Source organism: Trifolium pratense, linkage group LG2 (genome assembly GCF_020283565.1).
Source record: "Trifolium pratense cultivar HEN17-A07 linkage group LG2, ARS_RC_1.1, whole genome shotgun sequence".
NCBI classification, from domain to species: Eukaryota; Viridiplantae; Streptophyta; class Magnoliopsida; order Fabales; family Fabaceae; genus Trifolium; species Trifolium pratense.
Window position 1 is genome coordinate 25,034,421 of NC_060060.1, and position 267,031 is coordinate 25,301,451.

Genomic DNA, 267,031 nt, shown 5'->3' on the forward strand with positions numbered 1-267,031 from the left:
ATTAAGTTTTTGGCGCCATTGCCGGGGAAATGGTAATTTCATGTATGATTACAAATTACACAATTTAGTTTCATGATTAGATTAAATCACGATTGATTATGTCCAATGTATTGGTAACATAATCCTCTCCCTTGATCATTAATCCCTAATTTATTAGGATGATCGATGATCAAGTGTGGAATAAAAACTTTAATCATTTAAATCTCAATTAACAATCCAAAATGTCTTAAATGAAAGTTAATTGATCAATTATCCCTAAATCGATGATTCATTCCTATTTTCATAGTAAAACAAATAATTGAAATCATCACATAATTGGCCAAATCATATAAAGCATTAAGCACAAGGAATAATCAATAGAAACTAACTTCGTAATTCATTGATCATATCAAATGATAATCACATTGTTCAAGATAAATAGTAATTAGAATTTCCTAAGGACCAATCATGAAAATTTAGTTACACATAATGAAATGAGAAATTACAATCAAAAGGGTAGAAGAAAACATGATTACAAGTTGATCTTGATGTGTTTCCACACTTCAATCCTTGCCTCCAAGCTCCTAGATCTCTCAATTCTCTTCAAAAAGTTGTTTTTCTTGTCAATTTTCGATCCCCTCCTTCAGATATGAGACAAGTAATTAAAGTTTCCGCCTCAGGCTACAAGAATTTCGCCTCAGGCTGATGAATTTACGCCTCATGCTGCTGAATTTCCGCCCCAAACGTGAAAACAAAAAGTTGGGCTGATTTAGATACAAATTTTCGCCCCCCGCTGCTGAATTTCGTCTCAGGCGCCAAAACAGAAAATCCACATTTTCTTACCAAACTTCAACTGCTTTCTTCCTTTGCATGTATTCTCAAACTAGTGTATTATTCCTCCATGATACGGGTCAAATACCTTCTAAAACACTTGCAGTTGATCTTTATTTCCACGTAATGACACACGTCATCAGACATGTCATGTCAGTATTTAACGCTAAGCATCCATGTAAGCAAGTTAACGGATCTTTAGTTGATTATTTAAATTTTTTAAAGAATCTATCTATTACAAACAAATTTAAAGGATTTCTAATGCATTTTACTCTTATTTATTCATGTTATAGGTGTAAAGTTTTCATCGTAGTTTAACGGTGGCTAATCTCTGCCAAAACACTTGTGGAACACACAAAGCAAATTCTTTTATTCCAACGGAATTTTTTTTGTCTCTTACTTTGAATAAATTAATTATCGGCAATTAAGATATAAGTATAAGTTTGGTCTGGTGGTATTGACTTGGGACCTGAGAGTGTGCTCCTCCTTAAAGTCTTAGGTTTGATTCTCTCTGACGTTAATTTGGATGGCTAATTTAACTTTTTCAAAAAAAATAAATAAATTATAAATATAAATAAGATGTAATTTTAATCAAGGGTACTCGTCAAAATCTTTTGCATAAACAACATCAAATCTAATTAACAACACCACAAGAGATACATATACTAATTAACTAGGAATTATAAAATGGAAATCCATTTCTATTTCTCCAAAAGGCTAAATTAAACAAATCGATTACTCCCTCCATCCTACAATGAGTGAGCCACTGAGTCACGTATATCAATGCATAACTTTGACGATTAATATTTTTAATTGTATAATAGTAAAAATTATAAAAATATGATATTTTGAAAATACTCATCGAGATGAATTCAACAACATCTTATATGCTAATATTTGTTTTTATTTATTAGTAAAAAAATAGGATCAAAATAAGATATGTGAATAATATATATAGTCAAAATGACTCACTCATTTTGGAAGAGAGACCTGCTGCCATCGGCTTACACAGTTACATACTACCTGATAATGATATACAAGCAATATGTTCTATTCTCCATAAAAAGGACACTTTAATTATTCCCTGGTGTCCTTTATAAGGAAGACTTTAAAATTTATTTCATGGAATACTCTTATTTTATGTATACTCTTATTTAATTAGTTTTTATTCAACTAAGTTATTTATTTTTAAATTATCTCTCATAATAAATAAGGACATAAGTGAAATTGAACATTTAAAATATTTAAAAATTGATCAAAGTTTCTTATAAAAATGACTAAATTTTTTTCCTAAAGTGTTCCTTATAAAAAGGACGGAAGAGAGCAAAACTAATCATTTTACTTACTCCATAAGGACATTTTAATTAAAATTAATCATTTTACTTAATTAGAGCAATCGCAAGGGCACTAGAGAATGGCAGTACAACTGCAATTTAAAAGATAGTGCTTGATGAACATAATTTAAAAGTTAACCATTTAAATTTAAAGAATTAATCTAAACTAAGAGTTAAACTTAAATGATTAATGGTGTAATCTTGGCTAAAATTTAAAATATTTACACAATTCTTAACATTGAGAATTTCACAAAAGAATGTAGTAGCAGGAAGAAATAATATAATTTTAACCAAACACTTTTCCTAAAATATATTTTTTAATAGAAGCTATCAATACATCGTGCAACATAATCAAACAAATATTAAAGACAATTTACGTACACGTAAAATATTATTATATGATAAATGTAACCTAAAAAACTCAACGTATCCTCTTACTATTATTAAAGTATATAGAGAGAAAAGTGCTTTATAAAAAACATTAGAGACAAAATTCACATAAGTTCAAGTGTTTAACTATAAAATTTACAAATAGATGAAGATCCCTAAAGACTGAAGTATTAATCTAATGAAGAGATTTTATTATGGCGGAGGCTAGCATGGGAAAGCTTCCTAGGTCTCCCACCATGGGAAAGTAACGTGAACCGTCGGATGAACAATGTTATGATGTACCACATGTATCTTATAATTTTCCTTTCTCTCTCTTCCAATCATCTCTCTCGTCTCTTCCGATATTTCCCCTTCCTTCTTCTTCCTCAATGCATTCTCTTTAATTTGTCCAAACTTTATAATAATAGACAGATCTCTCAATTTAACCAACTATTAACTTCATTCAAATTTCAAACCAATGATATACCACCAATCAGTGGATCTTCTACATCATAAAGCATTCATAAGTGAGTAGAAAAATTCAATCAAACAATTGAAGAATTGTTGATTTAAAGCTCCATTGAATCCATCACAAAATCAACTACAAAAATGAATGTTTCTAAACACCAGGCATAGTTATGACTATAAGCTAACTTCAATTTCCCCTTCCAACTTTTTTTAGGATCGTGAAGGAAAAAAAAGAAGAAGACTTTAAGTTAACTAGATCTAGATCTGATACCACAAGGATCGTGAAGAAATTGTAGGGTGTAAAGTCAGTTTTTAAATTGGGAAATTGACAAAATTATTTGATCTCATCAATTTTTTTTAACAATTTTTTAAAATTGGTTTCTAAAAAGTGATGGCTAATAGATCTGATAAAGGATTTGAAAAAGAGTTGCGTTTAATTAAACTATGAACACAAAAAAATTGAAGAATGATTAAAGGAATGAAGGTTGCAGAGAACAATCTAATAAAAAAAAGTTGCAGAGAACAGTAACAAAAAAAAGCATAGAGATGATTGGAAGAGAGAGAAAAGAAAATTATAAGGTACATGTGGTGCATCATAATCTTGTTCATCCGACAGTTCACGTTACTTTCCCATGGTGGGAGACCTAGGAGGCTTTCCCATACTAGCATCCGCCTTTTAGGCTTATTAGCCATAAGAGACCAGAGATTCAAGTTTAAAAAATTCACTAACGGCGTGGAAGGAAAAAAGTTGTTGTTACTGTTTTTGTCATGAGAGATGTTTACCTACAAAAATCCATAAACAAAGGGAACAAGAACAAAAGGTTATTGTCCAAAAAGAAATAAATGATCGTGATGGGTGGAAATAATGCAGGTTCCTACCCAATATGTTTTCCTTGTCTTGGTGAAAAAAGGTTCCATAACCTTCTCAAAAGTAAGGACACAATAAAACATGAAAAACAAATAAATAATTAGGCAACAAATACTACTAGAGATCGAAAGCTACGTTTGAGAGTGATATATTTACTTCTTTTTTAATTTATTTTTATAGTATTAGTATTAGTATATGTTTGGTAGTGGATAAAATTATTTTTAATAAAATTGATTTTAATTAAAAATAAATTAGGTGGAATTATATATTTGGATAATTTGAATAATTAAAAGACGAAGAAGATAGAGGACAGTGCAGAACGAAGGCGAAGATGACAGCGGAGGACAGTGTGTCGCTATAGTGATTTCGAAGCTTAATTAAGTCATCAAAGTTAGGGAGAATATGGGTGTTTTTTAGAGAAAGAAGAGATTATTTTTGTTACAAGTGACGAAAATGAGGGTTAATAAGAAAAAAATAAGGGAAATATATTATTTTAAAAATTTTATAATCTTGATAACTTTGGTCAAATTATCTCTTTCATGTGGCATCATAGTTATGTACACATAATCTTTCTTCTAAATTTTTCATTTCTAAAATATTATTGAACTTTGTTTTTCGTCCTTTAGAATTTTATGCACGCAGATCTAATCTAAGCTATCTTAAAAAAAAATGTAAAATTATTTAATTATCCTTAAAATGTTATATTTTTTATAATTTCATATATGTTTATAATACTATAAAATATTTCTTAACAAAATTTTAGAATTTTTCAAAAAGAAAAGAATTAAATATGAAAATTTTAAATTTCAAAAGGTAAAGATAAATGTAGTGAAAATATCAACTTATAAATCAAATTTTAAGTTCTTTTGTTTACAGAACTTTTTATAATGCTCTTAACGTGTGGCTGTAAAATCATAATTAAAGTGTATATTTTTGAAAGGATGGAAATACGTCACTTGTTTTTTAGAGTGAAAAAAAAATTAAATTGAGTAAATTACAATTCTCTTTCTTGAGAGATGCTTAAATTACAATCTTCCATCTTCTTATGTTAAAATACACACTTTTCTCCCTTTTTTTTTATACAAAATATAGGAATAAATTACTCCCCCCTCCTTGAAATAAGATTAAATTATACTCTCCTTCTCTTTTATGTTAAAATTTTCACTTTAATTAATTCATTTTAACATAAATAAATATTTTTATGACAAAATAACTTTAGTCATTATTTTATGTAAAAAAAATTCAAGTCTTCTTTTAGAAAATTAATTTTCCATTCTTTGAATATTTATTATTAATTTTATGACTTTAGAATAAAAAATTCAATTTAAAATATTTTTCACTAAATTTATGACGGTGTTTAAAACTATATAAAGAATTTAACTGAAAACTAAGTTTTTGACAGTGTTTAAAACTATACGTAAATAATGTGAATACAAAATAGTGAAAACATGTGCATTACAATTTTGATTAAATTAAATTGGACTTTTTATTATAGGAGATAAATTTAGATTTTTTATAATAATTTATAATTGATTTATTTAATATAAAAGGGGAGTGAAATAAAATTCAAGCTTCTATCAAGGGAAATAGGATAATTTTCACTAATATATTTTATAAAAGAGGAGAGAAGAGTGTATTTTTTAACATAAGAGGGAAGAGAAGTATAATTTAATACTATGTTTGGTTTGAAAGAAACTGGAAGGAAAGAAATAGGAAGGAGAGAAAGGTTGAAGAATATCCTACTTTCCTTTGTTTGGTTTAATAAATACTTATTTTAATATCGATGAAGAATACATTCTGATTTTTTGTCCAATTAGATTCTATTTTTATTTGAGGGTATATTTGTCATTTTAAATTTACATATCTTTCTTTCCTCTTACTTTCTTTTCACTTTCTCTTATAACAAACAACTAAAAATTCATCTCACTTTTCATTCACTTTCTACTCACTTTCTTTCCTTCAAAATTCTTTCCTCTTACTTTCTTTTCTCATCCAAACAAAGCATAAGTATCTCTCAAGAAAAATAAGTGTAATTTACTCTAAATTTTAACATAAGAGGGGGTGGAATGAAATACAAGTTTAATTCTTTCTATAGAGGTGAGCGTAATTTTAATATATATATATATCCAATATATATGACCACTTAGGTCTACGTTGCCACGATATTGTTCTATGGAAGCGGGCGGGCTGTTAGAAGTTCGGCCCGGTTTTTTTTGGTGTCGTATATATATGTGTGTAAAAGAGGGATTCAGGGGTGTGTATTTTATTTTTTTTATAATTGAGGAAGGTATATTTGAACATAATAAGGGGGTGAGACTAAATATTTAAACTCACTTATGGTGGTCGAACCTTTTTATTTATTTGGGCATCAATTAAATTTTTGCTTCAATGTATTGTTACCGTAAGTAAACTCATGCTCTTTCTAGCACATCTTATATTAGTAAGGATTATTCGTTTGTTTTAATATATTCTATATTTGCTTGTAAAAAAAAATAGTATATTTATTTTTTTGACACAATAAATAAAACAGTATAACTTACTTAATAATAAAATTTGATGATTTTTTAAGTATAGCTGCGAGTTTTGGTTAATAAAAATATAAAATAATAAAATAAAGTTGGCTGAGTAGTCATGGGCAGAATACATCAAGCCCAAGCTCCACCAACTCAATTTCTATTCGAACCCTCAAATATTACTAGTAAAATTTCAATGTTTCTAAACGAATTAGGTAATTTAAAAATAAACAAAATAAATCACACTCAAGAACAATGAAAGTGCACGTACTCCATGCAATAATAAAATCAACTTGGTATGTACCAAAAAAAAATAAAAATCAACTTGGTATTTATTCATTAAATTAAATTAAGAAATGGAGGGCGTTACTTTTTTTATATTTTTTTTATTTTTTATAGAGAGGGCGTTACTGTTTTGGTAAACCAAATGTATCCTCCACGTGTAACTGCAGAGACTAATCCCTTATCTTGAGGGCGGCATTATTGTTTTATTAAAAAAATTACACAAAATATGTCTATAGATAAACTACTATGAGTCAACAACTATAAACTAGTAACTTATAGCCAGAAATAAAAGATAAAGTTAATGTTGATAAGAAAACTTTTTACACTTTCAATGTATTGAATGCACAAGTTTTAAGATAGATTTTATTTTCTATTCAGAGCATCCACAATGGAGCACTCCAACTTTGAGTACTTAAATGGGTCCTACATGGACACATAACTAATTTATTATTTTTTAATAATAGTACCTAATAGGTACTAAACTCCTCTAATGGAGCACTTCTTAAAAAGTTCTAAAATGGGTTCCATCAATAACTCCACATCATTACAATAACTTATTATTTAATTATCTATTTTATAATATAAATTGATTGAATGATAAAATTATAAAATTAGTATGTACTATTTTTTATATAATTCGAAAAAATAATTAAAAATTGAAATTTAATTTAAAATAATATTGCCAAATTTTAAGAATTACATAATTAAAAAATAATTTAAAATAACATTACATAATTTTAAAAACAATTAATTTTGTTGATCTTCATGCCCAAAACGTTGCCAAATATACTCGACAAGATCATGTTGAAGATGGACTCGCCTATCTTGAATTTGTGTTCTTCTTTGAAGGTATGGTGCGAGATTTGGATGAGGATCATTATGTGTGTCACTTGTTGAAACATTATTGTTGGGGACTGATCATAAGAATAATTAAAATGACCAATTCAAAAATTGTGCTTTTGTGATGTACAAAAAAAATCATTTTGTGAAACATCATTTTTTTACATGCCAATTCAAAAATTGTGTTTTTGTAATGTACAAAAAAAAATTGTGTTTTGTATAAATATCGATTAATTCAAATTGAATATATAAAATAAAGTGGATCCCATGAAAAGAATATTTTAAAGAAAAATAAGGTGGGTCCAAGAGGAGAGAGAGTTCTTATTTTAGAAGTGGTACCTAATACTAGGTACTTAAATGGGTAGCACTCCAATGGTAGTACCTAATAAGTACCATAAGTACCTAATAGGCACTACACTATTGGAGATGATCTTAGATGCTTAACTAGTACCCCGAGACACTGTTTAACATTTTCCATATATTTAATCGGTGTTTGGAGCACTGTTTAACATTTTCCGAATAATAATTGAAGGAGTAAGCTAACCTATTTTTCCAAATGCTAACCAGTGCTTTGAGCACTCTTTAACGATTTTTAAATAGTAGTAAGGTTTTAAGAAAATTTAATGAAAAAATATTAGAAATTGAAATTTTTAACTTTTTAAATATCTTTTTAATTTGAATATTTATAAATTGCCCAAAGACACTCGTTAGCGGGATCATAAATTTTAAAAAAAATTTTAGACCAGTTCCGACATCAAGTAATTTCCGTTAACAGAGATCAAATCATAATTCTCTCTACCAAATCTAATATCAATCACCGGTACTACTGAAACAACTAACTATTGATAAACAACGGGAGTTGATACCAAGAATGAGCGAGTTTGTGGGAGGCGGTGCAGCCAAATTTATTGGAAAAAGGCAATGACTGTTCCACGCACACAAAGTTCATATCGAGCTACTACCACACTCAACTCCTTTACAATTCCAAAATTGATTATGTTCTTTTTCTTGAGCTTACCCACGGTAATAAACGCTGTTACATTTCCATAACTGCTTTTTACATTCCTTTTAATTCATTTTTATTTCTCATAAAATTTTCATACTGTAATAACTTTTGATAAAGTTTTCTACCTTTCTATCTTCCATCATCATCATCTCATAACAATAATATTCTTTTAACCATAGTTAACCAAATACTATTAACCACACTACTCACACTCCTTTCTATATAAACCACTAACCAGCAACACTCTTTGTCTTTCCCATATAACTAGCAACTCTTTCTCTCTATATATTCCAACCACTCCAACCTTTCTTCATTCTTAAAAAACTTCACAACAACAACAACTAAAAAATGTCTCCAGAGTTTCATCTTCTTCTTTTTCCAGACCTTATTTACATTCAGCCACTCACTCTCACTTTCCAAACTGCTCTTTGTTCCTTTCTCTTTGTTCTTGCTTTCCTTATCTGGCTCACTCCTGGTGGGCTTGCTTGGGCTTTATACAACAAAGCTTCATCTTCAGCCCATGCTGTTATCCCAGGCCCATCTTTCACTGGTTTCACTGGAGTTCTATCTGGTATAACACCACACCGTGTTTTAGCCAAACTTGCTAGGACTCACCGTGCTGAGTCATTGATGGCTTTTTCTGTTGGTCTAACCCGGTTCATTGTTTCAAGTGAACCGGAAACTGCTAAGGAAATCCTCTGCAGTTCTGCTTTTGGTGATAGACCAGTTAAGGAATCAGCTTATGAGCTTTTATTTCACAGAGCAATGGGTTTTGCACCGTACGGTGAGTATTGGAGGAATCTGAGAAGGATTTCATCGACCCATTTGTTTTGTCCTAGGAGGATTAATGGGTTTGAAGGTTTTAGGAGTGAGGTTGGTTTAAAAATGGTGAAAAGATTAAATTTTTTGATGGGTCAAATGGGTAGTGTTGAGGTAAAAAAAGTTCTTCATTTTGGATCACTTAATAATGTAATGATGACTGTGTTTGGAAAAAGTTATGATTTTTTTGAAGGTGATGGTGTTGAACTTGAAGAGTTGGTGAGTGAAGGGTATGAGCTTTTGGGTATTTTTAACTGGAGTGATCATTTTCCTCTTCTGGGTTGGTTGGATTTGCAGGGTGTTAGAAAAAGGTGTAGAGTTTTGGTTACAAAAGTGAATGCTTTTGTTGGTAAGATCATTGAAGAACATAAAATGAAGAGAATATTTGAAGGAAAAGCTTTAGTTGGTGATTTTGTTGACGTTTTGCTTGATTTAGAGGAAAAAGACAAACTTAGTGATTCTGATATGATTGCAGTTCTTTGGGTAATCCAACATTTCTTTCATATACTTTTGTTTTTGTTTTATTGTTTGGTTTTTTATGTTTATGTTTATTTTTTTGTTACGATTTTAGGAAATGATTTTTAGAGGAACAGACACAGTTGCTATATTGCTTGAATGGATTTTGGCTAGGATGGTTCTTCATCCAGATATACAAGCTAAAGCGCAAGAAGAAATCGACCGCGTTATCGGAGATACAAATTTTGTTACTGATGCCGATGTTCAGAACATGCCATACTTGCAATGCATTGTGAAAGAAGCATTAAGGGTGCATCCACCAGGACCACTTTTATCATGGGCACGTTTATCAGTCCATGATGTTATGGTAGGTAACAAATTTGTTCCGAAAGGAACAACTGCTATGGTGAACATGTGGGCCATAACACATGATGAAAAAGTGTGGAATGAGCCAGAGGAGTTTAAGCCAGAGAGGTTTATGAATGAAGATTTTAGTATTATGGGATCTGATTTAAGGTTAGCACCTTTTGGAGCTGGTAGAAGAGTTTGCCCTGGAAAAGCTATGGGTTTAGCTTCTGTTCATCTTTGGTTAGCTCAGTTACTTCAAAGCTTCAAATGGGTTCCATGTGATGATGATTCATCTGTTGATTTGGAAGAATGTCTTAAGCTTTCAATGGAAATGAAAAAACCACTTGTGTGCAAGGTTGTTCCTAGGACCTAGGACATGGACCTAGACCTAGACCTAGGGCTAATATTAGTAGTAGTGTTTGAATTTACTTAACTTTTGTGTGTTTTGTGGTGAAAGGAGAAAGTTGGTCATGGATCTTGTGGGGTTTGTTTACTTTTGCTATGTTTGGCAAAAGAGTAGTAATGCTAAGTAGTTAATGTTTTCATAGGCTTTTTCTATTTTGAATCTAATTTTAAATGCAATTTATGTTTGATTGTGAACCGTTTAGGTTAAGTAGTTAAGAGGTTGGAGTGTCTTTAATTTATTTTGAGCCGTTGCTAATTAAGTAGATGTTTGGTCTATTTATGTCTTTCTCTATCTACTATCTTGTAAATTGATGCTTTTCATTTCATCTTCTAATTATAATTATGTTATTATCTTTCTAATTTATGTGGCTCTTGTTTAAAACGTTAGAACTCAACCATCAATTTTGTGTTTGATCCAATTTTGATATTTTTTGTGACTATTGCAAATACTAATTCTTAGTTGAGGTCTTTCAAGCAAGGACATCGGATATTTAATTGAGGTGTGGAATATATTTTCAATATTTTTTGAAGTACATTTCTTGTTTTGGTAAATTAAAAGCCGAACAAATAAGCAAAAATATTTTACATAAAATTTTGAAAGGTAATAGAAAGATGAAACTAGAAATGTGTCAAAAAAATAAGAAGATGAAATTAGAAAGAATATGCCTCGAAGGTTTGTTTTGTTAGTATTATTTTGTTTAGCAAAATGTTATTTAAACACAAATTTTTAACAAAAATACAATAAAACTACATTTTTTACTTTTTTTAATATTTGTTGCACGTCTCGATATCTGTGTTGTGAGTGGAGAAAAAATGTGTTGTATTTTTGTCTAATTTTTTTTTTTTTTTTTATAATATTTTTGTCCAACTTTTTTATGTTTATATAACACACCTTTTTTTTTTTTATGAGTGTTTTGTTATCTTGTGTCACTATTGAGGAATAGTGTAAAATTGATGATTTTTATTTTCTCAATATTGTTTTTGTTATTGCGTCAAAAAAAAAATATTGTTCTTGTTATGTAGAAATATAGTACTCCCACTTAACGATTTATCTTGATTTATTCCCACTTTAACGATTATTCGTATCCTAAACGCACTTAATATGGCTTAATTAAAAATGCCCATCGTATTTTATTCTTTGAAGTTGATATATCAATATATTGCTTCTCTTTTTTACTGGGCTGTAAGGTTCTACTTTGACTGGACACTACTGGAATTTATTGAGTAATTACTGGGCCGTGTGAGATTCAATCAATTACAGTATTTGACAAATTTTTGAATGAAAGATCAATCCACACATCTTAAAAAAATATATATAAATAAAAGAGATTAGCTTATTTTTACTAAAATAGATAATATTGTGGTGAGCCGTTTGAGTAATATGCATTAGATTTTAAGTTTGATCTTCATTTGTTTATTGTAAAAAGAAAAAGTATGTAATATTGCATTCAGAAGTCGGAATAGCATTTTCAGCTAGGTTCAACCAGCACTACACATTTATGAAGGGGAAGCAGCTGCATTGAGAATTGTGATCCAATGGGCACAAAATGGATACGTAATATGCAATGTTCGAACGTGACTCAAAAATGTTGGTTGATGCTATTTAATCTACGTTTTTTCTATTTTAATATTTGAATTTTGTGGCATTGTATTGACAAATCGTCAAACAAATAGTGTGATTCATCATCTCCCACCTTATCCACCACCTCTGAAAGTTATTTTAAGTTGGTAATTGTTCATGGAGAAAATTAAATTATAGAAAATGTTAATGTTTTTGAATCATTCTAATTCCGAATTTTGCCCTACAATTGCAACCTCACTTATTGAGTCACATTCGAAGCAACACTTTCCAAAGTCACCGTGACATCTTTGTGTTTTGGTCACTCTATAAATGTTTGGTTTGAGATTTAAATTCCTTGTTAGTGTTTTGAAGGTTTAATCTTATTTTTCCTTACTCCTTTTTTTTTTTGGTGTTTTTTAGTCCGTTTTAAGATTGTACTTTGTATTTTTTGGTTTTATTTTTGACGAGCTTGTACTTTATGTGTTCGATGTAATGTATGAGAAATACTCGTTTTGTAGAGCCAGTTTTATTAACTTTTCAATCTCACAAATGACTTGTTAACATGTGGTTGAATCGTCCTCATTGTTTAACTCATTTGACAGAGACATCACACTATATATGCAGGAGACGGAGTTCAAACTTCGGACACTCTACTTATTCACCTTTAAGGGGAATTCTCTAGTCGCTAGAATACTTGACAAAAAAATGTGGTTGAATCGATTATGTCAGGGTATGGAAGTCGATATAAGCAAACACCAACAAATTTTATGTGCCAAAGTTGGTTGAGTTTAAAGATTGAAAAATGTTTAAGATTTCCAAATGTAAGCTCGTATTAAACATTTGGAAATCACTTTCCAGTAAAAGAGATGCGCAAATTTTACCAATTAAAAGTGAAGTGGTCAAATCTAGGACGAAAATTTTGCTGATAATAATTTCCCTAGTGTGAGGAACTTCACAAATATTGACAAAGCACCTGGAGTACGTCTCTGCAAATTTACACATGTGAACAGAAAAATATTTAGGTAAGTACAATTATTTGAACATATTTAATCAAAGACATATTAGATCGAGTAATAAACCTAATTCAACCTTACAAACCGGTTTTTAAAGTGATAATTGTCTTTTACTTATAAATTATTTATTGGTGGGTGACTCAACAGATTTTGGAGATATTCTAATACCATATTAGAATTAGGTATTTGGCCTAACTCTACAAAACTAGTTTGTAAAATGAGAATTGTCTTTTACTTATAAACTCTGATTCAGTCAAACCCACATATGATGTAAGACTTCTTAACGGTACGATAAATTGTCTATAAATTTATTACATTAGAAATATATTTTATTTAATTTTTTCTTTTTTTTACTCTTTTTTAAATATATTCGTGTGATAAAATAATTGTTGGCGCAACAACCGGGGAGGATCTAGCGAGGAACATTCACTTTTGTGGTACTTTCTCTTATGAGCAAGACACCTTTGTGGGAAACACACCACTTGTTCACCCAAAACTTTAAGGTGATAGGTGAGTGAGTTCTCCTACTTATAAATGCTCACCACATTCTTGTGCAATGTGAGATTATTTCCACAAACTCACACTTGCTATATTCTCAACAATAATTGTTGTCCCGTCTTAGTGCGGAGTATTGTTGTCCCGTCTTTCCGTCTTTGTGCGGTGTTCATTTGTTTCAGGTTTGAAGATTAAGGTTGATCCAGTGCAGATCCAATCAATGACTTTTGTACCATCAACGCTACAGATCCGGCGACATGAATGTTCCGGAAACTTCAATATAGTCAAATATGTAGGCTTTTGCAATATGCCGTTTGATGCTATTAACACGGATGCTGTGAGTTTGTTCGCAGATTCATCCTTTTTGTTTTTAGCGATTTTGATTTGTATTGCATCGATGTACTCTTATCAATTTGAATGAATGAATATCTTTTATTTAGTCAAAAAAAAATTCTCAACAATAATATGACTAATTATTATAATAATATAAGAATTCCTCCATGTGAACCTTGCTGCAAAATATAGGACTTAACATGACTCCACCTCCTTCCAATCATCGTTTCGTCGTACAAATGAAGGCTAGGACTTGAAATTTAATAACCTGGATCTTCAAAGTAAAAAAAAGTAAGGGGTCACGGACACTTGTTAGGAACATTATCATTATTAACTTTTTATTATAAAAGTTGAATATATATATTTTTCAAAAAAAATATTATTAGATTGGTTTCTTTAATTTGTATCCATATATAGGACACTTATTAGTATTTTTAAAAGATTAAAAACCAGCCTCACTACTAAAAACATGAAGTTAGTACAATATTTTTATTTATATTATCTTAATTATCTTAAATAAATATACTCATGATAGTAGTATACTCCTATTTATTTATCTTATCTTAATATTAGGTGTAAACACATGCACTACCCGATGCATGCAATGAGCTAGTTGCATGGTTTTTTTATTTTTATTTATCTTATAAACTCAGCTGTATGGTTAACAAAATAAAAACAAAATGACCCAGTTGCAATATTAACTATTTAAAAACATAAAGAAAATATTACCCATTATGTTTTTAATTTCCTTTTAAAAAACATAAAGAAAATATTACCCATTTTACCTTTAACAGGTTTTGAGAAATTTCATGTGTAACATAAGATTTTTTTTATATATTATCATTTCCTTTTCAATTAACAATAACATGCATGTTTTTTTTTTTTTTGAAGCATTAACATGCATGGTTATACATTATAACGAACTCTAACGCTTATTTATGTTTTTTTGCTTATAATTAAGTTTAAGAAAATGGGATATATATCGATAATATAAAATATTTTTATATTTTTATTTAATGTCAATCTTATGTCTTTTGTCAAGTCATTCTACTACATTCCACTTTCATGAGATATTAAACATTCGTGTAAAAATATTTTACACTAAGATAACATGTCCATTAAACTCTATAAGTTTTTATTTTACCAATTTGTAATAAAAGTGTATTCTAAAATTATTATACATGTATTTTTATGACAGAAAATAATATTTACAAAAATTTAAAATGTGCTCATATCTAACAACAATTTAAAATGTATTAATAATAACTTCAGGTCGATCTACATATACAATATGATGTTTCCATCAACGGAATTAAATTTAACAAATTTTAAATGGACTTATCCGAAAAATTTGCAATTATCAAATAGGAGTCAAGATAGGTCCAAATGTCCAATTGTTTTGTATAAACCACCTTATCTAATGTGATGTATTTTAAATAAAGTAGTTGTATGACGCTATCTTGCAATAATAATCGTTTTCAATTAATAAAATAAAATACATTACAATAAACAACACAATACCTATAAATTGTGGAAGCATAAAAAATCTATGAAAATTGTTTTTTAGCAAATAATTATTCCATGAGGTTGGCACTAGCTAGAAAAGTCGGTTTCAAGAGATTCCAATACAAACATGTATTTTAAGTTTTGTGATCTGACTCAGCTATATAACCGTATTTGTATGTGTTTGTACTGACATACTTTATTTTCTTCCACCAAAAAATTTCTTTATTTGATTCCTTATAATTACCCACTTTAGGAAATGAAAATGAGACTTTCCATTTGGTTCGTTCCTCGTCCACATTCAACAAAACCTCACTTTTTTTGCTTAATAAAGAACCATATTCAAAACTATGACTACGATCATACTATTTTGGTTATATTATTGTCACAAACTCTATATGGCCCATCTACCTTTATTCCTTTTTGTTTTCATTTACAACTTACCTTTACATTATGCATGCATGACATTTCAATGAAACAACCATGACCCACAGTCCCACACACACATATTCTTAAGTCACCACCACGTTTTTATTTTATACCTGATTTTTTTAGAAAAAAAATGTATTTGGCAATTAGTTCAAGCCACATTGATGATAATTCGGTTCATAAACATTTGGTATTATCTTTTTTTTTTTTTTTTTTGGTGAATCGTGATTTGGCAACTAGTTCAAGCCAAATTGGAACAATTTTTAGTGGTTAATCTGCTTTTCAAATCATTTTTTTGGGTACATGAAATCATATATTTAAAAAAAATTAATTTAAAAAGTATTTTATATATACACAGTACTGCCTAGAGTCTATGGGCGGATATACAGCCCCGCCAGTCTGGATACTTATCCTGTCCAAAGTCTAGTAAAAATTTTTGGTATTTTAGAAGTTAGTTTAGGACAAGAATATAATTTTTTTTGTTCAAAACTGCGATTTTTCGGTGTAAAAATGAGACTTTTGCTTAAAATTGAGATTTTATCCGGACTTTATAAATTTTCTGACTTCATCACCGCTAGAGTCGCACCATATAAATCATTTTATATTTAACTCTTTTTTACTATAACATTTCAAACTCACAATTTGTTAAAAAAGGCGTGTGGTTTATTAATTATTTAACGTCTCTTGCAATTAAACTAATTTCAATTATTCTCATTAAAGTTTTGTCAAAAAAAAAATTATTCTCGTTAAAGAAGCGAATAAAAGGTTGAAGCACTATGTTCACAAGAAAAAAAATATGTTGAAGCACTACCAAGTAGAATCTCAGGTTGATTAATTGGGCCTTGATAAAAAAAAATATACTCTTGTACCAAAAAAAAAATACTCTTCAAATATTTTCGATAATAATATTACAATTAGAACCACTTACTAACAATTGATTTAAATTGCTTCAAAAAAGAAAAAACAATTGATTTAAATGGTAAGGTTTTAATCCTCTCATAGATGTTAGATTCATATAGTTGTTCCTGTGTATAAAAAACTAGTCATTTCACTCATTATTAGTTACTTCAATGATGACTGCCGTTGAATTTTGTAAGATGAATTATGGTTCGATCTCCCACAACTATGATCGGAAGGAAACTGAAATCACGACAAAACTGACGCGCAAACGATTAAACTAAATGATCTAACATGATCTCATTTTCTTTTTCAATTTCGATTTCGTACTTTATACAAGCACTTTTTCTAAATGATCTAACATGATCTCATTGTCTTTTTTTATTTTTATTTTTAAGTCATCAATTTAACTTCTAAACTATCATTTTCTTTTTTCAAATTGATGGGAATTTTTTTTCTTGCCATAAACTTTTTTTCGATTGCCAAATTTATGTTGTCGAAATTAACATGTTACTGTACTATTACTACTATATATTTATGTATTTTAGACATTAAATTAAAGAAAAAAAGAAGATATTTTTAGAGATTAAGATATTTTTATATATTTTTAAAGAATCGTCTATCAGGATGGAGGAGTCGCTTTCTTTCTTTTGGTGGTCGTCTAGGTTTGCTTAAATCCGTATTGATCTCTCTGCCTGTCTATGCTCTTTCCTTCTTTAAAGCTCCCTCAGGTACTATCTCTTCTATAGAATCTATTTTGATTAATTTTTTTTTGGGGGGGGGAAGTGAGGATTTTAGGAAAATATCTTGGATTAACTGGAAATCTATTTGCTTACGAAAGGAGTATGGGGGTTTGGGGGTTAGCCAGTTGAGGGAGTTTAACTTAGCCCTGTTAGGTAAGTGGTGCTGGAGGATGCTAGTGGATAGGGAGGGTTTGTGGTTTCGAGTGTTGGCAGGTCGTTATGGGGTTGAGAGAGGCAGACTGTGTGAGGGTGGAGCGCGTGGGTCTACGTGGTGGAGGGAGTTGGCGCGTATTCGGGGTGGAGGTGGTGAGGTAGGGGGAGGGTGGTTCAGAGAGCATGTGTTGAGAAAGGTGAGGGATGGGTCTGACACTTTTTTCTGGACTGATCCCTGGGTGGATGGGACCTCGTTGCGGGAGCGGTTTGGGCGGTTGTTTCACTACAAGAATAAAGAAAATTTGCAGCGACCAAATAACAACAATTTAAATTATTGTTGGCAAATATGATGATTTGGTAGCAATGATCATAGATGGTCTTGTGAGTCGCTGCTAAATATGCAAGGCTACAGTTTTTTTAGATAGTGGCACATATTTTGGAATATATTAAAAAAATAATATAAAAAAGTAAAAAAAATTAAAATTAAGATGCAATTTTTAACTGTTTCAAAAAAAATGCAATTTTTAACATATAGTGGTGGATTTGTTAAAAAAAAAAAAGGTGTAGTGGTGACGACCAATTACAAAAGTAAATTAAAGTACTTTTTTTTTAATGAGATCATATATTTTTTTTGACAAAGAGATCATATTTTTATTATACGAAATGGAAAACGGTTTTCCCACAACAACATTTTTTTAGTAAATTTTTTTTTTGAATAATTTTTAGTAACTTCATTCATTCCTATTATTTAGATTTTTCTTTTCTTTCAATTACTAACAATTATATAAATTGTTTTGGTGAATCTCCAAATAATAATGGTGTCGCAAATAGATAGTCAAATATTGAAAACATTATGTATAAAAAAAATATTGGAAACATTATTCAATCTACTATAATCATTGTGTCAAAAAAAAAAATCTACTATAATCATATGGATGATGATAATACGTACTACAAATATATTTTCTACAAAAATAACATAACATCAAAAAATATTATAAAAAAATAAAATAAACAGTAATAAAAAAAAGTAGAGTAAATAAAAAAAATTGGAGTAAATAACTGTTGAAATAAAAAAACAGCAAAAAAAAAATCAATTTGTTAGAAAAATAAGGTGTATAACCTAATATACTGGAGTAAAAAGTGGAACTGTAAATAGCTATTTTTTTGGGTTGGTGGAATCATGGGATAATCTCTGTATAATTTGAATTTTTTTTATTTTTTATTTACAAAATTCATGGTTGATCCATATAGTGATAGTGGGTGGTTAAATTTTACAAGTGCGGATAAAAAACAAAGTCTTCCCACTGATTATTTTTCTTTTCTCATGATGAGTTTTAGAAACTGCGTCTAAACCAAATTTATAAAAGGCTATTTCTTTTATCTTTTTTCAAACCAATATATCATTATATATGTTATACAACTCAATTATACTTCTCTTTCCATAAAACTGTAATTGTACATATTCTTTATTCTTTGATGTTATCACTATATTCACTATTTATTGAAGGAACAGTCGTTGGAGAATTTTAAGAATTCAAACAAGATGTGTTTAAAAAAATAATTTATATTTAAATAATAAATTATGACTGTTTTGAGCAAAATAATAATAAAAAAAAAACAAAAAAAAATAAATTTTGTCAAAAAAAAACAAAAAAAATAAATTATTTGAGAAAATATGTTATCGCAGCGACTTTAATCACTAAGATAAGTTAGATATAATAAAATTCTTGGTTGAAAAATGAACTTATCCCAACAAAAGTTTAAAAAATGGCAACAAATATTGTTGTTAGCAAAATTACTAACGTCAACAATATTAAATTTCGCTGCAAAACTTTTTGCAACGGAACTTATCGCAACAGCCAGCAGCGACTTTTTAGTTGTAGGTATAAAACTCTTTTCCATCAACTTTTTACATTTGCCAACGACTATTTTCGCTACAAAAAATCCATTTTCTTGTAGTGTTTGACCTGGCAGAAAACAAATCGGCGTCTGTGGCCGAGATGTTTATGCAGGGTTGGGAGGCTGGAGGGGAGGCGTGGGTGTGGCGGCGTCGGTTGTGGGCTTGGGAGGAGGAGATGCTGGGTGAGTGTCAGTCTTTACTTCTTACCGTCTCCTCGCAGGATCATGTTTTAGATAGGTGGCAGTGGCAGTCTGATTTGGACGATGTTTATACTGTTCGTGGTGCATATCAGCTTTTGACGACACAGGATGCGGTTACTTTGGATGCTGCGTCAGGTCTCATTTGGCACCGACAGGTTCCTTTGAAGGTTTCCATTTGTGCTTGGCGTCTCTTGCGGGACAGGTTACCTACCAAAGCAAACCTGGTTACTAGAGTGATTTTATCAGCGGAGGATCATCAGTGTGTCTCTGGTTGCGGAGAGGTTGAGTCGGCTCAACACTTGTTCCTCTCTTGCAGCACTTTTGGTGCTCTTTGGTCTCTTGTTAGTTCCTGGATTGGCTCTTCTTTGGTGATTGCTCAGACTCCTTCCGATCATTTTGTTCAGTTCACGGACTCAGCAGGTGGTTCTCGAGCACGACGTTCTTTTATGCAGCTCATATTGCTTGCTGTTGTGTGGGTTGTGTGGACCGAAAGAAATTACAGATTGTTTAGAGGTTCATCAAATTCAGTGCATCACATGTTGGACAAAATCAAGATTTTTTCATATAGGTGGTTGAAAGCGACGAGTACTACTCTAGCATTGAACTGCCATAGCTGGTGGTCTAGTCCTATGCTTTGTTTGAGCCTTGTTTAGTTTCTTTTGGTTCATGTATCTTGACTCTTTGTAACCTTACTTAGTCTTTTCTGGCACGTCTTGCGCTGGGAGGATGATTGGTTCATTATATATATATATATATATATATATATATATATATATATCATTTTGGTTTGTTAAAAAAAAAAATTTTAGAGATTAAATACATGATTTATTCTCTTTAATCTGCATGTCGGCAATCTAATCTAGATCTCAAAAACAAAATGATTCCTAGTTAGTGGCTGTAGATTTATGAAGATTAAGCCTCCATATCTAATAAAATTAATGATATGAAGTGGCACTTTCACAGTGCTACTTTATTTTACTCCTATTTTTTTTTTACAATCACAGTGCTACTTTTTAATGATTGAAGAATGAGAATCCAGACACATAAACATTTTTGTTGGGACACATTCTTTGATAAAGAAAATTATGTTGATGATTAGAGCATTTGAAAAGCTACCCTGCTTTTTTTTCTTCACTTGAAATTTAAAATAAAGAAGATGCATTTAGGATTTGTATATCCAAACAAACACTTCACATATGTGCCCAACTAAATACAAATAAAATAAAAATGTGCCCAACAAAATGCAAGTTATTATTAGCACATACTTTTTATTGATTCTCATATAATTTTTTTTTTTACATATTTTACTGATTTTTCTATGCAATTAACAATGTTACTTGGAATATTTTAGTGTATAAACCCCTTTTAATGAGAATTTTGACAAATTAGAGTGCAACATTTGACGGGAATATTGTTATAGCTAGCTTGGGTAGCATCTCATTTATACCTAATCTAAACCTTAAGCATTATATTCTCCAAGCTATAGTAAATATTTAAACATTGTTTCATATCATGCATTCTGCTCGGTTTTATTGTTCCAACAATTTGTTTATAGATAAAATTTCAAATACATTATCCGTCTTATCCTAGCACACCCATAGATTTATTGGACAGCAATTTCTTTTATAAAAAAAGCTTATAGCATATATATAAAAATTCTGATTTAACTAACACCGATTCAATTATACAATTCAATCAACTAATTCACGCCAGTTGTCTCTAAAATCCAAAAGAAGAGGAACAAGGACTTAGTTAGAAGCGCATGTCAGCCATACCATATCCGCCTAAAGGTGCCTCCCTAACATGTCTTTATGAAGATTTTTTTTAAAATATTCGTGGATTTGATAATTCAAACTCTCGAATAGCTCTCAAATTGGTTCCATATCTAATATTTTAGCAGAGCGTGTGGCGGGTAACTCATGTGCGAAAAAATTTGCTAATCTTGGACATGCTTAGGTTCAAATGAAATGATGAGAATCATTACCTTACTATGTAATGATTTCTTGGGGACAAACTTGGATTCCCCTATTAGTTGAACTTATAATTGACTCTCTTCTTGTTTCTTCGGGTAAGACATAGTCCCCCTTGTAATTAATTATTTATTTGTACTCTAATATGAGATATAAATATAGGATGATGAAGGATATAAGGGTATCAATATTAGAGCTGTAAAAAGGGCCTTAAGGGGCCAGCCCTTTAAGGGGCGGACCTACTTATTCCTGATTATTAATTTTATTTAAATTTTAAATAATTTTTCTAGTGTCGTGAACTTATTCTCGTTTTCTTCAATCAGCACTGTCCACGATCGGCACCCTAAAAAAACTGTGTTTAAAATTTAAATAAAATTAATAATCAGGAATAAGTGGGTCCGCCCCTTAAAGGGCCGGCCCCTTAAGGCCCTTTTTACAGCTCTAATCAATATAGTTGAGATGCTTACCCCTGCATTGATATCTAGATGCTCTTAATCTATATTTTTTTTAATAATGTAATAATAAAATTTGTACAACCCCCTCCAACAACTAGCTAATATAGCCTAATATCCCCAAGCAAATTGGTGAAACTAAATTATGATTAGTTGAAAATATCAAGCCAGCAAATCATTTCATGATCATACTAATCATGGAGTAACCAACTTGTTAATTATTTGTACTAGCTGGCCCATCATGTTTATTTTTTTTCTACTTTTTGGTCTACGCAAAGTATGGCTATTATGATATTCCCATGATGTAAGAAGCTATTGGCTACAATCACAATGCAATTAATTAAGCAAGAATCTATCCATGCGATGGTGGCTGTGGCGGCAGGAGATATATGTTGTGGTCACACAGCACTCACCTCTCTAACCCAGTGGTGCATATGGAGATTCACTTCGAGCAAGTGCACTATATTAATTTTGAGGCTTTTTGACTGCTATAGTATAGTATCATTTGGAGGCTAATTCTAGGTGATGGTACACACTTGATGCAAGTGGTTTATGGGGCATCAAATAGTATCAGAACACTAGCCAGGATAAAAAAAAGTACCATATGTACTACCTCCACAAAATTTAATTTTCTTGCTCTCTCTCTACCACTTTCAAGTTTCACCCTCACCTTATCAAACCACTTTGATTCACTTGTAAAGTTGTAATGAATTAGGGTCAATGCTAATTGCATAAGTGACTAATATATCTCCTATTGTACATTGTGTGACTCACTCTAATTTTTGTTTTAAAAAAGCAATTAATTCGTGTTCAAATATAAGTGAATGTCATTAAATCAAATGATTGAACTTAAAAAAGATTAATATGTACCAAAAAAACTTAAAAGATTAATGACCTTTAAAGAATACTCCCCTCTATTATTAAATATCTATTATTAAATATAAGTAAAATTCAACTTTTAGATTTATTGAATAATCCGTAACTTAGGGATGACAATGAGTGCCCATGGATGCGAGTTTGATACTACCCAAACCCACACCCATATATTAGGGTGCCACCCAAATCCAAACCCAAATGTTGTTCGGGTGGGAAAATGAAACCCACACCCGCACTCGTTGGGTTCAAGTTTTTTCACCAAAACCCGAAACCCGTAACAAGAACACGCATAATTGATTATCTGCTCAAACCCGACCCGAATTATATTTGATAAAATGTAAAATGTAGCATAATTTGGTAATATAGTTTGTAAATTTCAAAATAGTTTTTTTTTTTTTACGAAACAATTTATCAAATGTTATCATCAATTCATCACTACAAACATGCACCCAAAAACTTAAAAGGGAGCAAAATACATAGGGTAAATAGGTAATTTAATATATAAACGGGTGGGTTAATGAGTTTCGGGTGTGAGTTTGATACTACCCAAACGCACACCCATATATTCGGGTGCCACCCGAACCCAAACCCAGTCAACTCGGGTTTCGCCCGTTAATTTGGGTTTGAGTTTGGGTGGGTCTATCGGGTTTGGATTTTCCTGTCATCCTTACCGTAACCTTGGTTTGGACACTCAAAGAAATAGAGAACGAAATGAAGAAGAGAAAAATAAATTCAAAATTAGAGTGACTGGCTCACAAACCTAAGTTTTTTGTTTTGTTTTTGACGGTCAAACTTATAAGTATTTCTATGAAGGTCGTATAGTTGATTCAAAATGATCGAAGCTCGTGGGATGTGAAACCAGTTATGCAATTTAATTTGTTTTTGTTAATTACTAACTAAGCGTTCTACATTCGGTCAAAAAAAACTAAGCGTTCTACATGATTAAGGGTGAAACAACATATTCTGGCCTTTTACCTTTTTTCCTCCACCTCCTCTAACACTAGCCATCACCACTTTTTCTCTTCTTATTGATCTACTAGAGAGGGGTGATTTAGGGTCAGTTTAAAATACCCCTCCAAATCATTTTTTCTTTCTATTTTAATTAAATAAGTGTGATTTCCACATATATATTTAGTATTTATTTTGTTTGTTTTTGTGATTTTCAGCATCCTTTATTTTAGTGCGGAGTATTGTTATCCCGTCTTGGTACGGTGTTCATTTTGTTTCAGGTTGAAGGAGTAAGGTTGATTAAGTACAGGTCCAATCAATGACTTTTGTGCCATCAACGCTACAGATCCGGAGGCATGAATATTCCGGAAAGTTCAACATAGTCAAATATGTAGGCTTATGCAATATGTGGTTTTATGCTATTAACACAAATGTTGTGAGTTTGTTCCCAAATTCATCCTTTTTGTTTTTAGCGATTTTGAATTTGTATAGCATCGATGTACTCTTATCAATTTGAATAAGTGGATACTTTTATTTAGTAAAAAAATATATTCTGGCCTTTTAGTATTTCCTTTTAAGCTTAAGCTTTTGACCAATATTACCTTTAATTTCAAGCCATTTATAAAGTGTGACGTTGTTGTTCTTTTGACGGTTGCACTGAGCACTATTATTGATTTAACCTTTCAAAAACATGAGGTTGATCATATTCTTATATAATAAAAAGAGGTTGATTGTCCACAAATCCTAGCTCAATTGATATAAATGTCGAAATTGTTAGTGTTCGATGCTAAGACTGGGGTTCGAACTCCGGCCCTCCACTTTGTGTGTGAGTTTTCAATGGTTTTATTATTTCGTCTATCAACCAAAAAATAAAGTGGATCATATTCCTTGACCAATTAATTGTGGAGCAGTAACTAGAATATTTTTATAACCAAAATTGAACACTTGGGAATGAAATATAATTTATATTTGTCTTAAGAAAAAAAATTGCAGATTAGTGTTAAAGAAAGCATATGTAGATTAGAATCCCTACTTAATTATTCAGCGCACTAGTTAGGAGAATGTAACCCATAACAATTGCGATACATAATATATCGGAGATTTACTTTTGTAGTTACTCGTTCTCCCTACGTCTTTTCCATTTTACCTTATCGCTTTTTAAGTAGCGGACATTACAAATATGAATTTTTTTTATAAATGTAATCTGCTACTTAATTAAGTATATGACATAAATATTTTTGTAATTTTGTAGGGCGCGCAAAAAATAAGGTAGAATGACAAAAGTAAATCTCAATATATTGTTGGTGAGAAGTTTGAGTCTCTTTGTGCATATCTTAAAGTAAAATTTAGAATTCAAATTGTTTTCATAGCATAAATTGGGCCTGGCGAGCAAATGGTATAAGCAATATTGGCCCAGCCCAATTAAATTTTTATCTTGCTAAAAATGTATTATTATATATAACATCGTTTTTAAAGAAGAGGTTAATTTATAAAAAAAAAAAAAAAGAAAAGGTTAATTTCTATGTAATGAAATAATTTTTTACTAATCAAATCATGTTAAAAAATTTACATTGTTAGAGCATATAACTTGAACTCTTTAAAGAATCATATGTGCCCCATATGTAAATTTAAATTTGATTGAAATTCAATAGAAATAAGTGGGAGAATCATGAGGAGCATCCATTTAAATTTTTTTAAAAAACAATGTTTTTTTTTAATAAAAATAGGTTTTTAATTGTAGATTTCAAACATGTAAATCCATAAATTTTAAGAGGATTTCCGATTTCCGATTTCGAACCATATGTGTGTGTGTGGGGGGGGGGGGGGGGGTTGAGAAATTTATTCACATGTATTATTGTTCATCATTGCTGCAGCCAAGCCCAAAACTGAAAAACGGGCCTTAAAAAAGCCCATCAAACATCACATGCATTGTTCGTCGAAGTTTTCTCTCCCGACCCCCCTCATTTCTTTTATACCCCCTGAATTTCCGTTTTTACCCTTGGGGGGTACTGCGGTTTATAAAAACCGATGTCTTTTGACATCTTGAAACATTTCGGTAACTGCGAACCGAACGTGGTGTTGACATCGTTCGGTATCCACGAACCGAATGTAGGGTTGCTTCGGTGGATATTAACCGAAGGAATGGTTGATTCGGTTGATATTAACCGAAGTTATCTTACATATGAACAATTTCAGTAAGTTCGTTTTATTTTGAAAAACAAACCACAAAACTCCTCTCTTCCTTTCTTCTACACATTTGCGGCCAACTTCAACATCCAACTTCAAATCACATTTCATCAAGTAAGTTTCTTTCCTTTATTTGTCATTCTATGCATTCCTCATCACCATGACATTTCAAATTCATTTTTTGTTCTTCCGTATAAAAATTCCAAAATTTCAATATCTGATTATTGAGTTAAATTGTTGATTATGTTGTTTGAATCGTTGATTATTGGTTAGTTGTTAGATTGGTTACATACTAGCATGAATGAATGTTGCTAATTGAGTTAAATGTGAATATGAAGCTAATTGAGTTATAGTGTACTCTAAGTGTTTGTCAAAATGTACGAGTGAATATGAATGCATGTTTCCATTTGAATTATGTTTCCATTGTTGCAAGAATCATGTGTTCGATTGAATTATAAGTATTGTATTGACTGTGAATTTATTTATCTATGTATAGATATGGAAGAAAATCTACCTAGGGGTAGGCATGGAAAGGCAATCAATGCACATGCTTCCGCTCGTAGAGAGCTTGCTGCAAATCATCCGTCCAAACGAGGTCGTCGCAAAGGACCAACTCCGGGGCAAGGTACACATGATGCCGAGGCGGGTGGGTCGCATACACGTGGACGGACACGTCTAGGACAATCATTGGTGGTGCAAGATGAATTTGATGCCGACCAATTTTTAAATGCGTGTTTTGATTATGATGATCTTGGATCACCACAAGTCTCACCACAAGTCTCACCGCAACACTCACCGCAAGATGAACCGCAAGACCCACCGCAACAACCACCTCGACAACAACGGCGCAAACCAGTACGCCGAAAACCACCAAAGTGTTCACGTAATGATGATGAAGTAGGTTTTGGAGGAGGACCGACGGATTTGTCCTTGTTAACGGAGTACGATAAGCATATGGCTATTCCGATATGGTATGCAGACCCAAATGACAAAGAGGTAAACCAATTTAAAATACGACGATTATTTTATTAAAAATATTGTGATTACGTTAGCTCGATAATTTTTTGTGTTATTTGAATTTTTCAGATTTTAGCGGTAAATTTACGTTGCATCGCCAGCGGAAAAAAAGTTATTAATATACAAAAACCGTCCCGCCGCACGGACAGATGGTTTTGGGATGTGGTTGAAGCATCGGGTTTGGAGCCGCTTACCCGGACTAATTTTAGCGTGCTTGACTACGGGCTCCTCTGGGCATTTGTTGAAAGATGGCATACGGAGACGAGTTCATTCCACATTCCATTGGGTGAGCTGGCCATCACATTGGACGATGTCCAGTGTCTGTTGCATATTCCGATCGAGGGAAAGTTTCTGAACCATGACAAAATGTCAAGGGATGAAGCGGCTGACATGGTTAATTCATTTCTAGGAGTTGATCGGAATGTTGTTATGGGTCATTTTGCCAAAATGAACGGGCTCCATCTGAAGCATTCTGACGTGGAGGATATCTATAGTGTTAACCACGGATTAGCTGATAAAGCTGTTGCTGAAGGTAAGTCGGCGCATGAGATTAAGCTGTATAGGGACAGGTCCATACGGGCTTTCTTGCTATTTTTGGTCTGTTGTACCATATTTAGCAACAAAAGCAGTTACTACGTGGACGTAGTATACCTGCAGTATTTTCAGGATTTGTCGGCTGTCCGTGAATGGAATTGGGGTGCTGCTGCTCTGGTTCATTTGCAACATTATCTGGATGATGCGTGTTTGGTGACAGTGAATCAGATGGCTGGGTACATGTCTTTGCTTCAGGTAACATAAACGTGCGCTTACGAAAATTATTCAACATGTATGATATGTAATGTCCGTCAATATAATGAAACTTGTTTGTCATGCTTTCAGGGCTGGATAATTTCTCATTTTCCGGGACTTAGCGTGTGGGCGCAGGATCCTATCTATCTGAGGGCATGCCTCGAAATGCAAAGTTTGTTCCCGGAGCTGGACATAGGGAACCAAGTAGCTATAGAAACAGTTTGGATAATATTCAGACGTACGACTGCGTATTCAGTCCATATGATGATCACCGACACGTCCGCCCTTTGATAAATTCATGCTGGTTTTCTGGATGGTTGAGATGTGGTAATTTGAAAGCAAAGCATTTGCCTGAACGCGTGCTTAGACAATTTAAACATGTCCAAGGCATTCCTAGAAAACCGGATTTGTCTGCGACTCCGGGGATGAGCCTATGTGAGATTGATCGTGTTTTTATGGAGGAGTTGGATTTGAGGATGATTGCTGAAGAGATGAGGGGTCAGGCTGTGGTTAGCGCATGGGACCATGAACCTGGATACATGACATGGTTTTACAAAGTGTCGCATCCAGTTATGCGACCCGTACAAGCTCCGGCGTCACCACCAAGGCCACCTAACTTAGAGGTGTTGATAGAGGCCGCGGAAGCAAGGAATGACCCTAACATGCTTCAGGTATGCCGTGGTGTTAGGGATGAGGTGGAGAGGTCACTTCGCGAAGGTGAGGCGGTGGAAGGAACTCCTGTTCATGGTACTTTGCGGAGGATTTTGAATTTGCTTAACCCTGTTTTGACGTGTCGGCGACTTAAGCGGGGTAGAGGGAGACGGTACAACACTCGAGAGTAGGCTTAGCTAATATTGTAACTCAGTTGTTGTTTAATGTAATTTTATTATTTGAATTTGTCGAATTTGGATGTAGTCTGATTCAAACAATTTGGTGTATTTGACTACGTTTAATTACCCGTTACCTTTTTTAAATTTCCGTTAACGTGATGTGTCTAATACTCAGCTATGTTATGATAGTTTATGATGTTACATAAACGTGCAAGACCCAAAAAAAAAAAAAAGATAATTATGCAATTCATTTCGGTATCCAGTTACCGATATCTGGGTATATTTCGGTATATGGTAACCGAATATACATTTCGGTAGATGTATGCCGAAACAACCTAATTCCAGTGAACCGAAGAAAATTTCGGTATCCAGGTACCGATATATGGTAAACTTTCGGTACCTGATAACCGAATATACATTTCGGTAAATTTCTGCCGATTAGATCATATTCCAGTGAACGAAACAAAATTTCGGTATCCACGTACCGATATCTGGGTAAATTTCGGTACCTTGTAACCGAAATAACTTTCGGTATATTTATGCCGAATACGTCCTGTCCAGTGAACCAATGAAAATTCCGGGGACTAATTACCGAAATCTGGGTGAGATTCGGTACACAACTGCCGAAAACGCTATAGTTCGGTTCGCATGTACCGAAATTAACTAATATATTAGGAAAAACTTTAAACGTTCACCATTTGCGCCAAAACGGTTTGCAACAGAGGCTAGGGCGATTTTGGAGGTTTCAATCGCAAATTTAAGGTTTCACCAGTAGAACGACAATTTCTCTCTTCTAAACATTCAATTTCTCCCTGATAATCACCAAGCTCATCTCTACAAGTAAGTTTTCAAACTCAACTCTCTCATTTTCTTGCTTTTTTTTTTATTTTTTTATTTTGATTTGTTAATGCTCGTGATTATTGTTTTGATTCCACTAAATTTGGGGTTGTATTTTAATTTAGGGTATATGATTGGACTTGTATAGGGTAATTTATTTTAGGGCATATGAATTGGATTTGTATTCTTGTTTATGTGCACCAAGTGTTTGACAAAATGCTTGTATGAGTATTGATTTATGTATAAAAATTGTTTGAATGAGTAACCGATGAATATTGATTTCGTAGATACTTATGGTGACTGTTTTCTTGTAGGAATCATGACGGACGACAAAGTTGGCCGAACAAGACGTGGCGGTGCAAGCAAAGCACATAGCTCTGCACGTAGACAGGCTGCGGTCAATGTAGATAAAATTCCAAGTCGAGCTAAAGGGAAAGCAGTTTCAACCACGATGGATGAGCCTCGACCGGAGGATGCAGAATCGCAAGAGGAGAATGAAGACGTGGAAGAAAATATTTCTGAAGAAGGGGAAGAGGAAGGGGAGGAAGGGGAGGAAGGAGTGGATGAGGAAGCGGAGGAAGCGGATGAGGAAGCGGATGAAGAGGGGGATGATGATGGGGAAGAAGAAGTTGATGAGGAAGCGGAAGAGGAAATGGAGGAGGAAGAGGAGGCTGAACAACCACCACCAGAACCTAAAAAACCACGGAAAAAGGTTACGCGAGTAACACAAGGAAGGAACCCACCACGAGTAAAACCACCACCAGTTACATGTTATGATGGTGGTCCGTCTGACTTGTCTTTGTTGCCGGGATTTGGAAAACATGTTGCTGTACCGTTGTGGAAAGGAGAGGTAAGTTACGATTCATATAACACTATTTATTTTCGATGTCGATTGTTATGAAGTGTAATGAAGTGTAATGTTTTGCAGCTCCAATCCCGGTATTTGAGGGTAATGAACAACGGGAAAAAAATCAACAATTTCAAGATATGTCCGAAAGAGTACTCGTGGTTTTGGAATGTCGTTAATGCGTCCGGACTCGAAACTCTGCGGCGGACAAATTACAATCACACCGATTGGGGTCTGTTGACGGCATTTGCAGAGCGATGGCATCCTGAGACCGGAACTTTCCATCTTCCTATTGGTGAGATGACTATAACCTTGGACGACGTGTCCTCATTGCTTCATATTCCGATTACCGGAAAAATGCTCGACCACAACGGAACGTCATGTACAAAGGAAGATGGTGAAGAGATGTGCGTAGAGTATCTGAACTTCCCTATTAGTAAGTGCAAGAAAGAGTTTCAAAAAATGAAAGGAGCACATATAGGGTTTAAGGCGTTGAAGGATTTGTATCTCGATAATTTGAAGGATGCCTTGAAAGCTGAAAGGTTAAAGAAGCCTGCTGAAGATGTGGAATTCCTCAGGGAATGCACCATTAGATGCTATTTGCTCTACTTGATCGGTGCAACCATTTTCACCAACAAAAGTATGCAGTACGTGGACGTCATTTTTCTTACCTACTTGCGAGACCTCAGTTTAGTTAACACGTGGAATTGGGGTGCTTCTGGGCTGGCATATCTGTACAACTACTTGGATGCTGCAAGCCGCCCGAGATGTGGAAATCATGGTGGTTATAACTGTCTATTTCAGGTATACATACAAACTCAAAATGCGTTTTGCCTTTTAACTGAATGTCGGTTGTTATAATTAAATATTTTGCTTACCCATATCATGTGTTTTCAATAGGCCTGGATTATGGCGCATTTCAAAACTTTTGGTGGACGTTTTGTTGATGAGAGATACACCCACGACAATCCCTATGCGGCAAGATTTTTGCCTTTAAAAGGACCAAAATTTCCAGGGCAGCATAGGTCCGCATTGGATACAATGCGCATGGATGAAGTGGTGTTTTGCCCATATGAGGAGCACCGGCAAACCAGACCCTTTCAAGATATCAGTTGGTACACTGGTTGGATTATGTGTGGAAGTGCTATTATCAATCCACACTTGCCAGAACGTGTCCTCCGACAATTTGGACATGTCCAGTCTATCCCTAGGCACCCTGATGTATCTGCAAAGGCTGGTATGAATCGGTTTACGATTGCTGATGCATTTGCTTCCTACCTGACTGCCAACTATGTGACAGAGGAGATGCGAGGACCAAAAGTTGTGCGTGCATTTGATACCGTACCCGGATACATTCCATGGTTATACCGTGTTTCTCATCCGAAGATATTGCCACCGGTTGAAGCGGATCCACCAACACATGCTAACCTTGAGGAGGACAACGTGAGTGGTGAATGCGACGTGTCTGAAGTGACTAAGAAGGTTCGAGCGGATTTGAGGAAAGCGCTCGATGGTCAACTCAATTTGGCCGATGCTTTGGTGGTTATTGAAAAAGCCTACACTGATTTGGAGCCTGTAGATGCATATTTGGTGCGACGGAAGAGGAAAAGAGACTCGGGTGAAGGAACAAAGAAGAGGAAGAAGAAGAAGAAGACAACAACGGAAGATGCCGGAACAAGCAGCTTGTAGTTTTTTATTTTTTGTTTTCGCTATGTTTTATTTTTTTTTAAATCCTGCCGTGTACAATGGAACAACTTGTCCGTATAATTTCGTTTTGCTTGGGATGTATGAACATGGATTTATATTGAATGCGGTTTCTATTTAATTTGTTTTTTTATTGGATTTGGATTGGAATGTATGAATTTCATTTGAAATACGATTATATCCGAACAGGTGATTTCGCGTGGATATGATCCCACGGGTGATACATAGTTTAAAGTCATTTGTTGGGAAAAGATATATTTCGGTAAAACTTTGCCGAAACATACTAAAACAGTGAGCCAGAGAAAAATTCGGGAGGATATTACCGAAATCTGGGTAATATTCGGGTTTCAGTTACCGAAATTACTAGTTCGGTAAAGTTTTGCCGAAATTACCTATTTCCAGTGACCGAGTCAAAATTCCGGTACCTAAATACCGAAATCTGGGAAAACTTTGGTATGCTTTTACCGAAATAGTATTAATTATAACTTCAAGAAAATGAAACACACTTAGGCAAACTAAAAATCACAACAAAGATGAAAAGGAAAACACACTTAGGCAAATTAAAAAACAAAACGATAACAACACGGTCGCATCACTTAGTTTGCCTATTTGGGTCTTCTGGCCCAACAAGACAAGCAAGGATGGCTTCAACTGATCTTGTCAGTGTCGCATCTAGCTCGATAGGTCCCGTGGAGGAGTACTGCTCGAAGATTGAAAACATAGTTTCAACATCATCGTTGTTTTCAACAGCCATACGAGTGAAAGCAACGCGTCCGTCAGAACCAATTGATGGCTTTCGATACAGGAGATTTGATACCGTTCTATTGTCGTTCGGGTTGTTGACGGTGCGATTCAGTTGGTACAGCTGCTGTTTCAGACCTTCTAACGTTTCACCGTCATTGATTCGAAACAAATGCGGTTTTCCATCGCCGAAGTAAACTGCCGCAAGAGTAGATCTCATTCGTTGTGTGAGTGAGACATCCATTTTCCCGTTATTTTTTTTCTGTCGAGTGTTGAATTCAACAAAACACGTGAATTTAAAGATGGGTTTGGTGCACATTATGGCGGTAGGTGAGCGTTAATGAGGTGGATTGGTAGTTAGCGGAGTTAGGTGGGCTTAAATGCGGTAGGTGGGTGTTGATTCGTTTGGCGAGCGTTTAGAAAATTTAGATGGAGCATAAAAAACGTGCAACATAAAAGCATTCATTAATTAAAAGGTCAACATAACTGAAAAATCAGCGATAACGTAAACGAAAATGCAACGACAACATAACTGAGAATTCAACAACATGAGTAACCAAATTTCAGTTTGTAACTACTAAGGTAGCATACAAACGTGGATACTTCGGATCAACTTCTACCCCATTGAACATGTCGTTCACATCGTCATCATTTTTCAACTCCTTCCACTCGTATTTTCGCGGTTGCTCATCATATCCACCGACATTATCACTGGCCAGGTCGATTGTCGATTCGTAATACGCAATTTTTTCTATTTTGATTTGTCTGCCGTATTTGAAGCGATACATGACTTCGATCTGGCGTTTAAGAGCTTGAATAGTCGTCAAATTGTTCGACAGGTCAACGCAGAACAACTCGTCGTTACCGCGAAACTTAACTGAAAATGCATGAGATGTCGCCCTATTGTTATTAACAGACCGATTTGAAGCACTCATTTTGCGAAATTGTTCAAACGTGTTTTTCACAACTATACACATACGGCGGTTTTATACTACATTCAATCTAATTACGGCCACATAATTTCGTCGGTGTAATTTTAACCACAACTAAATGTCGGTGTAATCTTGACCACAAAAAAAAAAAAAAATAAAAATAAAAATTGTCGATCCAATCTCGACCACAAAAAGTGTCGGTGTAATCTCAAATATAAATTATTTGACGGGTTCGTATCGATTAAGTTATTTATATGATTTTTAACAAGTTTTCAGGCATATGCTTACATCTTTTCTACCCCCCAGTTTTCTTTTATACCCCCAGTAAACAGTTGTAAATTTAAACACATTTCGGTTCGCATTCCCCGAAGTTTATGAGTTCGGTTAATATTCACCGAAGTTTACTGTCATACCCCCTTATTTCGGTACCAATCTACCGAAAATTTCAGTGGGTCACTGGAATTTGTACGGTTCGGCAGATGTTTACCGACATTTTAGTTCGGTAACTATTTGCCGGAAGAACAACATACTTCGGTACCAATCTACCGAAAATTTCGTTTGTTCACTGTAAATAGGCGGGTTCGGCAGATATTTACCGAAATCTGGGTATATTCCGGTACCTAGTTACCGAAATATATTTTCATGAAAACCAATGATATTGTAACTCACGACCTTCCATGGAATGACATCCACGCGAAATCCATTGTTAATGCTGTTCATCCAGACACATTCATATTGGAAAAATTATTCATACAATTACACAACATCAAAATTACTTCAACCAATATCATTATATTGACACAAACAATTACACAACACCAAATCACTTCAATATATTTCATTACAAAATGGATGTCATTACATCTCGATTCATATCATTACAAAATGGATGTTCTTTACATCAAAATATATAACAACGTAAAATACATTAAAATAGGCCAAATGATCAGTCAATCACCAATGGAGTTTCTCTACTGCCTGCACCAACTATTTGGATGGGGACAACGTTCTCGGTGCTCATCATCACCTCGAACCTATGTTGCGCAGCTATGAATGAATCTTCCCAACCCAAACTTTGTTTAGCACAATATTGCTTCCACGACTTGTTTGATTTGGGTATCGGACACCCAACTTTAAGCTTTACCAAAACATAGTGATCCGGTAACGCGCCAAGGCAAATAACCCTTGAAGACGGGTTTGGTGACGGAATGGAATGCAATGGGAAAAAAGTTTCACAAGGGCCGTTTTGAAGTATGGAGAGCTGAACAACTACTCTATCCAATATGGTGGCCACGATATGTCCCATATCCGGCAACGTGAACCATTTATCCATCGGTGCAACACTATTCCTAATACTAGTACGTTGTCTCGTCCTCGGGGGTGGGAGTAGTGCATCACAGATATATTGGTAACGCTCCTCGCAACCAAATATAGCAACATACATATCCTTATTCAATCGCAACTCCCTGCTCATGTTGCACCGTATCAGTTCAAAATCATCTTCGTTGCCTCTCTGAGCCAATGCAACGGCACGGTAACCACAATAGCCGTCGCCGTCCACGTTGATGATATCTTCAATGAAGGGATGCATGAATTTTGGCATGTGGTTAATTCCAAAAATTTGAGATGATGAGGTTAGTGGCAATGGGTTGGACACAGTGAGCGGAGCTTCAGACACCGTAGGCATAGGGTTTGATGCGGTAGGTTGTGATGATGATGGCCTTGAGTGGGATGGAATTGACGGAGACGGCTTTGACGATTGCGACGCTTGTGTCTCCGTGAAATATTCTTCAACATGCTCCCATCGAGACTTATCTCTGCTGGTGGATCTTGTTCCACGGACCACCTTTTTCTTTTTAGCCCCTTTTGATTTTACATTTGTGTTCGGAGGCTCCACATCGGTGGTTGTAGGATACGCAATCTTGCGGAGTTGATCTCGGATCTCATTTTTCATGCTTACATCAGCTGTCCTCAATCGTTCCTAAAACAAACAAAAAAAAATATGCCATTAAAAATTAAAAACCAACGCATAATGATCGTAAAATCGTAAAATAAGTGTATTATGCCTTTAATAAACACGCACCTGAATTGCTTGCCACTCTGCCGTGCACGCATAATTGTCCTCGACGTCACCACCAACTTCTTCATCTTGGAAACAAATTATCTTCCAATGTTTGTAAACCTCATCGAGTCTAATAGGCCTATTGTGGTGCAGTTTCTTGGCAATCAAACACGCACATGGCAGCCCGTAGTTAGTCCTCATCAGACAACCACACTTCATGCTATCCATACCAGTAAACTCGACTCTTTTTGATTCAGTGTGGATGTATCTCATTGCACGTCTAGAGATTTTAAACATCAAAGTCGAGTAAAGTGTTTTCTTCCGGTATGTGTGTCCATACACAGACATGTTCTGGCCAAATTCAGTTTGCACTTGGGTGAATTGATTGCCTAACATTCTGTGGATCGATTCCCAACCCTTCACCAAATCACCGAGACCGTCGGTCAAGTAACTTTTCAAAACACCGTGTGCGCTTTCGGCTCTATTTGTCGTATGGTTGCCCATGTGCATATGCTTGTCCACCCATGCACTCACGAGCTTCTCTTTGTCGGTGTCCAAAATTGTCTCTTCAACGTATCGAACAAATTTTGGCCACCTCTCACATAACTTCCTAAAAGCCATAACATTTTCAGTATACTCGGCCTCAGTAGACGAATCTAACACATCCTCGAACGCCAAACAGACTCTTTCCCTCATGTCCGCCGCCTTGACCTTTTCCCCATCCCTCACCTTGACCAGCTCGACTGCCTTGGTCCTCACATTCTTCTTAACATGGAACCGACAAACCAACGCCGCCGCTTCTGGAAACACAGCCGGAATAGCATTCATCAAAGCTAAATCTCGATCCGTCAAGATAACCTTCGGCAAATTTGTCTCACGCCTTAACAAACAACGTAGTTGTTGCAGAGCCCATATAAAGTTGTCTTCCTTTTCGTTACTGAGCCAGGCAAAAGCAACGTTGAATGTCTTCTCGGTCGAAGTGAATCCGACTATCTCAAACAGCGGCATTTTGTACTTGCTGGTTTTGTATGTGGAGTCCATCATCAGCACAGTATGAAAAGAGTTGAATAAAGTTATGGACCTCGGATGTGCAAAGAATATATCTTGAAGATGTTCTACTCCATTTTCAACAACCGTCCGATACTTGTAGTAGTACTTGTTATCATCAAGCTTCTTGCATAAGTGTTGCATCTCAGTCATGGACGCCCTCATTTTAACTCTGTACCTATGACGAGCGTTGTACACTTGCTTTGCAGAGGTCTTGTTTTCCGGATCTCTCTCCTTTAATGTGGACAATATGTTTTTTGGAGCCACCGCATTCCTTGTCATCTCGTCCATAAAATCCTTCTCTTGTGGTTTCAAACGCCCCGCCACGAGATGCCCTTCAAGCCCTTTGTCCAACTCGTGGTTATGCATACCGTTGACAACAGTCAAACGCCATAGTTTTGTTGCCTTGTTGTAATACCCACGGAGTCGGAAAGGACATTCGCATTTTCTTGTTCCGGAGGTATCGGATTTCAACTTCTTCTTGGCTGGAACATACTTCCCACTACGTTCACACTCTAACACCAATTGAGCCTTTCTCTTCTCGCCCGAATCGGATCGCCTAACTATAATTGCGAACCTTAAACTTTGCGACACGCTTCGAGCCCATTTGATCAACTCATCTCTGTCGTTCTCTTCCCTATCAGTCGCAAAATGAGACGATGTGTCAATTTCTATCGGCTGCGGCACATTAGGAGGACTTCTTGGTTGACCAGCTGGAACAATGCCCGTTGCAAAAAGGCCAAGCACAACAGGTCGCCTAACTTCGACAACTTCGTTAATTTCGCCTTCCGTAACTACAGCATACGCAAATGAAAAAACAATCAATCAACCACACATAATATTTACAATCCTATTACAACACTAATTAAACACATAGGACACTATGAAGTCAATATGAAGCCAAAATAAAGCCAAGTCAATATGAAGTACAGTTTATAAGTCAATATAAAGTCAAGTCAAGCCAAGCCTAAGCCTAACGCAGAGGATCAACATTTCGGTTCGTATAAACCGAAGGTCACATAACCTGACTTCGGTTTATATTCCCCGAAGGATTACTCTCAGAAACCTTGCGAGAACAGAGTCTATGATAGCAAGAAAAAACGAATTTAAATCGGTGGTTACCTGAGTTTTGTGCTTTGGTGCGTGTTGAATCCATTAGATGATGCTTCAATCTCGATTTCAAGCCTCAAATGCGTCAAAAGTTGATCTTCTTTCCGTAAGCTTTTCAAATTCTCGTTTTGTGAATAATAAGAACTGACAGCAGAGTATTTATATATAGAAACACTTCGGTTAACATTAACCGAAGTAATTCAGCGAGTGGTTTATATAAACCGAAGTCCATGGCCTGCGGTTCGTAAAAACCGAAGTCTCTCGACAAAATTTTTTTATACCGCAAAGGGCAAAATGGGATTTTCGGGGGTATAAAAGAAATGGGGGGGGTCGGGAGAGAAAACTTCTTGTTCGTCAGTGATGCCGATGGTGTGAATGTTTGTGAGGGATAGATTCCTCCCACACCCTCTCTTGTCTGAAAAATGGACCGGAGCTCTTTCTCTCCGCGAAATCGGAATACCCGACCCAAGTCCGATATCTACTCTACTTTCGTAATTCACGACGATGACGACGCCGAAACTAACCGTCGCCGGAGAGCCGGTAGCGCTGAAGTTCAGGAAGATCCATACGCAACAATGGTCTTCAAAGACAACGGCAACGATGACGATGATGAAGATTCCTTTCTCCCTCCGCTTCTCAAGCGTCTCCCCAAGGATTTCGGTGGCGGAGCGTCAATGGACTACGACGATGACGATGATGATGAATCTGGTGATTTTGGCACGATGATCGTGAAAAGCGATCGGAACCGGCAGCGAGATCGGTCTTCTTCTGGTTTGACCTCACCGGTAGGCTCCACCTGGAAGACTGGGAGTTCTTATAAGGCGAATCCTTTGAATGGCGAGGATGATGATGAGGATGACGATGGTGGTGGATTTTCAACTTTTGTTATGCGTTCTACGGTGAAGGCTGGCGAGAGAGAGTCTGTAAGCGGAACTATGGTGCGAAGGACAGGCGGTAATGATGGTGGTTCGACGATGGAGAGGGCGATTGCAAGTATGCAAGGTGTGGGAGAATTTGGTTTAGGGAAGCATAGGAAAGGAAGTGGATCATCACAGAACGATGAGGGAAAGCATCATTCGGTAACTAAGGTTTCGACGAGTTCAATCCCTGATAGTGTTATCAGAGAGGATCCTACCATCAAGTATGAATTACTCAATGAACTTGGTAGGTGCTAAACAAAGTCAATTCTAGCTTGTTGCTTATGTATTCACTAATTCTTGTTTTGTTTTGTATGAATTTCTAATTGTTTTTGCATTTGGATTTGTTGCAGGGAAGGGTTCTTATGGTGCTGTTTACAAAGCCAGGGATTATAAAACCTCTGAGATGGTTGCTATCAAAGTCATATCATTATCTGAAGGAGTGAGTTTCTGTTTCATTTTGTATCTAGATATTTGCATTCTGGTTATTTTGTTTATTGAATTCGTGTTTGAACTGCTTTGAATGAACTATTATGGTTTTTGTGCTCATTAGGAGGAGGGATATGAGGAAATTCGTGGTGAGATTGAGATGTTACAACAGTGTAATCATCCTAACGTTGTCCGTTATCTTGGAAGCTATCAAGGAGAAGAGTATCTTTGGGTAAGAATTAAGAAGGCTTTTCCTAAACATGAACTCATTGTTTGTATGGCACTGCTTTTCCGAAACTCTTTCTAGATTTAGTGGTTTTTTTGTTTTTGATTTGTGATAGGCTTTTCCTTATGCTTATGGTGATTCACTAATGATTTTATTAGAAGGATGTATTCTTATTTGGATTTTGTTATTTGTTGTTTCTTACTCTAGGACTTATTTTCTTCATTCGTTTTATCCTAGGCTCCCTCCTTTGTATAAATAGTACAAATGATGTGGTTGATTTTGCTTGTTAAAATATTGTTTCTGAATTCTGAATCTCTGATTAAGATTTTGGCAGATAGTGATGGAATACTGTGGTGGTGGTAGTGTTGCTGATCTTATGAACGTGACTGATGAAGCATTGGATGAGGGTCAAATAGCATATATCTGTAGAGAAGCACTGAAGGTATAGTTGATTGCATGGATTGGCACTGGATGTTTTTCCTGTTGTTGTCCTACTTGTTGATTTATCCTTTCATCTCTACCAAGGTTTTCAATTTATTTGTTCTTCACTGTTGCAAACAAATTACTTTAAACAGAATTATTTGGACCATGATTTTTGCTGCAAATAAAAATAATATTGTTTTTGTTTATTTTTCTAATATCTTCCTTGATTATGAATAGGGACTTGATTATTTACACTCAATTTTTAAAGTCCACAGAGACATTAAAGGCGGGAATATCTTATTAACTGAACAAGGAGATGTCAAGCTAGGTGAGTACTGTCAGTAGTTGTGTTAGTGTAGCCTTTGCCAAGTGCTCTTAATAATGTGTTAGTGTAGCCTTTGCCAAGTGCTCTTAATAATTATACTTATTGATGTCTTGATGGTTATTTTAGTTTCCTTTATTTAACATGGAAATCACGATTAGTCGTATACATTACGTTGGCTATCTTGTTTTTTTCCTTCTTTCAAATAAAACGTTGAATTCACTATTTTGTGTTGTAACTTTTTCTTGAATTTTTTTTTAGCGAGTAGGTAATATTTCTTAGCTTATAGCTCTAGTCTTCATTTTAAAATGTTGTGTACCATCTAGAGGCTATTCTTCTAAGAAAGAGTGATTGCTTGTAAAAAGTTCCCATTCTAAATTCTAAATTATTACTGCAACTGCCAATATGGTCAAGTGGCAATTAACTGGTCCCCTTATAATCATAGTGAAGAATGAAGCTAATATTCATCACATGGTTACTTACTCTTGAATTTGTCATGGTGTCAACAATTTCAGCTGTCATTTTCTTTTAAGTCTACAGTTGTTTGTTGTGTCTTCTAATATTTGTATGCCATGCACACATCATATTAGGCATTAGGAAGAAGAACGTGACATTTTAGATTTTATCTAGTTAACCAATAATGCTCTCTTCCACTCCTATGTTTTGTCGAATGTTCTCTGAAACTAAGATTGATGGCATTCAGTTTTTTATATTTTAACATCACTTCCTAGATAAATTTATAGACATCTAAATTCTAATCCTGGCGTCTTTTAAAACTAAAAAATTAAAACAAATTCTATTATTTGATAGTCAACGGTAGTATGTTTTTGAAATGCTCTAAATATTTATTTTTATTCTTTATTTTCAAGTTTATTTTTGCAAAAATAGTACGTGTAAGCTCGAGGGTATTTTTCAATGACATTTCTATTCATCTGTTTGATGCATTTCAATTTAGTTGTCATATGCATTTTATGTGCTGGACTTCATTATGTATATCAACTTATCAAGGATAAAATTTAATTTGCTTACTTCTTAGATAAAGCAGCAAGATATTGTAATAAAGATTTATTTCCAAGACACTAATATTCTTGGACTTTTAACAACATACTGATTTAGATTCCTGGTTGACAATGAGCAGGGGATTTTGGTGTTGCTGCGCAGCTTACAAGGACTATGTCAAAGCGCAATACGGTAGTTTTCATGTTTAATATTATTTTAATGTTACCGTGTCAGATAATATATGAAGTGAGGAGTTTGAACATGGTTTTTAAATCTTAGATGACAAAGTTATGTTTTGATGCAAGACTGTTAATTTTGTATTAAATATCAATAGCAAAGTCAGGAACAAACTTTTCTTGCTAACATCAAGTTATTCCAATTTTGAAACAAATATTAAATTGGAGATAAAGCTAAAAGGTGCCACTAAGTTCTTAACCTATTATGGGGTGACTGCATTTCTTTATGCTTTTTGTTTGAATAAACTGTTTCTGTCGGATTTGGATTCTGTGCAGTCGCTGACTGCATGCAGTTGTGCAGTCACAGATTTCTGACCGTCCGATCTCGATGGGACAGTCTAAAATTTTATGAAGAAACTTCACATTTTATAAAATCAGAATATCACTTTATTATGGACCGTCCGATCAAGATCCGACGGTCAGAAATTAATGACTGCAGGCATTCATTGACTGCATAGAATCCAGATCCGTTTCTAGACGTAAATGAAATGAAACATGCATCAGACTTCCTTCCAGCTAACAAACATCTGTCGTAGCATATTTAGATATTTATGTGTTTGTTTATGATACATGTTCTTCCCATCCATAAACTCAGATGCATATGACTGTCCTCTGTGCACTGCGTGAGATCCTACAAGTGGCATTTGACTTTGGCTCATCTATTTCTGATTAACCTGTACCATGGGCGATATTAAACTCCCCACCCTAGTTTTTGTGTGCAACTTATTGACTTAGAATTTGTTCTTAGTCCTATTATATTTACTTCTTCAATGTTCCTTGCTGTTATGTTTGATGTATTTTCTCTTAATAATCTGACTTTTAATGAGATGTCTCAAATCTTGAGCTGCCCTTGAGCATTCTTGAATGTGACATGAACTTGTTATATTCAAAAGCATATGACTTGCATTCTGGTGTTTCTGCACTTTTTTATACGGACAATTTTTAATTTTTTTTATCTTTTGTTTAACGTGCTTGTAGTTTATTGGAACCCCTCATTGGATGGCTCCGGAAGTCATTCAGGAAAGTCGCTATGATGGAAAGGTATTGCGCTTTTCAGAATCTGTTAACCTGTTTGTGTTTGTGCATCTTCTTTTGTTGCCACTGTACTGCATCTTTTCCTTGCTTTCTTTCCATTTACCTTAACTTTTTCTCCACTTGATTCTTAGGTTAGGACTTCAGAGTAAAAGTAGTACCATATTCCTGACAACAGTGCAGCATTTATACATGTGCATATGTAGCGTTATTTAAAAATTCGCAAAGGATTTATAATTTGACACTTGTGGTGAGTTTCTGATAGAGCACCAGATATTTACTGAACAACGATAAGGATAATAATATTAGAGATAGAAATCACATAGAATACAGCAATACACTTGTTGTCCCAGAGACCAAGTCTCCTATAGAGTAATCGCTATACAAAATACAAAATAACAATCTGGCATACAGAAAACAGACACCCTACTATCATACTCCCGATAATATTTTCTAATCATTAACCGCCATCAGGTAGTTACTCTTGATGTTTTTATGATGCCTAGTGTACATCTTCCAAACTGTTTCAATATTTCTCAGCTATCTAGAATTGTGTCCAGCTGCACCACATCATCCTGTTGAAGCTCCAAGGGTTCTTCTGGCTTAGATCCAATGGTCAAATGCACATGAAATATTGATTAACGTGGTCTGTATAGGAAACTGGTCTGTATTTTTCTAGAATTTTAAAAGGACCACAATAGTGGGGATTCAGTTTCTGGTTGTTGTTGATAGCAACAGGTTGTTGTTTATGTGGTTTCAACTTTATGAAAAACCAATCCCCTACAACAAACTATTGATCCCTTCTTTTCTAATTTGCACAATGATACTGCATTTGATTAAGAGTTTCGTATCTTTCCTTCAAGTTCTGTGACACAGCTTCGTTTTTTTAAAAATAATTGTGGAAGGGGAAAAATATTATTAAACAAAGTGGCATTGATGACCATTTTACAACTGTCCCCGAGGGGATTTGAACTCCTTCTCTTGAGGTTACAATGTCGAACTCTTACTATTGAGTTGCCACTTTATGGATGTGCGACACAACTTATGCTTAGTTTCTCCTTCTATAATCTAAACAACTGTAGGAGGTTTCTCCCATAAACCACATCAAAAGCAGTAATATTGGTGGACACATGAAAAGTAGTGTTACGGCCAGTTAGTTATGATGTTAGTATAAACTAGGTCACTTGTATTTCATGAACATGAAAAGAATAAATAGTTCTATAGTATTGCAGTTAGATTATGGCCAGATTTGTATTTGATAAGGTTGTATTTATTTAACTATGTTTTTCAGGTAGATGTCTGGGCTCTTGGTGTGTCTGCAATTGAAATGGCCGAGGTATATCCATTGCATGTGTTTTCAATTCTATGTCTTCTATGTGAACTGCTAGTTTATCTAATGGGATCTATAGTCTTCCTTTTCTTTCCCCCATTTTTACTCCCAACTTCTTTAAGATATTTTGCAATTGAGTTATAATTTCTGTTCTGTTACCTGTCCCATGAAGAAACATATATTGTAGTTTTACTTTTGTGCTTTGAGGAGCAACACTCCATACATTCTATTTCTATGTGGTTGGGTTGTCATTCATAAGCAGTTAAATGGAATTATTTTGTTAGATAGTACTTTATAAGAACGAGTACTCATTCTTATGCTTTATATTTTTAATTCTGTTATTTTAATTTTCAGGGTGTTCCTCCAAGATCGTCGGTGCATCCGATGAGGGTTAGTACTTAGAACTTTGATATTCACTGGTGTGTTATTGATAAGTGATTAAACATAATCTATTTTCCTTCCCTTATTTCATGTGTAATTGCTAACTGGTAATTTATATTGATGTTTATATAATGTTCAGATGAGTTATTATTGCATCCACTATTACATATTAGTCACTTTGTTGGGAGAAACTTTGATCTTTGTATAGGTGAGTTAGGAGGGAGAAGCAGAAGAGTAACTGAGACGATTAGACTTGAAGGAGATTATTGAATATATTTTTGATTAGCTGTGTAGTTAGGGTGATATGAACCTGGTACCTTATTACGAAAAATAGGTAAAATTCCCTAAATCGCAGAATAAAATACTCGATTATGAGATCCTAGTCCCCGACTTTCTTTCAAATAACCAGATTATATGTCCCTCAACCCCGCTTCTTATTTGCTGACAACATGCCTTACTTCTCTAATTATTTTCTGTCCCCGACTACTAACTAACTAGTTCAATCAAACTCTTTTAACTAACAAAACCTATCAGAGAGTTTTTCGGTGTTAATTAGTTATGAAAGAGGATCTAAATTTTAGTTATTTCAGAATTCAGACTTACGTTTATGGTATCTGTTTTATCTGTTGGTGGTAGGTGTAAACTTTTTTATCTAAATTATGTGCAAAGTGGTTGTTTTTTGGTAATTTTCCTTGCCATGAAAATATGCTGTTTGAAAAGTTTCTGTTGCAATAGGTGAGTTTAGAATAATCGATGTGAAAAGAAATACATTCTAGGTAGTTTCTTCTGTCTGCAGAAGCTACTTAGATTCTTGTTTACTTTAAGAAATTGATATGTATTAGTGCTTTCTTTTTGAAGAAAATGTCAACTTCTGTCTGCTTCCCTTTTTTTCTATTATGCTACACCCTCCGTCCCAAATTATAAGGGATAAAACTCAATTTTTTTTGTCCCAAATTATAAGGGAAAAACACAAACCTTTATCTTTTTCAAGATTTCTTTTTGTTTATTGTCATGAAATTAAATGCAAACTGCATTTAATTTACTCTCTCTCTCTCTCTCTCTCTCTCTCTCTTATTTTTTCCATAACCAATAAAAATTGTTTTTACATCTTCCCATGCACAACTAATTTCAAGAAAAATACAAAGAAACATATTTCAAATTATTATGTTTTGGTTTTTCTTAATAAGTGTGTTTTTTATTTTTTCCCTTATAATTTGGGACGGACGGAGTATTATTTTATGCAATATATTGATAATAGACGAATTGTCTAAATGAAATGCAAAAATGATGGTTATCTGAAGGCACAAAAAACTTAGTATTTGATTTTTGTAAAAGAAAAAAATGTACTAGAGTAACATTTGTTTGAAGGGATCAATTCATTTGATTGGGTTCTTAATTCTTAAAAAAATAAATTTGGGTCTGAAATTTTTATTTTATAATTGAATATTTTTGGGATTGTCAAGGGCATAGTTTGACTTCATTTTTAGGGAAGGGGAGTTATAATTTTTATTTTTTTTTCCTTTGTAGGTTTTATTCATGATATCCATTGAACCAGCTCCAATGCTCGAGGATAAGGAAAAATGGTTTGTTTCTATAGTCTACACACGTAACTTGTGAATCAGTTAGTTTCAAATAGTTGGTTAATGATCCATGATGCTATTTGTTTTACTAATTCAAGTGGTATTCTCCATATGTTATACATTGTGCTTGTTTTTATCTTTTTAAAGACACTACTGATTTTCTGCTTTGTGCAGTACATTTACTATGCAATCTCTCAGATACTTTACTGCGATCTTTTGATAAATGGAATCCGTATTAAGATGCCATTAAATTTAAACCACATATATATATAGTTAAAGTGATAGCTTGATTTGCCACCATCTTCTCTCATATGCTGTATCTAAGATACATTTGTTAAGAAAGAACTTTATCAATTGACCTATGTAAGCTAGATTGAAGTTTGAACAAAAGTTAGATTTCCTCTTCTATGAATCTAACACATTCATTTAGATGGTAAGACAATATCATGTGTTAAGAGTACAAGGTTGGTGCTTTTCAGTTAGAAGAACTCCTTGTATTCCAAATTCATTGCAATTCTCTTCTCTATCTCAACGGATTTTATTTTGTTATTTCAATATTTAAAAAAATTCAAGGTTACTGCTTTCTTTGTCCAATGACATAAGTGCATCGACCTGACTGTTATTTGCTAATCAGTAGTCATTACTCACTCTTAGTGTGCTGCTCTCACAGTCTCATTTTCTCAGTGTGCCAATATCTTATTGATGGTCTCTTTCTGTATGATAATGTTTTAAATTTGATTTTTCTTTTGTAGGTCTTTATATTTCCATGATTTTGTTGCAAAATGCCTGACCAAAGAACCTCGTCTCCGCCCTGCTGCATCTGAGATGTTGAAGGTATGCTCAGTTATATTGTTTCGGATGAAAAACTAGTAACTCTGAGGAGTCTTAAATTCATTCAGAGCTGATTCTATATTAAATAGTAGTAGGAACAACAAAATATAGAGAAAGTTATATCCACTAAAAATGGAAAATGACAAGATGGAGAGTTGAAAGGGATTGGAGATGCTTGTTTCAACTGTCAGAATATTGATTTTAATTTATGCTTATATACTTCGATTTAATTATTTAGTTTTAACTGAAGTTTCTTAAATTCTTGTTAGGATGGAGATTGCTGACATTTTTCTGAACCATTTTACCCATTTTTTTTTTTAATGTTACTATGTTCTTCCAAAGTTTGTTTCAATATCTATAACCGTTCATTTTTGTTCTCTCGACTCTCCACCTAAGCCTATATTATTTGCTATAGCTTGCATAATGGCACCATGTCTTATCTCGATCTATCTAGAAAGGAACCCTGTTATATCTTTTCCAAATCAATGAATATCTTTTGTATTTGTTTTTTATTTCTTGGATATATCTCGATCTGTCCAAGTATTTAGCTTTCATAGTTAGCCTTCCCAGCATAAAACAAATTTACTTTCGTTATGCAATTCTTTAAATAAAATTGTGAAACTTGATTCTTGTTACGACTTGAAAATAATAATAAATAAAATGTGAATGCGCTTATATATAGTGTTTTAATATTTAAAACTTCCTGCAACACATTAGTAAGTTATACAAAACATTGGATCATAACATACACTGGTTATCCAAAATTACCATGGCAATCCTTTGAGTGATGGCTGATCATGCATGAGCTTTTCTTGAAATGTATGTCTCTATTAATTTTTAAACTAATTTGGTTTATGATTGCTTATTGAGTTTGCAATTGCATACGTTTTCTTCAACTGTTGGGTGTTTCCATTGAGTAAAGTTCTTTTCTGGCTGCCTAGCACAAATTTTTTGAAAAATGGAAAGTTGGATCCGCTGCAATGTTTCCAAAACTTGAAAAGGCAAGGCAAGTCAGGGCTTCAATGGCTTTACAGGCGCAAACTCTTGCTCCAGATTCAGCGGGGGATCAGGTATGATTAAAACTTCCCCCTCCCCCTCCCATTCCTCTTCTCTCTTTTTGTTTTACACACACACATGCACATCTACTCAGATTTGTTCTCATCTATCTCGATTCACATAGTTGAAAAAACAGAAAATAATTTCCGTGTGTAATATGTGTTCTTAATTTGAAGGAGCCAATGTTAGCTTCCATACTAAATGACGAATATGGAGATACTGTTCCATCCAGACCTCAGAACATAAGTGCTGAGGAGGCAGCGTATTTCTCATCACATGGAACTATGAGGAAGCTGCAAAAGGTGGATGAGGCTGACAATGGTGAAGGTCTGCTGTTCTTGCATCTTTTTTTTTTCCTTCTTTGAACCGCAAATTATATTTATATATCAACAATCACCACACTTAGCATACGACATGCCAAAGAGTGAAAATAATTATTGCATTTTATCTGTAGCTTGATTTTAATTATTGTTAAGGTTGATTATTTCTTAGTTACATAAAGGATGTGTTTCACGTTTTATGATGGCAGAAAATGGGCTTTGAAAATAAAGTGGCCATGCAAATTTCACTTTATATATAATTTGGCATACACAGGCTGTAGCCCTCAATCCCGGCTGAACTGAATTTTACAATCTTTGTTGGGCTTACTTGTGGGAACTTGAACCTAGCTACCTAGTAGTTGTCAAATGCATGGTTATTAAATCGTCAATCAAATCTTATTATGAATTGTAAGATGCATTACCAATAAAAATGATATTTTTAAGTAAAAACAAGTGTCATAGTAAACTTATAAGCTAATATATCATTCACTAATCTCAACAATTCAAGAATCAAATCAGAAAAAATGTGGTTGGACTATACAAAGTTAAAAAAAAAAAGGTTGGCTACTCTAAGTTTAGGCAGTGAGTTGAGATTCAAGATTAGATTCATGTCTAAAATAGATACACACTAAAGGCTTGTTTCGACTGGATTCAATTTTCTGTCGAACGAGATACGACTCACATGTGGTTGGCTAGGTTCAATTCTGAGCTTAATTTTTGCGATGCTTCTTTCTTCCATCTGCCTCATATTTGGGGGAAAACAGATTTATTTCTTTACTTTTTCTCTTGATTGGTGGAAGAGAAAATGAATAGAGTTGGTTAGAAGGAAAACTTCGGAACCACAAAAAGTTAAAATTTTCTCCTCCCTGATTTCCTTTCCTTTCCTTCTAAATTCTTAAAGAAATGTAAGTTATTCTGTTTTAAGGTTATTTTTTTTTGTGAAATATAATCATTTGGAATATTGGCAGGTGACTTTGGCACAATGATAGTCCATCGGGATGAATTATTTAAGACCACACAGGACACAGATTCTACTAGTTATAAAACTGCCTTCACCAGCGGCACAGGAAGCAGATTATCTGACCCTGGGTACTTACTTACCTGTTTAACTCTAACAATGAATTTCCTCGTTAGATTTTCACATTAGGAAGTCACGTGTCAATTTTGTATTTATCTCTCTCTTCATAACCATTCACAAGTTTTGACAGAGCCCCTCTATTTAATGGCTTTAAAAAGAGAGATAGGCACAAGATTGACCTTGTCTTGTGAAAACGTAATATCCATTTACCTCTTATATTTTCCAAAAATTTATTTGTCATTTGCTTACACCTAATTTAACCAGTCTTAGCTTTGCAAACTTGTAAAACGTGCATTATATGCTTACTAGAACCTTCCCTCTTTTTTTCCTTTTCATTCCTCCTGTGTCCTAAAGTAGTCTGCTTTCTTTTGTGGGTACATTTTAGGGTTGAGAGTCTAAAAGTTGGTGACTTGAACACTGCCTCTTTTAGAGGATCTGGTCCTACTACAGATACCATACAATCATCTTTACCATCTGTTAGTAATTTAACAGAGCAGAACCTCAAAACGAAAGGCACTCATCGAGCACAAGCTGGAATTATGAGGAATAGTACGCTTAAGAATGAAACAGTCAGCCGCAAATTTGCTTTACAAGATAAGGTATTTTTGTAATTTGATTTATATATTTACTGTCAGGCATAATATTCGCGTACGTAATCACTCCATTTGAGCAAATATTGTGTTTTTTGGTTAAGTTGGTCACTCCTTTGTGATTCCGATTCGTATGTAAGGACAAGGATGTTTATGTTCTTCTTGAATTAATTGCCTTATGTTTTGATTGTTTTTTTTTTTTTTTTTTTTGGTTTCACGAATGTCTATTGTGAGACCATTGTCTAAGATTTATCATCTGTTTACTTCTTTTTCAGCTTTGGTCCATTTATGCCGCTGGTAATACAGTGCCCATACCATTCTTAAGGGCAACAGATATATCACCTATTGCTCTCCTTTCAGACAATGTGTTTGGCGGCATGCAACAGGATACAAGTGGAACTGGAACAGTAGAAGCATTGCAAGAACTTTTTAGTGGCGACGGCCAGTGTAAAAAGGGTCGCAGAGGAATAAATGAGGTAACTATGTGTGTGTATTTGTGCACTCATCAATCATGCCCGCCCGTGTGTTGTGTGCACTTCTTATAGTCACTGACATTGATTTGCTTACTGTCATGCAGCAGATGCCCCTTCCTCCAAGCATTTGCCAAAGATTGACGTCTAGTTCTACTTTAATGAATTTGGGACAGGCTTTAGCTTATCATAAGATGTACGCTCAGCTTTTGCACGAATTTTTTCTTCCAACTCTGCAAATTATGTTAGTTGTTTTAATGTGTGCAAATGCTTGTAGTCGAGAACTGTATAGGTTTTCACCTCCCTATTTGTGTCAAAAAAGCACTAAATACTGGGGCCTTCCTTCTGATCTGATTAATCTCTTTAGTTCTTTAGGCGTGTGTTGGATTCCTATGTAAATGTGATTATTCTTAACATAATTGCTTTACTTGTTATTAGGTGTTACGAAGATATGCCACTGCAGGAGTTACAAGCAACGCAGGAGCAGCGAACTATTCAAAATCTCTCTGACACACTTAGAACCATTCTTCGGTTGTAGATTATACCTTGCTGCCTCTTTTTTATATCCAAAGATAACATAACCATTTTCCTTTGCACGGCTTTATTATATGATGATACTTACATATCAGTGGCAGTGAAGTAATAGTTTTTGTTTTTGCTTCTTAGGTGTTTGATTGTGACTAGTTAGTTTGCTGGTTTGATTACTCGGTTTCAGTCTAACGTCATGTAATACATGTGTTTAGTCAGCTGTCACATATTTATATGTAAATATTTTGTACCTAGGTCTTGTATCAAATGTCAGTATTTCCATATGTTGTAGTCTGTAATGGAATTTTTGGAGTAATGCTACAAATTTGTCAGCATCCATTTTAATACCACAAGATGGAGGAAATGCTTGCAAGTCTAATTCGATATTAATGTAAAGATGAATATTTCATTTTACAATTTTTACTCATGGTCATTTTTAAAAGATAACGAATCTGTAGAAAAGTGCAATCTTAAAAAATAAAGAAATAATTGTAAGCAAACATTTTACAATTAATGAAAATTTGGAAATTCTAAGACGGTTGAGTGTCGAAATCACTCTCCAAGATCCCTCCTGGCAGCCTCTGTTGAATGCTTTTTCAGTCTTCAGGGGAGTGCATCTCTCTCTCTCTCCATCTCCAAAACTATATGAAAGTATCGTTGTTAACACCATTGCCTTGAACATTTGCCAATGGTGCTTCTGATGAATGCAATCTCGTACTGTATGCGATACCACCTCAGAAGGATATTTTCCCCGGACCCTTTTATTGGATTTGTGACAATACCCCATCCTGCTATAATTTAATGCAGGCGAGGTTTGGAAGTTTCAACCCTTCTTCTCTGTTTCTAGGTTTGAGGGATGCTGACAGAATCTCTAATACAATGAGTCAATTGTTTTTAATGGTGTAGTTTGAGTTTTATAGTTTATGTTTGTTGATAAGAAGCTTTCATTTCTTAGAATATGTAATGCCTCAAAGGTGATTGACGAGATTTGTGGTTTTAGAAATTTCAAAACTGAAATTTATCGCCTTTCTTAACTAATTCTCTAAATTTGGGGAGAAACTAACTTGTTAGTACATACATAGCAACCCTAATGCATATAGTAGTTTCTAAAACTCTGTAATAAGGTTGAAGTCCTATGGGAATTCACCTTTGTTTCCTTCAACTTCAACCTCTAAACCCTTAAGTTTTGATATTTTGAAAATAGACATTTCAACATCTTATAAGTTAATATCTATTTTTGTTTATTAGTAAAAAAAATATGATCAAAGCAATATGTGTGAATAGTGCACAAGTCAACTGTGTCCAAGGACAATTGTTGGCATTTGTTTTATTTTGTTAGGGTTAAATATATTTTTGATCCCTACAGTTTTTCATAATCTCCTTTTTAATCCTGAAGATTTTTTTTGTACTTTTTATTCCTGAAGTTTTTTCTTTCGGTATTTTTAATCCATACTAAAAACAAAATTATGGGAAACTATAAACACTTGAAGCATTTTTTAGGGCGAAAATGAAATAGTGGCTACTAAAGTCAAAGAAAAGAAACAATATATATTTTTTTTTTGGAAAGAGAAGAAACAATATTTTACTTAATGAATAAGATTTGCGTGGGCTTGTGGTTAAAGTACTTGGAGCCCAAGCAAACGAGTCTATAAATATTCCCCAAATCAGTCAGTTGCAACAAACAAACAAACAAACAAACAACCTTCTACTACTTTTTCATTAACCTTACCACACACACACACTTTCAGTGCCATTCCTAAACTTCATTGCTCAACAATGGCCGCTGTCACTCTCGTTGGCCCACCTGAGATCTACACTTTCAAATCAACCACCACTGCTGTTGCCGTCCCCACTCCAACAACACTAACTGAAACCACAAACAACCCCTTCCTTGATCAAATGGTTGCAAATTTCAATTCCACCCAAATGGGTCTCACAGAGAACATGTCACCAACGTTTCTCTCCACAGGTAACCCTTGTCTTGACTTTTTCTTCCATGTTGTTCCCAACACACCATCTGAGACACTGGTCGAGAGACTACAACTAGCATGGTCACAAAACCCACTAACCACCCTCAAACTTGTCTGTAATCTCCGTGGTGTCCGCGGTACCGGAAAGTCTGATCGTGAAGGCTTCTACTCCGCCGCTCTATGGTTTCATGAACATCATCCTAAAACCCTAGCTGTCAATGTTCCCTCCCTTGCTGACTTTGGTTACTTCAAAGATCTCCCTGAAATCCTTTACCGTCTTCTAGAAGGTTCTTCAGTTCGCAAAACGCAAAAAGAAGAGTGGTATCAAAGGAAAGTCGGATCCAAAAACAAACGTTCGGTAACATCATTCCCTTTTGGTAGAAGAAATACAAACCAAAAACAACAACGCAAGAAGGACAACAAAGGATGGAAAGGCACAGAAAAAGACTCTTTGATGACTGAAGAAACGCTGGCCCGGGCTAAGGCTCAGAAACAAACCGCTCATGCTTTGAAAGAAGAGAAGAGGATTGCATCGGCTAAGAAGCTTGTTCAACGATATACCAGCGACCCTAATTTTAAGTTACTTCATGATTCTATCTCTGATCATTTTGCTGATTGCTTGAAGAAAGATCTTGAGCTTTTGAAATCTGGGTCGCCCACAAAAATCAGTCTTGCAGCAAAATGGTGTCCTTCCGTTGACTCTTCCTTTGACAGGTCAACGCTTCTCTGTGAGACCATTGCAAAAAGAATCTTCCCTAAAGAGGAGTATGAAGGTGTGGAGGAGGCTCATTATGCTTACCGGGTTCGCGATCGTTTGAGGAAGGATGTATTGGTGCCATTGCGGAAGTTGTTGGAGTTGCCTGAGGTGTTCATTGGGGCTAATCAATGGAATTTGATTCCTTACAATAGGGTTGCTTCTGTGGCCATGAAGTTGTATAAGGAGAAGTTTTTGAAGCATGATAAAGAGAGATTCGAGAAGTACTTGGAGGATGTGAAAGCGGGGAAGACTACCATCGCGGCCGGTGCTTTACTTCCCCATGAGATTATAAAGTCTTTGGGAGATGGAGATGGTGGGGAAGTTGCCGAGTTGCAGTGGAAGAGAATGGTTGATGATTTGCTCAAAAAAGGAAAGATGAGGAATTGTCTTGCTGTGTGTGATGTGTCTGGGAGTATGTATGGGATCCCTATGGAGGTGTCCGTGGCATTGGGATTGTTGGTGTCTGAACTCAGTGACGAACCTTGGAAAGGGAAAGTTATTACTTTCAGTGCCGAGCCTCAGCTTCATTCGATTCAGGGGGATAATCTCAAGTCTAAGACAGATTTTGTGAGGGACATGGATTGGGGAGGGAACACTGATTTCCAGAAGGTGTTTGATCGCATATTGGATGTGGCTGTAAATGGGAATCTCAAGGAAGATCAGATGATTAAGAGGATCTTTGTATTCAGTGACATGGAGTTTGATCAAGCATCTATGAACCCCTGGGAGACTGACTATCAAGCGATCACTAGGAAGTATACAGAAAAAGGGTATGGTTCTGCTGTGCCTCAGATAGTTTTTTGGAATCTGAGAGACTCAAGGGCCACCCCGGTGCCAGCCACTCAGAAAGGAGTGGCACTCGTAAGTGGATTTTCTAAGAATCTGCTGACATTGTTCTTGGATAATGAAGGTGATATAAGCCCTGTAGAAGCCATGGAAGCTGCCATCGCTGGCCCCGAGTATCAGAAACTAGTTGTGCTTGATTGATTTCATTCTGTAAATTATAGTTTAATTTTATGCAACGGTTTTAACAATGTCATTGATCAATATTCCGGCTACTTGGTATCCATTGTATTAAGTGAGTAAGAAATTTTTTATTGAATGAAAATGAGCAAAACTTACATACAATTGCATATATGCTTGGTTCCTACTGATTTCTAATTATAAAATGACATGTATTATATCTAACCACCTCTGTTATTGTTTGCTTTCCCTGTTAATAACTTCCGTTAACTTGTGTTTTCTCATGTGAGTTTATAGTAGCCTGCAAATAGTGGTTGGGCAGAATCATCTCTTGTCATTAGTTTCTGGCGTGATGGTTCTAGCGCAGAATAAAGAAGCTTGTTGTGCTGGATTAATTGCCTTGTAATTATAGTTTAATTTTATGCCATAATTTTAGCAATGCATATTCCGGCTACTTTGTATCTGTTGGAGTATGTGTGAGTATGATATTTTATATTGAATAAAAATGTTGGAAACTTACATACAATTGCTTATACATGGTTTGTACTGTTTATTACATGTCTTGTACTGCTAATTACATGTCTTATACTGTCCATTTAACAACCAGTATATTAATAGGGGATAATATAATAACCGATGCCCTTTAAGAAAACGGAAGTTTGATGTGAAGTTCAAGAAATTTCTGAGGCTTATGATATTCTTAGTGACACCAACAAGGGTCAGATCTATGACCACTGGTCAATATCCCCTTAACACTCATCAGTCATCGCTGCAACGAGGATAATGGTGATGAAATAATATGAAGGAAGATGTAGCTGTAGTAGTTGTTGTGAGTTGTTTGGTTTGTACCCTTGAGGAGCTTTATAATGGTTGCAGAAAGAAGTTGAATACCATAAGGACTGCCTGATGAATTTGGGTAATCCATATTCTCCACAATTATTGTTATTAGGATTTTAGACAATGCTCACTGTAACTTTTGCAGTAGCATCTCAATTATTGATATTGCAGTAGAATACTGCCTGATGTGGCCTCAATTAGTGTTTTGGAAACATCAAATCCGGTATGTTGCTATCTTGGTCGCAGTTGCAGACTGTTATTTAAAACTCTGATTTTTTTTTTTATTTATTTTATTTTTACGGTTAAACCCTGATTGTTATTACTTGTAGAAATTGTGATTTTTTTGGTGGTGGTAGAATTAAGTATTTGAGTTTTAGGTTATATCTATGAAAAATTTGAATTGGCTAATTGGATTCTACCATTTTGGTTATGTTTGTTTTGGCTAGAAGGCAGGATGTAGATGTTAGCAGTGTCTCAGACTCAGAGAGCCTATAAATTGAAAATGAAATACTATTACCAATTTTTAAAGTTTGGTGGGTTTGGAAAGCCTTTTTCGGCTTATACTATTATACACTTCTGCAAATGTTTGGAAGAGTTTATGAAAATAGTTTTTGACTCTTCAGTAAGGTGTTTTTCACTTATTTTGATAAGTTCTCCATGATGGCCTAGAGAAACAACTTGCTGCTTATACAAATACATTTTAACCTTATTTTCTATTCAATTATAAAAATAGCTTGTAAATAAGAACATATGTAATAAACGTCTAATACTAATCTACCATTTGTGTTACATTTTACTGTAATCAAATGAAACTATGACACTAATTTTGAATTGTGCAAAAGAAAGTATTGTGTGTTTTGTTGCATAATGAATTTTTTATGTTTACTTGGTAGTTGATGCCATGGTGTTGCCATGATTCAAATGCGACAATTGGCTACTATTTTCTGCTGTTTTGGTTGTTTTCTATTTCAATCATAAACTTATTTGGTTTGATTATGCACACACTTGGGTAGGAAGCATGCATATAGATTTATTTGTATTCTGTACCCACATGTGAGGAAGGTGTAAAATTGTTATGTTGATTTTTGTTGGCCCTCCGGATGTTAATATCAGTTGTAAATTTTTGTTGGCCCTCCGGATGTTAATATCAGTAATATAAAAAAAGGAGAAGGATTTATGGTTCTTAGTTGCGGTCGTGGTTATGCTGGGAATTAGTTTATTGCTGCTGATGCGGCCGCAGTTGTAATAGAGATTGAACGCGGTCTAAAACCTTTATATTCTTTGCTGACCGCAATTTAGAACTATTTTTATCCGCAGCATAATATGTAGCTTTGGAAACAAGTGTTTATCCATCTACTGTTCTAGAAGAGAGATTAACTAGTTTAATTTCAGTTAAATAGAGGTATCATATTTATATTTGATTTCATAAACCTATCATTTGGCTGATATTTTGAGAATTATTTCTCTTTTTTCATGTAAGACAGAGCACAAACTATGTTAGTTTTGAGATATATTTCTCTTTTTTATTGCAAGTTGTTCAAGATTTTGGTTATTAGCAGATCAAATAACATTGAAGAATCCAATTATATCTATGTAGTTCATGTGGATACCCTTCTATGTAACCAAAACATGACATATTACATTGATCCTCTTAAATTGTTAAAGAATGACACCAATTTTTTTTATTCTTTGAGTGAAAATGATGACACCACTTATTATCTTCTGAGCTTGTAGGTTGTTCCCTTGTAATAAAAAAAGAATGTGTTGCAAAGACTGATTTTGTTACAGTGATGAGAATGAACCATCAATTTGGTCCCTAAATTATCAACCTCTCTCCAATTTAGTTACTAAACTATCAAAATATACCAAATAGTCCCTAAACTATTATTAATACATCAATTTAGTCCCTCAATTCTTTTAAAAACATGAGAGAAAATTATAGTTCAGGGACCAAATTGATGGTTTATTAATAGTTTAGGGACCACTTAGAATATTTCCATAGTTGAGGAATCAAATTGGAGAGAGCTTGATAGTTCAGGGACCAAATCGAAGGTTTGTTCCTCTTGTTTTCACTCATTCGCGAGATTGGTTTTCCGCATTTTAAAATGATTGGTTTTGGTCCCCCACATTTTTAACTATGTCTTGCCAATCTATTTCTTGTCCTTCTTTAAGGGTTCATCAAGTACTATTTCTCTTATTGAATCTTTGCTAGTTTGCTTAAAGCTTTTTTATGCGGAGGGAGTGAGGAAGCGAGGAAAATACAATGGGTTAAATGGGAAAAAGTTTGGCATAGGGTTCTTGTTAAAAGATATGGCTCAAGCTTGAAAGAGGTGAATAACAAATGTTCGTTGCGGAGGAGAGACTTGAATGCTATATCGAGATTACTAGATAGAGGGGGAGTCAGGTGGTTTGAAGAACATCTAAGGAAGAGGGTGAGATGTAGTTACTTTGTTTTAAATATGTAGATCCAACGACAATAGTAGATCAAATAGATGAGAAGTAGAAATTAAAATAAATTTAGAAAATTAGAGTATCTTTCACATCTCCTTTATCTACATATTACAAGCTTGTAAGATATAAAATTTCTCTCTTCTATCAAAGATGGATAAAAGCAACAAAGCGAAAAGTATAAGAGATTAAGAGAGAGAAGAGATGCTCGAATCTAAAGAAAAAAAATTAATTTGCGTCATAGTGATTGTTCGGTCGTTTTGGTTATGAAGAGATGAATTTTTAAAGACCCGCACATGTCCGTACATAACTGATTTTTACAATTGTTGACCTAAGACCCGACCTACACCCGACCAAATGCTTCCTTATATTGGCAGTTATATTGGTTTCGAGTCGGGTTGTGGGTCCTTGCTCAGCCTTAGGTTCAGTAACATGTGAAAAACAAATTTTGTCCGGTTCTGGTCTGAGGTGCGTTCGCTACCTAGATAGCGAACAACAACTTGGTTTGCCACATAGCCGGCGAACGGTGAAGGTGTTCGCTAGAAAATTAGTAATTTTTGACGATCTGCATGCTCAAGCTGGGGATAAAGCTAATGATGATAAAGGAGACGGTGACAGGCCTAAGACCACAAAAGAGATAGCTGATGAGCTACCAGTTGTGAAGCAGTCCTAAGACCACAAACCAACAATCATACAGTTAAATACACCATGTATGATCTGTCACTTAAATTGTGATATGGTATTTAAATGCACAATGTATGATTTGTCACTTATATTATTTTATGAGGTGATCTGTCACTCTTTTTAGAATACGTCTCTTTTCAATGTGAGACGAGTTTTTCTCGAAAATAGTAACGTACACTTACTAAAAAGAATAAAAATAAATTAAGTTTCCTTACCAAATGTTGCCGGTAATAACTGTTCGATTGATTCCGTCTCCAACCATAATGAGATATGCCTTGTTTTGCGGGATAGACACATATTCTTCATAAACACCTTCTTTGATAAAAATCAAGAAATATCCATTTGTTGCATTAATAGTGTTATTTGAAGCACTCTACAAAACCAACGTGTAAGGTGAGGATTGCCTCTTACTTATAAACTTTTGTCAGGCCAACTCACATCCGATGTGGGAATTCTTAACAACCAGAATGCCACCCTCTAGAATTCCATAATGTCTTGTTCTTTTTTTCATGCATCCAACCCTTTGTGAAAAGAAGAAGTGAAACACTATGAAGTTTGTCATCATTAGAGAGTTGGCTAATAATATCATTTTTTATGGTTAAATTGGAATTAGCCACTCATTAGTCCATCTAAACATGTTTGATGGTTTGTTATAACTGCACTAAGAAGGGTTTGAGTATCATCAACTTGAGAGGTATAGAGAGTTAGTGTTTTTGAGTGCAATGTAATTGGATTTTGACAAGTATTGTGAGGTGAGTTGAAAGAGGAATAAACAATCTTTTAGACCATTTTTTTTGTCTCTTCAAATAATGTACTAGTACTAGACCCAAAGATAGAAGTTCAACGAGTTCAAAAACTTATGGGATTGAAGATGGATTTTTTAAATTGAGGATCTAGCAAAGTCATGGATTTTGGCTTTTTGTTTTGGAAGAATATTTCTACATGGGTAGTGGGAGGATTTACAAATGGGTTCTTGAGGGACAAGGATGTCATTTGCAGTAGCTAGAAATGCAAAGGAGGGAATAAAAATGACAATGTGTAATAGAGAAGATCTTCCAACCCATTGTTATAAAGGAAAATAATGTTTATAATTGCATGAATGATTCAGCTAGCATTATATACATATATATAGGTGATTAATCTGATGATATGGTGGTTTTTTTTTGGATGTGTGATCACGTTCACCAAGCCAGCTAATTGGTATGTATTATTTTTATTTTTTTTTTTGAAGGAAAAAGACTTATAGCATTTCATTATTAACTATGTTACAAATACATATGGGTACATCAATAAAGAGGTGGAAACTAGCTAGAGATGTGGCCACCCTTGCTAAGGCATGAGCAACCTCATTGGCTTGTCTCCTAATAAACTCGATACGAGAGTTTCTAAAATAAGTGTTATAGACACGTACGCAATCCTTAATAATATCTCCGAGCTCAGACGTGTTAGGATGCTTACTATGGAAACTAGTGACAACATTTCTTGAATCAAGTTCAAAATCAACATTTTCCAGCTGCAAGTCATGGACCCAATTGAGAGTAGAGGTGGGAATAGGCTAGGCCGAGCTAGGCTTTGCCAAGCCTGAGCCTGGCCTGTCAAAAAATCGAAGGTCTGAGCCTGGCCTGTGGCCTATCATAGGCTTAAATTCTAGGCCTGAGCCTGGCCTTTTGAAAGTCTGATGTGGCCTGTTAGCCTGTTTAAAAGCCTATTTCATATGAACATATTTAAATAAATAATTATATTTATTTTGAAATATACTTATGAACTAATAAAATAATGTCCCATTTGATATTTTAGAGAATTTGACTATATATGTCATCATATTTCAATTCTAGTTTATAATAATACATTTATATATGTTAAAAACTAATGTAGATTAATAAACTTAAATTATTTAAAAAGTTAATAGATTTATAATTTAATCAAAGTATAAATTTTAATATATAAATAATAATCGTAATAAAAATATTATTCATGTTAACTTAAATAGGCCGGCCTAATAGGCCTCAAAGGCTTTTTTAATGGCCTGCGGCCTGGCCTTTTTAGCTAAATAGGCTTATAAAAAAGCATTGGCCTGCTCTATTTAAAGAAATAGGCTGGCCTGGCCTGAGCCTATGTAGGCTAGGCCTTAAGGCCATGTAGGCCGGCCTGGCCTGTTCCCACCTCTAATTGAGAGCACTGAGTAAGCCAAGAGCTTCTCCTATATCGACATCAGTAATGGGCGATAGCCATTCTGTTTTGGCCAAAACAAATCTTCCTTGATCATCTCGGATGCACATACCTATTCCAACTTTGTTCTGGTGTTTGGAGAATGATGCATCTATATTGCATTTGTACCGACCAGTTGGAGGTTTTGACCAACAAATTGCAGTATTATGTTGTCGTTGCTGGGAGTGCAAGTTCTTGTGATTCTGCGCACCTTTCCAATCTGTAAGCAAGTTGATAGCACGTGCACGTACATGTTGAAACGGTTCAACCTTGTCTCTCCAAACCTTGTCATTTCTTTGTTGCCAAATACTCCATAACAAAACCATGAAAAGTGACACTTGATCTGAATTGAAAACCTGTAACACAGAGAAGATAATGTCTGCAATATTATTATGCTGCAAGTGAGTTTGCAAAGTATTCCACCATCCAACACTTTTCCAAATTTCCTTTGCATTGTTACACAAGAGGAATATGTGTAAATTATTTTCCTGTTCATTTTCACAGAGAGCACAAATATCAGGACAGTTAACGCCTTTTTGAATAAGGCGAGCACGAGTCGGAATACAATTTCGACATAATCGCCAAATAAAATTCTTAATTTTTGGCGGAACTTCAGCTCTCCAAATTTTATTCCATTGACCCGGGATTTGTAAACCAGTTGTGTCAATTGCTTCATTGATGCAGTAACGATATGCACTCTTAACAGAGTAGTGTCCATTTTTCTCAAGTCTCCAAATCAATTTATCTTCAACAACCGACTCTAATAAAGGAGTTTGCAAAATTTTTGTTGCACTACTGTTATAAAAAATAGAGCAAATAAGAGGCATATTCCACTTTTTTGCATTTGCCATTAACAAGTCAGATACATTCAAATAGCTTAACATTGGATCCAGTTGCAAGGATCTTGTAAAAACTGAACCATCAGACACCCATCTATTATCCCAAACCGGTATATCATAACCCGTTCCAATACTCCACTTATAGCCACCACGAACAATAAATTTTGCACTCCAAATGCTTCGCCACACGTAACTTGGGTTGTGCCCAATGCTTGAGCCAAGGAAATCGCTTCTAGGAAAATATTTAGCTTTGAATAATCTAGTGATTAAATTACCCGGATTAGCTTGTAACTTCCAGGCCTGCTTACCAAGCATCGCATAATTAAAAGCTTGAATACTCTTAAAACCCAAGCCACCCGTATTTTTGTGCATAGCTAACCTCTCCCAAGAGAGCCAATGGATTCCTTTAGACTGTTCTTTGTTATGACCCCACCAAAATGAATTCATCATCTTTTCAATTTCGTCGCAAAGAGAGGACGGAATCAAAAAAATACTCATGATGTAAGAAGGTATAGATTGAAGAACCGATTTAATCATAATTTCTCGTCCTGCTTGAGAGAGACATCTGCTGCTCCAAGAATTTATTTTTTTCCAAATTCGATCTTTAATAAACCTGAAAGTTGCTTTTCTACTTCTCCCAACCATAGAAGGCAATCCGAGGTATTTTCCAGTACCAAGAACCTGCTGCACCCCTAGAATATTAGAGACAGAGTTTTGAATGGCCGGAGAGACATTCCTGCTACAATAAATTTCAGATTTTTGCAGGTTAATTGTTTGGCCTGATGCAGCTTCGTAAGTAGAGAGAATATTCTTCATGATTACAGCTTCACTGTCAGAAGCTCGAAAGAAAAGGAAACAATCATCTGCAAAAAGAAGATGTGAAATAATGGGGGCATTTCTGCAAATTTTAACCCCGTGGATATCACCTTGGCATTCTGCTTTTCTAATAAGTGCCGACAAACCTTCGGCACAAATAATAAACAGATAGGGGGACAGAGGGACCCCTTGCCGTAAGCCTCTGCCCGGGATGATAGGTCCAGCTGTGTTGCCATTGAGGATCACTGAGTAATCAACTGTCTCAACACAAAGCATAATCCAAGATATCCAATTATGAGAGAAACCCATAGTTTTCATAACATCTTTGAGATAATCCCAATCTATCCTGTCATATGCTTTACTAATATCAAGTTTAAGAGCAACATCTCCTTGCTTGCCTCTAGTCTTTGCTTTCATATAATGCACTAATTCAATTGCATCCATAGCATTATCGAGAATTGATCTTCCAGGAACAAAAGCAGATTGATTATCAGAAATACATTTATTAAGCACACCTTTTAATCTGTTAGCAAGAACCTTAGCTACCACTTTATAGAGAACGTTACACAAAGCAATTGGTCTCCAATCCTTCATAGTGGTTTGAACATCACCTTTAGGAATTAAAGCGATGTTAGTAGAATTCAAGCTAGGAGGAAAAACACCGGAATTAAGCCAAGAACAACCAGCACTAAAGACTTCTTGACCACAAATATCCCAAAACTGTTGATAAAAACCCGGATTGAAACCGTCCGGACCTGGACACTTGTCGGCTTCCATGGAAAAAATTGCTTCACGAAACTCTTCAAACATGAAAGGCGCTGAAAGTTGGTTGTTGTCCTCAACTGTTATCGAAGGTGTGATAGCATTAAGAACTTCATCACGTGCACTGTTTTGCTTCTGAAACAGATTTAAAAAATACTCTCTAGCAATAGCAACCATGCCTTCCTGAGATCGGCACTCAACATTGTTGTTATCGGTCAAGACTTCAATTCGATTCACATTCTTTCTTGTAGAAGCAGCAGCATGAAAAAATTTGGTATTTAAATCTCCATCCTTGTACCAGAAAGTTTTGGCTCTTTGTTTCCAAAAACGATCCTCCTGAGAAAGTAAAACATTTAATCTTTTTTTTAAAGCATTGAAGTAATTGATATTGGTCTCATCTACATGACCACGAGTCTGCTCCAGTTTCTTGTGATAGGTGTCAATTTGCTTACGCAAATTATGGAAATGATCCTTGCTCCAGTTTGACAAGTCTGCTGCGCAAGCATCGAGCTTATGTGTAATATCATTTGCGTTGTATATGCTCCACCTGTTGCGAACAAAGTTAGCAAATTCTGGATCTTCCATCCAAGCCATCTCAAATTTAAAATGTCTCGGTGCATAAGAAGTGGGCTGAATCGGCTCACAGACAAGCCACAATGGATAATGGTCAGATGAGGTAGCTGTCAAGCACTCCAATCTAGCATTAGGAAAATGTTGACTCCATGAATCATTTGCTAAAGCTCTGTCCAATTTTTCTTCAACCGCACGATTTGTTCCCAAGCTTTTAAACCAAGTGAATTGATAACCATGCATAAACAGATCAAATAAACCAGCATCTCCCACCGCTTCTCTAAAACCATTTATCAACCAATTTGCTCTGTCAGCTCTACCTTTCTTTTCATCTGAAGACAATATATCATTGAAGTCACCAATGACACACCAAGGTAAATTAGATCGTTGAGAAAGTTGTCGGAGTAAATTCCAAGAGTCTCTTCTACGACTACCTTCCGGATAACCATAAAAACCTGTTAATCTCCAATTCCCCTTACCTGAATCAGCCACCTCAATATCAACATGATTGGAAGAATAATTGGTGATATTACAATTTACATGATTATTCCAAAAAACAGCCACTCCCCCTCCTCTTCCTTCACGATCAACAACAAGACAAGAATCAAAACTCAACTCATAACGCAAATCAGTTGTTTTATTTGAGTTGACCAAAGTCTCATACAATATCATTACATCCGGTTTATATCTACGGATGAGGTATTTCAAATGAAGAACTGCACTCGGGTTACCCAATCCCCGACAATTCCAACTAATGACACTCATTTAGCCTTATTTTTAGTATCAGAGGGAAATTAATCATACACATTTATTTGTTTTTGACTAAAATTGGTTTGTATTATTATGTAATGTCAATGGTATTATTTCACTTACCAAAAAAATGGTATTATTTCCCTCAGCAAGTTTTATTATAGTTATTATTGGAGACTTTGTCATAAAAATTCAGATTCAGTTATTTAAAAAATTACTATATTGTTCATGCATATCATTTTCAATCAATTTTACATTATTTTTTTTAATGGCAGTTGATTTTATATGGCAATCTTTTTTTTGGTTACAAGGCTAATCAAAACAAAACAAAAAACAAAACAGAAAAAAGAAAAGGGAACTATTCTCTAAGGTAGAAAGTTCCAGTCGCGTCGCTTCGAAGAATGTCAAAGAAACCTTCTGGGGGGGGACGCATGAATCGTGAGATCAGAATCTGAAGAGGCTCCAAGCTTGGCTAAGAAATCCGCACAATTGTTTCCCTCTCTGAGAGTGTGGCAAAGGGTAATGTTCCTTTGAGATATCAACTCTTTGATGTCTTGAATCAACACAGCATAAACATGATATTTGATATTGGGACCTTTAAGGAGGTTGATGCAGTGGAGAGAATCGGAGTAGCAAACTAACTCATCAATAGCCATATTTTTCGCCAAAGTGAGGCCTTGATAGATGGCAAATAAATCTGCGAGTAGAATGTCTGAGGATCCCTGAATGAAACCCGAGAAGCCTGACAAATAGTAGCTTGAGTCATTTCTGATAACTCCTCCATAGCCGGCTCTAACAGGTGATCCGAGGCAACTTCCGTCAACATTGAGGATAACACCGGAGTAGTTACTGTTGTTCCATTTAACATGGATTTCTTCCGAAGTGGTTGTTGAGCGGGATGAGAAACAAGAGGTGAGGGTGGCAATCATACTATGAATATTAAAAGAGAGACGATTGATAGACCATGTCTCGTTTTGTAAACACATCAAATTTCGATGTCTCCAGGCCCACCAAACGCCAGCAGAGAAAGCGAAAGCTTGAGAACTAGTGGAACCAAATTTGAGCCACTCGTGAGCATCCATAGGGATGAAGAAATCGGGGGTGATAAATCCAAGGTGGTGCCAAATGGGTCTAGAGAAATCACAATCCCGAACACAATGGAGAAAAGTTTCTTCATGAGTACCACATCGAGGACAAGTGGAGGATGGGTTCATCTTACAATGGTGGATTAACGAGAGGGTGGGGACCGAGTTGTGGCAGGCTAGCCAATAAAGGAATTTGATCTTCTCGGGTAAGTGAAGCTTCCAAATCCAAGTCCAAGAAAAAGGGAGGAAGGAGGTGTTAGCTGAATCTTTTTGGGACATGAGCCAACTATAACCGCTTTTGGCTGTATAAGATCCATTCTTGTTATTGGACCAAATAAAAGCGTCTTCAATAGAGTCATTGAATCTGATCTGTAAATTGTTGATGAGATCGAAGGCTGGCGGAGGAAGCTGGGTGTAGAGGATCTGGGAATGAGGGCTGTCAGAGGTGAGTACGTCTCTGACAGTGAGGTGCAAATCATGGATGTCAACATACGGGACAATGGTCCCAAGGTAACCTAAGGAGCTCCAGGGGCTGAACCAGAAGGAGGAAGACCCCGAACCTGCTCGCCAAGAGAAACCGTCTTTTAAGATATTTTTAGCACGGATTATAGAAGACCAAGTGGGGGAGGCATTGGAAAGACTATTGGTGTGAAGAATGGCTGACCCTATGGTGTATTTTTTAGAGAGAAGGTTGACCCATAACTTATTTGAAGACTGCACCATATCCCAAACGAGCTTTCCAAGGAGACAAATGTTGGCCTCCCTTGCTGGTCGGATTCCCAATCCACCTTGAATCTTTGGTCGGGCAATTTTGTCCCACCCCACCAAATGAATTCCCTTATTATTGGAGTCTCGCCAGATGAAGTTTCTTGTCGTTTGGTCGATGCTATCACATATACTTTGAGGAAGCCAAGAAACCTGCATGTAATAATTGGGGATGGAGGAAAGAACCGAAGAGGCGAGAGCCAATCTACCAGGCTTGTTTAAAAGACGATTCTTCCAAGAAGCGAGCCGAGATTGCATCTCATTGATGATGAAATGGAAGTCGCTACGCTTGGCTCTCCCTTTGAGGATAGGGAAGCCAAGATACTTGTCAAGAGAAGTAGTGCTCCTTATGCCAGAGATTGAAGTAAGCTTATTAATTTTAGCTGGAGGAGTACCTGTAGAGTAGAAAGCCCTGGATTTAGATAGATTAATCTTCAACCCTGAGGCATTGCTGAAACGCTCAAACAAATCGGTGATGAAGCGAATTTGAGAATTCTTGGCCTTAGTGAAAAGGAGGACGTCATCTGCAAAGAGGAGGTGAGACAAGCGAGGGCCGTTGTCGGAAATATGAATAGGGTGCCAAGCTCTTTGTTGAACGGCATCGTTGATGGCGACTGAGAGCTTTTCCATACAGAGGATAAAAAGATAAGGTGATAGAGGGTCGCCTTGTCTGAGACCATGAGCTGGCTTAAAAGGAGGCATTTTGTTACCATTCCAAAGGATAGAGTAAGTTGAGGAAGTAACACAATGCATGATAAGCCGAGTAGTGATGTCCGGAAAGCCGAAATCTTCAAGGCAAGATTGAAGAAATTTCCAGTTAACATTATCAAAGGCTTTCTCAAGGTCAAGCTTGAAAGCAACATAACCTTTCTTCTTCTTTGATCGCCGCATGAAGTGAATGATTTCCTGTAAAACAATAACATTATCAGCAGTACCTCTACCTGGTAGAAAACTGCTTTGGTAAGGGCCAATAATAGAATCAAGAAGAGGCCTAAGACGATGTACAAGAACTTTGGTGATGATCTTGTAGACAATGTTACACAAGCTTATCGGTCTGAAGTCTTTGAAAGTATTTGGGGGGTCAATTTTAGGAATGAGGGAGATCAAGGTTTCAGAAATGGCTGGATCGAAGTATCCTGATTGGAAGGCTGTTTTGACAAGATTAAAAATGTCATCACCGACTATATGCCAATATTGTTTGAAGAAAATGCATTGGAAACCGTCGGGACCCGGAGCCTTGTAAGGTTTCATAGAGTTTAAGGCAATTGTCACCTCCTCTTTAGTGATCAGTTTGGTAAGGGAGATTTTGCCTAAATCGTCAATAGTTGGGTGGCTACCGTTGGTGAAAGAGGGGATAGTATTATGCTGGTTACTACAAAAAATTTTTTTGTAGTAATGTTGTGCCTCTTGTTGAAGGATGAAACTGTCAGATGTCCAAATACCATTAGGGAGTTGAAGCCGATGGATTCTATTACGCGAATGATAGTTTGGGCATGAAAAAAAGAGCTGTTTTTGTCCCCGAATTTGACCCATTGTTCTCTAGATTTTTGATACCAGAGCATTTCTTCTTGGAAGAGGATGTGATTGTACTCACGCTGAAGGTCTTTTTCGAGGAGAACGTGGTGAAGGGAATCCACACGTTCAAGATATTTTTGAATGCCTTTAAGTCTGCTTTCAATGTGTCTCTTTCGTTTGAAGATGTTACCAAAAACTTCATGATTGAAAGAGATAGAGTCTGACCTGACATTGTTAAGAGCAATAACAGTGTTGTGGTTGGATGATTTCCAGGCTTTATCGACCAAAGCAGAGTAGTCTTTATGATCTATCCATGCAGCTTCAAAGCGAAAGGGTCTGGGACCGGAGGCTAGCGGCAGGCCACCAAAGCGGAGGAGAAGAGGATTGTGATCCGAGTGAAATCTGCAGAGAATCTCGACAAAAGCTTCTGGGAAGGCTAGGCGCCACTCAACATTAGCAAGGCCCCTATCAAGCTTCTTTGAGAGAATGCGAAAACCATTATGGTTACGATGCCAAGTGAAAATGCCTCCTGTGGTAGTAAGGTCAAGGAGGTTACAACTATCCATAAAGTTGGCGAAGACAGCAGCTCTAGAGTGTTGGAAAATGCCCCCTCTTTGGTCACTAGGAGAAAGGGTCTCATTGAAGTCTCCGATGAGCATCCAAGGTCCAACAATAGAATGGTGGAGATGAATGAGGTAGTTCCAAAAGTTTGTGCGCAGAGAAGGGTTGGGACTAGCATACACGCAAGTGCATGTAGTAGAAGCATTACCCCTATTCACGGTAAAGGTAATGGAGTATTGATTGGAATCCTTGATAGTCAAAGTAACATTGAAAGTAGATTGTTGTAAGAGCCAGATACCTCCAGAGTGTCCATTAGCTTCAATAATGTGAACCGGATTATAACCATTGTTCATCCAAAAAGTGGATAATCTAGCATACGGCACATGAGTTTCAAGAATAGCAAGAAAAGTTGGATGATACTTTCTAATCACTTCTTTCATATGTCTTCTAGCATTGTTATTTTGCGCCCCTCTAATATTCCAAGAGAGGATTGAAGTATCAAAGAGAGCTTCCATAACAAACCGAAGAGGGAAATAGCGGAAGAGAGAAAAGACTAAGTGACCATATCCTCCTCATTGTGCTTGGGAGCTTCACAATTTTCAAATTTATCATCTCCATTGTCATCATTAGGTTTCGCATGAGCAAGGTGGACATCTTGTTGGTCGTTATTTGTGTGAGGAACAGGCTGTAATATGTAACTAGGGTCAAAGTTGTGATTTTTTTCCAAGTCAGGGGTATTATGGTCATTTGGGACGGTCACATGAGTCAAAATGGGGGGTGGGGTCACGTTTTTTTTTGCATGAGGGGATGGTAAGCTTTTGTGAAGGTCATGGGATAAGCTTTTGTGAGATGTGGGGTCACTTTTAATGATTGGCTCATGATTGGAAGGGAAAATAATTGGCACATGATCTTGGTCATCATGACGTCGTCGTTTGGGATCCGTGTTTCTTTTATTGGGGCGCGCGATTTCACTCTCTTTTGGTCTAGGTGGTAATTTCTGATTTATTGCTTTGGATTTCTTTTGGTGGGCCAGAGGAGACAACACATTAAAATTATTTGTTGTATGTGTAACAGATTTTGAGTTTTCTGTGGTGAGTTGATGAGATTTCTTTTTTCGCCTAGTCACTAACAACCAATCACCATGCAGCTTTGATGATTCATCCTTATTATTTGTGATTTGCTCCTTTTCTGTTTCCTTTTCTTCTGCGCCTGCATTTAATTCAATGCCATTTTGAGAAATAACATTTAATTCTTGCTGATTCCGATTTGAGTGTTGATGAGTTGACCGAGAATTGTTGACAGTTTGACTTTCTCGGTGTTGATTCGCCGCAACTTCCGGCACGGTGTTGGAGAGGGGGCACTTCCGGCCAAGGTGGCCATAACAACCGCAATTAGTGCAGATTAAGTGTAGACCTTCATATTGAACTTTGTACCAGTGTCCATTCACCCAAATTTTTCCAACCACTAGTACCGTTAAGTCCACTTCGACACAAACTCTTGCGAATTTGCCTCTCTCAACATTCAAAGTATTGATGTCCACTTTTATTGGACGACCGATTGCCGACGCCATAGCAAGAAGGAAACTTTCATCATAATAAACTAAATTTAAACCGGGAAAACGTACCCAGACAACAGTGCGCTCAACAGTTGCATTTGGAGAAGCGAATTCTGGAGACCAGTGGGAGACGGCTAGGCAGTGATCAAAGATTAGCCATTGTCGTTATTCATAATTTCGAAGCCTCCTTGTGGTTTCCACACTCTTTGGAGACGATCTTTCATTGTGTTGTAACCTAAGTTCTTCCCCAAGAGTTTGATCACAATAGCATCTTTCCAGGGAGTGCATAGATCTTGAAAAACTTTTGGTTCAAGGTAGACTTTGGGAAGGAGACGGTTGCCATCTTCGAGCTCTATGCGGACAAGTTTCTTTTCGATCATGTCCTCTTTTTCTCGTGTGTGATTAGTTTGTGAAGGGCCTAGAAGCTTATCACGAAAAGAGGTTTTAGGCGGCGGCTGTTTGGTCGAATCAGGAGGCTTTTTGGCTATTTGGTGGTGAGGGTCACCATGAGAGGTGAAAACAAAAGCAGATGTCATGGAGAGAAACCCTAGCAGAGCGTGTTTTCTCTTTCTTTATATGGCAATCAATTTTAGTAACTGCACTAAGAAGGGTTTGAGTATCATCAACTTGAGAGGTATAGAGAGTTAGTGTTTTTGAGTGCAATGTAATTGGATTTTGACAAGTATTGTGAGGTGAGTTGAAAGAGGAATAAACAATCTTTTAGACCATTTTTTTTGTCTCTTCAAATAATGTACTAATACTAGACCCAAGATAGAAGTTCAACGAGTTCAAAAACTTATGGGATTGAAGATGGATTTTTTAAATTGAGGATCTAGCAAAGTCATGGATTTTGGCTTTTTGTTTTGGAAGAATATTTCTACATGGGTAGTGGGAGGATTTACAAATAGTTTCTTGAGGGACAAGGATGTCATTTGCAGTAGCTAGAAATGCAAAGGAGGGAATAAAAAATTAATTTGCGTCATAGTGATTGTTCGGTCGTTTTGGTTATGAAGAGATGAATTTTTAAAGACCCGCACATGTCCGTACATAACTGATTTTTACAATTGTTGACCTAAGACCCGACCTACACCCGACCAAATGCTTCCTTATATTGGCAGTTATATTGGTTTCGAGTCGGGTTGTGGGTCCTTGCTCAGCCTTAGGTTCAGTAACATGTGAAAAACAAATTTTGTCCGGTTCTGGTCTGAGGTGCGTTCGCTACCTAGATAGCGAACAACAACTTGGTTTGCCACATAGCCGGCGAACGGTGAAGGTGTTCGCTAGAAAATTAGTAATTTTTGACGATCTGCATGCTCAAGCTGGGGATAAAGCTAATGATGATAAAGGAGACGGTGACATGCCTAAGACCACAAAAGAGATAGCTGATGAGCTACCAGTTGTGAAGCAGTCCTAAGACCACAAACCAACAATCATACAATTAAATACACCATGTATGATCTGTCACTTAAATTGTGATATGGTATTTAAATGCACAATGTATGATTTGTCACTTATATTATTTTATGAGGTGATCTGTCACTCTTTTTAGAATACGTCTCTTTTCAATGTGAGACGAGTTTTTCTCGAAAATAGTAACGTACACTTACTAAAAAGAATAAAAATAAATTAAGTTTCCTTACCAAATGTTGCCGGTAATAACTGTTCGATTGATTCCGTCTCCAACCATAATGAGATATGCCTTGTTTTGCGGGATAGACACATATTCTTCATAAACACCTTCTTTGATAAAAATCAAGAAATATCCATTTGTTGCATTAATAGTGTTATTTGAAGCACTCTACAAAACCAACGTGTAAGGTGAGGATTGCCTCTTACTTATAAACTTTTGTCAGGTCAACTCACATCCGATGTGGGAATTTTTAACAACCAGAATGCCACCCTCTAGAATTCCATAATGTCTTGTTCTTTTTTTCATGCATCCAACCCTTTGTGAAAAGAAGAAGTGAAACACTATGAAGTTTGTCATCATTAGAGAGTTGGCTAATAATATCATTTTTTATGGTTAAATTGGAATTAGCCACTCATTAGTCCATCTAAACATGTTTGATGGTTTGTTATAACTGCACTAAGAAGGGTTTGAGTATCATCAACTTGAGAGGTATAGAGAGTTAGTGTTTTTGAGTGCAATGTAATTGGATTTTGACAAGTATTGTGAGGTGAGTTGAAAGAGGAATAAACAATCTTTTAGACCATTTTTTTTGTCTCTTCAAATAATGTACTAGTACTAGACCCAAAGATAGAAGTTCAACGAGTTCAAAAACTTATGGGATTGAAGATGGATTTTTTAAATTGAGGATCTAGCAAAGTCATGGATTTTGGCTTTTTGTTTTGGAAGAATATTTCTACATGGGTAGTGGGAGGATTTACAAATGGGTTCTTGAGGGACAAGGATGTCATTTGCAGTAGCTAGAAATGCAAAGGAGGGAATAAAAATGACAATGTGTCATAGAGAAGATCTTCCAACCCATTGTTATAAAGGAAAATAATGTTTATAATTGCATGAATGATTCAGCTAGCATTATATACATATATATAGGTGATTAATCTGATGATATGGTGGTTTTTTTTTGGATGTGTGATCACGTTCACCAAGCCACCTAATTGGTATGTATTATTTTTATTTGTTTTTGACTAAAATTGGTTTGTATTATTATGTAATGTCAATGGTATTATTTCACTTACCAAAAAAATGGTATTATTTCCCTCAACAAGTTTTATTATAGTTATTATTGGAGACTTTGTCATAAAAATTCAGATTCAGTTATTTAAAAAATTACTATATTGTTCATGCATATCATTTTCAATCAATTTTACGTTATGTTTTTTAATGGCAGTTGATTTTATATGGCAATCAATTTTAATTTTTTTTTTTTTAAAATGATTCATTATTTTTTTAGAAAATTTGTCAGACAACCGTGTGACCAACCCAATGTGCTGGTTGAGAACGATTATGATTAGGGGTGTGCAAAAAATCCAAGTAACCTTAACCAAATCACTAACCAAACCATATCCAAAATTAATAACCAAATCCATTTTAAAAAAAAACCACACCAATCCAATACAAAAAAACCAATTCTAAACCATATCCAATTTTTTATAATTGGTTTAAAATTGGTTTTTAAATTGAGGCCCAATAAGGAAAAAGCCCAATAGTTTCTTTTTTAAAAAAAAACAAATTTTCCAAATTCAATTAATTATATAATTTAATAAATAAATAATTAATAAGGTGGTGGAGGAATTGGTCAACGTGGCGGTCAACGCCGGACCACCGGAGCTCCGGCGGCGGACGGCGATTTTCCGGTGACCTCCGGCGAACTTCCGGTGACCGGCGCGGTGGTTGGCGGCGCTCCGGCGGCCGGCCACCGTCAACCACCCTTTAATATTTAATTATTTTTTATTTAACAAAATTTATTTATTTTAAAAATAATTATAAAAAACAGATTTTTGATGGTTTTATTTTTTAAAAAAATCTATATTTTAATTATTTTGGGCTTAAAAAAATCTGTTTTGTTGGGCTTAGTTTGAAATATGTTTGGGCTTAGAAAAAAAAAATTTATGAATTGATTATAAACCAATAATTCATAAAATTAAAGAAAAATTATGTTTTTTTTATAAACAATAATTATTAAATATGTTCTTTTAATCAATTAAACAAAAAAAAATTGGCTTAATTATTGTAAAAAAAAAAGTTTAAATATATAGGAATTAAAAGTTATAATAATGCATTTTTTAAAAAAATAAAAAATAAAATAAAATTTAAGATGAATCGGTTATAAATAAGTAACCTATTTTTTATTATAAACCGGTTATAAATTAGTTTCGAACCGATTATAAACCATATCCAAATTAGTTTTGCAAAATAACCAATTTTTCATTAAAATGGTTTTGGTTCTAAACCAAAACCATAAATATGGTTTGGTGTGGTGTAGTTTTTAAACCACGCACACCCCTAATTATGATGAATCCCATAGAATGTCACCACATAACTAAGCCATTAGGTTTGGTCTGGAGATAAGAGATTTGGATAGTATGCCAGAGGTATTGGGTACGATCCTCCCAACTCATCGTAAAAAAAAAAAAAAATCACCACAGACTAACTATAACTAAAGTGAATAGCCTGGATTTTGAGACCAAGACCTTTACATAAACAAACAAAACATAAACGCTCGGCCACCAGATCTATATTAATCCTTTTTTTTTTCCAGTTTCTTCAACTTGTGTTTTTTTTTACAACATTAATTTTTCTTTACTAATTTTTACAACATTAATTGCTACTTTGTCATTATGATTAATTTTTCGAATTTTTTCACCACCAGTATTCGGCCAACTGGACCGTCTAATCTGGTATTGATACAACTCTGGTATCAAGTGGTTTCCGATCAAGTTCAACGTCAATCACCACTAAAACAATTAACGATTGATCAATTTTTTTCTTCAAAATCTTAACAAATCGATAAAGTAAATTTGAAATCTTAAAAAATATGTGATAGAAATTCATTACAATCCTACATAAAGAATCTTGATTCTAAAAAACCTTTTAAAAAATCTTTAGAAATCTCACAAAGTCAATATAATCTCACAAAATCTTTTAAAATCTTCAAGATTTATTTTACTAAGATGTTCTTTCAAAATCTCTGTTTGGATTGATGAAATATAATGGAATAGAGCGGACCGGAATATAGTGAAGTGGAACGGAATGTAATAAATCTTCCATTCCATTATTTTGATATTAAAAAAAATAAAATTCAAAATAAATGGTGATATTAGATGAAATTTATTCCATCGTATTCCATTTCATTATTATTGTTCGGGTGAACAGTTAAAGAGGATTATATATTTGATTAAATAGAGATATAATTTTACCTAAGTTTGGACCAAGAAAAGTCCATTAGGTTTACAAAGATTATGAAGTGCTATTTATAAGCCTTTGATTCCTTCTTCTCCAAGCTTAAACACCTTATTTTTCGGCCACCACTCTCTCCGTCGTGCTGACGTGGGTGTCGGGGCGATTTCTTCTTCTACTACTCCAAGCTATGGCAGATCGTGGGAACGACAATGGTGGTCCTCTTTTCTGTGATGTGCAGCGGTAGTGGATCGTGGGGGTGATAGATATTTTGGTTCTTCTTCCTTTGGAGTATATGCCGTCTTTACTTGTTGCTTTCCCACCTTCGAGTATTTTGAATCACATGAGTCTGAATCTATTCAGCTTCTAGCACCTGGGTCGTGTCAAATATACGTTAGATCTATACTCAGTCCAATTATCTTACAAATCCAAACGACAAAATATTATTCTACTCCATCGCGTCTCATTTCATTTCATCTCATCTCATCGATACAAAATAGCCTAAGTGCCTGTTTGGTTCACGTTCACAGGCACTAGATTCACGTTTCTTTCATTAAACGTGATTTTAAAGCCTTACAAAGTTGTTTGGGTGTTTTGTGAGAAACCAATTATATGGACTAGAATGGATTCTAAGTGAAGCAGCAATTCATAGCTTTTGCGTCATAAGCAAATCGATTCTACCCAATTGTATATGTCACAATATGTGTATTCCACAACTGCCCTTTATTATCCTCTTGTAAAATTTTCTTTGGGGAATATATTTAACGTCAATCTTATTTTTAACAAAGTATATTTTTACTAATAAAAATCAACCAAATAAAAAAGATATTTTGATGAATAGTAATACCAATTTAACAAAGTGTATTTTTGCACCTTATCTTCCTATTATTCATTCGTTTTAATCCACCGATAAATTTATATTTTTTACACACACTTATTTTTTGGATACATCTGCACATGCTTTTTCTTTTCAATAAATTCAATATATTATGTATATAAAAAATTAATATGTTATGTACCAAAAAATTTTATTTTTTACACACTTTTTTTTTGGATAGATTTGCAATTACTTTTTCTTTCCAATAAATTTAATATATTATGTATAAAAAAATTAATATGTTATCTACAAAAAAAAAAAATTAAACAAACTTTAGTTTTTCAAATATACATTTTTTGTATATATATATATTTTGATAAATTAATATATAGCATTAATTAGTTTATTGAAAAAGATATGAGTAATTGACAAATGGTATAAGTGACGAATCGTATCTTTAAAACATAAAAAAGAATGTTAAATAGAAACGTTAAATCCGACGTCAAAAAACACTTAAAAATAAACGGAGAAAGTATATAACATTTAATAATGCAATTTAAATATATATAAAACCCATTTTGGTAATTGCATATTCAAAAGCAATTTAACTTTAAGTTATCCAAACATCATGAGTTGATAAGAATCAATTTTACATGAATGTATCCAAACAAAAATCAATTATGTTCAACTCACTTTTAACTATAATCAATTCTGTCAAACTCAATTCTGCCAAACTCAATTCTATCCGCCGCATAACCAAAACACTAATTAAGCATTTGTATTAGTACTATTTTACTTAATGACTAAGATTCGAGAGCACATGTGGTTAAACTACATTGGAGCCCACGCAGATAAGATTATAAATACCTGAATCAAATCAACATAGGATCTCGCACTCGCACCCTACCTGCTCCCTCTTACTCTCAGTCAGGTCAGTCCAAATCTCCCCTTTTCATTTCATTTCTCATCACTCACTATGGCCCCCGCCGTCACTCTTGTTGGCCCACCTGAGATCTACACTCTCAAATCAACTCCAACTACTCAAACCACCGTCACCACCACCGCCGATGCTGCTGCTGCTGCTTCTGCTCCCACTGGCAACGCCTTCATTGACCAAATGGTGGCCAATTTCAATTCCTTTTCGACCATTGAAAATCCACCAATGGGATTAACAGAGAACATGTCACCAACATTTATCTCTACTGGTAACCCCTGTCTTGACTTTTTCTTCCATATTGTTCCTGACACTCCCTCTCAAAGACTCGTTGAGACACTCCAACTAGCTTGGTCGCAAAATCCACTAACCGCCCTCAAACTCGTCTGTAACCTCCGTGGTGTCCGCGGTACCGGCAAGTCTGATCGTGAAGGATTCTACGCTGCTGCTCTCTGGTTTCATCAACATCACCCCAAAACCCTAGCTTCCAATGTTCCTTCCCTTGCTGACTTTGGTTATTTCAAAGATCTCCCTGAAATCCTTTACCGTCTTCTAGAAGGTTCTTCAATTCGCAAAACACGGAAAGAAGAGTGGAAGAACCAAAGGAAATTGGGATCCAAAAACAAAAACAACAAGCTTTCATCCTCATCAACCCCTTTTGGTGTTAGAAAAACAAATAAAAAACAGAGCCACAACAAAAATGACAACAAAGAGTGGAAAGGAACAGAGAAAGACTCTTTGATGACTGAAGAGGTGCTGGCCAGAGCTAAGGCTCAGAAAGAAACTGCTCACGCTTTGAAGGAAGAGAAGAGGATTGCTTTGGCTAAGAAGCTTGTTGAACGTTACACTACCGACCCCAATTTTAAGTTACTTCATGATTCTATCTCTGATCATTTTGCTGATTGCTTGAAGAAAGATCTTCAGTTTTTGAAATCTGGGTCGCCCACAAAAATCAGTCTTGCTGCTAAATGGTGCCCGTCCATTGACTCTTCCTTTGATAGGTCAACACTTCTGTGTGAGAGCATTGCAAAGAGGGTCTTTCCTAGGGAGGAGTATGAAGGTGTGGAGGAGGCTCATTATGCTTATAGGGTTCGTGATCGGTTGAGGAAGGATGTGTTGGTGCCATTGAGGAAGGTGCTGGAGTTGCCTGAGATTTTCATTGGTGCTAATCAATGGAATTTGATCCCTTACAATAGGGTTGCTTCTGTTGCAATGAAGTTTTATACGGAGAAGTTTTTAAAGCATGATAAAGAGAGGTTTGAGAAGTACTTGGAGGATGTGAAAGCAGGGAAGACTACCATCGCGGCTGGTGCTTTACTTCCCCATGAGATTATAGGGTCTTTGGGAGATGGAGATGGTGGTGAAGTTGCAGAGTTGCAGTGGAAGAGAATCGTTGATGATTTGCTCAAGAAAGGAAAGATGAGCAATTGTCTTGCTGTGTGTGATGTGTCTGGGAGTATGAGTGGGATCCCCATGGAGGTGTCTGTGGCATTAGGATTGTTGGTGTCTGAATTGAATGACGAACCTTGGAAAGGGAAGGTTATTACTTTCAGTGCCGAGCCTCAGCTTCATTTGATTCAGGGGGATGATCTGAAGTCCAAGACAGAGTTTGTGAGGAACATGGATTGGGGGATGAACACTGATTTCCAGAAGGTGTTTGATCGCATATTGGATGTGGCTGTCAATGGGAATCTCAAGGAGGAACAGATGATTAAGAGGATCTTTGTATTCAGTGACATGGAGTTTGATGAAGCTTCTGCAAACTCTTGGGAGACAGATTACCAAGCAATTACTAGGAAGTACAGAGAGAAAGGGTATGGTTCGTCTGTGCCTCAGATAGTGTTCTGGAATTTGAGAGACTCGAAGGCCACCCCAGTGCCGGCCACTCAGAAAGGAGTGGCGCTCGTAAGTGGATTTTCTAAGAATCTGCTGACATTGTTCTTGGATAATGAAGGTGATATAAGCCCTGTAGAAGCCATGGAAGCTGCCATTGCCGGCCCTGAGTATCAGAAACTAGTTGTGTTGGATTGATTTCCTTCTATATTAGTGTTTTACTAAGTGCAACAACTTTAGCAATTAATCAATGTTCCTGTAACTTTTTATCTGTTGGAGTATCAAGTGAGTGTAAGGAATTTTAAATTTAATGAAATTGGGCTAAACTTACATGCAGTTTTACAGCTTTCCTACTGTTTTCTTATTATAAATTTGACATGTTTATTATATTGTCCATGATACTATTCACCTCTGTTATCGTTTGTTTCTCCTGTTAATAAGTCCAGTAGTTAACTTTTATTTTCCACCATTAACTAACTGGACGGTGTATGTTTGAGTTTATCTTCGCTGGCAAGTCATGGCGGGGCAGAGTCATCTCCCGCGTGATGGTTCTGGTGCGGAATAAAGGAGGCTAACATCCTTGCAATAGCATTGCAGCAGTCAAGGCATCAGAAGATCTTTTATTGACATGTGTCGGGGCACAAATTCCTGACTTTCTGGTTTTGAAGAATATGGAACGGATTTAACATGCCTGGTAATTTGAAATTTGATGCTAATCAAGCAAATGTTAGACTACTGATGAGATAAGAAACATCATCTCAAATTAAGGTATACTAGTTTTAGTAATGGCTTGCTATATTGTCTGTTGTAATGAAATGTTAAGTTTGTGTCAACACACTATCACTGTTTACTAAATGCTTAGAGCACTTTTAATTTTTGCGTACTATGGATTGGAATAATTTGTATATATGCTTCACTCATTTAACCCTACCCAATTTTTCTTCTTACTCTAAGTGTTTCTGTATTACAAGATTAACCATACCAATCAAAATAATGAGTTTTGTTAGATTGTGAAGTATTATATGTGTAGAAATGGTGTCTATTTGATATTTGGTTTTAGAATTATCGCCACAATTGATTAATGTTGTATGCTGGAAAATAGCATCAGGGAAGTTGTAAATGCATCTCTCTGCCAGAAAGATAAGCAAACATATACTTCTACAAGCTTATTATTTTGATGTGGGTTCCATGTCATGTTCAATATGAACAAAACTATGTTGGTTAATTGCTTCCATTTTTCTTTTTTCTTTGCCAGATATTTCTATAGTCTTAGAACATTGCAATATCACTTAACTGTTTATTTTTTGTTCACTCACTACTCTACTACTAGCAATGAGTGGATAAACCAACCACAGATCTGTTCCTTCCATTTTCAGTGTACACAGTTAATAATCATCATGGAGCTATATTTTGTTAAAGATGCTTTTGACCAAGTTATTACGAAGCAAAAATTATCCAGTTCTAAGACTCAATGAATGATTGATCAGATCAGAAAGGAAAGTAAATTGAGTGATTTTTGACATGATGCAGTCAGTCAATAAAACTGACTATGTGCTTGATTATAAAACTGTCCTGAATGAGCTGAAGGCTAGTTTACTAAAAATTGCTCCATTTAGCGAAATGGAAAGTACACATAAGGAGCTAAATGTAACACTCAGCAAGTATGGGAAGCATCTTGAGAAATTTTTCAACGCTGATATAGCCAAAGCTAACAGCAACATCGACATTGATATACAGACTTCAAATCAAATAATTGCCAACCATTTTTTATCGCCAGGGCCTTTCTGATGTAAGGGACCATTTTTAAGTGCATTTGGAGAGCCTGAATCTGCGGCAATTATGAAATCTCCATTCTTATAAATGTATCAAATACTCCAAGGCATTCAGGATCAGAACATGGAGCCAACCCTCAACTTGGCTGAAGCACTTCATTTTGCCAGATCTCACCTTTCTCTTTTTGTTACAGGTCATATTGTTGATACCCAGAATCTTAAGGCTAGCAGGCTTGTCTTCTTTGGCTGGGGAACTTAAAAGGCATTTCTGCAATCTTTTTGGGATAGTCATACTACAGTCCATTGAATATGACTGCAGCAGCAGGGATCCAGTTTATGATATCCATTATATTTTTGTTTGTCCTGTCTAAAGGAACAAGCAACTAAGGATAACTCTTCAATGGTGTTGTCCTGTTGCCATGTTCTCTGTAGGCAGTCTGTCTTGAAGTCAGCAATATTGAATGAAAATTGCATCAACACAAAATTAGGACTACAACTATGCCTCCCATCCTTTTCAATTTGCTTGGAAACATAAGTTGGTTTGACAAGGAGCCGTATTTTTTCTAAATTGATTTTTTCTGGAAGTTGAAATGTATGGAAGAAATCTTGTACATATACATCAAATCTGGTTAGAAAAGGGTACAAAGATTACTTTTCCCGGGAAAGGAAACCAACAACCAGGAGCTACTCCATCTGATCTTAATTCCTGTGGTGAATGAGAGACCCCATATTTTGTTCAAGAGGGATGGAAATGATTTGGTAATGATCCAAATGATATTAATTCTAGAAGCTCTTGTTGGAAAGAATCTCAACATGACAACCTTGGATGGAAGAGATACCACAATTAGCCTATGAATTGGTGATCCCTGATGAAGGTATGCCACTTGCCAAGAATTTTGAGTGATGCTGATAACTAAACCATTATTTTACTCTAATCTAATCTTTTTAACTGTTCATTAACCCTCTTCTACATGAACTGTAAATAATTTAATATGCAATTCCACTCTTTGAATAGGAAATTTGTAAAAAATATATATTAGAGCTAACATATTCGTGTTCTTATTTTTATCCGCAGCATGATATGTAGCTTTGGAAACAAGTGTTTATCCATCTATTGTTCTAGAAGAGACATTAACTGGATTCAGTTAAAAGTAGAGGTGTCATGTTGATATGATGTGCCTAGTTTTAAAAATTGAAAAGGACTTATCTATGGAGATATTTCCTTATACGTTAGAATCTTCCGCATATCAATTTTCATTGGTTTTAGACCATCATTTATCATTCAATTTTCGCATTTAATTTCATAAACCTTTTATTTGGCTGATAGTTTGAGAATTATTTCTCTTTTTTCTTGTAAGACAGCAGCACAACTATGTTAGTTTGGTTAATTAAACAGGCTTTGGCTAATATGAACAAGTGCATTGCAAGTTGTTGAAGATTTGGATAATCAGCAGATCAAATAACATTGAAGAAACCAATTATATCGATTGTAGTTCATGTGGATACCCTTCTATGTAACCAAAACATGATATATTACATTGTATCCTCTTAAATTGTAAAAGAATGGCACCAATTTTTTCTATTCTTTGAATGAAAATGATGACACCAACTTATTATATTCTGAGCCTGTAGGGTTGTTCCCTTATAATCAAAGAAGAATGTGCTGCAGAGACTTTTTTGTTACAGTGATGATCATACACTTAGTTTCTATATTTTTAATCATCCTTTGTTGCTCTGCCTTTCTTACCCCCACCACCTTATCGACAAGTTTTCCTTTCATAATGAGTATGAAAGTTGCCAATGCATGCACCTGGAATTAAGTGGGGTTTGTTGAATTGATTTTTCAATTTCTACCCCAGTTGATTAATTTATGCTGGAAAATAGCTCAAGGATTGTTGTAAATGCATCTCTTTGCCAGAAAGACAAACACAAACATTTGGTGCTTTTGCTGGCATAAGCGCACCAAGGTCCTTTTTCAGGCTTAGGTTCAAATTACGAGTAATTTTGTTGCTCCCAAGTTAATATTTTTTCAATTTATATTTATAGTAATAATGAAAACATCGATACTTTGAATGGAGTCAACGGATACCTGACAAATGCAAAAGTTTTATTAGGAGGCAAACAAACATTGTCGCTCATATCCTTGTTAGGAAGTCACAGTCTATGCTAGTTCTCAAATTCATGAGTTTATTCCAACCGCATTATGGATATTATTCTTATTGAAATTAAATAAGTTTATTATTATAATTATAAAAGAAAAACTTCATGCTAATATTGGGTATAATCCTAGCTATGCATGGAGAAGTATGTGGAATTCTAGACAAGTTATTTTGCGTGGTTGTAGGTGGATCATTGGTGATGGAAGCAAGGTTAATGTGATGAAAGATTCTTGGATTCGAAATGGCTAGTAAGTGGATGCATGTTACGCACCACAAACCTCAGGTCTGTACTCTATGAAGGTAAATAATCTGACGATTGAGGGAGAGAAGAGGGTGTGGGATGCTAATAAAATTCAGAGCTTATTTAATGCAGAAACAGCGAAGGCCATCCTTGCGGTACCTATTTTTCATGAATTACATGAGGACAATTTGATTTGGGAAGATGGTAGAGATGGTATGTATTCAGTTAAGACAGGTTACAGGTTACTAATGAATGCATATAGAACTAATATTCAGACTGGTCTAGCAGTAAATTGGTCGCAATTTGGCAGATTAATGCCCCTCCTAAAACTCGCCACATTATTTGGCCTATTTCTAAGGGATGTTTGCATACGCGTGTTCGTTAAGTACAACGGATAGTTGATTGTCAATGTTCTCCTATTTGTCCACTGAACGCTGTTATGCAGTGCCACCTGCAAAACTTTGTTTCTGTTACTGAGATGTTGTCTGATGTGTGCAGTAAAGAAGATAGTAATATGGCTGGTCGAGTGGCAATGCACATTTGGTGTCTGTGGCAAAACCGTAACGACAAAGTGTGGAATGATCATGCTATCAATGCGCTTCAGATTGGTCAACAGTCTTTTAATTCATGGCAGGCATGGCTTGAAGCTCGTGAAATGCAGCCGGACAGTAGTAATCCTTCCCTGGTGCAGCAGTGATCGAGGTGGGAGAGGCCTATGGTTGGTTGGATCAAATGCCACGTGGATGCCGAGTTTTATCATGATATGAACACTACAACAGTGGCATGCTGTTTTCATGACAGCGACAGACAGTTTATACTTGCTCAAACCTCTTGGCAACAATCTAAGCTCTCTGTTATCGAAGGAGAAGGTGTGACTCTCCTTGAAGCAATCAAACGTGCAGAACAACGAGGATTTGATCGAGTAGTTTTTGAGAGCGGTTCTCAAACTTTGGTGAATGCTATCTATGCCAAGAGAATTGAGATTTCCGAGTTTAGCTCAATTATTTCTTGTATCAAAATCAAAACTTTATTATCTATTTGTCGTAACTTTGAGGTCATGTTTTGTAGGAGACAAGCAAATTTGGTCGCTCACACTCTTGCGAAGTTGCGAGGACGGCCAATTCTTGGACTCGTCACCAAATATTTGAGAATGCTCCTTCTTGTATTGAACTTATTTTATTTTACAGGAGTACAGGACCTTCTATCAAAGTTTTCTGAAGCTTCCTTTTATCCTTTACATGCATTATTGGTAGTACGATCGAATCCGTTGATGTTGTGGATAGAGTTTGCGCTCAAGAAATCCAAATTTGAAGAGGCTCTATTAGGAGTGTGCAAAATATATGTTACCTAAATCATATGAATAAATTGAATTATAAAAGACCAAATCTACACAAAAAAGATCATTCTTCAAAAAAAATAAAATAAACCATACTAAATGATTCATGAATGAATTGAACCACAAATTCTACATAGTTCAAACTGATTTAAACTCTTTAACCAAAACCATAATTTTTCTAAAAAAAATAATATAAGTAGTTGTGTATTGTTGTATGACTTATTTGTCTGAAATGGATTTCGTGCTGTAATTGCGTCACACCGTTACCAACCCCAATCATTCGATCTAAATCAATGACTGACAGGATTGTTTAAAATTGATTTAGTGAATGTGTAATCTCAGTCGTCCGAACTAGATTGTTTAATGTGTGTAACTGCGTGCTTTTATTTCTGCAGGGAATCCAGATTCCTTATTTGTCACTTAATTATGTAGTCTATTTAAGGCAAACACTAGAAGCAACAGGTTCCTTCTTTTTAATTGAAATAATGCAATCATTTCCAAACATGAAAGAACTGTGTGTGTTATTCGGTTTTATAGGATAGTTGAGAAGCAACACACAATTTGCAAATGGGTCATCCTGAGAAGCTGCAATTTTCAGTTGAGGCCTGTGGTCAGATTTATTGGTGGATTAGAGATAGCTTGTGGTATTTTAAATAACATAAGTTGGTTTATTTTAAGAAATACTGTGGCAAAAGTTTGCAAGGATTCGTAATTGCGACACAGACTACCATCAGGTATGGTTCATACTCCTTAGTGAAGCAGAATTTTTCACTGTCAGGATTTGCAGAGTGCTCGCAGTAATATTATAGACTTTAGCAACCATAGATTAGAAACTCCCTCTCTTCTCTTCTCTTCTTTCTGATTTTTAACCACCCTTTCTCTGGATCGTGCCACGTCCCTTAATCCGTCGCCAATAAGTGCACAACTGTGTTAGTGTCGCTAAGTTGGAGTAGTTTTCAAGCTATAATTGAATTTCATACTGGTTGGTTGCAAATTGTAAAATGTGATGGTAAGTTTCACTGTTTAGATTATAGTATTTGGCATTATACTTGGATGAAGGTGGTGCTGGAAGTGATCATTATCCAAAGACCAAGAACTAGGCAAAACCAGCTCATTAGCTACTACTGAAAGAAATTAGCTAGATAACACCATAGCTACTTGTATACAAGTACACCAAAAAAAGATGCAAAGCTTGAATGGAAAGTTTATAAAACAAACCCACAGAAAGAAAGAAAGTGGACTTGGTGATTATGGAGCATTTTTTGAATAATTTTATTTTAATTTGGTGAAAACCGCTAGTACATTTGATTGCTGCCAAAACCATAATCATTGGCAATTTTGTCTCAGTCTTGTGGGATCAAGGCTTGTATATGGCCTTTTGTTGCACATCAGTCTCATGATTTGTATGTAAGATACATAGGCGTGGTTATATATCAACCACTATTGGTTTTGCACTTCACAAATATGGTCTATCTGTCCAATTCTCACTTCAGAAATATTATTTTACCATTCAAATGTTAGTTCACTAGTAATAGCTTTTTTTTATTAACCCAGGAATCAAATTTGGGTTCTCTCACGATTTGTTTTTGGGAGAGCTTATTAATCACTTGAACTCGATATCTTGGTTAGTTCATGATGAATAGTAATAGCTTAGTCTTGTAAGCTTAAGGTACAACATTTAAATCTCTTAAGTTTTTTTTTTTTTTTTTGTAAAACTGTTAGATTCAAACCTGATAAGAATTCTCTATCTTTGAAGAGAGAAAATCACTTTACTTTATTTCTTTATTTCATCTCTTATTTTCTCTCTCATATTTTTCCATATTCTCTCATTTTTTAGCTTAAAGACATCCAAAATTAAAAAAAATTAAAAGACACATAGAGTTCATTAACCAATGACGGAACTTGGGTTCTCCCAAACGATTCATTCCAGAGGGAGTTCATTAACCACTTAAACTTAATGTCTTCATTTAAGTTTCAATTTTTGGTTTAACAATATCCGGTTTCATTTCATTGAGAGGTTTTGAATAGTCATCTATAACTAGCTACAATTAAATGACCGAACATATAAACACAACCATCCGTTAAAATACAAAACCTACATACATTTGTCAAGATGCTGGTTTGCCTATGGTTCAAAATGCATTTTTCGAAGTGGTTTGAAATCTATAATCCAAACTTAACCAATATAAAATGCGAAAATAGTAACTACGGATGCGTTCAAAACGCACATTACCTTATGTTTGAGCCTAAATGAGTGTAGAAACCATTTGTCAATAATTCAGTGTTAATTTTTGACATACAATCCAACATAAAACACAAACTTTTTGAGAGAAATTTAGGTTGAATATAGAGAAAGAATAAGTGAAGCAATTTTAAACTTAACTTGGGTAAAAATGGATTTTATAGGGGTCCGAGTAATTTTAAAAATTAAATATTGGTCTAGTGATGAAAGATTTAAATAATACCGTAAGTTCTGGATTCGATCCCTAACTCATTTAAAAAAAAATAAAAATTAGGGAGGGTGTAACTTGCAGTTTTCAAGAACCTTTGTTGGCGCAAACAGTGACGGTGTGTTGTGTGTGAAACGAAAGCATCAAATCAAGCATGGCTATGGCGGCACGAGTTGTGATTAAGAAGACGAAGAACATCATCGGTGCTGCTACTCTTCTCCTACGATCTACTTCCAACTCTTCCATATCCTTCATTTTCCATAATCATTCTCTCTCTCCACCAAATTCTCACCTTCACCCCTTCTCTACTCTTCACACCTCCTTCTCTCGCCATTTTTCATCTTCACTTTCAGGTTCAATCTATTTTTCATATTTTATATGTCTATAATTTCATTCTATTGTGTGAAAATAATGTTAATTGCAAAAAGAGTTAGTTTTGAAGCATGGGGGAGGGAGGGAGGGAACCATAGAAACTGTTTTAGTTAATGTAGAAAACTGCTAAGGGCCCGTTTCGATTGACTTATTTCTGAGCTTAAACAAAACAACTTATGCAAATAAATAAAGCTTGTTAAGGTAGTTCATGAAAAAATAGCTTATCAAGATACAACTTTTGCTAGTGAAAATTTATGAATTAACATAAAAGCTTATTTCTTTGCATAAGCTATTTGTCATAAGCTCGAAAATAAGCTAATTGAAACGGGTCCTAAGTCTATTTGAAGACCAAGGGCCTGTTTGAATTGACTTATCTACCGACATAAGTTTTGTGAGACTGTTTGCGAGAATTAATGAAAACAGCTTATGAGAATTTTCATAAGTCTTTTTAAACTTATTTTCATTAGTTTTCCAATATAGTTTATGAAAATAGCTTGTAGCATATATAAAAATAATTTGTCTTTATTTTATCATAATAAGTGCTTGTGCAATAAGCTATTTATACAAACAGGCCCTAAGTTGTTATGGTAATGAAACTTCTATGTTGGCATGGTTTATACCTATTCCAGCAACTGTATAGATGTAAGGATCATCTGGGGATGGTGCACAGTTGATACTGTGTAGTTGCAGACATTTGGGCCATACCAGTTCGAGGTGAAGTTTTTTGGGTCAGCGATGAATGAGTGTTTCCATGCTTGGAGTGCTGTGAAGGCTCTGATGAGGCTTGGATTTAGTGGGGGTGATGGTAATGAGAATCAAGGAAGAAAGTATGAACTGTATAATAAAAATATAAGGAGATTCCATTAGTGATGATGGATGAGTTTGATTTTTTTGTTGTTTTCTGATTGTGTCATGGGAATATGGATTTATATAAAGGTGCATATGTTGGGGAAATTTTGGAAGTTTGTTTTTGGTGTGCTGCAAATTGACATTACTATCATTAGATGGAGAGTTTTAACGTAAAAAGAAGCTTCCTGGCTTTCGTTCTTTGTTTCATTTTACCGCCTTTGTTTTGGAGGGTTTTTCTTACTATCAACTTATTGGCAACAAATCCTAATTTAGTTGGCAATTTTCTGTTTTGCTTCCCAAGATATGATATTTTCATTGGGTTTTCTTTTCTCTTTTCTAGTGCATTATTCAACATCCTTAGCAAAAGAGGCTAATATCTTGCTTCTTTACCAGTGTTTTCACAAAACTATTATCTTAACTGATTCAATTATGTTAAGTTTGCAGATGAGACAAGTGATGAAGGTGAAAGTAAAGATGGATGGGAGGAAGAAGACGAGGCTGAGCCCAAGGTAACAGGTCTTTAACTTGGATTATTGTAGTGATCTTCAATTCAGATATATAATGATTACTGTTAAATATTGCTTAAACGTTGATGCTATTCTATGTCCCTGTCTTGCACGTGTAGATTGGCGACGGGGGAAGCGGTGGTGGAGTTGCCTTGCAAAATGTGCCATGGGGTCAGCGAGCCCTTTCTATTGCGGAGGAGGTCCTTGTGCAGTTCAGTGAGGACCTCAAATTATATGCTTTCAAGACTAGTCCCGGTGGATATGTTTACGTGAGATTGGACAAAGTAACAAGCGAGTAATATTTCAACTTGTGTCATATACATCTTTAGAACTTCTTTACATTCTTTTGATTAGCTCGTCGTTTGTGGGTGGTGTGGTGTGGATTGTTCCAAATAGAGAACTAATGGTGTGTAACTAGTCAAACAAATGATTTAAGCTCTTAGAGGGCTTGAAATTGAAGTACAGAACATCTGAAGGAGGCTATTGCAGGAAAGATCAGCTAACAACTGAAAGAGCCCTGAGAAAATGAACGCGACTCTAGCCAAATGGCTAGGGGAAGTAACAGCCAGCCGCAAGTCAGTGTCAATATCAATTTGGCTAGGGGTGCCTTTATTATTTGGGGAAAAACCTCCAGTATAGTCAAAAGCAGTGGCTTGGGGAAGTAATAGCCAGCCACAAGTCAGGGTCAATATCAATTTGGCTAGGGGTGCCTTGACTATTATTTGGGAAAAAGGTTAAAAACCTCCAGTATAGTCTAAAGCAGTGGTGAGGGGGCATTTGATGAGCCGTGAAACTTTACACGAATGGTGGGAAATAGAACACTCATACTGTGAAAATTCCAGTACTTATAATTAAGATAAAAAGAACTGGTAATTGCTCTTCTCCCTCCCGTGTTGCTCAGAATCCTACCCCCCCCCCCCCCCCCCCTCCTACACATACACACACCCGCCGGAAGATATCTTCGGGTAGTGTAATAATATCCTACAGGAAGAAGTATCAAGGAGATGTCTGAGCCTCTATTTAGTGTATGGAAAGATTCAGAAAACAAGAAAAGAAAGATAACTCAAACAATTTCGAGAGTGCCCAATCTCTCCTAAATACCAATCTTCCTTGGTCTCTCACCCCATCCATATATCCTTTCATGAGTTATACACCTCCCATGTCTCAAAATTACAAATAATTTACTCTCCAACTGCATCGTACACCACTTTTTGGATAAACTACTGTTATGTTCCCAATTTAACTTCTTGGTTCAAAACATGTGTACAAGTTTGATCCTAGCATGTGGTGCTAACAATGATTTGTTTATCATATCTTGAGCATGCCACCTTTGCCATGCTAAATGAGTATCTTTTAGGGTCTGCAAAATATTATTGTATGCCATGACATGTACTTCAAACGTGACCAATAACCTAGTGATACATAATTTACATGAGTTTTCAATACCTTGTCTATTCTATAGAATCGATACTTAACTGTACAGTTTGTTTTTGTGTTAAATTTTTCATCTTTCTTCTTAAGATATGGATGTCCAAGCATGGATGAGCTTGAAAGCTACAATCAGGAATTCAAGAAAAGATTAGATGAAGTTGGAGCACTTGGAGACATACCTGATGATTTGGCTCTTGAGGTAATGTTTTGCAGCCGTGTCCTATACTTTTATTCAAGTGGTATTGTATTCAGTAACAAATGACTGTTCCTCTGAATCATACTTAGTACCTAACAAAACACAGTTTTACTCTGAAGGTTTCTTCCCCGGGTGCTGATAGGGTACTGAAAGTGCCAGATGATCTTAATCGATTTAAAGAGATGCCTATGAGAGTTTTCTATACAGAAAATATAGAGTCGAATTGCCTTGAAATGGATGGAGTATTCATTTTAGATTCCATTGAAAATGACTCGGAGATATGTGTTTGGAAGTTGGCAGATGTTCAAGAGAATAGAGACCCTACAAAAAAAGGCAAGCCATTGAACCGCAAACAAAAGGATTGGAGATTAAGATTGCCATTCAACTTGCATAGGATGGTAACTCTATACATTGATTAGTTGTAAAATCTTATATGTTAATTGATTTAGGAACATAGAATCTTTCTCTATTTCTCCAACCCTCCCCCCAGCACCTATCTTTTTAGTTTTTAGTTCAGATCATTACCGGGCGAGTTACTGATTTTCAAAATTCTGAATGGGATTTGACTATAATAGCTTTGGACGTAATTTAGACTAAGCTATTCTACAAGAAGTTCATAGATGAAGTTCTAAATTTATTAGTTAATACAGTATTTTATAAAATAAAGCTCTTACCATAAGCATAAGTGCATAGCTACAACATTTGATGCGAAAGAAAAACTGCAATCTTTACTCTTTCATTATGTTGTTCATATTTACAATGGCATTTTCATTTTTAAATTATATCATTTTATTCTTGTATATATTTTAAGATTTCTCTATAAGATTTGCTTGGTTTGAAAGCTTATCCATTATTGAGAGACAAGAATTGTGTGAAGTATAAAAACCAAGATTGACACCGAATAAGATAACATTAATCAAGTTTCATGGCATCTCGCCATCCCCATTTCCCCCACCCTAATATGCTATTGTCTCTATGAACCACCCGATTGACTATAAGCTACTATGTTTAACAAATTATATATATTTTTTGGTATTAACCCTTTGGTTACCGGGGAAAGGGGTCTGGTAATCTAGAGTTCGGCTACAAGGTAAGTAAAGTCCGACTAAAAATTGTTCCTACTAGGAATTGAACTTGAGTTTTCTCGAACGATTCATCCTAAAGGGAGTTCATTAACCATTTAACTCAATGTTTTGGTTGACAATTTATATTTGATGTAATAAATTAATAATTACTACTACTATTTATACTGTATTTTAGGCCTTTAGGATTAATATAAATATGATCATTTCTTTTGTTTATTGAAGTTTAAAAAAAAACTACTTAAGGATTAATATAAAACTGTTTTTCTTTTAAGGATTTTTTTTCTTCTCATTTTTATAGCATCCGCTACTTAAGTAGCGGAATGATAAAAATGAAAATGAGAATGGCGCGTGAGAAGTACATAGAGTACCAAAATAAGCTCTTATAGATTATAAGCATTGTGGTCCAAGTTGCAGGGCCACATTCATGGCTTAGTGTTTGCTTTCTCATTGTGTTTCATTACTTTCATCATGTAATTATTTTGAATTCTTATCTAGCATGTAACTGTGCCTGTGACTTTGGGAGTGATTATTGTATTGGTGGTGATATCTCTAATGAATGAAGCATATATATATTTGAAGGTTATTTTTAACTTTTAAAGGTGAAGTAACTTTGTCTCGCGATCTTAGCTCAGTTGGCCGGACATTGCATTATATATATATGAGTCGGGGTTCGAACTACGGTCATCCTACTTATTCATTTTAATGGTGGAATTTCTAACTACTAGACTATTTGACAAAAAAAAAAAAGTGATGTAACTTTATCTTTTCAAAAACATCAAGATAAGTCATTTTATAGCCTGTGCCCTGTGGAGTACCACCTTGTTTCACGAAAGTTTGGTAAAATGATTTTTATTTAAATATCAAATCATCTACATCACTATCACGTTACTAGATGAAAACTGCATTTGTTGCTGATTAACGGTTCATATTTGTAGGTAGCTTCCGTAGCCCTTCATCTTAATGAAATTAATTAAAAGAGTGACAATGCATAATGGAGATTGAGTTTAGCTTTCCACATCCATCGAATCAAAGTATAGCATTTCATTCATAATTAATTGTTGAATACATGTATCTATATTAATGATCACATTAAAACTAGTTTTTGATGTGGCTAACAAGTGTATAAGCGATCTCATTCACTTGTTTCATATTAAACTTAACATGAGAGTTTTCAAAATTTATATCAAACACATGATCACATTTTTTTATAACATTACTAAACTCTGTGACATCATTCCCACTCTTATGAAACTAATCAACAACGTTAACTCATGAACTCATTATGGTCAAGTCCCAACGCTTCTCCTAAATAATCCACACTACACATAGGTGAACTCCACATTGTTTTGACAAGCACGAAACAACCTTCATCATCATGGATACACACACCAAAACCAACAAGGTTCCGATGAGCCGAAAATGAAGCATGTTTCTGCCAACGCACGTCATCCTGCTCCTGCCTATGCTTCTGCACCTGAAATTATGGCATGACAAAAGTAGTTTCGGCCTATGTTGCGTTGCTATTTTTTTTTTGCATATTCTTTGCAATGCGCCACTCCTCAAGAAGGTAATTTTTAGTATAATATTTTTTCTTCCGATTTTATCTTTTACTTATATTTTTTTACCATTTTATCATTATCAATTAATTTAATTTTTTAAATAATCAGATAAAATGTTACAACTTTAATTAATTTTATCAAAAAGCAGAAAATAGACTTGTTAGTGTCTTTCTTGGACTCTAGTGACCAACAAAGCAAGAGGGCTGATAAGTGCTAATTAAATATAAACTTGTACTTAAATAAAAAAATAAAAATAAATATAAACTTGTGCAGCTTGGATCACGTAGTGTGAAAATCACATTATAGAGGTAAGGATGTTTGAATTCGAGATTATCCATTTATTCATCTTAAGCGGTGAATTTTTAGTGACTAAATTACTTAATAAAAAAATATAAACTTGTGCTACATGTTGCTTGTGAATATTCGAAAAATAACCTCAAAATATTTAATTAAATATTTATATTTAAATAAGAAAATAATGAAAATCGTATTATCTACTCCATTGTATATAAAGAGAATACAATTTTTTTATATGGCTTTTTCTTTTCCAATTTTATCTTTTATACAAACTACTATTTTATTTATAATTCAATCCTTCTTTATTTAATTAAATAACAGAATTTTTTAAATATCTATACATTTATATAAAAATACACTAATTTTTTGTGTAACATTTTGTTCTTAAAATTTTATCCTTCGTTTAAACATCTTTTTTCCATTTTATCCTTCTTTATCAATCAAATAGCTTAGTTTTTTTATAAAAAAAAAAAAAAAAGATAGTTGGATAAAATTTTACAACTTTTATTATTTTATCATTTTATCAATAAAAAGGAAAAAGATAGATCAGATTAAATGATAAAATGGCATTAATATAGATTAGATAAAATGGCAATATGGCATTAGTACGCTGATCAACGGTATTGGCCCAGCGTCAGGGCTATATATATACTTCTCTCATGCATAGGAGCTAGGTACTTACCCACTTTTAAAATTTTTGCTTCACACTCTTGCTAACTTGAGCGTCGGAGCACCTGTAAGTACAAAATCACCCTCCTATTCATCGAAACAGAAGAGAAACACTATCGGCGAGGTCATCTCTGATTCAGGTACGACCATATAGGTTTCATCCATCATAAATAATCTTATTTAAGGCGTATGAGACCATTGGTGTGAATATTTCTTTCAACCAAAATTTAAATTTTGGTTTGTCATACCGTAGAAGTCTAACCATTTTCATTAAATACAATTTTTTTAAAATTCTGATATAAATAAATAAAAAATAAAAAATGTAGAAGTCTAACCGCTTCAATTTTTTTTTTTTTTGAAAACTTAAGTACAACTCCTTTAAAGTAAAAATAAATAAGATAATGAGCTTAGGCCCTATAAATAAATTAAAAGAAAAAAAAAAAAAAGATAATCATGTGTAATGTAACTCCTTGAAGATGTAGTCTAAAATGAAAAATAATATTAATAGGAATTTAATTGGGTTCAAACGATGAACAAATTCCACCAAAGAATGATTTATTTGTGGAGAATTCATATTCAATTTTTGTATGGAATAATTTTTAATTATATTTTATTTAACTCACAACAAAACTTTAAAAAAAGGTGTGAATGAGAACAAAAGCACGGTAAAAAAACCAAAAAATAAAATGTCATTTTAGAGACTAAAAGTAATCGTTAAATATTTTATAGTGAATGAAATCCAAGAAATTTCCTAAGTTTTAGAGAGATGAAAACCCAAAAAGTAGAATTCTTGCATGCTAGCCTTTGCCTTTGTTCATTTTATAGATCTAAAAATATATTTAGCTATATATAGTTGAAGGAAAAAAACTTGGATCCAAAAAAATTAGATATTCAACCTCACATAAAAACTAAAAACCTCAAATGAAAACAGAGACAAACACATAGGGCCAACTAAGATATATACAGTTAAAGTAAACACAACTATAAAGTGGGAAAGTGCATAACATGAGAAGTAGCTCTCAAAATTGGTTAATTATCATGTATGAGTTTAAAAGGCATAATTGAATTTATGGCTTTGAATTAAAGTTTTGATTCAAGTGGGATTGAAGATGTCACCCACAACATAGGTTCATGGATGGCTCTTGCTTCTTCTTCCTAAAAGGAGCAATCAATGTTACAAGACCCTATCATCAATCATGTCATGTTATTTTTCCATTTTATGCATAGATATACTATAATATTTACAAGATTCCTCAGACAGGGTACCCAAGTTCTATTTTGTCATATATTGTGGTCTGGGACACTTATGAGTTTGTAGGAGGTTCAAATAAATTTTAACCCCTCTTTTGTAATGATGATTTTTTTTTTTTACAAAGCTATTAAAAGAAAAACAGAGAGGCAAAAACAAAAAGACAAGACTATTCTCTGAGGAAGAAAGTTTCCGTCGTGTCACTTCTTAAAAGATCAAGAATACTGTTTAGAGGAGAAGCATGAATAGACATATCAGCATTTGAAGAGGCTTCAAGTATTGCGAAGAAATCAATGCATTGATTTTCCTCTCTAAGGGTGTGACGAAGATAAATATTGTTATGAGAAAGCATCTACTTTATATCTTGGATCAACGTTGCGTGGACATGATACTTGACAATAGTCTGAATCGTTTCTAAAGATTCCCCCAAATCCAGATCGAACAGGAGAACCAAGACAACTTCCGTCGACATTAAGGATGACACAAGAAAAATTATTATTATTCCGCTTAATGACTCTATCAACCGACCTTCTTGAAGTTATTGACCATAATCCGAATGTTGAATGAGAGTCAGGTGAGGAACAAGATCTTATTATTCCAACACATCAAGTTTTATAATGGTGACCACATTTAGAAGAGATAAAAAATTAAAAATTGCCACTTTTAATTTTTAATATAATTTTAATTATTTTTGTAGTTGTACTGTTTATTTTTTTATTTTTTTATATAATATGTATTACTTTAAAATTGTTATTCGCCGTCCCATAAGTCCTAGCTCAACTGACAAAAATATCGAAATTATTAGGCCGGACTTCGTGACCCTGACCCGGGTTCAAATCCGGGATCTCATAATTATATGTGAGTTTAATTTCAATGAATTATTATTTCATCTAAAACCAAGAAAAAAATTGTTATTCGCTATTTTGCATTTATAATAATCAAAATACACCGGTGATCAATAATTTTAATACAGTAGAATTATTATTATGACTAGGGGTAAACCCGTGCGTTGCACGGGTTTGATTAAAATATATAATTAAAATATTTTTATAAATAAAAAATAATAATTGCGATAACTAAGAATAACTATCAATGTCAGATGGGAAGCTCCAAGCAATGGTTGGATAAGTTTAAACACGGATGGTGCTGTGCAACATGGAGTAGCCGGATGTGGCGGTGTCTTGCGTGATCAACATGGAAATTGGATTACAGGATTCTCCAAATATATAGGTACCACGTCTGCCTTTAATGCTGAACTATGGGGAGTATATAGTGGGTTATGTCTTGCAAGAAGGAGAGGCCTCAACTATATAGAGCTCCAAATGGATTCCTTGACAGTGGTAAGGAATCTTTGGGGTGATAGACTTGGCAGTAGTGAAGGAAGGAGTTTAGTTCGACGTATACGAAGTTTACTTCAAGAGGGGTGGGATGTTAGAATCCGACATGTATATCGAGAGGCAAATAGAGTTGCCGATGCCTTAGCATCTATGGGATGCGAGCAAGCTGCGTTTACTTTGTTTGATGAACCTCCCTTAGGGGTGGACCTATTGTGTTCTTCTGATTCTTCGGGAGTTTCTACTCCCCGCATTATTTCCGTGTAATTCTTTTTGGGCATAGCCCCTTTTCAATGCAAAAAAAAAAAATAATAGATATTATTTTAAAATATGATTATATTTAATATTAGTATATGAGTAAAAAAAAGTTGTTTAGAAATATTAGATTTTTTATTAATTTATATCGTAGTTTGTTTACATTTTAATGTAATAGATCTCTTATAATATTTCATAAGTTTGAAAGGATGTATCATTTTTTATTTTATTAGTGTAATAATATAAGATTTTAGTTTTCTTTATAATATAAGATCTCTTATAATATAAGATTTTATTTTCGATAGTTTCAATTTTATAGTCAAATGTCACTTTGTTTTTTATTTTTGATGTATCCCTTATTTTATTATTTTCAATAAGAGTTGGAGGCATACCTAATTATACTTGTAGACAATATTACTCATGAGAAATGTTAAAAAAAGTTTTGATTATAGAATATGATTCATATATGGTGGCTTTGACTATATGTTCCATGTGTTCTCATTTTTTGAAAATTATGTATCAAATAGCATATTTTGCTTACTACGTTCTATGCAATTTAAGGTTCCAAATAGCTTATCTACTTACTCATCTCTCGTTTTCTTGGAGTTTATTCTCACTTATTCACTTGGTGAAAATTTATTCCAACTTTATTAGTCCCAATTTTTTAGTCTATTGTTTGGTTCATTTTTTTTTTTGATTGGTCCTTTTGTTTTTGGTTTGTTTTTCTTTTTCTTGGTGAGGTTTGTGTCTCTTCAAAATTATTGTTAGTTTTTGTCCCTCTTATTTAATATTTTCTTGAACATTTATTTTCTTATTATATTATATAAACTTGAATATTTGTTGTTGTCAATATATAAGTTTGGACGAAGATTTTATATATTTGAATTTAGGTTTAGTTATTTGGTTAAGGTAAAGAAAGTCTTATAGATGAATTTAAGATTTAACATGTGTCATCTTCTTATTTGCTTAAAAAAATGTCATCTTATTTTTATAAATATTCCACTATTTTATTTTCAGCCATAACGTAAACATTCTTTTAGAATATGTACTTAATTTATCCAAAAAGTTATATTATTATGTAAATTAAATTAATAATTTTTGAATTATTGGTGAATTTTAGTTGTGTGTAAATATGTTTAAATATATGTGTGATTATATTTTCTAAATATATGTAAATATATTTTAACATCTACGGTTTTAATAATTTCTAAAATTTATTTTGACAAATGAGCATCAACAATTTTTATTTAATAATTTTTGTCTTTTTTTAATTTAATTTAGAAAGTTTTTAGTACAATTCTAAGTGGGAGGAAAAAGTATTTAGCACAATTTCTAAACTAACATGTTTTTAGCACAATTCTTTTCATCGATTCATTTTATGGTTGTAAGAATAAGATGGCATGCGTAGATTAAAATAGGATCATCCATTAAAATTCATATATACTCATATTGAACCATCCAGATTTAGCCAAGTGTTATACGATAAATGCATGAAGATTATATATTTGGACAACCTCTAAGTCAAGTTGAATCAATATAACTTCTTGCATGTATTACAATTATAAGAACCGCATGACTTGAGTGTCAACTACAAAAAAAAAACTTATTTTAATTTCTACTTTGTTTTTGTTTCTATATTTCTCTTGATCGAGATCAAGTAGATCACCTACACATTATAGACAATATAGTATAAAAATGAGACACATATTTATATTTCTAAATTATTTGGACTGTCCTCTTTTAATTGAATGCCTCCAACATCAATATACCCTCGATCTATATAAATTTTAAGGTACTTCAAAATCAATAAATTGAAGTCTCTTTTATCCTCTTTAACTTATTCACATGAAAATAATTAATTATATTCCCATTAATCAACAATTTTTTATACAAATCTTTTACCTTATATAAAATAATAAATGAAAAAGAAAATAAGAAACAAATAAGCTAAAACATTAGACTAATAAAATAATAAATGAAAAAGAAAAGTTGTCTAATTACAAACATTATATCAATAAAAAAAATGATGGTTTACAAACTGCCATTAGAGTTAAATACACATCCTTACATGAGGTGCAATTTCATAGGCTTTATAAGGAGCAAGGATGCAACGTAAGCAAAAATATAAGTATGTTTTATCCTGTTCTCCTCCTTCACATGAAAAAATTCATATTCATATTAATCGATTCAACTCAAAGTTTAATTAATCATCGAACAAAACACCGGTTGATATTTAAAAAAATATCCAACCTAAAAAAGAAATAAAAATCTATTATATGAAATGTGAAAAAGTTTTAATAAAGATTGTAGATTTTTCTTATAGAGTGTCACATCATCACAATAACTTATATGTCTAAGTAGAGTCATAAAATTAGAAGTATGATCCTTTTAATTCATTAGGCTAAGTAGAAGTATGATCCCTTTGGTTTCAAGCAATCCCTTCTAAACAATATAAGTAATGAAGAATGATCCATTTTAATTCATTTAGTATTGAAAGAATATATTTCAAGCAAGAGAGACACACGTTTTTTTTATTATTAAATTCAGTTCTTTAAGGCATTGATCAAAGAGGTTTGGAATATCAAAGTGACTCACTTGCTTGAAATATAATGATTCATTTTTTTATTAGTATTGAAAGAATTCCAATAGTCATGAATATTTTGTGGTTATATAAATCTTATATATTAGTTGGTCCATTTTAATTTAATAATTTTTCATTTTAGTTAGTTGGTCCCTTGTAAGAAGTTATATAGTGATAATTTGATATATTGATAATTAAAATAAAAATGATTTAATTAAAGATAATTAAAATTAAAATGATTTAATTAAAGGAGATGATGAAAATGTTATATAGTGATAATTTGATATATTGATAATTCAAATTAAAATGATTTAATTAAAGATAATTAAAATGAAAATGATTTAATTAAAGGAGATGATGAAAATGTTTTTTAATAGAGATTGTAAAGTTTTCTTATAGAGTGTCACATCATCAAAATACTTGATTGTGAGCAACTCAACATTCTTTTTACTTGTAAAAGATTATTTTGTCTCCGTGAACTTAACTCAATTGATAAAAGTCTCGCATTATATATTATATACATAAAAGTCAGAATTCAAACTTCAAAACACTTGACAATTTTTATTTTTTATTTTTTATCTTTTTATACCTTCTCATTAATTCGTGCAACATGACATAATGCAACCATTATGCTTTGAGAGGAAAACTACAATATCTTGTGTTTAAGCTTTCCCACCTCTGGCACTGTAGCTTGATTTGGATTTCCAAAGATTCCAATCCCCAACTATATGTTCATCATTTGATTCTATGGTGGAGGAGGTTGGAAAGAAACTGTAGAAAATGATGGATGACATGTTGACATTATATCATCATCATTAGCAGCAACACCATGAAAATACTATATGATATAAAGTTGGTTATCATAATTAAAAGGACATCTTAAAGATTGAATTGGCATATATAAACTTTCAATCACGAGGAGGAAAAAGAAAGGGAGATAAAAAAAATGTATAAGGAAAAAAAAAAAGAGATTTCTGTTTCTGTTTTTTATTGTGTAGAAAGCATGAAGAGAAGAAACTAATGAATTCATGGTGACCTAAATACTTGTTTGGATTTGGATTGAGTAATTGAAAATTTTAGAGAATTTTGAATTCAAGACAATTTAAATGTTTTTTGTTTGTTGATTAAAGACAATTTAAATGTTTTAATTGTTTAAAAATCTCCAAGTTTATCATCCAAAAGATAAAATATGCATATAGAATTATAGATAAATAAATTGAATTACCATATAAATTTACACTACCATAAAGAAAATTGTAATTCTTCTAAACATATTTTTATAAATACTCTTACTCTTACCTCTTCTTCTTTTTGTGTTAAATAGTCTTCCCAATGATATGTGAAGTTCATACTAAAAAAATAGAAAATCTTATATTTGCATTGAAATTGTATTGTTTATAATAAATTAATAAGTGGAGTAACTCATTTTAAAGTTACTCCTAGATTCAACATCTCATTTTAAAAGTGTTAGTTTTTTTTTTTAAACGAAAAAAGCAAATTTTTAAAACCCATCAGATGAGAAAAAGTATGAGGAGTAAAACTTAAATAATCTATCTGTTATAAACGTAAAACTTTAAGACTTATGGATGCGTTTTGCTTAAAAAATAATATAGATTTTCACTTTTACCAGCTCAACTAAAAAATATTTATAATAAAATTTTCATTTGTTTAAACGATGGTAATTAGAAATACTTATATATATAAAGCGAATACCGAGTTTTGGTATAGCTTTTTTGATAAATTAAGAGTATTTAGACATTAAGGTAAATCATTCTCCGTCCCCCACTTATAGCTCATATTATTATTAAAAAGTAGAAAATAAATACCTATACCAATATATAAAGAGAAAAATTCAATAAAAAATTACAAATATAGTCATTTGTACGATTTTCTAAAAAAGGAAAAATACTATAATCCATCTCATAGTACAATTTCCACTATTATGAGTAATAAAAAAAATTAAAAAATTTTTTTTTAAAAAAATTAAAAGAAAAATTAATTCACCAAATAAAAAATTTAAAAAAATTTGCTGACTGGTTTGGTAAATAATATTTAGTTACCATGATTTTTTTAAATTATAAGAAACAAAAATCATTTAATCATTAATTTAAAAACTTAATATACCGGTACATTCGAATTTTCTAATGTATCATAGAAATTGCCTAAGTTAAATCCAAATATAATAGATAAAAATAAGGGTTAATAGGTGTTTTGTTCCCTGCCATTTGGGTGAGTTTTGTTTTATCCTTGTAATTATTTTTTTTTGCTTCACCTCCCGTAATTCAAAAAGTCTATGTTTTTAACTCTAGCGGCACATATTGGCATATGACTGTACATTTTGATGATGTAGCATGCTTGTCTTTTTTTTTTTACTTTTAAATTCACCTAGATATTTATAACTTTTAATAAAAATAAAAATAAGCAAAATGTACAGGTGAATTTATAACTTTTTAAATCTTCCTTTCTTCTTGATTAATGATTTAATTTGTTTTATTAAAAAGTTATAAATATCAAATGGACTTAAAAGTAAATAAAAAATAACAAATAATAGTATGTCACGTCACCAAAATGTACAATCATATGCCAATATGCGTGGTGAAGTATTAAAAATATGGCTTATTTAAATTTCAGGGGGTAAAATCAAAACAAAAAAATATTATAGGAGTAAAGCAAAACTCATCCAAATCGCAGCGACAAAACACATATTAACCCTAAAAATAACATATGCATATACTTCGATAGGAGTAATATGTATTTTGTCAAACCCACTTGGGTTGGTGCATTGGTATTGGCTTGGGACCTGAGAGTGTGCTCCTCTTGAGGTCTGAGGTTCGATTCTCCCTGGCGCCAAATTGGGTGGGCTAATTTAACTTCTTCAAAAAAAAATATGTATTTTGTCAAATCAATTCACTACATCTAACTTTAATTTAATTAATTAAATGACACGGAAAAATATTTCATTTATTTATATTAAATGTCATTGTTGAGTAAAAAAAAAAAGTCATTGTAAACTCCTATTTGGGTGAGTTTAAGTTTCTTGTAAAATGTCACCATACTACCAATGATTTAAAACAATGAATCTTTGAATTAGAAGGGTAAAATAAAAAAGTGAAAAATCCAAGTGAAAACCAAACTCGCTAAAATGGCTACATTATTATATAGATATAAATATGTTTTTCGTTCCTATAAAATTAGTGAAATTTGATTTTTGTTCCGATAAAAAAAAAATCACATGTTTTCATTCATATACAAAAGTATTTGTTTTGTTTTTAATTCTAATGACAAAATTTTGATATTTTTTTAACATAATATTTTTTTGGTACATATATTTTTTTAACATAATATTTATTTATATAAATTTAACATAATACATAGATATAATATATACATATCTTCAATATAAAAGTGTTATAAGTGTAGCTCAAATGGTAGCTACCAGAGACATTATTGTAGTGCTTCGAACCCTAAATTCCACATTTCACACATTTAAATGTGTGGGAGTCTAGTCACTAAGCTACTTGATTATCCATTAAAAATAAAATTCAAAACAGAAAATTTTATGGGGATAAGTCTTCGTGAACTTAACTCAGTTGGTAGGGACATCGCATATATTATGATGCAGGAGTCCGGGTTTGAACCCAAACACTGCACTTATTCATCTTTAAAGTGAATTTTTTTTTTCAGTATATTTTTGGAACCTTTAAAAGTGAAATTACTAACCACCATGCTACTGGAGAAAAAAAAATTATAGGGATAAAAATATGTATAAGAAATTTATAGGTACAAAAACTAAAATTATTTAATTTGATAGTAAAGAAAAACTTATTTTACCCTACTATTTTATTATTATTATTATTATTATTATTATTATTATATAAAAGTATAAACTAAGTTGTTCGTACCCATCTCTTTAACATTCGTCACCTTGTTCTGTTCTGTGTGCCACTCCTCTTCTCTTCTCTGTAAGCATTTCTTCCCTTCCATTCTCTCATTCTCAAACGTAACGATTCTCTTTGTTTCGCACTTTTTTCTTCTTCATCACACTATCATTATCCTTCATGCTTTTCTTATTTTACAACTTTATTCTATAATTCTCAACATGTTTTTACTTTTATTATGATCTTTCGCCCATTTTTTTTTTGTTCTCTATTTGGTTCCATAAATTTTTGTTTTTTACATCGATCACTTGAAATTTGTGCTGTGACAATGATACCCTTTAGTTCAATTTCCTTCATTTTGACAATTAGAGTCTCCACATGCATATAGAATTTGTGTTGAATTTTATCAAACAATAGCTTATAGTTATATGTATATTTTTTTTTTCTTTTTTCACCACCGGTATCCGGCCCACTGGGCTGCCTAATCTGGTTTGGGGGTCAGTTCTGGCATCAAGTCGCAATTCCGGGATCGAACTGTGGTCCTCCCTACCAAGTCCAGCGCCAATCACCGCTGAACCAACTAACGATTGGTTGTTATATGTATATTTCTGTAAACCCTAGTGTCACCTCACTCATTTAATCATTGAAGTTATGTAGTGAAATAAATAGTAAAATTTTCTCATAACTATATGCCTTTTATAATATCACCTTGTGATTTTTGTTTTAAGCTGTAAAGGAAGGATCTTGGACAATTTTGGAATGCAATTTGTGTGTTAGATTTAGAAGGGTCTGAGCACTTTGAATTTCAATTTCAAATTTAGTACTGTCAGTTATATATTGCTTGTTTTTCAATGCTTTATTATTTCTATATGCAAATATTTTGATGATTTAGTGTAAAAAAATAATTATTTTGATGATCTATTTGTGTTTTTTTTTTGGCATGTATTATAGCTATTGAACTTTCTAGAACCATGGCTCTCTCTGGTGATCATAAGAATAGAGGAGAGTTGAGGATTTATGACAGCGTGGATGAGGTGAAGACTGTTTTGGCAGAATACATTGCTGAATTGTCAGACGCAGCTGTGCAGGAGCATGGATTCTTTTCCCTTGTTATATCTGGTGGTTCTCTCATTGATTTAATGGGGTATCTGTATTTTAATCTTTTTCATATAATGTTTCTATGATTTTATGATTTGGTGTTAGGTTAAAATTTTATTGTTTCAAACAGACAACTATTGCATCCTCCTTATAACAAGACTGTGGACTGGACCAAGTGGTATATCTTCTGGGCCGACGAGTGTGTTGTGTCGAAAAATCATGAGGATAGCAGTTTTAAGCATGCTAAGGATGTCTTTTTATCTAAGGTTGGCTCCTCAATTTTTAATTATCTTATGTTTTTTATATTGCTTCGTTGGTGTCAAAAAAGGTCGGTTTACTCTCAAGAGTCAAGACTGATTTGGAGGAGAGTAACATGAGCATTAAATTGTTCTTTACTAATTTTCATTCTTTTGTGGCTATTTCTTAAAAGGGAAAACCAAACAAAATAGGGCAAGGATCTTTTAACAAGATGAACGGTTTTGACTTTATCTATTCTTGCCACTTGGCTGAGAAAATCGAATAATTGTTTTGAGTATTTATTGAATAACCTTCTTAAAATTCTCTTGGTCATGTGGAATATGAGATTTTTCCTATGACGTTCCTTATTTTGAACATCGACTTACTTATACAATCATTCTCTACAACCTAACAATGGAGTATTTGATATCTGCTCGCATAGTTGAATGTTATTTTTTACAGCTTCTATGATTTCTCTTGTAGTTGATACAATTTTGTTCAAATGATTGTAATTGTTCTAACTTTCTAAGGTAGCCTCTTAGTTATTTGCTCGAGTTGCACCAGTGGTTGAATTGAATCTGCAGAAGAGGTTTTAGCAACCAAGTATGTGACTGGCTAGTATGAAGAGATTTCTTGGTGTCATGGTTAATGAATGACCATAACTGGAGAGGCTAGGACCCTTTTTATTTATAGATTGTGAAAAATTACCTAATCTTACTTGGGTAAATTTTTTCTGTTGTAGATATATGTTACGAGTAGGATTTTATCCTGACAGGGGTCGATCCTGATAACTGCTAGTGCTAACAAGTGCTCGATAACTTGCTAACCTTAGTGGGTTTGATCCAGGAGGCTAGCACAGTGCAATGCCGTGGAAGGTCACGCGGCAGATTTTGTGAAGGGCTGCCCACCATGGAGCACCATAAGTCACAATCCCACAATTATATGGTGCTCGTTTGTCCTATTTCGATTATTGGATTGAAATTAACCAAATCTTGAGTTCATCGTTTGAGGTTGCCAGTACATCAGCTTGATAGTTGCATGGTTGTTGGCATATTGGATAGACTGGAGCATTGATACTTGGTAAAGTTGACGAAGTGTGGCAGTGAGGAACTTTGGAAAATCTTGTCGGCATATAGGTAAATAATTGCCACACCGGTCTTTATTGGTCCTGAAAAAAATGAGGGCATTGCTATTCCATAAAATGCAGTTGAACTAAAATAAGACATACTTTAACTGAGTCATATGTCTCGAGGGCAACGTCTCTGGATTCTAATTCAAGGGCCTAGATTCAACTTGTGTTTTGAAAATTTTTGCAGTTTTCCGAAAAAATTTGAACAAACTTTGCACTACAGATTCCCCCATATTCTGATAATACATAATAAAATCTTAGATCTTAGATCTTAAATAGCAACTTGATAATCTAATTTGGATGTATTCGGTATTCCTTTTCTATCCTTTGGCATTCTTACTCTTAGATATCCTCTGATTCTGCATTGAATTATCAATTGCTTCCCTAGGCTTCCGATCCCTTCAATTTATTGCTTGCTCTAAACTTGACGAAGAAGATCAAGAATTCAAATGCACCTATATCTCGTGGGGTCTCTTCTTGACAACATCAGGTTGAGGCACGGAATATATCCCAACCTCCCAAATCAATCCCTCATTCTTCCATCCCCATGTTGTTCCGTGCCCCTTTTCTTATACTCATCACAGTCTTCCAACAAATCCATGTGTAGTGTGTACTTCCCCTCTCCATGGCACTCAAGATCGCAACCTGGAACTTATGATCACATGCTTCTACGCTTTGAGTACTTCTAGAACTTGATGGAGTGTTATTTAGTCTTTATTTAGAGCATATTTTGATGGTAAATGACAATATTTAGTATAATTATTAAGTATAAAAGTCCCTTTAATTTTGTGTATTTTTATATTTTTTAGTATTTATGTATGTTGTTGGAATTTATGTTTAATTTTACATGGTTTTTTGGTCTTCACAATAGTGGTCATCCCATTACCCGCTATAGCATTTTTTGGGGGTCGCGCTACGCGCCGCTATCTGAGATTAACAACATAACTTCTACGTGTATGGCCAGAAACATAAATTGCTGGGAGCGACTGGGATCGCTGTGCAAAGACATAGGAAAGGTGGAATCGTGCGATCCTTCAGATACCGTTCGTCTTCCTCGCAAATCTGGGTTTGTGGGTCGGGTTCGTGACACGGTTACTTAAACGACAATTAACTGTCAAAACCCTAAAAAAACACGTTTTTGTCTAGCTGTCACGTGCGACGGTTAGTATCTCATTCTCACCCATTATACCAATTAATTTGTGGGAATCTTCCAATACATCCACTAAGCAGTAATTTGTGGAAACTTTCCCAGTACACCTAGATTAATTGCACTCTCACGTAGTCTTTAAATACTTTTTTTTAATTATTGTTTTTGACTTTTTGGCATTTATGTTTTATGTTAGGAATCTTAAAACTAAGTTTCAGTTTATTCAAGTATTTTGGGTGTGATTTGAAGTTTTTTTTACACTAAATTATTTTGTTTTATATGCATATGTATGAACCTATATGCAATATCTATGAGTTTGTTAAATTGGTAGGATCTTCCGATCTATGTTACAATCCTCCGATTCACGATCTCGTGACCCCGGCCGTCCCCGATCTTGCATCGGATCTCAACTCTGACTACCTTGCCCCTCTACTAATTAATGATTGCCCTATTAATAATAGTGGGCCTAACATGAATACACGTTGAGTCCCAAAAGTATAACCCATGTTTGAGGAATTTGGTATTTGTGAAGAAAACAGGGGAGTTCTATATCTTGCCGGATAAAGAAAATACTGGATATGACCCGGTGTTGTCAATTGTGCATTGCAGAAAATAGCAGTATGTTCAGATCCTGCTACGCAACAGTGCTGCTATTTCACAATAATTTTTCTTAAATAGTGTATCAAGGAACAATAGCGGTTTGTTTAAATTCTGCTATGCAATACCACTATAGCGTTGCTATAGCTGCTATTTAGAACACCAATATGACCTTCTGGAAACCATGGACCAGAGTAATGACAGTGATCACCATGCATTTGAGTAACAGCTATTGGTTGCAATGTAGCTGTAGAAACTACATGAAAGTGGGTTTCACAAAACTTGCTGAGCCAAATATGTGAAGGAATCAGTTATTCCCCACCAACACAGCCCCTAGTTAAAATTATAATTGTGGTGTTTAGACTTTTATAGAATCTCCAGTAGAGGGTATTATACTTTTGTACGGTTCTAACTGTATTGATGATCAAATTATAAGAAAATTTCAAATTGGAAACATACTACGATAGTTTGTTTATTCTATCGCTACATGCTGGAGGAGAATACATTGCCTGTCAGTGGTATGTGCCTCCAATTTTTCAAAGCCCTCATCATTACAGGAAGTTGGTTGTCAAGCCCGCTTCCAACCTGAGATATTTATTTCATAATATAGGTCTCTAATGTTATGAAGACCCTGTCAATGGCCAATTATACAATAAAACTATACAATAATTACAAAGATCCAAGGAAAACACCTCGGTCAAATAATTTCCAGCCTCAAGATCTCAGCCAGAAGATTTTACAAGATGCTTTCCACTAGTTGGTTATATAGACCAACCAGAAAAGGCATAAAAACTTTACTTTGAACTTTGCAGAAAGTTTTATGTAACATATGAGCTGCTACTTGAATAATGAATATACTCTAGCTGGAGAATTAGAGAAACACTGTATAGCTGGATCCGTAAAATGCAATCATCTGGCTTCAAATTTATGTCTTTACTATCGTGCATTCGTGTTCATACCCATGTTGAAGATATTGTTCGCTTCTATCTGAAGTTTCCTTATTCTGCAGTAGCTATTCCTTGTTCTATTTGAAGTTTCCTTGAATTGCATTTCTCTCGTTCTTCTTTAGAATACATGAGATGCTTGTGAATAAATTCTTTCCCGATGTAAAAATGAAATGATTCAGGTTTTAGTGCTTTCTATTTAAATGTTGAGTTCTATTAAAATGGTTTGTTTTGGTTTGTAAGAATTACTCTATTTTTTTGTCTCTATGTCTATCTTTTAATATCCATGAGATTGTACCTGGTTTGATTTTGTCATTAATTAATATTAATTTATATTCCTCGACTGATATGCTTGTTATATTAACAGGTGCCTATTGTCCCCAGTCACGCGGTTTCTATTAATGATTCCGTGTCAGCAGAAGAAGCTGCTGATGATTATGAATTTCTCATCCGACAGTTAGTGAGAACACGTGTTGTCAAAGCGTCTCAGATCAGTGACTGCCCAAAGTTTGATCTGGTTCTGCTTGAATTGGGTAATGATGGCCATGTTGCCTCTTTGTTTCCTAATCATCCAGCACTTAATGAAAGAGAAGAATGGGTGACTTTCATCACTGACTCCCCAATACCCCCGCCGGAAAGAATCACATTCACCTTGCCTGTTATCAATTCTGCGTCCAATGTTGCGGTGGTCGCAGAAGGCGAAAACAAAGCAGATGCTGTACTGTTGGCAGTAGATGAGATCGGACCAGATTGCCTGTCAATACCAGCAAGAATGGTCCAACCAGCTAGCGGGAAGTTGGTGTGGTTTTTGGATAGGCTGGCTGCCGCAAAACTCGAAGTTTCCGACTTGAAAAATTAGTATATGAAGTCCCGTGCAGATGTGTAACTTCATATGTAGTGTTAAGGGATTTGACAATGTTTTATCCTGAGATCCTGCTTATTTATTTTGTTTTGGATAGAAAGTCTTTTTTTGCCTTTTTTTTTGGCTCTCTGCTATGAGGTTGTTTGGAGAAGTGTAGTACAGTTTTTGTTTGCAGCCAATAGAAGTTGAGAGCATCATTACAATTTCCTACTTTCCTACCAAATGGGTTGGGTTATTGGTTATGATAACGATGGTTTCTTTTGTTTCAGATTAGAAAGAAAAATTAGGTTCAATTCAGTAAAGTTTTTCTTTTGGCTTTTGTGGCTGTTGATGCATGCAACATGTACATCAAGTATTCTCATATCATTTCACTTGACTATTTCGGTGCACGTTTAGCGCTGGAGGAATGATGGAAAAGGCATGGAATTATCATCACAATTTTATTTGGTGGATTGAATTATCAATTTATCATCATATGTGTCATCTAAAAATTTCATATTGATAGAATAGCCTTTAGTAGTAGATAGATATTAGATATTAATTTCATTCAAACCGCAACCAATAAATACTTATAGTCAAAGTCAAACGATTTCAATGATCGGACGGTTATGAATTACTGACTGTGTAAGAAATATTTACAATGAATGTGTATATACATTATATCTTTCATATAAATACTAAAAAAAAAATCTAGAAAAGATTGTGTTCTACAGCAAAAGTCTTGTTGAACCTTGAAAGAATACTAGGATAAAAGTTTGTTACCTAAAGAAATTATAATTATAATACATGTGGCCTAAAAGGCATGAAAAAAAATATTTATAATCAACTGATAAGTTTTTCAAACAAAGAGACAAGACATAACTCGAGTTAATGTCATGATAAATCTCATTGTTGTTCTTCTACTATCATTATATTTCAATTAACACTTGAACATGTGTAGTTTTTAAAGGTAAGAAAACACTTTCAACCCTATTGTAATTTCCTTTGTTTCAATTTCAGTTGATGTCCAAACTTGACCTCTAGGGATCGAGCATCTAACAAGGTGACATGTTCCAGAGGATTTGTTAATTCTGGAAACTCAGATACTAGCTGAACTCCAAAGGAAAACATTAATCATATAATGTGCAATCACTAAAACTAAATATCATAAATTTCACAGTTGCACTATAATAGCTAAAGAAGTTTCAGATTCACTGACCCTATCTCATGAAGGAGTGTCTCAAGGATGCACATGAAAATATTGACAGTATTTAGAAGTCAAGCAAATGACACTAATTATATATTGCAAGGATTATTTTGAATCTCTTGAAAAGAAATTTTTTTTCTAGAAATTCCTATATCACCATTAAAACTTCTAACAAAATTTTAACAATTCATCCCATCAACCATGTTCAACTCTCAAAACAAAATTTCATTGGCATATGATGAAAGGAGATTAAACTCCAAATTTTAGTGAAATTGAGTGTAATTATACCAACAAGGTGTCGTGGTGTAGTTGGTTATCACGTCAGTCTAACACACTGAAGGTCTCCGGTTCGAGTCCGGGCGATGCCATCTGATATTTACTTTTTTCTTTTTTTATTAATAAATTATGTTGCCATAGGATCACATTACTTTTAAAACAGAACCATAAATGATAACAATAAGAATTAAAATTTCGAGAGATAAAATCCGTATAACAAATTAGTACAACCAAAAGTGAGATACAAAAACCTAAGAACTAAGTCTAAGGCAATATAACTTCTAGCAACAGAAAACAGATAAAGAAGCAAATCAATAAATGAAACAGTTTTCTATACAAGAGAGTTTCACTGTGAGACATGTAAGGAACAAAACTGATGTTACTTGGTTATCACCTGGTTCAACTAACTGGCTCTAATAACGTTCGGTACTCTGTTTCAGTAATCGTCTTTATGCCATATGGATCAGGAGAAATGTCTTCCATATCTTCCTTCGGAGGAAAGCCGCGTACTCGACCAAGAATCCATTGATCTATAACCCCACAATCAATTGCATACTTGATGCTGTGCTCCAGGTATCCTTTATCAGTGATCAAATCAGGTTGAACCGTCAACATTCGCATGATAGCTGAAAAGATACGAGAACTCATAAGTGTGACTTAACTTAGAGAGATGTTTCATCATAAAAAACCAGTTAAACTAAAGTGAATTAATGCCATAACATTTTTATATACAAATCTTTGAAGATACAAGTAAATACAAGCCCTTGAGTGTTGGCTCCTTGTTATCGCATTCATTAAGCAAACTCAAAAGTGATAACGTCGCCTAAAATCACAGTGAGAGCATATGCAACTGAGAGCTCATTATAATACTATCAAATTCAGTTCTTTTGCAACAAAGTACTATAGGCCGATTTTCAGAAAATAAGACAGCAAGAATAGTATGCCAAAATTCTATGAACTTATAGAATAAATTTCCAGTACTTTGCTGCATTGCTTCAAAAGGCGTCACATTTCTAATGATTGTTCTCATAATGGTAGGATACACGATTTCAACATTTTTTCGAAGGGTTTCCTTTATGTTTTTTAAATGAATTAATGAAAAAGATCAAAACGTATTTTCAATATAATGTACCTGCAACAATGCCGTCTCCAGATGCTGACATGTCACTAGTGAAAGGGGTAATTGGCGCATCTTCCATCCCTCTAACAGAACCATCGAATTCAGCAGTGTAGTAATGTATCTTGGAAGTTCCATTAGTCACAAACAAAACCTTAAGATTTTCGTGCCATAGTGGTGCAACTACTTCGGGTTCGTAATGGACAAACTTTGACCTGGCATTGTTTTTGGTGTCAAATTCTTCAGATGGTGCGATCCCACATAAGAACTCCAGTTCTTGCTTAGTGACCTCAATAATGTCTGCAAGATTCCACACTTGTTGAATGAACGTCTTAGTTTCTTCCTGTGAGTGCCATAGTGGCATAGGAAGGTTTACATCGTAGAAAATAACCGATCCGAAATGCTTTGCAATCTTGATAGCTTGCAATGTCGTGGATCTCATGTTACGGTCAAGGAGGGAATGTGTGTTGAAGTAGAACATTTTGGCCTGCATGAGATGTGTTCAATAGCATTTGGTAATAATCTAAACTCCCAAGCAGCTAAAACAAAACAAAACAAAAACTTTGTGGAAGCATACATTACACAGAGAATCTAACATACAAGCAAAGCAAACAAACATGCCTTATATGTTAATTGTTAAGCATAAAACCATTCGTGAGCTTTCACCCAACAGCATTGCTTTTTGGTTTATAGCATGCTGCCAAAGCTTCTATGTCCAAGTTGTTGTTGTTCTAGGGTTCAAGCCTTGGTGTCGCTACGCTTATAAATGAACGGAAAATTTCAACAAAAAGTAGGGTACGTCTAATTATCTAAGTCTCGTCAATGGTCAAGCCCAAAGGACTATTGTGCAAGAGGGCACAACCTATACAAAAATTCAAGTGCTTTCACTCAAGCTTAGTTTTAGGATAGTTGGTTAAAAAACAACGAATGAAACCAACTACAAAATTGTTCATGTTTTTACTTAAATGCATACATGATTGTAACTAATATGGCAATCCACCACGCACCATTTCAACAGAAAATATCGTTGTAAAATATTGAACAATAAAATAGAAGAAATGCAAGATAACGAAATTGCATATTTGTCAAATCTTCCAATTTTGCTACTAAAAAATATGGTTTCATCAAATGTCTAAAAGCACATCAACTTCAAGTTCAATAATGCTGCTATAACACCAATTATAAGGATATAACCTATAAGCCATAGAGAACACTATTTACTTCTTTTAAATCCTTTTCGTCGATGAGTTTCAAATTTCATACCTCTTTCAACACATCAATATTTATCTCTGCCTTTGTCAAACAATCTTCAGCACACGGTCTCACACAACTCAATTTAAGTTTCCTTTTACCAATCTTCATCAGCGACACAGCCGTTGCCCTTTTACTATCAATAGAGACTGATCGTGTTTGAACGTTATTTGCGTTCATATAATACAGCATCGCTTGACCATAATCATCATCTGCAAGTTTTCCCATAAAAGCAACCTTGCCACCCAAACTTGCAAGAGCAATGGCAACACTACCGGCACAACCGCCAGGAGCCCTAACAAATTTTTCAGGGCTCCAAAGCACATCCTTCATTCTTTCATGAAGTTCATGATCTATAAGCCTATTGGCAGGCCTACCTGAAGGCACAAAAGCATGTTGTGCAGCTCCAAAGCAACAAACAAGGGGAGGCCAACCGTAAGTATCGCTAATGTCCTCTCCATCATCTTTTACCAGTTGAAAACCATCGTCGTTCTCACCCTCCACATTTTCAATAAAGGAAGGCTCAACTTGGTCATTTATTTCGAATTCACCTTCTTTATCCTCTAAAATTACCTTCTCCTCTTTAGGTTTCCTTCGTCTCGTAACCTTTTTCACTTCCTTAACTTCTTTAACTTCTTTCAAAACAGCAGAAGTAGATGCATCTATAAACCATATCAAGGTTTAACAAACACATATAAGCAAAACAAAAACAGAAAAAATTCACAGCATTGACACAAAGATAAAGAGATTACCTTTTTTTTTAGTCTTCAGAGTTTTCTTCTTGGAACCATCATCACTAGAGGGAGATGAACCTTCTACAACAGAAGCATTATTATCTCCACTTGCCAACAAATCAATTGTCCCTTCAGGAGACTCAACTATTGATTTTTTCTTCGTCTTCGCCGACACCTTCTTAGCTTTAGATGCCTTAGTTGCCTTCTTTTTCACCACAGGTTCATTTTCACTAGTCTCTTCTTCAACAGAAACTAGAGAAGCTTTCTTCCTAGCCATTGCCACATGACCAGATTTACACTGAAACCTAAGATCCCCAGGTTGCAGTAAGTTTATAGAAGCATAACTATAAGACCAAGTTAAGTGGCACCTGCACAATTAGAAACACAACACTTACACATTCACAATTCACATTCAACCAGCACAAAAATTATACACTAACATTCAATTCAACTAACTAAACATGAAACTATGAAAGCTAAAAACAGTAAATTCCCAAACTTTAGAAGAAACCCAACAAACATGAAAAAATGAATTAAAAATGGAATCTTTATAGAAGAATTGTATTCTTATGCTAGTTTTAAGAAATGGGTTACCAAAATTAAAAAACTTTCCATGACACCCATTTCATGAAAATCAAAATAGGAAAGAGAGAGAGAGAGAGAGAGAGAGAGAGAGAGAGAGAGAGAGAGAGAGAGAGAGAGAGAGAGAGAGAGAGAACCTGGGAAGTGGAAGAAAGTGAGCAAAGGAAAGAGAAGACATTGGAGAAGAAGTTGAGTTACAAAGTTTTCAGTTTAGGCATGACAGTGAACATACTATAGCTAAGGTTTGGAACAGAAGAAGATTATAGTATCGTTCTAGTTCTAGTTCTAGTTCTAGAGAGAGAAAGAGGTGAAGGGTTTTACAATGACCAAAAAAGACAAGGGGTTTTAAAAGAGATAAGGGTCACTCTTGGGTAAAAATGGTATGTCAATTTAGTAGCTACCTTATTTTGACATAACTAACTAAGGTTTTGGCTAACATGAAACAGTATTTTTGAAAACATCTGGTTAACAAATGTTGTAAGAATATGTTACTTATCCATTCTTAATACAAGAAAAAAAAATCAATTTTTTAAAGTTTATGGAATGATTAATATATTTGGTTAAAAAACAGAGAAAATATGTTGAATATTCCGTGAATTTAAAAAACAAATTTTTTTTTATATTAGTATTTTTTCAGTTCTTATTATAAAAAGAATTTTATTTTTTAGATTTATAGAATATTTAATGTTTGTGAACTATATTATTGATCAAATACATTTAATAACACTTATGAATCTAAAAAATAATTTTTTTTTTTTAAAGATAGTAAGAATTAGAGGAGTATAAAACAAAATGTTGTAAAATAAACATAATTGATTCAAAATAAATACATAATAAACATAATTAACTTTAAACTTCTTTTTGAGTCAAAAAAAAAAAACTTTAAACTTCTTTTTTTGTCAAAAAAAAAAAACTTTAAACTTTTTTTTTCATTAATTAACCTTAATGTTGTAAGAGACTGTAATGCGGCGACCAGCTACAGACAGACCCCAAACAGGAACGCGAAACATCAGCAGTAGCTCACAGACTAACCAGGTTATCGCCGTAGACAAATCGCTAAGTTTTTGTATAATATGGCTATCACTTTCTACTTCTTATTATGCCATGTGTTTGATAATATGCCTCAGAGGAGGCTTCACTTTTTTACTATTCTTTTATTGTCTGCAATTAGAGATTCACTAAATTGGAATAATGGGTTATTCTTTTTAATTGCTATTGCATGAAATTCCTATAGAACTTTGATTTTCTGATGAAATGTGAATTCTTTCTGATTATTTCCGTTGTGATTGTGACTAATGGGTGTGGCATTGCATGATATCAGTGCATCAGCTGAAGAGGGTTAGCATATTGGATCAATATACACTTTGGAAAGCCGTTCTCAGATGAGTATACTTAAGTATCTGGGGGCACGCGCGAATCGGCTCTATGCTGCCAGAAGCTACCATAAAGGTAATGTACACTGAATGAACTTAGGAAGCTGCTATTTTGTGTACAATCCTAAAATTTCTATGATATAATATAGGAAAGCAACTTGAACTGAACTGACGTTTGTGTGTTGATAGTAAACAGTTTTATGTCTGTGTCAGTGACAGGGCTTGCTCGAGGTATTTAGGTTTAGTGGGAACATTAAGATGATGTAATTAGGTATTAAAATCAGAGTAAGATAGATAATAGTAACTCATAGTTCCCTGTCATGGTTAGGAAGCCTTAGGTCTTCATTGCTATTGTCCATGAACCATGCCTCTCACAATTTTTAATTAACATCACAAGTCCTACATGTAAGAATTGTAATGACTTCAAGTCTTCATTTCTATTGTCCATGAACTATTGAATAGAAAATAAAGTATCCTATTAAAGAACAGAAAAGCCATTAATGGGGTGAATAAAATAATATTAGATAAGAGAGAGTCATACTAATTATGATACTATTTGTTTAAATAAAAAACTATTAACAGCTAAAAGCATTTAGGTCATTCTTTTTTAGAGCTGACATTGGGCTGTGGATTGGTTTTCCTACAATGTATTATATATTTATATGATTTAGAAATAAATTATTTTAGCTTTCTAAGCCACAAACAGTACATAAACTGGATTTTTGTTCTGCCAAGGTTTCCAAGTGAAAGAATATAATCAATTTAGACATATACTCAATCAAAGCGTGTTACAAACATAATTTTTTATTTATTGCAGTGCTGGGTTTTTCCTCTCTTCACACAGCTCCAGACTCCTCTGTTGAACTTCACACTCAAGATGAGGAAGTAGTGATTGCTTTGGGAAGTAACGTAGGTGATAGACTACATAACTTCAAGGAAGCTTTGACATTGATGAGGAAGTCAGGCATACACATCACAAGACATGCGAGTCTGTATGAGACAGCACCAGCGTATGTTACTGACCAACCTCGCTTCCTCAACTCTGCAGTAAGAGCTGTTACTAAACTTGGGCCACATGCATTATTGTCTGTACTCAAAGGAATCGAGAAGGACTTGGGCCGTACTGACGGCATAAGGTATGGTCCAAGGCCAATTGACTTAGACATTTTATTCTACGGTAAATTTAGAGTCAGATCAGATATTCTCACAGTACCACATGAAAGAATTTGGGAAAGGCCGTTTGTTATGGCCCCTTTGATGGATTTACTGGGAACAGCTATTGACAATGATACAGTTGCTACCTGGCATTCATTTTCAGGCCATTCTGGTGGACTAGCTTCATTATGGGAAAAATTAGGTGGTGAATCTCTTATTGGAGAGGAAGGTATGTGTAGGGTAATGCCTGTTGCAAATGGCTTGCTTGATTGGTCACAAAGAACATTGGTCATGGGGATCCTTAATTTGACTCCAGATAGTTTTAGTGATGGGGGGAATTTCCAGTCTGTGGAGTCTGCTGTTTCTCAGGCTCGGTTAATGATATCTGAGGGTGCTGACATAATTGATATTGGTGCTCAGTCTACTCGGCCAATGGCATCGAGGATCTCTGTTGAAGAAGAATTAGGTAGATTAATCCCTGTCCTGGAAGCTGTAATGTCGATACCTGAGGTAGAAGGAAAACTCATATCGGTGGATACTTTCTACTCAGAAGTTGCATTAGAAGCAGTGGGCAGAGGGGCTCATCTTATAAACGATGTATCTGCCGGGAAGTTAGATACAAATATGTTTAAGGTCATGGCAGATCTTGATGTTCCTTATGTTGCAATGCATATGAGGGGTGATCCGTGTACAATGCAGAATAGTGAAAACCTGAAATATGATAATGTGTGCAAGGATATATCCTCGGAATTATACTCGCGTGTTAAAGAGGCCGAAATCTCGGGAATCCCAGCATGGAGGATTATTATGGACCCTGGAATTGGATTCTCAAAGAAAACTGAAGACAATTTAGAGGTCCTCACAGGAATACCTGATATCAGAGCAGAGATTTCAAAAAGAAGTTTGGCCATCTCCCATGCTCCTATACTAATTGGACCTTCAAGAAAGAGATTTTTAGGTGATATTTGCTCTCGCCCTTCTGCAGTTGACAGGGATCCTGCTACCATTGCTTCTGTCACAGCTGGTGTGTTGTCTGGGGCAAATATTGTTCGAGTGCATAATGTCAAAGATAATCTAGATGCCGTGAAGCTTTGCAATGCAATTCAAAGACAGAGAAGTTCTCGCATGAAATTTTGACAGTGAATTTGTCTTGCTATGACGGTTTTGGTATTTGGCTTCATGCAACAGTTCTATTGTTGTTCTTTACTATATCTCACTGCTGCTCCAATGTCATGTATAGAACACTGTAACACTGCCGCTGCGAAAGCAAAGAAGCATGAAAGTACATGAGTTGAAGGACATGCAGACTGCGAACAAAGTTGACATTATGTGTCATTCAATATTCAACATGCTATTATTGAATTTATGCTTGCCTTGCCAACATTTTGTAACTTATTGATTTAAAAAAATTTGTCATGTAAATCACATAATGCAAGTTTTTTTTTTTTTTTTTTATAATCATAATGCAAGTTTTTTTTCTTGCAATGTTAAATTTAATGCAAGTTTCTTTTCTTAAATTGACACCGACTTCAGTTGTAACTCCATTAATCCAGGGCCAACCCAACTCAACGTTTGTGGCTGAAAATGGCAGATGCGAAACATAGACATTAATTGGTACTCACTCCGTTTCAAATTACATGACTTTTTAAAAAAATTTATTTTTTTCAAATTACTTGTCTTTTTGATAATTTATGTTATATTTTGTCTATTATACCCTCCTTATTTTAAATCTTTTTATTGTATTTTTTTTTTACTAAACTTCATTGTATGTTTTTATTTTAAGCGTTAAAAAAAAGTTTATTTTTTTTAAAAAAAAATTGATACATAACATATTAAATTTATTGGAAAGAAAAAGTGTGTGCAAAAAAAAATATTGGTGAATTAAAATAAGAGTATAATAGGAAAATAAGATGCAAAAATACACTTTATTAATTTCTTTTTTTCTTTCTAAAAAGTCAAGTAATTTGAAACGGAAAGAGTATTATTTATGCAAACAATCGCTCACATAAGTCGATAATATGAAGTTAGAGATCTTGATGTGAGTTATGCATTGCTATTTGCAACTTATGGAACATCAAGATCTGCCATGACCTTAAACATATTTGTATCTAACTTTCCCAAGTTGATGAAATAATTGAGAGGTTTAGTAGTAATGGGAATACTCGGTTAAGAGTGATTATGGTCTTTGCAAATATCTTCAAAAATCAAGAATTTTATGTGGCGCTTTCATATGAATTTGAGCCTGCTTATCAATGGAGCAGCTGCAAAAAAATCTGCTATTTCTTGGAGCATTTGAAAGAAATGGAATTTGAAGTTGTGGGATGACAAAAGTGAAACGATGGGGAAAACAGTTCATCATGAAACCAGCAGCCTATTGCATTCATGGCAGCATGCACACAATCTTGGTAGGAGAACATGTTTTGACTTCTTTAAGCAGCAGCAACAAATCATGTCATCATGGAATCCACGTCGTATTGGCTCTTTAACTAACTTAGATGGAACAACTTTCCAGGAGCGCAACCGTTTGCGATTCGATTTTTGCTTGTTTGATCGTGCTGGATCATTAGTGTTACACGAATATGAAGGCAGCAGAATGTGAGTTCTGGCGGCTTATTAAAGCTCTTAAATCATGGATCATTTCCCTTGGAGCTTCCTAGTATTATTCTTTAAATGAATTGCAAACAAGTGATTGATGATGTGCACGATGAAAAAACAATCACCCTGAATATGGTAGTTCTCATTCACGAGCTTATTTGAATAAAAAAGGCTACAAGAAAATTTAACCACAGTTTTCAATTGACAGTTGTCGAACATAGACTTTTCTTTGAGGAATCATTGCAAGACAACGTCAAAGGATAAAAACGAAAAATTCCTACATTTCAAAATTGAATATTATATTTAATTTATAAAATAATAAAAATTCTATTTAATTTTAGTGAGATCTATTTGAATTTTAACCAATAAAACAGATGATGTTGAAAATATTGTGTTAGATAATGTGTTGCTAGCATTTGTCTTGAATGCTTGCTTAAAATCCATGGAATCCTTTGTATAATATTATAAATTTACGAAGTCAGTTAAAATCCTATATAATGTCATGAACCATATATTAGTCTGGCCAAACAGGAGAATTTTAACAATACAAGTGAGGCAATGGACAGGTGAAAATACAATATTTTGTTTCACTCACGAGTACCCCAGCTATCCTGTTTCATAATCTGTAGAGGATTTTGTTTCACCATGAATCAGAATTTATCTCACATTACAGATGAGGCGAACCAATGAAAAAATGCATCAAGCTTCCCTTACCAAGTGCTCCTTCTGATTTACAAATAACAAGTTATTGGCCTTTCTGTTGAACAACCTTTGCTTCATCCCTTGCCATGAGATCTTCCTTGGCCTCAATTTCCAACAACCTCTGCTTCAGCCCTTGCCATTGGATCATCCTTGATCTCAATTTCCTCTTTCTCTCCTTCTCGCTCTTCAGCTACTTGCTTCCTATGCAGTTCTTCAGCAGCCAGCATGGCAGCTTTATTCTCTGCTTCAAGACGACGCATGTCCTCCTCTTGTTGTTGGCGCTCAAACCAAGTATCAGCATCCGCCCAAACTGAAAAATTGAAAAAATTTAGTCAATCACACAAGTGGCAAAATTTAACAAAGAAAATTTGAGATACTTGGTTTGAGAGAAAATATTCAAGCATTCTTAAACAAACCTCTTTACTTAATACTCAATTTTAACCGAATCAATCTAATTCAAAATCAATTTTATCAAACCCTGAATGGAAGTCACAAAATACTACATCCTAAGCAATTCCCCTAACAATTTAACTCATTTTGAGTTTGCACAGTATCCTCCGACTTAATGGCAAGAGACCATTATTGTCAATTGCGGATCACAGAAAGAAAAAGAAAAAAAAAACAGTTTGTTCAAATTCCCGCTACATACAATAATAGCCGCTATTTAACACCACTATATACTAAATAGTGTATTCACCAAAACCATAACAATCTGTTCAAATTCTACTATTCCGCTTTGCTAGGGCGCTATAGCCGCTATTTTACAGCATGTTTAAATTCAGTAAACTATACTCTTCAGTTCAAATTCTCTTGTAGTGCATTCTCAGAACCACTCATGTTAGAGTTCAGTTAGCTATAATCTTCAGTTCAACCATTTAACATAAAACAATCAAGCCCTTTTATCTCATTTATCTTCTCATACTCAGAAGTCAGAACCACTCTTGCTTTTTATTGTATAAAAATAGCTTCTTTAATCTTTATTAAATTGAAAAATTAATACTAGGAGTTACATCATACTAACCTCATACTTGCTTTTAGAGTAAAATCATTCAAGCATACATAAAACCTCTTTATTTCAAACTCAATTTTAACCAAATCAAGTCTAATTCAAAATCAGTTTTATCAAACCCTAAACGAAAGACACAAAATACTCCATTCAAAGCAATTCCCCTAATATCGTAACTTGTTTTTGAGTTTGCTGTGTATCCTTCCATTTAATGCCAAGAGACCGTTATTGTCAAGTGTTTGGATCCTCTCAAGTACGTCAATCTGCTTTTTTCTCTCTTTGTCTCTCCAAATGGACCTCTCAAATTACTATTTTTGTTTAAGGAAATGCAACTAAGTTTTATCCTCTAATCTATAATTTTCTAAACATTTGTTGTAACCATAAAAAGTGTATTTTAAGTTAAGAACCATACGAAAAACATCTAAGGAAATGCAGCTAAGTTTCGTCCTATAGCAAAACCATAGCAATTTGTTCAAATTAAGCTAGTATCCTTTGCTAGAGCCGCTATTTGACAACATTGCAAGAGATTACTCTCTTGTAATGCATACTCAGAATCAGAACCACTCGTGTTAGTAAGCTACAATCTTCTATTCAACCATTTAACATAAAAAAAAAAAAATCAAAACTTTTTATCTAGGGCCCATTTGGATTAGCTTATTTCTGAGCTTATACAAAACAACTTATGCAAATAAATGAGATTTTACGTTAATTTATAAGTTCCTACTAATAAAAATTGTATTTTTATAAGCTATTTTAGAATAAACTAGCTTGACAAACTTATAATAATGTATAGAAAATTATTTATTTGCATAAACACAAAAATAAGCTAATCCAAACGGCCCCTAGTCTATTTTCTCATAATAATCCCTTCAAACTAAATAGAACTAATGCTTCTATCATTTAAACCTAATCGAATCCACAAACCCTAACCGTAAACACGAAATCAAAACAATTGAAAGACAATAATAGATAGAGAAGAGATGAGTTACTTGGTTGAGCAGCCCAGCCTTGTTCACCACCCTTAATTTTCTCAGGAAGGGCGTAATTAACAGTAAGAACACGTCCATAAAGTTCAGCACCGTCCATATTATCCATGGCGGCGGAAGCATCTTCCCTTTCAAGGAAAGTGACGAAACCGAAGGAGCGATGTTTCTGAGTGGCTTGGTCAAGAGGAGTCTTCACATCCTTAATGTCTCCGAAAGGTATGAACGCCGCGTGGAGGATTGATTCGTTTACCTCTTCCGCTAAACCTCCGACGTATAGAGTGTTCTTTTGGACTCCTTGCATCATCGCCATTGCTTAGGGTTCTTCTGCACACTCTTACACAGAATTTGATTATCTATGCTAAAAAATCTTATATTCGTCTATATTTTTATATATATATTCTAAAAAAAATATTGATCAATTAGGATTTCAAAAAATTTTAAAAGATTATCACCTGTTTTAGATTTTTCATAAAAAAAATTTATTTTTTATCTTACTTCTGTTTGTTTCAGATTTTTTCAACAATCATTTTAGTAAAAAAATTATTTTTTTTATTAAAATGGAAATTTATTTTCAATAGCTTTTATCAAAATCAATTTTTTTTATCCTTCACCATCTTAAAAAAAATAGATTTTAATGATTGTAAACAAACGGCAAATAGCTTTAGATTTTTTTCAAAATCTCTAAAAAAAAAAAGATTTTCTTGAAAATCATTTTTTCAAAAAAAATCATTTTTTTTTAAATCTCAAACAAACATGCTCATAATTATTTATTTAATTTTTGGTGCAATCATTACGGGATCTAAGAACTAACTATTAAGATATCTGATATCTGATGTCAAACTTCAACTAAAGAAAAATCTAACACACGCAACGCAGTAGATAGTACGAATGTAAGATCTCTTTGACCCCCAAAAGAGGAAGAAAAAAAGGCAAAATGACACCAGAGATCTTTTATCTTATTTATTTGTAACAAATTAGTCCTTTATCTCTTTTTTGTAACATATAAATTTAATAATTTTTTTTATTGAAAATTTTAAAAATTCAGAATTCACATGAAAATTCATCCATGTTCTTCATCTTCTTCATCATTTTCAACTTTACACTATACAAAATACACCTTAAAATCGCATAATTCTATATGTTTTGTTTACATTAATCTTATTCTAAACTAAAAAATTGAAATCTTCAATCCTCATTAAACCCTAAAATTTCCAAAATTCCCAAAATTCATAAAAATAAATCAATCCTGTGTAATTTTTTTTTATCTCCATTTTCTGGCGAAATCTGTTTGCTGTTGCCTCAGTTGTGTGCAAACATAATAGATTTTCGTGGATTTGCTAGGTACTAGCTTAATCCATATTAGAATCAAAAGGGTTTGCTTGGATTTGCTTGCTATTTTATTCTTGGTTTTGAATTCATAGGTTGGAATGTTACAAAATATGAGATTTGCCGTGCCATTTGTAGTTGATGTTTCTACAACACAGTGACTGTGGTCTCTTGATTGATACAACTAAAAGATGAATATCAAATTGAATTTTGGGTTGAGTTTATTAAAGATACTTTTTGTATGTTAGTAGTCTACTAATCACATCTTACCCCACAATTCTTGTGTTATCGCAGTGTTGCGCATTTAGGTCATGCACTTGTCTGGTTCTCATGAGTGCTATAGAGACTTGTCACGGTCTCATGCAAGCGATCCCACTTGATACTCATAAATGTGATTTCATCTAGTGCATGCTACAATACAACCATACACCATTCATAAGGGCTTATGATAATCATTAAAAGTTTAAAGTTTATCTCTCAAATTAATTTTAAATTAGCACTTCTCATAGCCATTATCAAACACATATAGGAAATGGACAGAACAATTTGAGTGCTAACATAACTAACAAATAACTTGTTTTTTTCATTGAACTGTATCCATAAGATCTCCAATCGCAAAAGTTGGTTTCATTTAGTTGTCGTTTTCCGGTGGCATAGTCCATTTTTATCAATTTTCTTCCCAATGATTTAGTATGTTGAAACGCTCTCAAGTGCACGTAATAAAAAGAGTATTGTGACATTAAAGGTATATAGCGTTATTATCAATAAGAAGGTGGGAATTGATGTGATGATGATGAAGATTGTTTGATTTGGTTTTGCAGGAGATATCAAGAAATTAACAATATGATCTAAGCAACTTAGAATTGCAATTTGTCACAATGATTAGGATCTGCCAATGAAATTGCCAATAGACCAACGGATATATGATCAGTTAAATTAGGAGTTAAGAAAAATGTGTAATGACCAAGTCAAAGACAAATTAAATTAATATAATAATTATACATAAAATAATATCATAAATTTAAAATAAATTAATATAAAAAATACAACACAAAATAGACCCCTATCTTAAGAAAAGTAAAAAAAATTGAGTCAAATGGAATTCAACCAATGTAATTTATTTAAACTGATAATATGGACAACCACCAATATAATACAACAATTTAATTTATATGCACTATCGGTGGAAAGTTATTTTGCACATACATCCAATAATATACCGACACATCATATAAGGTAATTAAAAACACATGGTGTGTCACATTCATTAAATGATGTGGCAACGCGTCATTGAATGTATGTTTAAAAAAATTTTACACCACCAGAGCACAAATAATACAAACCTCTATAATTGGACACTATATTTAAAAGAATTTGGAAGAACACAGATGAGCAATACAAAATTTAAAGTCAAAACTCCACAAACTACAAACACAACCAAAGTAGCCCCGTTGAAGACCTATCCACCAAGTAACTCACTCTGACGATGAAGGAAAATTGGTGAAACTGAAGTGTCACCTTAGTCTTGTACATCACACACAACCCTCTGTCAAAAGTGGAGTATAAGTGTATAACATAAACTACAAGAGTTACTGAGATACATTTAAACAGATAAGATTTAACAATGTTTTTTTTTTTTTAAGGTTTTTTTTGGTTTTACAATGTTGGCAATGAGGATCGAAAAAGCAAAATGCATTAATCACCAACTAATCAAACCATATAAGTTCACAAGTGGCTGAAGCCATAGCTCAATAATTTCTTGCTCTTCTAGGTGATTAAGTGATTACAAACAATTGGTCAAAAAGTTATTACAAATAAAAACACCAATACCATTTTAGAATTTAGACCAAACACATAAGCAACTATATCCATAACATGTTGATAAAGAGAAAAATGAGAACGTGTATGAGACAATCAGTGTCTCAATTACACACAATAGAAAGTCACAATACAAGGTTAACAATCACACCCTAATTACAGTAGTTACAAAATTACCCAAAAGATACTGCCATACAATAATTCTAATATCAGGACTCTATTATTTGAAAATCTATTTTTCAATGACTAAATACAACGGCTAAAGATTTTTTTCACCACAAAAGTTCACACTTCACACTGCCTTCCTAAGGCACACTAATGCAAAGGAAATAATCCTTCCTGCCTGCCAACATGCCTAGGGAAGCCAAGTTTCACGTTTGTGATGAAGAAAACCTTCACCTATGTCATTCTTAATCCAATGACTGGTCTTGCAATTGATAAATACAGAAGTACTTTAATCAACTTTTCTTATCTCCTTGACAGTTGACACAAAGTATCTCATTACTATGAAATTCTAGATACTTTTTGAAACTTAAGCCATTTTGCTATCTGAAGAGTACCAAATTACGGATAGTCATTCTGTATCTGGGTATCATATTCAATAAATACAAGAATCCATGAAGACTTTTGCTCATGATTTGCACTGACAGAACAAGAATACAAGTTCAAAGATGAAGCTGATTCCTAAATACTCCCTCCATCCCATTTTATAAGTAATCATTGCATATTTCACATTTATTAAAAAAACTTGGTTGTGTAATTAATGTGTCTATTCTTTGTATAACTACTATATTATTGAATTACCCTTTGTGTATAGATGTATTTAATATTGACTTTTCATATTCCAAGATAAATTAGTAATATTAATTAGGGTTATTTTTTTGAGGGGGAATGCACCTAGTAAATTCGAAAGAGGGGCATATATTTAGGGACAATTTTTTTTTTCACAAAGGGTGCTTATAACTAGAGACATCGTACATGCTATATCACATTTTTCGTTTTATCATTTATCTATATGCTGCCAAGATAAAATATGATGGTAAAATAGTAAACACAAAGAAATTCTAGTAACCTTGTTATACTTACCAACGCAGCATGAAGCACTTCAAACTCATCCATCTGCTCCCTTTAAGTCGTAGCCTCCAGCCCAACTTCTTTTCCAAGATAAAACACACTTAGATCTCATTGCAACACTCATGACATCACCATGTGAACAAACAATAGTAGAGACTCCCCAACTGTACATAAACCTGCATGTACACAATGCTCATAAACAAAGCACCAAAACTCCGTAATCTCAATTATCTATGGTGGTATTTGATATGTCATAGGGTTGCATATCACATATATGGTTGCATCTCAATTATCTCTTGGGAATATTAAAATCATAAGTTCGTTGATCCAACGTGTTTTAAAGTTCCAATTCTATGTACAAGAAGACAACTGAGGATGACAATCAATGAGTGAAAACATGACAGCACGGAGAACAAAATGGTAAAAATTATTACATTTGGCCCATAATGCAATAATTAGCAGTCTAAACTTATTAAAAGATCGTCAAGTAATTGCTTTGTATAACATCATAAATAGTATAGAAAATGGGAAAATGTGGATACCCGCAAGCCCAAATTTCTGTTGTTATTGAAGTAAGAAATTGAAGTGCTCTAAAGTTGTGAAATTAAAGCTTGCTTCTTGAAAGAACATGCATGTTGAATCCTTCCTCAACTTTCATTTTTACCTGTTTTATCCAGAAGTCATGGTTTAATCATTGAGATAAGCAGTAGCCACTCACCAGTGCATATAGTTCACGCATTTAAGCCAGCCCAATTCTTGAAAGCAATAAGCGCTTCCATTTTTCTAATATTCTTTTTTCTTAACCTGGCCACTTTGAGCTTTTTATGGGTCTCCATGAATGCTTGTTTGTATCTCCACTTATCAACAAATATTTTCATCTCTTTAGATTTCTCCACAACTTGCATCACAGCATCAAAGAAACCTCCCTTGACCATAGCATACAGGAATGCATCAACCAGATTTTGGTCAAATTTGATCCGCTTCGGTCGATCCACCGATAAGTTGCGCTTAACCTCATTCCACAACATCATTACATCAAAATATTTCTGTGCCGAAACATATCCGTTAATCAGTGACAAGTATGTCTGATCATTTGGCTCAAATTGCAGGAATGTCATCCTTCGGAAAGTCCTCCGTGCATCTTCTAGTCTCCCAGCTTTACAAAAAGCGTGGATTATAGAATTCCAATCGTGAGTACCGACTTCAATACGAGGATCCTCAGCCACTTCATCTAAGAAAGCTGCCATTAACTCAGGTCGATTATTCTCCATCAAACCTGTCATTATAGTCAAGTAACTCCCTTTCAAATCAAGAACCCTCGCCTCTCTCATGTCCCTAAACAGAGAAAAGACCGACTGAAAGTCTTGACCGGACATGGACGTTTCTATCAGAGCATCGTAGGTTTCCACATCCAACCGAAGACCAGAACTACTAATATCCACGACCAATAGAGTAGCCTCAGCAGTTCGATTTTCTTTGCAGTAAGCCTTCAAGATGGGTACATAGACCCCAAGACCCACCGAGCCTCCCAAAGCATTCATTTCATCAAGAATACTGTGTGCTTTATCCGACAGTCCAATACTAACACATGCATTAACAATACCAAAACCTATAGACTCATCAACTTTGATATTTGAAGACTCTAATTTCTGAGCCTCAATAATCAAATTAGCTAAACCCTTAATATTTCCCTTCTGAAGATATTCCTTAATTACTAAACAAAAAGTGTCTCTATCAAAATTCCAAACTTCCCTCTCATCTCTATCATTCAGACTACTAATAATTGTGGACTCCACAAAAGCTAAATTACCAGACTTAACATACCCACTAATCAAATTAGAATAGAAGCATTTATTGTTTTTTGAGTAACCAAACCCAGACATCAAAACTTTTAACTCATCTATCTTATCTTGTAACCCCTTAAGTGCATATAAATAAGCAAGAAATCCAAAACTAAATTCATCAGGCTTAACACTAAGATTTGACATTATTCCAACAACTCTCTCAGCATCGCTTACCGATTCAAGGTGAAAACAGCACGCTTCAAGAGCAGCATTACAAGCAGAAACATCAGGCATCATGAAATTCAACTTCTCATCGAAAGCAACCCTGCAATTCTCTTCAAAAAGAGGCAAGAAAGCAGCAAGGTTATGATTGTTCCTAGCAATATCAACGAGCACGCCGGCCCACGAATGAAAAGGAATAAAAAATCTGTTTTTGAACATTGTCTTAACAAGTGCAAAAGCAGGGGAAGCAGTGTTGGCAGACTTCATTGAAAGAAGCATGGTATGGATTGTATCGAAATGGAGAAGGTTGGGATTCTTTTGAATGAGAAAGATGGTAGATGCAAAAGCTCTTTTGAGATTGTGAATGTCACCAAGAGAGGATAAGTGGGTGAGGAGGGAATTGGTGAGGGGTTTAGGTGGGAAGGAATGGTGGGTAGTGAGGGTTTTGAAGGATTTCCAAGCTTCATCAGTTTGAGTAGTAATGAGGGATTTGTGGAGAGTTGTTTGAAGAGTAGTAAGTTGGTGAGGTGTGAGAGAGAGTGAGTGTGGTGCTGAAGTTGGGAGATTTTGGGGTTCATTATCATCATCATCATGAGATTTGTTGTTGATGGAAAACAAACAAGGTTGAAGGAATGAGTAAAGAGATGGAGTTTCAGAGGAGAATGATCTTCTTCTACATGGAATATTCAATTTCAAAAGTTTTTTCGCCATTTTTCTTCATTCATTCATTCATTCATTAATGAATTGAAGTGTGTTGTTGCGTTTTCGATTGCTAGTTTCAGTCTTCACCGTTCTCTTCTCCTCTCCGATACCGATACTGTGTCTGTGTAAAATGGCTTTGTCGAGTACATTGCATTGAAATGAATATAATTAGTATCCACGTTTAAACAACAAAGCTGGAATAGCTCAGTTGGTTAGAGCGTGTGGCTGTTAACCACAAGGTCGGAGGTTCAACCCCTCCTTCTAGCGATATTTTAATTTTTTAATCCTATTTCCTTTTAATTTTTTAATTCTTTTAACCGTGTCTGCCTATTTAAGCTCTCAAATGCACTGTAAGTACTATGTAACACAACAAATATTAATGAATCATTAATTGTATGGTGTTCCATTTTTATGTTTTTTTATTAAGATGCAGAATGAATGGAATGGAATGCAATGCAATGATGAAGATGAAGAACAAGGGGAGGGGAGGGGAGGGGAGGGGAGGGGAGGGGAGGGGAGAGAAGATGAAGAAAGGTACAAATAATTAGTTGTTATTAGTTGTTGATGGTTCACTGTTCAATCCAGTAGACATGCAAGATCCAAACATTTATATTTTTGACAAGAAGATCCAAAAACTATTAATGAATCATCTACGCTGAAGATGAATCGCCGCATCTTCAGTGTCTCATTTCAAATAGGACTCTTTTTCAAAGTGCACCTTGCTGCAAAAACTGCTGCTGCAGCAGCAACCATTGATATTGGACAATACATTAAGGTAGCATAGTGCATCATCCCCAATTCAGAAATAAAATGAACCATGTTCTCCAAAGCATCTTCAACAGAAGGAACACCAGACACCACCAATGCCACTTTGATGAAACTGGCGAGGAACACTAAAGGTGTAGTAGGCACAGTCAATGTCCATTCAAGTTTCGCTAGGATGGTTTTCCCCATCACAAGAATTTGTTCAAAGTGTAAGCACTATCTGGGAGGGTCACAAAGTCATGAAGCTCAGGTGGCAAGATTTCTTCATACTTTGATGCCATCGGCATGGCACTGATGCCAACCAATTGAAGCTCCCATCTGGACACACCTTCCCCTTTTGTTTGTGATAAAACTTGTTCTTCTACTATCATTCTCCATGAAGCTGAAACTTGTGCAGAGATTTATTCTTTTGAGCATGTTTTATAATTAGATAATAAGTCATAAGTTTGTGATTCCAAAAACACATTTATCCCGGAGGAATGAAGGCACTGATTGCTTAGAACGCATTGGTTTAAATTGGCCTTAATAGAAAGCAATAATATTTATTCACCAAAAAGAGAAAGTATGAAGAAAACAATAATATTTTCCTAATGTTTGCAAAAACGTTAGGAAAGTTCTTCCGGTTCAAACACTGAGATGAAAAAAATAAACTGGATGAAAGGAGATACTCCATTAAAAACACCAATCGGGCTTCAGAGATATACGCATAAATTAGAGTTAAATAAAAAAAATCATAAAACTACTTAATCTAAATAAGCTATTATTCTAAAAACAAATCCAACAAATTAATCCATGAACATTAATCAACCCTCCAATGCAACATTATGCTTCAATCAATTATTATTGTTTGTGATAAGCCAGTTTTTTATAATATATTTTCTATGCTTCAAGCAATACAAAATTTGCTGCACTGCTTCCTTTGCAGCAGCAACAATTGCGAAAAGAATGAATTGTAGACTTGTGTAAGGATTACTTCTTCCGCAAGTATAAGAAACCAACAATCACTGAGATGCCAACTACAGCTACCGAAAGTCCCAAATATTGTTTCTTTTTCAGCTGCGCAAAACTTTCAGAAAAACCTTTCTTGGTTGCAATCGGAGACGACGTGTCAAACTCACCAATATAATACTGCTCCATAAGTTCTCTTGCACTTTTGCTGTGGCCAGCATCTTCAAAATCCTCAGTTGCATCTCTCCCTTTATAAAAGTTAACACACAGAAGTCTAATAAGATTGTGAATTTTGATACTGGAAGAATTTTTCCATGTTTAGTTATGCAGTCCATGGTGTAACAAAAATATAGAAAGTATTAGGATATACCGGTTGCTTCAAGGATAACATCATCTCCACCAGGATGATCATCCAAATATTTTGTCACATCATATACCTACAATGGCAAATAAATAAAAAAATGTAACAACTAGAAAAGCAAAGGGAAGGGAGTGGCATAAAAGACATCACTAGAAGAAAACATCGATATATTTTTAGACTCAATAGCCATATAAGACAAGTTTGGAATCAGAATATACCAAATAAGATATTAACAGAATGAAACAGTGTAGTCAGCACAGAACCAAGCAATACTATAACAGGGTATAAGAGTAGTGCACCATTATACAGTCTAATACTATAACGGTCATATAATTATATGTAGGTTTGAAATGTATTTCCCATTAATATTTGTATTTATTGCCAATAGGTCTTTAGGTTTTTCCTCTTCCAACCAGAAACCAACCTCTTTGTTAACACTCAAAGCTGCAAATCCTGCAATCCATCAACCCAAGCATTGCCCATCACCCCAAACATAACCCAGAACACCACCAAGCTCTACACTTGACTTCGACTAAGCAGTCAGTACCCACAACCACCCCCTGCTGATGCCATGAATATGCATGAGACAGTGTTGTCAAATAGCGGCTAAAGTAGCAGAATTTGAACAACACACTACTGTTCAGCGATACGCAATTTAGTACCAAAGCGTTGGCACATATTGGCTATAACAATGTATCATAGCAGAATTTTTAAAAAAACCCTAATTCCTGCAACTAACAACACCAGACCAACATGCAGATTTTGCGAAGTGAATGAAATGGAGTTATATAAAAAATGAACACAACCATAATTTGTTTTTTGCAAAATGAAAATTTAAATGAAATAGGGTAGATTCAAAGGCATGGTTGTTCAACTCACAAGTTTAATCATAGACTTCTCCAAGTTTGTGTCTAGATAGAAACAGACTTGTGAGTTTATCAAGAGTTATTGAGTCTAACGGCGGGAAAAAGGCCCAATACAACAGGTTTTGAGTATGTTGCATTTGTTCCTTTTATTGTGTTTATGTTTGAGACTTCACCCAAGTGAAGACCTATAGAGAAAATCTCTGCAGATTGCCACTTTTCAACATTCACCCAGGTTCCCTATGAGTGAAACCTCTCCCCTTTCGGTGAAGAACTTTGACCAGTGAATCTTCAACAACTAACAAGCACCAAAGCAAGGTGTTGTGAAATCTCCACCAAACCAAATCTCCCTCTATCTTCTAACCTTCAGTTAGAACCTACAACTGTACAAAGCAACATGTTGCAAATCTAAATCACTAGTCTCCACTGGTTTAATGTTTTTATTCTTTAGGTTTTTCTTCATCCAGTTTTACCATTTAATATGAATCTCCACTAGTCCATTTACCATTTTATTTGTTCAGTTTCACCATTTAATATGAATCTGAATCTATGCATACTTTGTAGTTTGTTCCACCTTTCCCAGCATATTTTTTGTTTATTGGGATATTTTTGCTTTGTATTGCAATATGAAAATTTACGGTATTTGGGAGTTGTAATAGTTGGGGAGAATCCCATATGGGATAATGACATGGTATGAATAGTGGTTATAAACTTATAACTAGGGCACATCTCTCACCTTACAAATCAATTTTGTGGGGAGTATAGGTTTTTTAGTATTACTTTTCATACTAGAGAGTCTTACGAGTTTACTGAGTTAAGTCTATGGTACTTCCAAAATTTTAATTAGACTCTTAATTTTGACAACCTTGTCGTTGGGAATGGAGGCATTGGATCCAATGCTGAAACAGTCGAGGAGGTAATGGAAACGATAAGAGTCGTTTCAGAGGTGGTGAGGATGTGGATGGGATTGGACTTGTGTGGTGTGTTGTCTCACTTAACGGTGGAGAAGGAAGTAGGCGACTGAGAAGAAGAGGGCAAAAAAAAGACAGCAATGGTGTGAGGAACAGAGATAATTATGTATTGTGTTTGTGAGTTGTCAGGTTTCAGCTTTTGGGAGGCAAATGGTGAAGGGACTGGTTATGTCCAACAAATATCCATTTTTCAAAGAGGGTTGGCAAATATTGTTTAGTGGTGCAACAGTAGATCGTTTTTTAAACTGTCCATCTTATATGAGCCCTACCAAACAGGACATAAATACAACAACTTGCTCGGAAATAAGGTAATACAAGCCAGAGCCAAACTATGAAAATTATAGCCAAAACTGGTAAAAGAAGACAGTAACCTACATAGTATAGCAACGAGCAACAAAACATGGTGATATGATATCATTATCACTGTAAACTAGGCCGCAGGAGAGTTCGAAGAGCAGCCAAATTGGAGGGTACCCTAGAAAATAAATGATGTATTGTAGGAAACATGTCCCAAGACGAAAAAGACACCCAATCCACTTGGCCTGCAAAGAGGCATCATGGATAGAAGGACACGAAGCAAAAGGAACATCAAAATGTTTGGGAACTTAAAAAAGTGGAAAACTTTGGACACAAGTGGAAAACTACGAAAATTCAGCCAACTCAATAAAAGCGACACGAACATTGAGCAGAATCTGATTTCTTCTTGTATATGCTTATAAACCACAATGTCTTTAAACCTATATGCGATAAATACCTCAAACAGAAACTGCAAATGAACATCTGCCTTAAAATTTTGATGTGATCATTCTTATGTTAAAGTTTTCTATATGTAGAATAAAAATGAAGTTATGATGCACACACAGACACTACATTTTTGTTATGGACATAAATAAACCAAAGAACAAGCTTTTTAGCTGAATTTAGTTTTCATAAAGTAACCAATAGCTAATATTTCTCAATTCTCATATTTTTGACTCTATTCTGGAGAGGGAAGAATGGTGAATCAGCTACCGCCTAAATAATATCACTAAACTAGATGTTTCTCAATGTTTCATAAAGTATCTAATAGCCAATGCTTCTCAATTTTCATAAACTACATGTATTTATTGATTCGTGTCCAAATAAACTCCTAATTAATATCAGTAAATGTTTTGGACTAATCTCTATCAAAGAACATGTGGGGCACATAAGGTAAGTTCTCCCCTCCCAATCGAATTTTCTCCATAGGCATGAGTCAGAAATACCCCGACAACATGCTTTAAGGGGACCAAGACTCTTACCACTTGGACCAATTCATTGTTGGTAAAAGTCAAGATTAACTCTATAGATTAATTAGACTAAGAGTAAAATTCACTCAAGTAAGTAATTACTCAAGTAAGTACTACTCTCTCTAGTCGGAAAAAATTCACTTTTTACTTTTAGGTTGAATAAATGTATAGAGCAGTTATTGAATGAAGGTAAAAATGAATTTAGTATTTAAAACGAAATTAAATGAATGACACAACAAGGAGCATTAAAAACAGAGATGGGGAATTTGAGAGAGAAAGAAGTGAGTACTACCTTTCCATCAACAATGATCCAGCAATCGTCTTTAGCTTTGTGCTCGGATACATCTTTAATGGTGTAGAAATTTGAGAGGGTTGGCATGTTTGTGATTCAAGACCAACTCCAAGGATGTTGGGAAGAGGTAGGTGCACGAAAAAGATATTTTGATTGGTAGATAGATACTGTTTGTGTTGTTGAACTTTGAATTGAATTCGTAGTAATTGGTCGTTCAGCTTCATAGGTCAACCAATAACACGGTTTCGTTTGGAGGAAGGAACATGGGCTAATAGGGCCTGGCTGCCTTTGGGCCATCATGGAAAATAATTTTTTTTTTTTGATAAAAAAATAAAAAAATATATATATATTTTTTATAAATTAAGATCATTTTGACATCAAGAGGTGAATATACATCCCAACTATGTTGACACCTTTAGACATCCCCGTCATATACCTATAGCTTATAATAATATTAATATATAGAGAAAAAAATATATATGTAGTACAAGATGGGGGACTAAACCTTACCCAAAGCAAGAAAGAAAAAAAAAAAAGGAAATTAATCGATACGCTAACAAGGCAATCCCATCTTGTCATGTAGAAATTGATCGTGCGGGAAAAGAGGCAATGCATCCCACCACATCGAACTCTCTGTTTCATGACCATGAGTGGCTAAACGATCTGCACAAGTATTACCCTCCTGAAAGATGTGAGAGTGAACAATGTTTAAGCCATGAGAAAAGCAATTGCTCCATATGTTTCTAAGGTCCCAAGTTGCCAAACTGGGATTATCAAAGGCACCTAATGCCGCGGTGGAGTCACTCTCCACCCAAATAATAATAAATATTCCCTTTAACCAACTATTCATTTTTTAGATTTAAAGACCAGATATATTAATTATTCAATAAATTTAAAAAGAGGAAAATGAAAGTAATTATAAATGAAAGACAATAACATTCTATAAAATAAAAAGGAAAAGATCCTAGCAATGTTTGTTTAAAGTTCGACATAAAAACATAAGATGTAAGTGAAAAAACATATGTAAAACGCAATTTTTTTTTGTTTTTAAAAAATCAGATTCTAGAATCCAAATATTTTTTATTTTTTTTTACTTCGGAAAATAGATTCCAAATAATTCTAAAGGGTAAAAAAAGAATTTTGGAAGATATGAGAGAAACATAGAGGAGCGGAGTAAACTTTCATGCTATAAAGTCATAACCCTAAAAATAGTGGGCTCTTATGCTTCGGTATATCGATTCTTCGTTGAAGAACAAAAAAAATAGTAATGATTATTTTTATAAGAATCACTCTTACGGTCAATTCTTCTTCACTAGCTACTCTTGTATCAAAAGATAAAATTTTACTAATTTTCCATGGGTGAAACCAATAAAATTATACATATTCTTGCTTTGATGATCCACAATCTACTCCATTAGACATTTACTATGATCTAAGAACACGAAATAGTCTAAGATGCGAGTTAGGAGATGAATTACTAAAAACTTGTCTTGAAAGAGAAAAGTCAATTCAATGGTCATAGGATACTTTTTTTGGTTAGACACTTCTCATCATATTTTATTTATTAATGTAATCAATATTGTCATTCAAACAACCATTTTCTAACAATTATACAACTATACACTTTTCGATTTTTTAATATTTTTTTGTATGTCTCGAGTTCCGTGATGTGAGTGGTATAAAAAAACAGTTCCATGATGTTGTATTTTTATCAAAGAAAAATTGTTCCAATATGAGTTGACTTGTGTATCCAAAATAATTGGATGGAGTTTTTTTGCTTTTGTTGGAAGTTATTTGGTACAAGTCATAAAATAAAATAAATTATTTACCAAATGAAGGAAGGTTTTAATGTCTGAAATCATCTTTCTATAAGGCTAGGCTTATAGAACGTAAATCAAATGGTGCACACATGAGTTTAAGGAGTAAATGGATTGATTTACAAATTAAATTTCAAAACAACACTACAATTGAAAAATATCGTCAAGAACTTGTAAGAAAAGAAAACGAACATTGGTGACTTTTTTTAGTTAGGATGATTTCTATTGTTAGATATTTTGTTGAACTAAATTTAGCTTGTCATGGAACAAACGAGGATTAATGTAGTAAACAGTGATTTTTTTTTCTTTCTTGTTTAGATGACTGCTATGTAAAAACATCTTGATCACCACCTTGCGTTAAAGGTGATAGGATAGCCATAGCAAAACCGGAGGCCAGCCATAACAAAACCAGACGATGAGTATCTTGTCGACCAAAGACATGCTCACCACCTCTTTTAGTCGGACTATTTGTTGTAACGCATACCTTCACATTATATCCAAACAAAACCATCAAACTAGAATATTCTGTTTTGTGAAATCCTCCTGAATATTGTTGTTAAGATAAATAGTTAAAACCCCAACCATAGTAAGTTTTTCTACAAATGACATGCGACATGGCCAATTTACAATCTATCAAAGAATACAGCTATTTACTGTAATAAAGACTTTATGGTAAAAAGTAAAATCTTCCAGCAGCAGGCCTGATTTGAATTGAGATGAGATAAACTTATGTCACTGATTCTTCTCTGAACTCACCCAGCAGCACAAGTAATTAATTGACATCTGGTTTCTTCAAGTTCAAACAATTATCTGTTGCTTGCCTATACAACTCTTGAACTTGATTTAATTCCATCTCTGAAATCAAGAATCCAAAGAAAATGTTAGGTTGCATCTAGGTTTTTCTCAAATCAAGAACCAGTGTAAAATCCAAACAAGATGAATAAATATATTGCTTTGATATTATTGCATTTGCAGTGCCAAAAAAATAAAATTAAGTTAATGAAACTTTTCATGGTTTGAGGAAGGTGAGAGAAAAAAAAAATTTAAACATATATGTGCTGTGTTTGTATCTTTATTTTGTATATCAGAACTTTTTAGTATATAAAGCCAATCACAGGTGAAGACCAATCACTGGCCAATTAATGTTAATAAATCACTGCATCGGTATGCTCTAACTCTATACATGAACAAACCACTTGCGTATTTTCAATCCACTTTTCTCAAATTTAACTTATTGATGAACTCAACTAGTCTTACTTTTACTATTTAACATGGATTTACATCTAATGTGTCCGTGAACTCAAGATAAACATAGGAAAAAAAATAGATAGACCTGCAGCTTCCAACTGCTTCTGAAGTTCTTGGCCTACTGCATCATTTTCAGCCTGGAAGGTAAAATCCATAAACAATTAACTACAACCAATTAATCTTATATTAATAAAGAGCAGTCAGTGAACTGAGAGTTCCATACTTGTAGTTCTGCAATCCTCTTAAGCTGTGCTTCTTCACCTGTCTCAGATATTGGAAGCGATGCAACCAATACATCAAACTGCAAAAGAAACAACAAATATATTTCAAAGGACCATTCATTAATTTTCAAATAAATGTGTTCAAGATAGAAGGTAGAATGCAAGATGGATAATGAGGTAAAACCGCACAAAATAAGAATTAAATAGGCTAGACTTTCTTGGATTATTGGGATCTATGATATGTCCTCTATGAGAACCACATAACTGGACACAAACGCTGTTTCTCTACTGCCCTGACAATCAAATACTTTTAATATGCAAGTTTAATTTTTTTTTTTGGTATTTAATAGAACATAATCCCAATGATTACTTTAAGAAAAATGAATTTTATGTCTGGGGAATGCTTACTAAAAGTCTAAAACTAATAGTGTAGAAGTGTTTTGTTTAGATAAAAATCCATTCAAATTATTCAAGGAAGTAAACTCAATTAGTATAAATCTTTTAAATAAATTATTAAACAAGCATTTAAACTTGAATAATGCTCAACATGGCATTGAAGAGTGCATTGTATAATTAGGATGGATAAACATAACATCCAGAATGATGTTCAGCCAAGTGCCAAGTTGAACAAAAAATTTACATTTCTTTAAATCAGTATTGGTGTGGGAATCAATATGATAGAGGCAGTGGATATAATTTATGTTTTACTTGACATAACATAAAACAGTAAAACAATTATTTTAGAAGAACAAACTGGGATTTTATAGTCCATATATATATATATATATATATATATATATTCAGCCTCAAGTCAATCTGCACTTAATGAAAGATGAATAAATAATCTATCTCCTAAATTGTGAACATGCAGTAGGCCAGAAATCTGAATCTTTCTTCCTCTTATCAGGATATGCCTCTGGTGTTTTATAACTATGAAAGACCAACATTCGAAGAGTGGACACACGTCTATCTCCAACATGTGCCAACTGCCAAGCATTGATACTCCATCATCCAATTTGAGCAGTATTGTTTAAAATATATGATACTTGTTGTAAATATGATTGTATACTTTGTAAGTATTAGTCCATGTTATATTCAGCCAGTTAATCAGACCCATTAGGAATACCGTAGTCCATTTAAATATTTTAGTGATTCAACTCTTATTACGTTTGAAATGATATTCAGAAAATTATTCACCAATTCTACAGTACTACATAACCATATTTAAAGCTTCTTAGAAACTTTCCAAACATAATTCAAACACCTACCTATTGCATTGGCATTTGGCTCCTAGCTATTGCATTGGCATTTGGCTCCTTTTTTTATTTCTGACTAAAATGCTACGTACCTGCTTAGCAGCCTTCACCAAAGAAGCACTCATCAGCTTTGGTTCTTCTGAAAAGTTAGCCCCGTCCTCCGTGGGATGTGCAGGTGGTTCAGGGTAATTTGGTGAGAGCCGATTAGGAGGAGCATCCCTTTGCAATGTCCCAATGGTATTTAAAGCTAAATTTGCAATCGAATTAACTTGTTCTTGTAGCTGAGAGATTATATCCATTACAAGAGCAATTTCCTGGTAGAAATTTTGACTTAATAAAGTTCACGTTGTCAACTGCAAAATAAGAAACAGAAAAGTTATCTAAACGTAATCTGTATACAAGCATGATCTACAAACACACATTGTAACTTCCTAACCTAGGATTTTCCTTTACATTCTTTAAGGATGTTAAAATTAAGAATCTTTAGATATTTCTTTAACTGTACAACTTCCTAGATTGATTACGCATACTCCTACAGTATACAACTTCCTAGGCTAGTGCTTATTCATTAAGCATTCAATCTATTTATTGTAACACCATTATAAATACAGGTTATGTGATCTGAGTATAGACAAGCTGCCCATTGATGTGTCATTAATTTCAATTAAAGATTATACAAGCTGCCCGCTAGAGGCTTACTGGGAATTGAAACAAAACGTTAAAGAGAAGATAACATCACCTAATGATGACTTGCAAGACATTGTAACATACAAGCCACCAAGCTAAGAAACATGAAACATCAGACAAAAACTACATAGTCCTTCCTAAACCAAGTAACAAACCCGCACAAACAGCAAGCATGGTCCCTATTCGATAATAACACAGCGAAACACAGCCAACAGGGAACAAAAAAAAAAACTCAACGCCAACACTGTACCGACAGCCCCAGCAGAAAAACATCTTTTGTTATCATTGAAAACAGTCACCAGGGTCCCAAATCCATTCGTATAACAGGCACATGGCAATCTTCAACCTCTCCGCGCTCCATCGCCAAGTTATTATTTTTATTTCCTCTCACTATTTCATTAGGATTCTTTCTCACATTATTAGTTATGTGATTGTTCCTTGAGTTCTAAATTGTCCACAAAGTCGTGTGCCACACCAATTTAAAACCATTCTTACTCTTTTATTTTTGCCAAACTAAAACCATTGAAACAGAGTAAATAAATTTGAAAGGTACAATTTTTCTTTTAGGAGTTATTACTATCAATTTTCAAACTTAACTCCTAGTTCAGCTCTCAAAAATGCCGAAATTGTTAGGCCGGACGCCGTGACCCGGGTTGAAACCCGTTTGTTACTATAACATGTTATTGTTAACTGGACTGATCCATCCAAACTTGAACATAAAATGAAACTAAACTGCAGATTTCTCCAAAGTGCCAAAACCGAAAATAACAAAAACAGTTGTTATCTAAGTTCCCAACTTGAACATTTCCCTCATACACTTACTCAGAGCATACAAAACCTAAAATTAATAATATCAAAGGTTATCGAATTGCATGTAAATGGAGCACATTAGATAGCCGTAATTTTAGGGGAAACAATGTGAAGAGGATAAACAATCCATTGATAACTCAATTTGAATAGTTGTCAAATCGAAGCTGAAAAACCACAATATCACATAGCACAGAAAATTGATATAAAAATTGTTGAAGAAAGAGAGTTACCTATAGGTTAAGAAGCGTCGACAGTGATAGATGAAGATAAGAGAGTGACAGAAATGTGGGTTTCGTTGCAAGATTAGGTTTTGTCGCGTTTAGGAATGGTGAGGGACTCAGGGTTTCGTCTTGTTGGCGTATCTGTTGAGAAGGAAGGGTTTTCGTTTTTATTTTTACGATAAGGGCGTTTTCGTTGACATGCTAAAAAAGTGATTTAGTGCAATAGTAATTTTGAATGAGAAATTATGTATTTTATCTTTTTAGAAATTAAATACTATTGTTTTGTTAAAGATATATTTAGGGATTGTAATTTGACTCATATATAGAGATATTTGCAAAAATTATTCACAACAGGTGAATAAAAATTTGCATTTTGCGTACGGACATGGATAATTACCTGCAAAAATGAATGAGTATGAATGCGGGTACGAGTATCTTAGAACGCACCCCGCCCAATACCTACATAATATATATTCAATTTAAAACAATACAACTCTATTAAACTATTCATATTTTAAATAAAAATATTTATTTATAACATAATATAAAAATAATATGAATATTTAACATAAATATGAACTTTAACATGAGGTTAGTAATAATTTTGTTTATAATTTTCATTAGTCAATATTAAAATTTTTGAAATTTTTTTAATTCTATTAAAATTATATGATATTTTATAATTGATAAATTTATTTTTAATAAAAATACGGGTAACAGGTACGGGTATGGGTACCTAGGTACCCATAGATGGAGACAGAAGCAAAAATTATTATCCACGCGAATATGAGAATGGGTACTATAACACCCTACTCATACTCTATCCATCGTCATCCCTGAATATATTTGTTATTTGAAGAATCATCAACATGTTTTCTAAATACAAATCTTAGGATGACCCTTAAAATATATATACATTTTTTCTTACCGTAAAATATGCGGTACTTTTTACCGTAAAATATGCGGTACTTTTTACCGTAAAATATACATTTTTCCATTTTTTTTAACTGTTTGACTTAGGTCTAAAAGCAATTTATTTTTATTTTTAAAGTAGAGGTCAAACAAAAAATTGGTAGAGGTCAAATATAAAAAATTGGTGCAACTACGTAGACTAACTACATATTTAACCGGAAAAAATCACCACCTTAAAAGGTTTAGGGGTTTTTTTTTTTTTTTTTTTGCTTTTTAAAAATAAATTTAGGGTGAGAAGATGAAGCTCTAATCTAAAGGAATAAAAATTTTGGACTCTAACAAAAATTTGTATTATTATTTTTTCTTTCACATCATTTTTATCTGGTTCGGGAGTCAGTTATCGTAGTTGCGGTAATCGAACGTGATTTTTCTTACCAAGTTCAGCGTCAATCACCGCTAAATCAATTAACGATCGATTTAAATTTTTATTTATCTTTTTCAAGAAGACTTAGGTGCCGTTTGACCTAACTTTTTTTCTTCTTCTTTTTCTTTCTACGGACAACCATTTTATCGGCTAACCTAGCCTCCTCCGTTTCTCGGGACCAACAAGAGGTAGTACAGGAATATTCGCCCGTTGTCCATCGACTACGCCTTTCGGCCCGAGAAGCTAAGTCAAACAACAATTTTTAAAATCTCTGGCAAGAAAAAAAAACTTCTATATTTTAAGAAAAATTATAATATATTACTAAACATATCTTTTAAACTTACTTTTAAACTTTTTTTTTTAAAAAAAAAAATTACTAAACAAATTTAATTTTAGTTTTAAATCTATTATTTTTAGATTTATGATTAAAATAGCTTATACACCTAGAAAAAGATGGGTTAAACGATACCTTAAAGAACAATAAGTCAATCCATAAAATTCTATGATTCTTCAACTACCAATTGAGTTTTTTTACAAATATCTTACTAACCAGTAGTAATAGTAGTAGTGAATTAAAGGAAAAAGTTCTCATGAGAAAAACAATTTTTTTTTTGACTGAAAATTAAAGAAATTAGTTTAAAATAGAAACAATTTATTGGAAAGTTTTTTTCTTTTCTTTAATCGGTGTCTTAAAAGCGCGGCGTATCATTTTTGCCTTCCATTACGTATTTCCATTTCATATTTAATTTAATATTTCGTGACATACTCAGACTTATCAGTTTCAAGTTTTTTGAACTCTGTCTATACCTTTTCCATGGGTTTGGCATGGATTATTTTTCCAGTCTTCTTCGGCATTATAGCTGCTGCTGTTGAGCTTCCTGATGAACATCACAAGGTCTGTTTGTTACTCTATCAACTCATTGGTTTCACACTTTTCTTCGTATATCATATATGTAGACAATATGTAGTATTTGTAACCGATCGTTAGTCCAGTGGTGATTGACACCGGACTTGTCAGGGAGTACCACAGTTCGATCCCTACAATAGGAAGGGGCTACAACTACTTATGCCAAAATTGACCCCGAACCAGACTATGTGGTCCAATGAGCCGGATACCGATGGTGAAAACAAAAATAAATGCAGTATTTGTAAAACAATTGAGTTTCAGTGTCATGTATGTGCATGCATCTACTGTGTTTGTTTATAAAATTGATAAATATTGAAATTCTTGTCCATTTTTTCAGCTCATGGACTTGGACAAGTGCTCATCCAGTGGAAACTGTTTAACAGGTCACTTTTGTAGCTCTTGCCGTATAGAATTTCAAGGGCCAAGATGTGTCAGATCATCAACAACAAACCCATTCAAGCTTTTGGTATCAACATATCCATCACCGATTCCTTATAAATTGATGAAGATTTTTTTTTTTGAAACGATAAATTGCTGAAGATTGATTAAAATATTGTTTAGAAATCCAAAAGTTTCCTCAAGCTAATAAAAGTTGATGAAAATTTACCTTTTGTAACAGTCTAGCCCTACTGAATGACACTATTAATCACGACTTTCTCGCCCCCTTTGCCCCCACCTATAGACAAATTTGCGAGTTTTTGCCATTACAAGATTTCCACCGCTTCAACTATCAATTGAGCTTAAACTCGCAAATTTGTTCACGTGGGGGACAAGGACGGGTGGCGAGAAGGTCATGAATAATAGTCCCGGTCGGTGCGGCCGAGCTGTTAACATTGACAGATGGTTAACTGAATGAGCGAACCTTTATTTTAGTTTTTAATTAAATTACTACTAACAATTAACAAATTTTATTTGCATAGAATACATCTTTGCCGTACAACAAATATGCATATCTGACGACACACAATTCATTTGCAATTAAAAAAAGGTCAATCTGTGGTGCTACTCCTCTAGTAACCTTCAGAAATCAAGAAGATACTATTTCTCAGCAACTATATGTAAGATATCACTTTGACTCATTCATTAATATTAATCTTGAACTTTGATTAACTTAACTGTAACAATTCTAAATTTCTAATCCTCAATATGCAGAATGGAGTTAGAGCCCTTATGTTAGATACTTATGACTACAAAGGTGATATATGGTTGTGCCATTCATTTAAAGGAAAGTGCCATGACTTTACTGCATTTGTAAGTGATTCATGAAAGCCTTTCTCTAATAAGCAAAACTTTACATGCTTGTAGCACTGATAATTGAAAATTATTAAGGGATTTGAATTTTTTCGGCATATGAAAATCTAATATTTGATGCAGTCACGCAATTTGGACTATCAAATCAAGATCGGACAGACAGTTCACCTTTCGGATTTAGTAAATTAGATCGATATACAAATGTCAATATGAACCGTCTGATCTTGATTCGATAGTTCATATCAACAACGTGTGATTGCAGGAATGCAGATAATCTAAGTTCATAAGTAATATTATATGGTTATCTTAACTTTAGAGACAAACTCAAAGAGTTTTACATTTAATGGTTAGAGGAGTTAAAGCTTTCATGTTTGTTTTGTTTTTGTCGATTTTTCTTCTTGTTTCAAACAGGAACCTGCCATAAATGCTTTAAAGGAAGTGGAAAATTTCCTATCAGCAAATCCATCAGAAATTTTGACACTAATATTAGAAGACTATGTTGAAGTACCAAATGGATTAACCAACGTATTCAAAGCTTCTGGATTGATGAAATACTGGTTTCCTGTTTCAAACATGCCAAAAGATGGCAAAGATTGGCCTTTAGTAAAAGACATGGTTGTTAAAAATCATAGGCTCGTAGTCTTTGGTTCTCAGAAGAACAAGGAACAAAGTGAAGGAATAGCTTATCAGTGGAACTATATGGTAGAAAATCAGTGTAAGCAACACTTAATCCATTTCTATGAAAATTATACTAATAAAGTATATCAACGTGTTTCATTGTTCGACACTATATCTACCGATGTGGCATTTTTCTTTCTTTCTATTCCGACCTCAAGTCTGTTGCACTGTTTTTTTGAGGTATTGCTCAGAAGTTAGAACACTTTCTAACTTTCGTATTAATGTTGTGTTTATGAGTGCAGATGGGAAGGATGGAATGGTTCACGGAAAATGTCCTAAACGTGAAGATTCATCTGAACTCAATGATAGAAGCAAACCTTTGGTTTTAGTAAATCACTTTAGAACAATTCCATTCCAACAAGCTACATGCAAAGATAATTCAAAAGACCTCATAAATATGCTTTCTACTTGTTATGCTGTGGCAGGTAACCGTTGGGCCAATTTTGTTGCGGTTGATTATTATAAGGTAAAATGTTCTACTTTGTTTGATCATTATCGGTTGACCTCATAAATGTTCTACTTTGTTGCGGTTGATTATTCAAAAGACCTCATAAAATGTTCTACTTTGATTGTTATGTATCTTGACAATCACTATCATTTGAAATTTGATGCAGAGAAGTGATGGAGGAGGGCCATTTCAAGCTGTAGATATGTTAAATGGGAAATTATTGTGTGGATGTGATGATGTTCATGCTTGTGTGGTAAGGTTATTTTATTATTTGTTGGTTTCGATGCATGGCCCTAGTTCACGGATGTGGATTCCTAGATGATGGAAAATGACACAAGCGATTGGACCGTCAGATAAAGATTGGAAGGCTCAAATTTCGATTTTGGTAAATCGGGTCTAAAAAGTTAGAATGTGTCATCCTATCTTAATTCGACAGTCCAAATCATCAATTGTGTGATTGCGTAAATGCTGAGAATCCACATCCAAATCCCTGCTTCACATGCCTTATGAGATGTCAGTTAACTTGTTTCAAATTTCATAGTACTAATTAGCTAACCTACTTTTAAGGACTAGATATGTGGCAACATTTTGATCCAAACATTCTTGAGAAAGGAAAATGAAGATACTAAAAATGATGGATATATCGTCTTCTAAAAAGAAAATCATAGATATTTTAATTTTCGAGCGGTAGACGAAAATCATAGTTGTATGTTATCAAAAAGATCCTTTTCAATCAATTTTCATATTTTGCCTAAATATTTTTTTTTGTGAAAATCGCTGAGATTTCAAGATCTGCATTTATCAAATTTACATCTCCATGATTGTTTGTAGTGATTTTATACTTGAACTTTGTGCAGCATGGATCATCATGTACAAGAGGAAGCAAATAAAAATTCTTGAAAATGGAGATCCTGACAGAAATCCAAAGGCAATTTTGGTACTGTATTTTAGATTACCTGTTCCAAATTTGTATTGATAACTCAAAAAATATATCAAATATATATCTTGTTTGAAAAGAAATACAGAAGGTTTCTGCAAATGCAATGCAACTATTCATATGCTTCCTTTGCTGTTGTAGTATGAAATTGTTTGTCAAGATCAAGCAGCTCCACATATCTTTAATTGAGTAGAATATCTTTTTCTACCTTGTTTATTTTTTTGTTATCAACCTTTAATTTTAAACATAGTTCCATCAAACTTGTAATTGATAGGAACAAGTAATTGATAGTAAATTACAACTGTTATCTAATTACTCTAGACCCTTTATCACGAGTTGTCCATTTTCCTTACTAATTATGCTTTGCTAAAGTAGTTTTAATAGGTTCTGTTTCAATTTAACATCTATTCTGCATTGGCCTAATTTCAATTTAAATGTTTCTGCAATTTCCTTCTACATGTTTGAGGCATGTATAATGCATATGCTGATTAAGATACACAAGAGGCTGAAGAACTCATTCCTCCTGTTGGAAGTGTTTCGGAAAGATAATTCGCTAACTATGAAACACTGACACAAATCTGAACACAACACTGACACATCAACACCACCATTAACAATTTGAGAAAATGAAATAAATAACTTTCGGGCACGGCTTCAATGTGAATGTTGGTGCTACAGAGCTCAATAACTATCATATTTTCATTGAAAGAGAAAATACATTCCTTACAAAGTACATATATTAAATACAAAGCAAAACAGGTCGAGTATATCTCTTCAAGTTGCCATTGTTGTTCTTTGCAATTTGTTTTCTTGCTTTTGATATTTGAAGATGGTCCTCAACTCATCATATGATTCAGAAGTATACAAGCTGGTGAGTCTAAAATGAGTGTTTGTTGAAAGAAGCATATGTTGATGTTGTGCTTCTGAGTTTTCAACCGATTTCAAGTGCAGACTACAAGTACTTTATACAAGTGTTTCTGAGTTGTCAACACAAGTTGTTGCCTCATGGGAACATGGCTACAAATGTAATGAAATAAAATAAACCTGATCTTGTTTTGAAATGAAGTTCGAAATATAGAGAATGAAACTCATAAGCTATATAAGCCAGTGAGAGGAACTTTTTTTACCAAACACATCTCATTTGATCAAACAAGCTTATAAGCTGATTCAATATGTTATAAATTAACTTATTGGTGTTACCATATAGAACCTTAATTTAATGTCAAACTTTTGTGCCAAAATAACATAATATTTTAATTTTATTTTCCTTATGGAGGAAAGTCAGAGTTGGTAGGATATGTCTTCACATGAGGAGAAATTGTCATCTCTTAGCGACTGTGAAGCAAACAATCAATATTACCTCATCAATCAGTAAAAAAATATAGCCATATTTTTAAGTAAGTTGTGAGTTCTTAGAATATGTTTGTCAGTCATTTGATGTATGGAGAAAAAAAAAATGGGATGTTAGTAAAATCAATGCTTTGTTCCCTGGTGACGCGAAAACAATTTATTTGATTCGGTACAGGAGGCTAAATTAATCTGGTATGCGGATCAGAATGGATGCTATTCAGTGAAATCAGGATATAATAAGATAATAATGCGGGATAATTAAGGATCATGGACTTAACACCTCTGCTCCCGATGGCTGGAACAGTTTATGGCGAGTCGTTGCTCCACCAAAAGCTCTTCATTTAATGTGACACATTTGTAGAGGCTGTGTTCCATCGCGTAAGAGACTCCGAGAGCAAAATGTACAATGATCTGCGACCTGTCCCTTCTGTTCTGATGCTGTGGAAGACGAGAGGCCTGCAATGTTTGATTGCGACCAAATCAAGAACTGTAGGTAGGTTGCGGGATAGTTGAGTGTAGTCCAGCAGTGCCTGCAAATACAGCAGATAGTGGAGGAAATTATTTCTGACATCTGCAGTTCGAAATTATTTTTGTGGAATCGACGCCGATTATGTTAGAATTTGTTATTTATATATTGTATATTTCAACTGTAAGAGTAAATTCTTCATAAATGTGTAAACCATAATTTCACAGATATAGATAGTAAATGTCAACTGTTATCTAATTAAGAAAATAGTTTTAACAGGTTCTGTTTCAATTTAACATCTATTCTGCTCCATTGGCCTAATTTCTATTTCAATTTTCAAGTTGCTGTTGTTGTTTATTGCTTTTAATAAACAACAACAACGTAATGAATTGGCCTAATATCTGTTTTAATAGGATTATGTCTTTATCATATTCTGCATTTGGCCTAATCATGAAAGCCTCATGGCCGGCCGAGAGATAATTAGACCATATTTAAGTAGTACTCCAACAATTGAGTTCACTGGATCTCTCTATTTTTTTTTTACTTTATTTGCAGTTTTTTTTTTTTTTTGAAGAAGCTAAATTAGCCCACCCAAATTGGCGCCAGAGAGAATCGAACCTCAGACCTTAAGAGGAGCTTTATTTGCAGTGTTGACTATTTTTTATTACTCAAAGTTGACTAAATTTATATACATACTATTTTTCTTAAAAACAATTTATGTAATAGGTAAAATTGGAAGAAAATATGTTTGACCAAATTTTTTTATCTTTTAATATAGATTATCTGAAAAATTAAATTATTTAATCAAATAAAGAAAGATTGAATTTTATATAAATAATTTATAAAAAGGTTAAAATTGTAAAGAAAAAATTCACACAAAATTTGTATTTTATTTATATATAATATAGGTAGCTTATAGCTATCATTAGTCAATTACACAGCAGCACCTACTATTCTCTTTTCTCTCGAAAGTCAGATTATTTGTGCATTTAATCTTCATCTTCAATATGCCAAGCAAATCACAGGTTATTACATGCAAAGGTATCACCATCATTTTTACTTAATGTGACTTTTATTTAATATTATAATTTGTATTACATGCTTTTACTAACATAGACATGTATATTTGGATATTGTAGCTGCAATATGTTGGGGGGTAGGAAAAGCAGTGACAGTGGAAGACATACAAGTAGATCCACCAAAGGCAACAGAAGTTAGAGTTAATATGCTTTGTGCTAGTCTCTGCCACACAGACATCTCAAGCATTCAAGGATTTCCACATGTTTGTTAATTTTTCAACTTTCAATCCTATGTCTTTGCTTTTGATTAAAACCGAAAACATACTCCCTCCGGCCTTAATCATAAGCAAATATTCGTTTTTTAGATTTATTGAATAACCAATGTATCTGGTCTTTGATATAAACCAGATACACCGTTTCAAAAATATATAAACCAGATACAGCAGTTATTCAATGAATCTAAAAAGTATTTGCTTATAATTAAGACGGGTGTAGGTAATTTTTTAATTTGCTTTGGCTTGTGCTAATGGATTTCTATACAAAATAATTTGCAGAATAAATTCCCCCTAGCACTTGGACATGAAGGAGTTGGGTAAAATACCAAATATAACCTTTTTATATAGTTTTCTCTATATACTAACTATATATTAACCTTGTGAATATATATATATTGTATCAAAACAGTGTTATAGAGAGTGTTGGTGATGAAGTGACAAATCTTAAAGAAGGAGATATTATAATTCCAACATATGTAGGGGAGTGTCAAGAATGTGAGAATTGTGTTTCAGGGAAAACAAATCTTTGTCTTACATACCCTGTGAGATTCACTGGCCTAATGCCTGATAATACTTCAAGGTTGTCGATTCGAGGCAAGAGACTATATCATGTTTTGAGTTGTGCTACATGGTCAGAGTATGTGGTTGTTGATGTCAACTACCTTCTCAAAGTTGATCCAGCCATTAATTTAGCATATGCTAGTTTCATCTCATGTGGGTTTGCAACTGGTTATGGAGCTGCTTGGAAGGAAGCTAAGGTTAAAAGTGGTTCAAGTGTTGCTGTTTTTGGTCTTGGAGCTGTTGGATTAGGGGTATTTTTCACAAATCAATCTATATCATTTCTGTTAGTTTTTTTTCATCTTCTATTAATTAAAGTCGAGCTCTTTCGATAAACAGTGCTTTTAGAACATAAGTCTCTGTTTGGCAATGCCAAAATTTGAGATTATGTCTTAAAGCTTATAAGTTTATTTTGAAAAAAAGACATGTTTGATAACATTTTTTCTCATGAGCTTAAAACTTATTTTTACTAGCTTATAACTTAAAGCTAATTCAATTAGTTTATAACTTAAAGCTTATGTTTTTATCATTTTTCTTCCAATTACCCCTCCCATCTTACTTGAAAAAAAATTAAATATTAATTAAACATATCATTTTTATGTCATTTCATATCTATAAGCTAGTTCAATCGATAATTTTATCAAACACAGCAAATTGAATCAACTAGCTTATCTGCTATAAGCTCATCCGCCACAAGCTAGCTTATCAGATATCCACTATTTTTTGCCGAACAGAGCTTAAGTGTGTATCATATAAGTGTGCATGTATAAGTTATTTTTATAAAAAATAATAGGCTTAACTACACATTTAGTCCCTTACGTTTATTTTAGGTTTCAATTTGGTCCCTTATGTTTAAAAAGTATCAATTTGGTCCCTTACGTTTATTTTAGGTTTCAAGTTAGTCCTTTCCGTTAGTTTTGTCACTAACATCGTTTGAACAGTACACGTGTCAGCGTGTCCAAGTGCCACGTGTCAGTCCACATATGCAAATTGACTGCCACGTGTGACAAAATTGACGGAAAGGACTAACTTGAAACCTAAAATAAACGTAAGGGACCAAATTGATACTTTTTAAACGTAAGGGACCAAATTGAAACCTAAAATAAACGTAAGGGACCAAATGTATAGTTAAGCCAAAATAATAATATGAAGTCAAACTGTTTTATATGATGAGCATGAAACCTTGTGGTGCAGGCTATAAGTGGAGCCAAAATGATGGGAGCAAGTAAGATAATTGGGGTTGACAAAAATGAGATGAAGAGAGAAAAAGCAGAAGCTTTTGGACTAACACACTTTATAAATCCAAGTGATTCTAATAAATCTGCTTCAGAATTGATCAAAGAATTGAGTGGTGGAATGGGTGTGGATTACTCTTTTGAGTGCACTGGAGTTCCTTCTTTACTTAATGTATCAGTTGAAGTCACAAAATTAGTAAGTTCAATTTCATCAAATAATTCAGTTAGTTATTTGGTTAATCGAGCGAGATAAATCTTGATCACATTTTTTTTTTAATCAGGCAATATTAGCAGATTAGGTTACTTTAATTTTAGAATAACATGAATTTTGCTTCTATATATACAGGGAACAGGTAAAACAATGGCTATTGGTACAGGAGTTGAAAATATAGTACCATTAGATCTTCTTGCCATTATATTTGGTAGAAAATTGAAAGGTTCTATTTTTGGAGGACTGAAAACCACATCAGACCTTTCCATCATAGCTGACAAATGCCAGAAAGAGGTAATAATGACCAAGAAACTAAACTACAGGTTTTTAATATTAACATGAATCCATCACTTACGACCTAACGCACCGACGCAATATAACGCGCCGAAGGCGCAACCCGTGCGTACGCACGGGTTTGTACCTAGTAATATCTAAAATATTTGCTTATGCAAATAACATAATAATGTCCAATACTAAAGACATTGTATTATTTTTTATTTTATAGGAATTCCCTCTTCAAGAACTGTTCACCCATGAGGTACCATTGATAGAAATAAACAAGGCATTTGAGTTATTGAAGCAACCTAATTGTGTCAAAGTTGTCATCAAGATGATGTGATATGTTTCTAGCAAGACTATCTTTAACAAAGGCAAAGAAGACTCACATTCAAACGAGAAAGGATTCCCTTCCGTGAACAAGATTCCACTCGATCCCTCCTTTCACCGGAGAGGATCCGGTCTCCATTCAACTCCATCCGATTTTTTTAAAAAAAATTATGATTAAATATGTTATTTCTATAGATTATCCTCTTTTAAATTTTTCTTCATTTCAATTATACTCCTTCCTCGTCCTTGCCAGTTACCACCAAATTTATGTTTACTTTTTTTTTTTGAAAACTTGGTATCCGACCTTAAGACCGACTAATCCAAATTTATGTTTACTTAAATATGCAATGTTTTTGTGAACTGCTAAGACTTTTTATTGTATATTAAAATTTAAAACAAACTCGGAATATGATATACCTAAGATTGAAACAGTATAACAACAATTGTTACATAGCAGATGTGTCAGATAACAACCATACCTAAGCAAGTTAACTTTTGTTGACATTCTATCACAGAGTAATTGCCATGAGAAATCACACATGTCTTAAGTATTATGCCAAATTTGTTTGAGCACCAACTCTTTCACCAGAGACAATGGGTGGGGGGGGTCTTTGAAGGTGAAGTTTAGCAAGAAAAGAATAGGGTACTTAATTAACTGAAATAGTTGCCCCCGGATCGTGCTTCCAACACCAAAATTTCCTTTGCTTGTGAAAGCAGTTGTAACATAGATGTTATATGCTACGCTTGTTCATCATCCTCCTATTTCATTAATTTTCAAGTCTTGGTGCAATGAGACTGGAAACTGTTGTGTAGCAAGAATATAAGGTTGGAAGTCCCATATTGTTTGAAAAAGTAATGGTTGAACAACATATTAGTGAGGAAACCCATAAACTCAATGTCCACTCAAAATGTCCTAATTAAACTTTTGAGTAAAAATATGATATTAAACTCACTTGTGTGGTAGCTCTTGGTTCAACGCAAATGAACCACCAAGCTCCTCTCATGACCTAACATATGATAAACTCACTTGCGTAGTAGCTCTTGGTCCAACGCAAATGAACCACCGAGCTCCCCTCATGAGCCAACAGTGTGTTACAGTCGATGTGGGACTCAATTCCAACCTATTAGTGAGGAAACCCATAAACTCAATGTCCACTCAAAATTGAGCAATGTGGGACTCAATTCCAACCTCACATTATTACCAAAGTCTTCAGTGGTGTGTCCGGAGTCGGTATCAGGGTTTCTACTTCGTAGAAAGTCTTTGAGCACCAAATATTTCTTTATATTCAGCTCCATCTATTTCTCTTGGGAGAATACACTGCCTCACCAAGATAAGTAAATAGAAAGCCAAAGGGGACAAGATTCCAGCTATTGTTATCCATGTCATTCCAAAACAAACCAAGAAATACGCGAATTGGAATATTGTGAAGAAGACTATGCATCTAACTAGTACTGATAATGATTCCACAAATGAAGCATAATATTAAAGATGGTACAGCTCACCTTAGTTCACAACAGCTCTTATTCAGTCCTCTATGATGAAGATGGTTAAAAACGATTGAAGAGGATCCCTTCAAGTTTACAATTTGAACAAAGTATTTCCAACTGTCATTTAAAAGTGCATAACGACTATTTTAAAGCTCCAACGGATATCCTTGGAGACCAAAACTCACAACGGATAAATAGCACTTGCAATAGCACTTGAAGAGCAAGAGTTTTCAAGCTATCAATATCCTTCATTCTCTCAAGTTCACAAGTTCTTCTTTTATCACTCTTAATCTCACTCTCTTCACTAAGATCTTAGATCTAACATTCATTGAGTAACTAGAGTGTGACCCTCGCAATTTGTCTTGAGTTTTTTAAGTTTAGATCCAAACAAATCACATAATTGTAATTTGCTCAAGTCAATACATAACTATTGATTGATTGTATACTCAATTGTGACTATGGTACCTAATTTAGCTTCTTCAAAAAAAAAAATTGTGACTATGGTACAACAAGCTCTAGGAGCTTGGAGGTATAATGCTAGATCAAGGAAATATTGTAATTTCATGTCCGTAACATATAGTGGATAAACTCATAGAATGTGGGGATCAGACCTAACCTAAGTTTAAAGGTGAACCGATATAACTCTTAAGCGTTTGATAACAAAGTAATAAACTGATACCAAACAAACTAACAAGAACAAACTCCACTGATAGAGCTTGAAGAACAAAGAGAAGGAAGAAGAAGATTATATTGAATATTGAATGAATGATCAATTACAAGTGTGTGTAGAGTTTATATAGAATAGTTAGTTACAAAATTGAAAAGCCAACTTGTCTAACTAACTCTAAATAACTTGTCTTACAAGTTTAACTAACTAACTCAATGTAATAAGTTAATTAGTCATACATAATCGATCTACATTTTGTCATTTGATTTTCTCTTCCCTTATACTTTTATTTTGCGCACCCACTTTACACATAGTCACTATCTCATAATTTGATAATTCTTATAACTTGTGTATTTTAATTATTATATTACAACCTTTATTATCTTTAGTATTGATTTTTAAAAGGTACACAATTCAAACTCTCCATTTTTTTAAAAAAAAAATTTGCTACTTCTTCATATGCCCTTTTTTTAATTCATTAAAATTGTAAAGAAAAAAAAAATTACTTTAATTTTTAACCATTGATTTTTATTATCCACGTGTCAGTCATCTGTTTATAGAACTGGAAAACTGGAGCATAGAGGAAGAACCGGAACTCAATTGAAACCTCTCAAGCTTTACCATTCTCTGATAATTTCCCGCTAACGAAAACAAATAGAAATAGGGTTGTTTTTCGCCCCCTATTCGATTTCATCTTCTTCACTCGCCAATTTTAACCAATTTTCAATTCTAACAATTTTTCGATTTCCATGGGAACAGAATATAGCAAGATTGGAAAAACGACGCCGTCACAGTCAGCGATGGTAGTGAGCATCAACAACTTCTCCGACGAGATACTAACTCACATTCTCTCATTTCTCCCATTCAAAGACGCTTTCAGAACCACCGTTCTCTCCAAGAGATGGCGCCCATTATTCCACTCACTCTCCGTCCTCCGCTTCGACGACACCTGCGTGAAAAACACAGATAATTGGATTCTCTTCCGTCAATTCATGGACTTAGTTATGTTCTCTCCATACTCTCACAACCTAACCCTAAAATCTTTTCATCTCAACTGTCGTTCCATGCGCTGGGATTCTAAGGTATTCCTTTGGTTCCAACTATTTTCATCTGCAAAACTCTTGTGGTTCTCAAATTGAAGAGTATACGTGTAACCACTATGATTGATTGTTTTGTTGATCTTCCTTTGCTTAAAAATCTTGATCTGTTTTTTGTTCGATTCGATTGTATAGAGGATTTCATGAAACTTCTTTCTGGGTGTCCCGTTTTGGAGAATTTGAAAACTGAGTATGTTAAAACTACTGCACACTTTACAGTAGAAGGGTACATTGATCCCATGTTTGAGTTGGTTAAAGCTGAAATCCATTTATTTGATTTTGATGCTGGTTTGAATGATAGGGAGGTTTTAAAGGCGGAATTAAAGAAACTTATCATTGGGTGTTCCATGTTGGAGGATTTGAAATATGGATATGATGATTCAATTGTCGGTGTTACTGCGGGAGGATACTCTAAACCCTTACCCAAGTTGAGCAAAGCTGATATCCATTTATTCGATGTTCCGCTAAGAGCAGTTTCCGGTGTGCAGTTTCTCACCTTAACCGGGGTATGGTATATTGATTGAATTATCTATATGTTTGTGTGGAATCAACTTACATAATCAACTTATTATTATGTTGTATTTGATTCAATTTTGTTTGGATCTATGTTTTGTGTACAGATGGGGAAAAGTCTTCCCAATGAGGAAATCAATTCATATTACAAAGGCTATCCTGTGTTTGAAAACTTAATTGAACTTCAACTATTTTGGTTTGATCATTGCATTCACGACTGGGTTGAGGTAGTGACAATGCTCCAAAATTGTCCCAAACTTCAAATTCTTTCTATCTCAAAGGTTTGTTGGTCCTGCCGATGTACATTTATTGGTTTTTGTTGGTTCTTTTTTTTTATTCTCTTCAAGTATTTTTACAAATCCGATTGTGTCTCTGATTAACAGTGCAGGAATTCAACAACTACAGAGGATAGCAAATACCCAAATCATGTTCCTAAATGTGTTTCCTCTCATCTAACAACATGTAAAATTATAGACTATGAACCGGTGGAAGCTGATTTTCAATTTGCAACATATATGTTGCAGAATGCCAGACTTTTACAGGTTATGGAAATCCATTGTCCCTTTACCCCAAAAGCAATGGTGAGCCCCAAATTCATAGATGATTTAATCTACTGCCCAAGGATCTCTCCCGCATGTAAGCTGTCATTGGAATGAATGTTTCTAGTTCGTAAATGCATACCTGGTGTTTTCCTTAGATTCTATACATATCAATGGTCCTCCGATTCTTGGGCGCACTTGATAACAATGCAATGTACGTTTCACTTTGAAATTTCCGAAACCAAATTGCTTGAGTTGTATTTTTCCAAGCCTTCTAAGCTGTTATAGCATGGGAATAGTTTTCAAGATCTGCTAGCTCCTCAAATATTGACATATTCAAAACAATGCTTTTCAATTGAGTACTTTTTTACCTTTTTTTTTTTATCAACTTTTGTTATTTCTTCTTCTGTTGGTTGATGCTACTTGCTTCCACTTGCTATCATGTTTATACAACTAGGAGTTGGTTCTTGCTTCTTTTAAACTGACTGAAATAAATAATACATCATAAATTACAACTGTTACCTAATTACTCAAGACCCTTCAGCATGAGCTGCTTTTTTCCTTAATAATTAAGCTTTGCCAAAATAGTTTTAATGGGTGCTCTTTCAATTTAACATCTATTTTTTATTGGCCTAATTTCCATTTAGACACTTTTTCAACTACTTTCTCTAAGGTTAGATGGAGGAATGTAGAAAATACAAAGAATAAAGAACTCATTCCTCCTGTTGTAGGTGTTTGGGAAAGATATTGTCATCTGTTCATTGAAAGAAAAAAAAAAATACATTTCTTACAAAGTACACATATATTCGAAAATATATATAATTTTTACATGATAGAATCTGAAACAGAAATAAAAATAAAAAAAAGATTGCGTGGATCTTTTTAAAGTAGTTGTTGTTGTACTTTGAAATTAGGTTTCTTGCTCATGATATTTCAAGTTTTGCTGTTGTGGTTCTGTGGTTTCAACAGCTAAGAGATTCACCACAGGGAACATGGCCACAAATGTAATGAAATGAAATAGTCCTGCCATCTTTGATAACATGCACAAAAGCTTCCTCTGAAATGAAAAGATTGAAATGAGATCATCATTTGTAATGCTTATCACCCCAATGTGCATTCTCAAATCTAAAAAATGATAGAGAAAGTTTGGAGTTGTAGTTTTCTCACTGCCATTCATTAAAAATGATAGAAAAAGTATGAGTAGTGATTAATCTTCAACTAATGAGTACATAAGCTGGGTTATCTCCTTGCAATCAAATTTGTGATCATTTGGTTAGAAGTTCCTTATTACTTGAACCAATATATTGTTCGTCGTCGTTAATTATTTTTTGGATTACCATGTCATTGATACGAAGTTTCCACCACAGTTTAGCAGTGACATTAATATCCATCGAGAAATTGATGGGGCACACGAGATGAGTTTTCCCTTCCAACCAAATTATTTTCATACGTAAGAGTCGGGTATCTCTAACCACTTGTTAAAGGGCATAAGATCCTTACTAAGTTTGTTACAAAGTTAGAAAATTAATTCTAGGAATAAAATTTAAATTACTACTCGCATACATTTATTTTTTAGGGTATTTTCTATCATGTGCGAATTTGCACACGTTAAGAAGTTCAAAATAATAACTTTGTATTGAACTTTGTGCATTTTATATTAAATGTATAATTTTTTATTAAATAATTGGTGTTTTTCAATAATAAAAAAAATACTACTTTAAGTTGTTTAAACATGTGCAATATTTCACATGTTAAAAAAACCCCTACCGTTACTCATAAGGAAAAAAAATTGCCCCACATCAATACATTGGTAAATTCTAATATGGACCACTTCATCAAGTGGTCCATGGTGGATCTGTCATGAATAATATTATTACGAATTCGAATTTTACAAAATCCACCATTGGATTGAAAGTTTATATCATATAGAAAAAAATTTAGAAAAATTGAAAATCATTTGATATGTTATTGAGACACATCAAGATTAACGGTTTATTAAATAACGTAAATCTTGATGGGTCTTAATAACATATCAAATTATTTTCAAAAATTTATGAATGATCTATACAATATAAATTTTCAATCCAACAGTAAATTTCGTAAAATTCATATTCGGTAGATCACTTTTTCACGGTAGACCACTTGTGAAGGTGGTCCACAGTAGCATTATCCTACATTTAACCTTTCACCCTTATGAACAATATAATATTTCCATTTTATGGCTTTTATTATTTCACTTCAGCCCTACATTTTATGCTTTAAACTGAAAATTTCAGAACACTTGAATAAAGTGTTTCGGTCCTAACCAAAAAAAAATGTTTCGGTCAAAAAATTGTAAACCAACCACACCCAGAATAAAGTATTCAGAAACAAAAATGAGACTTGTCCCAACCACACCCAGAATCTGGTTTGCAATTTATTCAACTATGATCTTTGGCCAAGATGCAATTCTAGTTTCAAGCATAAATAAAATAACACTGTGATTCTGTTTGAATGGGGGTTGGTGAGAAAGAATTGATAAGGAAGATTTTATGGTGAGGTGAACGTAGTGTAAAAATGAAGGGAGGATTTGGTTAGTGAAAATGAATTGAAGGAGTTAATTGTAAGAGATGAACTAGAAGATGTGGTTATAATGAGAATGAAAAACGAGAAGGAAAAAAAAAAACCAAAAAATATCAAACAATAAAGCTTGAACTTTGGCCACCAACGATTGTTCCGAAGAAGTCATAAAAGGAGGAACTTTTGCTTTTTGGGAGTGTTGAACGATGGAGATGATGAAGATGAGATTTTGTTATTGAAACACTTTATTTAACTATTTTCGGTTTGTAAAACGGCAAGTGAATACGATTGTATTGAAAATTACTTGATTAATGAAATGAGTTAAGTTTATTATTGTCGGGAAAAAATATCAGTTTGTAGTTTTTCTGCAGAAACATTTTATTCAAGTGTTCCAATTTTTTTTTTAAGTGTTCCGATTCTAACTTTTACACCATCCGTCTCATAATGAATGTCACAGTTTGACTATGTGTACTAGTTACCTAATCTATTTTGACCATATTTTTCTACTAATATATAAAGACAAAGATTAACATATAAGATGTTGGATTTGTCTCAGTGGGTATTTCTAAATATCAACTTTTTATAATTTTTATAATTTGTCAAAAAGTTGTATATTGATATGTGTGTAGTGATCAATAATGAAAGTTATTTTGAGATAAAATGACGTAAATATGTAACGACATAATAAAAAGGGTAAAATGAAAATATTAGGTTATTTGTTGGGGTAAAAGAGAAATTTTTCTTCATGTCGGACGGCTTTGTTTTCCCCAACTTGGCTAACCATATCCCTGCGCAACAACATTCTTTGTGTGCGCGCCTGCAGATCTACGAAGGAACGCCAAAAGCGAAGACATCTCCTTGGGTCCCTGCCATTGCCAACGGTGGAGTGTGAAAACATGGGAGCGAACGAGATTAGATACCCCGGTAGTCCATGTCATAAACGATTAACCCATAATTGAGTTTTAATTACATTTGTATGAATTATTCGTCTTGATTTACATAAATAAATAAAATAATAAGAATATCCCGCTAACAAAAAATAAATAAAATTCTCTGATAATTTCCCGCTCACAAAAACAAATAGAAATAGCATTTTTCGCTCCCTCTTTTATACATAAATGATGAAGTTGAAAACCCTCTCTCTTCATCAATCCCCAATTTTAACCAATTCTTGTAACAAATTTTCGATTTCCGCAACATATAGCTTCTTCTCTGAAGAACCCTTTCCATGGAAACAAGAAATAGCAAGATGATGACAGAAACGACACTGTCACAATCTTTGACGGTAGAGAGCATCAACGACTTCTCCGACGAGATACTTGTTGGATATTTTCCAAAATATATTTGAAAGGTTGCAATGGTTAATTTGAAATTCAAATTTACATTTTTGAAATCCTTTCAAAGGTTATGTCCCTTCATCATTTGACATAAGTTTCTCTATAAATAAAGACACTTAGGAGGCATAAAACATATTAGAAAATCATGTTTCCATGAGTAAGAAATCATGCCTATAATATTTAAATAATTTCTTCATTTCTCTAGTGCACGAGAGTATTTGAAGAAACTTTATTCCGTAAAATATCATTGATTGATATGCATGTTTGATATGTATGTGCAATCCATGTCAAGGTTTCCAAAGTATCCTGAAGGGGATTCGCCGGTTAACCCTTTTGCATTCAGTTTATGGTGGGGGCGAATCGAACCTAAAGTTTAGTGTGATACACACCCTTTGGAATTTATGTGCAATATTCATCATGTCGTTCATCATCTTCTTCTTATTCGAGTATTTGCAGCAGTCCCCCAACACAAAATGTTCTAACAATTTTTAGGTTCGATTTATGATGTATTTGTGATTAATTAACGGCTGCAAATTTGAAGAGGATGGACTATTGCCTTTGTTGCAAAACTTTGGAGAGATAAGTATCATTATCCTTCTAATTTTATATGTTTGAACATCGAAATTATTATACATGCTTAAATATAAATTATTTTATATGAAAAGGAATTATAATTTCATGCACTGCGTAAGTTTGTCATGTAGAAATGATTTGCTTAATCTTCATAATACTTTGGCTTACTATGCTATTTAGACCTTTCAAATATGTGTGTGTGAAAATTTTCTTGTAAGAGAATTAGTATACAATCGTTTCATTATGATGATTTGAATATCATACTTTGGTATAAATTGATATAGTTTTATATATGAAATTCAGAATGGCTATTAACTATGAATTCAGTAACATCTGTTTATATATTTGTTCAATTCATAGACAGTTTTGTGTTGATTTTAACAAGCAACATTGAAGGAAAGATGAAGATACATATAATAATGACTATGGTGAAAGGTACATATTTAAATTGTATGGATATATGATTATTATATGCATGATTCAGAAACTACTCAAAGTATGTGAATTGTGAATTTTGACAAGTTTGAATAAGGTTGGTTTATAGACATGCTTTTATATGATGTTCTTTTAATATAAAAGTAGGGTATATGAATTGTCAAAATATGAAATACATATTTTAGTGTTATTAATATTATTACTAGCGGGCCAGGCAGGCGCGGAACGCGCCTGCCTGTGTCTAACTTATGTACCAAAAAAAAAGATACGCCTTATGTTATGGTGAGTTTGTTAATAAAAGATTTTTGTTGCTACTAAAAAAAGTAAGGGTAATGTTGGTATTATGAAAATTCTACCCCAAAACTCATGTATTCTTTTTATATATTATAGTATAGAATAAATATAGATGAAAAAACCATAAAAAAAAAAAGAGAGGAAGTTAAGGGCAATTATGGAATAACTAAAAAACCATAAAGGAAGTTAAGGGCAAAATGGACCAAAAAAAATCCAGCCCAAACTCCCTTATCCCCTTTATATATTGTTATAGATTTTGTGCAATAAGTTGTTAAATTTAGAATTGATGATCTCATATTATATGTGTATGATAAATATGAAAGTTTTTTTTGAAGAAGCCAAAATGAAATATATTAACACAAACAGCCTCCCCAGCACAAGATGTGCCAAGGTAGACTACAAAAGTTTACAATATAATCAGAGAAAAGCAATCACAATCAGATAAATATGAAAGTTATTGTTAATTTCTTGTTTATATTGGTAATAAGATTGGTTGAGTATTTGAAATTATTGTAAGTTGGTAATTGTTCATGGAGGAAATTATGTTATAGAAAATGTTAATGATTTTGAATCATTGTTTATCTTTCTATTGTGATGATTATTTGAATTTTCCATAGAACATATATACATGAAACTTGATTTTGACATTTAGAATTTATGATACATGTATTAGTTATTTGATAACTAATAATATGAAAAGGTTTCTTAAATGAAATTGAAATAAATTCTAAAGTAATATTTTAAGTTCATGTGAGGTATATGACTTATATGGTGTGATCCATCTTATGAAATAACAGTTGGTCATGACAAATCTTTATGATCATGTTTGTTGATGTTATACATATTTAATGTATTGAATGTATGATACATATTCAAGTGGAAGTTGAACTTCAAATTGAAATGATTATTAAATATGTTATAATAAGAAAATAATGACATAAAGTTTGTGCATATGAGTATATGACACAATGACAATAGAACGACAAAAAGTCATGGTTTTGTGATAGGGGTTAAAACTATCAAATAAAGGAATATTCAAAGTTTCTAAAAAGCATAGCTATGTGGTTGATTGAATATTCAAAATCAAAGTTATAAAAGTTGGAAAATCTTGCAATTCTTTGACGAAAGGATTGACAAAGATATGATGTTTTCGGAGATGATGGTTAAGTCATTGAAGACGTCATTAGGGATGTGGTACAAGCTCATATCTAATTGATCACCAATGGTGGAAACTCAACTCACACTTGAATAACATCAAGTCTTGAGTTCAATGATGAAAGTACACTATTAGAGTGATTGAAGTACTTTGACAATAATAAATACATCCCAAGATGTAAAAGTACTTAGACCATAAAAGAAAAATTGGCAGGATGAGATTTTTCTCTTAATAGACATATAGCATATGTTTGCTTAAATGCATAATTATGGGTGCATTTATGATATAGTCTACCTATAAGACTCTGCATACTTTTTGTAAATTGATAGTTGGTTGTTCAGTTTGTTGGTGACTTCGTAAAAATAGTTGAGTCACCTTCTTCTTCAATGTTAAGAACAATTTCTCTGTAAATTTTTATTTTATGAGGTCTCTTAGTTAAAAAGCCTTGTTCGGAAATCATTTGAGAATCCAGATTTTTACATTATACACATTTGTTTGAAGCCTTAGTACAGTTATTCTTTGGCAGTTTTTTCAATCTTACACTATTAATTAACATAAGAAGGGGTGAGGTTTGCTCTGTGGTGTGTTGCTCTACTAGTATATCAGCTTGTTTGGTTTGCTGTCAATGTCATCTTCTGCAGAGGGCTGTTTGATGCTGTGTCATAGCAGGGATTTGTGTTTGGAAGTTTTTACTTGCAAATAGCTTTTGTTCTTTTCTGTGTTGATTTTCATTTGGATTTGGGAGCTTGGTGTAATCGGTTTTTACTTGCTGAAGTTGCGTTATTCTTGTGCTTGAATTTGCTTCCATCTTAGTTATTTCAACCTGTCTCTTGACACCGTTAAACTCAATGCTTGATCGATTGTGTCACTTGACGGCCTTTTCCTCATTTCCATTTCATGTGACTTCATCTAATACCAGTTTTGAGTTGTGACATGTTGAACTCAAACCTAGCCTGCACAATGAACTTGTTGGAGTTTTCTAGTTATTCCACTCTACACTAGTAGAAAAATGACTTTTGGCTAAGGGATTCCACTACTGTTATGTGAATACCAGTAGTGAAATACATTTGACCAAAGGATTCCACTACGGATATTTGTATAACAGTAGTGAAAAGTTCATAGACAAGGGATTTCACTACTGATTTTCTTAAATCAGTAGTGAAAAGTAGACACGGTGGCAATGTTGTAATTACGTTGAAATTTATTTTAATTGGATTTCACTACTGTTTTTGTTTACACGGTAGTTAAATCCCTTAACTTCTAACAAAAAAAAATCCCTTGACATATACGCGCAGCAAAACACAGAGAAACATAAAAACATAAATCGCGTTCTTCTTTCTCGTTGAAACCGGCCTAACTCTTCCTTGTTGAAACCCCAAATCATCTTCTTTTTCTTCTTCTTCATGATTTGTTCTTCATTCTTTGTTCTTCTTGAAACTCTTCCTCAATCTTTCATTTATTTCCATCCCCAATTTCTTCTCTCAACTTCGTCACATCGAATACTCACGATTCCTCAATTTCTTTGCTCCACCCCAAATTTCGTAGCTCTTCTCTGTGATTAGATATGTAATCATCCATGACTAAAGATTGTTCCTTGTTCGAAACTCTCAAAATCGTTCACCACTGAAGATTGGTTCACAATCGTGAAACCCTAGGCACAGCCTCTGAGCCATCGGTGCCGCTTCATTTTATTCTTCGAGTTTAGGTTTGTCTCGTCTCTCATCTCTCTGCCAAGCTTGTCGTTTACGATCGTGATTTTTGATTCAATTTTTGGTCAGATCTAATCAATTTTTGGACAATATCTTCCATCTTTATTGTGATTTTTTGTCAATTTTCTGAGTTTGCATCACATGTTTGATTCACTTTGCTTTTTTGTTCATGGATTATGGATCCTTAATTTTTTAATCTATGGACTTTTGATTTGCTTAGACAAATTCAATGAGGTTTTGATTAATTTCTCTGTTTTTATCTTAAACTATATTATGGCATTTAGATTAGGTTATAATCAATTTTGTTCAATTAATTTGTTTAGATTAGAGATAATTTCAATTGTAGATAGAGTTTCATGCGTGAATTATTTGATTTTTGAATGTGAAGCATGAATGAATCTTTGTCTAATTTGTAAAAATCTGTGTTTGATTCTAGATTCATTTGTCCCTGATGAGCAAGGGATGCTCTTTTCTACTTTAGTAGATGGATTGTTCTGCATATATATCATACTAGTGGAGATATCAATGATTATAATGATCATACTTAATGTTGATGTGTTCACTTGGTTGTGCTGTGATACTTGGATGCATTGCAGAACCAGTCTGTCAAAGACGGTGAAACTGTAAATAATGCTTCAGATTTGTCTGAGCCTCCTCTAGAAACACGGCAAACAGAAAGTCATCTTGAATCTGACATTTCTACCAAAAGTTTGATGGAAATTGACGCAGTACCTTCTAGACCTGTCAATGGTTGCCAGGTACAGAAGCTTCCAGTAGCCTGTGAGGGGGAATTCACAAGTAAACAACTGAAAGTCAGCGAAACAGACGAAGTGAGTTTAATTAAATTGAAAGCTACAGAGAGTTCTGTTGTAGAGTGGCTGAAGAACTATGATGAAGGGGTTAGTGAGAACATGTTTATAATTCATATTGAAAGCTTTATGATATCTGTTTATTTCCTTTGTTTTGTGCTTATAAAATCTGTGATTTATTGGTTTCAGGCTAATTTGAATGATATTTTAGAGCACTTCAATGGATCCAATGAAGATTCCATTGTTGAACTGGTAAGTTGCCTTGAGTGTGACTTTTTGATATATAAGAAAGGTAACATGTACCGGGCTATGTAAAGAATTTGATCCATAGGGTTTGTAGTAACCATGCTTGTAGAAAAGTGGTGTTTTTCGACTGGTCTTCACATCAAGTTGTTTAATCTTCACATCGTATGGTATATAAGTTGTATATCCATACATTGAATATAATTTTATACATTGAACTCCACTCCTTGTTTTGGATAAGTAGCTTAAGCATTTATCATATAAGTTCTTATGTGATTCTTCAACTTATTTTTTCTTATTGGAAATGTGTTTCTTGATTTTGGGGTTGGATATATGTGCTGATACTATGGTGGGGGATGAAATGTTGCATGGTATCTCTATCATGTCTTATCTTTGGGTGTTTCTTACCTATTATGTTATTGGATTTGATCCAAATGTTGGCAGGTAAAAGAAGTTCCTTTTATTATGTTCCGAGCCACCGCAGCCCTGGGTAGAAACATGATTGTAGCCAACACGTTTGGGTCATTTGCAGTTCTCACACTTCTTGCATTGGGTGGCTTCATTCTCTCAAGAAGTAAGTTAAATTGATGAACACATTTTATTTTAACCAAAAAATGGTAGAAAAAAAGTAGTTAATATTATTTTTTTGTAATGACACGAAAACTTAGCTAACCAATGCTTCTTGCGAATGCAATAGAGGATATCAAAGGCTGGTGGATTTGGGGTTACTGGATCTCACCTGTGATGTATGGGCAGAATGCTTTGATGGCCAATGAATTTCTTGGGAACAGTTGGCACAATGTAATTTCTTGACCTTGCTTGCAACTTCGTAATTCATCCACTTTTAATTAAACTCGTCACTTTGTGTATGTTGTAGAGTGATGCATATCAAAGCTACTGGCTGCTACAATCTTTTTTGCTCAGGATTTATTCAGGTCAGCAGTAACATAGCACTAATTAATCACTCACCTAAACACTATCCATGTTTCCAAATAGTCAATTTCACCTAAAATTTAAACTATGATTTACATAAATAAATGTATAATAATACTAAACCACTAAACTACTCACTAGGATTAGAAGATTCAACATTCATCCTTATTAAGTGGTCATATTTCTTTATAATAATAAAAAGCAGGACGACCTGGAAATCACAGGCCACTATGTTTCTTGTAAGAATGTTTTTGTGATCAAGTGGGTGCAGTGCAGCAGCCAAATAGTCAAATTCTTGCCCCAATTATTCAATATATGATATATATACTTCATTGGTGCTGGTTTGATTAGATTGCATTTTCATGATTGTTTTGTCAGGGGATGCGATGGTTCTGTACTATTAGAAACCACACCAGGTACCCCATTTGAGAAAGACCATCCTGCAAATAATCGAGGTATTCGTTGATTTTGCGATGTTGTTTGAGGTGTTCGAGATGAAGATCCTAAAGGGAAAGAAATGGAGAGAGCATTGATGAGGTTACTTGGAAATTCAACATCACTATAGCTAGCTTCCTGTTGTTTTCATTGGTGGTAAATTAGTTGGTTCTATGGATAGAGTTTTGGCTTTTCATATTAATGGGCTGTCTGCTTGGAATTAGACTTGGAATTAATATTAGTGATAATGTTAAGTATTGACTATTAATGTGTTGAATGTAACTTTGTTAGCTTGTTAATTAGGAATTGACAATGACTTGTGGAAAATAATATTCGGAATTATGTCAATTTTCTTGTGCGTTATTAGCTACTAGTAATTTTGTTGTGCGTTATTAGCTACCAGTGACTTGAAATTATGTTGTATAATTTCTGCGCCGGAAAAGTGTAGACGATATAATTAATGCACAGGAAGCTACAAAAAAACGAAAAAAAATAAAATAAAACTAACATACCACTACTGGTATTTATAATAAACAGACGTGAAAACTAAGCATACCACTGCGGGTAAAGGTAATAACCCGTAGTGGAATCCCCATTTCTTTAAAAAAAAAACTGGAAACCATACATACCACTACGGGTAATTGGAAAAATCGACGTGGAATATCATACATACCACTACGGGTAATTGGAACAACCGACGTGGAAAGTCCATAATTTTAAATAATAATTAAAGAAGAAATTAGGATACCACGACGGTTATTAAAAGACCCGACGTGGAAAGTCTGGACTTACAACTACGCCAGCATTCACTACGGCCACGGCCAGTAGTGGAAAGTCCGTTTGGCCAGTAGTGGAATCCCCTTTCTGCACTAGTGTCTAACCTGGTTGTTGCTTCCGTTAAACCGACTAAAACCAGTATTAGATAGTAAATTACCTCTGTTATCTAATTACTCTAGACCCTTTAGCACGAGTTGTCGATTTCCTTAATTATTAAGCTTTTCTAAAATAGTTTCAATCGGTTGTTTCAATTTAACATCTATTCTACATTTGTCTAATTTCAATTTAAATGTTTCTGCAACTTCCTTCTCCAAGTTGCGGTCGGGAGGAGGCCGAAACCACTTGATGTCAGAACTGACCCCCGAACCAGATTCAACTGGTCGTGAAAAACCAAAAAAAACTTCCTTCTCCAAGTTAGTGGGAGGTATGTAGAAGAAGATACAAGAGAGGCTACTAAAGAACTCATTCCTCCTGTTGGAAGTTGATTAGGAAAAATAAATATCAGTTTTACATGATAGCATATAAAAGTGGAATACAAAGCAAATCTTTGAAATGAAGGTCGAAATGAAATAATTTGCGATTCTTAATTATCATCCCCAATCTGCATTCTCAAATCTAAACTTTTACAATGAAAGAAGAAAGCAAGCAACTAAGGTGATGATCAAGACTAAACAACAATTGGGGAGAATACACTGCCTCGCCAAGATCAGTAAAAAGAATCTTGTACCTGCACGATGACCCTCCAATAACCTGACGAAGCAATCATAAATTTTTAATTTTAAAGAATATTATCAATGGTCGGTAAATTTTTTAATACATTTAAGCATTAATCCGTAGTGGACACTTATAAAGGTTGTTGACTATGACATTCACCTTAAAATTGATAAAGTGGTTAACTATTGATTATAATAGTGACAAATTTTATTTTTTTGCTAATCATAATAGTTAACATAACCTTCAGAAATATTTCTGGTTAACATACAGTTTTTCTTAATATAACCTTTTTTTTTAACCTGTACCTTCAACTCTTTTAACCCTTAATTCAACCGGTTGAGCTATCGATCCCATAACTATTATAACGCAAATATAAATACTAAATAACGTCACTCTCTTTAACTACCTAACTGAGGGTATATCGTGTAACCATGTATCTTTCTAATTTTTTTTCTAATTTTACAAGGTTAATTCATTGACCCTTCAATATTTCTAAAATTAGCCAATCAGTACTTCAATTTTTCTCCCATCGGGATTGAAATGCACCTGCCAGTTTAACTTTAAAAGCTCTTATATACGACGCACTAAAGTAGGAGGGTTGCCATTGATTTTGACTTTTAATGTGATCATATCGATTAGAGTAGGGATGCTCGTGGTGCGGTTTGGTTCGGTTTTGAGCATAAAAATCATCCTAACCACGAGATAAAAATGCATGTGGTTCGGTTGATTTTTAAAAAGTCATCCAAACCAATGCGGTTAGGGTTGGTTCGGTTTGTGCGGTTTATCACGATATAAAAAATATAACAATATTTCCAACTTGTTACAAAATAAACATAGGAAAATTTAATTTATTTTATTGTTTACATGTGATGACAAATCGTCACACTCCCTAATCCATGCCTATTTTAGCAACATTAGATACATTTTAGTAGGTTTTTAGCAATAAATATAAGAGAAATCTAACCATAAGCTTGATTACTTGTTTTGCAAGAAAACAGGAAAAGTGCAGGAAATGGAGGATTTTCACTACGCTGGGGGCGTAGCCCATCACGCGCCGCGTGATGGAGCTCACAGGGAGCCAAGATCTTTACTCTGATCACGCGCAGCGTGATAACTGACCACGCGCGGCGTGATGCTCTGATGAAGAAGAAGATTGCTCTCTGACTTGATCACGCGCCGCGTGATTCCGTTATCACGCGCGGCGTAGTTGATGGATCTGCAACCACGCGCGGCGTGGTAGATCTGGCGCGCGGCGTGGTTGCATTCTGTATATATAGTTTCTGCATAATTCTGTTTTGAGGGTTGGAAAACTTTTGCAACTGGGACTACATTCTGGTTTTGGAACTTGAAGATCGTGATTCAACACTCCAGCGGAGAGCTCCAAGCACATCGAGAGCATGGATTCTCAAGCCATGGCGATGAAGCGAGGAAGCGACCGAAGAACGATGAGGAGCTAAACTCCTTTGGAGGTAGGATCTAGGATAGTTTAGGATGTAGTTCAGCTGAATGTAACCTGCAATTGTTGTAAGATTGTACTCTCTCTACAGTGTTCATCAAATGCAATCTGTTTTTAATGCTTTGTAATCCTTCATTAGTGTTATAATGATTTTGAGTTAAGTCACGTGCGAGAGTATTGATTTAATGTCTGAACTGAATTGCTTTGAGCACTCGAGTGTCTCCGGTCGAGAGATTGAGGCATAGAGTGTAGCGAACGATTGACGCGCGTTAATATCATTCGTTGTAGGTAGCTTCCGCCCGAGAGATCGGGGGAGTATCGACAACGAATAGAGTGGATTTTGACAAGAGATTGCGATTCACTAATTTGTCGATCTAGTTGTGAACACTTGAGTAGTTCTTATGACATTGTAGGTTGCATGCGGTTAGCTATAGACTAGATGATTCCGATGATTCTACCTCGTTTTTCCACTATTCTCTAAGCATTCGTTTTCTACCAATTGATCATTCAATCAACCCCCATACATGTTCTGTTTTTGCATAATGTCTATGAACACGATTCGACTAGTTTAATCACGCAATCCCTGTGGATCGATATTTTTATTACTACGTGGTAATTCGTTCACTTGCGAAATATTCCATCAAGTTTTTGGCGCCGTTGCCGGGGATTGTGATTGATTCGACAAGGCGATAGTGTTCATATTTTCTGTGTTTTCTTTATTTTTCTGTTTGATATTTTTTCTGTCGAGAGCGTTCTACTTGTGTGTTTCCTTGTGCATGCGGAGAACAGGTCCAATTGAGCTGGATTTCGATCCTGAAATTGAGAAAGCAGCACGAGCAAATCGTAAAGTGGAAGGAAGACATGTTTGAATCATGCAATCAAGAGGCACTTTTAACTAGTTGCAAGTTCAATAATGTGTTTCTACAAATCATTACCAAACAACTAGAAGCTCAATGTATGGTGCAAGCAACCTCTCAAATTAATCCTCATTTCAACACCTTCAATCTTGGAGTGAAGAATCACATGAATTGTTCTTATGGAGCTAATCCGACTCAAGCATTTCCTCAAGATCAACATTTTGAAGATCACCTTGAATCTTTTGAAGATACTCTTATCTTGGCCATGAAGATGACTCAAAGCAATTTTGAGGTGATGAAGGCAAACCAAGAAGTGTCAAGCGAACGTCATAAAGCCTCCATCAAAAATCTTGAAAGCCAAATGGGTCAATTAGCAAGGCAAGTCTCTTCTCTACAAACTCAAAGTAGTTTTTGTGGAGACACCACGGATTCTCGTAATGAAAGTTGTAATTCCATTAATTTGAGGAGTAGAGAAGTTTCATCACCGGAAGTAGTGGAGAATCCTAAGAAGGATGAGAGTAAAAATGGTGTAGTTGAAAAGATGAGGGATGGTGTAGTTGAAGATAGAAAAGAAAATAAGAAAGAAGAAAAAAATAAGGAAGGAAAAGCTTATGAAGGTGAAGTTGAAAAGAGAGTGGAGAATGAGTCTAGTGCCAAGAAAGGCAAGAAACCTCTTGTGAAGGACCCCAAGTCTCAAGTTCCTTCACCATATGCTAGAATGCCTTATCCTAGGATGAAGAGGGTCAAGAACCAAGACCTTGAAGTTTGTGGAGTGGTATCCGAATGTTTCAAAGTGGAAGTGCTAGAGGAAGTGGTAAAAGATGAGAAAGAAGAAGAGTGGGATCATGAGATTGAAATATTTCTTCAAAACTTGGATAACCCCCTAGAAGAGGAGAAAGAGCCAAAGGCAATAAAAAAGCCACCGGAATTGAAAGAGCTTCCTCCTAAATGGAAGTATGTGTTTTTGGGTGGCGACTCTAGGAAACCCGTGATCATAAGTGATTTGCTCACTCCACTAGAAGAAAATGACTTGTTAAAAGAAGCGGAGAAAGTGAATGACGACCTAGGATGGGTCTTGGATGGTGTGGTTCCTATCTTTTGTTTGCACAAGGTGGCCAAAGAAGAAGAGCCCGATCCGGTTGTTAATCCTCAAAAGTCTTCCACTTCAACATGGAAAGCTTCGGTGAAGAAAAGTTCTAAGAAATCTCCATCACGGTCTAGTAAGAAGGAAGAAACCAATTTGAAGGCCAATTGGGAAGGTCTCAAGAGTGATTCGGGAAGCATGAAATCATTACTATTCGATATTAATATTGCTCCTTTGAATGAAGAGAACAAGAGGAGTCGGGTTGAATCAAAGTTGAAGTATCCTCCCTAACTTGTGATGATGAAGCGTCAAGCTAATGACGAGAAAGAAGCGCTTCATGGGAGGCAACCCATGAGTTTACGGTCCTTTCTTCCCTTTCACTCTTATGCTACTTTTGTAATAATTGCTTAATGTTGCTTGGATATTTGGCTGGATGTTTTATTTTAACTTTGAGCTTGAATCTTGTCTTGTTTAATTGTGGAATGATTTTTACTTTTAGAGTGTGTTTCAATACTTTGGCATGTTCCTTCTAGTTACTTGAGTATCAATTGCATGATTTTCTCCGTGTGTAATTTGTGAAACCTGCAGTGCAATAGCTTGTTGCACTCATGTGATCAAGAGGCAAAGGAAGGGAACGCACACTTTTTGACCGGTTCTTTGATTCGACCCAACCGAGAGGTATTGAGCCAAACACTCCTTTTTCTTCTATGTGTGATATCCACTCATGTATTGTCTCTCGATTTTGCTTGTCGTCTTTTTATTTGATTGGTACTTTTGTAGCACACACGAGGCATGTTCCTTGGTACCTTTGAGCCTTTCTATCCACCCTTACTTGTAATTATCCTTTGCTTAACCAATTTGAGCTGAAAAAGAAAATGTTATTTTTGCAAAACCTTAAGAAATTTTTGATGAAAAAAAGGAATGACTTTCTTGGAGGTTAGGCGCCTAATTAGTGGTTGATGCGCATTGCTCACCACTAAGTTTGGGGTTGCTCTTTGGAATTAGCAACAAATAAAGTTTGGGGTGAGGGTACTAGAGAACTTATAAAAGTTTTGATTGAATACTTTTTCAAAAATTTCAAAAGTTGCAAGGCAAAAGAAAAGAGAAAAGAAATGAAAAAAAAAAAAAGAGGAAGATGAATGAATGTGAAAAATCAAAAACATAGAGAAAAGAAGTGATAGCCTTGAATTCAAAGAATTGCAAAACTTTGTTTGATGTTTTGAAAAAGTTCTCTAGTCCACTATATTTCAAAAGGGGGTTTGGTTTATGAAAATGTTCTTTGACTAATAGGGGGATCTAACTCCAAGTTTTTCTACTACGTATCCCAAAATGTCACCATCCACCCTAGCCAAGCCACGTTATAACCCTAAAAGACCTCTAATGTGTGTGCACAAAGTGAACCGAATGAATTCTTAGACTACTTGCAAAATTATTGTTGACTTGCATTGATGTGTTGATTTGAGTGAATTACCAAAAACACGGAAGAGTGCATGTGAGTAGTGTGATGAAATCATAGAGCCTTGGTCGAAAAGTGTGAACTACTTGAAAATGTCTTGCGGGAATGATTGTGCAATTGAGCATTGTTTGCAGGTGGATCATTGATCATCAGGTGAGTCTCACGTATGTATGATTCGAGTGAATTTAAGGAAAACGCCAAAGTCTTGACACAAAAGCTTGAGGTAAAAGTTGTTCCCTTGAGGACAAGGAAAGGTTTAAGTTTGGGGTTGTGATGACAAATCGTCACACTCTCTAATCCATGCCTATTTTAGCAACATTAGATACATTTTAGTAGGTTTTTAGCAATAAATATAAGAGAAATCTAACCATAAGCTTGATTACTTGTTTTGCAAGAAAACAGGAAAAAGTGCAGGAAATGGAGGATTTTCACTACGCTGGGGGCGTAGCCCATCACGCGCCGCGTGATGGAGCTCACAGGGAGCCAAGATCTTTACTCTGATCACGCGCAGCGTGATAACTGACCACGCGCGGCGTGATGCTCTGATGAAGAAGAAGATTGCTCTCTGACTTGATCACGCGCCGCGTGATTCCGTTATCACGCGCGGCGTAGTTGATGGATCTGCAACCACGCGCGGCGTGGTAGATCTGGCGCGCGGCGTGGTTGCATTCTGTATATATAGTTTCTGCATAATTCTGTTTTGAGGGTTGGAAAACTTTTGCAACTGGGACTACATTCTGGTTTTGGAACTTGAAGATCGTGATTCAACACTCCAGCGGAGAGCTCCAAGCACATCGAGAGCATGGATTCTCAAGCCATGGCGATGAAGCGAGGAAGCGACCGAAGAACGATGAGGAGCTAAACTCCTTTGGAGGTAGGATCTAGGATAGTTTAGGATGTAGTTCAGCTGAATGTAACCTGCAATTGTTGTAAGATTGTACTCTCTCTATAGTGTTCATCAAATGCAATATGTTTTTAATGCTTTGTAATCCTTCATTAGTGTTATAATGATTTTGAGTTAAGTCACGTGCGAGAGTATTGATTTAATGTCTGAACTGAATTGCTTTGAGCACTCGAGTGTCTCCGGTCGAGAGATTGAGGCATAGAGTGTAGCGAACGATTGACGCGCGTTAATATCATTCGTTGTAGGTAGCTTCCGCCCGAGAGATCGGGGGAGTATCGACAACGAATAGAGTGGATTTTGACAAGAGATTGCGATTCACTAATTTGTCGATCTAGTTGTGAACACTTGAGTAGTTCTTATGACATTGTAGGTTGCATGCGGTTAGCTATAGACTAGATGATTCCGATGATTCTACCTCGTTTTTCCACTATTCTCTAAGCATTCGTTTTCTACCAATTGATCATTCAATCAACCCCCATACATGTTCTGTTTTTGCATAATGTCTATGAACACGATTCGACTAGTTTAATCACGCAATCCCTGTGGATCGATATTTTTATTACTACGTGGTAATTCGTTCACTTGCGAAATATTCCATCAACATGATACAATATGCATATGCAGAAATTACATATACATAGTAACTTATTTTTAATACCAACAGTATAGTTCTGGATCACGTGAAATTATATGTTTTGCCAGCCTATTGTTTTTTGAACTCAATCTAGGTTGATTGCTAATAGTTGATAGAACTAAGTTAAGTATTGTGGTTTGGTTTGGTTCGGTTTTCTGAAATGAAAACCGCAAACCAAACCAAAGCGTGCGGTTTAGAAGAAAAATGATCCGTGCGGTTAAAATTAAATGCGATTTTTTGTGGTTTCGGTTTGCGGTTTTACTTTTGGATTGGTTCGGATACGATCACCCCTAAATCAGAGTTTTTGAGTTATTTTCTGCTTGAAATTGGCGGAAACCTTATTTCCAAGCAAGCTGCTTTCCCAAGTACATTCCCCACATTTCCGTGGAGAGAGCGTCACAAGTTCCAATTCTCCGCGTGTATCCTTTGATCCATCTACCCTCCAAGTTCTGAAAAAGCCCACCACGTACGTCGAGCTAGCCCCCAAAGAATCCTTGTATGCTCCATCACAGTTAAGCTTGATCCACCCCTCCCTATATCTTTTCCAGCCAATGGAAATAGTGTTGCATTGGTGAATAATCACAAGATGTTGGGTGTATTTGTCTATATCTTTAACCATCTTAAGAATCTTGAAACTGAAAGTCATCCTCAAAAATAGTTTTATTCCTCCACATTCACACATGTTCACGCGTCACTTCTCATTTTCAAAACCAATCAACTGATTGTTGATATTTTTGAAGATACAATTCCTAATAAAAAAAAACAATATACTATAAAAATCATGGATTAACAATTACAAGGCTAATTGAACCACCCACACATAGATTGGGGGGAGTGCCAAACATAGTTTTTTTTGGTTTCTCCTATTAACCAAACATTCTAACCAGATTTGCTTGTACCAAACACTATCATATGTTTCGGTACTGAATTGAATTTAAAAGGATATAAACCTAACTCAAAAAGTTATTATGTTTTGACACTACTAATCAGTTGAAATGTTGGCATCACACCATCTATGAGGGTTTTTTTGACGAAAACATAAATGTTGTTCGATACTATATAATGATAGTTTGGTGTATTTTTATATGGTGTTCGTGTAGTGTTTTGGATTTGTGATGTTTAAATAACACTCTTCAGTATTTGTTTACCGAAAACAGAAATCAACATCGAAAAGGAGTAAAAGTAATTATTTCTTGAGCCAACGACTAAACCATCAGCTGATCAATGTAAACATATAATATGAGAAGGGCTTAACGATAATATTCGGCTACTACAGCACACATTGTTTCTATCTTTCTTTATCACTCATTATGCTACTCCAGCTACATTATCTTCCTCAAAAATACTAGTTGATCGGAAGGAGCACTCCAAAAACTGGGTTTAGTAGTTGAATCAAATTGACTTAATTTCTTGTTCTCTGTCTCGATAAATTCAACAATAAATTTAATAGTTGAATCAAGTCTTTCCAAATGAGGAGTATGCCTGCAACCGGGTATTTGGCTTAGAATTGCATCAGGTAGTTCACAGTGTAGTTGCTGCAAGAATAAATGTTTAAAAGTCAACTTCTGTTGCGGCATTAGCGTCAATTAATGGAAAAAAAATATATAATTATGCTTCAAGACCATTACTTTCCATGATAAAAATAAGTATTATAGATTTATTGTTAATCACTATCACATGCTTTAAAAGTAGTACTAGGCGATAACTAACCGCTGCAAGCTTATTGCTGACAATGCGATCATTTTCACCCCATATGATCAGTGTTTTCTGCTTGTTAAACAAATTCAAAACATCTGATTGAAAAGGAAACATAGCTTCAGGAAATACAATGAAATCTAAGGTGCCGCAAATAAGGAAATAAACTTCATTAAGACAAATATATTTACACCATTGTGAATATGTGTACTCATCCAATTGGTTTTTCAAGTACTATACAAGAACGTTTTATGTGGAATTCGGGGTTCGAACCCCGGCCACTCCAATAATGTCTCTAGTAGCTACCATTTGAGCTACACATATGGGACATACAAGAACGTTTTTTACATTAACAAACTTGTAGCACTGTTTATTTTTCTATAAAAACTGATACCTTTGTCAAGTCTAAATTTCATCCTCAATTAATTAAGACATACTTTTAATTGTTTTCCTAACAAAAAATGGGGCTGTGTAACTTGAATCAAGAAACAACATACAGGTAGAAAAGATACCATACAACTTCAGCATGTGTCATTGATGGCGATCAAAGTAATGACGACAACATTCTATATATACATCCCATGGCCTGTTTGTATTAGATTCGGGAGCCCTTAGGATCGATCTCACTGAAAGGAGCCCCTCAGTTGTTTTCGGTAAAAGTGCATTGAATTTCAATTATGTGTTGGATTGAATCTTGGTTTTCAAACAAACAGGCAACTAGTGTATATAATAGTAGTCAAATCCAAGTTTCAAATACAAATACTATTGACCAATGTATACCTAAAGCCTCATACTTGTAAGAATAAGCTTTTGATTTCATTAACGGTAAAAACATAACAGCAACGACTAAGCCTTATCATCGTACTAGGTAGGGTTAGCTGCATTGACAACACATCAAAGTACTAACTAAAGACACATTTACATTTAACAAATATGATGCTTTGAGATACATATTTCAAAAGCGGTCGGCAATTTTTTCATACCGCATGGTCAGAGGTCTGGTGCGAAAAATCATATTTCAAATTCAAACTATTCATGTGTTTCAAATGGGATGAACCCCAATCGCCATAAAAATAACATAATATTGCATATACCTTTCTTATGAGGGAAGCAATTTTGTAACTGCCACAAGTCAGACATTTATTAACTGCAAAAATTAGTTGTGAAGAAAGTTATTCTTACATATTTTCACAACTTAATGCCCCATGACTTGCATATGTCCATCTCAATGTAACACATAGTCATTTGTGACGGGTGATCATCAAAAAACATATGGGTGTTTCTAAAAACTTATTTAACCTTTTTTTTTTGCGCATCTGTCAGCAGTCACCACACTTAAAAGGCCTCGATTTAAAATGGGTAGTCCCTGGGCAATTAAATCATGACTCAGAGATCTCTCGCTGGTTTAATCTCTGATCCAGCCTTTTAAAAATTGCTATGAAGTAAATAACTGAGATTTATTAAAAACCAGGCAAGCATGCGTCGATTGTTTTCAACAAGTTTGATGATAAATAAATTAAAACAACCCAAAACCTCAACTTCGGGTTGGCCATAGTCAACGAACATGATAATTAAATAGAAACATAAGTACTTGTTTTTCTGATTTTTAGCTAACCAAGACTAATATAAATACTACTTACTACATAGCACATATTTTATACCAGGAAACCTAGCTATGTTGGAGTACTTGGGAACGAAACTAGAGTGTTGGTATGAAGCAATGCCAGAAAATCGCCCACTCCACTGTCATCAATCTTTATCAGTTGTCTAGTCTTGACGTTGTAACAAAAAATTATATTTGTAATGCCTGGAAATGATTTTAGGTTTTTTGGTGGACCGATAAGTGCTATAAAGAAAATTTGGTCGTTGATCCAGAAACGAAACATCAAACTCATGATTTGGTCATTATCCAGTTTGTGGCCGCAATTAGCTCCATAATCAAAAGGGGACTTGACAATTGACAATTGCAAGAAACTATGCGATGTGGGACTTGACAACCAACCCCAACAATCTCCACCTTGATTGCAAGAGTTCCATCTTCCGCTTCCATTGTCTATACCGACAATCATACTCCACCATAAAAAAGTATACTTCACTTGGAACTAAACCATCCAAAGATTTTTCTTCACTTGGAACTAAATCATCCCAAGAATTTCATGTCGAAACCTGCTGAAAGGTTATGGTGCAACTCCCATGTTGGCTTTCAGGAAGTTTTTCAGCCATCGACACATCTCACCACACACCTTGCATCAATGTCAACCAATGCTTGTGTGTTGTTCTGAATCCGCTAGCAATAACTTGTCCTTTTCCCATGGTATAGCTGAAATACCATAAGGACACACTTTATCTTCTATATAAGATCACCATCATCTCCCAAAACAAGGGAGACATTGCTAGCACTTGTCTCAGAGTCTTTTTCAGATACTGCTCCACCTGGACAATTTCTCTTTAAATGCCCAGACCTTCCACAATTCCAACATGACAGATTCTTTGCATGGATCTTCTTCCCATTAGTCCCACTTCTAGTTAGCAACATCGAGCTTGATGAAGTGTTTTCATCACTTTTCATCCTCCTTTCTTCAGAAATAATTTTAGTTGCAACTTCTTCAAAATTCAATTTTTCCTTCCCATACATCAAAACAAGTTTAAGATGAACATAAGAAGGCGGAAGGGACCAAATGAGCCTTAACGCCTTATCTTCATCATCAATCTCAACTTTAATAGATTCTAACTCATAAACAATATTATTTAAAGTACTAAGATGATCAGAGATTTTCGTACCCTCATCCATGCGCAAATTGTGGAATTTCTCCTTCAGCAGCAACCGATTTGAGATGTCCTTTGCCTGATACAACCCTTCAAGCCTTTCCTAGAGTTCCTTGGCTGATGACAGATTCTGCACATTCGCAATCCTTGGCTGATGACAGATTCTGCACATTCGCAAGAACATTCTTTGCCAAACACAAGCGAATTGCACTTGCAGCTCTCAAATCTAGTTCCTCCCACTTGTCAACCTCCATCTTGGAAGTGTTTCCTTTCAGCGCCTTGTGTAAACCTGATTGTATCAACACATCATTGACTTGTACTTTCCACAAGCCAAAGTTGATTCTTCCATTAAACTTCTCTAGGTCAAACATCATAGTACTTGAAATAAGACATAGTAAAGCCCCTTCTTTAGCACCTTCAGAATATCGAACCGAAGCTCTGATACCATTGTTAGGAAATAACAACACTAAAGAAAAAATAATAAACACAATCAAACCACAATAATATAATGTGGAAACTCCAAACCGGAGGAAAAAACCACAAACAGTTGTCTAAACCAACAACTAGAGAATAATCACTATGTGAAAATTATTACAACACATAGACTTCTCTCACTCTCACCCCAATGCCCCAATACAACCACACTCTCACAAAGCAAATATTTAAACTAAGAGTCAAATATAAGCTTAAAGTGCTAATGACTGGTGCAATTACAAACAAAGAACTTAAGTCCATTATATAGCTTTGATTTCCTCCTTGCTTCACAATTCTAAGCAATGTGGGACTTTCAATAGCTATTTTTTAACCTCTTTCTTTATTTAAGAAACTAGGCGATGTGGGACTTGACAATCAATCCCAACAAAGATGTAGGATTATTTTGGTTTCCCTAATAATCCAAAGTAACAAACCTGTTACAATCGGTTTCTTAAGCCTTCAATTTAGCGAGCTAATGGTTGCGAAATACAAATTGGTGAAAACTTTGAGCATTGAGGAAGTGGAAGAAAAGATGAAGATAGGTTTATGTTTTTTATGTGATAAACTTTTTACTATGGAACATCAATTGCTTCATCATACAAATATTCAAATAACAATGATGGAAATGATGACGAAATCGAAATAGTGTGTGAAAGTCTCCCGTACCAACAAATTAATTTCATTAAATTTGATGTCGTGGTACATAAAGATGAAGCTCCTTAATTGAATCACCGCCACACCACAACTCTAACCACGCTTCCTCCTAAATCAAAAGATATAGACCACTACATAAATGATCATGAACCGGAAACAAATAAGCAAATTCATGGAAATGGGAAAGGGAAAACTAAGAATGAGGGAGCGTTTGAGCAGATTCAAGGCCCAATAAACCTGGACAGTTAGAGAGAGAAGGGGATAGAGAGAGGAGAAAAGTTTGAGAGAGAGTCAGAGAAAGGGGGATCAACAGGGGAGAAAGAGAGAGAGGGATGAACACGGAAAAAGAGAGAAGAGGGAGAGAGAGTTAGAGAAAGGGGAAAAGAGGGGGAGAACATTATTTAAAAAGAAGAATATTGTGATTTTTTTTTCTTACTTGCTATATTTCATCTTCTTGTTGTATAATTTGAGAAAAAAAAACCTTGCGATAAACTGATAATAGTGATAAGAAAGTAGAGGAGTCATAACCACGTTGTTTTTGTTGTTGTGACAACCTTGTTCAGAAACAAATCTTTCATATGATTTTCGATTTCTATCAGTTTTTACTTTCTTTTTTTTTTTAGTTTGAATCTTGGGTTTGAAGGTTTTGGGAGATAGCATATTTGTGTTTGAATGTTGGATTGGAAAGTGAGATGCTTTGGAAATGTTTATCATTTCTCATATTTAGGTGAGAATGGTAGGGATAATGATGATCAAGAATAATGTTCGGTGTAATTGTAAATTTTTTATTGATATTTTTCTTAAAAGTTGGATTTAAAATTTTGGGTTTTATCGATGAATGTATGAAGAAGTTGTAGAAGAATGAGAGGAAAAAATAATATAAAATAAAATAAAAACTATTTTGGTCTTTGGCCATATATCATCGCCTCACTTGTCTAACTAATACCTACTCAACATGCTACGTGTCTCAAAAAAATGTCACATCAATTTTCTTGTAAAGTTAATGACGGGACCAAAATGAAATCAGAGAGTCGGAAACTATTTTATACTATTTTTTCAACGAGTCAAAAACAAAATCAGAGATGAGTTCCATGAATCTGAATTGTGTGGATTAGTCTGCTTCCGAGTTTCAGTTAAGGTCCCTTTTTAGATCCTCTCTAGTTTTATAGGCTAATTCATTGACCCACCCAAATTTAGCCAAACTAGTTCGTATATATAATGTCATGGTCAAAACACTTTAGAGCTTATACAAACAACTTATGTAATATAAATTAAATTTTATGCTGTAAACAAGAGGAAAAAAAGTCGGACCAGACAATAAGTTAGCCAAACTAGTGGGTATATATAATTTCAAGGTCAAAACCTTTTCCAAAGAAGGGTTTTTTGTATCCTCTTCTTCAAAAACTTTTCAATGGAAACAAAAAACAATAAGATGAAAAAAACGACGCCGTCACAGTTAGCGACGGTAGAGAGTATGAATAACTTCTCCGACGATATACTAACTCACATTATCTCTTTTCTCCCATTCAAACAAGCTATCAGAACCAGCATCCTCTCCAAGAGATGGCTTCCGCTGTGCCAGTCACTCTTCGTTCTCACCTTCGATGACAGCCGCGTGAAAAACACGAACGACTGGATTCTCTTCTGTCGACAAATCGACCAAGTTATGTTCTCTCCACGCTCTCACCAAGTAACCCTAAAATCTTTTCATCTCAAATGTCGTTCCAAACTCTGGAAAACCAAAGCTGAATGTTTCAGTTTCAACAAATGGATTGAAGAAGCAAAACGACGCCGAATTGAGGAACTCAATTTAACCTTATTATTTGATGTTCCTTTAATACCTAACATTTTTTGTTGCTGTAAAACACTTGTGATTCTTAAATTGCGGAGAATACGTGTAGCCACCAATATGATTGATTGTTCTGTTGATCTTCCTTTGCTCAAAACATTGTATTTGTTTGATATTAGTTTTAAACACATGAATGATTTCATGAAACTTCTCTCCGGGTGTCCTAAATTGGAGAATTTAGAAACTTCATATGTTAACGGTGTTAAAGATGATGGAGGGTACTTTAAACCCTTATCCAATTTGATCAAGGCTAGTATTAGTTTATTCGAGGTTCCGTTTAGAGCTGTTTATAATGTCAAAACTTTAACCATATTCGAGGTATGATATTTGATATGATGCATTTTTGTTTTTGTGGGAATGAGTCTGATAATTCAGAGTTCGACTGTAAAGTTTGACCAAGAATTGTTTCCACCAGGAATACATTGACAATTCCAGAAGATAAATTAATTGAATGCATTGTTAGATAATTTGATTTGTTTGTCTTTATGATTTTTATAATATGCAGTTGGGCAGAAATCTTGGCAACGAAGGAACCAATTCATATTACAAAGCCTTGCCCGTGTTTAAAAACTTAACAAAACTTCAACTAGAATGGATTCAAGGCACCCATGATTGGGATGAGGTTGTGAAAATGCTTCAAAATTGTCCCACACTTCAAACACTTGAAATTGAAAAGGTTTGTTCGTCAGTTGTCACATCATAGGATAGTTAATGGTTTTTATCTGTTCTTCTCTTTTGTTCAAGTATTTTTACAAATCCTATTATGTCTTGGATTGACAGTGCCGGCAGAAGTCAACAACTATAGAGGATTGGAAATACCCGGATCATGTTCCTGAATGTGTTTCCTCTCATCTAACAACATGTATAATTATGAATTATGAAGCCGTGGAAGCTGATTTTCGGTTTGCAACATATATTTTGCAGAATGCCATGCTTTTACAAGTTATGAAAATCCGCAGTTACCTTAACTCAAATCCAATGGCGAGCCCCCAATTTTTAGAAGATTTAACCTCCTGTCCAAGGATTTCTCCCACATGTAAGCTGTCATTGTTATGAGTTCTAGTTCCTAGATGTAATGTCTGGTGTTTTGGTTTGTTTCTATACAAATCAATGGTCCACCAAAGTCTAGGGTGCACTTGATAACAATGTAATGTACGTTTCGCATAGCATTTTCCGTAAACAAATTGCTCGAGTAGAACAATTTTTGGCTACTATATATTATGTTATGTACATACTTGTTGCATTTGTGGCATTGAATATTTGATTTATTTTGCAAAGAGTTATTAGCTCTTTAGTTGCGGTCTACCTTCCTTTGCACAAAGAGTTATTGGGATGAGGTTGTGAAAATGCTTCAAAATTGTCCCACACTTCAAACACTTGAAATTGAAAAGGTTTGTTCGTCAGTTGTCACATCATAGGATAGTTAATGGTTTTTATCTGTTCTTCTCTTTTGTTCAAGTATTTTTACAAATCCTATTATGTCTTGGATTGACAGTGCCGGCAGAAGTCAACAACTATAGAGGATTGGAAATACCCGGATCATGTTCCTGAATGTGTTTCCTCTCATCTAACAACATGTATAATTATGAATTATGAAGCCGTGGAAGCTGATTTTCGGTTTGCAACATATATTTTGCAGAATGCCATGCTTTTACAAGTTATGAAAATCCGCAGTTACCTTAACTCAAATCCAATGGCGAGCCCCCAATTTTTAGAAGATTTAACCTCCTGTCCAAGGATTTCTCCCACATGTAAGCTGTCATTGTTATGAGTTCTAGTTCCTAGATGTAATGTCTGGTGTTTTGGTTTGTTTCTATACAAATCAATGGTCCACCAAAGTCTAGGGTGCACTTGATAACAATGTAATGTACGTTTCGCATAGCATTTTCCGTAAACAAATTGCTCGAGTAGAACAATTTTTGGCTACTATATATTATGTTATGTACATACTTGTTGCATTTGTGGCATTGAATATTTGATTTATTTTGCAAAGAGTTATTAGCTCTTTAGTTGCGGTCTACCTTCCTTTGCACAAAACTCTCATTTCTGATGTTAAATGCTTGATCACTCGTGTCACTTGACCTTTAACTCATTTGCATTTCATGTAACTCCAATGGTGCAAATAATTCTAGGTTGGAGCTTTAGATCTTTTGACTCTTGAATTACTATACTGCATACTTGAATCAACTTGTTGGTGTTTGCATAATTTTCTTCATGACTTCTTTTTCTGTTATATTATCGCTGTTATTATTTATTTCATTAACCAATGTATCCATTCATGAAAAATTATCATGAGTAATTTTCATCTTTCCAAGTTTCATTTGCTGTTATAGCATGGAATTTTTTTTTCAAGATTTGGTAGCTCCACATATTTACTTGTTAAAAACAGCTTTTTAGTCAATTTTTGGTTTGTTCTTCTTCTGTTGGTTGTTGCTTCCACCACTTGCTATATATCCTCTTTATACAACTAAGAATTGGTTGTTGCTTATTTTAAACTTGCTATATATCCTGTTATATAATTACTCTAGACCCTTCATATTGCATGAACTGTCCTTTTTCCTTAATAATTAAGCTTTGCAAAATAGTTTCAGTCGAATAACATCTATGTTTTTTTGGTCTATAATTTCAATTTAAACGCTTCTGCAACTACTTTCTCCAAAGTTAGAGGGTGGTATGTAGAGGAAGATACAATTTTTTTGAATGGATAGAAGAAGATACATTAATGGCAGAGGAAGTCAATACCCTTTGGTGGTAGCTTCTACTGTGACAACCTAACTAACTACTCAAGTATGAACCACTTAAAAATATGTCTACTCAAGTACGAACCGCATATAATTAATTTGATTTGTTTAAAAAAGAAAAATTCAAACTAAAGCTTCAGAAATACCATCTATGCTAGTGAAGATGGGGGCTTCTGTTAATGTAGGGAGCTTGTATCACTGAGATGTATAGTGTGCATCTTGCAGTTTGGTGTATTTTAGTGTTTGGTGAAGAATTGGAAGTTCATTGTTTGGTTTTTGTAGTGATTATGATATTGTTTGTTGGGCTTTCATAAGATTTTATGTTTTGTTTGAAGTAATTTGAACTCTGGATGTATAATGTTTTCTCTGGGCATGTCTTATGCCTTCCTTTGAGTTTCCATCATAATAATAATTCCTTTTGCTTTTGCAATAAAAATAAAATTTACTATGTAGTTAATTGTTTTGCTCTGCCTTCCTTTGAATTGGAAGCAGACTACTGAAAAGAAAACATTCTATTGCCGACACTGAAACCTCCAGTTCTGGTTCCTCCGGTGATTTATATATATATATATATATATATATATATATATATATATATATATATAGGGGACACTTCAAGTGAGAGGAATGTCTTATTGTGAGAGATGAGAGGATGGATTTATGACCATCGGATTCAAATCAACGGTTGGATTTAAATAGTCACCAAAAGATGCACATGTTGTTTGTTTGTATCACAGTTTGTGACCTTCCTTTACTTCTTGATTTCTGCACAGTGAAATGAAAACAAAAAACCCAGCAACAGTGCCAAATAAGCAGTATCTTTCCGTTAATCGTAAACCATGGGTATAACAAATTGGGTATTGAAGTTTTTCGATTAGAAGAGCGGAAGATCCCCTTTTGAAGGCCATCACCGCCATCAAATAGGGTCGTGTTAGTCTGTTGTCATCAACCATATTTCGCCGTTGCCGAACCTTTTACTATGGTTACCAATTAGTTTTCACCAAAGATTCTTAAGACTTTTTGCTGGTTTTCGTAACCATGGGGAATGAAGACAGGTATTGCAAATTGAAATAAAAGATTAGAATGGGAAAGATGATTTCCACACAGATCCAAAACTTATCCATTAAATAATAGTAATAAAAGTGATCAATTCGTCTTAATTTTACAGCAAGAACTGGATGTGAATTTGTATGATACAGGAAGATGGTAGAACGGAGGAAGATGATGCGCGCCTATAAACTACAGAGGGAGGATTTTATTTTTTAATGAGGAATTAAATCAGAACCATTTAATTTAATCCAAGGGTCTTTATTCAATCCTCTCATCTCTCACAATAAGACACTCCTCTCACTTGAAGTATCCCCTATATATATATATATATATATATATATCAATAATCTTGCATCCAAGTTTGTGGTATCAGAAGCAAAAAAGGAAAGAAAAAAAAAATGTAGTGGCAGTCCATGGTACATTTGTATCTAGGGCAAAAGTAACTTATTGATGTGTGAAGTGTTATGATTGGTTTTATTTTTCTATTTTAAAAAAAAGTTTATAATCAAACTTACTCTTCATTTTTTTAACTCCCTTCTGAATCTCTAGTTTATTATTACTTCTAATCACATTTGTTTTGTGATAAAACTTAATTTAAAATTGAAATTCAATAAAATCATCGAGTCGTATTGTTGCCTTATAACCATGATATCATTAGTCATATTGACTCATATTTATGCTACCAAAACTTAATAGCTCTCATTGCATTTTGTTTGTTCTCGGTAATTTATTTCATTCCATCTAAAAACATAATTAGTCAACTCTGATTATAAATCTAAAAGTGTAGCCTACTTACACATTGTTTGTTATACACTTCAAATGGTTTCTATCACACAACGGTTCTCTTTTACATTTTCCCCTTTGCAATCAATTGACAATCCATAAATCTCTTCGGAATAAACAACTTGTATGCTTCATTCCAATACTCAAAGTCTCTTCCAATTAATTATCCATGCATTTACTATCACTTTGTTTTCGGCATGTATTGTGTACCCTTTAATCTCACAAGTTTCTTTACATTCTCTAGGGAGAAAAGGAGGAAACAGAGGATGTAATCTCAATGTTTCTTTGACGTCTACTTTGAGATATTGTAGTTTATGAAGACAACTTACGTTGTTATATCCTTTGCTTCCAAACTTTTCTCTTACTTCTTGTTGAGCTTTAATCATTAGTGTTGGATTTTTCATCATTTTTGAAATCGACCACTCTATAATTGCAGAGATGATGCAGCACTTCTAGCAACAAACATGTCCTACAACTTGGAAATAGCTCTTCTTTTTTTTTTATTATTAAAAGGTCAAAATGGTACAAAGATGACATCTAAGACATTCCAACTATGTTGGCATCCTAGGAAGCCACTTAAGAAGTACCCTGATTGTGAAGAATTTACTTGAAAATTAGGAAATCATGTTTTCGGAGGTTTCATGTTCAAGCTCAAGCGAGAGATACTGATACCCAGACATGGGAGACTGACTCAATTTTGCCAAGCGTGGGAGGCTTAGTGCCTAGGCGCAATGAGCCAACCTAGTGAACAAAAATATGATTTTATTTATTTATTTATTTTTTTAGATGTTGTTTTATTTTAAATAAATTTGTTCATATTTTAAGTCGGATGAACAATTTTTTTAAAAATGATGATGTGAAATGTTTTAAATGACATGTCATACAATTTGATGATTTAAAATCATCAACACCCATGAAATAAAAATAAAAATGTCCCGTGAGCTTAACTCAATTGGTATGACATTGCATTATATATATGCAGGAGGTCGGAGTTCGAACATCGATCATCCAACTTATTCACATTAAGAGTGAAATTTCTAACCATCAGACTACTTGATAAAAAAAAACCCTAAAAACTTCAATTTAGCATTTTTTTAGTCCAAATATTCGAATAAGTGACCAAAACTTTGTGGGCGAAAAAAATTGAAGATACAAATTATTGTTAAGCCAAAAAAATATATAGGACCCTGACATATTTTTGAGCTTATGCAAAATAACTTATTCAAATAAATAAAATTTTATGTTAATTTATATGTTTCCACCAACGAAAATTTATTTTTTCATAAACTACTTTAAAAAACTTATAAAATACATAAAAACTTATTTATTTGCATAATTTATTTTACGTAAACTAAAAAATATTAATCCAAAGAAAATGAAAATCGATTTTAGAAAGAAAAAAAGAGAAAGAAAAAAGAAAAGTAGTACTGTTCTAAGTTTTGAGTCCATGTTAAAGAGAACACTATGACCCGGCCCATACAAGATCCACTCGTACATAATAATACTAACCCTATTTCCAATCGCAAAACCAAACTTACACACTCGCCGTTTACCCTCATTCTCTTCACCGTTCCCCGCCGCAACTAAAAAATGGGACGTGTTATCCGTGCCCAACGTAAGGGTGCCGGTTCCGTTTTCAAATCCCACACCCACCACCGCAAAGGACCAGCACGTTTCCGTAGTCTCGACTTCGGCGAACGTAACGGTTACCTAAAAGGAGTTGTTACCGACGTTATTCACGATCCAGGTCGCGGTGCTCCACTTGCCAAGGTTACTTTCCGTCATCCTTTCCGTTACAAGAAACAGAATGAGCTTTTTGTTGCTGCTGAAGGTTTATATACCGGTCAATTCATTTACTGCGGTAAAAAAGCTACTCTTGTTGTTGGTAATGTTCTTCCTCTTAGATCTATTCCAGAAGGAGCTGTGATTTGTAATGTTGAAGGTCATGTTGGTGACCGTGGTGTTTTTGCTAGAGCTTCTGGTGATTATGCTATTGTTATCAGTCATAACCCTGATAATGATACCTCTAGGTATTTTTTTCTTTCTCTATTTAGGGTTTATGAGATTTGGAAAAATTATTATAAATTATGTTTGTTTATTATTTTTTTTTTTTGGATTAATTTTAATATTCATGTTATGTTATACTAGTGGAAATGATTGATATTGTTTGTTATTGTTACATTGTTTAATTAGATTTGTTTTAAATCATATATAGGTTCTTATTTATATTGTTCTATAGATTAGATTAGTTATCTAAATATGTGTTATCTGTTTAATTTTAGGAGAAAAAGGTGAAATTTATTGCCTGCAGTAGCAAAATTAATAATTTCATGTTTGTAATTTGAGTTTTAAACTTAGTTTGTGCATCTTGAACTGTGAACTGTTAGTTCTCAATGCAGAAAAGGCTTGATTTGATTTTGGTACAGCATACAATTTGATTCGATAAATGCATAATTTTGTATTTAAATGTAATTTGATTTGATTTTAGTTCTCAAGTGAGTTCTCAAAAGTATTTGTTTTGATGACTGAATTGAAGGGAAACATGTATTGGGATTTTTGAGGAAATGATATCATATTTGTTACTACATTTTTTAGGATTTTGTTTTGTTATTTAGTTGTGTATAATTGAATAGTAATGTTTCTTGTTGATTAAATTGAAGGGAAATATATAGAGGGATTTTGACTAATTTTATGTTTTGAGGAAATGAAATCATCAATGTTACATTTTTTTTTGATTTTGTTTCATTATATTATACTGTTGTATATGATTGAACTTGACTGGTAATGTTGAATTGGGCTTGTTACAGGATCAAGCTTCCTTCTGGTGCAAAAAAGATTGTACCAAGTGACTGTAGGGCAATGATTGGGCAAGTTGCTGGTGGTGGTAGAACTGAGAAGCCACTTTTGAAGGCTGGTAATGCCTATCACAAGTTTAGGGTGAAGAGAAACTGCTGGCCTAAGGTTCGTGGTGTTGCTATGAATCCAGTTGAGCATCCCCATGGAGGAGGTAATCACCAGCATATTGGTCATGCAAGTACCGTCAGACGTGATGCTCCTCCTGGACAGAAGGTTGGTCTCATTGCTGCCAAGAGGACCGGTCGTCTTAGGGGTCAAGCTGCTGCAAGTGCTGCTAAAGCCGATAAATAAGAAGCTTAGATTGTCAGAGTTATATGTTATTGCTTGGTTTCCAGTTTTGTTTCTTGTTGAACTGTTTTTGTGAACCATTTCCCCAAAAATTTATTGAGCTTTTGTTAGACATCATTTTATTTAAATGGGTTGCATCTATATCCTTGTTGTTTCTGTGCTTTCTGATTTATCATTTGTTTGGAATGGCTAAAATATTTTTTACAACTTGATTTATATGGAACTTTATTTAGATTGCTTTTTTGAGTGAAGAACTTCTGAGAATTGATGTCGTGCAGTGAGAAAGAACTATTTGGCATTTAATTGGCTTATATAGGGATAAAACTCCATTATCTATTATATACTACACTATGCTATTTAGCAACAATTTTCTATAGTATCATCCAAATGTTGACGCGACTGCATCAGATGCAATCTTATTTTGTCGGCGTTTCTTGTGAACCAGTAATGGTTGCATCTTTCGTACACCTCTTTGAACAGAGGTTGTGGTGATAATCACTGCTATTGTCTCTAGAATCATAAAAAGATAACTCTGGTTGTTAAACTGTGTGATATTGAGACAATAGACGATGAAGAATGATTAGGTTTCATTGTCACTTTTCTTCTTTATCTGAATATTACTCTAGCTCGTCAAGGAACAATTGACTGTTTAAAATTTAAATTGGCTTGTAACATTAATGTCGTCGGTAAGGTGGTAACCTGCAGAAGATTCTGTCTCTTGAACTGTGAAGAACAAGCCCCGGATTGTTCCAGTGTATATTACTGACTAGTTAGTAACAAAATTTGGAAATTGGAACAGATGACTTACACAAGCATGAAATATGGTAGCAATAGTGTACTGTCAATTTGGACCTTAAATCCATTGAAGCTTCAAGCTCCTAATGCTTATCGAAGAGTACAAGTTTTGTTTACTAATTGTGAATTGCAGATTCGTATGTGTGTGCACCACATATTGTATTGTTTTTGCATCCCAAGTTAAGTTCAATGAAGGTTGCTAAGGTTTTTGTTCAGTTTTGAAGTTTTTTCTTAGGAACTTAATCTAAAACCGGCAAAACAAATTTGAGAATAAAGCGGAGTTTTTTTTCTTTATTTCTTTCTTAATACTCTTTTCATCTAAAACCGTTCAATATATCCAAGGGCTGTTATAGTTAATGCAGAGACAGCAGCAGGGGAATAGGGTTTTTAGCTCCCTCTTCACACCATCGCACACCAATTTCAACCATTGTCAATTGCCTCATCGAGTTGATATCATCACTCATCTTTAATCGTCTACTTTTGCACAGTATGAGGAAAAACAAAAATAGTAAGAGGAAAGAAAATATTGATCCAAGTAAAATATTGATCCAGTCACAGTCTGCAACGATCAACGATTCCCCAGACGATATACTATGCCACCTATCAACGATTTCCCCGTCGATAGAGAGTATAGATGACTTCTCCGACGAAATACTATGTCATATTTTCTCTTTTCTCCCAACCAAAGAAGCTTTCAGAACTACCGTTCTTTCCAATAGATGGCTCTTATTATGCTACTCACTCCCCGTTATATACTACGACGACAACGTGAAAAGTCACTTCCCTCAATTCATGGACGCAGTTATGTTCTCCCCACACTCTCAACACAAAACCCTAAAATCTTTAACCCTCAAGTTTCACTCATGTAATAAGTACTTGGATGATACGGCTGGCTGTTTCCCTTTCGACAAATGGATGGAAGCTGCAAAAAGCCGGAACCTGGAGGAACTCGACATATCCTATTTGTTAGGTATCCCTTTGGCGCCTACTATTTTCTGCTGCAAAACACTAGTGGTTCTCAATTTGACCGGAATAAGTGTAGCCACTATGCTTCATTGTTCCGTTGATCTTCCTTTGCTCGAATTCTTATCTCTGTCTGAAGTTCGTTTTAAAGGCATGGAGGATTTAATGAAACTTCTCTCCGGCTGTCCAAAATTGTTGGATTTAAGAACTAGACATGTTACAGCAACAACCGGTATTACTACCGGAGGATACTTTAAACCCTTATCCAAGTTGTTCTATGCTGATATCTGTTTATTTGAGGTTCCGGTCAGAGCAGTTTCTAATGTGGAACATCTAGTCTTAAGGAAGCTATGGGTATATGATATAATGCATCTTAGTCTTGATGGATAGTAATTGTTCTTCTTTTTCTGTTCTCTTCAAGTATTTTATTTTAACAATGTACGTATATTTTGTATCTGATTGACAGTGGTGGAATTTGAATTTACCAAATTCCAAGGACAAAGAGGATTGGAAATACCCAGATCATGTTCCTGAATGTGTTTCATCTCATCTAAAAATATGTAAAATTAATGACTATCATGCTGTGGAAGCTGATTTTCGGTTTGTAACATATATTTTGCAGAATGCAAATCATTTACAGTCTATGGAAATCAACTATAGTAAGAACCGAAATTCAATGAAGAATCATCAATTTATACAAGATTTATCCTCTTGTCCAAGGATCTCTCCCGTTTGCGAGTTTTCAATTAATCCCCGCTAACGATATTTCTAGTTCGTAAACGCAGATATGGTATTTTTATTAGTTTCTTTATATGCTACTACTGGATGTGATGGATCTGCTCCTTCATATGTTTTGAACATATATTTTATAGTATGATATTTTTTTCAGTATCAACACTTTGGTGTTACTATATGAATTGGTTGTTTGTTCTGTTTCAATTTAACATGTATTCTGCATTGGTCTAATTTCAATTTAAATGTTTCTCCAATTTCTTTCTACATGTTTGAGGCATGTATAATGAATGTTGATTAAGATACACAAGAGGCTAAAGAACACATTCCTACTGTTAAAAGTGTTTTGGAAAGATAATTCAACAACTATGATCTACTGACATAGACCTTCACCAGATGCGAGCTTGAAACAGCACCCATTTTAGCCAAGACATCCGCACATGCATTACCCTCACGAAGGATATGTTTAATAACCACCTCTAAATCATTAGCAAAACGATGGTGTGGTGTGATCCCTTCTCGAATTAAATTAATTGAGAGAAGAGAATCTGAGCAACAGAGTACTTTCCGATAACCACTATCCCAACAAAGTTGCAATCCGTATAACACTGCCATGATCTCGGCAAACAGAATGTTCTGTTGTGCAGCAACACTATAAAAACCCCAAATAAAATTACCATTACTATCCCGCTACAGTCCATCATACCCAGCCGTGTTGTTCGACCTCAACAAGCTCCCGTCCACGTTGAGACCGACCATGTCTTCTGCTGGTCGACACCAAGTTAAGTTACCCTTCGATGATAGTTACGATCCATTTCCATCCATCCAGTGAGATTATAGTTATGATATGATGATAAAACTAGTTCATTCTTAGATAATTAGTCCTTCAAAATTATGATATGATGATAAAACTATCACTTTGTTGGTCAATATAGTCCCTCCTTTGACAATGACCTCTTTTTAGTTCTTATTTATGTCCTAATCCTACCAGAGAGTAGTTCATTCAAGGAGGGACATTCTATGTCGACTTGGCAATTATTTATTTTGCCATTTTACAAATTTAGGGATACTTGATCATTTAGTTTCAAATATGAAGACAGTAATTTACTTGTACCTTAACCTTGTTTTATGTTCCGATATATATTGATTGGGCTCAACATAATATTTAGTGGGCCTTTTGTATATTGATTGGGCTTTGTTCTTCACTATTGAGAGGATTTCAACACAAATGTGCAAACAAAAAGTTGGATTTGATGAGCTTTTTGAGTTTTGGAGGGTGTGGAGGTATTTTTGGAAAGAAATTAATTTTTTAAGTAATTGTCGAAATGAAGGGGAAGATGGTGAGGCTCGTGTTATACTTCAAGGGATGTTCACACTTTAAGTAGCGAATATATGTTTTGTTAAACTATGATGTTATTGATGGAAAGTTATAACAGTTAGCCATAGATCAGTAGATACAATATTATAACATATAAAAAGAATGCAGTAAATGTGTACCTTGTATGATGAAGAGATTTTGATCTTTAGAGAAGAAGAAGTTAAGGTTGAGAGTTCTTCTACCTCTCACTGATGAGATTGTGTACTGTCATATCTAACCTAATGGGATGATTAGTGTATATATACTCATCATGGAGGAAAGGATCACTCAACGGACTTATTATGAGAAATGACTCAACCCATTACGATTTGTTTCCAAATATATATAACCCATTAATAAATATCCTTTTAATTACAAATTTTAGTGCAATAATATAACTAGAATAAAAAAAAAAATTCACTACTTAATGTGCAAATTGAGCTCGCTACTTAGCGAGTGGTTAAAATTTAAAAAAATAGGGGGGCACACTAGAAGTAAGAGCGGGAACGAAAAGAAATTCACTGAAAAAAAATATTGCAATGAAGTTTAGGCTTTTATTGCTTGGCTGTAATTAGCAGGAGGTTTTTTTCAGAGACCCAAAACAAAAGATTTTCTTCTTTTTTTGCAAAATTTAGTATTCGATTTAAAGACCGACTAAATTGAGACATCCATCATGTCGTCTATTAGCGGAAGACTCGATTAAAGCAAACACAAAACTTTATATATAGAATGATCCAACACAGAAATTAGCACCAATATAATATGAAAATGAAATTTAAAGAGTAGGATATTTCAAGTCCTTAAGTTTATACCATCCTACCAATCCGTGGAGTTTAAAACAAAGAGATTTACTTGCCTAGTCGTTGGAATGAGCATGATCCTAATGGGTTGTGGTTATAGTGCACAAACTTTTTTCTTATGCACAAATAATGAAAACTGCTTAACGCGCCCTCCGGTTTTTTTTGCAACGTGCCCCCATATTTTCTCGCGCGCCCCCAAGATTTCTAGCGCGCCCCCCATTTCCAATTAAATAATTACTTTTGTTCCTTTGAAGTACATACTATAAGAACCCATTTTAAATTAATTGTATTGGATGATTATATAACCATATTTTAATTTAAAATTAGATACTAAACACATGGTGCGCTAGAAATAAGATATGCATGGCTAATGAGTTGGTTTCTCAATTCTCTATCAGGAGGTGTATTGAGGATTACGCCCAAGTGTTAATGAAGTGCTTCTTTAAACAGAATTTGAACTCGACAAACAGGCTAGTGCGATGGAATGCTCTTGATAGAACGAACATGATTTTAAATGTGGATGGTAGCAGTATTGGTAACCCGGGAATTTCAGGCTTTGGGGGGTTGATTAGGAACTCTCATGGAGCTTGGGTCCGAGGATTTGCTGGGAATATTGGTTTCTCAAACATACTACATGTTGAGCTTTTGGCAATGTATCATGGCCTAAACCTAGTTTGGGAACTGGATATAAAATATATGATATGTTATTCTGACTCCAAAACAGCCATTAATTTGATAGAGAAACCTATCAATGAATGACACCATTTTGCAGCAATCCTTCACAACATCAAAGATCTTCTTGCTAGGGACTGGCGAGTCACGGTGGTACATACTCTCCGGGAGGGTAACGCATGCGCAGACTACTTAGCCAAGCTTGGCGCCCGAAATGTTGAAGCGTTCTTGCTGTTAGCTACTCCACCTGTTGGCATAAACCTATTCCTTCTAGCTGATGCTAGTGGAACTTGGTTTACTAGATAGTTTCCCTTCCTGTTTTGTTTTTTCTTTTTTTCTCCCTTATTGTACCAAAAAAAATACTAAACACATGTAGTGTAATGATGGTTTAATTTATCATAATTAACATAAAAGCTATTAAGTACATCTAATGGTTTTGGAGTACAACCCTCTGAAACCATTCCACAACAAAATGGTTTTGGCATGATTAAGTACATCTAATGATTTTGAAGTACATATCTCGGAAACCATTACACAGCAAAATGGTTTTGGAGTACAGATCTCTGAAATCATTCCACAACAAAATGATTTTGGCATGATTTTAGTTTAAAACTAACTACTTAAACATTTAACCATACATAATACTCTGAAAATTATCCCTATTCAATAAACTAAAATTCAATTAATCAAAATTTAAAAAAAAAAATCTAGGGGGCACGCGCGTTAAGTAATCTGGGGTATTTATGCATGATGCATAACTTTGCCCATCCTAATGATGACAGACAAATTTTAATTTAAGAGATAATTTTAATCGGTGAACTATATTGTTTGAGCATTTAATTTCAAGGATAAACATGGTGGCTTATGGATTTTTGTTGCATTTTTTTTAATCTAATGTGCTTATTGCATTTAATTTATAATAATAGTTTGAATATAAGTACGAATGTTAATTATAATGTGAAAACTAGTTAAAAATGTGGCTACTCTTACAAGAACATGAGTTGCCTCACTGAATTGCCTCATAACAAACTCTACCTTAGAATTTCTAAAATGAGAATTAACAATATTTCGACAACTATACTAATAACACAACCAAATTCAATCCTATATATTTTGTCACTAAACAAGGAATCGACAACCCGTTTAGAATCCAACTCAAAATTAGCATGTTTTAAGTGAAGATCTTTCACCCATTGCAACCAGGGGCGGAGCCCCTCATGGGCTGGACAGGGCCATGGCCCGCCCTAAGATTTTCATTTTTTTCATAGGTATACTATTTAGCGGCGGTTTTAAACCCCCGCTAAATAGTCTGTTTAGTTTGTAAATTCTCAGTTTACAGGGGTTTCAAGCACCCACAATTTGGTCCACCGGAATTCTTTAACAGGTTTCCAGTTTGCGGGGGTTTCAATCCCCTCTATTTGGACGTTCCAGAATTCTCCTTATAAATTAATAATTCAAATATCATTCTTAATTTATTTTTTTGAAGCATCCCTTCTAATGTTTTATTGTTTAATATTTATATAAATTTTAGAATGTGTAATTTATTTTGTGAAAGTATTCAAGTATATTTTTTTGGAGAAAAAAGTACTTAAATTTTTATTTAAAACAGAGTTTGTGTATAAAAATTCATGTTTGATCAATCTTTTGTTAAAAAAATTTAAATTTATTTATTGAAAATGGTAATGGTTCACCTATTGACTCTTTTTGAGATATCTATATTAGAGACACCCTCAATATGATATGTCTTTTTTTAGTAATTTTTTTTGCATATTCAATTTATATTCGGAGCGGTCCGCCCCAACTTTTTGGGCTAGCTCCGCCACGGATTGCAACACTGGTCAATTGCTTTGCCCATATCCACATCACAAAGAGGAAAATGTACCATTTTTGATTTTACAAGAACAAAGTGACCTCATTCTGAATGCACATTCCAACACCAACTCTATTTAATGTTGTATTACTAGATTATCTATGTGGATTCATCTTTTGTCTTTTTTTATTCTAATGAACCACCATCGTGTTTTTTTGACTAAGAACCACCATCATGTTTATTATCTACGTTATTAGGTGAAATTTTATGCGTATTCTTTTCTTTCTTTTTTTCACAAAAAACAAATAAGTTAATTTTATCAATAGAAAAATTCAAATAATCTAAGCACTCAAACAAAAAGATTGCAATTTCATGTCCACCATCACAAAGTTAACAAGATCGCAATATGTGTTAGGTAGTGTATACTATAGAACCAAAAATGTGCATAGATTCCTATGGTGAGCTTCCCAATGTCACGACCCTTAAAATAGGGGCCAAAGACGAAGATAGAGCAGCGCCGTTTACCTTTTATTTTTTCCATCCCTTTTGGCTGGCTCTTTATACTTTTAAATTAAAATTGTTTTGTTTTATGGGTATGGCCTTATCCTTTATAATCATATCATATATATATGTAATTAAGGTACAATATATAGCTTGTTTAATTAAATTATTATTTTTACTACCAACTCTTCATTAATCAAACTTGTTACATTTAATAATTCTATATATCAACAAAGGATTTAGTTGGGGTGTGACATACATATATAGTGAATATAAAAATGTTGATTCCCATCCTCACGTGATATGGCCTCAAAATCTGGAATGTTGTTTTTTCTTTTGTTAAAAGCTTGTTGTTGCCACCCCACTATCTATCATAAATAACTTAGTTTATTAGAATGTTAATTATTTTAGCCACCTTAGGTTATACTCTTACATATCAAAGAGTCATGGTTTCATATTGCTTTGTTTTATTTTTTACATTATTTTTTTCTTTACTTTCATCTGTTCTCAATCTTTTTTTCTTCTTTTGATGATTATGGAATGTGGAATAACATTGATACAAATTATGTTTAGGTACTAGCTTATGTTTCCAAGTGTTTTAAGTCACATGGTTGCCATATAAATGTTTGGCAAATTAATTATGCAATATGCATGCATAGTATAACTATATGCATGAACAAAATCTATGACTTTGGTTCTATTATGTATCAAAACAGGGATATATTTTACATGTTTAAGATAAGATTAAAAAAAAATGAAAAAAAGATGCTCGGCAGTTTTCTCATGTCCACAACCTCTTGCACATAAAAGAGAATCAACATGAAGAATTCTGTGTCAAACAAGGTTATCCTTAGAAAGGGATCCTATTAATTTTATATCCTCGAAGTAAAAAGAGACACTTTCAGATGAATTGATTTGTACGAAATAATATTTAAGACGTCGGAATCTAAGTCGATAGTGTGTCATGTTAGGTTTCACGGGGCTAAAAAAGATTGCACTTCAAATTAAGTGCATCCGCCCTACATTTAACTCATTTGAACTAAAGTTAATTTTCTAAGATCAATTTTATGAAAATCATTTTTATCACTGTAAAATCAATCATACACATAAGTACTTCTTTTACCCTATAGTAATTATTTTGCCCATAGAGAAAAAGAAAGTAAATATATAATCAGAAAACTAAAGGGCGTATGGGAACAATGAAATGGGGTGAATTATATACTGTATGAAAGAACTTTACAACCACAAAAGTTATTTATTAAATGAACATCGTTTTGAACTTTGTGTGTACCAGTACAATCCAGCCATAACATCACTTAAAAAACCATTAGTTACTAAATAATTAAATCTGGTGAATTTTATGCATATATTGAACTGAGTTATAAGAAATGCAAAATTCCATTGGATCCATCAATAATCTACACCACCCAATGTATCATTTTCGATGCTTTAATATTTTACTGTATTTATGCTGGAGAAAAAAGAAAAAAAAAATAAATAAAAGAGAGAAATAATGTTACACTGTCGTGGTGTAATGTGTGTAAAAACTAGTAATACGCACGAGTCGTAACGTTACGACGATATTTTTTTAAGTTATAGTTTTGAATTTTTAAATTGGTTGCAATTTAAATTGAAAGAAACAATTAGATAGAAACATATTTATATAGAACAATTTAAGTTATAGTTTTGAATTTTTAAATTGGTTGCAATTTAAGTTATAGTTTTGAATTATAAATATTTAAATCGAAAGAAACAATTACAAAGAAAATATTTATATACCGGTTAGAATTTACCCCGCGTAAAAACTTGTCTTGCATATGATAATTATTTTGTATTTTTAATCGGTGATAATTTATACCGTATATGATAGTTAAAATTTATATATCAGTTAGAATTTACCCCCGTGTATTTTTTGAAATTTTTATTAGTAAGAACTTCTGTCACATATGATAATTATTTTGAATTTTTTATCAGTGAAAATTTATCCCGTATATGATAGTTAAAATTTATATATGAGTTAGAATTAACCCCGTGTAAAATAGTTTTTTGTGAAATTTTTATTAGTAAAAACTTGTGTCACATATGATAATTATTTTGAATTTTTTATCAGTTAAAATTTATCATGTATATGATAGTTAAAATTTATATATTAGAATTAACCCAAAATAGTTTTTTTTTGAAATTTTTATTAGTTAGAACTTGTCTCATAACTATTTCAAATTTTTATCGGTGATAATTTGTCCTGTATATGATAGTTAAAATTTATATATTAGTTAAAATTTACCCGTGTAAAATAGTTTTTTTTTTTTGAAATTTTTATTAGTAAGAACTTGTCACACATATAATAATTATTTTAAAATTTTTATTGGTGATAATTTGTCTCATACATGATGGTTAAAATTTATATTAGTAAGAATGATCAATTTTAAAAAATATTTTACATACTGGTTTTTTTACAGACTATATTTGCAAATAAAAAATATTGACTTTTTACATACAATTTTATGTATTTTTATTTATAAAAAAATAGTATGATTTTATTTCTAATTAAAAAATGCAAAAAAAACTATTTAAAAAGATTTTTTTAGGTTGCCTAATGACTAGAAATGCAACCCTTAACACATAAGAATAGTTTCTAGGTCATTTCAATGTGAGATTCTTACACTCGAAATATCAACAATCTCCTCCTAAAGTGAGTATCCATTAATTCTTCATGCGTATGCTCCCCTCAAACCGAAGTTTTTCTATCTACTTGCACCGCCGTTGGGGATACATCAATGAAACACAAGGAGTTGATTTGCCATCGACTCTAATACCACATCTGAATCATGAAGGGAAGAGAGGATCTTGAGATTATCACAATGAACTTTTATAAGTGACTTGCACACCACATATCCAAACTCTTAAAGTATAATCATTGACTGAGAGTATGTTTATATTTTTGTCAATGTGCACAAAGAGATTTTGTTCTTTCATGCTATGCTATGCTTCCATATTTTTAGAAAATAAATTTCCACTTAATAAACTAAGATTTACAAAAAGTTTGGATATATTTATGTATAGGTCAGGGTATTTAAGGATAAACAATTGTTCATAAGAATTTTGAGCGAGACTTTGTTATCATCTTATAATTGAGAGTTAGGTTTAATACAACTCTATAAAATCAGCTTATAAGATAAAAGTTATACTCACTTATAAACATATTTTCATGTCTGAGAACATATATTACCAATATTCGGGGACAAGGGGCGGAACGACCTCTCGATCTGCTTACTGCAGCCTAGGAAGAAAAACATCATCTAGACATTCCTTGTTGCTCTGATATCCTCGATGCCTAGGATGTTGTCCGGACCAAAAACTATCTCACATCCGATGTGAGACTATTAATTAACTATAAATATGTACTAGCATTTATGAAGTTTGGACTCAACAGTTGAATTACTGTGTCAATAAATGCCAAACACCAAAAAAGAAGTTCTGCTGATCACAAATTAATTTTGCATGACCAAATATCAAATCAAACAGATGATACATACATGAAATAAAAGTATCTCTAAATCTTATGACATACATAGCAATTGAAAATATTTTCCTCTACAAAATTTTGTTAAACATTAAATATGAGAAAGGGGGCCAAGAAAGTACTAAACTGAGCAATAAACAAGCACAAAAAAAATCATATTCATACACAATGCATTGCAGAGAAAATTAAAATAAGATACCTCTCTTAAGTGCAAGAAACACCACCTGGCAAAGTTTCATTATTCTAATGTTTTTGCTTAGCCACAAAGAAGCATCTTTAGGTGTGGTGGTGTAGTGCTATTTCTGCAGGTTTTCAAATCTCTAGGCAATTAATTTTATTTTAGTTTACTCTCAACCAACTTCATGTGGTCTTTTTTTAATCAGAATCACATTGGCTGCATTTTAATGCATCACAGATTAATTAATCTCAACCGTTTAATCTAAATCAGTGGTCGAGATCAGTTAAAATTAATACATTAATACAATGAATCTATAATCTAAATCGTCTGACTTCAAATCAATAGTCGAGATTCAAAACCATACGAAAGTATGTTGAATAATTACCGCAACCGATCCGAGTTCTTTTTTTAAGCTTTGTTTAGAATAAGAGACTAAACTAATTGCTATTCTGAGTTTGAGTTCAAACAAAGAAAGCTCACTACTGAGAACACAAGTGAAAGAGTGCACCAAAACCCAATGACACAAACCCAAGAAGAAAAGTTTGGAATTTGAGGCAAATGTTTTCATTGTTTTCAATGCTTAACTCATCTTCTTCTTCTTCTTCTTCTCCTTCTTCATTCTTTAGTATCATTATTCTCATCCAAACAACACTTCTTTTTAGTTTCTCTTTCTCTTCTTCTAACAATGAAGCCACAATTCTCTTCACATGGCTTCATAGTTCATCTTCACAACCACCTTCATCATTCTCTAACTGGAACATTCATGATACTAATCCATGCAAATGGACCTCCATAACATGTTCATCACTCTCTTTTGTAACTGAAATCAATATTCAATCCATTCCTCTTCAACTTCCTATACCTTCTAATCTTTCATCATTTCCTTATCTTAACAAACTTGTCATTTCGGATTCGAATCTCACTGGAACTATTCCTTTTGACATTGGTGATTGTTCTTCACTCACTGTTATTGATCTTAGCTTTAACAATCTTGTTGGTTCTATTCCTTCAAGTATTGGAAAGTTAGAGAGTCTAGTGAACTTGTCTTTGAATTCGAACCAACTTACCGGAAAAATTCCCGATGAGATAAGTACTTGCATTAGTCTCAGAAATCTTCACCTTTTTGATAATCAGTTAAGTGGAATCATCCCGAATTCGCTTGGAAAGTTGTCGAAACTCGAAGTCCTTAGAGCAGGTGGAAACAAAGATATAATTGGGAAGATTCCAGAAGAGATTGGAGAATGTAGTAATTTGACAGTTTTAGGTCTTGCTGATACAAGAATATCAGGTTCTTTACCTGTTTCTTTTGGTAAACTTCAAAAGCTTAAAACTTTGTCAATTTATACAACAATGTTATCAGGTGAAATTCCTAAAGAGTTAGGTAACTGTTCTGAACTTATTGATTTGTTTCTATATGAAAATAGCTTATCAGGATCTATACCATCAGAGATTGGTAAGCTAAAGAAGCTTGAACAGTTGTTTTTATGGCAGAATGGTCTTGTTGGTGCTATTCCAAATGAGATTGGTAATTGTTCAAGTTTGAGAAACATTGATCTAAGTTTGAATTCTTTATCTGGTACTATACCTTTATCTTTAGGAGGTCTTTTAGAGCTTGAAGAGTTTATGATTAGTGATAATAATGTATCTGGTTCTATTCCTTCAACTCTTTCAAATGCTGAAAAGCTTCAACAGTTGCAAGTTGATACAAATCAGCTTTCAGGTTTGATTCCACCTGAGATTGGAAAGTTGTCAAATCTTTTAGTGTTTTTTGCTTGGCAGAATCAGCTTGAAGGAAGCATTCCTTCAAGTTTAGGAAACTGTAGTAAGCTTCAAGCACTTGATTTGTCTAGAAATTCACTCACTGGTAGTATTCCTTCTGGATTATTTCAGCTTCAAAACCTCACAAAACTGCTTCTGATTTCAAATGATATATCTGGTTCTATACCATTAGAAATTGGTAGTTGCATGTCACTTATAAGGTTGAGGCTTGGAAACAATAGGATTACTGGAAGCATTCCTAAGACCATAGGAAGTCTTAAGAATTTAAACTTTTTAGATCTCTCTGGGAACCGGCTTTCTGGGCCGGTTCCCGATGAAATAAGAAGCTGCATACAACTCCAAATGATTGACTTCAGTACTAACAACTTGGAAGGCTCACTTCCTAATTCCTTGTCGTCATTATCGTCGCTTCAGGTATTGGATGTTTCTTTTAACAAGTTTTCAGGTCCGTTGCCGGCGAGTTTAGGTCGTCTTGTTTCTCTGAGTAAGTTAATCTTAGGGAATAACTTGTTTTCTGGGCCAATTCCTTCATCGGTAAGCTTATGTTCAAATCTCCAACTTCTTGATCTTAGTAGCAATCAGCTCACTGGAAGCATACCGGCCGAATTAGGCCAAATCGAAGCTCTAGAAATCGCTCTCAATCTTAGTTGCAATTTACTAAGTGGAACAATACCACCTCAGATATCTGCTCTTAACAAGCTTTCCATTTTAGACATTTCACATAACCAGTTAGAAGGAGATTTGCAAACTCTTGCAGAGCTAGATAACCTTGTTTCCCTCAATGTTTCTTACAACAAGTTCACAGGATATCTTCCAGATAACAAGCTTTTCAGACAGTTAACAACGAAAGACCTTACCGGAAATCAAGGACTTTGCACTTCAGGTCAGGAACTATGTTTTGTAAAGGATTCTAGCAAGACCGATATGGCGTTGAATGAGCACGAGGTAAGGAAATCGCGAAGGATTAAGCTAGCAATTGGACTGCTGATAGCATTAACAGTTGTAATGATACTTATGGGGATAACTGCTGTGGTCAAAGCAAGAAGAACCATTCGAGATGATGATTCGGAATTAGGAGACTCATGGCCATGGCAATTCATACCATTCCAGAAGCTAAACTTTTCAGTTGAACAAGTACTGAGATGTTTGATTGATAGGAATATAATCGGCAGGGGATGTTCCGGTGTTGTTTATCGAGGTGAAATGGATAACGGCGAATTCATTGCAGTGAAGAAACTGTGGCCTATAACAGTTGATGAAGGAGAGACATTGAAGGATTACAAAAGTGGAGTTCGAGATTCATTCTCGGCTGAAGTCAAGTGTCTTGGTTCGATTCGTCATAAGAACATTGTTAGGTTCTTAGGTTGTTGTTGGAACAAGAAAACAAGATTGCTTATTTTTGATTATATGCCAAATGGAAGTTTAAGCAGTGTACTTCATGAGAGGACTGGAAATTCTCTGGATTGGGAACTTAGGTTCCGAATTCTGTTAGGTTCTGCAGAAGGACTCGCGTATCTACATCATGACTGTGTTCCTCCAATAGTCCACAGAGATATTAAAGCCAATAACATCTTAATTGGCCTTGAATTTGAACCTTATATTGCGGATTTTGGCTTAGCTAAGCTTGTTGATGATGGTGATGTTGGTCGTTCTTCCAATACCGTTGCTGGTTCATATGGATACATTGCTCCAGGTTAGTGTGACTAACTCGATATCTTTGTGATTTCTACTTGTTTGTTACTACGAGGAATCACGGTTCTATATTGCGGTTCTAGTTACACTGCAAATCTTTATTTTGCTGCAAAATGTGGCCAGTTCGGCCGCAGTTGCAATTGTGATGCCGTTGTGTAGACCTCACGAACCATTATATTACAGCTGCAACTGCGGTTGCGGACCACAAATTTAAACAATTTGTTTTAAAAAGATTCATATAGTTGCCTGCACATGATTGAAATCTCATTTGTTCCAACACATTTTAGATAATTTTTTTTAACATATTGAATTTGTTTCAGAATATGGTTATATGATGAAGATCACGGAGAAGAGCGACGTTTATAGCTACGGTGTAGTTTTGCTAGAAGTCTTGACTGGCAAGCAACCAATAGATCCAACAATACCAGATGGTTTACATGTTGTTGATTGGGTGAGACAGAAAAGAGGTCTTGAAGTACTTGATCCTACCTTACTTTCAAGACCGGAATCGGAAATAGAAGAAATGATCCAAGCATTAGGAATAGCCCTATTGTGTGTAAATTCATCTCCTGATGAAAGACCAACAATGAGAGATATAGCAGCAATGCTCAAAGAGATAAAGCATGAAAGAGAAGAATATGCAAAATTTGATGTGCTTTTAAAAGGGTCTCCAGCAAATGATGCAAAAGTTCTTGCAACATCTTCAAATGCATCAGTGATGCAAACATTGAATACAAAAAGCAATAATACAAGTTTCTCTGTGTCTTCACTACTTCATTCATCTTCAAGTTCCAAGCTGAGTTTCAAATGATGAATTAGTGATATGATATGTTTTTCTAGCTAGCTAAGAATAGTATAAGCTTCTTGTTCTTCTTATTATTATTACTTTCTTTCTCAATGATCCTTCTGTTATAGCTTATATGTGTATGTAAATTTTGTTATAGTTGAATTAAATTCAACAAATAGATCCAGAAACTACAAATGTGTGGCTTTTGGGAGTGTGAGTGATGTGTGATCATATCTAAATAGTTTGAACTTACCAATGTAAAAGTTCAAATTATGATCATGTTAGCATAGCAATGAAATGTAACCAATGTTGTGCTATTATTATTGATTTCAAATAATGAGTTTGATACTTGTTTGTAGTATCCATTGTCTCTTAAATTGGACTACTGACTTTACAGTAATCAGTCAATCTAATGTGTTTGGCTATAGCATAGTTGTTATTCTTCCACACAACTCACAAGACTTTACAATAGTCAATCTAATGTGTTTCTGAGATAATTTTCACACCATTGCTATATATATATATATACAGTTGTTATTCTTCAACACAACTCACCAGATTTCTCCCACTTTTCCATAATCTAGACTTACTTTATGAATTCTTTGGTTCATTTTCTTATTGGAGAAAAAAATCTTTTGTTAGAACATACAATATTTTGTTAGCTTTGTGAAAAAAGGTACTGGGAAACTGCGTAACTCAACTTAGTTATAAGGTCTTTTACCTAAGTACATATATAGTAGACCATTCTCCTTCTAATTCTTTCTAAGTAAAATTATCCCCTCGTCTGTCTAACAAGATAGAAGTTAAAATGGAGTTTCCTTTTCATTAGAAGTGTGGAATGAGTATTTGTGTAGTTTATTCCCTCCGGTCTTAATTTTAAACAAATATTCATTTTTTAAATTCATTGAATAACTTGTGAATCCGGTCTATGAAGACCAGATATATTAGTTTATTCAATAAATAGAAGAAAAAAAAAATTACTTATAATTAAGGATGAAAGAAATAATGCAATAAAAAGAAAAAGGCCAAAAGGCTCAAACAAATGGCCATGGGGGAAAACTCAGAAACATCTTTAACTATGGACAAGAGGGGTGGGGACTCAAGCCCTACTTGTTACCTGTAAGTCCAATTCCGTCCTTAATTCATAACTCTCTATAAATTTATGATGTTTTCTCTCCCGACCCCCCTCATTTGTTTTCTACCCCCCAAAAATCTAATTTTGCCCCTTGCGGTTTTAAACATTTTTGCTAAAAAACTTCGGTTCGTATTCACCGAAGCCAAATATTAGACCATTTCGGTAACTGCAAACCGAACATTAGCGTTTTCGGTACACAAAAAACGAACGTCAGCTTGTTCGGTATCTGCGAACCGAAATGTTCTAGATTTCGGTACGTTGGTCGCTGGAATTAGGCCATTTTCGGTAGAAGTTTACCGAAATAATTGTTTCGGTACCTGCGAACCGAAATGTCCCAGATTTCGGTAAGTGGTTACCGAAATTTATCAGCATGTCAGCTTATTTCGGTTCGTATAAACCGCAGTACCCCCAAGGACAAAAATGGAAATTCAGGGGTAGAAAAGAATTGAGGGGGGTTGGGAGAGAAAACATCTAAATTTATACTCTAACAATTAGCTTATCTGATATTAAATATATATTTGATATCACAATTAGTATGTCAAATTTTTCATGTTAAGTGTTTTTACCAAATAGAGCTTTAGTAGAAGTGACAAACTTAAAACACGTTAACACAAATAACCATTGCCAACACTATTATTGAATGAAATAAAAAATCTTTAGAATTTAATAAGAAAACTTTATTTATCTTCATATATTATTATAATATATATTTTATTATACCATATAGATTACAAACCAACAACAAAAAAAATATAGATTTTTCTCAAAAAAAGAAAAAAGATTACAAACCTAATAGTATTTTTTGGGATAAAAAAAAATGATAGTTTGGTAAATGAGTGTTTCTTGTAGCGCCGTAAACACTGTCCGCTGTTTAAGTAGCAGACGATGTTTTTTTTCTTTTCTTTTCTCATTTTATAACTTATGCTCCTTAAATAACTGACTAGTAAAAAATGAAAAAGAGCTGGGCATGCGAGAAATACTCTCTTTGAAAAGATGTTTTCTCTTCCCATCCCCCATGAATCTTTTATCCCCTTGAATTTCCAATTTTGCCCTTCAAAAAACTTCGGTTCGTAGAAACCGAAGTTTTTTTTTGCCTTGAAAACAAATTTCGGTTTCTAAAAACCGAAATTTACTCTGAATTTGCACTAGTAAAAATTCGGTTTTTGCAAACCGAATTTTTCTGCAAGGGCAAAATTGGAATATTGGGGGTATAAAAGATTCATGGGAGGGGGAAGAGAAAACATCCTCTGAAAATTGTAATGCGAAGCCCAACCTTTTGAAGAGGCCCATTACTCAACTGAGAAGGTCCATCAAAACAACCACTGAACTCATTGCCTTTCTTCTTCCAGAATCAAAACCCACTGAACTCATACAACTCGCCGGAAAACGCAGACTCGTTGCTCCCCGTAGGAAGAAGAAACTTCAGGTTTTCCTTCTTTTCTTCCTCTCCTTTTTTTTCTTCGCGAAAATGCTATTCCATCGATATCGTGATTGACTGAACTCATTCATGTATGCTTCAATTTTAAATTTAATATCATTTACCATCTCTGTTGTCTCCTTTCCTTGTTCCACCACCAACTTCCATAATGTTCAATCCTTCATCTCTATTATGCATTGTTTTTATATGTTTTGTATTGTGTGTTTAAGTTTAGTCTATTTTAAGTTTGCTCTCATGGTGTTTGATGTAAAGCCCCAAAGATATCTGAATGTAATGGAAAATGTTTTGAGCACGGATCTACTGCACCAAACCAGCCTCTCTTCTTTTCCACTCAACAAATGAATCATTCACATGTGGCGAGTTTACCAAATTTCGAGAACCCGTATAGTGGACCTGTGCGTACACAAGCCAAATAAATGATCCATAATTGGATAGATTTATTGAAGACTGTGGTTCCTCAACCCACTTATCACTTGTGGAAGAAAGTTGCTTGGGTGCTTGGATTAAGTTATTGGCTTGGTATTGCTCTTTTGGTTTCTATTTTCTCAGTTTATTGATACTCAAAGCTTAGTTGGCTTAATTGTTTGTGTTATTTTTAGAATGTGGATGGGGAATGTCCTAACACATTGTGTCTCTATGTGTGTACTTCATTTATCTTATCTAATGCTAAATATTATTTCTGTAAAAAAAAACGTTTAGGATGAATGAGTTTTGATTGTATTTTCATAAACTAATTTTATTATATTCTGTCATATCATATGTTACTTGATTGCGCTGTGTCTGTGCTCGCTGATGGTGATTGTTGGTATTTTCAGTCTCTCATAGAAGAAGAAGATGCCTCTGGGGCTAATTTTAGGAATAGGAAGGGCATTTCGAAGGAAGCGAACATCTTCACTTGATATTCTATCACCAAAACGCGCTCCTCGAGGTTATTACAAGGGAAAGAACTGCAAGCCCACTGGTTTCAACACTCGCAAAGGTTTGTTTCTTCAATTGAATTCGTTTTGTCTGTTTTTAAATTCTTTTAGGAGCATTTAAGATTGAACTATAGAACATGCTTTTGTACTAGTCCAACATTTTATTACTATCTCTAAACTCTATGTCTTAGGCTTACTTGATTGTATGACATACTTGTTTTTGAACAAATGGGGCAGATTTGTTCATTTGTTGATTGTGCATACTGGTCACCAATTTTTATTAGGAAAATGCTTCATCTCCCGAGAGTTAATATCACGAGAGAGTTGCAAATGAGTTGTTAGTGCAACTTGCGTTTCTTGCTCCTGCGTTTTACATTCCAATTGATTTGATTTTCTTCTTCCAAAATCGATACTTCCAAAACTATGATCACCTCATCTTCCATGGTAGTACCAGCACAGAAATTACATGAAGATATAACATCATGATGAGAAGCAAAGTAGTTAAAATAAAGCATATTCTTGCAGAAATGTAGTTAAAATAAAACTCATTTTAATTCCACTGGTGAGGTGAATGAACTTTTGTTTGGGCATATGACTTTCTTCCTTCCTGGACATTTACATGAAATCTTTTTATTAAAACTTCACCTCATTTGGAGAATCATTTTTCTTATTTGGTTTCTGAATTCCTCCACCGCTTGACCGATTTTGTTGACATGTCCACTAAATCACTCACTCTATTTGTGGAAGGAGGGTCTTTAATTGTGTCAGACATAAACAAAACGTGGTTTATTTTATTTTTGTGAATCATTTTAGGAAATAAGTATAAAATATAGTGTTTCGTGAAAATTCGTGAGCAATTGTCTCGCGAGATATAGCATCGCTGTTTTTATTATTATCCTCTTCCTCACAAGTAGAGAATCGAAATGGTAAATGGCTTCTGGAAGGGGCGTTGTCTTCATTGACGATGTTTGCTGATTAGATTAGCCAAAGTAGTGACTTCAGTGTTAAAACTTGGTGCTAGAGATTGTTGAGATCTTGATCTGCTGGCTTACATCTTTTTTATTGTTGTAATTATAAGGTGGAGGGGTTCACTGTTCAATAAATATTATACATGTTTTCCGGTGGAATTTGTGTCTTTTTCAGGGTTCAAATGCATTTTACCCCTCGATATATGGAGATTGCACTTTTCATTGTAATTTTCTAAATTAAGCATATTACTACCTAAACACCATTTGTGTTGTAACTTTCCCCCTTAATAAATCTAGTGTAATTTAAAGATAAAGGAATAAATTAAAAACTTAATGCAATATAATGATAAAAAAGATATATTTTTCAAAAACTTTCAAATTCCAGTGCTGTTATTATTGTAATAATCTTATATTTATTTGTTGCATATGAATATCTTTGAGGAGTTAGAATTTGGCAATTTGTTAGTCAAGGGAAAAACTATTTGGCTCTGGTTCCCATCTCTTTAGTGGAGGAAAGCCAGATGAAGTGTTGCTGAAGTGGCCAAAGTTCAAACATAAGGGGTATAAATAACTAGGCTAATAATTTTTTTTTTTGAACGGCATAACTAGGCTAATATTGTTGAACATTTATATCAGAAAAATTTAATTAGCTATTTTAATATATACACAAAAATACATTATCAATGAACTCGGCTACCCGTCAACCTTCATTGCAAAGCTAATTAGACTTGCTTTTGATCTTGCTCTAAAATAGATAAATTCAATCTCTGACTTCAATAACCCATGAACTAAAGGTATTTCCTGAGAGCTAAAGGACTAAAGATGCTTACTTGCGTTTCACTCTATCTTACTGAGGAATGATAGTCCCCCTTTTTTTTTTTTTTTTTTTGAAGAAGCCAAAATAGGATTGATAGTCCTTACCCTTACCCTTATCATAATTTTGGTTTTGTTTTATCATAATTTTGGTTTTGTTGAAAGAAATTACTTGCATTTCTATCTCAAACTTTAGGAAGTTGCAGACCTTGTAAGCTGTAATAATTTACGTTGCTTCTCATGTTCTGGATGTCCATAGTTAGTAAATGCGACTTTATTAAACAGTAGAATCATTATTTAAGGCTTATCTAGAAAACTCAGCATTGCTTTTCTATGCTGTTTTGTTGAACCACGAATCACTTTAGGTATTGTTATAAAATAATTTGCTAAGTTACATGTTTGTTATGTTAAAGTGTTTTTATACTATTAATTCAAATGCAATCCTGCATATTGTTGCAGGTGGGTATGTGATATTGCAGGAAAAGTTACCAAACTATGTAGTTCCTGATTTGACTGATTTTAAGGTTTGCATCTTCCACTTATTTAATTTATCACTATGTTGCCTTGTTTTCTTTCTACTTATTTACCGTATCAACATTTACACGGATAACCATTGGTATTTGGGGTTTCTGCTTCCTTGATAATATAATTTGACAATGTTCCTTTAATTCCTCTCCCTCTTGTGTAAACTTTATAACTTAGTTTTAATTCAGTTATGGCTTCTAATTTTCTCTTCAGCTTCCTTTTTTTGACAGTCGAATAGCAAGAATCTAGATGTTCGATTCTCGTTGTGTTATTCTGTTTCATTGCATTGTATCATCTCTTTTCACGCACTTGTTTTTGCTTTTGTTGGCTCAGTCTAACTTAAAATGTCTGCTATAGTGATCTGAAAATTGAGTCATTGTTCTTTGCCACAGTACCCTATATAATTTAAAGTATAGGAATTAACTAATTTTTTTACACAATACTCAGAATTTAAATTATCTTTTGTTGTTAGAAAAATAGGAATCAACTAATTTTGAAAGTCTTTGTGAATATCTACTCTGCTTAATAACTCACAATAATCATTTAATGTCAATGAAAGAGTTCATATAATATAACACACAAGATCATTCCTATTGGTTAGGAGGCAAAGAAAGCGTTCATCTCAATATAAATTACTATGAGCTATGTACAAGATCATTTGCTTATACAAATGCTTATGTGTTGAGGATTTTTGTGAATTTGGAGATGAGGGCAGCAAAGGGTTTTGGGAGTTTACCAATGAAAGCCTTTGTTTGGGAGTTTGGAGGGGAAGGGTTTTGGGGGAAGAGGAGGGAAAGCAAAAGAGAGGAGAGTTTCTCAAACAATAAGATTAAAAACTATCATGACTGTAGTATATATGTTTGCTATTACTGATTTGTACTATTCGTCGTTTTTGCAGCTCAAACCATATGTATCCCAATGTCCCATAGAAGCGAAGACCTCCGAGGCTTCATAGCTAAATTCAGTAGTTTAAAATACTTACCTGTTCTCCATGAATAATTTGACTTGCACAAACAGCTGATACTGTGATTGGATATAAACTTATCAATTCCGTATTTGTAACATGGTGAATGATTTTTGAACTATTCTTTTTTTTTTTTTGCTAATGATTTTAACTATTCTGATGTTAGTTTTCAATCATTTTGGTGGTTTGGGATAGCACATTCCTTTCTTTTTCCTGTGACATTTACATTTTAAGCTCGAGGAATCCCAACACATTTATCTTAGTAGGGCTTAATAAAATATTAAAATCATTGGATTTCACTTATTCAATTGTTAAATCTCGTAATTAGGAAAATGCTAACTAGTGCCATTGGGGCATTAGTTAAAAAACACAAATATAGTAAATACTAAATAGTACGTTGAAATTTGTGTAGTGAAAAGTCTTAAAAATATCCAAAATATAGTGTTGTTTTCAATATAAAATAACTTTTTTGTTATTTTAACTAGTGTTTTGCGTAAAAAAAAAAAAAAAAAACTAGTGTTCCTTGATAAAAAAAAAATTAGTGTTCCAGAAGAACTAATTAGCAAGATTACTTTTTTATTTGTGATCAAACACAGTTCATATGAGTTCTCGACATTTTTAGCTATGTGATTGTGTAATCAACAAAATTTTATTTTGACCACATGTAACCAGCAATTATTATTTGTACTTTAAAGCATATACTCGAGGTTCTTTCTACATATCAATTTTGTCTCAAGAAATTCAATTGAAGTTCTTCAATGAATTTTCAAATTTTATAAAATAATGTAGAGTAGTCTACAATAAGAACTTGAGTAAATTACACTCCTCTTTTTTTTTTTAAAGAGATATTTAAATTTCACTACAAACCCCTCTTTTGTCAAAATATTCACTACCCTATTGTTGATCAATATTTTTTTTTCTAGTAGTCTAGTAGTTAGAAATTCCACCATAAATGTAAATAATTGGAGTGTTCAGAATTCAAACATTAGTTTATGTATATATAATGCGATACCCCCACCAACGAGAGTGGTTATGGTACATAAGTTTTTTCCTTATGCACCATGCATAAATAATAAAAATTGTTTAATGTGTCCCCCAGATTATTTAGCGCGCGCCCCAGTTTTTTTCCGTCCCCCACCCCCCCCCCCCCCCCCCCCCCCCCCCCCCCAGTTTTTCTTTCTACCTAAATAATAAAGTTTTTTTTTTTTGAATAAAGTTTAATATTCCTAACACTTTATTCAAAGTTATATATAACTATGAAAGTGTGAAATCATTTAAGAATACCAATTAAATCTTTATGAATACTATATTTTTTCTTCCTTTTCTAAAGATATATCACTACTTTTTTTTTTCTTGACCAATATCTTTATAAATATTAATCTATTAAAAATGGTCAAATTAACACTCTTTAAATTATTATTTTTGACCAGGAACACACTTTAATTTATCTTGTGATTTTTTTTTCGTTATTTTTTTCCTAATTTTTTATTGCGTTATGTTTATGTCCGTAAGCTTTTTTATTTTTAAGAAAATAATTTCCTTTGTTGTAATATACTTTTTTTTAGCTTAGAAAAAATCAAACAAAGAATAATAAATTACTTAATGTGAAAAAAATATGTATAAATAATATTTTTAAAATGTGTATAAATAAGTACACATTTTCTCTAAAATATCATAACAAATTAATAACATCTTTAATTTTATTTATCGAGCAAGTTGAGTTAACATGGAATCTTGTTTGAAGATGGTGTTGAAGCTAGTGGTATTGCTTTTTGCTGTTATGAGCACACTACTACTTGGAGGTGCTCAAGGCACTGAAATTTCAAAGGATCAACAAAGGGCTTGCTTGCCAGAATTACCATGCTATAGGCCAGCCCCATGTTGCAAAACTCCTCCTGGGAAGGCTACACAACCTTAAAATTTTGTAGCTTTTCTGTTAGTTTTAAAATAATATATGTGGGCTTGAAAATAGTCTATTACTCTATTATGTTTTTAATAATATAATTATATGAATAAATGAGAAATTAAACTTTTATCTTATGGTTTTCTTATTTTATTGTGCTAATTCCGCATATATTATCTACATATTTGTGTTAAATTGCATACTCACCTACGCACATACACAATTAGTTGGGGATTTACATTTTCGGTACCTATTTTTATAGTAAGTTTTAATTTTCGTTCATGTAAAATAAAATTACTTGTTTTCATTTCTAAAATAATTTTTTTTAGTCCCTGTAAAATTATGACATTTTTTTATATTTATTTTGTAGGGATGAAAACAAATAATTTTATTTTACAAGGACGAAAACCAAAACTCGCTATAAAAATAGAGACCGAAAACATATTTTATCCTTTTAAAAATAATTACACTTTAATTATCCTCTCATTCCTTCCCTTCTTTGTCGATAAATATATCCTTCCATTCCCTTCAATTCATTGACTTTTTTTTTTTTTTTTTCACCATTGATTTGTGTGTATTTTCTTTTTTTTTTAATCGGCAAAATTTTATTAAGCAACTTTATCACAAGGAGTACAAGAGAAACAAAGCCCAAAGAGGGAAAATAACAACAACCCTCAAGAGACAAACCAAGCACACTGAGGCCAAGAAAGCTAAAAACACCATATGAGTGACTCATCCGTGTCAACAATTTAAGGACTTAATCATCCGAAGAAGGATACGTTGTTGGTGTGAAATTGAGTCACCATTTAATTTGTATACATCGGTACTGTAAACTTCTTTCAAACTGTATGTAATCAAACCACTTTCCACTTTATGACTTCATATTTCAGAGTTGAGGCGCAAGAAAAGTAAAACCTAGCTATGAATTGTTTTTACCAGCAATTGAACTTGGGTTCCCTCGAACGATTTGTCCTAGGGGAACTCATCGACCACTTTAAAGAAAATATTAATTTTAACTAATCCTTTAGTCACAAACAATTTTTATTTGTATGGTTTTTATAATAAATTACAATTAGTGTATTATAGTTATTCTAATATTTATTTAGAATATTTAGAAGATATATTAAATATATAACTAATTGACTAGTGACAAATGACAAATAATTGTTGTGTATATGAATTGTACGTTAAAACTTTTGAACACTCTTAGAGAAAAACTGTGAAAATGAAAAATAATGAAGTAGGCAAAAATTGTAATTGGTGTATTATAATTGTTCCAAATTTCATGTCAAAGATATTAAAAAACACTTATTTCAAGTAATTCATTAGTAACCTCGTGATGTACCCTAGGTGTGATCGACTACTTTGGAGTCGCGATGACACCATCTAATATCGGCGGTTCAATCTTTTGCTCTGTTGTTCGATCCTTCCTGACTGGGGCAGCTTCACCATCTATCGTCATCTATTATTCTACATCACCGTAATATTTTCTCGATCAATGATAACTTGTTAAGAATTGGTTCTTTTGTTGCCGTCTAACATACCCATTGTTTTTGTGTGCTGTTGGGCCATGACGACAATCTGCAGTTGGCCGTGTAAGCTATAGCTCCCTCATTTCTGGTGGCAAAGGAACGAAACTAGGGATGTCAACGGGGCCGGGAATGTGCCGGGGAAGCTTCCCCGTTCCCTGCCCCAAAGTGCATGTGGTGGAGATTTTGCCTTCATCACCGTCCTTACGTGGGAATATTAAGTTATTCTTTATACATATTCATACAAATATTAATGCAAATATTAGTTTAGAGTTTATTATTAATGACTGTAAGTCTCTTAGTACACATATTAGTTTAAATATTAGTGCAAATATTAGTTTATAGTCTACTATTGTTGATTTCAAATCCTTAGTTATACGTAATGTATGATTTTACGTTATATACTTTATTTTTATAATAATCAACTTTGAAAATTGTGGATTACTAATTGAATTTGTAGAATTAACTATTGAACTAACATAAAACAATAGGTTTAATTTTTTCAAGTAAGATGATATGAGTAAAATTGGAATGAAAATTACTCCATATGTTATAAGCTAATTGAATTGGTTTATCAAAATAATCTATAAGCTAGTATAATTTTGGGTTCTATATATTTTGGTCCAAGGTAGAATTTTGTGAAGTATCAAACAAAAGTAATATTAATATGTATGATTTAACATATATTCAATAAGTTATAGCCTTTTTTTCCGAGAATTTTGTAATTTTTTGGATATAATTTGTTGTTTTCTGTTTTTAAATAGAAATTTTTTGGATTGTTGCTCTGTTGGTCTTTTTTTTTTGAATATACATGTTGTATTAGTAATAATTTCATATATTGTTTGTTGTTAACTAAATTACTGGAATGATAATGAATTTTTTTCGATAATGCTAAAAATATTTAGCCCCACTGATAATTCATGTCTGGAAACTTTCATACATGACATTCTCTTGATCAACCAATTTTTTTCTAATCTTACATGGCATCTTCTAAGACCACATTTGCTTATCTGTCGTTTGGTTAAAACTCCTTAAGGTTTACATATCCAATTTTGGTTGATTTTGATTTTGATTTTATCTTCTTAATTGATTTGATCTTATATTATTAAGGTGAATTCTTCGGTACACATATTATGTGGATGTGTACCGGTACATCGCTGAGGTGGTTAACAAGTGGCAAATATTTAATGCAGATTTTGTTTCTTTATTATGCTTTCTATATTAAATCCTATTTTTTAATATTTGCAAATGCATCCTTCACATAAATGTAATCACTAATTATGTCCCACAATAAATCAAAACATGCATCAAATCTTTCGATCTAGATTTTCATTTTTTTTAACAAGATTCAAATATTTTAATATTATTTAATTTCCATTTAAAAAAATATTATTTAATATCCTATAAAATAATATGATTTTAGTATTTTTAACAACATTTTGATATTTTTTCTTTAAAAAACACGTATGATTTTAATAACTTTTTTTTTATTATTATTTCCTTTCAATTTTTTTAATATTAGTAGTGTATAAAGTTTAATATTTATTTACCGTTTAACAATTAATACATATAATTATTAAATACAATTATTTTCTTGTAAAAAAAACTTATAATTTTTAATATGTTTAAATATTTTATTGTAAGTCTGTTAATTTTTAGTAATTGGTAATATTTGATAGGGTTAAATAAGTTTTTTGCCTCTGCAAAATTACTAAATTTAATTTTTCGCATGCAATTTTAGTCATGTTGTTAAGTTTATGTGTATTTATGATGATTTTGCAAATATGTATAGAGCGTTATAAAATTTGGCCCATGATGGATTAGAATTAGAACTCAGACTATACGTTAACAACACATACAACTTACCAACAAGACAAATAATCATCTTGTTAATTGAACCTATTTGTTATTATGGGCCCGATTGAATTCAGCTTATTTTTTAGTTTATGAAAATAACTTATTCAAATAAATAAAATTTATGTTATTTTGATAAGTTTTCACCAACAAGAATTGTATCTTTATAAGCTGATTTCTCATAAACTACCTTGAAAAACTTATATAATATTGCATAAAATCTTATTTGTTTGTATTGTTAGATTGATTAGGGTTGTTCTACCTTGTTTGTTTGATCACGTTGTATTCCCGTTTAGGTTTTAGCCAGGCTAGGTTTAATGTCCTCCGGTCTCTGTATTTTTTATTTTTACTTAATATATTTTTCCTTTTGTCTAAAAAATCATTTGACCTAAAAATCAAATATCGTGCTCTTTATTTTTGGACAAACTTTTTATAATGCTCTATACATATTTGCAAAATTATCATTATCATAAAATACACGTCAACTTAACACCATGACTCTATCTGCATGCATAAACAGTTTGAAGAGATGAAAACACAAATTTTTTTTATGTATACGAAAAATTTAATTTAGTTGTATTTAACCCACTTTAATAACTCGATATCGCCATTATATTTCTTCAATCCAACCGTTGAATTCAAAGATCTTATTGAGTAGATCAACTCCACAAATTTTTATAAAAATTAAAAATATGTAGTTATGTATTCAGACCATTGAAATTCAACGTTTTTTTTAAAAGTTTATCGTACGTTCAATTAAAGTTGTCAAAAAAAGTATCAAACAATTTTGAATTTTTAAAAAAATTTGTGGAGTTGATCTACTCAATGAGATATTTGAATTCAACTGTTGGATTAAAGAAATATAATGCCGATATCGAGTTATTAAGTAAATCAATGGAGACTTACTCCTGGAGTCAATATATATATACACACACTAAGAATTATAAGTTTATTTTTACATAAAATAATATATAATTATATCTATTAATGGTTCAAAGGTAAATAAATATTAAACATTACAAACTAATGATATTAAAAAAATGGAAATATAAATAATATTGAAATATTAAAATCTTCGTTGGATGCAAAAAAAATATAAATTTATCCGTTGTTTTTTTTAAAGAAAATACCAGATGTTGTTAAATAATAAAAAATCATATATTTTACAGGATATATAATAATATTATAATATTTGAATCTTGTAAAAAGAAAATATTTGCTTAAAAAAAATTGAAAATTTAAGTTGAAAGATTTGATGCATACTTTGATTTATTGTGGGACATAATTAGTGATTACATTTATGTAAAGGATACATTTGCAAATATTAAAAAGTAGGATTTAATATAGAAAACTTAATAAAGAAACAAAATCTGCATTAAATATTTGCCACTTGTTAACCACCTCAGCCGTGTACCGGTACACATCCACATAATATGTGTACCGAAGTGGTCACCTATTATTAATCAATCACTACCACCATTCTCACAATTGCCTTAATTATTACACGTTTTCTATTTAATTGTTTTAATACTCTGTTACTAATTATATCATGGTAGGAACCAAAATGACAAATTAAGGAATGTTAATTAATATTGTATTCCACATTTCAGTATAAATATAAACAACTCTTCTGATACATTTTTTCCAACTTTCTCCCATCATTCATTCTTTCTTTTATTCTTCTGTATTTTCTTTCATATTTTTTTCTCATGATCTAATTTTTTTTCTCCATGTGATTCAGGTGATTTTTTATGCGTTAAATCCATATTGATCCATGATCCTAAGGACATAGTCGTTATTTTAGATGGAACAATTACAAGCATAATTTTTCATGCAACAAGAAACTCGATGCTAGATTTCAATAATTTAATTATGTCTATTATATAGAACGATTTGTAGTTTTAGGTTTAATGATTGTATTTTGTAATTTAGCCAATATTTATAGTTTGGGGTTCAATTTCAAGATCTCACGAGAAAAAACACTAATCATCACTTCTTATATAATTTTTATTCCTCCTCAAAATGATGCGGATGTTCTCTATAAGCATTTGTTGAGATGTCATTTTCTCACAACCTTTTCAATTGGCATTAATTCATGTACTATATTAATTTTTATAAAGTCAATTATTTGGCAATATGACGATTATCATTATAAATCAAATTCTAAAGTTGGACTTCATCTACTTTATTTGGCAAAAATTGTTATTTCTAATTTAGAATTTTTTTAATTATTTATTGTCGGTTAATTTACATTAATGTGCTCCACCAAAAAATAGATATTCATGCACATTATTGTAAATTTCTTAAAAAAAAATCAAATATAGAATAAATAAAATAATTTATTGACCAGATTATTTTATATGAACAATGTCTATATTCATGTCTTGATTCAACTGAAACATTAAATATGAAAAGTTTTAATTATTAATCCACTAATTTTTGAAATATATTTAATTAAACCAATACCAATTAATTATTAATATGATTAATTAGTATTAAAGTTTGGAAACAAGACTCTACAAAAAATAAAAAAAAAATTGGAAACAAGATCATTTTGTCCTATAATTTATCAATCAGATAATCATTATTATTATTTTTGACAAACACAGACTTAACTAATCATATAATTATTATAAAATTAATATTAAATGATATTTACAATTTCGATGTTCTTCCTATTTTGATCTTTATTCTAATTTCTGACAATTTACGGAGAATGAATATTTCACACGATCATTTTACAACATACGGGGAATGAATATTTAATTTACACGAACTTTTGATAGAATTTTACATGATTATATAATTTTATCCTATGTAAATAATAGTTGAGATGATAGTTCAGGAACATAAATTTATTTTCATAAAATCAAGGAAATTTGTCTTTTTCCCCAATTGTTTTTTAAATATTTTTATGGAAATTTTTTATTAGTTGAATTATCGATGTAACTATATATAAATTTAACACAATAATTATTTTAAATGATTAAATAATAAAAAAAAGTTAGAGTTGCGACTGGCAAAAAAAATAACATGGGAGTGAAAGATCACTCTTCACCCTGCTTCCCTTTTAAAATCACTAAAAAAATATTATTTTTTATATTTAAATAAATTACATTAAATAAAAAAATAATTTTTTAAATAATTAAAAAATCACAAAATGATAAAATTTTAATAATTTATATTTTCCATTGAACATTAACCCGTGCAATCGCACGGGTAAGTTAAACTAGTTCTTATAAAAAGCAATGATATGAAGAAATTGGGAACGGACGGAAGGGAGAAAGAACTTTATAAGCGGTGCCGGCAGTATCGGAAATCTATTCAATTTTATTATTTTTTTCTCTGTTTATTTTTGCTCTCTACTATATATGTAGCTACATCTCTATGAGATAGACTAAAAATTGTAGATAAATTTCTTTGTAAATTGACAAAAATATCGAAATTGCTATAGTGTCGGATGTAATGACCAGAGTTCGAACTCCGGTCTATATAAAAAAAAGAATATATATATATATATATATATATATATATATATATATATATATATATATATATATATTTGTCTCTATTTTTTTTAATACTATTATCTTCTACATTTTACATATATTTCAAAAATACACACACACAAATTACATTTGACAACAAATATTTTCTCTAAAATTTATACACACCGGTTAAATTCCGGTCCATCTCCGGTTGAACCTTTAAACAATAAATCAGTAGCCACGCTGGTTTAATGTCCGGTCCGGTTATTTAATAATATAAAAATATATAGTTGTTGCTCCGTAACACATATTTTAACATATATATTGCAAAAATAAGTGTAAAAAGTTATAAGAAACACAAACAAAATTAGCACTTCAATTATTATTTAGTATATCTCTATTTTGATAAACAATATGAGATCAACGGCGTAAAATATATAGCTAACAATGATATACGCAATTGCAAAGATTTACTGTGCCTACATTGTCACAACCCCCTTGACCATGATAATTACTAGCACATTTTTTATTGCACTCATTTGGAGTAGTACAATATCCAAGACCAATAGTGCAAAGTTTTGGTTGAACTTGACTTGGAGGAGTAGGGCACCCATAATAACAGGTACATAGGCCTAAGTTACATGACCCTTCACCATCACTATGCATAGCTTTACATCTTTGGTCACAATTTCCACGTGCACCACATCCTCCCAAAGGTGCTGTGCATGTTCCTTTATCTCCTTCCACTTGTGGTATCCCCATATTCCAACCTTGTAATAATAACAAATATTAGTGTCATTGTAAAAATATATATATTAGGGTCAATATCATATTGCAAATTTAAATAAATCAAATGTATTAAAATAAAGAAAAAGTTTCAATGATGAACAACATGGTATATATACTTACAAGCTACCACAAGAACTAGAATGACAAAGAAATGAGAAAAGTTGTGCTTTGCCATTTCAAAAGAAATAAATTTTTAGTCAAGTTTTTTTTTCTTTTTCTTTCCTTGGTTGGTTTTCATCATATTATTGGTATGTTATTTATAGACTCCTCAAATGTTGGTCAATATAAATTACAATGAAAGAAGAAAATCATTAATTGAGTTCAAATGTTATATAGTAATGTAGTGATTATGAGACTGAGCCCAAGAAAAATTAATGACAAGATTTTTTTAGTGAATTCTTCGATACACATATTATGTGGATGTGTAGTACATTGCTGAGGTGGTTAATAGGTGGCAATCATTTATTGCGGAATTTGTTTCTTTATTAAGTTTTCATCATTAAACACTACTTTTTAATATTTATAAATGTACCCTTCACATAAATATATTCATCAATCATGTTCCACAATAAATCAAACATGCATCAAATATTTTAATCTAGATTGTCACTTTTTTTAACAAGATACAAATAATTTAATATTATTTAATATCCTTTATAATAATATAATTTATTGTAATAGTTAATCTAATTATGTTGATCCGTTAGATTGTCGACATTTAAATTCATAAATATTTTCCACTTCAATTTGGTCAATTTATTTCCTTAGTTCTTATCGTAGAATTGGTAGAGACTATTGACCAAAAAAAAAAATTGGTAGAGACTTAATTATCAGTTCTTCATAACTAGGTTTTTTGAGTAACAATTAATCAAACTAGTTGATATTGAGACATTTATATTGTCAAAAATTTGAATCATACATGTGTCTTTCCAATTAGGTGGTATTGAATTGTTTCAGAGAAATTTGATTTCCCTAGTCACATTCGTTATGTTTGTATCAAAATTCTTTCTGCCATCATTCCATTTCGGGTATTTACAGAAATCATGCGGATGGTATCACAATCTGTTCGACTAACCATTAGATTATCGAAATTACAATGTCTAAGTATCTATTGTCCATCATCCCAATTTAGCTTGGGGACGAAGGAAAGAATAACCACCCCTATTTTTACGTCGGCTCGCCGGAGAAGACGGTGGTGGCCGAAGAATCAGGGAATCAAACTTGGAGAAGAAGGAATTTGCAGCCTATAAATAGCTTCACATATTCATTGTAAAATATAGACATATACATCGGTCCATCATTGATCAAGCTTATGTAAATTTATTCTCACATTATGAATAATATAACCCCTCTTGAGTGTTCACCAGAACAGTTAATAAAAGATTTTTCTTGCTATAAAACAAAAGTCAAGGATATTGTTGGTATTATGAAAAGGTCACACCAAAACTTTTGTATCATCTTTATATATAGGTATAGAGGTATAGATTAATAATAATACTACAATAAAGTTAATTAATATCACATTTACTAAATTATCCTAAATATTTCTAATCAAATTTCTAATTTTTTATTAAAAAATATACATGGGACTATTATTTCTGACAGATACATAAAAAATTGTATAATTTATCATTGATAATTAAAATCAAATTTATTCATTTAATAAGTTCTAAAAAAAATTGCGTCAAAAAAAGTTCTAAAAAAAAATAGCACAATAATTTCACTTATATTTAACAATATTATATAACAAATTTTTAAATATTTTATTCTAAACTAGCGGGCCAGGCAAGCGCGTTTCGCGCCAACCTGTGTCTAACTTATGTCCAATTAAAAAAAATATGTTTTGTGTTATGTTGAGTTTGGTAATAAAAGATTTTTGTTGCTAAAAAAAATATGTGCTTTATGTTATAGTATAGATATAGATAATTTTTTTACCATAATATAATGACAAACTTAAATATCGAATAAAAATCAACGACCCCTTGCACGGGTCTTTAAACTAATTTATTATGGAAAAATTAAATTAAATTTTGAGTTCTTTTTTTTTCCTTTCAATTTTTCTGTCAGAAGTTCATGGAAGAAGAAGCATCCGAACTCTGAAGGTAGGAGGAAAGTCTATTTTCTTATGTCTTTGAATATTTCTGGATTTTTTATATTTTATTTTTACTTTCCTAATCCCTTATGAATATTTTCTATTATGAACTCTATTCTATTATGTAGGAATTAAAACTGTATACATAATAATTTTGTAGGGATTAAATATCCTCTTTTTTATTTATAGGGATACCTAACTTTTTTGAAACATGTATCTAACCAAATTACTTCATAATGTCACTTTTATTTTTTTGTTCGTAAAATGTCTCTACAGGTATCTATTTGACATATTGGATGCACCACATGTAAAAAATATTAGTTGTCAAACTATTCGATATGTTTGTAAAAACAGATTTTCAAAATATTAGAATTTCTAAAGTCTACAGGAGATACATTTGCTGGTATAAATAAATTCTCTCACATGAAATGAAGCCATCAGTTGATAAACTTTTCTAGGCTTGTTTTCACCTAGAATAGGGATGATGATTCCCTGCTGTAAATTATTCACACAGTTTCACACTGTATTAAATCTGAGTCATTCGTTTAAGATTGAAAGGCTCTAATTTTATACACGGTTTTATGATTAAAATAATCTTAGCCACCGATTATAGATCGGACGTCTGAGATCAGTTAAAGCATGACTCATTTATTGCAGGAAATCCTATCCGGACTATGTTACAATTTTCAACTCCTGAAAACTAAGAAACCACAGCACCAAAAAATAAATATCATTACATATTGTTACATCTACAATTCGTGACTCTCAATACTGTTGATATAATAAACTACTTCTAAATAGTAAAAACAAATGTCTGTTAAGTGGACCTTCCGTATAACAAACACGATCAAATTAAATGTCAGTGGCGAACTGGTCCATCAAGATCCTCAAACACAATTCATTTCAAATAAACTTTCGCAGTAAACCTTCCTCAATGTTAAGGTTTCGTTCTTGAGGCAAATGTTTCAGCAACCAGCAGAGGGAATGCTATTGTTGCATCACAATGTACCTAATTTAGTGAAATAAAACAACTTAGTTATAAGGGGTAAAAGTTTAGAGTATTCATTTCTGACAAGAAAACAAGTAGCAAAAGATATAGGATATGTACCTTAACGGTTTTAGCAGAACCTCGTATTTTCCCCCATGAAACAGCCTCGTCTGGACGAGCTCCGGAATCACTTCCATCGAATTCTTGTGCAGTGTTAATAAAAACTGCATAGTCTGCACCATTGCGCATCATATTGGCATTGCAAATGTGATGTTTCGGAATGCCACCACCTAGAATAATCATGCCTGTTTTCCTAGGATTTGCATGTACAGCTTCACCGTTCATGGCCCTTATATCTGTTGCATAAATAATTATTTTAGCTATGATTCCAAATGTTTCAAAATCGCCATGCGATAAAGAGTAAAAACGAAAGGAGTAAAAACCTTGCACAATGTCCACAATCAGACCAGGGTTGTGGAAGGAATGGAAGTACAACATGTCGCCCAATGACCCATCGGTTAATCCTGGACAATAAACTGGAATATTGTTCTGTAGAACACCAAAGAAATATAAAAAATATTATATTATGTATAACTTTCTGGTACTCAAGCTATTATTAAGTAAATAAAAATCGACACAAACTACAACGCTGCATAATTTATGCAACACCATGCAGGATATGTAGAAAATCAACGGTGTAATGATGGAAAAAGAAAATAGTGTAAATATTTGAATCAGAAATGAAGTAGAGTCTTGACCTCATTCTTACCTTGTATGCCCAGTAAAGGTAGGAGCTTTCGTTGTTAATCTCTTTTCCCAATCGAGCTATTAACTTGGATGGTGTCCACAATACATTCTGCAAAATATGAAGATGAAGTGACAGGGAAAAAAGTTTTAAATGAAAACTGAAAAAGGAACCTCCTTCATCAGAGGTTCTTTTTCCAGCAGAATAAATGTATTCTACAACATTTTGCAAGACCACTAAATGTGACTTCAAGCATCGACAAAAACCCGAATGATATAAATTTTGTAACACACGAAAAGTATAAAATAAATACCTCATTATTTTGTTCTTTCAACATTTGATCAAAAATAGGAATAATCCAGTCCTCAAATTTGCAATAGTTGTCATTAGGGACCAGTAAATTACCGATTCGATTCAATCCTTTTGAGCGAAGATAAGCTCCAGGCAAAGAGAAATCCCCTTTATATGTTGGTGCAAGGCACTTTATAAGATCTTCTTCAATACCACCTGTAGTTGTAACAATTACATGAACCTGAAGAACATATGCAACAAAATTAATAACACAACTATCATGTCATTCACAATTAAAAAACACTTGCTTTAGTAACTTTTTAATCCAATAATTATAAGCTATATCATAGCTTCACAAAAGCCACCAGGAACTTCATTTAAGTACATTTCAAGTAAAAGGAAATCACAATAAGCAATTTCACTGTACAATATTTTATTGCTAATATACTATACTTAGTGTAACACGTTACCTAACTACAAACCAGCACAAATATATGTTATAAGGTATTGTGGATGTTACACTTTTCCCTAACTTAACGATGTACCTTTTACTAGCTCATAGTCATGCACAATCTTGTTTAACATAATTCTACACGTATAACAGAAGGCATCAGAAGGTTTTAAATGAAATTATCCAAATCCAACAACGGTTACTCTTGGGAAGAGGCCTACAAAAGACATCGATTAATTGGGTAAGTTGGAACAAAGTTGGCACCAAAAGAGATAAGAGGATTAGGAGAAAAATATGGAAATGTTTAATTTGGCACTATTGAGTAAGTGTAGGTGTGCCAAGGAGCAGAACACCATTTGGTATGATATTATTCATCGTAGATATGGAGAGGTGGTGGATAAATTCCTACATACAGAGGAGATTTTAATTGGTAGGCATGACTCGTTGTGGTGGTGGGATATATTATTTAAGTGGGAAAATGGATGATATCGAGACTAATTGGTTTGCTTATTTGGTTCAAAGAAAATTGGGAAGAGGAAACAAAATTAATTTTTGGAACGATGGGTTGATTTGAGATTGCAGTCTGAAGTATCTGTACCTGCAGCTGTACCATTTGTCAAGTGATAAACATATTAAAGTGGAGAATGCAGGGAATTGGGAGAATAACAAGTGGGAATGGAAAATGAAATGGAGCAGAAATTTGACAGCAAATGAATGCACTTCAACATCTGAAATGCTGCAGATTTTGTCTGGTTTTGCACCAGATAGCAGCGCAGTCGATAGCCTGCTGTGGCTGCATAATCCGGAGGAGGGATTCACAGTTAGATTGTGTTTTAGTGAGCTGATTTTTCTACAGAATGAAGCTTTAGCAGACACATTTTCTAAAGGAGATTAAGCAAGTTTGGGACTGTTCCGTTCCATCAAAAGTATGGGTGCGTGGACGGAGACTGTTGCAAGGTCATCTTCCCACTAGGTTGGATCTGTGGCAGAGTCGTACATCAAAAGTGTTGTGCGGTATGTTTTGCGGAAATTGAAACACAATCATTTGGATTTCACTTGAGTTAAAGTAAAAGAAATTTGGAAGCCTATTTTTTGTTGGCTTAATTGGTGCTCTTCAAATTGGGTGTGTGAGGAAGTGGATAATTTTTTAAGCTTTGCTCTTCCTCTACAAGGCAAACATGCTAAAAGAGTGTCCCACTTAATTTGACTTGCAACATGTTGGAGCATTTGGTTGGAAAGAAACAATACTCCACTAAATGGGAAGGTGGCAAACGTGAAGGAGGTGATTGACAACACAAAAAGAATATCTTATTATGTTGATTCTGAGTTCAGTTGATGCCATCAATACATCAGTGGGCGATACTGATACTGCATAACTCTAAAGTCTATTGCCAGGTGGGGATCTGAATGTGTTCTGTTTTGTTTTCTTATGGGGTGACATCCTGATTACTATGATACTGTTATTTGGGGGGGTTGTGGTGAGGAGGGTATGTCTATTGTGGTAGTTTCATCGTATCTTCTGTGGGAGTATCAAAGAAAACACAACCTAGATTAAAAAGAGAAAATTTACAATTCAAACACACAGGATGGGAATTCATCGGTATGACAATAGTAAGAAAAAGAAGCAATGGAATCTGTTTAGCAAATCTTACTCTTCCCTAGATGACAAGCAATATATAAGAAATTCAAGAAAATTAGCTTAGCAACAGTGTCATGTCGCTTGGCGATAAAGGACAGTGAAGAACTGGATGAAATTAGTAGATCAATGCAAATCAGAGCAAACATAGCAAAATATAGACAACATGGGGTTCTTCAATGCACAATGATACTCGTTTTGCGGCTCAAAACTCGAACATTCAACTACTTGCAGTTGCACACTAAGGCAACCATTTTAACTACAAAAGCTAACACTCCGACTTGATATAGCATATACTAAGGAGCCAACATCAAAGTTTGAACTGTTAAGATATTAGGTTTATTTTTCTAAGTTAGTAGTTTAGTCATTTTAGGTTTGATATATATTCTCTATGTAACTCTTATTTTCTGATGCTATGTTATGCAATTCATATTGGAATATTAGCCTCCTTTGCTTTCCCCTATTTTTTGTACCTCTATTGTTAACATGAACATCTAATCTAACTTGAACACATAAACTCCGTTTGATATCATCTAACCTAAAACTAAGCGATCATCAAAATTGTCTGCATCCAAAATGTATAGTATCCTAAAATCACAACTTATTATTATACTCAAAATAAAACCAACTCTCTGATACCTTAAGTGCCAAGAACACCTATAAAGTGTATTCACTCATATATTTATATACAAGTTAAATTTTATAACTTCTGAAGAAAAAAATTGAGATGTATAATTTCAACTACTACAATAAGGTAAAATTTCATAGTATTAGTTGCAAATTTCTTTTTGCAGATGACATAATATTTCCAAAATCACTTTTGTCCCTATGAGCATAGCTGTTGGTAGAGACACTGCAATATGCAGGAGCCGGTGTTCAAACCCTAGATTCCCAACTTATTTACATTATAGGGGTGAAATTCTGGCCACTAAGCTATTTGACCAAAAAAAAAAAACACTTTTTATCTTCTACCCTGAATGTGGAACAAGGATTTAGCAAAAACAGAAACCAAATTACATCATTCATCCTTAATAGCTAAAAACATTGGAAAACAAGAAACAAGAAACAGAGGAAACATACTCACCAAGTGATGCTGACAAAGGAACCGAACAACATCTCTAACACCAGAAGATATGAGATTAGAAGTAAAACCTAAAAACACTTTACATGTAACAGATTTCCGGTAATTCAAATCTTTCTCTTCTTCACTGCAATCTTCTGTAACAGGTTCATCAATCAACCTCCAATCTAGCTTCAATGTTCCAAAAAAACGTAAAGATGAAAACTTGATAAGCAAAAAGTGAAGAAAAACTAAAAACAATGTAATGGGTTAGTTTAGAAAAGAACCATTTGATTAACGACATTGATGGCATCAGCGAGGTTAGAAGCTTGGAATCCAGTTGTGAGCATGGATTTGAGAAGGTTTTGATAATTGACGCCATTGTTGAAGTCATAACCTTCGATTTTGAGATGTTTTCCGTTAAGGTTTTCTGATTGTTTGAAGACTGTGGAGTGAACTGATGCTATAACTGTGTCTTCTTCCTTTGAATCGCTCATTTTCTTCCTCTGTTTTTCTCTCTCACTCAAAAAGTCTCGAGAAAGAGTAGAATTCAAGTGGAAAAATTTACGGCACACAAGAAATTAGGAATGAACAGCATTTTTTTTTAAGCATGATATTGCGTTTCTACGGTCGTAACCTAGTTAGTTATTATGACTAATATCCGCGAAGGAATATGTTGGACACACAAATGTCGCTTCTGCCTTTCAGAAATCAAACTATATATTTAAGGACGAGACATTTGTCATTTGGACTAATTCATTGTTTATCATTTAAATATCCTCTTATTATTAAAAAGAAAAAAAAATTGAGTTTTTTTTTTTTGTGTAAACCGGGTATCTATTGCATGTAACTGCAGAGACTAATCACTCGAGCCTTGTGAGACCCAAATAGGTGGTAAACTCTCCCCAAGAGTTTTAACACTGCTGCATGCCTAAGCCAAGGATCGAACCAAAGACCTTGGTTAAGCTAGAAGAGATCCGCACTATCTCATCTAAGTGCTCTTAGGTAGAAAAAATTGAGCTGAAGTGCTATACATTAGAATAATTCTAATGTACCGCTACATTAAATCGTTAAATTGATAAATTCGTGATTATTTTTATCAATTAAAAAATTATTAGCCGATTATCGTATTTTAGAGATAATAATATCACAATAAAAAGCACAATTTCACGATTTATAAGCATTACGCTGATTTTTTTTTTAAAAAAAAAAATCAATATAGACTCTTTATAAGGAATAAAAATTCGAAAATATCAATTTATAGTTTTGACAATTTTCATAAATAATATTTGTCGGTACATTAAAAATTATCAAATGTACCATAGAATTTCCAAAAAAAAAAAAATTGTTACTATCCTTGAAATTGTAAAAAATGCAAATATCTTTGCTCTGTTTACTCGTAATTGACTGGAATTTGCGTAAAAAGAGAGAAAGGACCCCGGGCGTTAGAGAAAGATAGAAAGAAAGAGAGGGGGAGAGAGAGAGTTAAAGAGAAAGATGAAGCTGAGAAAAACACAAGAAGGGTGGTTGAATTGTGTTTTATCTTTCTAAGAATTCTTTACATGTTTGACATAATAGGAGAGCATTCGATTGTGTTGTATATTTTAAAAATAATGAGCTGGTTAAGCTGCGTTTAACTCAGCTAAATATTATCTTTTTTTTGTATATTTCCCTCGTTTTTATCTCGGGTTTCCCTTTCTCAACATTTTTTTTTTCCTTTTTTTTTTGTTTCTATTGTGTTTTTTGTTTTTTTGCCTTCGGCCCTAATTTGATCCATTAAAGAGAAGAGCAGAAAATGCCAACACAAAAGATTTTTACACAGGTTTCTCCCACAAACCAGTGTAGTTCAGTCCGCATGTACTTCCAAAAAATTCACTATAATCACCAGGTACGGATCCAGAAGTTTTGAGCAGTGGGGGCAATGTGTATATTATACTATAGTCCTCAAATATTAGTAAAATAAGTCAATTTTGTTTAAAGAGAATGCTAACATGTGTTTAAAAAATTCATCTTAAAGATGTGAATTTAATTTTTTAAAAGTCAACTTTTTATTTTCTTGAGTATAAATACGCCGAGGTGATTGTTAATTCTGATGTTAAAAATGATGAATTTGAGGTTCAATCTGATGTGAACCATAAGACCCAAACAATTGAGTCTGACTAAAAGGAAGGATAATTGCAAGAAGGATAACAGTGCAACATACCCCTGCGTACCGAATTCTTTTAAGGTTGCGTACCGCGTACCCGAACTCGTACCGCGTACCCGAATTGTTTACAATCTTATCTCACCAATCTGAGAGTTGTTCATGAATCATGACAGTAAATTTGATGGTATAATATCAAGTTTTTTCCTTTTCGAGTAAATGCACGCACACCATACCATACCATACCATACCAAGATAAGTATAAAATCTGACACATTAAATACAATTATTTTCTATACTCATCATTTCCTTTTCTTTTTTTTTTTGACAAAGACTATTCATCATTTCCTTTTATATCCATATATACTTTGAATATATACAAAAATCAAATGAATTCAAAAATCATAAATTGAAGTTTGCATTTGCATCCTAAAAAATAACACAAAAAACTAGCAATATGGATTCAACATCACTTAGCAACCTTCACATTGTATGCATCCCTTTCATGGCACCAGGTCACATTCTTCCTATGGTGGACATGGCCAAATTATTAGCTAAACATAATGTGAAAGTAACAATAATCACTACACCCCTCAATGCAATCCAATACAAAACTAGCATCAATAAAGAGATTGAATCAGGTTCACCAATCCAACTTCTAGAAGTTAAATTTCCAAATGTCGAGGCCGGAATTCCAGAAGGATGTGAAAGCTTAGAAACACTTCCTTCAATGGATCTCAAAGAAAATTTCTTAATAGCTGTTAATCTTTTGCAGCATCCAATAGAAGAGCTTTTTGAAAAGCTAAAACCATTTCCAAGTTGCATCATATCTGATAAGCATATTCCATCATTAGCTGATACATCTATCAAGTTCAAAATTCCAAGAATAATATTTGATGGTATGAATTGTTTGAACCTATTATGCAATCATAATATTCATGTTTCTAAGGTTTATGAAACTCTCTCTGATTCTGATAATTTTGTTATCCCTGGATTGCCACATAGAATTGAAATGAAAAAATCTCAACTTCCCGCGATATTCAAGCCTGGTCTGAACGAAATATTGAATGGCTTACGTCGAAGAATAAGAGATGCGGAAGTTGAAGCTTATGGAATAGTAGTGAATAGTTTTGAAGAATTGGAAGATGGTTATGTTGAAGAGTATCAACGCATTACCGGACATAAGGTATGGTGTGTCGGTCCTGTTTCGTTAACAAATAAAAATGATCAAGAAAAATCTCAACGAGGTAGTAAAAATTTAATCAATGCAAATGAATATGTTAAGTGGCTTGATTCATGGCCTAAAAATTCTGTAATTTATGTTTGTCTTGGTAGCCTTAATCGCGTGACTCCGAAACAATTGATAGAAATTGGTTTAGGATTAGAAGCTACTAATAGACCATTCATTTGGGTGGTGAGAAAAGCATATAAATGGGATGAAGTAGAAAAATGGCTATTAGAAGATGGATTTGAAGAGAGGGTAAAAGGGAGAGGAATTTTGATTAGAGGTTGGGCACCACAAGTTTTGATATTGTCGCATAATGCAATAGGAGCATTTTTGACGCATTGTGGATGGAATTCAACATTGGAAGCTATTTGTGCCGGTGTACCATTGGTAACATTTCCGATGTTTTCAGATCAATTTTATAACGAGAAGTTGGTTGTGCAAGTGATTGAGATTGGCGTGAGGATCGGTGTTGAAAATTCGGTGCATTTTGGAGATGAAGATGAGGTTGGTGATGGTGTTCAAGTGAGTAGGGAGAATGTTAAAGAGGCTATAGAGAAGGTGATGGGTGAAGGTGAAGGGAAAAATGAGAGGAGAGAAAGAGCTAGAAAATATGCTGATATGGGAATGAAAGCAATTGAAGAAGGTGGATCTTCTTACATTAACATGTTGAAGTTAATCAAAGATATCATGCATTTCAAATCAAATGTCTAAATTGAAGTTTAGTATTTTGAAGTTCCCTTTTTTCTATTGTTTGTTCTTGGTTTTAGTTATAAATTATTACAATAAAAGTATGGTTTTTTTTACTCTATAATTAAATTGTTGTATTAGTTTGGTTGGTTGGTAGTTTTATTTTATTTATAAAGCAATGAATGATGAATAAGAAACCGCCTTTTCTGTATTTTTGATGTTGCTTGATCATGGAATTTTTTAGTCTATTTTGAATTTTGTATACTATCTCTATGCATGCATCAACTTTACTACCCGAACCACTCAATCGCTTAGCGCATCAAGTCAGAAAATTGGAGTTTTTGAAAGAACAAATTCGTTAAGCGAGTATCAACTTCAACAAACAAGAATCAACTTCACTTAGCAAATTATGGCAGCAATAGTGATCTCAGGCGGCATTAGTCTTTTTATTATGTGAGAATGTGATGAGAACTGTTATTTTGACATCAAAATGAACAGATAACATATTGACATCATCTTGCTATTTGTGACCGGCACGCAAATCAAGGTCAGAAAAAAACATTAAAAAATACCAAAAGTATGTACAGACTATATATTTGTCTGATTTGTGTTTAAAAATTGTATTTTGTTATAATAAATTGGAAAATCAACAAAATTATCTTGAAAGACATTGGTTACTATTAATGTTGAAATATCTATCTATAATGTCAACTTAAAATAGTAATGTAAAATTATCAATGTAAATGTCAACTTGCAATAGTAAATCTAAGTTAATGTATTCATAATTTTAGTAGTATAAATACCACCCTTTGGATCATGTAAAAGACACCCTTGAGAGCAAAAAGTAATCTCATAAAACTTCTCCATTCTCTCCATTCTCTTCATTAGCATAATATATATTTATAGTATTATAACTACATTAGTAATTTATATCATTATATTAGTCCTTTAAGAATACTTAAAAATTTGATTTTCTCAACACGTTATCAGCACGATCGTTTCTATCGGAAGTGATTTACCACCACTAGGTATATATCATCTATCCTTATTACTTTAATCTTATGATAATTATAATTATTATTCGCCCCGTTATAGAGAACTGGCAATTTGTCAAGTGATTTATAACTAGAGTGGCTATTATTATTATTATTATTATTTTTATTACTACTACTTTACCCACTTATTATAGAAAACTCACAACTTGTCAAGAACTTTATAATAAGTGTGAATATTATTTAAGTTTTGTGTGGAGGTCTAAAATCCCCATAATATCACAAAAGATAATTTTTGATTAATAATACTAATTTCCATGGAGGTGTTCAAAACCTCATCTATATTACTAACTTTCATACTTAATGGAGGATTAAAACCCCATATCTATGACTAACTTTTATACTTAATGGAGGTATTCAAAACCCCATCTATATTACTAACTTTCATACTTAATGGAGGATTAAAACCCCATATCTATGACTAACCTTTATACTTAATGGAGGTATTCAAAACCCCATCTATATTACTAACTTTCATACTTAATGGAGGATTAAAACCCCATATCTATGACTAACTTTTATACTTAATGGAGGTATTCAAAACCCCATCTATATTACTAACTTTCATACTTAATGGAGGATTAAAACCCCATATCTATGATTAACCTTTATACTTAATGGAGGTATTCAAAACCCCATCTATATTACTAACTTTCATACTTAATGGAGGATTAAAACCCCATATGTATGACTAACTTTTATACTTAATGGAGGTGTCCAAAAACCCCATCTATAATACTAATCTTCATATTAAATGGAAGACTAAAATCTACATCTATAATATTGCTAACTTTAATTCTTAATGGAAGACTAAAATCTCAGTCAATAATATTATTTCACGAGAGACTCATAATTAAGATTTTGAAATTTGATATTATTTAAAGTTATTATCATATAACTTTACATGTTGTTCTCTCCATTTATGCATCTTAAGAGCTAGATGATTTTTAACACACTTAGAATATTTTTACTCATTCCCAACGGTAACAAACAATAAAATTTAACACTTTTCTCATATCCCCTAACGGCCACATAACGGCCATGAACAGTAAAAGCTTACATTTTTCCACTATCTCCCAACGGCCACAAACCCAACGGTAACGTAACGGACACTTCATAAAATTCACCTATAAATACTTCACCTTCACTCATAAGTTTTCATACCATTCTCAAACTTTTACTCACATTTCCAAAATGTTTAAATTTTTTCTTATGCTTATCACTCTACTTGTCTTTATGTTTTTCATCTTCTGGATCACCAAATATGAAGAATTAGGAGAACCTTTTATAATAGTAACAATATTTGTTGTTTTACCATTACTAGTATTAGCCTGGTTTATTAGCTGATAGAATCATGGTTTTTGTAATCATAGCTATTGAATAAAATAATTTATTTTTTTTTGTCATAGTTTATACATTAAAAATTGATTGTGTTCTTTTGTATTTTAGATATAAACATGTCAAACGTTAAGCATCATTTCAAAATTCTAAACATAACCGGAGATAATTACATAACATGGAACAACAACTTAACTGAGTACCTTGCATGTGAGGGGCTCGATAAAATTCTAGAAGGAGATAATGCAGGGGTGCAAACAGCTGACTCACAGGAATTAGCAATGAAAAAAAAAAATCGAAAGTAAATCGGATAATTAAACACCACCTTGATGATGGATTACAAACAGAATATTCAATAATGATACTACCCAATAATGATACTACCTACTTTGAGGCTGCTGATTTTGTTGAAGAAGAAAATGAAATGAATATGAATTAAGTAACTAATTAATTAAGTATTTGAATAATGTGTGGTGTGCTTGTATTACTTAATAATATGTGTGACTTGTGTGGTGTGCTTGAATTACTTAATAATATGTATGACTTATGTGGTGGGCATTGTGTAATATTTGGTTATTGAATAATAATGTTGAATGTATTATATTGATTTATTGTTTTCCTATCTTTAATCTTGATTTTATTTTAAGAAGGTCAGACATGGAACATGTCAAAGACATTTGCATCCCGGACAGTGGAACTACCCACACGATCCTCAAAAGTAAGAAATATTTCAATGATTTAAATTCTACTAAAGGTGTGATAAATACTATCTCAGGACCTGCTGATTTAATAGAAGGGACAGGTAATGCTATGTTCATGTTACCAAATGGAACAAAATTTGTCATTAATGATGCTTTATATTCTCCTAAATCAAAGAGAAATTTGTTGAGTTTTAATGACATATATCGTCAAGGGTTTGACACTGAAACTGTAACTGAAGGCAATATGAAATATATTAATATTACTACTAATGTTTCTGGAAAGAAGAAAACCTTAGAAAAGCTACCAAAATTGCCTTCGGGATTACATTATACATATATACATAAAATTGAATGTAATTTGGTAGTAAAAGAAGACCCCAAAACTATGATTTTATGGCATGACCGTTTAGGTCACCCTGGCTCAACAATGATGCGAAAAATAATTGAAAGTACTCATGGTCATCCTTTGAAAGGTTTAAAGTTTACAAAAGAGGATAAACCATGTGAAGCCTGTTCTCTTGGAAAACTAATAACAAAACATTCACCAGGCAAAATTCATACAGAATCACCTGCATTTCTTGAAAGGATTCAAGGTGATATATGTGGACCTATCCATCCACCGTCTGGACCATTCAGATATTTTATGGTATTAATTGATGCATCTAGTAGATGGTCGTATGTTTGTTTATTGTCAAGTCGTGATATGGCATTTGCAAAATTTCTTGCACAAATAATTAAATTAAGAGCACAATTTCCTGATTATACTATAAAGAAAATTAGACTTGACAATGCTGGTGAATTTACATCAGAATCATTCAATAATTATTGCATGTCAGTTGGAATCACTGTTGAACACCCTGTTCCTCATGTGCATACACAAAATAGCTTAGCTGAGTCGTTAATAAAACGTCTTCAATATATAGCTAGACCATTAATAATGAGAACTAAGCTACCAGTTACTGTTTGGGGTCATGCAATTTTACATGCTGCAGCACTCATCCGTCTAAGGCCGAGTGCTGATCATAAACACACCCCTTATCAGCTTGCAATTGGTAAGGAACCAAATATTTCCCATTTAAAATTTTTTGGTTGTGCAGTATATGTCCCAATAGCTCCACCACAAAGAACAAAAATGGGACCTCAAAGGAGATTGGGAATATATGTAGGGTATGAATCACCGTCTATTATTAGATATCTTGAACCTTTAACAGGTGATGTTTTTCAGGCAAGATTTGCTGATTGTCATTTTGATGAAACAAAATTTCCAACACTAGGGGGAGAAAATAAACACATAGAAAATGAAATAACATGGTATATGTACCATCTTTATTACATTTGGACCCATATAATAAATCATGGGAAGAAAATGTAAAGAAAATAGTACACTTACAAGATTTAGCAAACCAACTGCCAGATTCATTCACAGATTTGAAAAGAGTGACAAAGTCACATGTACCAGCTATAAATGTTCCAGCTAGAATTGATATTTCAAAAACAAATGATGTAGCAAGTACATCCAAGGCACGCTTGAAGCGTGGCCGACCTATGGGATCCAAAGACAAAAATCCCCGAAAAAGAAAAGAAACAGAAAAGGTGAATATGATTGAAAGTGATCCTGAAAAGACACTAGATAACAACAAATCCATGATTGAAAATTGTGCTCTCGAAGAAGCACAAAATGATGACAATGAGATCATTAATAATGAAGCTGATAACAAGAATGATCTCGAGATTTCAATAAATTATGTTAATACAGGAAATCTGTGGAGCCGAAAAGGTATGAACATTGATGAAATATTTTCGTTCTCAATTACATATGAAATCATAAACGAAAATGATGATCCTGAACCCAAAACTGTGAATGAATGTCAAAATAGACATGATTGGAAAAATTGGAAAGATGCGATAAATACTGAGTTAAACTCTCTTAAAAATCGAAAAGTATTTGGACCCATTGTGGATATACCTGAAGGTGTGAAACCTGTTGGGTATAAGTGGGTCTTTGTAAGAAAACGAAATGAGAAAAATGAGATTGTAAGATACAAGGCTCGTCTTGTTGCACAAGGTTTTTCCCAAAGACCAGGAATTGATTATGAGGTAACATATTCTCCTGTTATGGATGCCATTACTTTTCGTTATTTAATTGGTTTATCAGTGTTTAACAAATTGGACATGTATCTCATGGATGTTGTTACTGCTTACTTGTATGGATCACTTGATAGTAACATATATATGAAAATCCCGGAAGGATTTAAGATGCCTGAAAACTCAAAACCCAGAGAGACGTATGCAATAAAGTTGCAGAGGTCATTATACGGGTTAAAGCAGTCAGGACGCATGTGGTATAATAGACTGAGTGAATATTTATTTAAAGAAGGCTATGTAAATAATCCTATTTGCCCTTGTGTTTTTATAAGAAAAACAATATCTGGTTTTGTAATAATCGCTGTCTATGTTGATGATTTAAATATCATTGGTACCAATAAAGAAATTAAAGAAGCAAGAGATTACTTAAAGAAAGAATTTGAAATGAAAGATTTGGGGAAAACCAAATTCTGCCTTGGTTTGCAAATTGAATATACTAAAAATGGTATATTGGTACATCAATCAAACTATACAGAAAGGGTATTGAAAAGATTCAACATGGACAAAGCCAACCCTTTGAGTACCCCAATGATGGGCAGAACATTAAATGTTGAAAAGGATCCGTTTAGACCTAAGGAAGAAAATGAAACAGATCTTGGCCCTGAAGTACCATACCTCAGTGCCATTGGGGCACTCATGTACCTTGCCAACTGTACAAGGCCTGATATAGCCTTTGCAGTGAATTTACTAGCAAGATTCAGTTCATGTCCTACAAAGAGACATTGGAAAGGAATAAAACATATTTTTCGATATCTCCGAGGTACTTCTGATTTTGGTTTGTTTTATTCTAACAATACAAAACCAGTTTTACTTGGTTATGCAGATGCAGGATATTTGTCAGATCCACATAATGCTAAATCACAGACTGGATATGTGTTTACATATGGTGACACCGCAATATCATGGAGATCTCAAAAGCAAACACTTGTAGCAACTTCTTCAAATCATGCTGAAGTAATTGCCCTCCATGAAGCTAGCAAAGAATGTAGATGGTTGAGATCGGTAACTCAACATATCCAAGGAACGTCTGGTTTACCAACTGATAAGAATCCAACAATTTTGTATGAAGACAATGCTGCATGTGTTACTCAGATGAAAGAAGGTTACGTCAAAAGTGATAGAACCAAACACATCCCTCCAAAATTCTTCTCATTCACACAAGAGCTAGAAAGAAACAAAGAGGTTGATATTCAATACATTCGTTCGAGTGAAAATGTGGCCGATCTCTTTACAAAGGCACTTTCCACATCAGTCTTCAAGAAACACGTACGAAGTATTGGAATGCGTCACCTTCGAGACCTTTGAAGAAGAATTACCTAGGCTTGGTTAAGGGGGAGCATAATGTTGTACTCTTTTTCCCTTATTGAGGTTTTTATCCCAATGGGTTTTTCCTAATAAGGTTTTTAACGAGGCAGCACATGTTCCCATCACAATCTCCTCGACCAAGCTTCAATAAAGCACCATGATAGATATTTCAAAGGGGGAGTGTTATAATAAATTGGAAAATCAACAAAATTATCTTGAAAGACATTGGTTACTATTAATGTTGAAATATCTATCTATAATGTCAACTTAAAATAGTAATGTAAAATTATCAATGTAAATGTCAACTTGCAATAGTAAATCTAAGTTAATGTATTCATAATTTTAGTAGTATAAATACCACCCTTTGGATCATGTAAAAGACACCCTTGAGAGCAAAAAGTAATCTCATAAAACTTCTCCATTCTCTCCATTCTCTTCATTAGCATAATATATATTTATAGTATTATAACTACATTAGTAATTTATATCATTATATTAGTCCTTTAAGAATACTTAAAAATTTGATTTTCTCAACATATTTATATATCATTTCTGATATGAAAAACTTGTAAAACTATGTAAACACCTAATTAACAATATTACAAGAAAAACAAATTGTCTAAATAAATAAACATTATACTTGGAGTTATATGAGAAAAAATGGAGAGGACTTTGATTCAAACATATTTTTATATTTAATATTTGACAATGATTAAAAAAATTATCCGGAAACAAAGCATATGTACTTAATAGTAAAATCAGATTCCTACTCCTCTAAAATGAATAAATTACTTTACGTACGTAGTAAAATGAATATTTATGGATTATTGACTACTAAATTAAAGGTCTATATCTGCAACACACTCACAAAATTTCATTAAACTTAAAATGGGGAGTATTTAAAAAGGAAGAAATAAAAAATCTCGAATTCAAACTCTAACCTCAATATATTACGTCTTTATTATATACTAGGAATAAACCCGTGCGTTGCACGGGTTCGATTAAAATATATAATTAAAATATTTTTATAAATAAAAAAATAATGATAGTGATAACTATAATCACATATAGTTAAATAATATATATTATTTTAAAATATGATTATATTTAATATTAGTATATGAGTAAAAAAAAAGTTGTTTAGAAATATTAGATTTTTTATTAATTTATATCGTAGTTTGTTTATATTTTAATGTAATAGATCTCTTATAATATTTCATAAGTTTGAAAGGATGTATCATTTTTTATTTTATTAGTGTAATCATATAAGATTTTAGTTTTCTTTATATGAGTTGCAATTTTATAGTCAAATGTCACTTTGTTTTTTATTTTTGATGTATTCCTTATTTTATTATTTTCAATAAGAGTTGGAGGCATACCTAATTATACTTGTAGACAATATTGCTCATGAGAAATGTTAAAATAAGTTTTGATTATAGAATATGATTCATATATGGTGGCTTTGCCTATTTGTTCCACGTGATCTCATTTTTTGAAAATTATGTATCAAATAGTGTATTTGCTTACTACGTTCTATGCAATTTAAGGTTCCAAATAGCTTATCTACTTACTTATCTCTCGTTCTCTTGGAGTTTATTCTCACTATTCACTTGGTGAAATTTTATTCCAACTTTATTAGTCCCAATTTTTTAGTCTATTGTTTGGTTCACATTTTTTTTTGCTTGGTCCTTTTGTTTTTGGTTTGTTTTTCTTTTTCTTGGCGAGGTTTGTGTCTCTTCAAAATTATTGTTAGTTTTTGTCCCTCTTATTTAATATTTTCTTGAACATTTATTTTATTTTTCTTATTATATTATATAAACTCGAATATTTGTTGTTGTTAATATATAAGTTTGGACGAAGATTTTATATATTTGAATTTAGGTTTAGTTATTTGGTTAAGGTAAAGAAAGTCTTATAGATGAATTTAAGATTTAACATGTGTCATCTTCTTATTTGCTTAAAGAAATGTCATCTTATTCTTATAAATATTCCACTATTTTATTTTCAGCCGTAACGTAAACAATCTTTTAGAATATGTACTTAATTTATCCAAAAAATTATATTATTATGTAAATTAAATTAATAATTTTTGAATTATTGGTGAATTTTAGTTGTGTGTAAATATGTTTAAATATATGTGTGATTATATTTTCTAAATATATGTAAATATATTTTAACATCTACGATTTTAATAATTTCTAAAATTTATTTTGACAAATGAGCATCAACAATTTTTATTTAATAATTTTTGTCTTTTTTTAATTTAATTTAGAAAGTTTTTAGTACAATTCTAAGTGGGAGGAAAAAGTATTTAGCACAATTCTTTTCATCGATTCATTTTATGGTTGTAAGAATAAGATGACATGCGTATATTAAAATAGGACCGTCTATTAAAATTCATATATATTCATATTGAACCATCCAGGATTAGGCAAATGTTATACGATAAATGCATGAAGATTATATATTTGGACAACCTCTAAGTCAAGTTGAATCAATATACTTCTTGCATGTATTACAATTATAAGAACTGCATGACTTGAGTGTCAACTACAAAAAAAAAACTTATTTTAATTTCTACTTTGTTTTTGTTTCTATATTTCTCTTGATCGAGATCAAGTAGATCACCTACACATTGTAGACAATATAATATTTAAAAATGAGACACATATTTATATTTCTAAATTATTTGAATTGTCCTCTTTTAATTGAATGCTTCCAACATCAATATACCCTCGATCTATATAAATTTTAAGGCACTTCAAAATCAATAAATAGAAGTCTCTTTTATCCTCTTCAACTTATTCACATGAAAAAAAATAATTATATTCCTATTAATCAACAATTTTTTATACAAATCTTCTACCTTATATAAAATAATAAATGAAAAAGAAAATAAGAAACAAATAAGCTAAAACATTAGACTAATAAAATAATAAATGAAAAAGAAAAGTTGTCTAATTACAAACATTATATCAATAAAAAAAATGATGGTTTACAAACTCCCATTAGAGTTAAATACACATCCTTACATGAGGTGTCATTTCATAGGCTTTATAAGGAGCTAGGATGCAACGTAAGCAAAAATAGAAGTATGTTTTATCATGTTCTCCTCCTTCACATGAAAAAATAGTCATATTCATATTAATCGATTCAACTCAAAGTTTAATTAATCATCGAACAAAACACCGGTTGATATTTAAAAAAATATCCAACCTAAAAAAGAAATATAAAAAATTATTAGAGATGTTCTAAACTCAGAGTAGTAGAAAAATTCCAATTTACAAACATATTAATAGGCAACTATCACATATATGTATATCAATTTCTTAATCAATCACATGTAGACATACCTGATATTCTAAGAGGTTAGACACCATCACCTACCAAGGACAAAAACCAATATACTTATGATGTAACTATATATATGCACACGATAGCTTTTAAATCAATTCAAGAGACTATAATGTGTAACTTTAACATATGGAAGGTGAAGATGCATAACTTTTTCTCATGGAGATGTCAGACAAAGAAACCATAGAGTTTTTGCCATGAGATAGATAAATTAAAATTTTGTTAAAACATAGAAGCTAGACTTCAATGTAAATTTACATATTCAATATGGTGGTGATAATTAGCTTTTGGGTTAACTTTATATAGAGCTTGTGTTTGATAATTAGCTAAATTTACATATTCAATATTAGTGTCTCCAAGAATTCTTTGTTTTCAATTGCATTAATAGGGAATTGTAACATACAATATATATTTTAATAATATATTGCAATGCAATTAATAAAACAATAACGTGATGCATCGTTCCACCTTTCATTGCTTGCAATTCATTTTTGTCTCAATTCAACAACAATAAATTGTGTTAGTTTTTTTTTTTAATATATTATTATTGTTTATTATTTATTATTAGAGTAACTCTATTATATGAAATATGAAAAGGTTTTAATAGAGATTGTAAACTTTTTTTATAGAGTGCCACATCCAATTTCTTTTGAAAATCCATCCAATTTTTGATAATTCTAATGGATATGTATAAATCGATATCGATAGTTGGTCCCTTTTAATTAAATTTTTCATTTGTCATTTAGGGACCAATTAACTATGAAATGAAGAGAATTCCAATAGTCTTAGACACTTTTTTTTTCTTTCTTAGTATTGAAAGAATATATTTTGTGGTTATATTGGTCCCTTTTAATTAAATTTTTCATTTAGGAACCAATTAACTATGCAATGAAGAGAGACACACGTTTTTTTTTATTAGTATTGAAAGAATTTCAATAGTCATGAATATTTTGTGGTTATATAAATCTTATATATTAGTTGGTCCCTTTTAATTTAATTTTTCATTTTAGTTAGTTGGTCCCTTGTGTAAGAAGTTATATAGTGATAATTTGATATATTGATAATTAAAATTTAAATGATTTAATTAAAGATAATTAAAATTAAAATGATTTAATTTAATTAAAAGAGATGATGAAAAAGTTTTTTAATAGAGATTGTAAACTTTTCTTATAGTATAAAGGTGATAAAAAAAATTTGGGGCCTAAATCCTTTACTAAAAAATTATTTTTGGGGGTCTAAATCTAGGGCTTCAACACCCTCCACCTGTTCGAAAGTACAAAGATTAAGAAATACTATTCTTCTTTTTTTAGTTTGCATGATATTATAAGAATTTAACATTCAACATGTCATCTTATTCTTAAGACTATCTCACTATGTACTCACTCATAACTATAATATCTTATCTCCTAAATACTATTATGCTTAGAGAGTAATTTAAATAATAAAATAGATAAATATAATATAACATTTTATATTACTTATTAAGATTTCTTTGCCTTTTATTTGTCAGAATTATTTAGCTAGTGGTTTCGTTTATCATTTTCACCATATGCTTAATTCTTTTTCTTTTCAATTTTGGTTTAATTTTATTTTTCTTAGTGAGGTTTATACCACTATCCTCTCTTTAATTTGTTTGCATCTTTAATTTTATGTGTCTTTTTAAGCAATGGAATATCAAAATTAGTAGTTAAAATGTTGGTGTAATAAAAAAGTATAAATTGTAAAGTAGTGACTAAATTGCTACGCCACTTTTCCTTCATCAATCAAACAAAATATTTGTCTTAGAAACTAAATGGAATCTTACGATTTTACTTAGTGACTTAAATGAGTTTATTCTAAAAGTAATAAAGAAATTAAAATACAACTTAGCTCAATTGCAAACTTGAAAACCTTCGTACCAGCCCAATCCACTTATTTGAATCCTAACCAAGATGATTAAGCATATGAAAACACCTCTAACCAAGTAGAGATTAAATTCTTCCAAATTTGCTTCATACGACCAACTTGTATTACATTTCCAAATCTTCTCTATTAAAACCAAGTACCACTAAAAAAAAGTTAAGAAATTGCAATTATATATATTTTTCATTGTCGCAATGTTATTCTTGAATATACATTTCATTGCTATATTTGAAAGAAAAAAAAGAACCTATCTCCCAAAAACAATGAGGAAAATACATTTGAAAATAGAATTACATTTTTCCTTAAAACAATAAGATAGTGTAGTTGATTTACTCAAGAGTAGACATGACTTGATGAAATTACTACAAAGAAGGTTAGAAAACACAAAAAAGAAAAAAATAAGATTACAAAATATGAGACCATGGGCAAGTAGTGATGTGTGAGTATCAATATTTAAAAAGACCATTGTGGTAAAACATACAGTTTTTTTTTTTATATATAATTATTGAAAGGAACTCCAACAATCATGAGGGTTAATTGGATAATATAATAATAATAATTTTGCAGTTATAGTTGCATCATATGAATACCTAAGGGTCAATCATAATTGGTTTTATCCCTTGTAATTAATCGTTTGATTTTTTTTTATAAGCTAATCGTTTGATTGTTGATTTAACCTCTTTGCAATGTGTAATAATATATTAATATGATTTATCTTGGTTTTTTTACGTATGAATGTTTTATTGATCCATATATACGAATTAAGTTTTTTATTTGGGCAAGTATATGGATATTTAGGTTACTCTTAATTATTTAGTCATTTACGTTTTCTATTAATCCATATTTATCATTTTATATATGCCAAAATATAGTCTTTTGGAATTATGGGGGTTTCTTTTTCTATTCATGTATTAATCATTAGACATGAAATTTAATTTGTGGAGGATAAATTTTATTTTAGATATTTTTAATAATAATTAAGAGAAGTTGGTAAATTTTCAATAAAAATATGGAGTTTTTTTAGAGGTGCCACATCATCACAATGAAGGCCTATAAGCAATTCAACTTTCCTTTTTTTTTTTGACATAGTCTTTATTACAGTAATGGTCATAAACATATTTTTTTTTTGAAACAAATGGTCATGAATATATGAAAGACGATTGATTAATACAAAATGTTACACACCATCAAGAAGTATACTAATATAATAGACGATAGCTACAAATCTACAATATTGGGCACAACAATGTATATAGTATAGTAGGAAAGGAATACAAGTAACATTAATAATATTGACCACAATGTGTATAGTATAGTAGAGTTTTGCTCATTTGTCACGCAATGCAAATTCATGACCCCGTGAACGCGTAATATTCACTATAAGTCAAGAAATATTATATGTATTTAGAATATGAACAAGATTACCAAGTAAACAATGCATGCCCACGTTTGAACTCTTCAAAGTCAAGGTCATCGTTCTGTTTGTTTTTTTAAAAGTCATCCAAACCAAATTAATGCGGTTTGGATCGGTTCGGTTTTCTGAAAACCGCCAACAAACCGCGCGGTTAAGTAAAAAAATCATCCGAATTCATCCAAACCAAATGCGATTTTTACGGTTTTCAGTATGGATTGGTTTGATTTGCTATTTTGCTTTTGGATTGGTTCAAATACGATCACCCTGAGTGCTTACATACTATACTACTATCTAACGAGCCATGTGAATGTGATATTGGTCTCTTTATTCACGTAAAGAGTGAAAAATTAAGTTTACCAGAGATCAAGTTTATAAATATAATTTAGTAAAAAAATAAATTAAACTTTAAAAGCACAACATATATAAGAAATTATAAGATAAATTTAAAGTTATATTTTTAATCTACATTTTACAAACTACTTTTTTTAAGTCAAACTTTTGGCGCTTTGATTTTTTATTTATTGTAATTTTAATCTCAACTCATGTATTTTCCTATAAAAATTGTGACTTTTTTGTCAAAAAAGGTAAACTCTAGTTTCAAAAAAAATATTTTTTCATCAAATTTACAATAAATATGTAAAAATAGAGCCTAAAAAATTGAATTTAAAAATATGAGTCGATTTTCATGAGTTTAATAAAATAGAAAACCTAAAAATAAAATAAAATTAATAATATAATAACATTCTAACATGAAAAAAAATTAGAGGGGACCAAGACCTCTACCAATCCCCTGCCTTTAATTATTTACACCATTATATTCTCAAAAATAAAATAAAAAAGGTTATTAACTACCAAAATATAACAACTTTTTCTATTTAATTTCAATATGATACAAATACATGTTAGAAACACAAATTTGACTTGAAAAAGAAAAATAGATAAACAAAAGCACACAAAACACCTCGGTTGATCAAAGAGTTAATAAGTCAATTGTGCCTACATTTTCTAAAACAGAATTCAAAAAAATGAAATAAACAAAACTCAATTACCAGGAACAGTACCAAAATAAAAAAAAACTATATAGAGTACATATATAATTAAGTGACAAGAAATAAATAAGCTGAAATTACTACCAAACAAACACATACATACATACAGCAATGGCTTTTCAATTCAACAACCTTCACTTTGTCTTGGTTCCATTATTTGCACAAGGCCACATGATCCCAATAATAGACATAGCAAGAATCTTAGCAGAACAAAATGTAATGGTAACTTTACTTACAACACCTCAAAACACTTCAAGATTTCATAACACAATTCATAGAGCAACAAAATCAGGCCTACCAATTAATCTCCTTGAAATCCCATTTCCATCTCAACAAGTTCAACTTCCATTAAACTGCGAAAATCTCGATACTTTACCATCAAGAAAACTACTCAGAAATTTCTACAATGCACTTCACATGCTTCAAGAGCCATTAGAAAATTATCTCAAGAACCATACTTTTCCACCAAGTTGCATTATTTCAGATAAATGCATATCTTGGACAATCATAACAGCGCACAAGTTTAATGTTCCAAGAATTGTTTTTCATGGTATGTCTTGTTTTTCATTACTAAGTTCATATAACATTAAACTTCACAATGCTCATTGTTCTGTTAACTCTGACTCTGACCCTTTTGTGATTCCTGGATTTATGCCACAAAAGATTGAGATAACAAGATCACAACTTCCAGGAACATTTGTTCCTCTTCCTGATCTTGATGACTATAGGGAAAAAATGCATGAAGCTGAAATTTCTTCTTATGGAATTGTTGTGAATAGTTATGAGGAATTAGAACAAGGGTGTGCTCAAGAATATGAAAAAGTCATGAACAAAAGAGTTTATTGCATAGGTCCAGTTTCTTTATGCAATAAAGATAATTTAGATAAATTTGAGAGAGGAAATAAATCTTCAATTGAAGAAAAACAATGCTTGGAATGGCTTAATTTAATGGAAATAAGGTCAGTTATTTATGTATGTCTTGGTAGTTTATGTAGACTTGTTACATCACAATTAATTGAAATTGGGTTGGGCTTACAATTATCAAATAGACCTTTTATTTGGGTAGTTAAAACTAATGGTGAAAATTATTTAGAGTTAGAAAAATGGTTAAAAGATGAAAATTTTGAGGAAAGGGTAAAAGGTAGAGGACTTTTGATTAAAGGATGGGCACCACAAATTTTGATACTTTCTCATCCTTCAATTGGAGGATTTTTGACACATTGTGGATGGAATTCAACAATTGAAAGTGTATCTTTTGGGGTACCAATGATAACATGGCCTTTATTTGCTGAACAATTTTTAAATGAGAAATTTATTGTGCAAGTTTTGAAGATTGGTGTTAGAATTGGTGTTGAGGTTCCAGTAAGGTTTGGTGATGAAAATAAAGTTGGGATGTTGGTGAAGAAAAGTAGAGTTGTTGAAGCTATAGAGATGTGTATGGAAGGAGGTGTAGATGGTGAAAAGAGGAGGTGTAGAGCAAAAGAACTTGGAGATTTGGCTACAAAGGCTTTAGAAGTGGATGAAGGTTCTTCTTATTTCAACATTTCATGCTTAATTAGAGATATTATGAAGCATCAATCTGCTTAGAATTAGTGATCAACTTTTTTTATTTTATTGATGAGATGAGTTTAGATCTTTGTCGGTGAAGAAAATAGATTGTTTAACAAGTCATTGGGTTCAAGTGGTTAATGAGCTTCACCAAAAAGGACGAATTTCGGGAGAACCCGGGTTCGATTCCTGAATGGAACAATTTCTTGGTCAGACTTTACTTACCTTGCGGCCGAACTCTGAATTACTAGAGCTCTTTCCCCCAGAGGGTTATTGTTTATGCTATAGGCACCGATTCTCTTTCTCTGTTCTATAAAAAAAAAAAAAAAAAAAATTGGGTTTATTTTATTCACGGAGTTGATTTTATGTTAAGGGGTTGCAAGTGGTCTGTTGGTGTTAGTGTATAATAACAGAATGAATGTTGGTTTGTCCTATGTGAGTGAGTGTATGGCTTCTTCAATCCTATTTATGGTCTTATTGTTATAACTTTGAGGGATTTGTTGAGATCATGGTTGTAAGAATAGAATTTTTATTTTGATTTGTTTTTGCCTAAGTAAAATTGAAACGTAAAATCGTCCTCATATTAAAAAATAATATTAAATTTATATACATGACATATATATACTTATATAATATTATAAATGCATCAATAATTAAAAATTTCATTTTTATTTAAATGCTTAAATATACTAAATCACCATAATATAATATTCATAAACTTCGATCAAACTACACAAATTACCCACTAAATTATCAAAGTAACATAAAAAAAATTATCCAAAAAACAAGGTTCATATTTCACAAGTTTTTTAAGTTAAAACAAAACAAGTGTTTTCATCTTCAAATTGATAGAAAAAGTGAGAGAGAATTTTAATGGGCCAAATAAAAAATTGGGCTGTTTAATATTTTAAAAAAAAAATGTAAAATCGCCTCAAAGAGTTAAAACTTACGATTTGACATGATTTTAGCTATTTTAGAGTGATTTAAATTGTGTAAAATCGTTCCAACCTATGATTTTACCCAAAAATGGAACTACCCGTGATTTAACTCGAATTGCTAACCTACAAATGTAAAATCTATAATTTTTAAGTTTTAAATCGGGATTTTAACAAACCATAGTTGTGATGGCAGGGGCATCTTGATTTGAACAAAATGCAGCTGATGACATAGTATATAGTTATTTTAATGTACTAGACCATTTTGCAGGGATTTTTTGTACTGATTTATGTCCGACTTTCGAGCATACGATTTGGTAGCACGAACCTCTACGGTCGTTCCTAAAAGGTGGGTAGTTATTTTCGGCTATGATATGCTGGGTTCGAACTTGACTCTGTATATGTTGAGTATTTTGGTGTTGTACTAGTCGATTGTTATGAAAAAAATTATAAAATGGGCATCATTTCAGATCTTAGTTTTGGAAGAAAGAAAAATAATTTACTCTTTGTAACTATCGACAATAGTGAATGTTTTATCCAAAGGTCTTTAGTTGTTTTTAAAACTAATATACTATTTCTTCACTTAAATTAAATAAATTCAAAAATCAATAATTTAAAATATTTACTAAGCCAAAGACAAAGACAAACATGTAGAAGATTGTGCTCTTGGATGATAAACACATCAAATTGATTAATTAAAATAATTAAATTAAACAAGTGATTAAATTAAATAAAATTATGAGTCAAAAAATATTTATGGGTTCTGATTAATAAAATATAGGATCTATCATCCTAGAGCTTGAGAAAAAATATTGCAAAGTAATTTTTTTTTTTGGAATGGCACATATTATAAAAAAGAATAAGAAAAAAAATACAAAAACTCCGGAAGAGATACAGGAAAATAAAAAACATATAACTTGAGATCGAACACCAAAAAATAGAAAAACAAAATTGAACAACAAAAAATAGAAAAACAAAATCAAACATCAGGAATAGCTTAACAAAACACCAAAATAAAAAAAATACATCAAACCCAAGACAACTCGGCATCTAGAGGAAAGAAAAAAAAAATCAAACACTACGAAAAGAGGAAAACAAACATGTCAAAAACCCACTAGAAGCACCGGGATCGAGCTCAACACTCTAACAAACTCTACCAATATTGCAAACTAAGTGTCTTCCATTTTGTTTAGCAAAATTGTAAAATAAATATACAACAACTTTTTTCATAATTTAGTACAATACATTCAACAAATAATAATTCATTTAATTAACCATATCATTAAGCTCAACATAATGCCATGTTTAAGTCCCACATCTTCTTCTTGTAAGCTACGACCTAAAAAAGCACACGCACATATAAATATTAGTACTACAACAGTGATAAAAAAACTAAAAATAAAAAATTCCTATTAATATATACACAAAGGTTTTAAGTTGCAATACTCTCTATCTAGCCCATAATTGCAAATTTGTGGTTGCGATATAAATATTTTGAAATTCTCTGCAATACTTCAGCAAATCTTTCGGTACATATTTAAATAATGTATTGAAGAACTCGTCTTTTTTAGGAAATCTATGCAAACCACAACTGCAATTATGACTGTCTTGTTTGAATTGACTTAGTTGACCTTACTTATGGACATAAATTTTGTGAAATTGTTTAGAAGAACTTATTAAATGCACTTATGACAATTTTTTGAAAAAAATTCAACTTATTTTCATAAGTTCTAATATAACTTATGAAAATAGCATGTAACATATAAAAAGACAATTTATTTTATCTTATCTTTTGTTATAAAAATAGCTTATGTAAACTTATACATAAATCATAATAAGTGGTTATGTTATAAATCGCAAATAAGTTGTTTATAGGCCACAATTTAAATCTAGGTATGCATAATACATGATAAGAACAACTTTTGAAAAATAAATAAATTACCAAATGGCCGCGATTGAGGTTTTCTGGAATGAGTTGAGCCAAAATTTCTTCCTCTTTTGCTAATAATTCTGACTTAATGTCACTTGGGTCAAATTTTGCATCTCCAACTATAATGTTGGGTTGACACTCTTTAATTACGTACAATTCAACTTCTTCAGTTTGCAAAGAAGTTTCTAATGCAACGTACTGAAAATTAAAAAACCATATCATAATCAAGAAATTATACTAAATGACATGTCTCATAATGTTGCAAGAGAATGAAAGTTATAACCTCACGCAGTTGACTGATTGACATGGTAGGCTTGCAGAGAAGGTATGGCATCCCCAAATTTTGGACTCTTTCCTCTTCAAAAGAGATAAACTTGACAAAAACATCCAGCTGAAGTATTCATCAAGAAGTGAAGTTATATAATAATAAAAGTGAAAGTAAAAATAATTACTAAAAATAGACCAAAACCTTTGTTTTAATGTACATTTAAAATACGATCGCGATAATGACCGTTATAGTTGCTACACCATAAAAATCCATGATGTCGCTGCTGAAATCCTAGTGATTGTGTGTTATTCAAAAATAAATTACCTCATCTTTATTTTCTCGGCTAAGGTTACGAAGATGGTCGATTAATTTGGAGATGCGGTTGCTTCCATTTGCAGTAGGATTATCAGCGATTGGTCGATTGTTCCTCCTTTGGCCACTTCTTTCCCATACAAGTGAAGAAGATCTAATAAAATCCATCAAGTTATTAGGAGATGCAAGAACATTGTTTTGAGGAATTGGTTGTTCAACCTCACTTCTTCTACTGGATTCTATAATTTCTTTGACCCCACTATCTTTGGTGCTCATTGAAGCTGCAACATGTTGCTTCTCAAGAATTGATTTATAAGCTTTTTGCTTTGCCTTGGAAAAAACAAGAACACATTCAAAAGTCAAATAGTTAGTTGCAATGGCAAACCAGGAAAATTATTAATTCTTTGTATTTTTTTGATAATAATGATGAGGGCCTAAGCCTATTTGTTTTGTTCACATATAGTACGTAATTAAGAACAATTATAAATGAATTAATGATTGTAACAATTTTGCAATATTTTTTCTTTATTAACCATGAAAAATATAATTGCATTGTGTAGTGTAATAAATTGAAGTTAATCAGACAGACATTGGGAGAAAATAGAAAAAATTAATTTGGTGCATATGCCCCTAAGAAAGGTTACACACTTTTAAACTCACCTTCTCAATCTCTATGTTGATCTCATTTAAAGTCATTTCCTGGACAAATAATTACAATCGTTAATTAATAAGTTACTTACCATTAAGATAAATATTGAAAAACAAACTTCAATTCAAGATGTAGTAGTGTACGTGTGACATGTATTTGAATTACCTCTTTATCCGATGTTTCTTTGCATCGAAATAAATTAGCAATCTTTGAATCAAATTCCATATCATCCATTAGAGCACGTCTACTTGGACAGTGTACACGACAAATTGGACATTCATGATTGCTGCATTAAAACCAATAGCAATTTCTTTTTTAAAAAAAATAATAAACAATTCAAACTATTTATAGTGAACAAAAATGAAAATTGGAAAGATTTGCAATATATATATATATATATATATATATATGAGTGGAGGTGTTTGAGAGTTAACCTAAGGCGGAATGCTTTTTCAATGCATTCTTTGCAAAACCGGTGTTTGCACTGCTTTACTATTTTGGCCTTTTTGATGATGCCTGCATATATAATATAAGATTCACATTTTATATATAAAAAATATTTATATTCTTTGTATAAAGTTGACACATTTTCTCTATAAAAGATCATCACTATGAACAAACGATCCTCATTCTATTATCGCAAATACATATATGACCTAGAAAAAGAAATTTTGCTAACTATCTTTACCTTGAGACTTGAGAGGACACATTTTTGTAAAACATGCTTTGATTTTCAATAAGATCACAACAACCAATTTTATAACAACAATTTTTTTTTAAAATTTTCTTTGAAAATCATTAGCCAGCATTCGGTAAAAATGATAATATTTAATTTATAATTATAATTTCTTAATAATTATATATATATATATATATATATATATATATATATATATATATATATATATATATATATATATATATATATATATATATAGATGCATACCTAGGCAAATTGGACATTGAAATTCCTTGTGTGTTTCTGACAAGCGTACATCACATCTACAAATAAAATAATACAAAAATTATTGTGAATCTATGAAAAAAATGGTAAAATTATTCATAATATCTATAAAGGATATATACATAATATATTTTTACACACCAACAATTTTGGTAAAATTATTCACAGAAAAAAAATGGTAATTTTTTTTTTCAATGATAATTAAACGTGACATAGTTATTAGTATGACACTAACCTAGGTGATCGAGGATGAAAAGAGATACAATATGATTAAGATGATACATATATAGTTGAGATGGTAAATTTTGTTGTTTTGTTATTGTGAAACATATCCCTAAGTAGTTTGTTACATTCAAAGTTAGTTAGTAGTTGGTTGATTAGTTACTTGCTTTACAAGTTAACTAGTTTATGTTTTTCAATTTCTATAAGTAGTGTTAGATCATGTTTGTATCATATAACTTTTCATTCTCTTAATCAATAAAAACACTATTTTTCTCTCTTCTCCTTCATCTTCTCAAAATACAAAATTTGTGTGTGCGCGCGCATTGCAAGTTAGGCTCAAGTTGAGCCCAAATCCTGCAACTGTCAATAGGCACGGATTGCGCCTATTCTGCTTGCTTGTCCCAACAAATTGGTATCGAGAGCATTGGTTGTCAAGGTGCATAGAGTACAAGATCCAATTTCTTGGGTGAATTCCTCATCAACATTCGGAAGCTATGTCGGGGAATGGATTACTCAACAATCTTCCAATTCTTGACGACAAGAATTTGGGAAAGATGGAGCAAGCAAATGAAGTCCTTGTTTGGTTTTCAAGACACGCTTAAGTGGTGAACGATGGAGTGCAAGAACTACCAGTAAATGTAATTGATGCACAAACAAACACTCACAGAGATCTGAAGAAGAAAGATTACAAGACAATGTATGCAATTCAAGCTGTAGTAGACACTACAAATTTTGATAAGATATCACATGCTTAATCTTCCAAGGAGGCATGGGATATCTTGGTAAAATACTATGAAAGTGGAGAAAATGTCAAGAATGTGAAGTTTAGACAAAACGTTGTGTTGTGATTTAGTGAGTGAGACAAATTTATGTTTTTGGGTTGTCCCTTGCCTCTATGTTTGTCCGGTACCTAAAGGAATTTTACAATCAAACACAATACAACGAGTTGTCTTGTCCAGTCCCTTATTTTTTAAAAGATCAATGCACCCTTATATATATTTCTAATAGGAAAATAAATATATATGTTTCTGTTAGTTATCATTTTATCATAGGAAAAAAATAATTTAAGTCATAATATATATTTAATTTAAAAGTATATATTCATTATTTGAAAAGAAAATTAGGAAACAAAATAAATAACTACTTCTTTTGGAGGAAAACGTGTTGTCAACAACATAGGTGAGTAATTTTTTAGTATATATTAGTTTTTTTTCCTTATAAGTTTTGTTGTTGATGTCAAAATTGCCTCTATGAATTATTTTGCCAATTTCATATCACATATGAAATCGATTAAGTTAAATAAAAAAATGGAATCGATTAAGATTGCGATTTTCATTTTTATTTGAAAATCGGTGTTGCATAAGGATGTGTACTTCATGAACTCATTACCAAATGACATATGAAAGTCATACAGTAAAGACAAAATCAAATTAACAAGTACAAAACTCCAAAGACACTAATAAAATCCAAAAATAAATAAAAATACGTAAAGGCAAAATTACTATAGAGTGAGGTTTATAGAGAAAAAGTAAAGGTGGAAATGAGAAAATGGAGAATAATTAAAGAATAATCTAGCTTACTTTGTACTGGATTCATTTGACTTGAACAGTTGTTTTTCGTCGTCCTTTGAAGAAAGCGTAAGTGCTTCAACAAACCATAAAAATTAAAAAAAAAAATCATTAATAACATAAACCATAAATGTTTTAATGGAAATGAAGGAGGAAAACTAAATACTTGACATATACATATCAGTCAGTGAAAATTGAGCACGATAACACATACCAGCATCATTATGTTGACGGTCTCTCTCACCAATAACATCATAATCAATATCATTGTCTCTTTCCATGTACAAGCGCTCGTGTTGTGCCATCTCTCAGATCGATCGATCGATAAGCAAGTAAAAGGATCAAGGGCTCAATAAATTAATAGATGTCTCGATGGTTGTGAAGGGAGGCAAAAACGGTGGCAAATGATGCTGAGCAGAGAAACAATTAGGTTTTTTTTTTTTTGGTACAGAGAAACAATTAAGTTAAGATAATGTTATCTATCTAATATCTCTCTGTGCACATACACGCATATTAAAAATTCATCGTCATCGTGAGTCTATGTGGCCAATGGAACTTAGCCACGTAATGTTATAAAAAGTATTTTGGAACTACAACTCATAATATGAGCCGCCCGATCTTAATCTCACTAGCAATCAAGATTTTCCACAATTAAAGTTGTTATATCGACAAATTACTTTTTATAGAGAATGCATCAGCAACTTTTTAGAGATCTTATCTGTTGGATGAAGATCATACGGTCATTTTATTTAATCGTATTTTAAATTCTATATTGTCAAGTTAATATAAGAACAATACAATCTACATTCAATGAGTAAAATTCTTTTTTTTTTTTTTGATAAGTATGAGTAAAATTCTTTGACTGCGACTATTAAAAGAACTCAAGTACATTATTTTGGATAAATTATGTGAATTTATCATTCACCATTTTTTCTTAAATTTTACATTTATTACATTTGGCTAGTAAAAACTAGTGTCGATTTTGGGTTTTTATTACTTTATTTTTAATTTTGAGTTAACTATGTTTTTCGTCCCTATAAAATTAGCGAATTTGGATTTTCGTTTTTATACAAAAAATCATATTTTTTTCATCCCTTAAAAATTTCTTGTTTTGTTTTTAGTACTTAATGGACAAAATTTAATGTTTTTGAACATAATATGAACTTGTACAGATTTAACATGATATATAGATTAAAAAAAATATAGACGCATCTTGAACATAAAAGGGTCATAACGTTGATTTTAAAATTAATATAAATTGGTCATCATGGACTAAAAATAAAACAAGAAACTTTTTGGGGACAAAAACATCAGGCTTTTTTATAAGGACACAAATAAAAATTCACGAATTTTATAGAGACAAAAATCATATTTAACCATGTAATTTATTTCCTTAATATTTGTAGCCTTAAATGCAATTTTAGCCCCTCATTTTAAAATTCAAGATTTTTTGTTCCCTTGTTTTTTATTTTTCAGGATTTTAACCCCCACTCACCCCATCCGCACCCTAATTATATATGAGCTTATTTTTGTTGAAGTATACAGTCACTTAATATCATTATATCATGACAGTTCTCATATAGGTTTAATTATATTCATCTAATTACATATCATTAAATAGATTTAATTAAATTATCTAATTATTCATCTAATTACATATCATTAAATATTATCTTCTTAATCATTTATTTTTAATTAAGGAGAATAATGCTAAGAAAATACTACTCCGTCCCAAAATATAAGCAAAAAGTGGTCAACCAAAGTGGATGTATTTGGTTAAAAATTTAGTCCAAATACATTCATTTTGGTTGACCACTTTTTACTTATATTTTGGGACGGAGGGAGTACTATTTAACACACATTCCAATACTTTTTTTTATTAGTTTAAATTTATACTCTTTAACACACATTTCAATACATTTTTTCTATTATTTAAAGGAGAATAATGCTAAGAGCATATGTACTCTCTAACACACACATCCCATGCAATGTGGGCGTATATATAAATTTTAAAAGAGAGTGTGTTAAAATGTATGTATTAGAGAGTGTGTTACTAGCACTCCGCATTAAAAGAATAACATGTCGCACACCTCACGCATTTTTACCCATATCACAAGACATGTTATGAAGACACAAACTTTGTGCCATATATATGTGTGTGTGTATGTCGCACACCTCACGCATTTTTACCCATATCACAAGACATGTTATGAAGACACAAACTTTGTGCCATATATGTGTGTGTGTGTGTGTGTGTGTGTTTTTCCAAAATTGGTTCTAAAGCCCCAAGTTTTAAATTTATAAAGTTTTGATGATAACAATAAGTATTAAATGTACAATTGGTAGTACTAATTTTTTTAATCTAGTGTGCAAGACCATTATAAGCAAATTCTGATGATTCTATGTTCCGAAGAATATTAAATGTACAAGCGCTCGTGTTGTGCCATCTCTCAGATCGATCGATAAGCAAGTAAAATGATCAAGGGCTCAATAAATTAATAGATGTCTCGATGGTTGTGAAGGTAGGCAAAAACGGTGGCAAATGATGTTGAGCAGAGAAACAATTAGGTTTTTTTTTTTGGTACAGAGAAACAATTAGGTTAAGATAATGTTATCTATCTAATATCTCTCTCTGTGCACATACACGCATATTAAAAATTCATCGTCATCGTGAGTCTATGTGGCCAATGGAACTTAGCCACGTAATGTTATAAAAAGTATTTTGGAACTACAACTCATAATATGAGCCGCCCGATCTTAATCTCACTAGCAATCAAGATTTTCCACAATTAAAGTTGTTATATCGACAAATTACTTTTTATAGAGAATGCATCAGCAACTTTTTAGAGATCTTATCCGTTGGATGAAGATCATACGGTCCTTTTATTTAATCGTATTTTAAATTCTATATTGTCAAGTTAATATAAGAAAAATACAATCTACATTCAATGAGTAAAATTCTTTGACTACGACTATTAAAAGAACTCAAGTACATTATTTTGGATAAATTATGTGAATTTATCATTCACCATTTTTTCTTAAATTTTACATTTATTACATTTGGCTAGTAAAAACTAGTGTCGATTTTGGGTTTTTATTACTTTATTTTTAATTTTGAGTTAAATATGTTTTTCGTCCCTATAAAATTAGCAAATTTTGATTTTCATTTTTATACAAAAAATCATATTTTTTTCATCCCTTAAAAATTTCTTGTTTTGTTTTTAGTACTTAATGGACAAAATTTAATGTTTTTGAACATAATATGAACTTGTACAGATTTAACATGATATATAGATTAGACAAAATATAGACGTATCTTGAACATAAAAGGGTCATAACGTTGATTTTAAAATTAATATAAATTGGTCATCAGGGACTAAAAATAAAACAAGAAACTTTTTGGGGACAAAAACATCAGGCTTTTTTATAAGGACAAAAATGAAAATTCATGAATTTTATAGAGACAAAAATCATATTTAACCATGTAATTTATTTCCTTAATATTTGTAGCCTTAAATGCAATTTTAGCCCCTCATTTTAAAATTCAAGATTTTTTGTTCCCTTGTTTTTTATTTTTCAGGATTTTAACCCCACTCACCCCACCCGCACCCTAATTACATATGAGCTTATTTTTGTTGAAGTATACAGTCACTTAATATCATGACAGTTCTCATATAGGTTTAATTATATTCATCTAATTACATATCATTAAATAGATTTAATTAAATTATCTAATTATTCATCTAATTACATATCATTAAATATTATCTTCTTAATCATTTATTTTTAATTAAGGAGAATATTGCTAAGAAAATACTATTTAACACACATTCTAATACTTTTTTTATTAGTTTAAATTTATACTCTTTAACACACATTTCAATACATTTTTTCTATTATTTAAAGGAGAATAATGCTAAGAGCATATGTACTCTCTAACACACACATCCCATGCAATGTGGGCGTATATAAATTTTAAAAGAGAGTGTGTTATAATGTATGTATTAGAGAGTGTGTTACTAGCACTCCGCATTAAAAGAATAACATGTCGCACACCTCACGCATTTTTACCCATATCACAAGACATGTTATGAAGACACAAACTTTGTGCCATATATATGTGTGTGTGTGTGTGTGTATGTCGCACACCTCACGCATTTTTACCCATATCACAAGACATGTTATGAAGACACAAACTTTGTGCCATATGTGTGTGTGTGTGTGTGTTTTTTCTAAAATTGGTTCTAAAGCCCCAAGTTTTAAATTTATAAAGTTTTGATGATAACAATAAGTATTAAATGTACAATTGGTAGTACTAATTTTTTTAATCTAGTGTGCAAGACCATTATAAGCAAATTCTGATGATTCTAAGTTCCGAAGAATATAAACATGTTCTGATAGAGTCTCATAAGCAAGGACCTTCTGAAAGACTTTGACTCTGAAGTCTTTGCCTCTTAAGCTACAGTGACTCTGAAGCTACAGTGACTCAGAAGCTATCTTAGTTCTCTGCGCAATGAAATGTTGCTTTCTTGTTAGTCAAAAATCAGAGAACGTTGGAGCCAAGTTACAAGGACCTTTCTCAAGATTGGTATAAGTAATTCAAAGGGATAATCAAGCTTATCAAACTTATTCCAATATTGGGAGAGCTTAGAAGTCAAACTGTGAAGTTTCTCTGTTTGGTATAAACACCTTCTGCATTGACAAAGTAGAGAAACCTCACTACCACTTTGGTCTGCAAACGTTGCTTTCATCTCAGACTGCGAAGATAACGTTAACTGGCTACATGATCCTTGCACAACGATCTAATTCACATGGAGCATACTCTTGAGCTATATATTCAACACTTCATCTTTGAAGTCTAACACAACACGCGTGTTATCCATTGCACACTAAATCTGTCAATACAAACACTCATCCTCTGAACCTTGAATTTCATTCATATTCAAAATACTTTGAAGTCAGTTTGTACTAATTGTATTTTAATCTTAAGGTTCTCTTAGTGTATTGTATTATCTCAACAAACTTTATTTACATTCTTAAGTTTGAGAAGTCGCTTGCTGTGTGCTTGAGCATTGTGTAGAAGTCTTTTGCTGTGTGCTTGAGCATTTGCAATCTTGTGTGATTATAGTGAAATCCATTGGAAGTGCAAGGGGACTGGACTACTCTCGTTTTGTGAGAGGAACCAGTATAAATTTGTTGTGTCTTTTCTCATCCTCTGAACTCTGTTTTTGTGTTTACTCTGTTTTTATCCGCTGTTATCTTACTTGAGTTAAAACTTCGAAAAAATAATAATTTATCTAAACCACAATTCAACCCCCCCTTCTTGTGTTTTCACACCTTCATAGAGGAGAGATCCGTTGACTCCAGGAGTAAGTCTCCATTGATTTACTCCGCTTAATAACTCGATATCGAGTTGATCTGCTCATATATATATATATATATATATATATATATATATATATATATATATATATATATATATATATATATATATATAATGGCTTTGGCTAATATGAAACATTGAAGAAAGTCTTTCACGTTGCACAAGTGAATGATAACATTATAACAAATACGAATTTTACAAAATTCATCGTTGTATTGAAAGTTCATATCATATAGATCATCTATAAAAAATTTGAAAAAAATTAAAAATCATTTGATATGTCATTGAGACCCATCAAAATTAACGGTTGTCGATAAAAACCCATAAATCATCAATCTTGATGGGTTTCAATAAGATATCAAATGATTTTCAATTTTTTTCAATTTTTTATGGATAATCTATATGGTATAACATTTCAATCTAACGGTAGATATTGTAAAATTTATATCCATTATAATATTATCATTCACTTATACACCATGAAAGATTTTCTCCACTTATGCATGTTAGATGTCACCATAATATAATGTGTAGATGCCAAAGTGATATATATATATATATATATACTACACACCATGCATGTTCATACCCTTTATCATGTTTCAACACTACTAGTAATTAAGAAGAAAATTTATGTAAAAAAAAAAGGAAGAAAAAAGAAGCATATTCTTGAGTACTACTAATGGTTATTCATTCCAAGATGCAAAAAATATATAGAAAAAAAAAAAAACTGAAAACATTTTGTTTGTTTATTCCGTATAATCTACCCTGGCATAGCCTGGCAAGACTTTACAGTCCATGCAATGTAGCCAGCATTTCACCACTCAAAAGCATAAACAGTCGACACATGCATTGCAATATTTTAACTTTGCATGTTGCTTCCCCCACTATCAATTAATCGTGAGGACATGTCGTTACTCATGTGGCCCATTTCTCATTCAATCATCAAAGTTAAAATTAATTAATATCTTATATTTTTCTTCACGTTATATATACTTTTTTGAATATGCACGTTATTTATACTTAATATCAGTCACTTTCTTCATGTGTTATCCATCTTTCAAAGTTATTAATTCAATTCAATTTTATGTAGTAATTTTCATTTCACAATTTATTTATTTTTTATTTATATGATTATTCATTATATATATGCTTGATAACGTGTACTCTTTATACAATTAGTTAATGCAATTAACTATAGAAAATAAATAACTACGTTAAAAGTACGCAGCTCAACTAATAGCAGTTGAGGATAATGAATTGCAAAAGCTTGAATTAAAATAGAGAATGATATTTTGAAAACTAATTTTGGACAACTTTCATAAAAACCGTTTAATTAGTTTAGTTTAATAATTTTTTATTCATATTGATATATGTGTCAATATCACATTATCTTCTATTCTCTCGTTATTTCTCTAAGAAATAGTCAATTTAATTCTTGTGTGATTTGTAATTGCTATTTTAATTGTTAAATCGACAATTAGTGATTAAAACATACAAGAGAATAAAAAATAAAATCAATGTACCTAGATGAACAAATTCTGGAACAAACGTAGCCGAAACAAAATTCTGAAAGACAATTGTGAAGAGGCTAATGATGGAGAAGTGATTCCGAAGCCTAAGGAAGCAGCGATCTTCAAGGATCACAAGTGAAGCAACGACGGCGAAAAAATTTGATCTTAGGGAGAAAGAAAATATGAATCCGTAAAAAAATATGAATAGGATTTGTGAAAAGTAATTTTTAGTAAATGATAAGAATATATGTAACCTAAAATATAATTAATGAAAAGTAGTAACCTAAAATATAATTATTTGAAAATTAAAGTAATCAAATTTTTTTTTTTTGTAAAATATTATTTATGTTTAATTTGGACTCATATGACTGAATTTAATTGATAATTTGGTATCATGTCAGCATAGAGCATCTACCCTTAATTTATGTGAGAGTTAATTAGAAAAAACTTTTATTTTCCTTATTAATTTCTTAAACAAAACAAAGTGATATGTGTAAAAAATTGATTGGAGAGTCGTACGAGACAATAATAGTTTCCCTTTATGTAGAAAGTTTTCTTGGTGAAAAGATTTTCAAATAACATAGCCTAACATATTTTCAAGCAAAATAGCACTCATCTTTGACACTCATTCATTGTTTTTCTTTCGGGTTAAAAACAAACAACGTTTGACCAAAAAAAATAAAAAACAAACAACGTCCGACTAGTTTCTACCAGAAAAGGAAAATAACATGTATTATTACCTAAAATTAATCTCTCTTTGATCAAGTATCACTGAATTTCCTTAACAAAAAAAAAAAACTCACTGAATTTTCCTTAGCAATTTTTTCCCTTTTTCAGGGGCCTAAAGTTCTTTGTTTGGGTTGTCTCCTATGAAGCTCAGATACTCTAAAAATGACGAAGTATCGTGTATGATATGTACTCGATATTGTCCGATACTTTTCGATACACGTATCAGAGAAGTATCGCCAATTAATATTATTTTTTTGAAAAATATAACTGATACGTGTCGGATACTTCTCTGATACACGTATCAGAAAAATATCGGGCAATTAATGTTCTTTGGACCCTGGATCTCCATCTCGATAACCCTTAGTTCAACTAGCTTAACCAGTTGAGCTACTCATCCCACCCCTTTTTTGGTAGTACTTAACTTAATATATATAATTGTCACTTGTTTTCTCAATTTTCAGTAATTTGAATGTTAATTTTTTATCATTATTGATTTTAGTTATATTTATATGGGTCAGGATCAAATGACACCAACTAGTTTGACACCAAATATTACATCTCTCAATAACGTTTTAACCGATATAAATTTTATAAAATCCACTGTTGGATTGAAAGTTTATATCATATAGATCATTTGTGTAAAATTTCAGACACATCTAAAATCATTTGATATGTTATTGAGAGACATCAAAATTAACGGTTTGACTCTTTTTTTATACGCCGTTAATCTTTATGTGTCACAATAGCATATCAAATGATTTTGGATTTGTCTAAAATTTTACACAAATGATCTATATGATATAAACTTTCAATCCAACGATGGATTTTATAAAATTTATATCGGTTAAAATGTTATTGAGAGGTGTAATATTTGGTGTCAAACTAGTTGATGTCATTTAATCACGACCCATCATAATATAGGTCTTTAGTCGATTTTTCATTTTAAGGATAAAAGTGATACTATTCCTACATTATTATAAATTTTATTGGTAGTAAGGCCGACTCAAGGGAGGCAACCTATCAAGCCCTGATATGACACGATACCGATACGATATCGATACGGCGAAACGGAAAAAATTTCAAAATTCTTGATACGATACGGTTGGGATACATTATTTAAAAATTTAATTTAAAATTATATATATATATATATATATATATATATATATATATATATATATATATATATGTTATTGCGACACATAAAAATTAACGACATATAAAAAAAGAGTCAAACGGTTAATTTTGATGTCTCTCAATAACATATCAAATAATTTTGGATGTGTCTGAAATTTTACACAAATGATCTATATGATATAAACTTTCAATCCAACGGTGGATTTTATAAAATTTATGTCGATTAAAACGTTATTGAAATGTGTAACATTTGGTGTCAAACTAGTTGGTGTCATTTGATCTTAACCCCTAACCCTATTATGATACTGTTGGATATACAAATTTCCACGTAAACAGATACCTAATAAAATGTTGAATTCGTTCTATGAGCATAGTGATGTATTATGTGACGTTTCTTTCTCTTATAGTCCTTGATGCAAGCAAGCCGAAAGAAAATAGAGACTTTTTTTTTCCTATTATAGAAATCATATTGTCTTTTTTAATTGTTAGAAATGTACTAGTGCAATCTCGTAACACATGGATGATAGTCTCATCTGCTACTCCACATTTGTTACATAAAGGAGAAATACCAACACCCCATTTGCTCCTTCGGTGATTAGTAAGGATGTGTTCATGTCCAACCATCCACATAAAAGTTTGAATTCTATGTGGTCCTTTTCAATTCCAAATGGCCTCCCAAATTCTATGTGGACCGGGAGAAACAAAGAAATTTTTGAAGAAGGATTTCAACGTCCAATTGACCCTACTTATACGGTTATCAAGATGGCTAAAGAGATCGAATGGTGTTTCAACAATCACGGAGTTGTAATCGACATGACACTATCTTCATTAGATGGAAAAGACCTCTAGAGGGGTGGGTGAAGCTCAATTGTGATGGCTCGACATGGCTATGGTGGTTTGTTAAGGGACTCAGATGGCAGATGGATAAAGGGCTATTCGCGGAAGATTGGAGCTTGTGATGCTCTTCAATCGAAGATGTGGGGAATGTACTTGGGATTGGACCTTGCTCGCCAACAGGGAATCAGACAACTTCATGTTGAAAGTGACTCTAAAGTTCTGATTGATATGGTGACAAAGAAAAATAAATTTAATGGAAACATACCCACCTTAGTGCATCGTATCAGACAACTTCTGAAGTTGAATTGGCAAGTTCATTTGTCTCACACTTGGCGTGAAGAAAAGCGAAGCGCTGATTGGCTAGCTAATTTCAGCTACTCTCTAAGTTTTTTCAATGTTCATTTTCTCGAGTCTCCGCCTAGGGAGCTTCAGAGTCTTCTTTTTGACAATGTCTCCGAGGCTTGCATGCCTAGGAATATCCATCTAATTTTGGAAATTTTTTTTTTCTACCCCAACAATCTTCATTCTACCCCAACATTTTTCTAAAAATACCCAATATACCCTTATTAAAAATTAATATATTTTAAATTTTTTTTTTTTGTCATATTATATTGTTCCGGTAGAATTTCCATCCTCCCAAAAAACTGTTCCGGTAAGTATTTATCGTTACCGGTAAATTAACTTTACCGGTACACTTTTTAAAAAGTGTTCCGGTATGTTAATATTACCGGTACACTTTTTAAAATGTTTTCCGGTATGTTTATGTTACCGGTACACTTTTTAAAAAGTGTACCGGTATGTCAGTTCATGAAAAATGCAACACCGGTACACTTTTTAACAGTGCCCGAGACCAAGAGACCCACCATTGTCCATTCTCTCTCTTTCCTTATCTCTTCCTCTTTCTCTCTGTTAATTTACTTTTTTTTTGTCTACCTTCTCTGTTCATTGTTTTAACCTTGGGTTGGAATTGGAATCTCTTGTAATTTTTCAGGGTTGAAACTTGAAATCAAAAGTGTTCATGAACTGAGTTTTTCACACAGCTACTTTGCATTTTTCATGAACTGAGTTTTAACATACCGGTACACTTTTTAAAAAGTGTACCGGTAACATAAACATACCGGAAAATATTTTAAAAAGTGTACCGGTAATATTAACATACCGGAACACTTTTTAAAAAGTGTGTACCGGTAAAGTTAACTTACCGGTAATGATAAATACTTACAGGAACAGTTTTTTTGGAGGATGGAAATTCTACCGGAACAGTATAATACGATAAAAAAAATTAAAATATATTAATTTTTAATAAGGGTATATTGGGTATTTTTAGAAAAATGTTGGGGTAGAAAAAAAAAATTTCCTAATTTTGTAGTTTTGTTTCTTTTGGGCTTCGGCCCTCTTTTATAAAAAAAAAATTGTTAGAAATGTAAATCATCCATTGACCATAAAAATAAAATATATCAAATCTTCCGTTATGAAACAATATTACAAACTTACATAAACTTTCACGACTCTCCCAAATCATCCTAAAAAAACCAATTTCTTTTTATAGAAAATTTAGATATGAACTAAGTTATCATGATTTATTTTTTTAATGAGAATCATGATTTATTTTTCAAGAGACTAAGGGCACTGTATTAGATTGAGATTTTATGTGAAAATTTTGGCAAAAAAAATCTTGATGACTTTATGAGATTTTCTTGGACTATATTGATTTTGTGAGATTTTAAAGATTTTTATTACCAGACTTTTTTATAATTAAGATTTTTAAAACATGATTTGAATAGATTTTGAGATATTTTTTTCAAAAGACTTTTTACAATCAAGATTTTTTAATACTTTATATATTAGGAAACTTTTGTATATTTGGAAAATTTTAAAAGAATCTATAAATTTTAATAAAAAAAATTATATTTTTTGGGAATGCAAATATTTAAACAAAAAAATAAAAATAAAAAACTCTTACTTTTTTTTAACGTATATGTTTCTAATCACCAATAAAAAGGTCACCACCACCACCACCACCACCACCATTGATGGGAAACATAAGCAGATGAATGTGACGAAAAAAATTCGTTTGTTGTAAAAAGTTGTAATGAATCAAAAGTTTATAAAAAAAATGTAGAATTTGTTAAAATATTTTTTTTTGCAAAAAAGCATATTTGATAGGTAATAAAGAAGAAGAAGAAGAAGAAGAAGAAAAAAAACCGGT

General features: G+C 33.2%; 30 protein-coding genes, 2 non-coding genes and 1 pseudogene across 41 annotated transcripts; 22 read left to right on the top strand and 11 right to left on the bottom strand.

The window, feature by feature from the left end:
• Positions 1-8,706: 8,706 nt before the first annotated feature.
• LOC123909717 (cytochrome P450 78A5-like) lies at positions 8,707-10,881 on the top strand. The gene is made up of 2 exons (XM_045960600.1): positions 8,707-9,795; positions 9,884-10,881. The coding sequence occupies exons 1-2, from the start codon at positions 8,842-8,844 to the stop codon at positions 10,487-10,489; spliced, it is 1,560 nt and encodes a 519-aa protein (XP_045816556.1). The 5' UTR covers positions 8,707-8,841; the 3' UTR covers positions 10,490-10,881.
• A 15,210-nt stretch (positions 10,882-26,091) lies between these two features.
• On the top strand, positions 26,092-32,463 carry LOC123909550 (protein MAIN-LIKE 1-like). 2 transcript variants are annotated; one of them, XM_045960410.1, is made up of 5 exons: positions 26,092-26,298; positions 26,681-27,180; positions 29,972-30,507; positions 30,586-31,308; positions 31,405-32,463. In XM_045960410.1, the coding sequence occupies exons 3-5, from the start codon at positions 29,977-29,979 to the stop codon at positions 32,191-32,193; spliced, it is 2,043 nt and encodes a 680-aa protein (XP_045816366.1). In that variant the 5' UTR covers positions 26,092-26,298; positions 26,681-27,180; positions 29,972-29,976; the 3' UTR covers positions 32,194-32,463. The 2 variants fall into 2 exon arrangements, with proteins under 2 accessions (XP_045816366.1, XP_045816367.1); XM_045960411.1 differs by having other exon boundaries at positions 26,092-27,180.
• A 337-nt stretch (positions 32,464-32,800) lies between these two features.
• LOC123904445 lies at positions 32,801-33,193 on the bottom strand. The gene has a single exon (XM_045954114.1). It carries the CDS (start codon positions 33,191-33,193, stop codon positions 32,801-32,803), a length of 393 nt encoding a protein of 130 aa, XP_045810070.1.
• Positions 33,194-34,827: 1,634 nt separating this feature from the next.
• LOC123904446 (PKS-NRPS hybrid synthetase cheA-like) lies at positions 34,828-38,447 on the bottom strand. The gene is made up of 3 exons (XM_045954115.1): positions 38,113-38,447; positions 35,965-37,784; positions 34,828-35,862 (listed from the first exon to the last, which is right to left on the bottom strand). Exons 1-3 carry the CDS (start codon positions 38,144-38,146, stop codon positions 34,828-34,830), a joined length of 2,889 nt encoding a protein of 962 aa, XP_045810071.1. The 5' UTR covers positions 38,147-38,447.
• LOC123909551 (serine/threonine-protein kinase dst2) lies at positions 38,441-51,227 on the top strand. 2 transcript variants are annotated; one of them, XM_045960412.1, is made up of 18 exons: positions 38,441-39,264; positions 39,371-39,459; positions 39,571-39,678; positions 40,007-40,114; positions 40,333-40,423; positions 41,556-41,608; positions 42,631-42,693; positions 43,976-44,020; positions 44,369-44,404; positions 45,923-45,978; positions 46,728-46,809; positions 47,748-47,876; positions 48,039-48,189; positions 49,151-49,271; positions 49,646-49,859; positions 50,126-50,326; positions 50,428-50,516; positions 50,759-51,227. In XM_045960412.1, the coding sequence occupies exons 1-18, from the start codon at positions 38,523-38,525 to the stop codon at positions 50,856-50,858; spliced, it is 2,478 nt and encodes an 825-aa protein (XP_045816368.1). In that variant the 5' UTR covers positions 38,441-38,522; the 3' UTR covers positions 50,859-51,227. The 2 variants fall into 2 exon arrangements, with proteins under 2 accessions (XP_045816368.1, XP_045816369.1); XM_045960413.1 differs by having other exon boundaries at positions 50,431-50,516.
• Positions 51,228-52,425: 1,198 nt separating this feature from the next.
• Positions 52,426-54,712, top strand: LOC123908033. The gene has a single exon (XM_045958540.1). The coding sequence runs from the start codon at positions 52,625-52,627 to the stop codon at positions 54,560-54,562; it is 1,938 nt and encodes a 645-aa protein (XP_045814496.1). The 5' UTR covers positions 52,426-52,624; the 3' UTR covers positions 54,563-54,712.
• Positions 54,713-63,410: 8,698 nt separating this feature from the next.
• On the bottom strand, positions 63,411-64,467 carry LOC123904447. The gene is made up of 2 exons (XM_045954116.1): positions 63,680-64,467; positions 63,411-63,468 (listed from the first exon to the last, which is right to left on the bottom strand). The coding sequence occupies exons 1-2, from the start codon at positions 64,465-64,467 to the stop codon at positions 63,411-63,413; spliced, it is 846 nt and encodes a 281-aa protein (XP_045810072.1).
• A 4,464-nt stretch (positions 64,468-68,931) lies between these two features.
• LOC123904449 lies at positions 68,932-70,469 on the bottom strand. The gene is made up of 2 exons (XM_045954117.1): positions 70,169-70,469; positions 68,932-70,067 (listed from the first exon to the last, which is right to left on the bottom strand). Exons 1-2 carry the CDS (start codon positions 70,467-70,469, stop codon positions 68,932-68,934), a joined length of 1,437 nt encoding a protein of 478 aa, XP_045810073.1.
• Positions 70,470-76,512: 6,043 nt separating this feature from the next.
• On the top strand, positions 76,513-78,717 carry LOC123908034. Its single transcript, XM_045958541.1, has one exon. It carries the CDS (start codon positions 76,591-76,593, stop codon positions 78,577-78,579), a length of 1,989 nt encoding a protein of 662 aa, XP_045814497.1. The 5' UTR covers positions 76,513-76,590; the 3' UTR covers positions 78,580-78,717.
• A 707-nt stretch (positions 78,718-79,424) lies between these two features.
• On the top strand, positions 79,425-81,781 carry LOC123908035 (annotated as a pseudogene).
• A 4,596-nt stretch (positions 81,782-86,377) lies between these two features.
• LOC123910191 lies at positions 86,378-90,475 on the top strand. Its single transcript, XM_045961271.1, has 5 exons — positions 86,378-86,692; positions 88,005-88,069; positions 88,186-88,361; positions 89,588-89,696; positions 89,813-90,475. Exons 1-5 carry the CDS (start codon positions 86,494-86,496, stop codon positions 90,110-90,112), a joined length of 849 nt encoding a protein of 282 aa, XP_045817227.1. The 5' UTR covers positions 86,378-86,493; the 3' UTR covers positions 90,113-90,475.
• A 12,153-nt stretch (positions 90,476-102,628) lies between these two features.
• Positions 102,629-109,194, top strand: LOC123906111 (probable 6-phosphogluconolactonase 1). 2 transcript variants are annotated; one of them, XM_045955966.1, is made up of 4 exons: positions 102,629-102,684; positions 103,552-103,744; positions 103,829-103,964; positions 108,120-109,194. In XM_045955966.1, the coding sequence occupies exons 2-4, from the start codon at positions 103,572-103,574 to the stop codon at positions 108,609-108,611; spliced, it is 801 nt and encodes a 266-aa protein (XP_045811922.1). In that variant the 5' UTR covers positions 102,629-102,684; positions 103,552-103,571; the 3' UTR covers positions 108,612-109,194. The 2 variants fall into 2 exon arrangements, with proteins under 2 accessions (XP_045811922.1, XP_045811923.1); XM_045955967.1 differs by lacking the exon at positions 102,629-102,684 and adding an exon at positions 103,183-103,200.
• A 900-nt stretch (positions 109,195-110,094) lies between these two features.
• TRNAV-AAC lies at positions 110,095-110,168 on the top strand. Its single transcript has one exon. It is a non-coding gene; the product is annotated as a tRNA-Val (tRNA).
• Positions 110,169-110,248: 80 nt separating this feature from the next.
• On the bottom strand, positions 110,249-114,129 carry LOC123906112 (fructokinase-like 2, chloroplastic). Its single transcript, XM_045955968.1, has 5 exons — positions 113,898-114,129; positions 113,197-113,546; positions 112,457-113,106; positions 111,209-111,680; positions 110,249-110,702 (listed from the first exon to the last, which is right to left on the bottom strand). Exons 1-5 carry the CDS (start codon positions 113,936-113,938, stop codon positions 110,476-110,478), a joined length of 1,740 nt encoding a protein of 579 aa, XP_045811924.1. The 5' UTR covers positions 113,939-114,129; the 3' UTR covers positions 110,249-110,475.
• A 543-nt stretch (positions 114,130-114,672) lies between these two features.
• Positions 114,673-117,785, top strand: LOC123906113 (folate synthesis bifunctional protein, mitochondrial). The gene is made up of 3 exons (XM_045955969.1): positions 114,673-114,795; positions 115,082-115,209; positions 115,951-117,785. Exons 2-3 carry the CDS (start codon positions 115,143-115,145, stop codon positions 117,423-117,425), a joined length of 1,542 nt encoding a protein of 513 aa, XP_045811925.1. The 5' UTR covers positions 114,673-114,795; positions 115,082-115,142; the 3' UTR covers positions 117,426-117,785.
• Positions 117,786-119,312: 1,527 nt separating this feature from the next.
• On the bottom strand, positions 119,313-121,951 carry LOC123906114 (peptidyl-prolyl cis-trans isomerase E). Its single transcript, XM_045955970.1, has 2 exons — positions 121,581-121,951; positions 119,313-119,895 (listed from the first exon to the last, which is right to left on the bottom strand). Exons 1-2 carry the CDS (start codon positions 121,885-121,887, stop codon positions 119,690-119,692), a joined length of 513 nt encoding a protein of 170 aa, XP_045811926.1. The 5' UTR covers positions 121,888-121,951; the 3' UTR covers positions 119,313-119,689.
• A 2,018-nt stretch (positions 121,952-123,969) lies between these two features.
• Positions 123,970-128,641, bottom strand: LOC123906116 (pentatricopeptide repeat-containing protein At1g69290). Of its 3 annotated transcripts, none has more exons than XM_045955972.1 (3): positions 126,338-128,641; positions 125,808-125,971; positions 123,970-124,449 (listed from the first exon to the last, which is right to left on the bottom strand). In XM_045955972.1, exon 1 carries the CDS (start codon positions 128,510-128,512, stop codon positions 126,527-126,529), a length of 1,986 nt encoding a protein of 661 aa, XP_045811928.1. In that variant the 5' UTR covers positions 128,513-128,641; the 3' UTR covers positions 123,970-124,449; positions 125,808-125,971; positions 126,338-126,526. The 3 variants fall into 3 exon arrangements, with proteins under 3 accessions (XP_045811928.1, XP_045811929.1, XP_045811927.1); XM_045955973.1 differs by having other exon boundaries at positions 126,514-128,611; XM_045955971.1 differs by having other exon boundaries at positions 126,460-128,611.
• Positions 128,642-128,696: 55 nt separating this feature from the next.
• TRNAN-GUU lies at positions 128,697-128,770 on the top strand. The gene has a single exon. It is a non-coding gene; the product is annotated as a tRNA-Asn (tRNA).
• Positions 128,771-129,905: 1,135 nt separating this feature from the next.
• LOC123910205 (cytochrome b5) lies at positions 129,906-134,187 on the bottom strand. Its single transcript, XM_045961289.1, has 3 exons — positions 133,972-134,187; positions 130,587-130,653; positions 129,906-130,464 (listed from the first exon to the last, which is right to left on the bottom strand). Exons 1-3 carry the CDS (start codon positions 134,056-134,058, stop codon positions 130,238-130,240), a joined length of 381 nt encoding a protein of 126 aa, XP_045817245.1. The 5' UTR covers positions 134,059-134,187; the 3' UTR covers positions 129,906-130,237.
• Positions 134,188-136,071: 1,884 nt separating this feature from the next.
• LOC123911117 (mediator of RNA polymerase II transcription subunit 21-like) lies at positions 136,072-140,420 on the bottom strand. The gene is made up of 5 exons (XM_045962471.1): positions 140,241-140,420; positions 138,606-138,866; positions 137,260-137,337; positions 137,122-137,173; positions 136,072-136,643 (listed from the first exon to the last, which is right to left on the bottom strand). Exons 2-5 carry the CDS (start codon positions 138,810-138,812, stop codon positions 136,561-136,563), a joined length of 420 nt encoding a protein of 139 aa, XP_045818427.1. The 5' UTR covers positions 138,813-138,866; positions 140,241-140,420; the 3' UTR covers positions 136,072-136,560.
• Positions 140,421-142,119: 1,699 nt separating this feature from the next.
• LOC123909085 (PI-PLC X domain-containing protein At5g67130-like) lies at positions 142,120-146,047 on the top strand. Of its 2 annotated transcripts, none has more exons than XM_045959860.1 (8): positions 142,120-142,462; positions 142,812-142,940; positions 143,395-143,532; positions 143,627-143,725; positions 144,137-144,440; positions 144,646-144,869; positions 145,018-145,104; positions 145,709-146,047. In XM_045959860.1, the coding sequence occupies exons 1-8, from the start codon at positions 142,382-142,384 to the stop codon at positions 145,739-145,741; spliced, it is 1,095 nt and encodes a 364-aa protein (XP_045815816.1). In that variant the 5' UTR covers positions 142,120-142,381; the 3' UTR covers positions 145,742-146,047. The 2 variants fall into 2 exon arrangements, with proteins under 2 accessions (XP_045815816.1, XP_045815817.1); XM_045959861.1 differs by having other exon boundaries at positions 142,167-142,462; positions 145,683-145,964.
• Positions 146,048-148,122: 2,075 nt separating this feature from the next.
• Positions 148,123-151,738, top strand: LOC123909665 (8-hydroxygeraniol oxidoreductase-like). Its single transcript, XM_045960540.1, has 7 exons — positions 148,123-148,645; positions 148,744-148,886; positions 149,178-149,215; positions 149,308-149,710; positions 150,651-150,887; positions 151,038-151,196; positions 151,408-151,738. The coding sequence occupies exons 1-7, from the start codon at positions 148,612-148,614 to the stop codon at positions 151,519-151,521; spliced, it is 1,128 nt and encodes a 375-aa protein (XP_045816496.1). The 5' UTR covers positions 148,123-148,611; the 3' UTR covers positions 151,522-151,738.
• A 2,558-nt stretch (positions 151,739-154,296) lies between these two features.
• Positions 154,297-156,129, top strand: LOC123909029 (FBD-associated F-box protein At5g60610-like). Its single transcript, XM_045959800.1, is given in 5 exon segments — positions 154,297-154,755; positions 154,758-154,950; positions 155,062-155,266; positions 155,381-155,554; positions 155,657-156,129. Coding segments are annotated over 5 exon segments (1,188 nt in total). The 5' UTR covers positions 154,297-154,412; the 3' UTR covers positions 155,930-156,129.
• Positions 156,130-163,444: 7,315 nt separating this feature from the next.
• LOC123910209 lies at positions 163,445-166,658 on the top strand. 3 transcript variants are annotated; one of them, XM_045961292.1, is made up of 5 exons: positions 163,445-163,871; positions 164,312-164,774; positions 164,874-164,936; positions 165,805-165,862; positions 166,239-166,658. In XM_045961292.1, exons 2-5 carry the CDS (start codon positions 164,589-164,591, stop codon positions 166,262-166,264), a joined length of 333 nt encoding a protein of 110 aa, XP_045817248.1. In that variant the 5' UTR covers positions 163,445-163,871; positions 164,312-164,588; the 3' UTR covers positions 166,265-166,658. The 3 variants fall into 3 exon arrangements, 2 of the variants coding, with proteins under 2 accessions (XP_045817248.1, XP_045817249.1); XM_045961293.1 differs by lacking the exon at positions 165,805-165,862 and having other exon boundaries at positions 163,447-163,871; XR_006810157.1 differs by lacking the exons at positions 163,445-163,871; positions 164,312-164,774; positions 164,874-164,936 and adding exons at positions 165,400-165,501; positions 165,625-165,728 and having other exon boundaries at positions 165,805-166,658.
• Positions 166,659-181,130: 14,472 nt separating this feature from the next.
• LOC123911469 (FBD-associated F-box protein At3g52670-like) lies at positions 181,131-183,993 on the top strand. Of its 2 annotated transcripts, XM_045962886.1 has the most exons (4): positions 181,131-181,933; positions 182,121-182,237; positions 182,953-183,006; positions 183,111-183,993. In XM_045962886.1, exons 1-4 carry the CDS (start codon positions 181,178-181,180, stop codon positions 183,384-183,386), a joined length of 1,203 nt encoding a protein of 400 aa, XP_045818842.1. In that variant the 5' UTR covers positions 181,131-181,177; the 3' UTR covers positions 183,387-183,993. The 2 variants fall into 2 exon arrangements, with proteins under 2 accessions (XP_045818842.1, XP_045818841.1); XM_045962885.1 differs by lacking the exons at positions 182,953-183,006; positions 183,111-183,993 and adding an exon at positions 182,396-182,907 and having other exon boundaries at positions 182,121-182,291.
• A 3,707-nt stretch (positions 183,994-187,700) lies between these two features.
• LOC123909801 (60S ribosomal protein L8-3-like) lies at positions 187,701-189,474 on the top strand. Its single transcript, XM_045960710.1, has 2 exons — positions 187,701-188,219; positions 188,997-189,474. Exons 1-2 carry the CDS (start codon positions 187,780-187,782, stop codon positions 189,334-189,336), a joined length of 780 nt encoding a protein of 259 aa, XP_045816666.1. The 5' UTR covers positions 187,701-187,779; the 3' UTR covers positions 189,337-189,474.
• A 1,569-nt stretch (positions 189,475-191,043) lies between these two features.
• Positions 191,044-194,739, top strand: LOC123904450. Its single transcript, XM_045954118.1, has 3 exons — positions 191,044-191,445; positions 191,558-191,691; positions 194,379-194,739. The coding sequence occupies exons 1-3, from the start codon at positions 191,044-191,046 to the stop codon at positions 194,737-194,739; spliced, it is 897 nt and encodes a 298-aa protein (XP_045810074.1).
• A 6,053-nt stretch (positions 194,740-200,792) lies between these two features.
• On the top strand, positions 200,793-205,322 carry LOC123909719 (LRR receptor-like serine/threonine-protein kinase RGI1). The gene is made up of 2 exons (XM_045960602.1): positions 200,793-204,136; positions 204,456-205,322. Exons 1-2 carry the CDS (start codon positions 201,223-201,225, stop codon positions 204,944-204,946), a joined length of 3,405 nt encoding a protein of 1,134 aa, XP_045816558.1. The 5' UTR covers positions 200,793-201,222; the 3' UTR covers positions 204,947-205,322.
• Positions 205,323-207,346: 2,024 nt separating this feature from the next.
• Positions 207,347-211,879, top strand: LOC123909720 (39S ribosomal protein L41-A, mitochondrial-like). The gene is made up of 4 exons (XM_045960603.1): positions 207,347-207,483; positions 208,311-208,474; positions 210,653-210,717; positions 211,617-211,879. The coding sequence occupies exons 2-4, from the start codon at positions 208,330-208,332 to the stop codon at positions 211,671-211,673; spliced, it is 267 nt and encodes an 88-aa protein (XP_045816559.1). The 5' UTR covers positions 207,347-207,483; positions 208,311-208,329; the 3' UTR covers positions 211,674-211,879.
• Positions 211,880-224,031: 12,152 nt separating this feature from the next.
• LOC123908457 (deoxyhypusine synthase-like) lies at positions 224,032-229,207 on the bottom strand. Its single transcript, XM_045959101.1, has 7 exons — positions 228,796-229,207; positions 228,533-228,700; positions 225,384-225,602; positions 225,095-225,181; positions 224,769-224,874; positions 224,446-224,681; positions 224,032-224,346 (listed from the first exon to the last, which is right to left on the bottom strand). Exons 1-7 carry the CDS (start codon positions 229,003-229,005, stop codon positions 224,275-224,277), a joined length of 1,098 nt encoding a protein of 365 aa, XP_045815057.1. The 5' UTR covers positions 229,006-229,207; the 3' UTR covers positions 224,032-224,274.
• Positions 229,208-231,108: 1,901 nt separating this feature from the next.
• LOC123904451 (UDP-glycosyltransferase 73C4-like) lies at positions 231,109-232,590 on the top strand. The gene has a single exon (XM_045954119.1). It carries the CDS (start codon positions 231,109-231,111, stop codon positions 232,588-232,590), a length of 1,482 nt encoding a protein of 493 aa, XP_045810075.1.
• A 14,154-nt stretch (positions 232,591-246,744) lies between these two features.
• On the top strand, positions 246,745-248,906 carry LOC123908605 (UDP-glycosyltransferase 73D1-like). The gene has a single exon (XM_045959291.1). It carries the CDS (start codon positions 246,938-246,940, stop codon positions 248,411-248,413), a length of 1,476 nt encoding a protein of 491 aa, XP_045815247.1. The 5' UTR covers positions 246,745-246,937; the 3' UTR covers positions 248,414-248,906.
• Positions 248,907-250,597: 1,691 nt separating this feature from the next.
• LOC123904452 (putative E3 ubiquitin-protein ligase RING1b) lies at positions 250,598-255,527 on the bottom strand. Its single transcript, XM_045954121.1, has 10 exons — positions 255,437-255,527; positions 255,235-255,298; positions 253,415-253,470; positions 252,903-252,984; positions 252,634-252,754; positions 252,480-252,518; positions 251,832-252,149; positions 251,523-251,630; positions 251,252-251,437; positions 250,598-250,648 (listed from the first exon to the last, which is right to left on the bottom strand). Exons 1-10 carry the CDS (start codon positions 255,525-255,527, stop codon positions 250,598-250,600), a joined length of 1,116 nt encoding a protein of 371 aa, XP_045810077.1.
• Between the last annotated feature and the right edge of the window lie 11,504 nt (positions 255,528-267,031).

What these genes read in the sequence shown, in the direction of transcription:
- LOC123909551 (XM_045960412.1), top strand. Translation starts at nt 38,523, where the DNA reads ATGGACCGGAGCTCTTTCTCTCCGCGAAATCGGAATACCCGACCCAAG. An exon ending in CGTCGGTGCATCCGATGAGG is followed by an intron (nt 44,405 to 45,922) that starts GTTAGTACTTAG and finishes TTTCCTTTGTAG; the next exon opens with GTTTTATTCATGATATCCAT. An exon ending in CTCGAGGATAAGGAAAAATG is followed by an intron (nt 45,979 to 46,727) that starts GTTTGTTTCTAT and finishes TTTCTTTTGTAG; the next exon opens with GTCTTTATATTTCCATGATT.
- LOC123910205 (XM_045961289.1), bottom strand. Translation starts at nt 134,058, where the DNA reads ATGCCAACCCTCTCAAATTTCTACACCATTAAAGATGTATCCGAGCAC. An exon ending in GGATCATTGTTGATGGAAAG is followed by an intron (nt 130,654 to 133,971) that starts GTAGTACTCACT and finishes TTGCCATTGTAG; the next exon opens with GTATATGATGTGACAAAATA. An exon ending in TGTTATCCTTGAAGCAACCG is followed by an intron (nt 130,465 to 130,586) that starts GTATATCCTAAT and finishes ACTTTTATAAAG; the next exon opens with GGAGAGATGCAACTGAGGAT.
- LOC123909550 (XM_045960411.1), top strand. Translation starts at nt 29,977, where the DNA reads ATGACGGACGACAAAGTTGGCCGAACAAGACGTGGCGGTGCAAGCAAA. An exon ending in TACCGTTGTGGAAAGGAGAG is followed by an intron (nt 30,508 to 30,585) that starts GTAAGTTACGAT and finishes AATGTTTTGCAG; the next exon opens with CTCCAATCCCGGTATTTGAG. An exon ending in GTTATAACTGTCTATTTCAG is followed by an intron (nt 31,309 to 31,404) that starts GTATACATACAA and finishes TGTTTTCAATAG; the next exon opens with GCCTGGATTATGGCGCATTT.
- LOC123909801 (XM_045960710.1), top strand. Translation starts at nt 187,780, where the DNA reads ATGGGACGTGTTATCCGTGCCCAACGTAAGGGTGCCGGTTCCGTTTTC. An exon ending in CCTGATAATGATACCTCTAG is followed by an intron (nt 188,220 to 188,996) that starts GTATTTTTTTCT and finishes GGCTTGTTACAG; the next exon opens with GATCAAGCTTCCTTCTGGTG.
- LOC123908034 (XM_045958541.1), top strand. Translation starts at nt 76,591, where the DNA reads ATGGCCCCCGCCGTCACTCTTGTTGGCCCACCTGAGATCTACACTCTC.
- LOC123909665 (XM_045960540.1), top strand. Translation starts at nt 148,612, where the DNA reads ATGCCAAGCAAATCACAGGTTATTACATGCAAAG. An exon ending in CAGTTGAAGTCACAAAATTA is followed by an intron (nt 150,888 to 151,037) that starts GTAAGTTCAATT and finishes CTATATATACAG; the next exon opens with GGAACAGGTAAAACAATGGC. An exon ending in CTGACAAATGCCAGAAAGAG is followed by an intron (nt 151,197 to 151,407) that starts GTAATAATGACC and finishes TTTATTTTATAG; the next exon opens with GAATTCCCTCTTCAAGAACT.
- LOC123906116 (XM_045955972.1), bottom strand. Translation starts at nt 128,512, where the DNA reads ATGGCGAAAAAACTTTTGAAATTGAATATTCCATGTAGAAGAAGATCA.
- LOC123910209 (XM_045961292.1), top strand. Translation starts at nt 164,589, where the DNA reads ATGGAAATTGACGCAGTACCTTCTAGACCTGTCAATGGTTGCCAGGTA. An exon ending in TGAAGAACTATGATGAAGGG is followed by an intron (nt 164,775 to 164,873) that starts GTTAGTGAGAAC and finishes TATTGGTTTCAG; the next exon opens with GCTAATTTGAATGATATTTT. An exon ending in AAGATTCCATTGTTGAACTG is followed by an intron (nt 164,937 to 165,804) that starts GTAAGTTGCCTT and finishes TGTATGTTGTAG; the next exon opens with AGTGATGCATATCAAAGCTA.
- LOC123906113 (XM_045955969.1), top strand. Translation starts at nt 115,143, where the DNA reads ATGAGTATACTTAAGTATCTGGGGGCACGCGCGAATCGGCTCTATGCT. An exon ending in TGCCAGAAGCTACCATAAAG is followed by an intron (nt 115,210 to 115,950) that starts GTAATGTACACT and finishes TATTTATTGCAG; the next exon opens with TGCTGGGTTTTTCCTCTCTT.
- LOC123906111 (XM_045955966.1), top strand. Translation starts at nt 103,572, where the DNA reads ATGGCTCTCTCTGGTGATCATAAGAATAGAGGAGAGTTGAGGATTTAT. An exon ending in TCTCTCATTGATTTAATGGG is followed by an intron (nt 103,745 to 103,828) that starts GTATCTGTATTT and finishes TGTTTCAAACAG; the next exon opens with ACAACTATTGCATCCTCCTT. An exon ending in AGGATGTCTTTTTATCTAAG is followed by an intron (nt 103,965 to 108,119) that starts GTTGGCTCCTCA and finishes TTATATTAACAG; the next exon opens with GTGCCTATTGTCCCCAGTCA.
- LOC123904452 (XM_045954121.1), bottom strand. Translation starts at nt 255,527, where the DNA reads ATGGCACAACACGAGCGCTTGTACATGGAAAGAGACAATGATATTGAT. An exon ending in GAAAAAGCATTCCGCCTTAG is followed by an intron (nt 252,755 to 252,902) that starts GTTAACTCTCAA and finishes GTTTTAATGCAG; the next exon opens with CAATCATGAATGTCCAATTT. An exon ending in CAATCAGTCAACTGCGTGAG is followed by an intron (nt 251,438 to 251,522) that starts GTTATAACTTTC and finishes TTTAATTTTCAG; the next exon opens with TACGTTGCATTAGAAACTTC.
- LOC123910191 (XM_045961271.1), top strand. Translation starts at nt 86,494, where the DNA reads ATGGCTATGGCGGCACGAGTTGTGATTAAGAAGACGAAGAACATCATC. An exon ending in TTGGACAAAGTAACAAGCGA is followed by an intron (nt 88,362 to 89,587) that starts GTAATATTTCAA and finishes TTTCTTCTTAAG; the next exon opens with ATATGGATGTCCAAGCATGG. An exon ending in CTGATGATTTGGCTCTTGAG is followed by an intron (nt 89,697 to 89,812) that starts GTAATGTTTTGC and finishes TTTACTCTGAAG; the next exon opens with GTTTCTTCCCCGGGTGCTGA.
- LOC123908457 (XM_045959101.1), bottom strand. Translation starts at nt 229,005, where the DNA reads ATGAGCGATTCAAAGGAAGAAGACACAGTTATAGCATCAGTTCACTCC. An exon ending in TCCTTTGTCAGCATCACTTG is followed by an intron (nt 225,603 to 228,532) that starts GTGAGTATGTTT and finishes TATGTTCTTCAG; the next exon opens with GTTCATGTAATTGTTACAAC. An exon ending in ACCTTTACTGGGCATACAAG is followed by an intron (nt 224,875 to 225,094) that starts GTAAGAATGAGG and finishes GGTGTTCTACAG; the next exon opens with AACAATATTCCAGTTTATTG.
- LOC123904450 (XM_045954118.1), top strand. Translation starts at nt 191,044, where the DNA reads ATGGAAGCTGCAAAAAGCCGGAACCTGGAGGAACTCGACATATCCTAT. An exon ending in TAGTCTTAAGGAAGCTATGG is followed by an intron (nt 191,446 to 191,557) that starts GTATATGATATA and finishes TCTGATTGACAG; the next exon opens with TGGTGGAATTTGAATTTACC. An exon ending in GCTGTGGAAGCTGATTTTCG is followed by an intron (nt 191,692 to 194,378) that starts GTTTGTAACATA and finishes ATTCTCTATCAG; the next exon opens with GAGGTGTATTGAGGATTACG.
- LOC123904446 (XM_045954115.1), bottom strand. Translation starts at nt 38,146, where the DNA reads ATGGATTCAACACGCACCAAAGCACAAAACTCAG. An exon ending in CACCAAAGCACAAAACTCAG is followed by an intron (nt 37,785 to 38,112) that starts GTAACCACCGAT and finishes CGTATGCTGTAG; the next exon opens with TTACGGAAGGCGAAATTAAC. An exon ending in CAGAGTGGCAAGCAATTCAG is followed by an intron (nt 35,863 to 35,964) that starts GTGCGTGTTTAT and finishes TGTTTGTTTTAG; the next exon opens with GAACGATTGAGGACAGCTGA.
- LOC123911469 (XM_045962886.1), top strand. Translation starts at nt 181,178, where the DNA reads ATGGAAACAAAAAACAATAAGATGAAAAAAACGACGCCGTCACAGTTA. An exon ending in GCACCCATGATTGGGATGAG is followed by an intron (nt 182,238 to 182,952) that starts GTTGTGAAAATG and finishes TATTGGGATGAG; the next exon opens with GTTGTGAAAATGCTTCAAAA. An exon ending in AAACACTTGAAATTGAAAAG is followed by an intron (nt 183,007 to 183,110) that starts GTTTGTTCGTCA and finishes TTGGATTGACAG; the next exon opens with TGCCGGCAGAAGTCAACAAC.
- LOC123904451 (XM_045954119.1), top strand. Translation starts at nt 231,109, where the DNA reads ATGGATTCAACATCACTTAGCAACCTTCACATTGTATGCATCCCTTTC.
- LOC123909085 (XM_045959860.1), top strand. Translation starts at nt 142,382, where the DNA reads ATGGGTTTGGCATGGATTATTTTTCCAGTCTTCTTCGGCATTATAGCT. An exon ending in CTATTTCTCAGCAACTATAT is followed by an intron (nt 143,533 to 143,626) that starts GTAAGATATCAC and finishes CTCAATATGCAG; the next exon opens with AATGGAGTTAGAGCCCTTAT. An exon ending in TTGCGGTTGATTATTATAAG is followed by an intron (nt 144,870 to 145,017) that starts GTAAAATGTTCT and finishes AATTTGATGCAG; the next exon opens with AGAAGTGATGGAGGAGGGCC.
- LOC123904447 (XM_045954116.1), bottom strand. Translation starts at nt 64,467, where the DNA reads ATGAGTGTCATTAGTTGGAATTGTCGGGGATTGGGTAACCCGAGTGCA. An exon ending in GCTAACTTTGTTCGCAACAG is followed by an intron (nt 63,469 to 63,679) that starts GTGGAGCATATA and finishes TTACTTTCTCAG; the next exon opens with GAGGATCGTTTTTGGAAACA.
- LOC123909720 (XM_045960603.1), top strand. Translation starts at nt 208,330, where the DNA reads ATGCCTCTGGGGCTAATTTTAGGAATAGGAAGGGCATTTCGAAGGAAG. An exon ending in TGGTTTCAACACTCGCAAAG is followed by an intron (nt 208,475 to 210,652) that starts GTTTGTTTCTTC and finishes ATATTGTTGCAG; the next exon opens with GTGGGTATGTGATATTGCAG. An exon ending in CTGATTTGACTGATTTTAAG is followed by an intron (nt 210,718 to 211,616) that starts GTTTGCATCTTC and finishes TCGTTTTTGCAG; the next exon opens with CTCAAACCATATGTATCCCA.
- LOC123911117 (XM_045962471.1), bottom strand. Translation starts at nt 138,812, where the DNA reads ATGGATATAATCTCTCAGCTACAAGAACAAGTTAATTCGATTGCAAAT. An exon ending in AGAGGATTGCAGAACTACAA is followed by an intron (nt 137,174 to 137,259) that starts GTATGGAACTCT and finishes TTTACCTTCCAG; the next exon opens with GCTGAAAATGATGCAGTAGG. An exon ending in GAAGCAGTTGGAAGCTGCAG is followed by an intron (nt 136,644 to 137,121) that starts GTCTATCTATTT and finishes TCTTGATTTCAG; the next exon opens with AGATGGAATTAAATCAAGTT.
- LOC123906112 (XM_045955968.1), bottom strand. Translation starts at nt 113,938, where the DNA reads ATGTCTTCTCTTTCCTTTGCTCACTTTCTTCCACTTCCCAG. An exon ending in TCTGAAGACTAAAAAAAAAG is followed by an intron (nt 113,107 to 113,196) that starts GTAATCTCTTTA and finishes TATGGTTTATAG; the next exon opens with ATGCATCTACTTCTGCTGTT. An exon ending in ATATTGATGTGTTGAAAGAG is followed by an intron (nt 111,681 to 112,456) that starts GTATGAAATTTG and finishes CATCTCATGCAG; the next exon opens with GCCAAAATGTTCTACTTCAA.
- LOC123904449 (XM_045954117.1), bottom strand. Translation starts at nt 70,469, where the DNA reads ATGACATCTGCTTTTGTTTTCACCTCTCATGGTGACCCTCACCACCAA. An exon ending in ACTCTTGGGGAAGAACTTAG is followed by an intron (nt 70,068 to 70,168) that starts GTTACAACACAA and finishes ATCACTGCCTAG; the next exon opens with CCGTCTCCCACTGGTCTCCA.
- LOC123909717 (XM_045960600.1), top strand. Translation starts at nt 8,842, where the DNA reads ATGTCTCCAGAGTTTCATCTTCTTCTTTTTCCAGACCTTATTTACATT. An exon ending in ATATGATTGCAGTTCTTTGG is followed by an intron (nt 9,796 to 9,883) that starts GTAATCCAACAT and finishes TTACGATTTTAG; the next exon opens with GAAATGATTTTTAGAGGAAC.
- LOC123908605 (XM_045959291.1), top strand. Translation starts at nt 246,938, where the DNA reads ATGGCTTTTCAATTCAACAACCTTCACTTTGTCTTGGTTCCATTATTT.
- LOC123909719 (XM_045960602.1), top strand. Translation starts at nt 201,223, where the DNA reads ATGTTTTCATTGTTTTCAATGCTTAACTCATCTTCTTCTTCTTCTTCT. An exon ending in ATATGGATACATTGCTCCAG is followed by an intron (nt 204,137 to 204,455) that starts GTTAGTGTGACT and finishes AATTTGTTTCAG; the next exon opens with AATATGGTTATATGATGAAG.
- LOC123906114 (XM_045955970.1), bottom strand. Translation starts at nt 121,887, where the DNA reads ATGGCGATGATGCAAGGAGTCCAAAAGAACACTCTATACGTCGGAGGT. An exon ending in AGGCTGGGCTGCTCAACCAA is followed by an intron (nt 119,896 to 121,580) that starts GTAACTCATCTC and finishes TCAATTTTTCAG; the next exon opens with TTTGGGCGGATGCTGATACT.
- LOC123908033 (XM_045958540.1), top strand. Translation starts at nt 52,625, where the DNA reads ATGGCCGCTGTCACTCTCGTTGGCCCACCTGAGATCTACACTTTCAAA.
- LOC123904445 (XM_045954114.1), bottom strand. Translation starts at nt 33,193, where the DNA reads ATGGATGTCTCACTCACACAACGAATGAGATCTACTCTTGCGGCAGTT.